The following is a 288,358-nucleotide window of genomic DNA, read 5'->3' on the forward strand; positions in this document are numbered from 1 at the left end:
TGATGCTTTTGTTGCTGCTGCTACTGTTGTTGTTGGTTCAGTTGCTGCTGTTGTTGTTGCTGCTGGTGCTTCTGTGGGAGGTGGGAGGTGGTGGTGGTGGTGGTGGTAGTGGTAGTGGATGTGGTGGTGGTGCTGACAGGATTCTTCGTGCTGTTGCTGCCTTTTATTCTTTTATTGGCACTATTTCTGTTGGTGGTGGATCTGCTGTTGTAGTATCTGTTGGTTTTGCCCTGTAATTGCTGATGCCTGTGGTTTCCTTCCTCTTTTCTGCCAGTGACTGTAGTGGAACTGCTACAGTTGTTGACATCATTTCTGCTTCTGTTGCTTGCGCTGCTGCTGTTATTGGTCTTGTTGCTTGAGCTGGTTCAGATGTTGCTGGTTTTGCTGGTGCTGCAGTTGTTACTGAATTTGATCGTGATGCTGTAGCAATTTGTGGTTCTGCAGCAGCTGTAGTTGTTGTCTCCAAGACAGATTCACTTCCTCCATAGTTGCTTCCAGTAATGTATTGGTAGTTCATTACAATGGCTGGTACTGACTCATAGATACTTTGTTTTTTATATGGTTCTAACGTTTCGTAAATTGCTTTGCACAGAGATGACTTGCCTCTTCTATTCGGGTGCATGCCATGTTTTGTAAAGCTGCATCTATCCAGGAAATCGATTGATAGAAATCTTATGTTTGGGTACACTTTACACGCTGTTTGTATCTGTTTATTTGCTTCCTTAATTTCGGCGTTCACACATGAAGCAGATATGAGGTCATGCCTATGTGGTATACCAATAACAGTTACTTTTTGGTTTTCTATCGAACTGAGGGCACTTTTGAGACTGATAATAGCGTTAGCTAACTCGTTACAATACACGTCATTTGCTCCTCCAATTAATACATGACGATTTTTGTTGTCTTGTTTGTCCAGTAAAACGTCCCTAATAATTTCCCGCATTGGTGCTCCTGGTTTCACAAGACTGCATACTTTCAGATAGTAATGATTTCGTAGTACTTCCGCTAGTCCGCGTCCGTGGCTATCTGAGTAGATATTTAACACAGTGAGATTTCGTGAAGATTTATTATTTATTCTTGGAGACAAATGTTTCACTTGGGCACAGATTTTCGCTTCTCTGGTATGCATTTTCTGTTGAAATTCATCGATCTCTGCGTGTTTTATATGTGAGGCCTGTCTTTGTAGTTCATTAGTTAATGAACTTATTATTATTTTTGCTTCTTGCAGTTCGCTTTTATATTTTAATATATTAGGCTGTAGGTCTTCTTGTGTTAAGGCCTCATATTTACGTTTTAAAATGCCGATCTCAGTTAGCAACGTTGCAATCACTTCCCTTTCGCATTCTGCACTGATCAATTTTTTTTCAATGTCGTCTACATAATATTCCCGACAAGCCCAGAATTTTTGTTTCGGATTAGCACTTGCACAATTGTAATGGTGTAAAGTTTTGCATTTAACACACATAATACCTTTCGCCGCCTGCTTGTTGCAGTAGCATTTGTCTGAGTATACACGATAATGTTCACCACGAGGTTGACCGGAAGACGATGTGGACGCTATACTCGCGATTGCGTTAACGAAATTTGTCGATTTTCCCATCCTTTCTTCTGATATTTTTACAATCATATGGCATGTAACACATTTCTCTTCGCTGTAAATGTTTTGTTTTTTACATTTTTCACACTTTTTACCACTGTTTTTGTTCACATTTGCGTAGGTAACAAACACTATATCTTCACTTTCTGCCATCTTTTTTAAGCACTACTATTGTTGCAACACATTGCTTCACTTCTTGCAATATACATTGTTGTTAACTGTATCAGCTTGTACCTTTACTGTGTGATCAAGTTCTAAGGTTTTTTTTCACATTGTGGTAAGTAAACTTTTATATTGGTAATAAATATTTTCTAAATAAAGTAAAAGAAACCATAAAATAAAAACAGAAAACACTTAATTTTTTTGTGTAATGGCAACAGATAACAACTCACAAAAATGGAGTGGGAAATTCATTTTCCACCACAGTTTTAATACCTCACAACAGCACCTTGGTGATTTATGTACCTCCATAGTTTTTCGTCCTAAATCACACAATAAAGTTATCAATAAATAAGTATAGTCAGTTGATCACAATTGTAATAGGACAGCAAAAAAAATTATCTTCACTGAGTTGCTACAAAAAATGGGCCCATGAAATGGTTAACAGACAATCAACTGAAACTCTACAGTTTGTCATGTAAAATATTTCTTTTCAGGAGAATATCATTTTAAAATTATAATAGGCCTAATATATGAATTAACATACTTGAACATACCAAAATATTGTTAACAAAGCAACTGTTTGACACAATGTGTTGTCTTAGGAATTCTTCTGAGCAATGACTTTTTGATACTCCCCTGCCATCACAATTTCATTTCTCAAAGCTACCCCATGTCATCTATTCTACTCATCTGGTTTGATCATTACTCAATGCTCCCATTGAAACATATCGAGGTCCCCACAACCACGATTTTTGCAATTTCTCAATTTCATTCCGCATTTCGTAATAGTAATAAACTGAGGCGTTTTCTGGAATGATGACTTAAATGCAATATATGGGTATCGAGATAGGGAGCATCAAATATTTGATGTCGTGTTTTCATACATTTCAATCACTTGTACATGGGCGAAATTTCCGTCAAATAGAAACGACATATAGTTGCTTCAGAACAAATGATGCTGTAATGTACTACACATGACTTACATACTGATTTGAACTGCTAATCCTGTAACACACTTAAGTTGTTTTTCCATAGATCACTGTACAACACAAACACGAAAACAACATTTTCCATATATGACAATTAAACAGTCATTAAAGATAGAAATAACATACTCGGATCATAAGGCAACAAAATATATTTTTATTTGACAAACATAAATAGTAGCCAAGATAGATACAAAGCACATGCCCACCACAGTAGTACAAGTTTATATGCCAACTAGCTCCACAGATGATGAAGAGACTGAAGATACATATGATGTGATAAAAGAAATTATTCAGTTAGTGAAGGGAGACGAAAATTTAATAGTCATAGGGGACTCAAATTCGATAATAGGAACAGGAAGAGAATAAAAAGTAGTACGTGAATTTGGAATTGGGGTAAGGAATGAAAGAGGAAGCCGCCCGGTAGAATTCTGCTCAGAGCATAACTTCATCATAGCTAGCACTTGGTTTAAGAATCATGAAAGAAGGTTGTATATGTGGAAGAGACCTGAAGCACTGTAAGATTTCAGATAGATTATGTAATGGAAGACAGAAATTTAGGAACCAGGTTTTAAATTGTAAGACTTTTCAGGGGCAGATGTGGACTCTGACCACAATCTATTGGTTATGAACTGTAGATAAAACTTAAGAAACTGAAAAAAGTGGGAATTTGAGGAGATGGGACCTGAATAAACAGAAAGAACCGGAGGTTGTAGAGAATTTCAGACAGAGTGTTACAGATAGATTGACACGAATGGAGGAAAATACAGTAGAATGGGTAGCTTTGAGAGATGAAACAGTGAAGGCACCAGTCGATCAAGTAGGTAAAAAGACGAGGGGTAGTAGAAATCCTTGGGTAACAGAAGAGGTATAGAATTTAATTGATGAAAGGACACAATATAAAAATGTAGTAAATATAGCAGGTGAAAAGGAGTACAAACATCTCAAAAATGAGATCGACAGGAAGTGCAAAATGGCTAGAGAACAAATGTAAGGATGTAGACGCATATATCACTAGCGGTAAAGAGAACCACCTTCATGAACATCAAGAGCTCAGATGGAAATCCAGTTCTAAGCAAAGAAGGGAAAGCAGAACAGTGGAAGGAGTATACAGAGGGTCTATACAAGGGTGATGTACTAGAGGGCAATATTATGGAAATGGAAGAGGACACAGACGAAGATGAAATGGGAGAAATGATTCTGCGTGAATAATTTGACAGAGCACTGAAAGATCTCAGTTGAAACAGAGACCCAGGAGTAGACAACATTCCATTATAATTTCTGATAGCCTTGGGAGAGCGAAACATGGCAAAACTCTACCATCTGGTGAGCAAGAGATATGAGACAGGCGAAATACCCTCACACCTCAAGAAGAATGTAATAATTCCAATCTCACAGAAAGCAGGCGTTGACAGGTGTGAAAATTACCGAACTATTAGTTTAATAAATCACAGCTGCAAAATACTGACTTAAATTCTAAACACTGTACAGATGAATGGGAAAACTGGTAGAAGCTGACCTCGGGAAAGATCAGTTTGGATTCCATAGAAATGTAGGAGCACACTAGGCAATACTGACCCTATGACTTATGTTAGAAGATAAAGGAAAGGAAAATCTATGTTTTTGAGCATTTGTAGACTTAGAGAAAGCTTTTGACAGTGTTGACTGGAATACTCTCTTTCAAATTTTGAAGGTGACAGGGGTCAAATACAAGGAGTGAAAGGCTATTTACAATTTGTACAGAAACCAGATGGCAGGTATAAGAGTCGAGAGGCATGAAAGGGAAGCAGTGGTTAGGGAGGGAATGAGACAAGGTTGTAGTCTATCCCTGACGTTATTCAATCTGTATCTTGAGCAAGCAGTGAAAGAAACAAAAGAAACATTTGGAGTAGGAATTAAAATCCATGGAGAAGAAATAAAAACCTTGAGGTTTCCCAATATTTTGATTCTACCAGAGACAGCAAAAGACCTGGAAGAGCAGTTGATAGGAATGGGCAGAGGTCTTGAAAGGATGTTATAAGATGAATATCAACAAAAACAAAAAGAGGATAATGGAATGTAGTCGCATAAATCAGGTGATGCTGAGGGAATTAGATTAAGAAATGAGACAATTAAAGTAGTAGATCAGTTTTGTTATTTGGGGAGCAAAATAACTAATGATAGTCAAAGTAGAGAGAATATAAAATGTAAGACTGGCAATGGCAAGGAAAGTGTTTCTGAAGAAGAGAAAATTGTTAACATCTAGTATAGATTTAAGTGTCAGGAAGTCTTTTCGGAAAGTATTTGTATGGAGTGTAGTCATGTATGGAAGTGAAGCATGGACAATAAATAGTTTAAACAAAAAGAGAATAGAAGCTTTCGAAATGTGGTGCTACAGAAGAATGCTGAAAATTGGATGGGTAGATCACGTGTCTACGTAGGATGGTACTGAACAAAATGGGAGAAGAGGAATTTGTGGCACAACTTGACTAGAAGGGATCGGTTGGTGGGACACGTTCTGAGGCATCAAGGGATTACCAGTTTAGTTCTGGAGGGAAGCACGGAGGGTAAAAATCGTAGAGGGAGACCATTGGTGAATACACTAAGCAGATTCAGAAGGATGTAGGTTGCAGTAGTTACTTGGAGATGAAGAAGCTTGCACAGGATAGAGTAGCATGTAGCATGGAGAGCTGCATCAAACCTGTCTCTGGGATGAAGACCATAACAATAACAACAAAAAGTTTTCAAAGCAACAATTCGCTGTAAAGGTATTCCAACGATCATACCACATAATAATCCCCTTAAAAAATACAGTATTAAACTTAATCATCCGCAAAGAGAAATAAACGCATTATTCAATTACATACATACACAGGACACAATACCATCCTCAACAATGATCTGTAACAGTCTACGCGCGATTACTACCGATCATGTGTGTGTTTCGCAACCTAAGCACTCATTGTCTGTTGCAGATGTGTAACCGGCGACAATATTCTTCAGCATTTCTAAATTGTTGAACTTGAGTAGGGCAAAGACACCTTCTTCTTTGCATCCGTATCCCCGGGCCGAGACTTTTCACCATCAATAAGTTCGTCTTCCACAATGGCATCGTACATTCTCATTTCTTTAATTGGAAAGGACTGAATGTTCATGCATAAGTACACGAGACTGAAAACGCCTTTCAGTTGAAATACAAAATGACACATTTTTGTATTCCAAATACTCTCTTTCTCTTAGTCATTATTTTTAGATAGCATTCGTTCGCATAATCTTTCTTACTGTCTGCAAGTGTCTTAGAACAGACTTTCTTACCAGTTTTCATCAACACATAACACTGTCCTGAATTTCTGTTCTTCCTTTCACGCGCCCTCTTTCTTCCACTTCCTTTTCTGAATTTTATGTTTCCTTCCAATTAGATGGTTCTCATAACAACACTCCGTATTGGATATACCAACACAATCACATCTCATATTTTGTTTACAGTCACTGTTTACTTCCTATGCGATGTTGGCACATGTAAATTCCGTGGTATAGATATCCCATCACTGACAAATACGTCTCAGTACAGTGCACAATCGACAGTGCTACGACCAGCATGGAAGTTTTCTATTGGCTACGGCGATCGGTGGAGCGACTTGGAGCAGCAAAGCGGCCAAGTGTTTCTATAGGGCGTTGCGTCTGTTGGAGAGTAATAATCATCTGTGAGACATCACATGCAATTACTGAGGGATATGGAAAAACGACTTAATGGATGTTAAGTCGCGTATGAAAACACAAATATATTCTACAGATCTAAGATTTTATTTGCATATGGTGAGTCATGCTGAAGGACAATGAATATCTTCAAGATGGGTTGGCGATCTCAGCAACTTCTTGAGAAGAAGCACCTGTGCGGAAAGGAATGTAGAAGTTGCGAGTATCGTCAACCTCATCAGAATTAGTACCAAAGTCCTTTGAGGAATATATAATTTTGGCAATTGATACGGTGTCAATTAAGACAAATGAAATAGCAGTTGTTGTCTGTGAAGGCTTCAGATTGAACGTATAATTGACAAAAGTTTGATGTTATCCAGTCAATAATGTATGTGTTTATGGACACTATATGGGTTGTACCTACAACTGGTCTTCGTAAATTTTTCAAGAAAAGTTAAGAGTAATAGTAGTATTGAGGTCCTTTACAGCAATTACCATGCAGCCAGTGCAGAAGTCTGCCGAAGCTTTTTGAGAGGCCACAATCTTAACATGTCTGACAAAGTAAGGCACTACAGCAGGCATACTACTTTGGTGCGAACTGTTCTTGTATGTAATTCGTCTTCTGGTGCCAGAAGATTTTTATATTTGCATCAGACTATTTGAGTGTATGAACTATGGACCTTGCCGTTGGTGGGGAAGTTTGCGTGCCTCAGCGATACAAATAGCTGTATCGCAGGTGCAACCACAAGAGAGGGGTGTCTGTTGAGCGGCCAGACAAATGTGTGGTTCCTGAAGAGGGGTAACAGTCTGGATGATTGACTGATCTGGCCTTGTAACATCAGCCAAAATGGCCTTGTTGTAATGGTACTGCAAACGGCTGGAAGCAAAGGGAAACTACAGCCGTAATTTTTCTTGAGGACATGCAGCTTTACTGTATGGTTTAACGATGGTTGCGTCCTCTTGGGTATCATTCCGGAGGTAAAATAGTCCCCCATTCAGATCTCAGGTTGGGGACTACTCAGGGAGGTGTTGTTATCAGCGGAAACAAAACTGGCGTTCTGAGCATTGGAACATGGAGTTCAGATTCCGTAATCGGGCAGGTACGGTGGAAAATATAAAATGGGGAATGGATAGGTTAAAGCACCAGTAGGTTTAAAAATGAATAAAAAAGGAGGAACACAGCTAAACTACTACGAAGAGTATAGTGAACACATTATTGTAGCCATGATAGCTATGAAGCTCATGCCTACCACAGTAGTACAAATATATATGCCAACTAGCTCCACAGATGAAGAGACTGAAGAAATGTATGATGTGATAAAAGAAATTATTCAGATAGTTATGGGAGATGAAAATTTAATAGTCATGGGCGACTGGAATTCGATTGTAGGAAAAGGAAAAGTAGTAGGTGAATATGGACTGGGAGTAGGAATAAGAGAGGAAGCCACCTGATAAGATTTTGCACAGAGCATAACTTCATCATAGCTAATACTTGGTTCAAGAATCATAAAAGAAGGTTGTATACTTGAAAGAGGCCTGGAGATTTAGGAACCAGGTTTTAAATTATAAGACATTTCCAGGGACAGATGTGGACTCTGACCACAATTTATTGGTTATGAACTGTAGGTTAAAACTGAAGAAACTGCAAAAAGGTAGGAATCCAAGGAGATAGACCTGGATAAAATAAAGGAACCAGAGGCTGTAGAGAGTTCAGGGAGAGCACTAGTGAACTATCGACAATAACAGGGGAAAGAAATACAGTAGAAGAAGAATGGGTAGCTTTGAGAGATGAAATAGTGAAGGTAGCAGAGGATCAAGTCGGTCAAAAGACGAGGGATAGTAGAAATCCTTGGGTAACAGAAGAGGTATTGAATTTAATTGATGAAAGGACACAATATAAAAATGCAGTAAATAAAGCAGGTGAAAAGGAGTACAAAGATCTCAAAAATGAGATTGACACGAAGTGCAAAATGGCTAGAGAACAAATGTAAAGATGTAGAGGCATATATCACTAGGGGTAAGATAGATACAGCCTACAGGAAACAAAGCTCAGATGGAAATCCAGTCCTCAGCAAAGAAGGGAAAGCAGAAAGCTGGAAGGAGTATATAGAGGGTCTATACAAGGCGAAGTACTTGAGGACAGTATTATGGAAATGGAAGCGGACGCAAATGAAGATGACATGGGAGATATGATACTGCCTGAAAAATTTGAGAGAGCGTTGAAAGACCTAAGTCGAAAAGGCCCCGGGAGTAGACAACATTCCATTAGAACTATTGACAGCTTTGGGAGAACCAGGCCTAACAAAACTCCACCATCTGGTGAGCAAGATGTATGAGACAGGCGAAATACCCTCACACTTCAAGAAGAATATAATAATTCCAATCTCAAAGAAAACAGGTGCTAACAGATGTGAAAATTACCGAACTATCAGTTTAATAAGTCACACTCGCAAAAAACTAACACAAATTACAGAAGAGTGGAAAAACTGGTAGAAGCTAACCTCAGAAAAGATCAGTTTGGATTCCATAGAAATGTTGGAACATGCAAGGCAATACTGACCCTAGGAGTTATCTTAGACTATAGGTTAAGGAAAGGCAAACCCATGTTTCTAGCATTTGTAAACTTAGAGAAAGCTTTTGCCAATGTTTAGAATACTCTCTTTCAAATTCTGAGGGTGGCAGGGGTAAAATAAAGGGAGCGAAAGGCTGTTCACAATTTGTATAGAAACCAGATGGCAGTTAATAAGAGTCATGTGGCTTGAAAGGGAAGCAGTAGTTGAGAAAGGGGTGAGACAACGTTGTAGCGTATCACCTATGTTATTTAATCTGTATATCGGGCAAGCAGTAAAGGAAACAAAAGAAAAAATTTGGAGTAAAAATCCATGGAGAAGAAATATAAACTTTGTTTGCCAACGTCATTGTAATTCTGTCAGAGACAGCAAAGGACCTGGAAGAGTAGTTGAACGGAATGGAGTGTGTCTTTAAAGTAGGATATAAGATGAACATCAACAAAAGCAAAACAAGGATAATGGAGTGTAGTCATATTAAATCAGGTGATGCTGAGGGAATTAGATTAGGAAATGAGTTATGCTATTTGGGAAGCAAAATAACACGAGAGTCGACGTAGGGAGGATATAAAATGTCGATTGTCTATGGCAAGGAAAGTGTTTCTGAAGAAGAGAAATTTTTTAACACTGCGTATATATTTAAGTGTCAGGAAGCATTTTCTGAAAATATTTGTGTGGAGTGTAGTCATATATGGAAGTAGAACACAGATGATAACTAGTTTAGAGAAGTAGAGAATAGCTTTCGAAATGAGCTGCTACAAAAGAATGCTGAAGATTAGACGGATATATCATGTAACTATTGAGAAGGTACTGAACAGAATTAGGGAGAAGAGGAATTTGTGGCACAACTTGACTAGAAGAAGGGATCGGTTGGTAGGAGACATTCCGAGGCATCACCAATTTATTATCGGAGAGAAGCGTGAAGAGTAAAAATTGTAGAGGGAGACCAAGGGATGAATACACTAAGCAGATTCAGAAGGTCGCAATAGTTACTCGGAGAGAAAGAGACTTGCACAGGATAGAGTAGCATGGAGAGCTTCATCAAATCAGTCTCTGGACTTAAGACCACCACCACCACCACCACCACCACCACCACCACCACTACTGCCTTGCTAACCTACTTCTATCTTCATGTATTTACTTTGAAGATTGTTTAGGAAACAACTTCCTGTGCTAACAACAATGTTCCCGATAAATAGTGACACTGTACTATTCATTCATTCATTCACTCACTGCCCATAAACATATCACCAAAAGAAGAACTAGCTCCTGGTGCAAACCTACAATACACTGTATGGAGGTCCCTCAACCGCCTAAGAGTGGGTGTCCCCCAATGCAAGATCAACCTGAAGAAATGGGGAATCCTTCCAGAGAGCACAGACGCCTCTTGCGTCTGCGGGGCTGAAGATCTAAGCCACCTACTTGTATGCCCCATCATGGACAACCCGTGCACAGTACAAGATGTTCATGAAGGAAATGACAAAGCTATCGCAGCTGCTATATTTTGGAAATACTGACCGGATACAGAAATGAATGATTTTACATGCTACGTGCACCAAATAAAACTTTATGCAGTCGTCCTTTAAGCTGCACAATGAGTATTTGGACACTGGTGGTTTTCTTTCAGTAGTTACTGTGATTAAATTCCCACACTAACACAAATTAAAGGTATTTGAAAAGTATAAATATAATCACTTGCATGAAGGCTGCGTGGGGGTGATTTATAACAACAGAGCAAACATACAGAGAAGGCTGAAAATTCTTGATTTACAAAATTAGTCATACAGAAGAGGTCAGTGTATGGATGGATGGTATCATCTTAAACAGGTATTTTACTGAAGAAGTGTTGTTATTTTAGTTTGTCTTACTGATGAAACAGTAAAAACTTTAAGTTGACTCTGTGATGCATCACATGTTTATAATGGTCCATTTGCGTGTTATTTTTGGTTGTCGTAGATTGTCAACTTTACCTTCTAGCATGTGGAAGCTGTTGCAGAAATGCTGTGGCCCTGGTATCTTGGCTTTAGATTCCTCTTCCTCCACTGTGATGCCTGAGCCAGCCTGGAAAAATACTTATGAGACTAGCTATTGCTGAATGATTTCGGACTACTCTTCTTTGTAATACATGTATTCACTTTCCATTACAACACAAACATTTTTACAGATGATTATACTTTTAAGTTATAAAACATTTTCCTTGTGCAACGTCTCTTGTACATTCTGACTGTCAACCAGTGACCGACTGACCTTCTTGGAAATGTCAACAAACAAGTCTCCCAGTATCTGTGGATTGGTGTGTATCCCCTAGGCAGGATGTAAGTGGCACAGAAGCAAATGCTGCAACATGTCGTAATATTGCCGCACACCACCCTGCCTTCAGATATGCTGCATTCACCCCATCATGTGATACATGTGCACATGAAACAAAATTTCTGCACATATAAGGTGGGTTGCAAATTCCTAATAACCTAAGAAAGAAAATTCCTTTTTATACAGGGTGGTCCATTGATCGTGACCGGGCCACTGTAATGTTCTACTGATGTTACTACAAGATGTTTCACTGCATGACAGAATGGCGATGTACATCCAACATGATGGATGTCCAGCACATAACACGCGTGCGGTTTAAGCGGCATTGAATAGCATATTTCATGAGAGGTGGATTGGTCATCGAAGCACCATACCGTGACCCGCACGTTCACCAGATCTGACGTCCCCGGATTTCTTTCTGTGGGGAAAGTTGAAAGACATTTGCTATTGTGATCTACCGACAACGCCTGACAACATGTTCGTCTAAAATTGGGAGCCATATGTTTGTGACTATTACAGCGCCATTATCACAAAACGAAAAAATTGGTCCAACTAAAACATTCATATTTCTTTAAGTACTACACGATTATGTAATAAAAAATGGGGGTTCCTTTTTAAAAAAAACGCAGTTGATATCCATTTGACCTATGACAGCGCCATCTGGTTTCCCCCTTCAAGCTAGACAAGTTTCGTTCTTTGTAGCTTTTTCATTTGAGGCTTATTTCGTGAGATATTTGGCCCAGTCACGATCAATGGACCACCCTTTATTAAAAAAAAACGAACAGTTTACTCTTAAAATTTCTGTCAACGTAGATATAATAGTACCACCCTTTATTTAAAAAAAACGAACAGTTTACTCTTAAAATTTCTGTCAACGTAGATATAATAGTACCTCCCTATGGTATCTTTGCCACATGTGGACACCACGAATATTTACTTACATGTGCATGTCATTTGAAGAACCTACTCACGGATAACAATCGACGGCAGTGAACACCGAGGTGTCGCATTCTTGCAGAGGTTGCAACACTCGCGTGTGATCTGGCATTGTCATAATGAATGTCAGTGTACTCCATGTGCGAACGAACATTTTCTGCAATAAAACACTCAATTATAGCACAGTGTTTCACATGCACCGACATAGTTACACACCTCCATGTTACGTGCTACAATTTGAAGCCCTCTAATGGCAGAGGGTTGCAACTTCTGTCAGCGAGGCGGGGAAGTTGCCGAGTAATATGCACAACGTGTAACACGTCAACTGATATTGGGAACAGAATAAAATATTCCGAGGCACTGCTTTTCGGCTCACCCTTGTGGATATGTATTGATTCACTAACATTACACAGAATACGTGCTGTCAAAAAAGTGCCGATAGATGTTTAGTGGGTGATAAGAATACTGTCGCACCACACCGGCAAAGCTACGCAGTTATTTGAGAGCTCAACTAAATGAATTTCAGTGGACCTTGTTTCCCTCCTAGTTCCACATTCTAGGTTCCGCATCAAAGGTGCTTCACCTTGATGAACTGTAGCTCACTGGTCTGAAAAACTTCTCCCTGTAAACCTACTTACCATATGTCTACTGAAGTAACACTCTTTGCCAGACGCAGCTAAACACCAAAAACATGGCCTAGAGAAGAGTTTCGGTTCGTGTATGATCAATAGTTGAACCACATCTGGCACATACATAATTGGGTAAAAGTATTTTTCTTACAGGTCTGAGCCTTAAAAAAACTGATAAAGCTGTGCTCACCTCAAGGGCTGGTTTGAAGCACATGGAGGTGCTATCCGCTTGCCTTCTTCCCATTTATGAACAGACTTGCAGTTTTACATGGACTTTGAAAACTTTTCACATTAGTAAATAATTGCGTGAGGTGAAAGAAGAGATAAGTAAGTGAGAACGTCCTGGGATTGACAAAAGAGGCTTACTTTCAAAGGCATAACCTGCTGCAAGAGGATGCAACCTGGAGGCTTTTAAACAACTGCAACAAAAATATGAATGCATCCTTTGCCACAGGACATTCACACTTCATTAACTTAAACATTATTTTGCATTTACAGGTTGTGTGTTTTGTAACCGTGAGGTTCCTAGCAATATTTGCAAGTACCATTCACAAGCTTCAGCAGAGTAAACTATTTTTTACTGACCTACTGAATGCACTACTTCAATAGTTAAACGGGGTGTGTACATGGACAAGGGAAAAAAAAGTTCCCGGATTTCTCGGTTAAAAATGCAGTTTCTCCCGGGTGAAAACATACTTTTTCCATGTTAATTTACAGAAGATTTTCCTTCGGAATTGTAAAACTTGTCAATCTCTTGAATGATTATGTTTTTATTTACATGGGCGTAGAATTTCCCGGCACTTTAGAAAACGAAACTCAAGGGGGAAAAAAAAAAAAAACATGTTTTGGAAAGATCTTTGATATGCTGAAACATATACGCTGCATATTTTCGTATTACGAAAGAATAAATTCGAATTCCACCAAACACCGCATGTTACTTTCCGAACCATTGAAATCGAGATTGCTATGCGCTTTTGTAAGCCAGTCATAGCTCATGTCATGTGATCTCGCCAGCCGATGACAGCGGATATTCAGACCATAGGACACGTGATGTACTCAGCCAATAGCAACATCACTGTTAAGTAGCACGAATAAAGAAACAGGAAAAGTTAATGTTTTAAATTAATATACATAGTGTTGCTACAAGAAAAGCGAAGCTTTCACTTACTGCATGGGAAACTCTCATATATGATGTTGATCTTTCTTGCGCGTGTTACACTTTAGGGTATATCACACAAATGTGCCAGCAAAATTTTTAGCCGAGTCCAGTGACTTGTCCTCTAAGTTTTCCACAAATAAATTAGCTACCAGAGAGGAGAGAGGGCATCCCATAGTACTACATCAATTTCCTCATAATAACGACACAGATGTCTGATCTTCTGGGCTCGAAATTCCTCTAAATGGCTCGTCACCAAGGAGTTAATTTTTAGAGTCAAATGGTCTGTGATTTAAGAAATTCATCGTGCATTCTCGCACATAGTCCAACTTACGTAAAAGGAAATTTACTTTTAAAGTAACTATTTTCAAACCACCATTAGCAATATTTTACCGCGGCATGTTAGAAACAGGTTCGTCCCAGTAGTCGTCAGAGTGCACCAGATAACAGGCGACACTGCGCTTGCGCAGCTGCGATGACGCAGTTCGCCCGTATGTTCGTATGTGTAAAACATAAAAAAATTTTACATTACGTCATAAAAGAAACAAGTCATCAGAGGATAATCCAAAACATTGGAATTTTGTAAACCATACTAAAATGTGCACATTTAAATTGCACATTCATAAGTCCAGATTCCCAATGACGTAGGCGTCGACCTGATATGAAGCTTTTCAGTGTGGTTTTTGGGATGTAAATTTTTTTGGAATACCAGTACTGTACTGTCTCGTTTGGTTCTTTATTATGGCATAATGCAATACGTGCTAGAAGATGAAATGTGCACTTGTAATGCAGCGAGCATCTGGGCAATAGTACATCGTCCATCAAGTGTTTGAGATAGGATGTAAAAAATTTAAAAAATCGAATTTTCAAAAATATGTTCATTTGTAGCGCACATATTTCTGAAGAGTCTGATACATAAAACGTATGTGCTCGAGGAAATGTACGGCACGTTACTTGGCCTTAAGTGTGCCAAAGTACAGTGCCACACCTCTTCATAAAGCATTTTTTTTATCGCACGTCACTGTATTTCGCTCTGTGGAATTGAAACGTGTATATTTTGTAATGGATGCCATCAAACTATATTCAGGACACTGGAAATTAAAGTGCCTGTGGTGCCTCTCCTGCTCCCAGGTGGCTGGTTTGACATCCTACACCTCTTTAAAAAATCTCGCAATTAGTAGTTGATGGGATTATTTGTAATTGGGAGAACAAGAAAATTTCCGCTCTTTACTCACTATTAGGCAATAACTTTCTCTTTTGCTTGACATAAAACTAAATACAGGATACATAAAACCAGTAAAGACAAGTTACAAGCCAGACAGTACACTTTTCTTCAATCCTTAGCTCCTAGCATTTTTCCTCTCTAATACTGCTACAGCTTTACATGGCATGCTTTACTTTTTGTGAAAGAATCTATTACCTCAACAAAGTTTGTCAAACGTTTTGCTACATGAAATATCGAAATGTCATTGCCTAATACTGCAAAAGCTATAATAAAAATAGTACCCAAGACTGGTGTCGTTTCTTGAAATGATTATGTCTATTTTGTCACTGTCTGCTAAATAAAACAAAATAGGCTTTCTAATATTGCAGCAATTGTAACACACATCAAATAAACCAGGCTGTTTTGGCACAAATGGTCATTTTTATAACGCGGCAGAATATAATTCACGAAGTACCGATATCAAATGCCTATTAGGCCTACTACAAGCAAAAAGCTTTATGTTAGTTTCACATCTCATTCATACGTTCCAGTTTCTCAAACATGAGACCGAAATGTAGTAGTACGAAATTTTTGTATAATTTTGGAATCATCATATTCTTCAATAATTTGTGTGATGTCCGTTTCTTCTCCTTCCTCATTCTAACAAACAATCTTGTCATGACTAATTCAGGGACTATTCCTGACACTGTCAAAACTTAATCGCCAGTTAACTTCACTACCCTACCAGAATCACCAGTTTAGTTATCGCACAATTATTCTCTGGTTAGGCGTTTTTACATGTTCGTACAATGCATCTACCATGCTACTTCCGGCATAGAACTTAAGCGACTGCTAACCAGGGACTGTGCAACTGGCCCTTGCTAGTGTTGCAAGCTATTGGCCTGACATGTCGGGACACACTCTATTCCACTCCGTAATTGAAAACAGAAACCACGTGTGTACGTTTACCTCACCCCTCATGGTAATGTACATGTGCGTCAGTGAAAAAGACCAATAAAAAGGTGTTAGCATGTGGACGTAATGTGCTGTTCCAGTCTCTTCTGTACCTAAGGTCCATCACAGTTCCCTTTGGATCCCTACGTAATTCGGTGCTCTCCGATACACACGATCGAACAGCCGAGGAGTGGTACTCGAGCGTCAACTTTAGGTTACAATATCTCTGGATGTAATTAACATTTTACAATGCAACAAACGGCACTGATTACGTATTTGTTTATATGTTCAGATGTGCTAACAAAACTAATAAGGTTCCATTTAAAAAAACTTAGGTTTGTGTTAAAAAACATACGTCCGTGCATTTTTTTTAATGGTTTGTATTAACCAATTACACTAGCCCCTCTCCTCACGTTCGGTCTGTGGAATCGATTCGTCAGTATTTGATGTGGTTTACGAAATATATCCAGCGGTAACGTTAGGTGACTCACCCTGTATACATCACTCAATAATGGCAATGTAGCCAAAACAGCTTTGTCATGAAATGGAGGAAACAAAAATTGACACAACAGCGAGTCTGGACACTCCTTATAAATACATCACTTGCTGACTTATACTACGTTAGACGTCCTACTGAACATAAATACAAAATATATTTTATAGCAACACACACTGGTGATCCAAAACATTCTGACCACTTGCTCAACAGTGTGTCGGTCCACCTCTGGAATGCAACACAACAGTGATTTTACATAGCCTGAGTTCGTCAAGTCCTCAGTAGGTGTATAGTGCCAGATGTCTATGCACAACCACCACAATTCCTGTAAAGTACAGGCTGGTGGTTTGTGAGCACAGGGCTGGGAACCGACAGTTTCCAACAGGTTTGTCAGTCAATGTCGAGACACTGACGTGAGTTCACTATTGTGCTCCTCAAACTGCTGTAGCACGATTATGACCTTGTCACAGAGACAACTGTCCTGCTGGAAGATGCCACCACCCTTGTAGAATGAAAGTGGTCTGCAATGAAGTTACAGTCCAACACCAGCACAATGCTTTTGATTATTAAAACATACCCCACAGATGTTCAGGTGAATGACCCCCATACCATAATAATGTAACAACAGAGGCCAAAGCGACAGCCCAGTGCCATCTAGCACGACAGTCAGTGCCAAATGCCAGTCTGCAACCTGTGTCGACTCGAGCTGAGCCGCTTCTGTGCTGACCACCTATTGTGAGGTAATGACAGTGCACTAGGACACTGACCACAGCTCAAGACACTCCAGGCCGATGGAGGAATGCAGCAGAACTACTTCACAGCACAATCAGCTCCGGACAGCAGTATTTATATCCCCCTGGGGCCATCCCGACATCATCAAACAGCTGTGCCGTGTCGACGCCCACCAACACTTAATGCAAATGCATACTGTCCCTGCGATGCAGTCTCCACTACTGTCAACAGGAACAGAACCTAAGCTCAGTGCCCGAATGCCCGGGCCGACACTGTGCTGCCGTCTCTATGAGACTGCCTGTCGATCGTTCTGCTACTGCCTCACTGTCTGAAGCACAAACGGAGGGCCACCTGAGTCCCTGCCACTGGTGTGCGACAGCTGCTGCCCTCTGGCCATCTGTATAGGGTTTGACTCTGGCCCACACTGACATCTGTCACACACTGAGCACCAGGCCACCACACTAGAAGGCGTCTCTCAGCTACTGCCCGCTGGTAAGCTGCGTCAAGTGCAGTGACTGCAGCATCTGCTGTGTCGGCATTCACCAACTGGTCTGCCTCCCGGCTGTGCACGTACGCCACGGGGCGATTAGCCGTGCCTGGCCCGTCAATGCCAGAACGTCACGAGACGATGAAAGGCTGTGCCTGGGGCTAGGACGGGCACGGATGACAGTCCGAGTTAACAGAATAATAAAAAATTGTTATGTTCACTGACTCTTTCTGCAGACACCCCCTAAAGGCATTTGTCTCCTTCCCTAGCATACAAATCCAGGGTACCCCGTGTGCGAGTCGAATGTCTTCTGACGAACACAAACACAGTTCTCGCCACTCTGCAGCTGCCATTAGACTCCTGACCCATTACGACACTGTCCTGACCAGTCTGTGTCTGTGGAGCAGTGCTAATTTAGAGGAGCCATTCGCTTGGAGGACGGAGTAATCCGACACGTAGACTCGGTGTAACAAAGAACACGATTCACCCAACTGGGCCGCACATTTCCATTGATCTAAATGATTAATGGAAAATCTCATATAAAGATGTGAAACAAATACTAACAAAGAGACAGAGGGGCTGGCCAGTACTTACCTCAGCTCAGTACAGCCGATAGATACACAAAAAAACAGAACCGAAAATTTACGTTCCTAGCTTTTGGAACAAATGTTCCTTCATCAGGGAGGAGAGAGGGGAAAGAAAGGGAAGAAGGGAAAGTGGATTCAGTTACTCACAACCCAGGTTATGAAGCAACAGGGAAAGGAAAACGGGGGGGGGTAGCAAGGATGGAGGCATGGTTGTCAGAGGGAAGCCAAAGACATTCTACTGTAAGTACTGTGCCAGCTTCAAACCAAAGAGGATGCATACAGAAGTAGAGAGGTATACAGTATAAAGATAAACACAACTATGTAGGATGAAAAGACGCGTGAATGGCTAAAGACGAAAGGGAAAGAGGAGAAGACTGAAGAGTAAATGGGAGTGAGGTTGTTTAACATAGGTTCAGTCCAGGGGGATGGCGGGATGAAAGGATGTGTTGGAGTGCAATTTCCCATCTCCGCAGTTCAGAGGGACTGGTGTTGGGTGGGAGAAGCTAAATGGCACATACGGTGTAGCAGGTTCCTAGGTCCCTAGAATTATGCTGGAGGGCATGCTCTGCTACTGGGTATTGGACATCTCCTAGGCGGACAGTTCGTCTGTGTCCGTTCATGCGCTCAGCCAGTTTAGTTGTTGTCATACCGATGTAAAAGGCTGTGCAGTGCACGCATGTCAGCTAATAAATGACATGTGTAGTTTCACACGTGGCCCTGCCTTGAATTGTGTGTGTTTTACCAGTAGCGGGGCTGGAGTAGGTGGTTGTGGGGGAATGCATGGGGCAGGTTTTGCAGCAGGTTCGGTTACAGGGGTAGGAACCGCTGGATAGAGGAGGTAGTCTGGGAATATTGTAGGGTTTAACAAGGATCGGAGGTTAGGGGGGGCGACGAAAGGCAACTCTGGGTGGTGTGGGGAGAATTTTGTCAAGGGATGATCTCATTTCAGGGGTTGACTTGAGAAAGTCATATCTCTGGCTGAGTAATTTGTTGATGTATTCGAGGCCAGGATAATATTGGGTGACAAGGGGGATGCTTCTGTGTGGTCTGGGGGTAGGAACATTGTTGTTGGACGGGGAGGAATGTATTGTTCGGGAGATCTGTTTGTGGACAAGGTCTGCAGGATAGTTGCGGGAGAGGAAAGCACTGGTCAGGTTATTGGTGTAATTGTTGAGGGATTCATCACTGGAGCAGATATGTTTGCCACGAATATCTAGGCTGTAGGGAAGGGAATGTTTGATGTGGAATGGATGGCAGCTATCAAAGTGAAGGTACTGTTGTTTGTTTGTGGGTTTGATATGGACAGAGGTGTGGATGTGAGCTTCAACAAGATGAAGATCAACATCCAGGAAGGTGGCTTGGGTTTTGGAGAAGGACCAGGCGAAATTCAGATTCGAAAAGGAGTTGAGGTTATGGAGGAAATTAAGGAGTGTTTCTTCACCATGAGTCCAGACCACAAAGATGTCATCTATAAACCCATACCATGCCAGGGGAAGCAGCTGTTGGGTCTTCAGGAAAGCCTCCTCCATGCGGCCCATGAAGATGTTAGCATAGGACGGAGCCATCCTGGTTCCCATGGCCGTTCCCCTGATTTGTTTGTAGGTCTGGCCTTCAAAAGTGAAGTAATTATGGGTTAGGATGAAGTTGGTAAGCGTGACAAGGAACGAGGTTTTTGGAAGATCTTTGGGTGGGCGTTGGGAGAGGTAGTGCTCAAGGGCAGAGAGATCATGGGTATGTGGGATGTTTGTGTAAAGGGATGTAGCATCTATGGTGACAAGAAAGGTTTCAGGTGGGAGAGGAGTGGGAATGGATTTGAGGCGTTCTAGGAAGTGGTTTGTGTCTTTGATGTAGGATGGGAGTGTGCGGGTGATAGGTTGGAGGTGTTGGTCTACCAGATCATTTCCATTGATCCACAGTCCACTCTGAAAGATCCCATGTTCACTGCAATCGTAACTGTAGGTGTCATCGAATCAGCACAGGGACACACAGCATCTGTCTGCTGTGGAGCCCCATATTCGATAATGTGTGTTGAATGATGAGCTTTCAAACACTTGGCCTGCACCACCATTCCACTCTGTCATCTGACCTGCCACAAATCACTGCCTGTCTTACTTTACAGAGCACGCAAGCCTCCAAACACCACATTCTGAGATGAGGCACGGGCATTCGAGACCCACGAGTGGCCTCCGCCCTCTAACAACTTTCCACAGATGCTCACATCAATAGCACTTGAACAGCTGACCAGTTTCAAGTGTTCATTCTTGGGCCCATGGCCACAGCAGTTAACCCTTCACTTATGTCAGTGGATTTCCCCATTTGCAGCCCATATTGTCGCTAGAATGAATCCTCTCTACTGTGCTTATATACTTTACATACCATTTCACACTCCCGCAACACTGTCAGATGGCATTCAGTCTTGTGGGTAGTAATGTTTTGCCATCGGTGTAAGTGCTGTTTATTAATAAAATCCTTTCTGCTCCCTGAATGAATAACTTTTGCAAAGAAATACTGGACAAGTTATGTAAGAAGTGAAAAGCAAATAATACACTTACACACAGATGCCAGCAAAGAACACCACAAAAATGAGTTAATTAGTAAATCATTTTTTTACTCGTCTTCCACATACATTCCTATGAAGAACTTAATATGAAAGCATTGGAGTATGTTACATGAATATTCGTAAATTAAGTATGTCACATTAATGCACAATCAACATAGAACAGACAGAGGAACAGCTAAAACAGGTCTTTCCAAATAGCTGTAGCCTAAAAATTCACCATTACAGACAACGTTGACACCTTTCCTTCCTCATTCTGCAATTACTGAAAAGTATTAACATACAAATAGCATACTGTATAATCCACACTGGAATGGTTCTGATCTAAAGAGTGTAGCTACATTCAACGCATGCTCAGCACAATTTTCTGTCAAACTTCTGCACACTTTGAAACACCAATACACAATCAAAATTACAACAATATTTATTTACAGGCAATTGTTTCAAGGTACAGTTAACACAATATACACAGCACTCAGATGCAGTCTCTTCTGAGAGAAGTTTTCTTCATTACTATTTTGAGGTGATAAATGCCGATTTTGGAATTTTGCCCATCTCATAAAGTTCCACAAAAATCTGGAGGGCTTCCTTCATATCCCAGTCAGTATCCTCCAGGCACCTGAGAAAACAAATAGCATTAGTTTCTGATGACATGGAAATCCAAACAGCATGAAGAAAACCGAAGTCACCCAAGAATACAAGTTGAATCAAAATATAAGTTGCAGCCATTTCAATACTAAATAATGGCGACCAGCAAAATGACGCAAACAACTCTGAATCTAAAGCTTACACAAACAGAACTTCCTTTTGCCAATCATCCTCAAACACGTACCCAGAGAAATGAAAATTTTTCTTGTAGTTTGATCAAATGGCTCTGAGCACTATGGGACTCAACTTCTGAGGTCATTAGTCCCCTAGAACGTAGAACTAGTTCAACCTAACTAACCTAAGGACATCACAAACATCCATGCCCGAGGCAGGATTCGAACCTGCGACCGTAGCGGTCCTGCGGTTCCAGACTGCAGCGCCTTTAACCGCACGGCCACTTCGGCCGGCTCTTGTAGTTGCCACACTTTTGAAATGAAACATGGTTCTGCTTCATAGTCACTCTGTCACATTGGGGCAAAGGTTTAAAGTTCTCAGCTTGCAAGGGAAATGTGTTTCTTGATTAAAAATGCACCAATTTTTCAACACAGTACTTCAGTCCAGTGACTGGATTACACCCCTAAGATGTTGTTCTGGAAAGTATGCAATATATCCATCTATGGCTGCCATAATGTTTACCATCACACAATATAAGTCAGGCAAAGCTAAACCCGGATGATCATCAACCTTCTCTCCGTTGGGTGGGTGCAAAATCTTGTCAAAAGATTCTTCGCTCCCTCCCTCCTTCAATGCACATGGCACTTTCTCACAGTTAGTTATGTTGAATGTACTCTTTGTTCCCAATATCACATCAGTTATTTTATTCATTTTTGACACTCTTTTTCTCTGAAACCATAATTGTGGCCATCTTTATCAATGAGCATCTGAATTCAAATTGGCTGTCCTCCTCTTGAAAGACTTACATGACAGATGTAGCAACATTACTGCCCAAATCAAAAGCAATGGAGTTTTATAATGGCACAGTATTCGAAATTAGCCATTTGCGTGAGAGACACAAATCGCTGTTAATCTACAGAGGTGTATAAAGAAAATAATTCCACAACAGTGAAATAAAGATGGATTTTATTTATAACAACACAGTCCTCATGCTAAGACAAAACTTTTCTCCTTACCTTAGCACTACAGTAGGCTCTCAGCAACTGCTACTATTGACCAAATTCACAAGTATAAGAAGAACCTCATTCTCATCTCTTACAATTAAACAACCTTATTTAGTCAGAAACTTCCTGGCAGATTAAAACTGTGTGCCAGGCCGAGACTCGAACTCGGGACCTTTGCGTTTCGCGGGCAAGTGCTCTACCAACTGAGCTACCCAAACACGACTCACGCCCCTTCCTCACAGCCCCATTTCTGCCAGCAAGTTTCATATCAGCACACACTCCGCTGCAGAGTGAAAATCTCATTCTGTAAACCTTATTTGGTCATTTTGCCACATGACACCCCAACCCTAGATCCAATTCTGTTCTCTGAGCAACCCACAGTGTTTGTATTCAGGGTCAATGCCTCATTGTCACATGTCAAAAATGTAACCCACAGATAGCAAACTTTCTCTTTCAGACACACCTTACACTTAGTTATGGAAACCTTATCTGGATACAACATCTATAACACTACTCTGGAATGCACACATACGTAGAGTGTTCACAAAACAAATTTCACACAATTTCTCAACTATTCCACTGCTGAACACAAAAATCTTTTCGTGTGAGCTCTAATCTCTCTTCTTTTGTTACAATGGTCTATTCTCTGTATTTAGATGGGAGTCAACAATGTGTTTGGAGGAGAAAGTTGATTATTGAAATTTTGTGGAAAAATGTCACAAAAGTGAAAAATGTCTGTTTCAATGATGCCACCTCAACTCGTTTATAGTATTCATGAGTCTCTCTCTCTCTCTCTCTCTCTCTCTCTCTCTCTCTTTGTTTTGCAATAATATAAAATCGGCTGCCCTTCTTCAAACATTTCCAATGTTACTCATCAACTCTATCTGGAAAGGACTGCTTACAATGAGGCAATAGTCTGGAAGAGGATGGACAAGCATACTGTAGGCAATCCCTTTAGTAGGTATTTTGTCAACAAAAATCAGTCACTTTCTATATGACAGTTGCATTGTAATGTGTTCATAATTGTAACGCCTAGGTATTTACATGAAACAATGATCTTTAAATTTGACAATATTATGAAAAAGATAGATTACTACTCACCATACAGCAGAGATGATGAGTCACAGATAGGCACAACAAATAGACAGTGAAACAGGTAAGGTTTGACAAGTAAGGTTTTAGCCAAAACATTTTCTTCAGAATTAGACAACACATGCCCGCCCACACCCCACACCCACACACACACACACACACACACAATGACCACTGTGTGTGGCTGCAGTGGCCAGACCATATCTCTGCTATATGGTGGGCAGCAATATATCCTTTTCATAATATTGTAATTATTCCATCCTCGATTTTTCCATTGTTTGATTCAACCTTCAAATTTGTGAGCCTTATCGTTAAATGGATTTTTTTTAAGTCTTTGTGTGGAAGAGCTTACTCTTTTTATTGTTTAAATTATCACTTTTTGCATGATGTAAATATCTTGTCTAAATCATTTTGGAATTTGTTTTGATTTTCTGATGACTTTATTAGAGGCAATGACAGAATCATCAGCAAACAATCTGAAAGGACTGCTCAGATGGTCTTCCAAACTTAATTAGTTTATCACAAAATACTACAGGCCACCCTATCCCCTAAGTTTATTTCAGTTTTATTCAATTCTCCAAACATTAAATTTTGACCAATTTCACAAGACTATAATTTCTATATGAATGAATACAGAAACTAGGGATAATTTTCAACTGACACTTGGGACTATAAAGTTTTTACTTTCAAAAGAATCATCTAATTTGACAATGACATATGTTTCACATCCATGGACTTGCAACATTAGACAATTTTCCACAATTACATTTGGGGTGAAGTTTTTATTTACCTTTCACCAACAAATGCACGACAAATATCTGTATTATAACCAACCTCATCTCGTACTTTTTCAAGCATGTCTAGAGCTATTGAATTCAGCACTGTTGTCACATGGTGTCACAGTTCACTGCAAAGGAGACCTGGGAGGCCAATGACGCAATGCAAGATTTGTATGCCCCTTACAAAGCAGGAGGAGCAACACAACAGTAACAGAACTGCACGTGTTGAAATGAAGAATGGAAAATCTCTTTTGCTATTGTGTAATGGGACGAACGAGCAATCAAGCCAGCAGTGGGCAGCCCCCAACCACAACATCCGAAATGGCAACTTAGAACTGGGGCTGAGGTAAACTTTTAGTTTTGATGTGTAAGTTGAAATTTCCTTCAAGTCTCTGTTTCCATTCATGCAGAATATTTAGTCTTGTGAAGTAGGACCAATGTTTTGAAAACAGCCTGTACCTTCAAGTCCCCTCTATCAAAAGCCTTTTCTAGATCAAGACATGTTTTCTCTGTTCACCTAGGTACTTTTCTTTTCAATTTAAACCATACCATCAATCCTTTTCCTTTCAAAAATCTACAAAGAGCTTCTGAATACTGGTTAATTTTAATTTAACATTTAGCAAAGTTTGTCACCACATGCTTCAGAACTGCTGCTTCTCACAAAGTTCTACATTTTGGACATTCCTTCGCATTTCCGTTTGTTAATTATTTTACTTAAAAAGTCCTGCTGGTAGTCTTCAGTTCTCATATCAGACACACAAAACTTACAGTTTGTTCTTTCACCTAACTCCAGAATCTATATTACTAAGTGACTATGCCAGAACCTGACAGCAGTTGCAGGTTGCCTATCTAACAGGTTCCAGAGTGCTGGGGGGGGGGGGGGGGCATAATTGTTGACAAAGTTTAAAATTCTGTCCTAATTTATTCATTAAGAGGTATAATCTGATGCTAAAAGTTTTATAAAGACAAATACTACAGTTAGAAATTGTTTTTGTCTCGAGGGAGCATAACTGATGGCGCACAACTACCCATACTTTATTCATTTAGTATTTCAAAATGACAGCATTTAGTGATTTGCAATGAAATTTACGAATAATTTAAACTTTCATAAAACTCTTTTTCCTCAGTAACGACCCCCCCCCCCCCCTTCTACTGCAAAATGATGAAAGGTTGGTGTTGGTTGGTTTTTGGTTTAAAGGGAGTAAACTGCAGTTTATCAATCACTTTTTCCATAGTCACACAGTTCTTGAATTAAAACCGTACTCCAAATAACAGAAGGAACAAAATGCATAAAATTGACTGCGTAGCCACACTGATAGAGAAAACAAAACAAGCAAGCCAAAAGTGAAAACATTAACAAAAAGGAAAAAAGCAGTAGAAGGCATTAAAACAATACAGCAGATGGCCTGGGCTGGCTGATAGCAAGAATAAAAAAGGATAAGCCAGCCATTTGGAACACGCTAAAATCTCCAGCCTGAAAACAGAAGGCAAGAGAAACACAGACTGTGAAAAGGCAAACACAAAGTCGAACAGACAGCACCGAGGGAGTGAGGCAGAGTTAAAATGAAGGTAGGGTGAAGGCCTGGGAGAGGAAGCCACTTGCCAACCCTCAGACTGGGTGACAAAACCCCCCCTCAAATCACTACCACAGGATGTTGAGGGAAGCACTGGTCGAGAGCTCGTCACTACAAATGAGAAAGGACTCACCTCCACAGGAAAAACACGGCAGCCATCCGACGAGGAACGCTGTTCAATAAGTCCAGTGTGAGCATCAGTGAATCCAACATGACCATCATGGCCATCAGTGTAGACTATTTTTGAGCCTTGGAACTCACTGAGAAAATGGAAAAATTGGCAGCAGAGAGCCTCAGAAGGAACTGAGTCTTTTGGGCCTTGTGATAGGTCCAGATGAAGCTGTGGCCGAAGCATGGACAATGGAAGTGAGTGTGAGTGGACCCAGAGAAAAGGTGGAAGAGGGAAAGACTAGAGTTCAGTGAGAAGGGACTGGACGCAGACTGTAGTTCCAATCACCGATCTGGGCCACCAGTGTGGGAGATTAATCGCCGTGTCAGTGAAAAGGAGACAGTAATTTGGATGTTGAGATAGGCTGTGAATGTGTGTGGTATAACTTGCAAGGAGTCATTGTTGCCTGATCCACAATAGAGGAACCCCAGCTTCCACAAGTATGCTGTTTACTGGGCTCGTTCAGAAAGCCGTCGCAAGTCGAACTCCACAGTGGTGTATAGGGTCCAGCATATGCACTGCTGAGGGCAATGCTACACCAAACACCCAAAGCCAAGATGGGACTCTACACAGGCTTTGTACAGCTGTAACAGTGTAGGGCCATCTGCACCTCAGTCGGTGCAATTTAAGCTTTGAAGAGTGTTAAGATGTCGCCAGCTCTTTTGCTTAAGCTGACGAAGATGGGGATGACAAGTGTGTGTCAAAAACCAATCCCAAATAGTGATATGTCTCCACAGTGTTAAGTAGTTGCATACTGAGGTAAATTTCTGGATGTGGGTCGACAGTATGACAGTGACAAAAGTGCACGATGCAAGTCTTGGGGGCTGAAAACTGAAAGCTGGGGGTAAGGGCTCACGACTGTGCTTTTTGTATGGCTCCCTGAAGTTGACGTTGAGCCATACCAACAGTAGATGAGCAAAAGGAAATAAAAAAGTCGTCAGCATATAAGAAGGGTGATACCGAGGACCCCACTGCTGCTGCAAAACCATTAACGGCCTCTAGAAAGAGTGGGACACTCAGTACAGATCCCTGTGGGAGCCGATTATCTCAGAAATGGGAGAACTGTGTGAAGACCAACTGAAACGCTGATGGTGTGGAGTGACAAAAAGTTCTCTGTATAAAAATCATGCAAAGTAGTGAAGATGTGACATCGTCAAATGGTATCACAGGCTTTTGTTGGGTAAAAAAAAGACGGCAATAAGGTCATGGCGGCGGGAAAAGGTCAGTCGGATGGCAGACTCCAAATACAAAGTTTTCGAAGAGCAGAGAGGGCAGTGGATGATGAGCCATCATACAAACGCTTCTGCAGTGATTTATGGACAGTACTGTTTTGCTTGCAATGAAATTGTATATACCGAAGGATGTTGATTATATTCATGCCACCATTTGCTTGCGACACATTTGTGAATATGCAGAGTTAAGTATTGTCAATTTAACTTACTGTAATAAACTCCTTTAATATGATATGCTTGACCTGCTGTCTAGCAATAAGAGAAAACAGCTTCCTAGGCATCCTATATTGGACAAGTTTGCAAGATACAAAAAAATTGAGGATGGGGATTAAAAAAGAAAAAGAAAAGGGCCACACCTCACGGCCACGAAATTTTGCTTTTGTGGTTTGCTGGCACCTTAATTGTCTCGTCTTTTATTTACAGGGTTGTTTACTTGCTTTAACAGTCTCTTATCATGTTTTTGCTAATCAGTGTTTTCATGTGGCCGTTGCCGAAATTTTCTTAGCGTTTGTACTTATTTTTCTTGCTAGCCTTGTCTGTTTCTTGCACTTGTCTCTTCCAACATGTCCACCCCAGCTATTTTAGCCCTGCTCATGAGTATGCCAGCATTAGATGCAATGCAGCTAATGCAGATGTTTCAGTTTTGGAGCCAGCAAATATCCTCTCTGCTAAACACGGTACAGCAGCTCCCAGTGAACCAAACTACTAATGCAGCACAAGCAACACCTACTGCAGCTCGAAGTGCTACGCCGCCTTTTTGACAGTTCCATGAACAAGAATAGGAATGGCATTAATTCCATCACAACTCGTGTGACGTGCAGCTGCCAAAACTTTCATTTCAGACACGACTCAGGAACCCACAAAATGATGAAACTGACATGTATATTGGCATCACCATGTCTACAGTCATATATGAAACAATTTTCGTGCAACTCATTCAACACAATGAGTGGCACAACCCAATGTCGTCGTGTAAACTAGGCTTTAATGCTTTTCAAACCACATTTCGCAATATTTTCCCATCACCTGCTAGAAATAGGTTAATTTCCGCAGTTGCCAGAGAACGGCATATGACAGGCATCATTGCACTTGCGCAGCTATGACGACATTGGGAGCCCGTATGTTTGTACGTGTAAAACATTAACAGATCTTACATTATGTCATAAAAGAAATAAGACATCAGAGGATACTCCAAGAGCATCGGAATTTTGTGAACCATACTAAAATGCATAATTCGGCTTATAGTGCACCTTCGCCTGTCCAGATTCCCAATGAAGTAGGCCTCGAACTGATATTAAGCTTTCCAGTGTGGTTTTCGGAACGTAAATTTTCTTGGAGTACCAGTACTGTATTATCTCATGTTTAGTTCTTTAATGTGGCATAATGCCAAACGTGCATTTGAAATGCACTGAACAGCTGAAACTAAACAACAGCGTGGAATTAAACACTTCGTTTCAAATAAATTAACTGCTTCAGCGGAAAAGATTAATAAAAGCCAAATTTCTTGAGCAAACCGGCAAAAATAGCTTCATTGTTCTGCAAGGCGACTAATGCTTGACTATCAGAAAGGTGAGAATAAAATAAGACCTGAAACTAATAACATTTTAGCCCTCCATAATTATGCGAATGTATTTCCATTTAGCTGATAGCTCCCGGCCACAGAGATGCATTTTGTTTTCACTTGACGTGAAAGCAGTAAACGAAGAAGAAACACCAAAATCACTAAATGTAAACAAGGGTCACTTGGAGACTACCCATCTCCCCACTACAACTCTGCGCATCTGCCCCAGATCTACGACATTTCCGAACCCTCCCCAAAGCATCTGAGATTGGATGCCAAAATTTTTTCAAAACATGTTCATTTTGTAGCGTATATCTTTCTGAACAGTCTGATACATGAAACATATGTTCGAGAAAATGTAAGACATGTTATTTGGTCTTAAGTGTAAAAAAGCGCACTGTCACGCCTCTTCACACAGCATTCATCTATCGCACATCACTGTACTTCGCTCTGTGGAATTCAAACTTGTATATTTTGTAACGAATGCCATCAAACTATATTTACGACAGAGGAAAATAAAATTCCCTGTGGTGCCTCTCCTGCTCCCAGTCAGCCGGTTTGACATCCTGACCCTCCTCTCCATTTCTTTTTTTCTTTTTTTTAAAAAAGAAATTATCTTCGCAGTTAATACAGGATGGGATTATTTGTAACCAGGGGAACAAGAACTCTTCAGAAAATTTGCACTCTTTATTGTCTATTAGTTCATAACTTGCTGTTTTGTGTGACATGAAATTAAATATAGGATACATAAAACAATAAAGACAAGAGACAAGTAAGACACTACACATTTCTTCAGTCCTTAGGTCGTAGCATTTTTTTCTCTCCAATCTTGCTACAAATTTACATGGCACGCTTTCCTTTCTGCAAAAAAATCTATTACCTCATTAAAGTTTATCAAAAGTTTTGCTACGTGAAAAATCAAAATGTCATTACATAATACTAAAAAAGCTGTTAATACAAATAGTACCCAAAACTGGTATGACTTCTTGATCTGATTACATCTATTTTGTCACTTTCTGATAGATGAAATGAAATAGGCTTGTCTAATGTTGCAGCAATTGTAACATACACCAAATCAACGAGACTGTTTTGGACAAATGATCATTTTCATAGCACGACAGAATATAATTCACGATGTACCAATATCAAATGACTATTAGGCCCACTAAAAGCAAATAGCTTTATGTTCCGAAATAGTTTCACATTTAATTCATATGCTCCAGCTTCTCAATTATGAAATCAAAAAGTGGTAGTACGAAATTTTTGTATAAATTTCGAATCGTCATATTCTTCCATAATTTGTGTGATGTCTGCGAAATAAGGTAATGAGCCTTAACACGGAGATGCTTAAAAGTGACGAGGTTGGTCTGTGAAGGGTGTTGCTTAATTTGCTGCAGCGCACGTCGGCGGTCCTGGACAGTGACAGCAAAATCCTTCATCCACCACGGTACTGGTCGACAATGATGGGGACTGGTGGATAGGGAGGGCAGCAGTGCCAGCAGCATAAAGAATAGTGTCAGAGACGCCTTGCACAAATGCATCAATGGAATTTAAGAGGGAGGTGTCTAAGTGCACAGCAGATGTATATAAAGGCCAATTGACCCTCCAGAATGCCCAACGTGGGGGCCTGTCTGCCTGGCAGCAGCAGGGGAATTATAGAATCACCGGAAAGTGGTCACTGTCACAAAGGTCATCATGGGATGACCAATGTAGGGAAGCCACGAGGGCAGGGGAGGAAATTGTGAGATTGATAGCAGTCAAGGTGCCATGAGCAGCACTCAAGCAGGTAGGGGAACCGACAATGAGGAGACACAAATCGAGGTCTGTAATAAGTTGGTCAATTAGGAGACCCCAACCCACTGATGTGACACTCCTCTACAATGGGTGGTGGGCATTGAAGTCCACAAGGAGGAGAAACGGGGGCGGGAGTTGCTGGATTACGGTAGACAAAGCAATGTAAGGAAGGGGGCCTACATGGAGGGAAGTAGACATTGCAAATGGTGATTGCACTCAAACCGTTATTGCTTCCAGGTTGGTGCGTATGGGGATCCAGTCACTAACGACATAGGAGCAAGCCAAAGTGCTGATCTTACCAGATGCTACCCCGGGGCCAGCATGGTTCCAAAAGAATGCCCAATAACCACAAAAAGTTGGAGAGTGGTCATCACATGAATGCATTTCTTGAAGAATAAAACAGAATGCAGAATAGGAGGTGACAAGACGTTGATATAGTATCCGTTGCAATTTCACTGGAGGATCATGCAGCGAGAGTTCAGGTTAGACAAAAGAAGCTGAGAGGTTATGTCACTTGATCAGTGGTCATCACTGACAAGGATGGGGTGACATCCATAAATAAGATGTCAGACTTAGGTTGGGAGGGGGACATGGCATTGGGTGGGTGGGGAGGGGGGGGGGGTGGGGGTGTTTGCTTGAGATTATGTTTCTTCTTCTTCTCCTCCTCTTTCAGAGGTGGAGGAGGGCAGGGCATAGGAATATAGGCATCTGCAAGATCTGGAACTGAAAAAGAGCAGGCGACCTTGGGGCGCGTCTCGTGGCCGAGTGGTGGTAGGAGTCTTCCAGCCTGGGAGATGCAGAAGAAGGGGGATACTTCCTCAGGCAGAGGGGGGGGGGGGCAGCTCCCAGGTGGGAGGTCGGGGGAACTGCAGGGGAGGGGGAGGGGGAGGGGGCAAGGAGAGGGGGACGGGACTGGGATAAGGAAGAGGTAGGAGGAGGAAATGAAGTAACAGAGGCAAAAGTTTAAGGTAGTGACACTAGATGGAGCCTATCATCCTTTTGGTGAGCCTCAGCATAAGACAGGTAATCCAGGGACTTTTATTCTTGGATCTTCTTTTTTTTCTTATAAGCTGGGCAATTCAGAGAGGGAGGGGAGTGGCGGAACACAAGGGCTTCCCTCATGGAGTTGGTGTCCACAATCACCACACAGAGGGTCCATTGTACACCACACACAGGGTCCATTGTACAGCAGGAAGACATATGCCCAAAACGTAAGCACCGAAAGCACTGCATAGGTGGAGGGACATACAGCTCACGCATCTTAGCACATAACCTTGACCTTCTTTGGGAGGGAATTTCCTTTGAAAGCCAGAATGAAGGCACCAGTATCGATCCTTCTGCATACGCCAAACAAAATGAATGCCACGCTGCTCCACATTAGCCCAGAAATCCTCCTCAGTTTGCAGGATGAGATCCCTATGAAAAATCACTCCCTGGATTATATTCAGAGATTGTTGAGGATTAATAGACACTGGGACACTGCCAAGACGCTCACAGGCACAAAGAGCTGTGGATTGGTTGGCTGAAGAAGCTTTGATCAACAGGGAGTCCGACCACATCTTACTAAGGCACTCCACTTCACCAAACGTGTCCTTGATATTTTCCACAAAAAACAATGGCTTTGTGGCAGTGAATGTATCCCCATCTGTCCTGGTACAGATGAGGTAACGGGGAAAGTGTTTCATCTGAAGACGGCAAGCCTGGCCCTCCTCCCGTGGTGTAGCTACGTAAGGGAAGGTTGTCGGCTCATAGAAACAGCAATCAATGATCCTTCCCCATTCAAAGAGATGGTCGTTTGAGAATGGCCAGATTTTTCCAGCTCGATACGCTTCATGTGTCAAGCATCCACCTTGATACCACCCACTTCGGCCAAGAGCTTTCCCCACGGGTGCCACCCAGCCACTGTGAGGGCCATCTGGCACGGTGGCCGTTGCCGAGAGTTCTGATGTTCCAAGAAGACAAGCCACCACTCCTTGGCATACATGGGGAGGGAAAAGCTCAGGTATCAGTAGTGTGATTCCTGTGTTGTCAAGGGGCTCAGAAATATGGGTACATAACAGACCCACCACACAGCCTTGTTACACATGCTGGTGGCCTAGCAGGATGGAAGGGGGCTACAACAGGGAAGGAGGAGGGGAAGGAAAGAAGGAGGGAGAGGAATCCACACTGTAGATGCTAGGGAGGGAGTTCTTCCCCAAATGGCTCACACTAAAAACAGGAAATTCTGAAGTGGAGGTCAAACCTCAAGAGGGGATGAGCAGACAGAGGCAAGAAAATAGCAAGCAATACAGGAAACCAGGTGGATATAAATCAGAACACCGGGAGAGGGGAAGAGGGGGGCAGTGGGGAAGGAGCAAGGATAGGGAGGGAGTGCAAGGTGAAGGAAATGCAGCCAGGAAAGGAAGAATTGGATGCAATATCTAGGGGCCCGTGTGTGCCATGCACAAACCCATGGGGCGGGGGGGTTGAGATTGAAATCAGGACATTGTTGCAAGTACCAGTGTTCAAGAACTTTCCCCCTTTCTGGTTAAATACCATCTGTTTCCTTCCATACATCAATTTGAACAGGCTGCCTCCAAACCACTGCCACCGCCACTATAGAAGCACCTATCAACAACTTCATCAATGGAGGCAGCAAATACTGTATGTGTGGTATTTCCTCCACTGTCAATGAGTTATACATAATATGAAGTAAATCAACAAAATTAATGGTACATACTTTCGTGACCATAGAGCTGACATACTAGTCAGTTGCTGAACCATTCCGGTCATGGACTCCTTCTCGCACTCTGACAAATTAGGCGTTGGTCGCTTTTTCTTTATTTTTTTAGGTGGTCTTACGTACTTGAATGCCTCCTGTAAACAAAATACATATACTGTATAACATAATTGGTCATTTATTTAGTCATAGATCACATTCTAAATATCTCACCATGAAGGAGAATCTTCAATAGAGGTAAATAAATGTAAGGATGTTACATATTATAAACAACACTCATTCCAAATTAGTTAACAGTGTAATAAATGCAAAATGTTTAGCTCATTCAAATTTATTTCTTGGAAATATTGTAAAAAATATGAAATACTGATATGAAGTTTCCAAAAAATATTTCTTGTGCACCCTGAACTGTTAACGTAACTTCCAATAACCACATTCAGCAGTACCACTAAATCACTCAGAAACTCATCTTTGGTGAAGGGGACTATAGCACTCATATCACAATGGGCAGTGCACTTGTCCTGATGACTCACACACATCTCAACAAAGTGATGCGAATAATCGTAAAGCTGCACCTACATTCTGGCATTCGGCACTAGGTCTTGTATATCCTTCTCCTGTATATCTTCTTCTCCTTCTTCTGTATATCTTCTTGAATATCCTCTTTCTGGACGAAATGAGACATTGCCAGACACCTAAGAATAATGTGAAGAGGGCAAGGACCATCATGAAAATGCTGACATAACAACCCACCAGTTTTTACATCAAAAAATCACTCTCAAATACCAAAAGCTGTTGTTTTTAGCTCTAAGCCCTAATGACTCTGATGACAGGAACAGATACTGTTAGAAACAGAAGGTTCCCAACTATGCTGATTGATGATCCAGCTAAACAACTCAGATTTGAAATACTTTGAAGAATGTTAGTGCGGGAAGATGCAGATGATAAAATAGGGCATTGCTGAGTTATTTAAACTGTGTATGTCAAAATAATAATTTTTGAGTCCACCCCTCCCCCTCCTCTTTAGGCAACTTGCAGTGAGTCCACCGTTAATACTGGTATGTAAACCTCTTAAATGGACTGGTGCCAGCCTTTGCCTGCGATGGGTTCTGTGAACCAAAGAATATAACAAATATTATGCAACAATGTGGAAGGTGAGCCAATTTTGACTCCTCTTAATAATCCCACCGTTCACATTCTGCTTCAAATGGCTTTTCTTTTTTGTCATGTTTGATCACAATCTTTCTGGACCAAATGAGACATTGCCACTCTTCCATTTACACGATATCATTTTAAAGCCTCCAGAGATGGCAGTCAGAGCAATTATTTCAGTGTCGATTTTATTCTGGTAAGTAATTTTATATACGTGAAGTAAAAGGTGGAAGACCACAATAGTTGTCAGGATGGAAGCAAATGTCAACTAGGATCTTTTAAGGATATTCCACAGTCACTCTGGATACTTTCACTGTACGAGTATCTAGGTACTTTCCTGCAATGTTGGGGAAGCTTTTCCAATCATTAATTTTGTAACATTTGGATAAAAATCACTCTTTTAGGCCTCCTCAGGGGACATGGCCTTACAGCAGCACTGTCCGTGTGGGCGAGGAGGTTTGCGTGCCCTGGATCCTGAGAGCTATACCAGCGGTAGCTTAGCTACCAGCAGGGTCACCCATGCCGGATTGGCTGAGGGGAAGGAGCCAGACGAAGTGTGTCCCACAACGGCCCATGGGTCCTTTTCATCTATCCCAAGCCTGTCCTTACCCTGTCCTTTTCCTGCCATCTCAAAACATAATAAAGGGAAGGGGGGACTCTTAGGTGTAGGGAAGCCAGCTGACCTAGGGGAGTAAACCCTTAAAAGAAAATCGGGCAAGACTGGAGGCTCTTAGGTGGCAGCCCCACCACCAGACTAGGGAGCTGTGGGCCAATCACTGGCACTCCCAAAAACAAATGATTAAAGAAACAGCAGAAAAGAACAGTCGGACGGACTCAAATATGATGACCTTTGCCATGAAAAGGACAACGAAAATAGGTTTATGGAATATTAGAATACTGAGAGAAGCCAGCAGACTGAAACAGGTTACAAAGTAGATGACGACTTACAGACTGGACAGTCTCTGACTTAGTGAGGTGAGATGCCTAGATTTTGGAGAAATCCAAACACAAGATGGATACACCTTTTAAGTGACACCATTGTAAGTACCAGTAAGAGAGACATATTGATTATTATGGGAGACCTAAATGCAAAAGTCGGAAAGAACAATGAAGGCCTAGAGCATGTAAAAGGAGTCCATGGTATCGGAGTGATGAATGTAAATGGGGATATGCTTTCAAATTTCTGTGCCAGTAACGATTTGGTATTTGGAGGTACATTATTCCCACATAATAATTGCCATAAGGTTACATGGGTATCCCCTGATCACAGGACGGAAAACCAAATTGATCATATAGCGCTAAGCAAAAAATTTAGAAGGTTGCTGATGAACGTGAGAAATAACCTTATTGTTGCAAATTTTGGACTAAAAATCATGGCTACAAATAGAAAGTTCAAACAACGGAACAAAAATATGATGTGGGAAAACTTAGAATAACATCAAAACAAGAAGCTTTCTGTATTGAGCTAAGGAACTGCTACGAGGCACTCCGAGAAGCACAGGAAAATGATGAAAATAGCGTTGATGATACATGGACTCAGATTAAGGACGTATATTGCAATGTGTGCAAACAGGTCATTGGCTTTAAAAATCATTTGAAGAAAGATTGGATGTCTGAGTGTACATAGAATTTGATCAGCTGTAGGAAGGAGATTAAGGCAAAATTAAATATGAGTAAAACAAGACGGCAGAAAACTCGAATGCAAGCTGAGTATGCAGCTACTGACTATCAAATAAAGAGGAGTGTGAGGAATGATAAGAGAAAGTGGATGGATGAGCAAGCTCTGAGAGCAGAGATAGACACAGCAAGGGCTGATGCAAAAGAGCTGTATCGCATCACTAAAATGTTGTCCAAAAAAGGTTTCAACAAGAACAGACCTGTGAAAAGTAAGGAGGGTCGACAGTTGAGGACAGAAGAAGACCAACTTAGAAGATGGAGAGAACACTATTCTGAAGTCTTAAACAGAGAGAAACCTGAAGAGAGGGAAAGGCAATGGAATTTTCCAGATGCCAGTGACAGAATCAATGTAAACACACCAACTAAGACTGAAATTAAAATAGCTCTCAAACAGATAAAGAACGGGAAGGCTCCAGGAATGGGCAATATTGCACCTGAGGTGCTAAAAGCAGACATTGACACCACCGTAAATCTACTGCATCCATTGTTTGAGAAGAGATGGTCAGAAGAGAAAATGCCAAAGGATTGGAAAGACGGTCTGATTATTAAGATGCCAAAGAAAGGGGATACTACCAACTGTAATAACTGGTGAGGCATCACCTTCCTATCTCTACCAAGTAAAGTACTCTGTAGATTTATGCTAAATCATATGAAGGACTCAGTCAAGGCATGACTGACAAACGAGCAAGCTGGGTTTAGAGAGCACAGAAATTGTGTCGATCTCATCAACACACTGCGTATAATACTTGAGCGGAGTCCAGAATGGCAGAACACACACTACCTTACATTTACTGATTTTGAAAAGGCATTTGACTCTCTTAATAGGAGAGTTATGTGGCATACCTTGGAAGAATATGATAGTAAATATTATTAAAGCCATGTATGACGGATATCAATGTAGGGTGCCACACTATGGGAAACTTACTGACTCTATCCAAACAAATGCTGAGGTGAGGCAGGGATGTATTCTGTCACCTACCTTGTCCTTGTTGGTACTAGACAGCGTAATGAAAAGAGTTGTTGATGGTAGGGGAAGAGGTATTTGGTGGGGAATGCAAGGCAGGCTTGAAGACCTTGACTTTGCTGATGATAGCTGTCTGCTCTCGCAAAGATTGCGTGACATGGAAGAAAAGTTGGAAAGGTGAAAGAGGAAGCAGAAATTGCAAGACTTAAAATAAATGTCCAGAAAACTAAGGAAATGAGAATGCAAAATAAAAAACAAGCAAAGCAAACAGTGTATGGAAAGGAATTGGAACAGGTAGACTCCTTTGTATATCTAGGAAGTTCCATCTGTAAAGATGTAGGGGCCAAGGAGGATGTAAAGAGTCAGATATGGAAGGCAAATGGAGCCTCTGTACAATTGTACCCTGTCTGACATAACAAGAACATCTCGAGATGAACCAAGCTGTCTCCGTTCAATAGCAATGCAAAGTCAGTCCTCCTGTATAGTTGCAAAACATGGAAGGTAACAAACATGATTGTAAACCAGCTGCAAGTCTTCATAAACGGGTGTCTTCGGAAAATTATAAGCGTGGGGTGGCCAGATGTTATATCAAATGACGAATTGTTCGAGATGACAAACCAGCGACCAATCCATGAACAAATAAACCACTCCGTGAACAAATAAAGGTGAGTAAATGGAGGTGGATTGGTCACACAATATGCAAATAACAAGGAGATGTTGAAAAGGCAGCACTGGATTGGAACCCACAAGGAACACGTAGACGTGACCGCCTGAAAAGACATGGAAAAGAACGGTGGAAGAAGAAGCTCTGAAAGCCGGTAAAACATGGAGCGAAGTGAAATGTTTGGCTGCCAATAGAACCAGATGGAAGGTCTTTACTGCTGCCCTATGATCCAACAGGAAATAAGTCAACAATTCTTTTAGGAAATAACAGTACTTCATTTTGTTCATCACACAGTGTGTTCTGTTAATCCCATCATGAAGGAGGGCATTCAGTGTTATGGAACAAATCAAGATATACACGAACAGGCAGGAACAGCTACTGCTGGTCACTCCTGTGAAATGTAATAACAACTTGTGCTAATCTACTCAAACTGGTAATTACCTCTTCTTCATATACTTGTAAAGGGCAGTCAAATGAAAACAAGATCTAAACAAGTAAGTACACTATTAATTATTTGAAAAGTAATTGCCATAACTGTTAATACTTTTATCCTACTGCAAGATGAAATGGTGAATGGCATTGGGTAAAAATGTTTGAAATGTTTGTGGAAGCCTACAGAATCATTGTTGTACCCAAATGCGCACCTCTTCGTCGGAAGCAAATCGACAGTCACCAATGTCTGTCTTCAGGATTTGTGAGGGTGTAAGATTTTCCAGGTATTTTGTACGCACAGTTCGGAAATGAATAATTTCATTAAGTGGAAGTGAAATCTTGCACTAATTTTGAATATAAATGAACAAGATTCACTAGTAAATTATATGCATTTTTGTTATCCAGAATAATTGTTTAGAATACGAAGTTTTAATTATTAAGTAAGAAGATTTATTAAGGGAAAGTTCTGTTGTGTGCATTTTATTATTTGTGTAAGGTATTCTGCCTGGTCCCGTGCCGTTCCACGAGAGCTGAAGATGTGCTCAGAGTAGTCAAAGGCAGAAAAAGTCTTCTGCACCAGCCACATTGTCAACAAATATCAACAACCAGAAGTTTACACCAATAATGTATATATGTATGTATTGAAAAAACAGTTGTTGTATTTTAAGTTCAAACACAAATGCAGTGACACGAAATAACTCTTTGAGTCTTGAGGAGACAAATAAAGAACTAAGACAAGAGGTAGCAGACTTATTAAAAAACAGGACCGTAACTAATACCTGTGATGACTTTACCGCAACACTAAGCAAATGATTAAATCATAAATTCACCAAGTTTTCACCTTTGTGCGATATTCACCCTGTTTCAATTCTAAAGTCATTTAAAGGCATGTTGCTGATTCCTGGTCAGATTTTAATAAGGTACGATTTTTAATAAGTCATTTGATGGGCAATACTGAACAGTGGGGCAGAATAATTCACAACTTACAATGATTTCGAAACAGCATTTAAGTCTAAGTATTGGAGTGACGGGGCACAAAAGAAATTGAGAATAGAACCTCTATGACTGAAACGATACAACAGTTGTTCATGGAACGGGTGCAGATATTTTGTGGACTGGCACCTTAATAAAGCAAGAATTGGGACAAATTGCTAGTGAAGGACTGGAAAAAAGAGAACAACTTACTGGAATATCTAGAACAAGTGGACATAATGAAAAGGCAATCAGAAAGATGGCACCCAGGCAGCAATATCAAAATAATAATGAACAAAGTAATGTTAACACAGGATCTCGCCCCACCAGGGACAGTACTACGAATGGAGGAACCAGGGTACACAACGGATGTGACTGTAACCATTCAGGGAATAGATATAGAAACAGGAACAGCAGAAATTATCACAATAACACATTTGACAATACAAGTATGAGAGAGAGGGAAAACTAATAAGCTTCTGAGGAGAGGCTTGTGCACTAGAAAATGAGCCACAACAAATTTGTCCTAGCTTAATTAGGTACAATTATGGGCATAGTGTAAAAGATGTCTTACTACGTGAAGGAAATACACAAACAAAAGAATGTATGAAATCAAAATTCACATTCACTCTACAGTGCATAATTGTGGAAGTCATTTTAGGCTCTGGTAGTGACATATCAGTAGTAATCACTATTTCTTAAAGCAAAATAATTTGTTAAATGCATTCCTTCAGCTAACAGTCATAGGAATACAGATAACTGGAATAACAGATATGACAAGCAAACTGGTGAATGCACAATTATTTATCGAATTTACATTAAACACATACATATTTCAACAAGTAATGTTTGTAGTAAAATGTTTAAATATACCTATGATTTTAAGTACAGACTTTTTGTATGACTACAACTTATTGTTAAAATTTCTAACAGATGATGACTTGCCTGTCATTCAGTTCACACAGAGGAACACAGGCAGATGAAGACTCGCTTTATTGACAGAAACTACATTAAAACAAAATTACAGGCACCAGTTATGGCTCAGATGTGGTACACTTGAATGAGGCAGGCATGATTGATAACATCAACAAATCAAAGAATCTAAGCATTGAGGAAAAGGAAGAATGATTTCTTTATTATGCATTTTAACATGCGCAGGTGTTATTAAAGACTTTGTTCGCAGGTTGAAGATTAGACAACACAAACCATTTTATGTCAGACTCTACTCCATACCAGTACTGACGAAGTCGTTAGTACAAAAAGAAACTGAAAGAACGTTACAGAAATGTCTAGCTGTTATAACGATCAACTAGTCACTGTTAAAAAACCAGATGGTAATGTATGTATGTATAGTGCTGGAGGGATGAACTGTAGACAGAATAACAGAGCCAGAGAGATAGACTCTCCATAAGAGAGAAACTGCTTGCAAAGTTTGAAGGAGTAAAATACATCAGCACAGTGGATCTGATATTAGGTTATTGGCAGATTGCCCTGCACGAAGATTCGCGGAAGTATAAGGCATTTCTGTTTGAAGGAAGATCGTACCAATTTGAAGTGCTACCATTTCGCCTAGTCTCTCTTTTATAAGAGCTTTGGATAAAGAATTGGGAAACGATTTAGGAAGTAAAGTGTTGCTAAATGTTGATGACATAGTTATAAGATCCACAACATGGGAAGAACACTTGCAAACACTGGATGAATTTTTTTTACGAGATTAGGTACCTAGGTGTCACCATTAAATTGTCAAAATCGTAAGTTAATAGAAAAGAGGTGAAATTCTTGGCGTCAATACTATTGGTATTGGGGCAGATCCACACAGATAAAATGCTAACATGAAGTGCCCAGAACCTACTAATAAAAACAATTCACATCTTTTTAGGTATGGTATGATTCTACAAAAATTCACTGCCAATTCAGTGCTTAATGTACCAAGTTTGATAAAGTTATTAAAACAGAACACAATGTGGAGATGGGATATACACTGTCATGAAGAATTTTCAAAAATAAATGAAGCAGATGAGGAATTGGGCTCTCACATATTCCAAAAATGTGTAACTGATCACACATCGGGGCAAAAACCAGTAACTTTTCTTTTCTTTTCCTTTTTTTTTTTTGCCAGTATAATGCTCACACAACATGAACAAAGTCATAGTGTTATGGAAAAGGAAACATTGTCAGTAGTGTACATATTCAAGAAATTTAAATAACTACTAGAGGGATATGAGACAGTAATACATACAGAACATAGTACATTAACATTTCTATTAAAGAGCAAACTTCAACATAGCTAACATGATGGGCTCTCTTTCTACAGGAATTTCACTTTACTATTAAATAAGTAAAGGGGAAAGGTAATGTAATACCCGATTCACTGTCTCAACTATGTATGTCTCCAATCATACCAATTCATAAAGGATGGAGACAAATTTGCTGTTTTTTTCTGAAAGTAAATACATATGAAAAAGACATAATTTTTTTTGTAGAAACTTAGAAAGTGAACTGCAAGGACAGTCACGGTTATACATTGAGGCCTTAAGCCAAAGTCATAGTGATAGTGATAGTGATACAAAGGACAACTGGAAATTGGACATTATTTAATTTCATAAGAAATACAACTCACATAGATGGTTACTATGCATCCCATAAAATAGCATTCATTTAATAACTTGGTATGTTCATATAGGATATTCAAATTTCAATCCAAAGAAGTGTATAATGCATATGAACAAATTTTACTACTTTAAGAATATGAATTGCCCAGTTAGAAAACTTCTGAGATCCTGTGAGACAAGTCAGAAGGTTAGGGTACAAACTATTGGCATCCACACTGCATTGTATCCCAGCATTCCATGCAATTTGTAGAATATATCGGCCGTGCACTTTTATGATCCACTGCCTACAGGCCAGGGAGGAACGACACATATATTTGTGGTGTTGGAATGCTTAGCTAAACTAAAAAAATTACACCCATTAAATAATGGTATAATGAAACTAAGAGATCATTTCAAAAATGTGAGTAAACCAAAATATTTGCTTTCGAATAATGGAACATAGCGAGGCAGTTCAAAGAATTTTTGGTGTGGGAAGGTGTGAACCATATATTAATTTCTAAATATCATCCGCAAAGTAACAGAGTAAAAAGGATTCTATGTGAGTTGGGCAGATTTTGTTGGACTTATTGCTTTGGCACACATTCAAAATGGGCAGACATGGTGAGAGAATTTGAAAGGGTACTAAGTGAGTTGGCGCACTCAGTTGCAAGGGTTTCCTTAATGGAAATAGAGGGAGAACATATATGAGAAACCCTCCCAAAATGGATTGAATGGCCACAGGAGGACATTGGTACATAGGAGTCATGGAACAATAATTTGAATGATTTGCTAATGAGAGATGCTGAGAGAAGGAAAAGGAGATGGGAGAAAGGTACACTCATACAGTACAAGGTGGGCCATTTGGTTTCAGTGAAATGGTGAAAAATGTGAAAAAATTATAAGCAAATTTCACCTTTTATATGAGAGACCATTCTTAATAATTAAGACACTGCACGCAAACCAGTCGTTTTTATCTGACCCAGAGACAGGGAAGGATAAGGATATGTACAGTGTCCAAGATTACATGGAATCCCAAAGCAATTGTAAGAATTGTGAGTGGATAAAACTAACTTTTCTATGGTCTTTGATCAATAGAAATCTTGTCCTAGATGGCCAGATAATACAGAATATTGAGCTAGACCTATTACTGGATCATCAGAAAAGATAAAATTTTGTATAATTTTGAAGTTTGTAAACTTTTGAAATGTAGAATGGACTGTTTTACTCTTTCTCAAATGCTGTGGGGTGATTTCTAACTTTTTTATGGGAAAGTAGATGAAGCTTGAATAATTACTGCAGGGAAAGGCATTATACATTGTAACTTTTTTTTTAATGAAATGGTATGGGTTGTATGAGGTTTTTGTTCGGTAGGGGTAGCTGTATTTACTTATTAAGTTGTATCCATCCCCATTCTACAGAAATGAGCAATTGTCTCTGAAACCTTTGAATAAGCATGTGTACAATAGTTGCAAGTTTCATTTATCTCCGGAAATTGAACTAGGTAACTGCACTATACTTTCTGACAGCATCCCACAATAGGGGGTAGGTACCTGTTTTCAGGGTATGGGGTGGTGTAGCTGGTGGTGTCTGTTCTGTCCAATCGACGAATACCACTATTCTCCAGTCAACCAGCAAATACCCTCCACCAGGAGGATAGTCTGGGGTGGGGGTTGGGAAAGGTACCAGTCTTATAACAAGATTAGCTCTAAGTAGTGCAGTCCTAGAGGGTTTCCAACCACAGTAGTGTAAACATTATTTGGTAACTATTGAGTATCACTCAGCACCATAACAAGATTTGAAAGACATATTTTCATTAATTGTGCACAATGATGAATTTCAACAGTATATTAGCAAACATTTTGAACAGTATATATTGCCAAATATTAGAGTATATCGAATTGCCATGTTTCATGGGCTAAACAAGCAATCTGTTCTGTTTTATTAATTACATACCTACTATCTAAATTTTACATGCGATTGTAGATGGACTTACAGATTGAGATACATACAGTTGTATGCGAAATATACATACTTAAAAAAGGATTATATATACATTGATGTAATGAACAGTTATAAAGATCTGGACTATAGTTCAATATTTGTAGAGTGAATAATTAAAACTGTAAGATTCTTCCCATTCATTGCTTTCAAGTTGAAATTTATGCCAGGTAAACACAATAAAATGATACGGCCATCAAACTCAGTCATCAAAACCTATAGTGTACTTCCCAATGATCTAGAGTCATGAAATTGTACAAGAAACAGTTTCGCAGTAAAAGTAAAGGAAAAATTCAAAAAATGTTAATTTGTAATCATATCTTATAAAAAAATATTTTTTGACATCTGCTGACTGTCTGTATGTCTGCTAACACTCCTCCTTCAAAGGCACAGATATAGGTATCAAGTTGGCATTTATGTCAAATACTAAGATCTATGGTTCCTTGGCAGTGTAAATAATTTAATATATCACATACGTTTATATTAACAAACACTCTCATTAAGAGTGTAGAGGAACATGTCAGGCCTGGAGGTCTAGGGGGAAAGCACATGCCTGGAAACTGAGAGGCAATTCGGTCACACAAAATTATCATCATCATCTATAAACAATAATTAAATTTGTATGGAACCTTGAGAGCGCAAGATCTACTTGGACTTGTCCATTTTTCCCCCACCTATCCTGTTTTCATTTGATTGTTCCTTATATGTTAGAACAAAAACGCTACAGCTACTCCTCCACCTCCTATATGACTCCGATGCTGTGTTTACCCCCTACTTCCAACAAAGCATTTTTACCTTACAACAACTAATAGCAGTCTGTGGGTACTGGTAAAATCCATATCTATCAGATAAAAATATTAAAGATAGACAGAAATTACATTCCTGAGTCCAAGCATTCAGATATACAAGGTGCATTCAAGTTCTAAGGCCTCCGATTTTTTTTTCTAATTAACTACTCACCCGAAATCGATGAAACTGGCGTTACTTCTCGACGTAATCGCCCTGCAGACGTACACATTTTTCACAACGCTGACGCCATGATTCCATGGCAGCGACGAAGGCTTCTTTAGGAGTCTGTTTTGACCACTGGAAAATCGCTGAGGCAATAGCAGCACGGCTGGTGAATGTGCGGCCACGGAGAGTGTCTTTCATTGTTGGAAAAAGCCAGAAGTCACTAGGAGCCAGGTCAGGTGAGTAGGGAGCATGAGGAATCACTTCAAAGTTGTTATCATGAAGAAACTGTTGCGTAACGTTAGCTCGATGTGCGGGTGCATTGTCTTGGTGAAACAGCACACGCGCAGCCCTTCCCGGACGTTTTTGTTGCAGTGCAGGAAGGAATTTGTTCTTCAAAACATTTTCGTAGGATGCACCTGTTACCGTAGTGCCCTTTGGAACGCAATGGGTAAGGATTACGCCCTTGCTGTCCCAGAACATGGACACCATCATTTTTTCAGCACTTACCCAATATTTTTGTGGTGGCGATGAATCTGTGTGCTTCCACTGAGCTGACTGGCGCTTTGTTACTGGATTGAAAAATGGCATTCACGTCTCATCCATTGTCACAACCGACGAAAAGAAAGTCCCATTCATGCTGTCGTTGCGCGTCAACATTGCTTGGCAACATGCCACACGGGCAGCCATGTGGTCGTCCGTCAGCATTCGTGGCACCCACCTGGATGACACTTTTCGCATTTTCAGGTCATCATGCAGGATTGTGTGCACAGAACCCACAGAAATGCCAACTCTGGAGGCGATCTGTTCAACAGTCATTCGGCGATCCCCCAAAACAATTCTCTCCACTTTCTCGATCATGTCGTCAGACCGGCTTGTGCGAGCCCGAGGTTGTTTCGGTTTGTTGTCACACGATGTTCTGCCTTCATTAAACTGTCGCACCCACGAACACACTTTCGACACATCCATAACTCCATCACCACATGTCTCCTTCAACTGTCGATGAATTTCAATTGGTTTCACACCACGCAAATTCAGAAAACAAATGATTGCACGCTGTTCAAGTAAGGAAAACGTTGCCATTTTAAGTGTTTAAAACAGTTTTCATTCTCGCCGCTGGCGGTAAAATTCCATCTGCTGTACGGTGCTGCCATCTCTGGGACGTATTGACAATGAACACGGCCTCATTTTAAAACAATGCGCATGTTTCTGTCTCTTTCCAGTCCGGAGAAAAAAAATTGGAGGCCTTAGAACTTGAATGCACCTCGTATTGTAGGAAGAGTGGCTAATGAGGCAGCATTCACCCTAAATTCGGTCTTTTTATTAACCATTAGGGAGTGATCAACTTTACACAATATTCTTACTGCATATTTCTATAGGAAAAACACTTTTTTCACCTTGCAATGTCCCAGAAGGTTATGCCGCGGGAGAGAAATGAGTGCAAATGTGTCACATATGCTAGGAATATTGCCTGCAGGTCAAAACACTATGACAGTTCCAGTTTATGAACGTAAAACAGGCAGAACTACACTTTTTGATTAACTTATCTGCCTGTTTGTACCACTTCATTATGCATCTACATACCGAGGAACTTCACACATGAAGCTCATCTGGAATATTTCTGCCCATTGATATCTATTTCTGGTACCTCAAAGTGAGTTTTATTTGCCAGGAATGGATTAATATGAGTTTTCGCAACATTAAGGGTTAAGGTGTTGGCCAAGAACCAGTTAAAAGCTCATTCCACTATTATCTCAGATGTCTACAGCAAACATTAACGTATTGGAGGAGTCGTTCGATGTCCCTAGTAAAACATTTATGTAGACAAATAAAAGGGGCAGGCTGAGAACATCTCAATTTACTTTTATTCCCTCGTATCAGCTGCAGATGCGATTATTTGTTTCCTGTCATTACATTATCACTAAATTCAGGTGAGGGGAAGATCTTTAATCCCATATCATTTTAGTTTCCGTTAAAGAATCTTATAATCCACCCTGTCATAGAGCTCAGTAACCTCACAGAAAATGCCAACAGGGTATTTTTGTTGTTTAGTTTTCCTACAATTCAGTTTGTGGGAGTGCACAGTACAGAAATATTAACAGAAGCCAAACTGAGTTGTCGTTAATAGATTATATTCAGAAAATGGTTCACTATTCTGCTGTGAGCTATTTTCTCAAAACTTTTTGAGAACAAGGGAAGGACAAATCGGTCTGTGATATAGATCGTATATTAGCGTAATGAGTGAATTCTACAGTTTTCTGGAGACACTCCTTAACTCACCGACAGATTGCAAAGGTAACATCGAGACAGCACAACATTTTATTATTCTGGCTGACACATCAGCAGAACCAGAAACTAGAGAGTAATTTATGAGCCTTAGAGGGGCTGTACCAGTGGAATGATTTTGAGCAAGAAACAAGCCAATAGTTCTGCAACCACAGTACTGAAAGTCTACCAAATTTGGAGAGTTGCCCAGAAATCATGAAATAGGAGGCAGGATAGCAGGTCTGATGCAACACTGACCTGGAGCACTACTGATGGCTATGAGTCCGATTAAACAGTCTTCAACACTTTAGCATGACAGCAGCTGGTGTTATTATTTGGCTGCAGTTTCATGTAAGACAAAGGAGCTAATAATTAGCTGGAGGAAGCGCTGCATTCTTTATCTGGTTTTTTAAAGTGGGAATTTCTGAAAACTACATCATCCAATTTTCGTTTAGCTTTCAAACATTCTTTCCTTAGAGCTGTTATGAATACTTTTTCTTTTTTTATATATATTGCTGGGATGTTGAAGGGAGATTGTGAGATCCTCAGAGCTATTATGAATGCTTTTTCTTTTTTTATACTGCTGGGTATGTTGAAGGGATCCTGTTAGAGTTGAGTGTTTCAATTACAGATGCTGGATTTTGGTAGTTCCCTAAGTGCAGTAGTATTATTAACCACATAATGCAGATAAAGAGAGAGGTTTATGTAAAACCAAAATTTATTATAGTAATATTAGGGCAGAAAGCTGATCTGGATCTGTCGATTTACAGTTCCTCAAAGACTGTGGTGCTGTTAGGCTCATAGTGGGATCACACACACAGGCCTAAAAAGTGTGAACCTGGACATATTTTTGTGACATTGCAGTGTTAAGAAGAGGTGAGTGGATTGCAAATTGTTTGCTAAGTGATTTACACATTTATTTTTCAAACTTTCCAGTCTTAAGACATCCACCTCACTTACAAACTCCAGATTTCATACTATCTCTCTTCATAAATGTGTGTCCTATGATTGGAATAATAAAAGTGACAACACTTCTATAAGGATACATATACTACACTTTTTAAAAAAATGATTTTATGTGATTTACTTACTTCTGCCTCACGTGTAGCTGCATTTGAGATATACAGGATATCATTAGTAATTTGATATTCATCATTTTCTCGTCTCTGGAGGACAAAAGTGCGTGAGAAATGTCTATGAGAACTTTTCTGCTTAGCAATGTCCCGGAAGACACCTGTTACTGTCAGTACGGTCATCTTCGGCTGGGGGAGAAAGAAAACAGAATGTTTCACTTCATTTTCATCATTATAAAAATACCAAATGCTAGTTATATCTCATTGAAAATACACAAAGTCTACATCTAAAGTATATGTTGTGCAAATATCATCTCACTCCTTAGCACAGCATTCACATCTGTTATACAGGCATGACTATGTTTTGCTATTTCAGTTTTTAAGGTGGAGTTCCTCCATTTTTATTGTCACAGTCATTATTCTAACTGTATACAGCTTCTTGTTTCCTCTTAGTAAATTTACCGATTTACATTTTAGAGGTCACTGAAGTTTGAAGTACAAAATTAAAGTCACATTCCTCCAGTTTTGTATATTGCTTCTGTATTTCAGGGAATGAGATTACTTTCACGTGGCACACACAGTGCAAATATACAAGGCACACAGAAAATGTTGTTCTGACAGCACCAATGAACGAACACTGTCACTTAAAAGGGTTTCACACATCACTTATCCTTACGACTGACTGAAAACCACATTATTATCAACTAAACCACTGTAGAACCACCACAGCGCTTTCACAGTTGGAAGAGATCAGTTTGGATTGTAAACTTCCTCTGGTTATCTCCATACATAAGACACATTTTGTGGTTGGGAACAGTGTTTAAGTACACACATCTGATCATATAACTTGCTACCAGTGAATAATAGTTTATATTTTGTACATTCTACATGCCCTCTTTTGTTAAGGTTCAGACAGATGCTTAACTGCTTGTTGGTAACTCTCTACTCCATGGTCTCTACAACCAAATTTAGATTTTCTTCCACTGTTGTGAGTGGCAGACAGTTTTTTGTCACAAGTTCTGTGTGCTGCCATGACACTTTGAATGCTCCCATTCACATTCCAAAATGTTGTGAGACATTAAACAGTTAAACAAGTAGCAACAGAGCAAACAACTCTTTTCTTAATATTTTACACACCTGCAGAGTGACAAATAACTCTAGTCACAATTGATGTATAAATCTTTAAACTTTGGAAATGGTTAAGTACTAACATTTGCGACATAACTGGACTTAAATTTCTGTTGCACTGAGGGAGAAGCAGTGTGTGTTGCCACTAACTAGTCTGTAGAAGCCAATGGCCACAGACCATAAGGTACTGTCTCTAGTTATTTCTCAGCAGTCTCACATTACTTAATTACTATCAATTTACTACAAGTTTCAAGTGTTTTGTTTATGTTGGCAATTAACAAAAGAACTTTTACTTATTGTGGTTGTTTTATCTCATGAACTAATTGGAGTGTACAAAATAAGTATTACTGAGGTAAGGTCCTGAAGAGTTATTTAAATAAAGGGCTCCTTAACATACTGCAAAAAGTGATAATTTGCAAGAACCTCATACTCTATGGAACTGCACAGAAAAAAGAAAATGTGAAACCCACCCACCCACACCCACACACACAGAGAGAGAAAAAGGTATGGTCAGAAAGTAGGTGTAGTAGTTTTCTTTTTAATGGAAAAAGTACACTTAAAAAAAATTGTTTGTTGAAAATTTAATTCCACTCATATCTGCCATCAGGGAAATGAAAGGATGATAACCTAAAGGTGTCAAGTCAAGAAGTGATCCAAAACATCCCAACCAAATGAGTCCAAGAGCACCATGATGGCTAAGGCTGTGCAAGGACAGGCAATGTCGTGCACCGAGGACACTCCTCTCATCAGCATTCCCCTCCTTTTGTTTTGAATGCCACGTCTGAGTTTCTTTAGGGTCTCACAATATTGTTTTGCATTGATGATCTCCACCCTGAGGCAGAAATTTGACCAAATTGATGCCTTTTCAGTTCCAAAACATCGAGGCCATGATTTTTTGCCTAAAATTATGGTTTTGAATTTTTTGGCAGATGGGAAATTGGTGTGACATCACAATGGAGACTGTCTTTTTGTCTCAGGTGTGTAATGAACCATCCACATTTCATCTCCAGTCACAATAGAGCTAAAAAAAATCCTCACTTTCCAATTCAAGTAGCTCAAGAAACTCGTGGCTCTTACTGACCCGATTTTTCTTGTGCTGCTATGTAAGCTTTTTTGGGACCCATCTTGTACATAGTTTCCACTAGCCCAGCTTTTCTGTGACTCTCATAAGAGTTCTGGAGAGTTGCGGTAACATCACAGAATTTTCATCCACTGTCAATCAGCAGTCTTCATAAACAGTTTCCTCGAATTTTTGGAGCAACTCATCAGTAAAAATGGAAGGTCATCCACTCCTCGTTCATCATAACATTTGTCAGCCTCCACTAAACTGCCTCCACCACTTAAAAACAGCTTTTCTGTTCAGAACTCCTTTGTCATAAAATGTTTTGACTCGTGAAAAAAATCTGGTTGTGTTGTTGTGTTATCCCTTCCGGAAGTAGGAAGCACATGACTCGCACTTACCAGGATTTCTTACTGACATCTTTCACACAGCTGGTCACTACAACATGAGTTTACACACTACTGTGTTCCTGCAATGCTCTTTCTGGTCAGGGTATCCCTTTCTACCACTCAGTGTTGTGAACTCTCAAAAAACAAAAAATCACAGACTGTTAGGATCACAGTGCACTTACTTGCTGAGCATGCCTCGTACATATATAAGCTGTAAAAGAAGCAGTCAAGAACTGATAGATCCCCCCCCCTCTCTCTCCCCCTGTGTGTGTGTGTGTGTGTGTGTGTGTGTGTGTGTGTCTCCGTCCACTCTTTCCACCATTTGAATAGCACACATAAACCTTCAGTGTCATGACTTACTGGCAGTCATTCTTCATGCCCAACATGTGGAAATGGAACAGATAAGTGAATGATAATGCTACATGAGATAATCCATCTGCACTGTGCACACTATGGTGGCTTCCAGAGTACATAAGCAGGTGTGGTTGTACAACCGATTAACTGAAGCTGAGTAACTCACCGTATGTACCAAAAGATCCACAGCGAAGGTGTAGGGATCGTGCTGTGTAGTGGGTAAGCTCGATAACCTTTCGAGGATTTCCTCTGAGCCGTGTGTTAGTGCAGCATTCGCCTTCTTCAGATCAGAGCAACGTAACAGGTTTCGGGTCTCATCAATGTAAGCAGACAATCTGGAACCAAGAAAAACTTTCTTCATAATTTTGTGATCTGACAGCAAATAGTGGTGACATTAGCACTGAAACTGCAAGTGATTGCGGCATGTGTGAAACCCCTCACACATTACAAATCTATCCCATAAAATTATCAAGGATGAACTCCGATTGCCATTCTTTTTACTCTATTTTTATTCAGCTGGACCTCTATACCAGTTGAAAAAAACAAAATCTTACGATAATCTATAATTTACCGAGAACTAATTTTAATACGTCAGATTAATCAATCGTGCAACTTTGAAATTTCTTTATGATAAGAACAATTAACACAACAATAATATACAGATGGCATAAAAATGTACTTAATTTCACACGTCTTAATATTGGGCAACAAAAGGAAAGGTGATGGTTGTGGCCTATTTGTTGAGCTGTGCCAGTCTTCATCTGCAGTGATTTGACTGGATCACCTACACGAGCCTAAATCGTCTTTATATCAGCAGATTCCATACTTCCCCATGTATCTTACTGAAACACTTGTGAAATGAATTTGTATATGACCAGTACCACCTATTATTTTATTGATTTTAATGAATTACATCCTCCACAACACTATTATATGAATCTAAATAACACCAGCAGGAAGAAAAGCAATTTACTAAGCAGAAAACAATTTTGTCTTGAAAAACATTTGTTCCAGAGCCGTACACACTTTTCTGAACAGTGCCTCAGAATGTAGTCACAACATAAACATTGTTTCTCTGCCATATATTTACTAATTGGTCACTGCTGTTGTTTTAATCAAGAACATGTTGTAAAAGTTAAGTCTCACAAGTGAGCAGATGTACAGCATTGTGAAGTGTGACATGACATTTTTATGAAATGACATGCCCCACTTCCAGGCTTCCATGACAATGAAAGATATTTGTTACAATGAAAGATATTTGTTACATTTAGTAGTAAGTATCAGGATACCCCAAAGTGGGAAATATTGTTATTATATGTGCAGATGGGAGACACTCTTGAACCCGTAACATTTCCAAGGCGAGACGGCAAATTAGCATCTCCATCTGCTGTGTGTGGACCACTTGTTCTGTGGCATAACAGTTTGAAGGTGTTTAGAGGCTACAGAGAAAAAAAGAAAAGGTCATGGCTACAATGAACGCCATGAAAAATGAGTGTCAAACTGGTCTGTCTTAATCTTATCCACACTACACCATTTGTCTTCCGTCAACCCACATTTTATACAAGATTATATATTGAGATATGATTTTTGTGGTGTCACTGTCAGACATCACACTTGCTAGGTGGTAGCTTTAAATCGGCCGCGGTCCATTAGTATACGTCGGACGCGCGTGTCGCCACTGTCAGTAATTGCAGACCGAGCGCCACCACACGGCAGGTCTAGAGAGAAGTACTACCACTCGCCCAGTTGTACAGCCGACGTAGCTAGCAACAGACACTGACGAAGACTCTCTCATTTGCCGAGAAGATAGTTAGCATAGCCTTCAGCTAAGTCAATTGCTACGACCTAGCAAGGCGCTGTATTCAATTGCTATAATACTTCTGTATCATCAAGAGCGATGTTCTACAATTATGAATTAAAGTTAAGTATTCCAGAAGCTACATACTTTTCTTTATAGCATTCATTACGTATCCTGTTTCAGACCTCACGCCATCCTGCGTGAGCTATAGCGTGCATTTCGGCCTCCTCAAACAACACGGTGTCGGCACTTCTGCCGACACTTCAATTTTTTTAAGAGAAAGTGTTAATAAAGAATATTATGAGAAGGAAAGTTGCTACTCACCATATAGTGGACATGCTGAGTCGCAGACACGTACAACAAAAAGACTCACAATTATAGCTTCCGCCCATTAAGGCCTTCGTCAACAAAAGACACACATACACACACACTACACACTCACACAAATACAACTCACACACACGACTGCAGCCTCAGGCAACTGAAGCCACACTGTGAACAGCAGCACCAGTGCATGATGGGAGTGGTGACTGGGTGGGGGGCAAGGATGAGGCTAGTGGGGAGAGAGGGAGGGATAGTATGGTGGGGGTGGCGGACAGTGAAGTGCTGAAAAGGTAGAAAAGGAGAGAAATAGGAAGACTAGGTGTGGTGGCGGAATGACGGCTGTGCAGTGCTGGAATGGAGACAGGGAAGGGGCTGGATTGTGTGGTGTCACAAGCCTTAGGCCTGTTCCACCCCTCATTAAATCGACCAAGACTTATATGAATAATTGTAAGAACAGTTATTATTATTATGTTCTTTCAGTTTGTTTTTGGGTTTTCAGAAATACTGTGGGAAGAAAGTTTATTTATGTTGCAGATAATGTGGAAGACGTTGCCCAACGATCACCACGAAAGTTCGACATAGTGGCAAGTGGGCAAGGAATAAAATGAATGCCGCAAACTACCACGAGCCATGGAAGAGCCTGGGCCGCGAGGGCGTCGAGCTTCCTAGGTCGTTGTTGGACAACGTCGAAGGAAGAGATATTCTGCTTTCTCTTTGTAAACAGATCGATCGAGTCTTAAAAGGTTCATGTAAAACGTATAGGCGGGTGACACATTAGGTGGGACCCGATGCCTGTAATACTTCCACAGTTATTAAAAAGTTGTTAAACGGCAAAACCAATAGTTCATCGTTTACATAGATAAAAAGTAGTAAACATATAGGAAAGGAAGAGTTTAGGCGTCAGAACGAAAAGTGATACATCGCTCAGCAACGAAGAAGGACGTAAACAGTGGGCGTTACTAGGTGAAAACGAATCAACTGATAAAATAATAAGTCTGTAATTAAGCATAAAGCCACATAACACTGCATTGGGCGAGGACAGTGACTAAGAAAGGTTGAGGCCGGGAGGGTTACGGGAACATAGGATATCTTGCAGGGAAAGTTCAAACCTGCGCAACTCACAAAAGCTGGTGTTGGTGGGAAGGATCCACATGGCACAGGCTGTGAAGCAGTCATTGAAATGAAGGATATCATGTTTGGCAGAGTGTTCAGCAACAGAGTGGTCCACTTGTTTCTTGGCCACAGTTTGTCGGTTGCCATTCATGCAGGCAGACAGCTTGTTGGTTGTCATGCCTACACAGAATGCAGCACAGTGATGGCAGCTTAGGTTGTAGATCACATGACTAGTTTCACAGGTAGCCCTTTGCATCTAGGTCTTTTTCAGGGTTATGAGCCATGATGTAAGGGATTGTGTAATTAGTTGATTAAGATGGTTTACACAACATCTTTTGTTTCAGTGGGGGTAGATGAAGTATGACATGACATTTCTATGTCCCACTTCCAGAAGTCTGTGACGATGAAAGATGTTTGTGACATTTAGTAGTACGTAAATGTTGGGACATCACATCGTGGGAGATATTATTATGATATGAACACATGGGAGAACATCTTAAACCCATCACATCTACAAAGGAGGACAGCGAGTTAGCATCTGCGAGTGGAGCATCTCCACCTGTTGTGTGGGACTGCTTATTCCTTGGCATCATGGTTTGAAGGTGTTTAGAGGGCAAGGAGGAAAAGAAAAGAGGTCACGGCTACAATGGCTGCCATGACAAACCCCTGAAAAATGGCTGTCGAACTCGTTTGTGTAGGAAAACTTCTTGTCTTGATCTTGTCAAGCAACATTAGTTTTTAAAAAGATCTGTTAACCCATATTGTACAAGAAATTGTATACTGAGAGACGATGATCTGTAAAAGAAAGTGTCAATACACAAGGTTTAAAGCTTAGTTATCCAATCCGCTTGGAAGACAATTATCACTCTCTCTCAGCAGCCATTCACGCACAAGGAGACAAAGTCCTGTAAAAACTGCTTATTCCTTGGCATCATGGTTTGAAGGTGTTTAGAGGGCAAGGAGGAAAAGAAAAGAGGTCACGGCTACAATGGCTGCCATGACAAACCCCTGAAAAATGGCTGTCGAACTCGTTTGTGTAGGAAAACTTCTTGTCTTGATCTTGTCAAGCAACATTAGTTTTTAAAAAGATCTGTTAACCCATATTGTACAAGAAATTGTATACTGAGAGATGATGATCTGTAAAAGAAAGTGTCAATACACAAGGTTTAAAGCTTAGTCACCCAATCAGCTTGGAAGACAATTATCACTCTCCCTCTCAGCAGCCATTCACGCACAAGGAGACAAAGTCCTGTAAAAACTGCAGTTAAGTGAAACTGACTAGCAGGGCCACTCAGAAAATGTCAAGAGAGGTGATCGAGAGAAATTTACTAAATAAATCTGTTAACATTGGACATCAAAGAGTTACACAGGATATGTAACATTAACACCATACCAAAAGCCATCCATGTTCCATTTCAACTGTCAGCATAGGAATTCCCAACTGTTAATGTTTCTACTGGAACATGCAAAACTTGGAGGATGTGCCAAGAATGTTGCATTCTACACACAGGGTGCTCAATGCTCCTGACATGCTCGCTATTTTCAGCTTTTTCCATTCTGGGTTTTGGACAAATAATGGGATGGTTGGGAGTATTTACTGCTGCCAATATGGACTGGTCAATGCATCTGGGGAAACCAATAAAAATTGGCTCATAAAATGATCAAATGAGATCACAACTGTACTTCTGTACTTATATAATTTTGATGTTAGAACCAAATAATCATAGGTTTTATAGACAGAAATAATACATGAAGTTAATGTAAGAATATTTATTTTATAAGAAAGATAATGACTTTTGTATTTTTGGTGAATTTCAGTCATATTCATATAAGAAGTCATGAATATTAAAAATCTGAATTACAATCAGATTTATGGCTTCTGTAATTATTCTGAAAGATGAATTAAGATATCCGATTTTCTCCATTAAATATTAATAAAATTCAACTCACTCATTATAACCATTATATCCATATATCTCTGTACTAAAACTAAATATAGAAAATCCGGGACGGAAAGTAACAATGTTATGAAAAGGATAGTTGCTACTCACCATCCAGGATGGAAAGTGACAATGTTATGAAAAGGGTAGTTGCTACTCACCATATAGCGGAGATGCTGAGTTGCAGATAGACACAACAGAACAACTGTCAGACTGAGCTTTCGGCCAATGGGGCCTCTGTTCGGAAACAGACAACATACACACATACTCATGCAAATGCAACTCACAAAAAAAGGACCACAGTCTCTGGATCCTGAGGCTAGCAAGCAGCAGTGCCTGATAGGAATGGTTTTCTGTCAGCCTCTGGTCCTACACAATATCCTCGTCCATCCCTACATAAAACCTGCTCCCAATCCCTTGCCTCGTGGCTCATATCCTTGGAACAGGCCTAGATGCAAGACACCACCTACTCCAGTCCGGTCACAAACATCACCCATCCTGTCAAAGACAGGGCTACCTCTGAAACTAGTCATGTGATCTACAAGCTAAGCTGCAACCACTGTGATGCATTCTACGTGGGCATGACAACCAACAAGCTGTCTGTCTGCACGAATGGCCACTGGCAAACTGTGGCCACGAAACAACTGGACCACCCCATTGCTGAGCAATCAGACCATGATGTTTTTCATTTCAATGACAGCCTCACAGCCTGTGCCATCTGGAACATTTCTACCACCACCAGCTTTTATGAATTGCACAGATGGGAACTGTCCTTGCAATATATCCTATGTTCCCGTAATCCTCTTGGCCTCAACCTTCATTAGTCATTGTCCTTACCCACCTAGCCCCTTCCCTGTTCCCATTCCAGTACTTCAGTCCTCTATTCCACCAATGCACCCACAGTTTTTACTTCTCTCCCTTTCTGTCCCCCCCCCCCCCCCCACCTCCCTCTATCGAACCTCCCGACTGTACCTAGCTGCTAGCTGTCGTACCCTCTCTCCACCTCGCCCCTGTATGCTCCCACAAGCAGCACTTTACTGTACCCCTCCAGTGCCCCGCTACCCCTCCCTCTCCCAAACCAGGCCACTACTTTACCCCCACCACCCAGTTGCCTCTCCCATCACATGCTGCTGCTCACAGTCTGGCCTCAAGGGCCAGAGACTCTGTGTGTGTGTGTGTGTGTGTGTGTGTGTGTGTGTGTGTGTGTGTGTGTCAGTCACCAGATACTGAATAAATGCATTTTGATGAAATATACAATCTGTAACATCTTATTATTTACTTAATGCATGGAGGTAGAAAAGCTGGAGACCTCTTTTGCAGCCATTTCAGAAAGGAATCAACCACCAAGACTACTGAGCCATGAATGCAGGTGAGAAGAATCTACAATGGAGAAGAATCTACATTTATTGTTGAGAAACGAGCTAAGTTGACCAAACTTTAACTAAAATGACTGAAGGTAATTAACTTTCTAACTCGCTCTCAGGTTCATGCTCAACATAGATGGACATTTCTGATTCCAACATAACTACAGGTGTTTTGTGGATTGGAACAACTGGTATTAAAAATAATTTTCAGACGTTTTTAAGTAGTTTAATGAGGGTGATGAGTCAGAAGTCAAAAATAATGGTACGAGGCACCTCCAGAAAGAAAGTGTAAAGAGCCTCTGATGCACGCTCAGAGCGATTTTTTTTGTTTTGGACAAAGTTGGTAGCACTGCATTTTAGGACAATGTGTTGCAGTTGGGATGTTTGTATCAGTCGGCTGAAAATTCTTGTTCTAGTGCCGTGCTGAAATTAGTGTGTCTATTCCTAATACTGCCAGCTGTGAGTTCAGGAACATACTCCAGTTTCTTAGTGTCAAGAGATACACACGATTTCAGACTTTTAACAAAATAAAAATTGTTTAGGGGGATGGTGTGACAAAACATCCAATAAGTACAATTGGGGTTGTGAGTTTAAAGCTGGCAGAACAAATGTTCACAGTGAACTAAAGAGTGAGTGCCCTCCAACTATGGCAAACGAGATGGTGAACTAGATCAGAGAAATGGTTTGTAGTGAACATTGATTGGCTAGACAGTCCTGATTTGAACCTTCACCTTTCTGAGGTTGTTTATGGGTGCAAAAAGGATTCCTACCGGTGATGCGATCCAGAGTGTGGCCAAACAGTGGGCTGAAGACGCAGGGTGAGACCTTTTTTATGAAGGTACAGAAAATTCATCCTTCGGCACACAAGTACATCGAGAATGAATGTGACTAGGTTGACAAACAGCTTTCTGGATGTACCTCTGCAAATCTGTAAATGTTTTATAAATTTTTAAAACAACTGAGTTCTCTTAATTTTTTAACATGCCTCATACAATTTCACAGCACAGTGGTAACACACATGACCTACGGAAATAATACTGGAAATATCATTTGTTGAGTTTACAGCAAACTGTTATGTGTGATGTGTGTAAACTAAAAAACATTCACATCTAACTGAAAATGAAGTCATATATATTGTACATTAAGAAGATATCTGTTGAAATGTTAGCAAATGAAAGTGAGCCACAAGTCCAGCAGCAGTACTGCAACAAAATACTTTTCAAATGTCAGAGGAGTGCACTGCAGTCAAAAGGTTACATACAGGCATGCACGAGGGTCACAAATTATCACGATCTACATCTTCATCTACACGGTTACTCTGCAATTCACAATTAAGTGGCTGGCAGAGGGTTCATCGAACCATCTTCAAGCTAGTTCTCTACTGCTCCACTCTGGAACAGTATGCACAGAAAACAAATACTAAAATCTTTCCATGCAAGCTCTGATTGCTATTTTATTATGATGAATTGATGATCATTTCTCCCTATGTACGTGGGTGCCAACAAAATATTTTCACACTATGAGAAAAAAGTTGGTGATTGAAATTTCATGAGAAGATTCTGCCACAAAAAAAAAGCCTTTTTTAATAATTGCCACCCCAATTCGTGTATCGTAGCTGTGGCACCCTCTCCCCTATATCACCATTATACAAAACGAACTGCACTACTTAGGATTTTTTCGATGTCCTCTGTCAATCCTAGCTGATACAGACACCACACTGTACAGCAATACTCCAGAAAAGGGCAGACAAATGGAGTATAAGCAGTCGGTTTAGTAGACCTGTCACATTTTCTATGTGTTCTCCCATAAATCACAGTCTTTCGTTTGCTCTCCCCACAACATTATCTAAGAGATCATTCCAATTTAAGTTAACTGTAATTCTAATCCCTAAGTATTTAGTTGAATATACACCTTTTAAGTTTTTTGTGATTTGTCATGTAACTGAAGTTTAGTGTATTCCTTTTATTACTCGTGTGGATGAGTACCAACCACAGTCCATGTAACTTTTCGTGCTTTCGATCATTTGTCCCAAAATAATTTCCTACGGTGTCAAGGAATGAAAGTGTATGACGCACCCAAGTTTCAGTGTATTGCTGGTGATGAGTCTATAAAATATCCTAACACCAGAATCGGCTGCTTTCAGCTTCTGCAAGAGGTCATGAATGTTTGCCATCCACGAATGTTTCCTCTCTACTACCACTCACAGAGATCTTGACTCCACTAATCATGAAACCTTGGTAAAAAGAAGAAGAAGAGAAGAAGAATATGAAATGAGGCCACCTGTACCTCTTGAGAAAACCCAGACTTTTCTACTGGGTTAGATTATAAATGTCAGTGCTAATTACACGCCTATGTGTTAGACCTAATGGTAGCTGAAAAGCTGAAACCAGTAATGAATCTTAATAAAATAAATACTGTCTGTTCAGACACTGTCTTCTATTGTCTAAAATGCTGAATTTGAATGGAAACTGAATTTACTGTAAAAGCAATGGAGATACAGAGTTGTGCTGCAGTTAATAGTTGATCTATTTGCTGTGTTTCTCCCCAAATCATGATTCTTTATATTATGCCATTCCTCATGTGTATCTACAATGGCCAAGCCAACTCATCCACAAACAAAATGGCTGTAGAATTATCTGATACATTTGAAGGAAAATGTCATTAACATATATCTGGAAAAGTAGTAGCCCCAGGATGAAATACTGAAATACTGTAAGATACTGCACATAAGAATTTTCTGATACTGAAAAATCTACCATTCTGAGTCAGTGTCTGTATCAAAAATCTGCAACTGTTTTTCTTAAGAATTTTTCAGTTAGCATCCACAACACAATTCACGCACAATGCGAGCCTCAGTTGGAAAGCTGATGGCTCTGAGATGTTACTAGAACTGTGCTAACTTTCAGCATGAACGATCTGAGGAAATTACGGGAAACTTCAATCAGTATGTTTGGACAATGTGTATAATGCAAGTACTTGTATTCACTCGCTTGCACATTACGCTCATGGACTACTTGGCCAAATACTTGACACTGGAGAATCCTTGGCAGAGTTCACTCTCAGGTGCTGTGAACAAGTCATACCAGTCATACAACACTTCGTTGAGGTGAGACAATAATCAACTTTCATACCTGATGATTTCTTCCTCTTCTGAAAATGTATCCAGTTCTATTTGCTAAGGAACGCTCAATTTTTTGGCTTGGGGTTTGTCTAAATTTTATCGCCTTTGTTGCATTTTTTCCATGCTTTTCTCACCTTTGGCTTTCAAGAGCAATTCAGATACCTTTTCTAAGAGTGTGTATTCCTGTTGCCTTGAAATAGCTGGTTTACTAAAGATAATTTGCAGTAAGGTATCAACAAATCTGCAAGAAAGGGAAAGTCACTACGCATTTTTACGATTCTTGCTTACTTTCTGCATAGCAGAGAAACAAGCAGTCCTCCAACATTTTGGCTGCCATTGTCTTTTTCCAGATTATACAAATACACTGACCCATGGTCATACTACACAGCAAGGCCTCATCTGTGGTGAGTGGATCGAATTCCTTAAGTACTTGGTCTAATGGCATAAGGCAGATAAAGAGCTTCCGATACAGCATCATTAAAGACACAGAATTTTAAGCACCACATAACACCCAAAATATACGAGAATTTCACTGTAAAAATTAAAAAACTATGCTTGCATCCCAATGTCCTCCGTAACCTTCAAAGTAGTCACCTTGGGCATGCACACAACAATCCCAGTGTTGTTCTCATTTTTGGAAGCACTCCTGGAAGTCTGCAGGCTGAAGGATGTTCGGGACCTGTTGCAGTTCCACTCTGATGTCTTCAGTCAAATCAAAACGTCTCCCTTCCAAAGTGATTTTCATCTTCAGTAACAGGCAGACATTGTATGGGGCTAGGTCTGGCAAGTAGGGTGGTTGGGGGACCATTTCTATGTTGTTTTAGCCAGCAATTCATTCACAATGAGTGAGGTGTGCGCAGGTGTGTATGTTGTCGTAGTGCACCAACAGCTTTTCTTTTTCTACAGCTTTGGGCATTTGTGCTCAACTTTTCCCTCAGTCACCTGAAAACCACGTAGTAAAACTGCCATTTGCAGTCTGATCAAGTGGAACAAACTCCTTATGCACTATTCCCTGAATGTTGAGATAAATGATCAGCACTGACTTCATGTTGCTGCAAACCTGTCGAGCTTTTTCCGCCCTTGGAGAAGGTGGTGTTTTCCATTGTGATGATTGCTACTTCATTTCTGGATCATAGCCACAGACACAAGGGTCATCACTTCTTGTAACTCTGGATAATAATTCTGAACAATCTCAAACTCTTTGGTGGAGTTCAGAATATGTCTCAATCTGAGTTCTCATGGGTTGATGCTGAGAAGGTGAGGGCTAAACATTGCAGCAATTTGTCTTGTATTCAGTTCATCAGTTAGAATTCACTGTCACATACCATACAACAGCCAGAGTCCATTACAGACATCGTGAATTAACTGCCTTCGGTCTTCACGAATTGTGTTTCGCATTTTTGTAATCATTTCTGGTGTTGTGCATGTTGACGGTTATCTTCCACAGATTGTCAGTCTTCCTTGAAGTACTAGAACCACTCAAATATTTTTGCTTGATTTGAGCACTCTCACCAAATGCCTGTCAGCATGCACTGGGTTTCCGCTATAGTTTTCTTCAACTTGAAACACAGTTTGATGCAAATCCATTGCTCCTTCACATTTTCCATTCCACAATTTGCTGAAGCACTGAAGCATGTCCTGACACGCACCACTAAAACCCACAACTGCATGCGTCAAAGATACAACTTTGTTCCACAGTAACTAAGGCACGTACCTCGAGACATCTAACAGCAGAATGTTGTACTGCTACTGGTTTGACCGGCATAATGAAATTCTCGGATATTTTGGGTAGCAACTCGTATAATTCTCTGAAATCTGCCCTGAGTACAGCTACAGTTAGAATAACACTTTATGGGGACGATTCCACAGTACAGCAAGTATTGCAGTACTGCACTACGCGCACATTATTTGTGATTACGTAGCCTTCTACACTCCTGGAAATTGAAATAAGAACACCGTGAATTCATTGCCCCAGGAAGGGGAAACTTTATTGACACATTCCTGGGGTCAGATACATCACATGATCACACTGACAGAACCACAGGCACATAGACACAGGCAACAGAGCATGCACAATGTCGGCACTAGTACAGTGTATATCCACCTTTCGCAGCAATGCAGGCTGCTATTCTCCCATGGAGACGATCGTAGAGATGCTGGATGTAGTCCTGTGGAATGGCTTGCTATGCCATTTCCACCTGGCGCCTCAGTTGGACCAGCGTTCGTGCTGGATGTGCAGACCGCGTGAGACGACGCTTCATCCAGTCCCAAACATGCTCAATGGAGGACAGATCCGGAGATCTTGCTGGCCAGGGTAGTTGACTTACACCTTCTACAGCACGTTGGGTGGCACGGGATACATGCGGACGTGCATTGTCCTGTTGAAACAGCAAGTTCCCTTGCCGGTCTAGGAATGGTAGAACGATGGGTTCGATGACGGTTTGGATGTACCGTGCACTATTCAGTGTCCCCTCGACGATCACCAGTGGTGTACGGCCAGTGTAGGAGATCGCTCCCCACACCATGATGCCGGGTGTTGGCCCTGTGTGCCTCGGTCGTATGCAGTCCTGATTGTGGCGCTCACCTGCACGGCGCCAAACACGCATACGACCATCATTGGCACCAAGGCAGAAGCGACTCTCATCGCTGAAGACGACACGTCTCCATTCGTCCCTCCATTCACGCCTGTCGCGACACCACTGGAGGCGGGCTGCACGATGTTGGGGCGTGAGCGGAAGACGGCCTAACGGTGTGCGGGACCGTAGCCCAGCTTCATGGAGACGGTTGCGAATGGTCCTCGCCGATACCCCAGGAGCAACAGTGTCCCTAATTTGCTGGGAAGTGGCGGTGCGGTCCCCTACGGCACTGCGTAGGATCCTACGGTCTTGGCGTGCATCCGTGCGTCGCTGCGGTCCGGTCCCAGGTCGATGGGCACGTGCACCTTCCGCCGACCACTGGCGACAACATCGATGTACTGTGGAGACCTCACGCTCCACGTGTTGAGCAATTCGGCGGTACGTCCACCCGGCCTCCCGCATGCCCACTATACGCCCTCGCTCAAAGTCCGTCAACTGCACATACGGTTCACGTCCACGCTGTCGCGGCATGCTACCAGTGTTAAAGACTGCGATGGAGCTCCGTATGCCACGGCAAACTGGCTGCCACTGACGGCGGCGGCGCACAAATGCTGCGCAGCTAGTGCCATTCGATGGCCAACACCGCGGTTCCTGGTGTGTCCGCTGTGCCGTGCGTGTGATCATTGCTTGTACAGCCCTCTCGCAGTGTCCGGAGCAAGTATGGTGGGTCTGACACACCGGTGTCAATGTGTTCTTTTTTCCATTTCCAGGAGTGTAGTATATCCAGATGGATAATGTACTCAACTTAAAGTATTTCAATGGACCAACTGGCCACCATCTTCAGGTGGGTATGCTGATGCACAAACTCGCCAGAATTGATGGCTCCTTTATACACTGTGGCTGCCCCACCAAGCATGCACAAGCAGTAGCACTGCTGCCCTGAAGCACAAGTGACCTAGCAGTGGCAAAACGATATATCGCTAGCAGAACACTAATTAAAGGAATTCACTCGTCGAAACAAAGATCGTCTTTTAAGATTAGATAAAACTGGGTTCCATGTCTTACTTAGGGAAGCCTTTATCCCTGTTAATAATAGTACCAGACAGCCGAATTTCAATAGATTCCTTTAGAACACATTCTCATTAGCGGGAAGCAAAAGCAATCATTTGCACCTCATTATATATCATCCTATGCCCTCTTTAGGACAGTGTTCTGCCACTGTGGATTTCCCTCGCAGGAGCAAATGAGTGTGACAATGATGTTCATCAGCTCTGAGTAGTAAAGACAGTTTTGTCAATGTAAGCCAACCCAAAATGACAAAGAACTTCGTATACTGCAGGTTTCATCAGTCCCAAGTCATCCTTCACTGAACCACGAAGTGCTCTAATCTTAGTCGGTGGCATAAATACACTTTTTATATCATTCTTCATAAAATTCTTGAAATTTTTGAGGATACACTTCCGGCAAAAGGTAAAAAAGCAACAGATTTAAAATTATCCTCTATGGTTTGCCTGGTGGTCCCAACTGTGAGCACAACATATTTGTTGGTGAGTGTAACCATTGTGCTTAAAAACAACTTTGAGATGGTCCAATTAAAACTCCATCTTAAAGAGTTTCGGAAGACCCTAACGGTACTGACCGACCGCCGTGTCATCCTCAGCCTATAGGCGTCACCGAGTGCAGATACGGAGTTAATTAGCGTTCTGCTAGTGATATATCATTTTGCTTATTTCTTTCCCCGGTGCACTACTGGTTCACTTGTGCTTCATGGCAGTAACACTGCTGTTCACGCACCTTTGGTGTGGTCAGCTGCAGTGTATAAAAGAACTACTGATTCTGTTGGAAACTCAGTTCCGGTTAAACGGCGCATCAGCCTACCCACCTGAAGATTGGCACCAGTTGGTCCATTAAAATTCTGTGTCAAGATGACTGGTAGGACAATTTCTGCACTGGTCTGCCATCAGCAATTGAAGGTGAACCTCTGATAATGTCACATACTCGAGCGGGTAAAACATCAGAAAAATTATTAAAGAAAAGTTAGCCAAAGCTGTTGAGATACATGCCGACAGCAAAAACATCTACAAGTGTCTGTGAAAGCCTCAATAATTTTGTACAATGTACAAAAAGCTGGCAACCAGCTCTATCCAAGATACTGCCTTTTATGTACAACAGGGCAGGTCAAAGCATCTGGTTAACAGGTGAGTAAGTCTCAGATTTCCAATTAACGTACTCCCTGTAGTTATATGCATTACTACTGTAAGAGGCAGACTAGCAAACGACAGGCTGGCCACAAGAAACAGTCAGGATGTAAGTCTAACTTGAGCACAGATAGAGAGCAGACACAATTAACTTTTAAGTGAATTTGGATCTGACTTATGTGCTCCTCCAATAATACACATTGTTCTCATAGGAAGTGGTGAGGAAGGGGACGATATAGTCATGTGATGAAAGAAAGTGGGTTGTTGTTGTTGTGGTCTTCAGTCCTGAGACTGGTTTGATGCAGCTCTCCATGCTACTCTATCCTGTGCAAGCTTCTTCATCTCCCAGTACCTACTGCAACCTACATCCTTCTGAATCTGCTTAGTGTATTGATCTCTTGGTCTCCCTCTACGATTTTTACCCTCCACGCTGCCCTCCAATGCTAAATTTGTGATCCCTTGATGCCTCAAAACATGTCCTACCAACCGATCCCTTCTTCTAGTCAAGTTGTGCCACAAACTTCTCTTCTCCCCAATCCTATTCAACACCTCCTCATTAGTTACGTGATCTACCCACCTTATCTTCAGCATTCTTCTGTAGCACCACATTTCGAAAGCTTCTATTCTCTTCTTGTCCAAACTGGTTATCGTCCATGTTTCACTTCCATACATGGCTACACTCCATACAAATACTTTCAGAAACGACTTCCTGACACTTAAATCTATATTTGATGTTAACAAATTTCTCTTCTTCAGAAACGATTTCCTTGCCATTGCCAGTCTACATTTTATATCCTCTCTACTTCGACCATCATCAGCTATTTTACTCCCTAAATAGCAAAACTCCTTTACTACTTTAAGTGTCTCATTTCCTAATCTAATTCCCTCAGCATCACCCGATTTAATTTGACTACATTCCATTATCCTCGTTTTGCTTTTGTTGATGTTCATCTTATATCCTCCTTTCAAGACACTGTCCATTCCGTTCAACTGCTCTTCCAAGTCCTTTGCTGTCTCTGACAGAATTACAATGTCATCGGCGAACCTCAAAGTTTTTACTTCTTCTCCATGAATTTTAATACCTACTCCGAATTTTTCTTTTGTTTCCTTCACTGCTTGCTCAATATACAGATTGAATAACATCGGGGAGAGGCTACAACCCTGTCTCACTCCTTTCCCAACCACTGCTTCCCTTTCATGTCCCTCCACTCTTATAACTGCCATCTGGTTTCTGTACAAATTGTAAATAGCCTTTCGCTCCCTGTATTTTACCCCTGCCACCTTCAGAATTTGAAAGAGAGTATTCCAGTTAACGTTGTCAAAAGCTTTCTCTAAGTCTACAAATGCTAGAAACGTAGGTTTGCCTTTTCTTAATCTTTCTTCTAAGATAAGTCGTAAGGTTAGTATTGCCTCACGTGTTCCAACATTTCTACGGAATCCAAACTGATCTTCCCCGAGGTCCGCTTCTACCAGTTTTTCCATTCGTCTGTAAAGAATTCGTGTTAGTATTTTGCAGCTGTGGCTTATTAAACTGATAGTTCGGTAATTTTCACATCTGTCAACACCTGCTTTCTTTGGTATTGGAATTATTATATTCTTCTTGAAGTCTGTGGGTATTTCGCCTGTCTCATACATCTTGCTCACCAGATGGTAGAGTTTTGTCATGACTGGCTCTCCCAAGGCCATCAGTAGTTCTAATGGAATGTTGTCTACTCCCGGGGCCTTGTTTCGACTCAGGTCTTTAAGTGCTCTGTCAAACTCTTCACGCAGTATCTTATCTCCCATTTCATCTTCATCTACATCCTCTTCCATTTCCATAATACTATCCTCAAGTACATCGTCCTTGTATAAACCCTCTATATACTCCTTCCACCTTTCTGCCTTCCCTTCTTTGCTTAGAACTGGGTTGCCATCTGAGCTCTTGATATTCATACAAGTGGTTCTCTTCTCTCCAAAGGTCTCTTTAATTTTCCTGTAGGCAGTATCTATCTTACCCCTAGTGAGACAAGCCTCTACATCCTTACATTTGTCCTCTAGCCATCGCTGCTTAGCCATTTTGCACTTTCTGTCGATCTCATTTTTGAGACGTTTGTATTCCCTTTTGCCTGCTTCATTTACTGCATTTTTATATTTTCTCCTTTCATCAATTAAATTCAATATTTCTTCTGTTACCCAAGGATTTCTATTAGCCCTCGTCTTTTTACCTACTTGATCCTCTGCTGCCTTCACTACTTCATCCCTCAGAGCTACCCATTCTTCTTCTACTGTATTTCTTTCCCCCATTCCTGTCAATTGTTCCCTTATGCTCTCCCTGAAACTCTCTACAACCTCTGGTTCTTTCAGTTTATCCAGGTCCCATCTCCTTAAATTCCCACCTTTTTGCAGTTTCTTCAGTTTCAATCTGCAGTTCATAACCAATAGATTGTGGTCAGAATCCACATCTGCCGCTGGAAATGTCTTACAATTTAAAACCTGGTTCCTAAATCTCTGTCTTACCATTATATAATCTATCTGATACCTATTAGTATCTCCAGGATTCTTCCAGGTATACAACCTTCTTTTATGATTCTTGAACCAAGTGTTAGCTATGATTAAGTTATGCTCTGTGCAAAATTCTACAAGGCGGCTTCCTCTTTCATTTCTTCCCCCCAATCCATATTCACCTACTATGTTTCCTTCTCTCCCTTTTCCTACTGACGAATTCCAGTCACCCATGACTATTAAATTTTCGTCTCCCTTCACTACCTGAATAATTTCTTTTATCTCGTCATACATTTCATCAATTTCTTCATCATCTGCAGAGCTAGTTGGCATATAAACCTGTACTACTGTAGTAGGCATGGGCTTTGTGTCTATCTTGGCCACAATAATGCGTTCACTATGCTGTTTGTAGTAGCTAACCCGCACTCCTATTTTTTTATTCATTATTAAACCTACTCCTGCATTACCCCTATTTGATTTTGTATTTATAACCCTGTAATCACCTGACCAAAAATCTTGTTCCTCCTGCCACCGAGCTTCACTAATTCCCACTATATCTAACTTTAACCTATCCATTTCCCTTTTTAAATTTTCTAACCTACCTGCCCGATTAAGGGATCTGACATTCCACGCTCCGATCCGTAGAATGCCAGTTTTCTTTCTCCTGATAACGACGTCCTCTTGAGTAGTCCCCGCCCGGAGATCCGAATGGGGGACTATTTTACCTCCGGAATATTTTACCCAAGAGGACGCCATCATCATTTAATCATACAGTAAAGCTGCATGTCCTTGGGAAAAATTACGGCTGTAGTTTCCCCTTGCTTTCAGCCGTTCGCAGTACCAGCACAGCAAGGCCGTTTTGGTTAATGTTACAAGGCCAGATCAGTCAATCATCCAGACTGTTGCCCCTGCAACTACTGAAAAGGCTGCTGCCCCTCTTCAGGAACCACATGTTTGTCTGGCCTCTCAACAGATACCCCTACGTTGTGGTTGCACCTACGGTACGGCCATCTGTATCGCTGAGGCACGCAAGCCTCCCCACCAACGGCAAGGTCCATGGTTCATGGGGGAAGAGAAAGTGGGTGGGACTCAGTATTCCAGTATCCTCCACATGTCATACATAAGTTGATGTTTATTGTTGGCTAGTTGAGCTTTGCACAACGGAAGTTAAAGAAGAGCCTTTGCATACCACCATTTTTTTCTTTTCTTTTTTTTGGGTTCTGCACCTCAATCAGTAAAAATGGATCACCTTCTCAATAAATTCATTGTTCCTAGCCAAGAAGTAAAATATAAATGAATCCTGTTGAAAGAAGCACAGCAAATTCATCAAGTTTTTAATGGACACAGCAAAATCAGTAAATCTGCATACTGTAGCCAAGAAAATTCAACATTAGTTTGTGTTTGTAATGATAATACTGTGGCACTTGATTCTGTCAGTGATGTAAACTTCTGACAAAACTCTTGTCACTGGGAGGAGTGGGGGGAGGGGGAATTGCAGTGCCATCTATTGGTTCTTTGATGTACTATGTTGTCACTAATGTACACCTCCAAACTATTCAGAGCAGAAGATGATTTTAGATGACACTTTAAATTACAATATTTTTTCTTTTCTTTTCATGATCTGATTTTGATGAAATAAGGTTATATGTTGCCCCAAGTGATCTGTGAAAACCCCATGAAAATTCATCTCTTAGTTTTGGAGATTAGCATGTTCACTCAGACAGACACTGTGGTTTCACAGTTTTATGATTAGTATAGATGTTGTGGTCTTCAGTCCACTTTTGTTGAGCGAGCAGAAAATTAATGAAGTTTTAGAAGAAGAACTGAACTATTCTGATTTGGAGGGAAGGAAACGTTTAGCATTTGTCGACAAGTTCATTAGAGACAAAATATGAGCTCAGTTTTTGGAAGGAAATTGGTAGTCTCTCTTTCAAAAGAATCTTCATGACTGAACTGTTGTGCTCTGGAATTCATTCTAGTCCACTATCTTAACCACTGCCACACCTCACTCAGTGGGATTGGAGAGAGAAAACTCGAACATGAACAGTATGCAGAAGTTTCCTAATAGATTAGCACTGAATGTCGGACTGAGGTTCGTACTCTAGCTTGAGCCCCAGTTTGGTACTTGTTTTTAATCTAAGAGGCTGTCTGACAACAAGTGCATAGACCAGTGCCAAACAAAGTCTGAAGAAGATTTATATTGGGTGTGTACCGTGAGGTAGCTGCTCCCGCTAGCACTGACACTGTTGTGTGATTCCCTTTCCCTTCAACTCACCTTTTTTCCTGAGTAATCTGATGAAAAGTATACAACACACTGTCAACAAAGTACATCTTTCAATATACAGTTACCTGCAGGAGGAAGTCATACTACCAGTGGTAATTTTCTATAACCAAACCTACAGCAAAAATCAAACAATGGAAAATCCAGGATGTAATGTAACAATATTAGAGAAGGGAAGATGCTATTCACCATATATCGCAGATGGTGAGTCGCAATAGGCACAACAAAAGATTCACACCATTTAACTTTTGGCCATTAAGGCCTTTGTCAGCAATAGACACACACACACACACACACACACACACACACACACACACACACACACACACACACACGCAACTTGCACAAACGCCTGCAGCCTCAGTCAACTGAAACCATACTATAAGCTGCAGCACCAGTGCATGATTGGAGTGGCGACTGGGTGTGGGTAAGGAGAAGGCTGGGGTGGGGAGGGGGAGGGATAGTGTGGTGAGGGTGGCGGACAGCAAAGTGCTGCAGTTTAGATGGAGGGCAGGACAAAAGGTGGGGAGGGGGTAGGTAGTGGAAAGGAGAGAAACAAAAAGAAATTAAAAGACTGGGTGTGGCAGTGAAACGACGGCTGCGTAGTGCTGGAATGAGAACAGGGAGGGGGCTGGATGGGTGAGGGCAGTGACTAATGAAGGTTGGGGCCAGGAGGGTTAGGGGAATGTAGGATGTACTGTGGGGAAGTTCCCACCTGCGCAATTCAGAAAATCTGGTGTTGGTGGGAAGGATCCATATGGCACAGGCTGTGAAGCAGTCATTGAGATAAGGGATATCATGTTTGGCAGCGTGTTCAGCAACAGGGTGGTCCACTTGTTTTTTGGCCACAGTTTGTCGGTGGCCATCCATGCGGACAGACAGCTTGTTGGTTGTCATGCCTACATAGAATGCAGCACAGTGGTTACAGCTTAGCTTGTAAATCACATGACTGGTTTCACAGGTAGCCCTGCTTCGATGGGATAGGTGATGTTAGTGACCGGACTGGAGTAGGTGGTGGTAGGAGGATGTATGGAACAGGTCCTGCATCTAGGTCTATTACAGGGGTATGAGCCATGAGGTAATGGATTGGGAGCAGGGGTTGTGTAAGGATGGATGAGTATATTGTGAAGGTTCAGTGGATGGCAGAATATCACTGTTGGAGGGGTGGGAAGGATAGAGGGCAGGACATTTCTCATTTCAGGGCACGATGAGAGGTAATCAAAACCCTGGTGGGGTATGTAATTCTGTTGCTCCAGTTCCAGATGGTACTGAGTTACAAGGGGAATGCTCCTCTGTGGCCGGACTGTGGGACTTCGGGAGACTGGAAAGATAAGGCATGGGAGATTTATTTTTGAACAAGGTTGGGAGGATAATTACAGTCAGTGAAGGCTTCAGTGAGACCCTCAGTATATTTTGAGAGGGAATGCTCATCACTGCAGATGCGACGACCGAGGATGGCTAGGCTGTACGGAAGGGACTTCTTGGTATGGAATGAGTGACAGCAGTTGAAGTGGAGGTGTTGCTGGTGATTAGTAGGTTTGATATGCATGGAGGTACTGATGTAACCATCTCTGAGGTGGAGGTCAACATCTAGGAAGGTGGCTTGTTGGGTTGAGTAGGACCAGATGAAGTAAATGGGGGAGAAGTTGTTGAGGATCTGGAGGAATGTGGATAGGGTGTCCTCACCTTTAATCCAGACAGCAAAGATGTCATCAATGAAATTGAACCAGGTGAGGGGTTTAGGATTCTGGGTTTTTAGGAAGGATTCCTCTAGGTGGCCCATGAATAGGTTGGCATAGGATGGTGCCATGCAGGTGCCCATAGCCGTGCCACGGATTTGTTTGTAGGTAATGCCTTCCCACAGGAATCCATTTAGTTCATTGGAAAAATCCTGTTTTGTTTGTGTTGGAAAGACATGAGAAATTTTTTCCCTATGATACTAGTGACCCTAATCAAAGCTACACCTGTAATTTGTCCATCTTTTTCCACAAATATAGTGACAGATTCGCTAACAAGTATAAAACACCTACTCAAGTGTTGTAGCGAGGTGCTGACTCTTCTCCAAATGGAGGGAGTATCGTCAAGGTTCTGATGACAGCTTTTTATATATTTTCATCTTTGAGCATTTTGCGTGCTACTGATGTTAATAGTTTGTAAAACTGAATAACACATAATAATACATATAACTATATTAAAGAAAGCAGTTAAATCATGTATTTTCATATGAAAATACAATTAATTTCTTTTGCAAAATTGAGAAATTCCTATATTACACAGAAAGCCTTCTTTCTTTTTAAGTCAGTTTTGTACAATATTATATAGTGTTTGTTGTTAATGAGGATCACCCTGTGGCTAAACATGCCTTGGTGCACGGCCAGCACATCTTGGCACAGTGTTACACCGTCCGGGTTATCTGGATACTTCCCACTAACACCAACCTGTCAGAACTCCAGAGATGGGAACTTGCCCTTCAGTATATCCTCTCTTCTCGTTATCCGCCACGCCTCAACCTCCGCTAATTTCAAGTTGCCGCCACTCATACCTCACCTGTCTTTCAGCAACATCTTTGCCTCTGTACTTCTGCCTCGACTGACATCTCTGCCGAAACTCTTTGCCTTTACAAATGTCTGCTTGTGTCTGTGTATGTGCGGTTGGATATGGGTGTGTGTGTGTGCGAGTGTATACCTGTCCTTTTCCCCCCCCAAGGTAAGTCTTTCTGCTCCCAGGATTGGAATGACTCCTTACCCTCTCCCTTAAAACCCACATCCTTTCGTCTTTCCCTCTATGAGTCTTGCTTAGTCTTCTAAACAGTTGGTCAATCTTTTCTTTGTCACATGTATTGGTACAGTGAAATGAATGCCTTAATGTGTAGCTCTGTGTTCTCTTTTGTGTAAACCAGGCATCTAAGTACAAATAATGATGGGACTGTCATGACACCCAGCTTCTTTAAAAGTGGCCTACAAGATAAATTGTTTTTGAGGACACTCAATACACATCTGACAGCCTTTCCTTGTCATATAAAAACTCTCTCTGCACTAGGGGAGCTGCCCCAAAGCAGTATGAAGTATGTTATACGGCTATGAAAAAAATGCGTAATATGACCTGCTTTCACTCACACATGTTCCAAGTCTAAGTATCAGGTATATGACTCTTGAAAATTTAGTGCATACAGAATCTGCATAGAGTTTCCAGGTTAATTTGGAATTCAAGCTTACACACAGAAGTTTAATAGACATACAATTTTTGTTGGTATTGCGTAAATTAAAAATAACATTTTCAGTTTTATTCTGATTAACAGGTAATCCATTGTCCTTAAACCAGATACTACAAATTCTTAGGTTGGCTTTGTTCCTTTAGGTCCCCTATGTCATTTCTGATTACAATGAAAGAACAGATTTACATGGCATGATACTTGGTATGTCATTAATATGGATTATAAACAACAAGGGTCCCAGTACACAACCTTGAGACATGTGTCTTGAAATATTTGGGAATACAAAGCTCATACCATTAATGTGTATCTTCTGCTTGCTATTGTCAAGATAGAATTCTACAAGAGTGAGCTCTGCATCTCGAATACCATAGCACCTCAGTGCATCTACGATGACACACAGTCATACACTTTGAGAAGACAGTAATTATCAACAAATAACCTGTCTCTTTTTTATGTACAGGGACAACTACTGTTACCTTTAAGCAGGCTGGAAAAGAACAACTCATAAAAATCTAAATTATTAATATACAAAGTGAGTCTAGTATAATGTCCACTATCTTTCCAATAACAAAATTTGACAGGCCATACAAGCATCGTGACTTTGAGTTGATAAACTTTGCTATAGCTATTGTTACGCCAATGACAGCAATTTGTGCCTTCTTGAATGTTGATGTTGCACGTTTGCTGTGCAATATGAGTAACTTTGTTTCTATAGAAGTTTACCAATGCTTGATTTACAGTTGCCATTCTGTTTTGCTGATTGTTCTTTGTTACCGGAATTAATATGGAAAAAAAAGCATTAGGTACTCTTTTGACTGACACAACTGTGGAAGTAGACAATAACAACTCCATCCCGAAACATATCCCCCTCAAATGGCTCAAGCAATCTCATCACAGCATTTTTCAAGCAAAAATATTAGTGAAACAGTTAATGAGCCTATTGCTTCAATGCCCTCAGATCCTATTTTAGGCAAACGGATGCAGGTTCTGCAAATAACAAAGTAATGACAATTTTTCACCAAAATATAAAGGGACTTACAAGTGAAGTAAATGAAATTATGTTCTCTTCGAGGATCCACAAGGGGTAAAGGTTGATGTATTATGTTTCAGTGAAGACCACAGGAAAGATGTTGAAATGTTGCAGCTTAATGGTTACTGTCTAGCAACACATTACTCCAGAACTATCTTTGAGAAAGGTGTTGGTGTAATTTACGTAAAGAAATAATACATCTTACAAAGCATTAGATTTAAAGAGTCACTGTATGGAGAACATATTGAAATATGTGGAGTACAGATTACTATAAATGACTTGCCAGTTGTAATGTTAGTACTTTACAGGGCTCCTACAGGTAACATGATCCAAGAATTTAATAACTGCAGGTGATTTGAATTTAAATTTTTTAAATGAGAGCAATAGTAACGTAGGTTTAGAACATTTAATTGAGTCTTTTAACGTGATGCCAGTGGTGGATTTTCCAACCAGGGGTATTAATAACTGTCAAAATATGATTGACAATATACCTATAAATAAGCCAAGAGTCAATGGTATCACAATATGTCCAACCATGATGGTCAATGACTTACACTGACAGGCATTAATCTGTGCGACAGTTCGTAGTGTTATTGGAAATCTTTTAGGGTGATGATTGATGAGAGCTTTAAAAATTTCATCTACAGCCTGCAAGAGATAGATTGGAGCCCAGTTTACAGTGAAACATATGTCAGTAACACGTAAATGAATTAATGTCTCTCTTTGAAGCTACCTTTTCGAAAAAAAAAATTAGAATCAGCCATGTAACCAGTGACAGGAAGATCTGGCTCACTGCGGAAATAAAAACATCTTGCAGAACAAGGAGGATGATGTAAAATTCTCTCAAAACTTGTTCGGCCCAAAGAAACAGCAGCGCTACAACTTTGCTGTAGCACTCTAAGGAAGGTAATAAATAAACCTAAGAGTATGTGCATAAAAACTGAAAGATTAGAAAACAAAATAAAAACAATTTGAAATGTGATAAAAGAGGGAAACTGGCAGAAAAACAGGAAACATGACACAAATAGAAATTAAAAAAGGTGACAATATTATAAAGAAATTTGAAATGGTTGCAGAAATATTGAACAAACATTTTTTGACAGCAGCAGAGAAGTGGATGAAGCACTGGTTCTTCTACAGAAAGTAATCAGCAACAGAACCTCACAGATATCCTTATCTTCTATTCAATAAATAATACTGAAAGAATAATTGCGTCATTAAAAAATAAAAAGTCCATTGGTGCAGACAATATTTCTAAGGAATATTGAAATATATGAGTTCAGTCTTATGCAACATGTTCAATACACTTCTCCAAGGATTTGTCCCTGGTCCACTAAAACTAGCTGTAGTGATACTTCTCATCATCTCAACTTCCACAAATTCCTCAACAATAGTCAATTTGGGTTTTGGGCTGGTTTTTATGATTAACAAGCAATTTTCTCATTTAAAAATCAAGATCCATTAAAAAAGAATATCTCCAGTAGGTATTTTTTGTGATCCCTCAAAAGCTTTTGACTGCATAAACCGTCAAATTCTTTTGAAAAAGGCCAAATAATATGGTTTGGCTGTACTGTTTATTCATGGCTTCAGTAATACCTAAAGGACTGGAATCAGACTGTAATGCTGATGACCCATTGAGAGAATCTGCCTCATTTGAGTGGGAGACCTTAAATTGCAGTGTGCCACAAGGCTATTTTTTTCATTAATGAGCTCCCTCTCTGTTTCGATATAAAGAGTAAATTTTCCTTTTTGCAGACGACACTTCAATTCTCACTGATGAATTGCCTGGCAACCATCTTGAACGAGATATGTACAGTTTAAAATTTTAAACTGGTTTTCTTCAAATGGTCTATCACTCAATGCAGATAAAACCCATTATAGGAGGTTTCGTATGTCTCAAAGAAATCTTGAAAAAATTAAGAAAAAGTGTAGAGATCAACCAATTTAAAAATCTGAGGATACAAAACTGCTGGGCCCTTATAGAGACAGCAAATGTAACTGGTCAACCCACATTCTTAATCTTTTTGAAAGACATAGCTCAGCAATATTTGCACTATGAATTACTGCTTCCCGCGCCCGGGTTCGATTCCCGGCGGGGTCAGGGATTTTCTCTGCCTCGTGATGACTGGGTGTTGTGTGATGTCCTTAGGTTAGTTAGGTTTAAGTAGTTCTAAGTTCTAGGGGACTGATGACCATAGATGTTAAGTCCCATAGTGCTCAGAGTCATCTGAACCATTTGAATTACTGCTTCTGTGGCTGAAGTAGATATTATTAAAGCTTCCTCTTTTGGATTCTTTTATTCATTAATGTCATAGGATAGTTCCCAAATTAAAAAAAAGGTATGAAGCTATCAGGGTAATGAGTGATATTCACCATACAAGTTACTTATTTCGCAAAATGGTGATCCTTCACAGGTCCTCCCAGTATATTTTTTCCTGGTTGACCTTTGTATGTAATAACTTTCCGTTGTACAAAGACAACAGTGAATGTCATGACTATAACACACAAAACAAAAACAGATTGCACATTGAACTAAAAGTCTAAATCTGGCCCCTGAGGTATCAAGGAATTGTTAATTTGGTAAAAGAGAGAAAAGATTGTGTGTGTGTGAAATAATCTGTTTGGTTCAAATTTCTATGTGCATAGAATTTCTGAAATGATCCTCTGGAAACCGAAAAGGAAGGCAATATACAAGCAAAATAATGGATGTGTAACATTTGACAAAGCCACAGGCATTTTTTACAATGGAAATAAGTCAGTCACTCATTGATACAGGGTGAGAAGGAATCTGACAACATATCAAACCTGAGGGGCTGGTCTAATATAAGAAAATCACCAATGTTTAAAATAATATTATCTTTAAACTTACTGGTAGATCGAAACTGTGGGCTGGACTGGGATTCAAACCTGGGATATTTGTCTTTCGCAGACCAAATGCTCTACTGACTGAGTTTCCCTGGCCGACTTATGACCCATCCCATAGCTTCGAGTCCCAGTCTGGTACACATAATCTGCTGTAGAGTGAAAATTCACTCTGGAAATATTATTCTGAATATTACCAGTTTCACAGTCTCAGCCGGCCGGTGTGGCCGTGCGGTTCTAGGCGCTTCAGTCTGCAACCGCGTGACCGCTACGGTCGTAGGTTCGAATCCTGCCCCGGGCATGGATGTGTGTGATGTCCTTAGGTTAGTTAGGTTTAAGTAGTTCTAAGTTCTAGGGGACTGATGACTACAGATGTTAAGTCCCATACTGCTCAGAGCCATTTGAACCATTTTTTTTTTTTCTTCACAGTCTCATGTGAGAATTCTAATCTTGTAGTTCAATGTATTAAAATACTACACAACTCTCCCCACCATTCCCCACTGCTGGAAATAAACTCAGAGTGACCTGGTGTAGTGGTTAAGGCACTCAAACCCATGTCATTCTAATTTGTGGTTTCCATTGTCTTCCAAAGCCATTTCAATTTATGTGAGAAAGAGAGAGTGTGTGAGAGAGAGAGAGAGAGAGAGAGAGAGAGAGAGAGAGAGAGAGAGAGAGAGAGAGAGAGAGAGACTGACTTTCCTTTTACCTTGCATTGGGAGTTGTAAATTGTGCATCCAAATATAAACTGCAAAGTGAGAAGTAAGCCTTCTCATGGTACAATCCACGGAGTTTCATTCGATCGGGGTCATCATAGAGTGTGAAAAAGTGCTCGATGAACTGGTCAGCAAATTCACCTGGGTCACCAGTACCATTCACAATGAAATTCGGCTTCCAGTAAGGCAGATGTGCTGTGGTGTGTAGGTAAGTCCCATCCTTAATACAAAATAAAACACATACAATTACAAATGTTACACTAACAACACATTTTGTTTATCACAAAATCACCCTGCATATAAGAGATAAGGGGATAAGGGAAAAACAGTTCAACTGCTTATCATAGTTTTGTGTATGCATGTGTGTATGTGTCAGACGACCAAACACAACATTAATACAAGTGAGAATTCTTTGACGTTTTACACACACTACAATATGTAAACATGGGAACGCCACAGAACAATTAACAAGTTCTTGTTGTGAAAGAGATTGTGTGTCGCAATCTACAGATTGGAAATCGGTATGAATACATGTTTATAAATCTGAAAGCAGCTAGTGAATAGGTGGGACATAAATTCTTGCACAACACCAAACAAAAACATCATGAGGAGGAACATCGAGCAATCACTTATCAACCAAAGGACCTCTTGCAGTTGCATTGTTGACAGAGGAATCAAGAAAACTGGCAAGGTGCACATTATGGATAACATGTACATAGTATTGCTTCACTATACTGACCCACATAAAATGTTGTACTTATTTTCACCTAACTACCATGAAAGAAACATTTCATTCTTTTGAACTCAAGTAGCAACTGGTGGGGAATGTCAAAGAAGAACTAAATAACTTTCTATCACATTTTACAGATCTGATTACTTGTGAGATTCAGAACTTCTAACTGACAATATTCCTCTCAAGCAACACTGATTTCCAACAGTCATTGTACAAACATCAAGTATCCTAACACACATTAATTGACAGTGTTGCTCCCACTCAAGCACTGGATATGCACATATAGTACTTTCTACATTTGCAGTTCAGTAATTTGTCACCAGATTACAAAGAAATGTTGATAAGCAAATGAGGAAAGAAACAATATATTTCACAATGTGAAATAAAAAAAAAGTTCCTATATGAGAACAAATGTCTGACATCAAGCCAGAGTAGACAGTAAGCAGATGAAATTTTTTACATTCCCTAAGGGATGTGAGATGGTTGACAACTGAATGTGTATGAAAACAATGGTACATAAAAGTATCTGATGAACAAAGCACTAATCTAAATAGCACCAGCTTGTTCTTAGCATGCTAGAGAACAGATTGCCAGGCAAAGTGCTACAGTATCAACCCCAGGGAAGCATTGATATAAGATGACATGGTCCATTGTGTGAACAGAGATACCCAAACTGCTAATGGATGATGATGATGACGATGATAATGCTAATGATGACAATGACGATAGAATGCACACAGTGGGTTTAGAAAGAAATAAGAGCTGTCAGGTAGAATACACGTAATTTTTTTTATTTATTCAACGTAAATGAAGGAAACTTTAATGCATGTTTTGCTAGTCTGCATTTCATAAAACATATAAGGTATACTTATAGTGATTTAAATACAAGAAAAGTAATGTTTTAGGCAATGGAATGACTTAATTTATTATAATTGACATCTTATACTTTTTAAAAATATATAAGAATAAATTTATAAAAATACTTCACTGTATTCTGGAAGTCATGTTTATTCAGAGAGGAAAAAAAAATTTTTAAGCTTTAAAAAGGTCATAAACACAGGCATAGACACAGCATAATCATTTTTCTTGTGCACTGGAAAAGCCGGTTCTGTGATAACTTAAGTCAATGAAGAACGGAAAGAAAGATTGAGGGTGTTGAAGATTGAAATCATCATTCCACTGGGGCTGTAAACCTTATGTCAAAATTAAAAATACATTGACATTGATGATAGGCCTGTTTCAGTTTATAAACCACTGTCTAATGATTCTCACATCTACCTGGTGCATGCATGACATTTCTGCATTGACCACTTTTCAATTTTGCAGATGTGTTTGCAAGTGCGGTCAAGTAATGTCAAGAACAAATGCATTGTTGTGGAAGTTCACTTACTGAATACTCCTCACTACTTCAGGCATGCGGGAGGGAGGGTGAGTGAGTGAGTGAGTGAGAGGGCGGGTGGGCAGGGAGTACTGGTAAGTAAGCTGTCTTATACGGTTTTATGTAAAACATTCATGGTCCACAATATATGCCACCACTGGTGGCAAAACGGTTGACTTTTTCCATGTGTGACTTTTGATAAAATATTAATGAATGGGAAAAGCTGTTTTGTTGTATTTTATTTGAAAGATGATAATATTCTGATAGGAATGGTACCTTCAGTGGTGAAATATCAACAGACAATTTCAATGTTTTATATTTTTCCTATTAACACTAGTACACAGCATTACAGTGTCTGGAAAGGAGAACTTTCACTTTTCAGTGTAACAAGATTTATAAACAATGTTTACTTTTTAACTTCTTTGTCTAATTTCTTAATTGCAATTGCTTTCTATTTTCATCATCTCAAAAGTACCAAACAGAAAAATTCTGAGAATTTAACAGGCATTATGTAGGATACTACATATCTTGAGAAAGAGAAAATGCCACATTGCTTCTGGAACTTTTGTTTTTTAAAATCAACTCTTGAATTTTGTGCCTCTCGTGGATGTGATCCACAGCTGCTGACTCTGATACTGCAAAGGATTCTACCCTCAAGTTGACATCAGTACTGTGGTATAAGCCCAAAATGGCTGAGACCAAAGTGTGGATACACTGACATTCTCATCATATCTGTTGAACATTTTTAATATAAACGTGAAAGCTTTCTAAAATAAGGCATTACTAATTAATCAGTTTGTGTATAACAAGAACTAAACACCCCAGAATATATAATAACCACCAAATAATTACAACACAATGGAGTAAAAAAAAAAGAAAACTGCCGATATCAATTTACATACCTTAACAAGTCCCCTAAATTAATAGTGACACAAATTATGAAGTCTAAATGTCCTATCGCTCTTCCACTTACTTCACAAGGCCACCGGTTCTTATACACGTTTCATGTCTGGCATTGCCAAATGGTTTTCTGGAAGCATTGGCTAACGTTTCTTCAGAAGGCAGATGTTCAATATTAATAACACCTGACTCAACATGCCATATAGAAGACTTCCTATTGCTTCTTGACATGGTAGCTTGATATCACCTGATTCGGCTGCTACGAAGTCCAAACCAAGTTCAAGTGGTGTTGACACCGGCTTGGCTTCACTCATTTCAAATTTCTCCGGAACAATTTTTTTCATAGGATTTCTGGGAGATCCAAATTTTTTCCTTTATCACAATCCTGTTTAATTTCCATGCCTAGGCATTGGCATACCTGTCCTAAATCTTTTACCTCAAAAAATCTCTTCAAGGAACTTTTGAACTGATTCGAGAAACTTCTGTCATTAGAGAACAATAACATTTCGCCGACATATAAAGCTATGATGACTAGTTTGGTGCCATCTCTGTGAAAATAGATATATGGATCAGTGTTTGATCTATTCAATTTCAGTTTTCTTAATACCTCATCAATTTTTTGATCCCAATTTCTACCAGCCTGTTTGAGTCCATAAACAGCTTTCTTCAGCCTCCAGGAGTTACAAAATTTTCTGGTGGAATGACATAAATTTCTTCATTCAAGTCTCCATAGAGATAAGCAGTAGTCATGTCAACACGGTCAATCTCCAGGGTCTCTCGAGCTGTCATTGACAAGAGATATCTAACGGATGTATGCCTGACCACTGGTGTGAAGATTTCCTGATAATCAACACCCGGAACTTGAGTGCATCCTTTTACAATTAGACATGCCCTAACTGTTTCTGGTGTACTGCTAGTCCCAGGCTTTATTTTTAATACCCACTTAGTCGTGAGTGGTTTGTGTCCCCTGGGCAGGTCTACTTCTTCAAATGTGTTATTACGAACCATGGATGGAAATTCTTTCTTCATTGCTTTTTTGCATTCTTCACCATTTGCCCCTTTCAAAGCTTCTTTGATATCAATGTCCTCACATGGAAGTCCTTGTTCCAAATAGTAAGTAACGTGATTGGGCCATGTCTTGGGTTTTGGTTCTCTGTTTGACCTTCGAGGTGTAACCTCTTGAACTATGTTTCAATTCTCATGACCCTTGTCTTGAGCTTCAGTTTCTACTGAATCACTGTCAAAGCCATAAAAGGATTCATTATCACTGTCTTCTGATTTAATTTCTTCTTCAGTTTGTGAAGTACTGATGTCCTGAAGAACTGCTTCTTGTTCCAATCCCAAGGTAATGTTCCTCTGTCTTCAAACTAGAGAAACTCCCATCCTCCAGCAATTTTACATCCCTGCTGACAATTATCTGGATAGTCTCCATATTGATGAATCAATAGCTTTTGGTTGCCTGACAGTAGCCTACAAATTTTGACTTCTGCAACTTCTTATCCCACTTCTTGCAATGGGGTTTTGGAATGTGAACCACTGCACTGCAGCCAAAAATTCCCAGATGTGATAAAAAAGGCTTTCTTCCTATGCCAAAGTTCATATGGCGTCTTATCTCTGAGTGTGGTGGATGGTAAACGATTTGATAGGTACGCAGCTGTAGCTGTAGACATAGCTTCGACCCAATACTCATTCGGTAGGTTAGCATCGAACATCGTAGTATGAGCCTTTTCAACCAATGTTCTCTTAGCCTTGGCAACACCATTTTGCTGTGGATTATAACATACTGTAAGTTGGTGGATGATATCCTTAGAAGCCATAAATCCTTTTAGCTCATCGTTGACATATTTCTCCCTGCCTGCTCTTCCATCATGGCTTTGAGGTTTCCAAATATCTGTGTTACCTCAGATGTTTTCTTCAACAAATAAACAAAACTGAATCTTGAAAAATCATCAATAAATAAGAGAAAATAATGATTTTATAAATTATAGAGTGCAGCAATCAGTTGTCCTTTTTAGATTTTATTATGCAAATCCAGATTTCGGCTAGTAGTTAGCCATTCTCAATGCGCTATTTTTTATTGTCACTGTATGTAAGTCCCTGTTGTTCGGGCGTCAGTCACAGTTCTTTGAAATAATGATTTCCACCAATAGATTGTCTCCATTTGCCCACACACAAATCACAAATCAGAATGTATTAAGTCTAAGCCATGTTTACAATACCTTTTGCTAGGTCTGAATGGGAGACGTGACTGTTTTCCCATGATGCACAACTCACAGGGATCCTTCACCACAATATCTCCATTTAGTCCTGCCGAAACCTTTGACAACGTAGCATACTTTTACAATTCATATGTCCAAGCCTGCGATGCCATAAGAATCCAGTATCTTTTGTATAGTAGCACTGTTTCATTTCACATGTATTTAAACAATAGATGCCACTCTTAGGCGTTTGGTTCACTTTCTGCAGTGTAGATGAACCCAATTTTTTTTGTTAAAAGTCACTTTATGCCCTTTGCTTACAATTTTACTTACTGAGAGCAAATTTACAGCTGTGTTTGGGACATGAATGACATCAGATGCTTCTTCTTCTACTGTTTTATCACCAGTATAGGAGGTCAGATCAACACTTCCAGTAGTCTCTGTTACTAAGTCATCACCTCCCATGCTTGTCACTTAACTATTACACGGCTTGACAATATGGAGCTTCTTTCCATCTTTAGTGATGTGAGTCGAGGCACGGGAATCTAAATACCCCATATTCTTTCCGTGAGACTGTTTAACACCAGTAGCAAGAAAAGTTTTCTTTTGTTGTGTTTGTTTCATACATACATATGCATCACCGTTATTTTCTGATGAGCTTACTCCTCAGTGAGCTTACTCCTTAGAGTGCACGGTGGATACTAGCCCTCCAGCAGGTGTCATAGGCTTTCTCCAAATCGCCACAGTCTGGGATTTACGAAGAAAACTATTCACGATATGGGTGGACAAAGTGAGGTGATGGTCAACAGCAGAACAGAGTGTTTGAAATCCACACTGTGCAGTTGTTAGTAAATTGCGAGACTCTAGCCACTGTAATAGCTGGGTATGAATCATACATTCCATCACCTTGCAAACACAGCTGATGGGAGAAATGGGGCGATAGCTGGAAGGAAGGTGTTTGTCCTTACTGGGCTTAGGCATGGCTATGGCACTGGCTTCACATCAGCATCTGGGAAATGTGTCCTCTGCCCACATTCAGTTGCACGTATGAAGCAGAAAGTTATTGCCCACAAGAGAAAGGTGCTGCAACATCTGAAAGTGAACATCATCTGGCCCTGGGGTGGAGGATCGGGATGAAGTGACAGCATAATCTAGTTCCCTAATAGTAAAGGCGGCATTGTAACACTCACGATTCTGAGAAGGGAAGGGTATTGCCTGAGCCGCCTCTGTTTGTTTCCGATGGAGGAAGGCAGGGTGATAGTGAGAGGAGTTCTAAATCTCCACAAAATGGCAGCCCAGGGTGTCCGAGATAACAATAGCATCCACGATGATATCGTCTGCTACTGTCAGGCCGTAAATTGGGATACGCATCCCGATTCCAGAGAGCCATCGGAGGTTGGCCCACACGACGGAAGAGGGATTGGAACTGTTAAAAGAACTAGTGAATGAAATCGAGCCAGCTTTTTTGTTATCCTGAAGAATGCAATGACACTGTGCATGCAACTGTTTATAATGAATGGAGCTTGCCATCATAGGATGACAGTAAAAATGCGGGTGGCACGTCTCCGTGCACAAATTGTGTCACGGTATGTCTCAGTCCACCAAGAGACCAGAACACGGTGTGGTAAAGAGGAAGTGCAAGGAATGGAACGTTCTGTGGTGGTAAGGATATCGTTCGTAAGATATCCTACCTGGTCATCACGATTGGGGAAATGTTCGTCAAAAGTTGCCAGGGAGGAGTAAAGTCTCCAGTTGCCCTTAGTAAGCTGCCATTTGGGTGTGCATGTAGATGGGATAGGTGTCAGCAAAAGATAGCACAAGGGAAATGGTTGCTCAAGTATGTGCCAGAGAGAACGGACCACTCGAGACAACGGGCAAGGTGGGCAGTGCAGAAGGATATGTCCAAAAGGAAACAGGTGTGCCTGGAGTCCGAAAGGAATATGGGAGCTTCCGTGTTAAGGCAGAAGAGAAGGTCAGCCAAGAGCGCACCTCTCGGACAGGTTCTGGGAGAACCCCAAACGGGATAGTGCGCATTAAAATAACCGAGCAGCAAAAAGGGGTGAGGTAGTTGCCCTATAAACTGGAGGAAGTCTGCCCTGGTGACACTGAATGACGGAGGGATGTATATGGTACAAAGGGAAAAGGCCAAGTGAGGAAGGAAAAGACGAACTGCAACAGCTTGAAGGCGGGTTGCCAGGGAGATGGATTGACTATGAATGTCATCCCGTATGAGCAGCATAACTCCCACATGACAGAGTTCCATCCTCGGAGGGAAGGTCAAAACAGACCGGGAAGAAATGTGGGCGCTCAAAGTGATTGTGAGGACGCGATTTTGTTACCTAAAGGCAGAGAACAAATGGATGCTGAAATTCTAAGAACAACTGTAAATCCTCTTTGTTAGATTGGAGACCGCAAATGTTCCGTTGGAGGAAAGTAATGACGAGGAAAAAATGGAGGGTGTCACCTCGACAGCTGCCGAGTGCCAGCCTTTGAAGACTCACTGCTACAGGGCACAGAGGCTAGAGGATCCTGCTCCATGAGGTCTACAGAAGTGTTTGACATTCTTCTGTCACCTGTGGAGTCCAGGTCAGAAAAACGGTAGGTGGTACGCACTGGCGACACGGAGACTGCCTGAGCGCGGGTATCACGCAGTGACACCACCGAAGAGTATCTTCGAGTTGGCAAGGAGAAGACCATTTGCCTTTGTTTGACTTCTTGACGCTTTTTCTGTTGGCAGAGGAAGACTCAGATGTTGTTGACTGGAGGGACATATGAAGTCTTCATGTGAGCATTCCTTCTGTTCTTTCCGGCCTGCCAGTTGTGTAGCTGGTGACTTCACCCTATGAGGTGAAAGTTTGGTAGCACGTTGCACAGCTGGAGGAGGAGATGGGAACGCTACCACAACACTGGGCGAATTCATGAAAACAGTGCTAAATTTGATGTCACATGTCTGTGTGGCCATATCCTTCGTGGAGCAAGATGTAGCAAGAACATTACTGTAGGTGCCAGATAGTAGAATGCAGCATATGCGACTAGCCGACAACATGCGAGCAACCTGGTAAGGCACTTCTTCCTTCGCCCGGATCTCCTGGACAGTACGTTCATTGAGATACACAGAACAATAGCAGGAGGAGGCGGCACGATTGCTGCTGCGGTTGATGCAGTGGGGAGGAGAAGGCAGGCAATCACCCTCTGTACTACAGGTCACACATTTGGCTGGGTATTGGCAGGACTCTCGACACTGGTAGCAGCGCATCGGGTTCGGAATATACGGTCTGACTGTGATAACTTCATAACCTTCTTTCATCTTTGACAGAAGAATATTTCTATCAAAAGTGAGAAAGAGAGTGCACGTGAGCACTAAAGAGGCATCTACTTTTTTTCATCACCTGATAGACTGCCATGACACCCTGATCATAGGGGTACATTTGGTTTTCTGCCTCGGTCAGACCATCGAGCAGCCTCGTGTAAATAACAAGGGAAGAATTTAGCATTCGATGGGCCTTGACATGAACGTGATAGCCGTGGGGGAATGAAGCTGCAAGCAGTTGTTATGCTTGAGAATCAGAAGTACTCTCCAACAGCAAAGTTCCATTGCATAAACGAGAGCAGGATTTCACAGTGCCAGCAGTTGCACCAACATCTTTCTGAATAATAAACGGATTTACCATTGTGACAAACTGACCGTCTTCAGTACGTGAAACCACAAGGAACCACGGTGCAGCTGGGAGGAGCTTCGAATCGTTAGCCTCATTCCATTTACGTTTCATAGCAGTCAATTGTGAAGATGATTGGCTCACTGTGAGAAAATCCCCCACAACTGCCAGCATCTCCGATGGTGCGCTCCTTCCAACTCGGGATCCCCTTCAGAAGGGGGACCCGAATACCTGACAGAGGGACCAATCGGCAATTTCAGAAGGTAGCAACTCGGGCAATGTAAGTGCAAATCCTATCTGTTGAGCCCGGGCTGGGAATTACGCATTTCCAGTCACCTGTTACACGTCACACGCAGGAGCACACAGGGAAGTAGGAGGAAAACAGGAACCTCAAACGCCGAAGGAGGAAGGATAGGAGAAGATGAATGAAGAAAGAAAAAAGAAATAAAAAACAATGGAGAGTATTCTGATACTGACTACTGAAAATGTAGAATAATTTCCAAAAACAGCCCAGACTTTTCCCCAAGGGAAGGGAAAAGAACAGCAAGAGGATAGACAAGCAGCATGGAAGGGAAAAACTCACCAAAGAGTGACTTCCTGGGGGGAATGTAGAACAGTGGTTGTAGCTTAGCTTGTAAATCATTAGACTGGTTTCACACGTAGCCCTGCCTTTGATGGGATAGGTGATGCTTGTGACCGCACTGGAGTAGATGGTAGTAGGAGAATGTATGGGACAGGTCTTGCACCTCGGTCTATTACAGGGATATGACCCACAAGGCACAAGGAGCTAGAAGCAGGGGTTATGTAGGGATGTAAGAGCCTATTGTGTAGGTTTGGTGAGCAGCAGAATACCACATTGGGAGGACTGAGAAGGACAGTGTGCAGGATATTCCTCTTTTCAGGGCACAATGAGAGGTAGTCAAAAACCTGGCAGAGAATGTAATTCAGTTGCTCCAGTCCTCAGCAGTACTGAGTCACAAGAGGAATGCTTCTCTGTGGCTAGACAGTGGGACTTTGGGAGGTGGTGGGTGACAGGAGAGATAAGGCACGGGAGATCTTGTTTTTGTACGAGGTTGAGCGGGTAACTGACGTCTATAAAGGCCTCAGTGCTTGCTGCCCCCCCCCCCCTCCCCCCCACTTCTTCACACTTATTCACCAACAGACATGCCATTATGTTATTTTTTTTATTGTATTTATATTATTTTTTCTTTGATCTCTTTGTGACTTCACACCAATTTCAGTTGTCTTTCACCTTTCACTATCGAAGAACTCCCTCAGATTTCATCTAGTTTCTCTTTATTTCATTCATTTCATCCTTGTTCTGATTTTTTCCTACATATTTGGGCCTACTCAGGTGAATTTTTTTTTACATTTTTTTTTGCCTTTTTTCTACCACCATGGTTTCTTACTCTTTACGTCTGCATCAATACAGGAAAGTTTCTTATTCCTAACCAGAACCCAGTCCTACATACTGTTCCTGCATTGTTGTTTAGCTCATGGAATCTCCCCAAATGAACTTACCATCAAATTACCCATCTCCGCCTGCCACACTTCCTTCCATAATGACCTCCATTTATTCAGATTCCGCCTGTTCTTAGCCTCACCAACATAGTCATGCAAAAACTGTATCAATAAGGCCCAAACCTCCTTCAATACTCTCTCTCCATCCATAAAATTCTCCTGCTATGAAATCACAAATTCCTGGATCCCATAACACACATTGAACTCTTGGCCTCCAAGAACTAGAACAACATGCACAATACCACCTCAAAAAACTATCCACTCAGCTCACTTCCCTCTCCCACCTTGGATTACCACTGTCCAACACCTCTACAACCTCCAAACCTGCCCCATGTCCCCACACAGCTCACAAACCCCAGTCATTAACCTTTCCTCCAAAAGCCTTAGCCCTACAGAAATATCAGTCCTTTCCAAACACCTCACTTTTTGCTCCACTCCAAAATTCAATCATGGACAGCCTGTTAAAGACCTTCTCTCATTCTTACAGTCCCTACAGTGGGAACACTTTTTCACCACCAATCCTACCAATCAGTCTCAATCAAAGACCAATGTTGAAAACTGCCTGACTCACTCCTCCATGCAACAGTGATCCATCCCCACTACCTCCAAATCACCCCATGTTAGCTTTCCAGAATTTCTTAACCTCTAACCTTGCCTTACCATCATTCCCCAAATACCTCAACATGCAAACCAACCTTACATCCGCAGAAAGAACTGCAATTCACCACCTAAAAACTGTTCCTGTCCTTATAACCCTAACTGCTGATAAAGGCTCCACCACTGTTCTTACCACAGTTGTCAGATTCATCCACCTGCAAACCCTGCACAGTGACACCATTCCAGAAATCCAACAGGATCTCCAGCCTCTCCTCAAATCCTTAGGCCTATCCCAGAATCTCTCCCTGGAGTTCATGTCTCTCCTCACCCCTACCATTTCCCACATTCCTACCTTCTACATGCTCCCTAAAGTCCATAAATGCAACCACCCAGGACCTTCTACATGCTTCCTAAAGTCCATAAGCCCAAGCACTCAGGATGCCCCATTTGGTCTTGTTACTGTGCCCGCACTGAGAGAATCTCTGCTCTTGTAGACTAATACCTTCAGCCTATTACCCACAACCTAACCTTCTATACAAACGATAACAACCATTTCCTACCCCTCTCCACTCTGTTCCTTTACTACACAGTTCCCTTGCCTGTAACTATTCATGCCACCTCCTTTTAATTAGCATCCCTAATGTCCATGACCTTACCGCTATTTAACACTGCCTTCCCGATCGCCCAACAGATTCCAACCAACAACCTCCTTCCTAGTCACCATAACCAATTATATCATCACCCACAATTACTTCTCCTTTGAAGGTATTACCTACAAACAAATCTGGGGTATGGCTATGAGCACCCGCATGGCACCATCCTCTGCCAACATATTCATGGGCCACCCAGAGAATCCTTCCGAAACATCCAGAATCCCAAACAGCTCACCCCTTTCAGATTCACTAATGACATCTTTGTAATCTGGATCGAGGGTGAGGACATCCTATCCACATTCCTCCAGAACCTCAAACCTTCATCTGGTCCTACTCAACCCAACAAGCCACCTTCCTCGATGTTGAACTCCACGTAAAAGATGGCTACTTCAGTACCTCGTCCATATCAAACCTACCAACCCATGTTCTAAATGTTTCAAGATGAGGTCACAACAGAGTACAAGATGAAGTATGACAAGAGATTTTGTGTGTGTAGGCTGAGAATTAAATTCCATTAGTCAACACTAGTGATTGTTGTTGGTTCTGCTTTTAAAGCAGACTGCATATAGTTATGAACGCAAATAGAATTTACTGAAGCCGGGAACGATTACAGCGCAATGAAACTGACGACACTCTTCAAAAAACAAAAAAAAAAAACCTGCTCAACTTTGCAGTTGTTGAATTGTGTACATCTGACAATGGAAAATTCTAACAGTTACGGTAGGTTAGTGTCCACTTCAAACAAAAATATCTCGCACAACATTCTATCACAACACATGGTGGACAAAGCAAGAAATGTGAGAGCTGCAAAACAAGTGCCTGGAAAACCAGATCCTTATTATGGCCACCCTGTGAACAAAGCCATTGTTCCATTTGGCCAGGCATTTTATCTGGAAGATAAATTTGACTAATCTCCTCATGGTGGCAGCAGAAAAGACTAATGCTATAACAGCTGCAGCAAAAAATGTGGTGAAAGTGGAAAGGTACACGACCAGCAGTATTAAAGAAACTTTTGCCATAAATAGGAGGGAGCATTCAGTATTCCACACTGGAAGATCAAATTTTATGCACTACAACCTAAGTGGATGGTAGCACACCCATCAGGATATTCTTTGTTTTGTTTTAGGGTGCAAAAACAACTAGGGTCATACACGCCATCTAGAGATGCCTGTTTATGTGTGCACTATGAAGATTTTGAACTTTGCATTGTTGTTTTGATGAACTTTAAACTGTGACATCTGACACCTTGTCTGGGTGTGTCTTAAGTAGTATGTGATGTGGAGTGAGAAATTTCCCTGTTTCAGATGTGTGATTACTGGATCATAAAGGGAAAGTCACCTTATGCACACGTGGTCTGGAAAATACAACAAATAATCCTCATAAGGTTCTTATGCAACAAAGGAGGAGAATAATCTCATTAAGAAAGCTGTTGCTGTTCATAGGTGTGTGTGTGTGTGTGTGTGTGTGTGTGTGTGTTTTACATTTCTGAACAAGTCATTTATGGTTCACAATCAGCATAGCCCCATCAACTGAGGTTTCAAATTTCCTTGCACAGTGCTACCTCACTGAATTTGCGGCTTGAAAATGAGAGGGTGTTCACCTGTTGAAATACCGGCTATTGATGAAGACGTCACCCAGCTGCATTCCTTAAGTTGTTTGAACATGGAGAAAATGTATCATTGCTTGCTGAAGATATATAAAGTTATGCAGCAAAACATGAGATTGCAATGTGTACTTTTGTTTTTGTTACAGTGTCAAGACTGTAATGTTGTTTCAAGTTTTGCGAAAGTTGTACATCACATAAATTTTCCTGCCACTAATTGAATCAAGCAATGGGTTGGCTTAGCTCTTGTTCATGAAAGGATTAATTACAGGGGCTGCTAGTTGAATTTTGTTTCCAAAGAGTTATTCTCAGTTAATTTGACGATTGCTTTGATAACTTAATCATTTTCTTGGGCTCAGTTGGATGGTGCTTCCCAGCCATAGCATGACAGAGAATTTTATTCTTTCACTGCCCAGCATTCAGCCAAGTTTTAATATTTCCATAGATCAAAGTATGATATTATATCTTTAAGTTCAGTGATCATTATCGTGGAAAAGCTTTGTGTGACAACTATATCCATGCTAAGAAAATGTTTGAACTTTGTTCTGACACCCAAGCATTTGCCAGTTGTCAATTTTATTAATTCTCTTGAGCAGGCTGATTTTACGCAACCTTCAGACTGTTCTGAGGAGGTTAGGCGAGAAGCCTGTAGTGTGTCGGCAGAAGCAGATTCGCCTAAGAGTAATATTACAGTGGCTGAGAGGGCTGCTTTGGATTCACACTCTGGGTGGATCTTGATATCAGTCACTTACCCATGGACTAGGGCAATGCTGTAACTGTGTTGGACAAGCAGGATTATGTTCAAAACTGGCAGTGTTTATTACCTGACCCAGTGCATTCCAAACTAAGTGCTGACCAAACAAAAAGTATTGAGAGGTCACTAACAAACTCCGGAAGAAAAATTCCTTATCACAAGAGACTATAAACAATAGATCAGTGAGTACAATAACTTAGGAATTCAGCTCTCTCTCTCTCTCTCTCTCTCTCTCTCTCTCTCTCTCTCTCTCTCTCTCTCCCCACTCATGTTCCTCTGTTTGATTTACTATGGATAATGGAGGTTAGGTTTTGTGTAGAATTAACTAATCTATTAGATAAAATGTGGCCTCGCCAAAGACACTGATCATGCGTGAGAGAGCTGCATTTGCGTGAATGTACACATTCACGCAAATGCAGCTCTGTGCATGCGCGCGCGCATCCATCCTGGATTTTCCATTGTTTAATATTGTTTTTAATAGCTTTTTGAATGCTGTGTCATAGTAGTCTACCAGGAAACACACAAGATGATGGTGCTGACAGTGCGCAGAGTACCGGGAGCAAGTATCTGAAGCCTCATAAAGTAGCTGGCGATGTTTTTAATAAGTTTATGCACTTAACTGGAAAATTATTGTCTGTGCCAACTGCAATGTCAATTTTCTTCTGACAGTACTTAATAAAGGCACCAGTTAAAAAGTTTGTGATGGTGCTGAGCCACAGTCATACAGTATTTTTTTTTGAAAGAATACATTGCCATTTGATGGTATATTACTGTAATGGCATAATAACTTACACAATGTAATTGATAAAGGCGTAAAAGCAAAAAACGAGATTGTTCAAAAAAAAAAAAAAAAAAAAAAAACAGTAATATACAGTCAAATGGTGGTGATTTATTTAGTAGAGGTTTTGATGTCCACCTTCGGATTATTTTTCACAAGAAAATTTCGTATGAGAATTGAAGAACATAGTGCAACAGCTACTGATATTTTGCTTTAAGAACCAACAACCTGCAGTGATTTAGATGTAAAATTAACAGTCAATGGTATGTCCGACCATGATGGTCAAATATTAGCAACAAGCTTTACTGACCAGTTTAAGTACAGATCACAGAAGAAAAGTACTGTATTGCAGAATCATAGACAATGACTAACTATAGTGTTTACAGAGAAATTATAGAAACAATGCTCTGGAGAAATTTATAAAGCAGTCTGACTTGGTGGAAAATTGAAATTACATTCTTAAACATATTCCTACAGCATGTTAAGTCTTATTTTCCACCACAACAAACAAAGGTACAGTTGAACAGAAGCAAGAATAACATTATTAAACAAGAAACACATGAAAATAGTGAACAAATGAAATTGAGCCCCAAGAAAATATCTTGCACGAAATAGTAACACTTTTAAATCATTGGCCACCAAATTAAACACACAGTGGCTGCAAACACTGCACCCAGTAATAAATACAGATGTGTTGGATTTACTTGTGCGTACATTGCATTTAACCACCAACACATATCAGTTTAAAAAGTACAGCACCTAAGGAGACTATAGAATTCATCAGGTCACTGAAGAGTAGTAGTTTTTCATGCTATGACAGTTTTTCTGGCAGAATAATAAAATCTTGTTCTGACTTGACAGGATTAACCTTAAACTATCTTTGTAATTAGAAAATTGCTCAAGGCATATTTCCTCACAGACTTAAATAAGCAGTAGTAACACTCATCTACAAAACTGGAGATACACAAACTACCTCTAATTGCAGGCCTACACCACTCCTTCCATTCTTTTCAAAAATGTTTAAAAACTGGCCCATGATAGAAAACTAACTCATTTAACTGATTACTGACCATCTCTCAATTTGGTTTTCATAAAAGATTCTTCACACAGAATGCAATACAAGATATCACAAATGAATAGCTAGCAGAGCTAAACAAAATAGATAAATATCCTGTTGGTATATTCTGTGACCTTGGCAAAGCCTTCACTTTGTGGATCACAAAATGCTACTTAGCAAATTAAAGTGTTGCGACATTAATGGGATCCCTTTTGCAGGGATAGAATCTTACCTCTGTAACGAATGCAGACAGTATCTCGGGGATAAAAATAACCTCATAATGGGAGAACACATTTGGAGTACCACAGAAATCAGTACCAGGCTCACTCTTATTTCCACCCAACATAAAAGACCTTCCAATGACTCTAAAGGAGCAGTTCAAAAACCGTAATGTTTTTATTCACAACTGAAGCACACTGATCAAGGACCAAAACTCGACCCCAGCAGACACAGCTCAGGTGATAGTTGAGCAGCCCTACGAGTGGTCCACAGCTAAGTTTAAGCTTTAACCTCAAGAAGACTCATATTATGTGGTTTTAAACACGAAATAATGACTTTTACCATCAGACAGGCACTACCCCTCCAAACCTAGTCCACAAATAGATTTCTAATGCCTTATCCTTCCTCAGGGCTTTGATTACCTCTTATTGTGACCCGAAATGAGGGAAATCTTACCTAAGATCCTTCCCACTCCTCCTGCAGTGGTGTTTATCACCCACTCAATCTACACAACATCTTAATCCATCCCTACATCATCCCACTCCCATTGCCTTGTCACATGGATTATATCTCTGTGAAAGACCCGAGTGCAAGACTTGCCCACCCACCCAGCACCTTTTCCTCTAGTCATGTCACAGGCTTAACCTACATCATTAGAGGCCATGTCACCAGTGAAAGAAGCCATGTCATATACCAACTCTGCTACAAACACTGTACTGTTTTTTACATCAGTATGACTACTGTCCTGCTGTCTAAAAGGATGAATGGCCACTGCCAATAACAAATGTGACCATTCTGTGGTGCAATGCACAGCTAAGCACAACATGTTCAGTTTCAATGGCTGCTTCACAATTTGGTCCATCTGGGCCCTTCTCTCCACCACCAACTCCTCTGAATTACACAACTGGGAGTTGTCCTCACATGATGTTCTCTGCTCCTGTAATTTTACTGGCCCCAATCTGAGGTAACCCATCAATTTTGATATCTTATCAACATTTCATTTCACAAACTGCAATATACCAGCTAAAAGCAACTATGCACCAAATTTACACAGTGCGCTCTTACCTCTGCAAACTCTTTAAAATTTCATCCTGTGTTTTATTTAAATTGATGCAGTACAGTAACTATTATGAATAATGAAGAGAAATTCAGTCCTTTACCAAACCTAACATTTCAGGCTGGGGGAAAAAAAAAGAAAAAAAAATAAATAAATAAAAATAATAATAATTTCAGCAAACAGGTTTCTTGAAATCTCATGATTAGTATTTCGTAGTGGCTATAATGCCATCTCCCTACACATGTGGCAGTATTTGGGGAGCAGTACAGCAACAACAAAACTGCCCTCAGTATGGAATGCAGAGAGCACGTCTGTAGCAGAGAAAAACATACTTGATGTTTGCCCACTGTGAGTTAAGTTTTATTCCTGTGGTGCTTTTCGTCAATGTTGGCATCTGCTTTCCATTATGGAGATAAAGTCTCCATCTCTCGAAAAAAGCCGTCATTAATGCTGTAATATTTTAGTTAACAAGGAAGATAGTAAGCTCCATGGGGCCATATATACATAATATTTTTCTTTCTTTCTCAATTCTGCCAGGACTTCTCGTGCAATATCATATAATGTATGCCTGATGAGAAGGAAGAGAAGATATTGAAAATTACAAGATCATCAGACTCCTGACAGGTTTAATATTAGGCTCAATGGCAAACTCTTTGAATATGTGTGTGTGTGTGTGTGGGGGGGGGGGGGTTGTGTGCACACATAAAGAGCTGTTTTTTTAAAAAAAAAATACCTCCTCCAAAGCATTGAACACATTCACATTCTCCCACTATTTGGTTCTGTCTCTGTAGCAATGTGTTAGCTGCATCAATTTGGATCAGGTAATGGCATTTGCATTTCTATCTATATCCACTAAAGTAGCTCCACAAAACAAAATAAATAAGAATTTGCATTTCACCTTCAGTATTCAGCAACTCTATGACTTTCATCATTCAATATGCAAGTTGATATTGGTCACATCATCAAACACTATCATGTTGGCACCATATAACAAAAACACTAGTATTCGCAAAATGTGTAGCTAGAAATTATAACATAAGTGGCAAAATAAAATATGTTACATTATTATAGATTTTGAAGACAAAAATAGGAGAGACAACTTATAAAGCTCCGTCTCATGTCCTTTCCTTCCTGGATAACGTTTTCTTAATTTGGAGCATAATTCATGGCTCTTGCTGGTAATTTATAAAAATGTACCCATGATGATGTTCACACCACCTTATGTTGATAATTTTTAATTTAGTAAATAGTCATCCACTGTAAGGCTCTTATCTAATATCAAACTTTCTGCCCTTATCTAATATCAAACTTTCTCTACCTCCTAATAAGGCTTTTAAAAACTTCATTTCACTTGTCCAAATTTGGAGTTTGTCTTCCTCCCATTTCTACCACAGAACTGGAACTACAACTTCATCAAAAAACTTCAGGCGTCATTATGCAATCCATGAACATTGACATCACTGATGTGATTGCTTCAGTATGTTCTTTCCTTCACATAGCTTTTAGTTGGATTGCTCCATAGTGCACATGTGTGTTGTATTTGTCACTGCCAGTAAATTCCATTTGTGTCCGAGAGACTACAGTCCAGGTGCCATCAGTTTCTGTCCATATGGAATGACCTTAATTATTATTTACCAAAATAGTCAATGAAAATCAAACACCAATTCACCGGACACTTTTTTAGTGGAGTTTTCCAGACATAAAGGAGCAAATATTTAGCAATAGTTGTAAAAGAAAAAAAGTCTTATAAAAAAAACTTGAGCTTCTGGACGTTAATTATTGTTTCACCAACAGAGAAAGATCTAGGATACAAGAGAGTGTACAGGAAACATGTTCAGGTGACAGATGAAGGAAATTGTTCTGAATTAGGAACAATGTATCACGTAAAAAGGATGTCTCCAACAACAAATGAACTGTGTGTGTGTGTGTGTGTGTGTGTGTCGAGGGGGGGAGGGAGGGGGAAGGGGTTGGGGAGAGGGGGTAGGGGAGGGGAGAGGAGGGAAGAGGGAGGGGGGAGGGAGAGGGGGAAGGGGGAGGGGGAAGGGGGAGGGGGAAGGGGGAAGAGGGAGGGGGGAGGAGGGAGGGGGTATGCCTCTTGGTGAGCATTTAGTTTCTGGGATACATGGGGAAAGTTAAAAGCAATGAGAATTCCTTTCTATGAGTAGAAGGTTGTTAGTGCTGGGTCCTCCCACTAGGTTCCTCTACTTCTACTACAAAAGTGGCAGTTACATTGAAGTGGTTGTTTTCCTAAACAGATGTGTGTTCTGTACTGACAGAACGACATACTAACATCCAAGAACTCTTAAAAATGTTTGATGTCTCACAGATTTTACAAAAACCTCTTGCTACAAGCTAACACCGAGGCAACCAAAGACAACACACTGGAGTAAAAATCTAACACAATCAAATGTGATCAAAGGACTGGTACCTCTTCAATGACAATCCTTCTGGTCACACGGTGTTGAATGGTGGGTGGCTTTTTGAAATGGTTTCAAGCGAACGTTGTATGTAAACGTGGGTAAATGTAAGGATGTGAAGGGGGGAGGGGGGGGGGGGGGGAAATAGTACTGGGCTGTGTACAAGGCCATAAGTGTGTGACATTAATGGACTTGTGGGTGTTTCGCAGTGAACTGCTCGATGTGCCTACAAGCAGCCATGTAACCACATCTGAATTGTGGTCAGAAAAAGATTGCGACTGAGTGGGACCGAAGACACGTTTCATGGCTTGTGAATCAAAATCGCTTCCAAACCTGACAGGAATTGCTGCAGGCAATGAATGAAGGTCCATCCAAATCTATTAACAAGAGAACAGTGTGATGTAAACTGTATGTGACGAACATTTGCAGTCAGTCACCTACAAGAGGGTACTGCCATCACTGTATCTCAAGGCAACAACAGGAAAGTTCATCAGGCTGGAAAAAAATTGTTATTGGTTTTCTGTACACTCCCCCACACTAATACATCTTGACTGGCCTGTAAAATTACCTTGCTTGAACTCCACAGAGAATCTGCGGGACATGTTGAAGCAGTACGTAAAACACCATCAGCAGCAGCCCCACAATTTGGTAAAATTGTGTGTCAAATCCTCAGTGAGTGGCTTAACCCAGGTGTGATGTAGCTGCCCAATCTTGTGGACTCGCATTCTAATCAAATCCAGACAGTCATCACATTCAGGAGCAGAATTACATGGTGTTAAATGACTCTTTTAGTGTTTTCCCTAAGGTGACTTACATTTAGTGCCACATTTGATAAACGCATGACACTGAACCACATAGCAAGCACTACAAGCAATTACTTTAATTAAATATACTATCAAATGTAAATTTTAGAACACTCACCAATTTTGCAAGACGGGGAAATGTTGCCTTGATGGCACTAGAAAAGAAGAAACAAAAAACATAATTTTTTGCTCCAAACTGATAAAAACTTAGTATGCTAACGTTATTATATAATTATAAAACGACCACCAAAATTGAGAGATTGCAGCAAGTATTTTTTTTAACATCAAATCAATGTAAAGGTGTAAAAGCTTCAGAAAAACTCCTTAGTGCTTCAACATTAAACTGAAACTTGCTCATGCAACATTAAAAAAGTGTGCCCTTGTAAAGTCAATAAGAAACTGAAAGATAAAATTCAGGGATGGTCACTACAAAACAAAATAAGATACAAACAAAATACCTTTATCCACCAATAAAATTATCTCCAGTAGATAGATCCCAGTTATGGCTATGTTATAATGTAGACGCAAAATGTCATCAAAAACCAATTTGTCCCCAGATGTCACAAAATGTCAGATATTTTTCAAAATCTGACACATACAGAGTGTACTTTGAGTATTAGAGTCATCTACTCAACTACTGATCAGACAGGTAGCCCAACTGTCACTCCCTGTCATGACAATTGGCAGAAATGATGGATCTAAGACATACGAGTCAATCAAACCTCTCCTTGCCATTGTTGCTTTCAATCTAGCAGTTAATTTACAAAGCCCCAAATTTTACACATAGTCAGATCTTTAGGAATGGCTGACTTAAGACTGTTCTCATCAATTTCAATTTCTCCAATGCCAATTCCAGCACAGACCCCAATTTTGTGAGAAAATTTGTCATGATCCATCTACAATGTCTACTGTCAACTTGCATTTGGCCCATGACCAGCACTTTCCTTTACATCCAAAATGAATTGGAATCTGCCATGAATACATATTCTCCTTACAGCCTCTGTTGTTCCATACAGTTGCATGACATCACACATCTGCCTCAGTTGCTGTACATCACAATTTGTAACAAAACTAAACTGTGTTTTACACTATAACCAGTACTTTCACATGTCCTTTGTTGAAATGCCTGCAGAGACAATGCTACTGCAGCTCAGTGTGGTTAACACTACATGGCACTTCTCAATACGTTTCTCCAAGTGCATGTTCACACATAGATTTTTAACACTGCTCTTCATCTAAATGGCATCTCAGCAAATCAAACATAAGTGTCTGGCAGAGGGTTCATTGAACCACCTTCAAAATAATTCTCTGTATTCAACACTCTAACGGCGCGAGGAAAAAAATGAACACCTATACACTTCTGTTAACAAAATATTTTTGCAATCAGAGGAGAAATTGGTGACTGTAATTCCGTGAGAATATCCTGCCACAATAAGAAATACCTTTGTAAATAGTCTTCACGGGTTTGCCGCCAGATCATGTTGTGCAAATTCCACAATATTCCCTCAGAATAACTGTCTGACATCTTCAGGTGGTTCAACCTAGCTGGTGGATAGGTATGACTGACGGTATCCGCACGGCAACACCTCGTTTCTAGAACACACACGTGAAGAAAGCACAGGTGTGGAAATTGCGCATGCGCAATGATTTGCAGATAGACAGATGGTGCCATATTCAAACTTCCTCTGCAAAAAATTGCAGAGCGACTCTCCTGCGCGTGCGCTGTATGCTGCATTTGCCAACAGTGTGGCCAGACATTACTCACCAACGGTCGTACTAGACCAATGTTATGACGGGCCTGTTATCGAAGCACTATGGCTCTAAGCACTATGGGACTTAACATCTGAGGTCATCAGTCCACTAGACTTAGAACTACTTGAACCTAACTAACCTAAAGACATCACACACATCCATGCCCGAGGCAGGATTCAAACCTGCGACTGTAGCAGCAGTGCAGTTCTGGACTGAAGCGCCTAGAACTGCTCGGCCACAGCAGCTAGCAAAATGTAGGAACACATGACATATCTTAGAACATAGGTTGAAGGAACGCAAACCTGCATTTACAGCATTTGTAGAGTGAGAGAAAACTTTTGAACATGTTGGCTGGAATACCTTCTTTGAAATTCTGAAGGTAGCAGGGATAAAATACAGGAAGTGAAAGCTTTTTTTAAACTTGTACAGAAACTAGAAGGCAGTTATACGTAGACGTGAGTCGTCCGTGACCGAATGGGTCCAATGGAACTGTCCTCTAAAGTGAACAGGAGGACTGAGGAAGGACTTCTAAGAAAAAGTGGTTCACTGTTCACTTTCATCGCGAACAGTCTCATTCCGGGAATGATCACAGCTGGTCTTGTCCCCAGAACTGTCATTCACCATTCACTTCAGTTGTGGCCAATCTTGTTCTTTTTCTGGCAGTCACTCATTTCATGTCCCATGTCAACATTTTTATATTGTATGACTTATAAAAAGTAAGTTGTGCATAATATATACGTTTTTCAGGCATCAAACAAAGAAATCTGATAATCTCTTCAACATCTTGATCACCTGTAGAAAACATACTTAAGACAAGGCAAGTTTTTCTTTTTCCTTTTTCCACAGTTTTTTAATGCTTACTCTGCTTCATTCTTCATTTAACATGCAGTCTTTGAGACTACTGTCAATTATCATCTTCTCCTCCTCCTAGTAGAAGCCGGCCTCGGGGAAGATTAGTTTGGATTCCGTAGAAATACTGGAACATGTGAGGCAATACTGACCTTACGACTTATCTTAGAAGAAAGATTAAGGAAAGGCAAACCTACGTTTCTAGCATTTGTAGACTTAGAGAAAGCTTTTGACAATGTTGACTGGAATACTCTCTTTCAAATTCTAAAGGTGGCAGGGGTAAAATACAGGGAGCGAAAGGCTATTTACAATTTGTACAGAAACCAGATGCCAGTTATAAGAGTCGAGGGACATGAAAGGGAAGCAGCGGTTGGGAAGGGAGTAAGACAGGGTTGTAGCCTCTCCCCGATGTTATTCAATCTGTATATTGAGCAAGCAGTAAAGAAAACAAAAGAAAAATTTGGAGTAGGTATTAAAATCCATGGAGAAGAAATAAAAACTTTGAGGTTCGCCGATGACATTGTAATTCTGTCAGAGACAGCAAAGGACTTGGAAGAGCAGTTGAACGGAATGGATGGCGTCTTGAAGGGAGGATATAAGATGAACATCAACAAAAGCAAAACGAGGATAATGGAATGTAGTCGAATTAAGTCGGGTGATGTTGAGGGTATTAGATTAGGAAATGAGACACTTAAAGTAGTCAAGGAGTTTTGCTATTTGGGGAGCAAAATAAGTGATGATGGTCGAAGTAGAGAGGATATAAAATGTAGACTGGCAATGGCAAGGAAAGCGTTTCTGAAGAAGAGAAATTTGTTAACATCGAGTATAGATTTAAGTGTCAGGAAGTCATTTCTGAAAGTTTTTGTATGGAGTGTAGCCATGTATGGAAGTGAAACATGGACGGTAAATAGTTTGGACAAGAAGAGAATAGAAGCTTTCGAAATGTGGTGCTACAGAAGAATGCTGAAGATTAGATGGGTAGATCACATAACTAATGAGGAAGTATTGAATAGGATTGGGGAGAAGAGAAGTTTGTGGCACAACTTGACCAGAAGAAGGGATCGGTTGGTAGGACATGTTCTGAGGCATCAAGGGATCACCAATTTAGCATTGGAGGGCATTGTGGAGGGAAAAAATCGTAGGGGGAGACCAAGAGATGAATACACTAAGCAGATTCAGAAGGATGTAGGTTGCAGTAGGTACTGGGAGATGAAGAAGCTTGCACAGGATAGAGTAGCAAGGAGAGCTGCATCAAACCAGTCTCAGGACTGAAGACAACAACAACAACAACAACAACAACAACAACAACAACCTCCTCCTCCTCCTGGTTTCTTATATATTAAACTGTTTGTGATTCTGACTCAGTAGGAAAAGGGGAAAGGGAGCCTCTCCTTTTGAAAAAGTGCAGAATGGCATAAAATCCTATTAAGTGTTTATCTCAACGAATGTTGTTTAAAACTGCCACATTATGCATTTGTTTATAATTAAAGTCAATTTACAATTTTTATGTGTTTCTGAAAACCATTTTGTACAGTGCAGCTTTCAGAATGCTGACAGCAATAATGATGACTATATTATGCTAATTGAAGACAGATGAAAACCTGTATTATATAAAAAGTGGTGGATAGGAATTACTAACTCACACATTTCTTAAAAAATAAAAAAAGAAAGCAAGAAAGAAAGCAGCCACGTCTTATAAATGTTCAGCATGTAGCCACATTTACAAATTAATTTGTAATGTGAATGTAAAACACTTGCTCCGCACCATTATGATTTACTTTGCAAATGATCTATGGAAAATGAAGCTAAACAACTTGGCATACATAATGTTATAAAAGAAATTGCTTAGATACTGTATTTTTACTTAATTTAGTCCATGCAATTATTTTAAAATGGCTGGTAATAAAGATATATGTGACAGATAGAAAGAGGATATTGATGACCTGTACTGTAGTGCTGGAATTGGAAGCTGATATGAGTATAATGATGATGAAGAGTTAATTTATGAAAACAATAAAGGATCAGTCATAAAAAGGAGAGTTCTTCCTTGTACTAAATAGGTTAAAATCAAATAAAGCAATGGGTACAGATGACATACCTGCAGAGCTTCTACAAAACAGCAATGACAACTTCAAAACTAATTTGTTTACTGTGGTATCTAAATGTTATGAGTGGAGGATCATCCCACTTGACATCACAAAAACTGGAACTAATTGCACTACCCAAGAGGTCAAATGCAGAGGACTGTATAGATTATAGAACACTCTTGTCACATCCATCAAAAATTTTACTTATTTAAAGCAATACATAAAGTAGGACTTGATTATTAATAGTAGCAAGGAAGAAGCAAAAATCAAAAGGGGAGTGTGACACAGGTGCCTTCTCTCAACCTAATTATTTAATACTTTTACTAGGAAGGAACTAACAGAAATGAAAGAAAATACAACTAGAATAAAAATTAATGGTACGCATATTCCCTGCATCAGATTTGCCAATGACACTGCAACAGAGGCAGACTTAGAGAAGGAAATGAATAAAAAGCTTGTTGTTTTAACTCAAGAGATAGCAGAACTAAAACTAAAAACAAATACCAAAAAGACAATAGTCGTGGTTACAGATGAGAAAGGAGGTGAAGGTAAGACTGACATAAAAAGACACAGTGAGCAACTTGAGGAAGTAACCAAATTTCACTATCTCAGTAGCATTGTGAAGAAAAACAATAGATGTCTTCAGGAAATCAAGGGAAGAACAGCACCGACAAAGACTGCCTTCCAAAATAAGAAGGACCTCCTGCTCAATAAACATGTAAGTGTCCACACTAAGAAAAGATTTGTAAAGATCTTTGCATGGAGTGTTCTGACATACAGATGTGAAACCTAGACATTAGCAAAGCAGGGTAAAGCTGCCTCAGACTTATGGAAATGTGGTTTTCAGGACTACCAATAATTTTTGCATGTGAAAAAGGTGATAAAAGTGACAAAACTTAGCAAAAAAGTGGCTAACTTTCTTTATGATCGGACAATATGTATTTAAAAAATAACACTGCTTTATAGAGAGAGATGTCCCCTACCTACTAACTGGTTAAGATCAAAGCTAAATGTGTAAAAATAGAAAGAAATCATTTCTTGTAAAAATAGAAAGAAATCATTTCTTTAAACTTTATTCTGAAGTCTGTCAAAAGCAACGTACTTCATCCTTATTTTGCCTTTTTTCACTGTATAAACTGAATATCAAATTTCAATGTGTTGCACAGAAAGTTTAAATGTGGATTGGCCACTATTTACCCATAATTACAAAAGTTGTGTACAGTTTACAAACTTCCTACCATTAATAAACATTTTATACCATAAGTCATGTACAGAAAGCAAGGTAAGATAAAAAACAAAGTACATAATTGCTTAGAAAATTGCACTGGAGAAATTAACACTTACTATTCTTTGGTTTTTGTTTAAAAATGATGTTATTGAAACACTTTCTTTAATCAACTCAAGACTGGAGAGCATCTGCACCTTACTTTTGAACTACTTTCTGTATCTGAAGAGCATCTGTCAACATGACCTGGGCAACTCTTGCTTCTGTAAGGCAACCTTAAGTCTTTCATTTTCTTCAGAGGTCAACTTATTAGCTGCCATAAATTTTTGTGTTTTTACTGTCATTTTTGTTTAAGTATTTCTTCACATGATTAAATCTCCTTTTTTTCCGTTGCAAGTTTTTATTGACTTCCTTTTTCCTCTTTTCCCTCTTCATATTTTTGTTTTTCCTTTTCTTTTGCCTTTCTCCTTTGATCTTCTATGTAGTTCTAGTATTTCTTGTATACACATTGCAAAAATTCTGAGAGTGATGCCCAGTCCTCTGTACGATAACTTCTCAATGCAGAAAAACCATTTTAACCACAGGATTCCTGTGAGGCAGAGCTAGAAATTTTCAATAACTGTCAACTGGAGTTTGTGCTGTACTTGAACTTATAGTGGTTTCCAACTGGAGACGATTCCACTCAACCATTAGCTGGCCACAATCAATATTCAGTGGTAATGCTTTTGCCATGCTTACAAGATCATTGACTTTTTTGCTGATGTTCTGTTATATGATGAAGAAACTGGAATTGCTGTAGCCCTTGGCCCTACCAGGTTACATTTAAGAAGGTTTTTACATGCCTCAGTAAAATACTGCTTAACATGCGTCCAGAACAGTAGGTGGTTCTTCTCAGCTATCTCCTCAACAGCTGCTGTAATTTCACCAACACAAAACATGTCGTTTAGAGGAAGCAAATTGGATTCCTGTAAAATATTTTCTAACAGTTCACACATCTACAGTACTAGTGGTTTACAAATTACTCCCAGATAACCTGAAAAGGCCTCTTCATTTCACTGTAAAGCCAACATATCAATGGCTCTTTTTGCTGGAATGTTCCAGTGAACTGGGTAAAAATGCATGCAGTGGAGCAAAGAAATGCCAGTTCAGCTTCTATTGTGGGTTTGTTCAGATGCTAAACAATGTGTTTGTACCCAATATTGGGAGCTACAGCAGTCCTCTTTGGTGGAAGAAAATGTAAGTTGTTTTCTCTGTACTGTTTCCAGTGTTAACCATCTGGATAGCCTATTCTTTATGAATTGAAGCCTATGCAATCTCAATGAATGTTGTATGTCTGAAGTCTTCCATTATCGACAGCTAATCACTAAAAAAGTTATACACAGACACAATTAGATCAGAAGCATTTTCTCTGAGATGATGCAGTCATTTTAAAAAAGGATTATGTAGAAGGTAAATGTTAAAGATGCCTACATCAATAAGTTGCTTTTTCCTTGTACAACAAACTTGTTCATTAAGCAGTCTCATTACTTCCTCACAAACTTTTGTCCATCACTTCCAAGCACTAATAGTTTATGCAAAGGAAGGTTTGCTGAATGTAATGTGCTAGTAAGTTTATCAACAATATCCTTCAGATGTTCCTTAACCAATGAAAAAGACTGCAGACGATGGCTCACAATTTTATCCTCAGCTGCTGACACACAACAAACCACAGTTCCTAATTCATATGCACCAGCACTGGTTTTTTTTCCCCATCAAAGCACAGAGAACAATAATATGCATTATCCACATCACAAAGCAGATTTTCAAAATAATGTTCCTCAGCTTCAGTTACAATGTGCTGGAATTTAGTATTACTCAAACTGAAACTTTGTGGAACAGCAATAGAAAATATGGCCTCAGAAAGATCTCAAATGCCTTGACATGAAGCAGCTGCATAAATGGAACAAACACACTTTAATACCCATACTGGCACTGTCCTTGACGTTATTTATTGTTGGAAGGGACAATGCTGAACTGCCACTGTTCACAGAAGATGTTGAGCTGCATGAAGCAGATGCAAGACAAAACTGCTGCTGTGCCATTTTTGTACAAAATAACTATTTACATCATGATGTAACTCCATGTTGGTTCAGAATCTGAAAAGCTTTCTTTTCCACACTTTTGATAGTGTTACACACAACACAAAGCACTTCGTAGTCACTGTGTTTTTTGCCCACGCAAGACAACTTTGCTCCTGTTCCATCTTCCTTGAAGAACCAGTCACTTCACACAGAATGTCTGCCCTTTGTCCTCGGGATCATCCACCAATGCAGTAGGTTGTTGCAGAAGATATGACAACTGGAAGTCTGATGTCACACACTCGCAAAATTCTGGAATGCGTAAATATTTTTACTTGCAGAGATTACCAAATTCCAATTTGCACGAACACTTTAGCTGCAAATCAATTTTTTTACTCTCCAGGATGGTTACTCAAACTTAGAAAAAAAAATCCCTCTGAGAATTCCAGGTGTGAAGAGGAAGATGGTGCACAGAAGTACAGAAGTTCCTGATAAATTAATGGTGGTGGTGGCAGGTGTGGGGGGGGGGGGGGGGGGGGGGGTGTCATACCACAATAATGACTTTACTTTCCTTTCCTTTCCTTTCAGCTTAGCAGCTGTGTACTAGTCATAAACAACAGTTTAACCACAGCCTTTAAACACTGATAATTTATACAGAGTAATGTTCATATAATTAACACACTGAGATATTTGTGATTTATAAAACTCAATTTCAATACTAGGTTAAAAATGCCCTGATTTTTCCATGTAAAATGGAACACCAAGTTTCATGGAAGAATCACCACTTTGCTTTTGCTCTCTCTCTCTCTCTCTCTCTCTCTCCCCCCCCCCTCCCCACCCCCTGCTACCAATCTATCCAAATCACTTCAGAGTGCCAAAAAAGTGATTTCTAACAAGAAAAAAGTAACTAGAAGTTACTAAAGGAAAAAAACGTTGCTACAGATGGCAAATGTGACCTGTTGGCAGCACCAGATCCTAAATGAGAATTACAAGAACCAGCTGGACTTCAAGAACAATGAACAACATAGTTCTAGAAGAAATACCAGAGAAGAAAGAACGACTGAAAGTTACAGGCCAGCACAGAGCAAAATTCACTGGATACTTAATTAAACATGATATTCTTTTACAGAGCAGCTCTCAAGATGAGATCATAGTGAAGGAAACATCCTATTTACAAAATATGATAATATAGATGGGATGTTTTTCATACGTGGAGATCAAGAGGACTACTGGAGACAGAAAACTATGGGTGCAGAGGCAAGCCTTAGCTTTTTGAAAGAAGAAGAAGAATTAGCTAATAGTCATTGGAATGACACACTACTTACTTCTTAGTGATAAACTACTACAAGGTAATTCTTGTGAAAATCGTGTTATCAAAACACAGCACTCACCTTATGTATGAATCTCTCTTAAGCATGTGACATATTGGATTACAATCCAAGTAGACTTCTGAGATCTGTAAAGTACGAGACAATGAAACAGTACCAGTGCTCTTTACCTGAAAACAGAAATGACAAATTGTCAGATTACTGAAGACAGATAGTAGTTTGATACAATGTTACCTGTTAAATTGTTAGTGCTGCACATGTTGTTAAACAAAACAAAATGTAAGTTAAGTGAGGTGTAACATAATGTCAGACACACTTTTTGTGTAAAATTTAATACGATTTTTACACAATTTCTGAGGGTTTCACAGTGTTAAGGCCAGACAGCTTGACATTCAATGCCCATATCTGATTATCATACCCAAATATTTAAATGACTAACAGCACTATTAGGTGCCAAGAGCAATCTGTTCACAGACTGGACTGTGAAAAGACTGAGGTATTGTTTTTGCCACATTGCTGTTGGCATTAGATCTTGACTCCTGACAATCACTAGGCCATTAGATGCACGTTTCTTTTCAGATTCCTGTAATTGTCAGCTTCTATTTAATCCATACCTATGAATGTTGGACAGGAACAAAGACACCTCCCCCCCCCCCCCCCCCACACCCTACTGTTCCCTGCCCCGCCCTCTGCCTAACCTCCCACCTGCACCTAAGCTGCCACCTCCCCCCCCCCCCCCCCACACCCTACTGTTCCCTGCCCCGCCCTCTGCCTAACCTCCCACCTGCACCTAAGCTGCCCTACCCTCTGTCCACCTTGTCCCTGTATGCTCCCCCTCTGCAGCACTTTACCATCCTCCACCCCTACCCCACTATCCCTCTCCCTCCCTGTCCCAGCATCCTCCTCACCCCCACCATCCCATTTGCTATTCTCATCACGCACTGCTAATAGCAGCCTGGCCTCGGCAGCCACAGCCAGTGGCTGTGTGTGTGTGTGTGTGTGTGTGTGTGTGTGTGTGTGTGTGTGTGTGTGTGTGTGTGTGTGTTTTGTATCTTGCCTAATTGAGAAAAGGGTCTTTCTGGTTGAAAGGTTACTTGTTTGACAGTCTTTTTGCTGTGCCTAGCAGCAACTCAACTTCTAAGCTATATAGTGAGTAGCAATACATCCTTTTCATAATACTGTCATCGTACCATCCTGGATTTTCTATTGCTCAATTTTCCATTTTATTATTTTTTAGAGTTCCCTGGCAGATATTGTACTTCCACTGTAAAAAATAAACCACTTCTACATTTAAGTTTGTTATGCCCAGCAATACATAGAAAATCATTAAAAACCACGTATTTGTGGTGAGTGCAGAGATTGTGGCTACCACATATTATTGGTTGACTTACAATTATGTACGATTTCTTATTTTTTTCATCTAGTACAACTCAGGTGTGCACAGAGGATATGAACAGTACAGCCTTACAATCTCTTAATATTTACACCATCTTCTGAACTGTGAAATGAATGGCACTCCGAGAAATGATAAAGTTTCTGGGGCTGTGCTACTACATGGGACAGCTGTACTGACAGGATAGTCATATTCAATTTGTAAGGCCACTATGATGCTGAATTACTCTTTTTTTTTATTCTCTCCTTCCGTTACTCTAGTAACCAGGTCATCCTTCAATTTCTGCTTCCCGCTGCAACCATCTGTTTGACTCATAATTTTTTCTGCTTATAAATTATTTTTGATTTCTAGATTACAAAAGAGAAAATAATTGTATCTACTACAATGCATGTCTCCACAAAGATGTTCTGGCAATTGGAAAACAGAGGGACACAAAGTACTACCTGTCAAAATATGCACCATATTCGACACCCTCTCACATCTGAGGAAATTTGTATGGGCAATTTTTTAAAACCAGTGGAAGGTTTCTAGCAACAATACACATAACACAATTTTAATTTCAAGGATGGATTCTACTAACTGCAACAAAGTCGGAGACTGTGTGCCTGATTTCAAAAGGATTTGTCATGTAATATCAAACTTGCACTTTTTTCACGTGACATCCTGGAAGCTGTGGATCAAAGCAGTCAGGCAGAAACAGCATTTCTTGGCATCTAAGAAGCATTGGAGTCAGTAACAATCAATGCTTATTAATGAAAGTACTATGATTTGGGGTATCAAAAGAAATTTGTACCTGGACTGGGCATTTCTTGCAGCACGTGGTCTCGAATGGAGAGTCATCGACAGATGTAGAAGTAACTTCAGGAGTGCCTCAGAGAGTTGTACTGAGATGCTTGCATTACATAATGTATATCATTATTATGATCTGACTATTAACAACAATCTAAGCGTTTTTGCAGATCACGCTATTGCCTATTATGAAATACTATCTGAAACAATCTGCATAAATATTCAGTCAGATCTCAATACCTTTTCAATGTGGTGCAAACATGGATACTGGGAAAACACAAACAATCTACAAAAGAGATTGTTTACAAAACACTTGTGCATCCCTTGTTAGAATACTCGTCCAATATTTGTGACCTATGCCAAGGGTGACTAAAAGAAGATACTGGACAGCATAAATGGTCCCAATTTTGTTTAACCCATGGGAGAGCATCACTGTGATACTGAAAACCAAAACATGGCATACACTTTGAGATCAATGCAAGCTACTCCACAAATGACTACTTACAAAGTTTCAAAAACTATTACTAAGTCAGTACCTATGAACATACTACTCCTGTGGGGTCCACGGTGACTACAGTGAATACTCTATATAATGTTTTTCAAGGGACCACAAATTCTGAACACTGTATAGAGGAAAACACTATAAAGAGGAAGGCTTCCAAATAATAATTATAGGGCATTACTGAAGATCGGGATACCACTAATCAGCTTTGACAAATGGTGCCGTAGATGACATTTTAAACTTTCACAACACTGTAATATGATGTTCATTGCAAATGATCAATGTATGAAATGATTAGTTTTTTGTAATTAAAACGTGGGGCCCGGTAGGTGGATGGGTGAAATGGCACCAAAAAGACCGCAAGCAGAATGTGCGTCACATGTCACGTGACCAGGTTCTGCCGCTGACGTGTGAAACGCGCTGAGCGCGGGCTTTCCGAGCCGGTGCAAACTGTGAATCCACAGAACGGAAAATGACTTGTCTACATCCAGTCACTTAAACATTGTAAAGAGGTAAATAATTGACCAGGGTTCCAAAAATATGAGCGTTATATGGAGGAAATTGTAATATAGAGGAAACGCAGTAAAGAGGAAAATTTAACATTGTTAGTATAGACTTTTAGTTGGGACCGAAAAAAACAGATGTAACATAGAGGAAAACATTAAATGGAGGAACGTTATAAATAGGTTTCACTGTATAGACTAAATACCAGATGCACAGAGGCACGTAACGAGTCATTCTTCCCACAAGCTGTACATAAATGGAACCACAAGAAACCGTAATATGTCTTTCAATAGGAAGCATTCTCTGCCGTGTACTTCATAGCAGTTTGCAATGTATGGTTGTAGATGTAGATTTAGACCCAAGTGTCTATATGATGTTTTCAGAGCACAACAGGCCACGGAGTTGCACGTACTATACGAACTTGATGGCCCTGTGCTGCTACTATACATTGCACAGAACAGAATGCAAGCCTATATACATGCTTATGTAAAAGTACCAATACAATCGTCAAACTCTCCACATACATGTCCCAACATATCACAGTCAGTATTAATTATCCTTCCTTACCAAATTAAGTGGCAGTGGCAGTGGAAACAAAAACACACAATCTTTAACATTCTTCCATAAGAAGAAATCACATGTAGTCTGGTGACTGCGGGGACCACTGCAGAAGAGACTCACGATGGGAGACAAATTCGATCAAATGTAGATACAGTTCATCACTGAGCTAATCAAGAATGGCTGAAAGAATGGGTGAAGGAGGATGGTGGTGTTGAAAATGATACCTCTACTGTCTTGCTGTCATTGGGCACAAAGCATTACTGCAGCATGTCCAAGTATGAAAAACCTGTCACAATTTTGAAGAAAAATGGTCCGTAAACATTTGAACAGGCCATGGCACAAAAGATGTTAACTTTAGGTGAGATACAAATGTGTTCCAAAATCTTGTGTGGATGTTTTGTGCCCCAAACATGCACAGCACGACCATACGCATATCTAGACACACGGAACATGGCTTCGTCACTGAAAACTGACTTCTGTGAAAAACTGTCTTCCTCTAGTAGCATCAGAACGTTAGAACGAAGCTCATCATCCCAAGTAGACAGTGCCAGAACACTTACGAACAGACAACTGCACAGAATGCACCAGACAGTTGACTGCATATCTGCAGGTTTTTGCTCGCATACTCGTATGCTCGACCTTCTCCAGACAATGTGCTGGTCAGGCAGTTTCCTTAGTACCATGTAAGCAGGCAGAAGTAAAAAATGTATAGAGAGACCGAGGTTTGAACACAGTAAGCAGGCTCTAATAGATGTGTCTCGTGGTAGTCACAAAAAGATTAAGAGGCTTGCACAGTACGGACAAACACGGAGAACTACATCAAACCAGTCTAAGGACTGAATATTGCCACAACAATGATAAAAACGAAAATATGCCTTCTTTAACAGACTTCATTATCTGGATGTAGGCTTAACAGATAGATGCAGTATGCAGGTATGATGGGATTTCTGAATAAATATAGTCAGCTGTTTACAACAGAAAATAGCAATTTATTTACATCAATGGAATTTGGTATATTCATCTAAATATCATTTTCAAAGAAAAGTCAGGATTCCTGTACTCTCCTGACCACTCGTCTATTATTTTTTCATTTGTAATAACCATTTTCTTCTTTTCTTATTGTTCACAGCCACAGCAGATGACAACTGAAATGCCCGCATATCCTTTCATCACACTACATTGTCTGTGTGCGATACTCCTGTGGCACATGTTAATACGAGGGACCCCGCTCATTTGTTTTATCGCAAACTCTGGGCATGCTTTAAGGTATGCATAAATAGGAACTAAAATGGATGGTGCAGAGGTTTCAGTGCATTTTTAACCTAAGAAAAAGTCCTTTACTGTTGGACAGGGACCTTTTATCTCACTCTCTTATTACCTGTTGAATGGTGTTTCCTGGAAAATAACTCATCAAACTGCCAGAAAACTATTTGATCCATGAGAGGGAAATTGGTCTCATCATCTTGTGCCCTCCTCTGACACCTTTCGAGAGACTGGGAAAATTTCCCTTCCCATAAATTGTATGCAATGCCCTTACCTGCCATTCTGCTGCTGTTTTGGAGGTTCAAGTTCTGCTGTGCTATATAGTTTTAATCTGTCAGGAAATCTCAGTTCTGTGGATACTCTCCCTATTTTGCCCAAACTCTGTATGTTAATAATGTCCTGTACCATTAACAAAGCAATGGATAATTCACAGCAATAAGTGACTTGAAGCTAAACTTTCACGTGTCACATAAAACCCAAAATTTGTAATAAATACAAAAATCATTAGGTTACATGAAACTTCAGGCAAATGTCCAATGTCAATAACTTGCAACTGCAAAATTTTGATGCAGAGTCTTCAGGTATATACTGGCAAAAGTACAATGAGCTCTCCTGTTTGAAAGCGGGCAAGGAGAGTCACAGTATACCCTGTTGTCACTGCACACACACCATTAGAACACATGCTCATCTACTGCGAATCTGTACGCTACTGTGACCACTCTCTGTGGTGAACGCTCGCCTCATTGGTACAAGACTGATTATCTTCATACAGTAAAATCACAGAATGATGCTGGTTCCACAGAGCACAATTTTTTTTCTGTAAAAAGATTCTACAGATTATCTAACTGACAACCATGGTCACAATTGATACGAGCCTTAGACAGTCATACTTCCGCTAATTTGTCAATAACAGAGTTTCAAAAGTTTGAAGTATGGGCAACAATTTTTGTTTCATTTATTCACGCAAATGACCAGTGACATACAGTGTTACGCGATAATGGATTTGGTAGCCCAGAGGAGGCGAGTACACCGCTGGTCTTCATACTGTGCTCCCTAATAGTGCACATCATCTGCCCTATACAGGGTGTTACAAAAAGGTAAGGCCAAACTTTCAGGAAACATTCCTCACACACAAAGAAAGAAAATATGTTATGTGGACATGTGTCCTGAAACACTTACTTTCCATGTTAGAGCTCATTTTATTACTTCTTTTCAAATCACATTAATCAAGGAATGGAAACACACAGCAACAGAACGTACCAGCGTGACATCAAACACTTTGTTACAGGAAATGTTCAAAATGCCCTCCGTTAGCGAGGATACGTGCATCCACTCTCTGTCGCATGGAATCCCTGATGCGCTGATGCAGCCCTGGAGAATGACATATAGTATCACAACTGTCCACAATACAAGCACGAAGAGTCTCTACATTTGGTACCCGGGTTGCGTAGACAAGAGCTTTCAAATGAAAGTCAAGAGTGTTGAGGACAGGAGAGTGTGGAGGCCATGGAATTGGTCCACCTCTACCAATCCATCGGTCAGCGAATCTGTTGTTGAGAAGCGTACGAACACTTCGACTGGAATGTGCAGGAGCTCCGTCGTGCATGAATCACATGTTGTGTCGTACTTGTAAAGGCACATGTTCTAGCAGCAAAGGTAGAGTATCCCGTATGAAATCATGATAACGTACTCCACTGAGCGTAGATGGAAGAACATGGGGCCCAATCAAGATGTCACCAACAATGTCTGCCCAAACGTTCACAGAAAATCTGTGTTGATGATGTGATTGCACAATTGCGTGTGGATTCTCGTCAGTCCACACATGTTGATTGTGAAAATTTGCAATTTGATCACGTTGGAATGAAGCCTCATCCGTAAAGAGAACATTTGCACTGAAATGAGGATTGACACATTGTTGGATGAACCATTCGCAGAAGTGTACCAGTGGAGGCCAATCAGCTGCTGATAGTGCCTGCACACGCTGTACATGGTACGGAAACAACTGGTTCTCCCGTAGCACTCTCCATACAGTGACGTGGTCAATGTTACCATGTACAGCAGCAACTTCTCCGACACTGACATTAGGGTTATCGTCAACTGCACGAAGAATTGCCTCGTCCATTGCAGGTGTCCTCGTCATCCCAGGTCTTCCCCAGTCGCGAGTCATAGGCTGGAATGTTCCGTGCTCCCTAAGACGCCGATCAATTGCTTCGAATGTCTTCCTGTCAGGACACCTTCGTTCTGGAAATCTGTCTCGATACAAACGTACCGTGCCACGGCTATTGCCCTGTGCTAATCCATACATCAAATGGGCATCTGCCAACTCTGCATTTGTAAACATTGCACTGACTGCAATGAACACTAACCTGTTGATGCTACGTACTGATGTGCTTGATGCTAGTACTGTAGAGCAATGAGTCGCATGTCAACACAAGCACCGAAGTCAACATTACCTTCCTTCAATTGGGCCAACTGGCAGTGTATCGAGGAAGTACAGTACATACTGACGAAACTAAAATGAGCTCTATCATGGAAATTAAGCGTTTCCGGACACATGTCCACATAACATCTTTTCTTTATTTGCGTGTGAGGAATGTTTCCTGAAAGTTTGGCCATAACTTTTTGTGTAACACCCTGTATGCAATCTACTATACTCACAAAGAATCTTATAAACACCTGCTTTGCACAGCTCTAAGTCACCTACTATTGATCCGAGAAGTGCCGAGATTTTTGATGGATGAAAGATCACTTTAACCTTATGTTTTCTTAGTATTCTGCCCATTTTTGTGGAAATATTTCCAATATGTAGGAGGTAGACTGTAGTCTTGAAAGCATCATCCTCTTCCACGTTGTGGTGTTTGTTTGAGTGTAGTAGGGATCACTATCCATTTTCGTGGAAATCCTTTTATACAAAAACTTCATGCTCTGTGTAACTGGTGTCATTCTACTGTACTAAGACAAACAATCAGATATTGAAGACACAAGCCTTCATCACAGAGGACACTGACAACAATGCACAGACTTGCTACAAACATACACACATTCTACAAATGCATGCAGTGACGACTGGGTACTATATGTGTGTGCCAGCATAGTTTTAAACAGAGCTCAGTCTACTTTCATCAGTATACACCTCGAGACGGCCAGAAGACTTTGCACTAAAATATCCTGGCAGCAAATTACTGACATATGACAGCAAATATTTGCAATTTTGTTTGCACAGTGTGTAAATTAAGTCAGCTCAATTCCTAATTACAAATTCTGTATACTGCCCGGCATCAACAGAAGATGTCAGCTCATTTCCCATTACAAACAATTTTTTTAAAGTGGAATTTTATTTATCAACTTCATTGAGTGGTCTCTAATTAGTCTAGTGAAATACTCTATTTAACAATTCATATAAACAGAGATGAAAAAAGACAAAGAGCAACCAATACTCAGCAATGTAATACACGCAGACCTGGCAGAAGGAAAGACAAAGTGAATGTCTGAGACTATCAGTGACTACTACCAGACATTTATTTAGCACAGAACAAATAATGAAGAATTTCAATGCTTTAGTTCACCTCATTGCATCAATTCCACTATTACAAGAAAAAAATACCTGGTAAATAAGCAGGGCCTATTTCGGCAGCATTACAACAGCGACTAAATACAGTGGTCAAATACCGAGCACAGAGTCTGTTCGCATTAAAGCCAAACTTAACATAAACAAAGTGCACATAAGAAGAGCAGTGCGAACTGATATTTAAGAGATGTTTTAGAGTCTTGGGTACAACCCTTTCTTTATGCAATTCCACATCCCACATTACAGCATAGCAAAACCTGGCCACATATGGTGAGGAATATGAAATCCATTTCCAAAAATGAAATGTTGCTTCACTTCCCTGGTCTGCATAATTTCCCAGCACAGAGTCACAGCTGTTTCGCAACTCATTTGACACTGTCCTCCACAAGTCTCCATTGGTGCTTTGGGGATTCCTGCATAAAGGGAGATTCCTCTCTTTCCTCTGAGCCACTATATTTAAAGCTTTTGGCGGCCAGCAAGTAGAAGCTTCACATATTACAGAATTCTCAAAGTTGCAGATTGTGCACTGTTCAGGAATACTAATGTTCATTGAAAATTTGTATATTACTTATATTTAGGATTTTTAGATTTATTTACACATAAAAAGCAGAAAAACAGCAGTTAAGATAAATACTTTGCTTCAGATATATTTATTTAAGTAGCAACATAGGCAAGAAAGGTTTAGCATAGGAATGTTGTTAATAACAGTGAATTTCTGAGGTGAGCACTTACTCAAATAATATGAAACTTTTGCACTGATAAAATTCTATAAATAAACTCACAAAATTACTAAACTAAAACAAACTGAAGAATTTTATGTTTTCTTTCTTTCTTTCTTTCCTTTCCAAACATACACAAACCATCCATTAATTCTTTTGTAATGAATAAGTAAAATAACAGTAGGTAACACTATAGTATAGCTGTTCAAAAAGTATCTGACTTATTTATAAAAGCAGTCTTTATTCAGATACAATTTTTTGACACTAGTCATCTTCCAAGTAGTCCTCTTCAGCTTCTACACATCTCTCCCAATGCTGCTGCCACTGCTGGAAGCATTACTGGAAAGCCTCTTTTTGTGTGGTGCACAGCTGCTCCATCTGTATAATGTCTTCCCTGTTCTGAGATTTGATCCATTTCAGAGATTTTGTCATTTTAGGGAAAAGCCAGAAGTCACTCAGTGCTAGGTCAGGGGGCTAGGGAGGCTGTCAAACCACAGTCGTGTTGGGTTTGACCAAATCTCTGAATTAACTGCGAATGATTAGCAGGTGCATTCCATGTTCAGGGTGATAACTGCCTGCTGCTTACAAGTCCCGCCGTTTGTGTCTCACTACTTCAAAAATGTGCAATGGAACCTCTTGGTACTAGTACTTATTGATGTTAGTGTGGTATCAACGTGCAGTTACCGACCACGGTCCGTATTAGTATCGTTGGACCCGCGAGTCGCAACCAGTGCCACTCCGTGGCTTGTATCAAGTTTCTAGCGAGCTCTCGTCCACTACTGCACGCCTTGGAACAGCTCGTCCAGGGACAACAACAAGCTGTGCCACAAGTACCGGCTGCACAGGAGCCGGCTGTACAGCCCTGCCGTTCCGTGCGTTCCACGCCAGCGTGGAGAGCTGGCAGGAGTGGCACATGCACTTTTCACACCACCTTGCTGCATATGACATCGAAGGTAAAACACGGCTGCACGCGCTTTTATCTAGTGGCGGGGCATCGTGCTGCATCCTCCTCAAACTATTCCCAAAATGTTCTCCAGATCAGCTCAGTTCCGAAGAACTTGTCCAGGCAATTAACTGATTATTAAAAGGAAAGTGTGAATGTTGTCGCTCAGTGGTACAAATTTTTCCATACAAAACGTGCACCTCAGCAGAATTACTGTGAGTGGGTAGCCACTTTGCAAGGCCTCATTCACGGCTGTGAATTTTCATGTTTTTGTGACATATCATATTCTGACATAATCGTACGGGATGCTATTGCGTAAAACGTTTCAGACACACCCATTAGAAAGCAAATTCCTAAATTATCCAATCCCACTTTAGAACAGGTGTTGGACATTTTGGACAGATAGGACACTTTGGACTTTGCTGCAAATTCTTTTGAATCGTCTCCCCCTGTCTGTCAGGTTAGCAAGCCAGCTGTGCGCGCACCATACATACATGATGCTGTTACCGGCTTGGCGCGTGCCTGCCCTGTTCACTTCCAGGAAACACACCTGTTACGCGCCGGCAGAAGCCGCCTGCTTTGCGCTCATGCCCGCATTGTAATTCAAAGCACTTGCACCACAACTGCCCATCGTGCAAGGCCATGTGCCATTTTTGCAACAAGAAGGGACATGTCCAGGAAGTATGCCTCAAAAGACAAAAATCTGACGCTCCCTACCCCGTTTCCGGACAAAGTAGCTCCCACCAGAACAGTTTCCGGAATAAGACTTCCAATCACAATGAGCCACAAGCAATGCAAATAAATGTTGTAAATTCGCCTCCAGTACCTGTGACATTGCCCCGAGTGTGACAATTTTGCTTGCGATGCCAATGCACGCCGATGTAAGAATCCCGACGAGCACAATTTGCCCGTCAACATTGCTTTTCAGAATGACATTTTTCACCAACAGCAGAACAAACTTTTTATGGACTTTAACACTCAGAATCATATGATTCCTTTTCAGTTGGATACTGGAGCATCTGTTTCACTCATGAATCATAAAACTTACGAAATGCTTGGTTCACCTCCATTGCGTAATGCAAATGGTACGTTAGCTACCTACCGTGGTCAAAGTATCCCGGTTGTAGGACTGTGCAGTTTGCCAGTGACATACCATGGACAAATTCAAGTGGTTTCTTTTCACATACTGTGTTCACCCTCATCTGTAAATATTTTTGGTCTTGATTTATTTGATGTTGTCTCCTTAACTAAATATTTTTGGTCTTGATTTATTTGATGTAGTCTCCTTAACTGTGCACAATGACGTACTGGCTGTCACTGTTCCCACAAACAGTGTTTCCGAACTATGTCAAGAGTATGCTGAATTTTTTTGCCAGGTTTAGGTTGCGCGAAACATTTTCAGGAACATACTGAATTGAAGGACAATGCACAGCCTAAATTTTTCCGCGCTCGCACAGTGCCTCACGTACTTTGAGATGAAGTTGCTAAAACATTTCATGCACTTGAGGAACAAAGAGTGATCGAACCAGTGACAAGCATCACTATGGGCTTCATCATCGGTTATCTTAACGAAACCATCAGGAAATTGTGACTGTGAGTGGATTTTAAAGCCACCGTCAATCCTCAGCTTCCTGTTGCAATGTTTCCTTTGCCCCGTCCAGAAGACTTGTTTGACAAATTGTGTCCAGGCAAATATTTTTCTAAGTTAGAGTTGCAAGACACGTATCTTCAAATTCCTGTGGATCACAAATCCCAGAAGATTCTTGTGAATACGCATTTGGGTCTCTACTAATTTAAGAGGCTTCCGTTCAGATGTGCCTCCGCCCCGACACTATTTCAGCAGTACTTACAGATTCTTTGTGTGTCGATTCCTTCAGTGTGTAATTACATAGATGACATCGTAGTTTATGGTTCTAAGCAGCATGAACATTTGCATAAATTGAGACAGTTATTTGAAGTATTACATGAGAAAGGATTTCAACTCAATAAGGCCAAGTGTACATTTTTTTCTGAACAGTTATCCCACTTGGGACACGTAATAAACTGTCAAGGCATCCATCCAAGTCCGGATCATTTAAGAGCAATATCAGAACTACCAGCACCCAAGACAGTTAAAGAATTACAATCCGTCCTTGGAAAGCTCAATTATTATCACAAGTTTTTGCCTCGCACATCATCTCTTGCACCACCGTTACTCTAAGTATGTCAAAAGAATGTTCCATTCATTTGGTCATCTGAATGCAAACATGTCTTTCAGAAGCTTAAATCTGCGTTGTTATCCAGTACATGTCTTACGCCCTTCAATCCTTCAAAACTTGTCCTCATGGTTGACGCTTCCAATTTTGGGATCGGAGCTGTTCTTGTTCACAGAATTGGTTTACACGATCGCCTGATCGCATTTGCATCGAGGCTACTCTCTGCGCACTGTTAACTACTTGCAGATCGAGAAGGAAGCTCTTGCTTTGATTTTTGGAGTTACGAAATTCCACGACTTCTTATATGGGCGCAAGTTTACAGTTCTCACTGACCATGAGCCTTTGACGTCTTTGTTTCCCGTCAAAGCCCGTGCCTCCGTGTACGGCTCAAAAATTTATTCATTGGTCACTATTTTTGTCGCAGTACCGTTACGGCATCTTGTATCGGCCTACTGCCCAGCATGGTAATGCCAATGTGTTATCCCGATAGCCAATAGCTGAAGACCTGCTGTTCAACTCTTCCGAATAGGCTTGTATGTTCATTGATGTGCAAAATGATGATGATGTAGAAAGTTTTCCTGTTGACTTTCGTCGTACAGCCACAGCAACAGCTAAAGACCCAGTATTAAGTGTTGTTTTGTGTTATGGCACTATGCAATGGATTAAAAATTGGATAGAAGATCAGTTGGTTCATCGCTTTTTGTGCACAGACAACTACTTTTTGTCCAATGTGGTGTCCTCTTGCTCCACACAGAGAACGATCAGTCTCGTGTTATTGTTCCACGTTCTTTGCAGTCAGCTGTGCTACGACTTCTTCACCAAGGTCATTGGGGTATCGTACGGACAAAACAGTTAGCTCGCCGTCACTGTACCTGGTTTAGTATTGATGCTGACATAACCAAGATTTGTTGTCCTTGTTCTGTGTGTGCAGAAAATCCATCCGCACCACCACAGAAATTTCTCTCTCGGCCTAAGGCAACTTTGCCATGAAATTGCTCATATTTAAATTTTGCTGGTCCTTTTTGGGATGCACAATGGTTAATTCTTGTTGATTCTTTTAACTTTTTTCCATTTGTTGTCCGTATGTCCTCAATGACATCGTCTGCTACCATCAAAGCCTTGTCTTCTATATTCTGCATAGAAGGAGTGCCACAAGTCATTGTCACCAACAATGGAGCTCATTTAGTGTCTGCAGAGTTCAAAACATTTTGTGCAGCTAATGGTACTCAGTATTTAACTTCAGCACCATTCTCCCCTCAATCGAACAGAGCCGCTGAAAGATTCGTTCAAACGTTTAAGTCTCAAATGTCTAAACTGTGCGACTCTCATTCTCGCGAGGATGCTCTTTTATTGTTTTTATCTTCGTACTGATTGCAGCCACGCGACGATGCTTCGCCAGCTGAATTGTTGCTTGGTTGTCCTCATAGAACTCTGATGAATTTGTTGCATCCTCCACACTGCGTTTCTTTGCCACGGTAGACCCACAAGTTCTTGCCAGATGATACTGTCTACTTTCATCATTTCCGCAGCAATCGCCGATGGTTGAAAGGGCACATTCTTCTCCATCTTGGCTGCGCTATGTTTGTCATATCAGGTCAATCTGGTGAGGTGTGCAGGCATCATAATCAGATGCACCTCTTTAGTCATGGGGTTTCTGCCGCTTGCCCTATGTTTCCAGTGTCGGCGCCGACGGGGCTACCCCCCCGCGGGGACCTCTTCCTCGCCCCTGGGTGCCAGTGCCCGTAGCTTCGCCTTTGCCATGCGATGATGCACCAGTGTGGACGTCATGTCTCGTGCCGGAGTCACCCGCTGTGCCAGCATCACTGCGGCGACCAGATGACCATGTGGACCAGGGGCCTTCAACTGTAATAGGGCACAGTGAAATTCCGGTTACAACACCGTCCACTGCCGTAGAACAGTCTGCACTTCCTGGTTTCCAGTTTTTGTTGCTGGTCGGGTGCCCCGACCCGATGGAGGTCGACCCTTCGGTTCCTCCCATAGTTGTAGAAGCGCAAACACCTCATGTTGATGTGCACCCTGGAGTACGTTTCCAGGCGTTTCCCGTCTCCCCTCAGTCCAAATGGCAGGGTGCGGGTGGGCACACCTCTCCTGCAGTCAGGCTCCCCACCTCTTCAACTACGTCAGCACGGGGTCCTCCACCCGGCAGTAATAAGCCATATTTAACGGCCGTTCGCAGATTTGCAGGGGAGGAATGTGGTATCAACGTTAGATACCACACTTGTTAGAGGTTGCAGTTATCGACTGCAGACCATATTAGCATCATTGGACCTGCAAGCCGTGACCAGCGCTGCTAGTGCCACTCCGCGCCTTATATCAAGTTTCTAGCAAGCTCTCGTCCACTCTTGCTTGGGACGTCAAGTAGTGAAGTGGCATAGCTTTCAGCTGATAGGAAGCAACCTCTAACAAGGTGCTTAGTAATGTATGGCCTAAGTGAGTTATAATTATATGTATGCAGCCAAGAAGAATTCTGTACAACCAGTTAAGTACAATATATATTATTTTTTACAGCCGACTTCTGATTATTTTAGTCGTTACAGATCCATACTATGCAGCCAGCACCTTATTGATGTTACTGACACACCTGCTGTGATTTATATGTTTCTATTTAGCATTGGCCACCAGTCAACATTGGTGACGACTCTTTCGTCGTCATCGTAACAGTTAGTACTTTCTGGGGTTTACTTGTGATGGACCACACAACCTAATCAAAAAAGACAGTCAGCATCACTTTCACACACTGCTGTGGACCTGCATCACTTCGTTGGATCTCGGGGATGACAGATGCTTCCATTGCGAAGACTGGAACTTTGCTTCTGCATCGTACCAATAACCTCCGAACTCACCACCAGTGATCACTGTTTAAGAAAGTTGGGATTACAGTTCACAGTATCCAGCACATCCTGTAGGATCTCCGAACGAAGTTGCTTCTTTTCAGTTGTTACCAATTTTGGCACGAATTTTGCTGGGATCCTCCTGAGGTCTAACGTTCCATCAAAATGGAATGAATGCACCCAATACTAATTTTAATGTCATCTGTGAGTTATCTGATTTTGAATCATCCATCCTGCATCACCACGGTCTTTACATGATCTGTAACAACCTCAATTGCAGATGTTGAGGGCCTTCCTGACAATGCTCCACTCTTCACTGACAACCAGCTATCTTTGCTGTGGTTATACCACTCCTTTATCTGTGTGGTACCCAATGCTTCAGCCCCAAATACTTATCACATCTTGCATATCATTTCAACTTGAGAATCACCAAGCTTAAAACAAAATTTGATGCAATAATCTTGTTATACTTTTTCTGACATATTGCCCACAACACAAAATCCAACGACTTCCACTTACAGATGTCCACTTGTCAACAGCTAGCTGCAGTCCCGAAAAAATCAGGCATGTGCACTATGTATGCTTACAAACATACAGTGCGGTTGTGGGCCGATAACATTGTTGTTTTCAACAATAAAAATAAGGTCTTACACTTTTTGGACAGCTCAGACACACAACAGTAAAACAAACAAGAGCAGGAAAACCCAGGATGGAATAATTACAGTATTATGAAAAGGACAGATTGCTACTCACCATATAGTGGAGATGCCGAGTCGCAAACAGGCACGACAAAATGACTGCTAAACAAGTGAGCTTTCGGCCAAAAGGCCCTCTTCTAAAGTAGACAACACACGCACATCCACAAAGCACAACCCACACACACATGACCACTGGCTCTAGCTGCCAAAGCCAGACAAACAGTTTCACCACTATCAATGTCCAGACAACATTATGAAGAATTTTTGTTCTAACTTTAAACTGGCTGCAAGTTTCCTGCTTGGCTTATCACTTGTGAAGTCGAGATGAGCGTGAAAGAAATGAATTACAGAAAAAAGTCATAGGGGCCTTATAATTCTGAGCTCTCTTATTTCCTAATATATGAAAACCATTTCAGAAACTTTCCCAGGCAACCTTCTTGTCACCATGTAACATTTCATCAAATTGCTTCTCTCTGGAAAGTGTTCAAATCTGCAGACAAACGAAGATACCTTTTTTACTTTCAATTTGGTGAATTGTTAGAATTTTCCCTCAAGTGTGTATAGTTCTCGTTTTTGTAATTCTTTTCTTCACAAAATTTTTCACGAGTTATATAAAACCACTTTAGTAGAAAATATAAGATCAAATTACACTCACCACCACGTACAATACTACAGTTGCAGCCACGAATGATAGTGGTCGAGCTTAGGCTCATTCTGTGCACCTGGTGCGAAATCATCCTCCTACAGCCAATGACTGTTCAGCAGTTTTTCTCAACACTCTTCTGTGAGTGTCTTGGCCAGTGCAAGTGTTGAACATGATTGTAGCAGTTATTTGGTGGATTTTTATTCAGTTTCTTGCGATTTGTCATGGCTGATGAAGGTGGTAAACAACAAATACTTCACGAACAAGCAAAAGACACAATTTACAGGATATACACTTTCTTTGAGAGCGAAGCAGGAAACAGTGGATCTAACACAGATGTTACTAGATTTCAGGAACGCACTGCATAAGCAAGTGGCATCAGCTTAAGAACTGTGATTCTCAATTTCTCCCAGCGTACTTTGTGACAAAAGAGTTCACGGGTGAACAGCCAGGTGTTAGTGTCCAATGAGCACAATATTTCAGCAAGCAACAAGCAACCACATTGCCATCATCAGATACGGGTGCCAGGCTTTTATCTAGAACTTTAACATCTCAGGTCGGTTTTCCGGAAAAATGGCTACACAGAGAAGCAAACTGGGAAATCTCTGTGTCCCACACCAACTGTACAACTGGAGGAAACAGAAGAGGAACCTCATCAGAAAGGGGGCATAGCATTTTATTCCGTTATGTTGTGCTTTATTGGGAAAGACAGGTCAAATTCTTCAAAAACATCAAGTGAAGACTGTCTTCTGCCCACCAATTAAGACACAGGCACTGCTTGCTAATGTCAAGGACAATCTAGGACTTTGGAAACCTGGGGTCTGCCACATCCCCTGCAAATGTGGTATGACTTACATGTCAAACAGCGCGTACTGTCGAAGATCATTGCCAAGAACATCAATGGCGCACCAGACTGCAGCAGCCCAACAAGTTGGTTGTTGCTGAACATTGCCTCTTGGAATGACACAGAATGAATTATAACCAGACTCAGGTTCTGGCACAGACGTCCAAATACTGGGACTGTCTCATTAAAGAATCTATCGAGATTTGAGTATAGGAGCCGCTGACCAACCGAGATAGCGGTTACATCCTTAGTAAGGCCTGGGAACCCGCTTTGAACCTGATTAAAAAAAGGAAGAAAACATCCCACCATGGACCGACTTCAAGAACAGTCAGAGTTACTGGGAAGATGTTGCCAGCCCCTGGGTGCGGACCGCAAAGGGAACGGATGATGGATGCTCCACGACTGGGCATGGACTCCATTCGGAACGCATGGAGGTGGGGGAGGAGATAAAGGCCCGGCACCGGTGCCTCGGCGGTCAGTTTGTCAGCACACCTGATGATGGCAACGCGGTCACTTGCTGAAATACTGTGCCCGTTGGACAGTAATAACAGGCTGTTCACCTGTGAACTCGATCCTCAGCTTGAGAACTGTTCGATGGATTGCACTGCCAATGAAGGTAATTTTCTGTCCAGACAAGTGGAAGCCCAGTTTGGAGATGACCAGGGAAACATCTCAGTTGTGGGAAGCCTGTCAAAATTTAGATGACTTCAACAAAGATGTTCTTAGACAAGTTGCATTCAATATGTGTAAGACAGGAGATTTTCCTACTGTCAAAAAAGTTATGGTGAAAATTTGTGAAACTATAAATTTTAAAGGCAGTGTATCTCAACGTGAAGAGTGCTGAAAAACACAGAATTCAAACATGTAAATACATATGACAAAAGAAAAATTTTAATGGAACGTTGCGATATTGCAGCTTCAAGGGTACAGTACTTAGAAAGTATTCTTGAAAGAAGAAAATATGGCAATCAGAATATTTTTTACTTGGATGAATCATGGGTAAACCAGAATCATTCAAGAAAAGCGTGTTGGAAATCGAGTGATGGTTTGGGTGGCTTTAAAGTACCAGTTGGTAAAAGGTGGTTGAATAATTGTGCTTCACATCATTCTGCTTTTGTATTCATTCCAGAAAGCAAAATGGAGTAATTCAGGAGATTATCATTCTGAAATGAACACAGAGACATTTAAATTATGGTTTAGGAAACAATTTCTCCCTTAAATGCCTGCAAATTCAGCAGTTGTTATGAACAAAGCAAGTTATCACTCAGTTATTGTTAACAAGGCTCCCACAAAAAACACAAAAAAGCCAACATCATGCTGTGGCTTGCAAGTAAAAAGATACCCAACACTGCCAACCAAACTTGGGCCGAATTGTTGAATCTTGAAGGGTTTCATAAGTCTCGTCTGAAAGTTTATGAAATGACTGCATTGCACAGGAACACGGACACAAGTGAAAGGGAATGTCGCAGAACGAAACCTGCATTTAAAACTGCTGGCACAGAAAGGCTTGTGCACAAAGTTCTTGATAGCACAACACCTTCAGCATGGTTTGAATGTGATTAGCACCCAAAATAGCTACACGAGAAGGACATGGAGAGGAAAATTTTAATTGACAATCTCCTTGATCCTATCTTCATCACTGTCATAATATCAGATGAGTCAGACATTGACACGGATTGCAGCGATGAAGATGATGATTGTTGCAGCAACTGAAAACAATGTAAAGTGAGGCACACAAGCATATTCACATTGTATCTCCCGCCCCCCCTCCCGCCCAATATCTTCTCTTTCTCAGTCGCAGTTTTACCAGTAATATTGAGATATACTCTGTCTTTTGAGACTGCAATAAAAGTTTTATTTATAACAGAAGCATTCTGCTCTATTTTGAAAGATCTTCTGTGGAGAGTATTTTGGCTTCTACACTGCTGAGACGCTTTATTACCTGTTGTAGTTTTGCACATCACTCCACTGGTAAGATCACAGTCAACATTTGTTGACTGATCTGTATTTTAGAAAGAAATAACTGTCTGTGTATAACAGACACACTCAAACAAGTTCATTTTTTTTAGCACATTGCACTTCACTGACACTCAATAGATTTTGGTTTTTATATTTTTATAAGTCCACAATTCACTTTGTGTACTTTATCAACTCTGTTTTGGTTGAGGTGCTTTAAAATAAAGTGAAATGCATCTGGTCTAAATAAAATGTTTATTACAGTTGCAAAAGATTTTCCAATATTACATACAATATTCTTGTGGTATTAAAATTATTCCATTCAGAATATAATCTAATTTAAGGTAGACTATGTCTCTGTACGTAGCAGTGACACGCTGTGCACGGCAGCAGTTTTTCTGGTGTTTTATGACAATAATTATCTGTAAACTTTAATTTTGCCACTGGACAGCAGCATTCGTACTTCCATGCACAGAGATGCCCAGCATGAACCACAAATTGCAACTTGCTGTGCCAGACAACACTGCACATCTTACTCCTTTCAATCTGGTCATCTCACCGTAGTAGTCATGTGATGGTGGGAACTTAACTTTCTCTGCTGTCCCCTAAACACAAGCTTACGAACTATTTGATGTTTACGTCTCTATGCACATACGGTACCAGCCATTTGCAACCAGCTACACTGCAATCCCCATCTGTGCCTCTACACTGTGTGGGCCTGTGCAGCCCTCCATCGTTCATGGATTAAACTATAACCAAAGCAAGGTACTGAACTGTACTGACCTGAGGGCTGAATAACATTTTTATTATATTGTTTCATTTTTGTTACATGTGATACATATAAGGCAGTGAATTCCTTCTATATCCCTTTACGGATGAAAACCCATGTGAAACAAAAACTATTAGGACAATGAAACTGATAAGAATTAGCTAGTTTTGTGCAATTTCCATTTTCACTATTGAACTTTGTTAGACTGTGTTTCCAGAATGAATTTATCACTTCACATTGGAGTGTTCACAGTTTTGAGACTACTTCTCACATAAAATGTGTTTGACAGACTGGGATTCAAACACCGAACATGGCCTTTTGCAGGGGATGCTCAGATTGACTGAGCTATCTAGCCACTACACAAGACCTGCCCTCACAGCCTCAAATCTGTTGGCTTCACTCTCGCACATTTCAAACTTCACTGAAACACTCCTGCACACTTTCTGGAGTGAGAAAGCCAGGATAAAAGATTTGTGGATACAGTACAATACTGGGTTCGAGTCTTCACCTGGCACACACTTTTAACATGGCAGAAATATTTATCTGCATGTCACGTGTACCGAATTGGTGGCATAAAGCTCATTCCAGTGACACACAAATTCACAAAATGGCAGTTTTGACACCTGTTAGTTTCTTACTTCCATTTTGGACTGCATCAGTCTCCATTTCTGGTTTTAATAATCTCAGGCTGGATGAAACATGCTTAAGCTTTTCAGTAGACATGGGAAATACAAACACTGACATTTTAAAACTTTAACCAAGTGAAACTTGCCTCATTGTCCGACACATCCAGAGTTCGTAGATACTTCCACTTGGAGTGGACCAGAAAATCCCAGAGGAGGGTCAGCGTCGTGATCCCGTTACCCGCGAGTCTGAGGGCAACGAGCCCGGGCGCCGAGACCTCTGCGACCCTCAGCATCTGGTCCAGGATGTGCCAATTATCAGTCGGGTCAAACAGCATTTCCTGGATCTCTTAGAAATGGGAGAAACAGAATCATCAGTGTGATGATCGATATATTTCAAATTTTGTGAATGTTGCCTTCGAGCAACTCTAGATTCACACAACTACTTCCGAGGCAGCAGCTACTAAACATAATTTTTGGCATATTAGGAACTGTACCCAGGTGCACCGATTTCGGTTATGTTTGACACTGTTTTCAAGTTATTTGTACCAGAAAGAAAGGCTATCACAAACTGCTATACAATACATTAACCACTTTGGCACAATAACATGCTTCACAATTTAGGGACTGGAATACTACTGACGTAATAGTTATTATTCTACATGCAGCCACAAAACAGCATGTGAGACATACCTTCTACTGTCTGTTCAAAATTACTTTAAGATTGACAGTTCAGCATTAGTGCATGGAGGTACAATGCAGAGTTGACGCATCCCGCACAGAACACGTGTAATCTTATATTAATTTTAATGTGCTAAATCTGGCAAACTATCTGATTTACAAAGATGGAAAATGCATCATTGTATCCTGGAAGAGCTGTACAATATTTTCATTTTAGTTTTATCTACACAAACTACCTATTATGGTGATATATGGGCAAGTCATGAATTGAATTTTCTGATGTCGTGACCAAATTTTCAACATGTGGGAAATTATTATTTATTGCACTTAGATGTACAAATTCTACAAGCAAAATCTTAAGAATACATTACATCTTCATTTACTCCAAACACGAACTTTGTTAACAGTTTTCTAACGCAAGATAATTTCAGTTAAATAAGATGAATAACAGCCTACATGTGTGTCAATTACTTAATGGCTTCATTATGAGAAACAGATCACTAAGTTTTTAACTGAACTGTAATTAAGTTTCTAATCTGCCTACTTCTATGAAACACAACAATAAATACAATTTTTGAGTGTTTATTGTGGTGAGAAATTGTGTCTTAAATACACCAACCAGTATCGAGAGGCAGAACAAAGGTGATACAAAAAACAGTACCTCAGTATTGCAGTAATTATATATTTTGTGTGATATAGACTGGATTCCTGAATGAACATCTGGAATTAGCTGCTGATACTGGCGTCATTATTAAAATGTAAAACTTACGAAAAATAATTTCATTATATACCTACTTACCAATGTAAACTGTGGACTGCAAACATGCAGCTGAATCCGCTTATCCTTCATTTCTACAGTGATAATGAAAAACTGCACTGACATCACTCCCATTACTAATAAAGAAGCCTGAAGGCCATTGTCACTGATGTTTTTTAATGGTCTCCTCCAATGAATTTTCTGAAACAGCTTCATTCTACCATGCTCTTTCTATGATGCATGGTGTACATTTGACAGCTTTCTTTCAGTCTTCAGAAGTGACACTCCTAACAGCTTCTTTTATGAGGGCTTTGACTGCAGAACGGATGGATTTATTACTATTCTTTCTAGCAATATAGCCTTTAATTTAGGCCCATATTACTCTACTGGGTTGAAATGGCAGTGTTACATTGGTAGCCTAATGATTGTATATTCATGTGTTTTTGCCATCTTGTTGATTATGTATATGCAGAACTGTGGTTCACGGAGAGATATTACTTCCATAAGCTCCACTTTCCTAAGGTTATAGCTTACACTGTCGTTAAACTGCTGAAGTCAATCAATCATTTCCTCTTTTTCCTTTGCCATAATAGGTGCCTTCTTAACAATAACTGAATTGTAAAGACCATTACCAAGAACCAATGCCAACTGTTTACTCAGATTCAGAAATAGTGAATTTATGAATCACCCAATAAACGTGATGCGGTTCATTTCTGCATGTCCTGCTTTCTTTAATTCAGAAAACAAGAGACTATCTGGGAAGAAACCTTGTGAGGAGTCTGCATGAAGAAGTATAACTCTGCACCCTTACCAGAAGACATTGATATTGATCTTTTAGTTGTGTTGTCTGTCCAGCATTGCCAGAACTGACCCACGTTTCACCAAGCCATACTCACTTCATCGATATTCACGCCACAGATCTGCCTTAAAAATTGGAATCGTCATGCAGCTATATCGTCCCTCTCCATTAACAGCTTACAGCCAGAGAAATGCCCACAAAAGAACACCAGGTAATAATAATAAGCCTGAAGATGAATCACATCTCCAGCAAATGACTCTATATTGGTGATCTGTTTATCTATATAACATTTTTTCACTTTTAGCTTCAATGTTTTTCCAGATTCCTTTTCTTTCTCAAATATTTCCTTGCCAGTTTTCACAACAGTGCTTCTTTTTAAGACCTCGTTAACAGCGAGCAACAGGGCATCATTAAATTTTTCAGTCTCAAAGTAGGCATGTAACACTCAAACCGTTTGCCTCGACTAACTTCGAACGGTAATCCTCCGGCCGAGAAAGACATTTAACTTTTCTAACTACAAAAACAAACAAAATCAAATGATTCAACGATCACACATGACAGTAGGCACAGTGCAGGCACGAAGTGTCATGGTGTCGAGGGTGAAGGTTTGGCAGTAGTGCATGCTTGCTTCCACTACAGGTCGCCTGGTACGGGTGGACTGCATGTCGTACTTCCCACATGGGCCTCCGCCTTACTGCTCCCTTGTAACTGTTAATCATGAAGTAATTCTGAACAGACTATAATTTAACATCACTCATATTTGAAGTGAGAGTACAAAAATGTGTTCAAATAAACACATTATTTTCTGCAGGATCTGTGTTTATACTGCAATGGAACAGCTTAATTCTTTAAGAGAAATTGTAAGAAAATGACTTGCAACTACTTACTTCTGATGGAGTTTCAAACACAACTTTGTTTCAATACAGTAGTGCACATCAGTACAAATGTAAGCACTTTTTTTTGTAACGGCGTGGTACGTGTTTCCTTTACTGCCCCAATGCACAATTACAGTTTACACAAAGTGCGAGTCCGATGCACTGAACCGAGGCTGCGCGTAGTCGTCAAGTGAATGGCACACGAGAATCCAGTTTACACAGCAAACTGTAGAAGTCCTCGAGTGAAGCAGGAGTCGATGTCATCATTAAGAATATAAACAGCACGTGAATCAGCTGGAGTCAGCTGCACTGGCCTCGTTATGCAGCTTGAAGTCTGTGAGTTCGCACTATGTGACCCTACATGTGGAAAGGGAAAAGGGATGGACTGTTGTACAGAGTGCCTCTATCTGTAAAATTGTGTGAAACTGAGAGCCACTTGTGGTGCGATTTAGGGAACTGTATCTTTTGAATTGCTGTCAGAGGAGTGGACAGGTACAGCATTTTCTTTTGGTACTGACAATCAGAAGTTGGTCTTAAAGCTTACAAGAATTAATTGTTAAAAAAAAACAGAGCAAACACAGGTGTGCCATCATACAACAAAGTTTCTTAAATATCTAAAAGCTGTCCAACATCAGCTTTACAAAATCTAGCAATTTGTGTTCTTGCAAAAAGACAGATGCTCTTTAATTCATAAATATTTTCTGCAAGCATAGGAACAGAACTTAAACATCCATTACCATGATCGTGTTTATTCCTACATTTTTTTATTCATTATCTTAATAATATTGAGAATAACTGAAAGGCCTGCAAATAACAAAGTTAGATACACTATTTCATTTACATGATTATAAAACAGGATAATTTGCAATTACGTGTATACATTTCTCCATTCCATTAAATCAATAATTTCAAATGCAAAAGGACATTGCTTTCATATGAAATATGCAAAATTATCAAACTGTACGTCCTAGAAATCACTCGGCAAAGTTGAGACCAATTATTCAAACTGTAAATAGTCCAGTAGTTAATAATCCTTAATGTCGTCGTACAACTGTTGGTTGCATCAAATAATGTAACTTTAGCACTGAAACTTCTACAAAAATTCGTAATCAAAATATTCACGCATTTTATCTGAAATTCACATATTTCAAAAGCAAATGTTCAAAACCGCTACCTTACAAAATATTATAAGAAAACGGATAGTGTCAAATATTTTCTAAATTACTGTTAAACTCAATGTTACACACTGTCTTTGTGAATATGTAATTTTTCGTTACAACTTTGTGAACGTATTAATACGAGTAATGAACTTGTCACTGTGTGTTGTAACGTTTTAATATAAAGGACCTAAGCTAGGCCATGCAAGTCAGTTGTTTTTGATTAGTAGCTGTAAAAGTTTGAAACAAGAAAATGTACCTATTATTTTAACCAATATGTAAAATGATTCTGACAGTGTGTTTACAGACTGAGACACCACAAGATTCCATGAGTTAAAATTCAGTGTGCCAATTTCATCAAATGAGAAATCTTTAAATTCAATACACTCCTTTTCCTGTAACATTCTAAGTGCAAGAATCCCAAAGGTCATTCAATAGCTTTTTGCCAGATGTTTTGTTATCAACATTACATGGCAGTCTTAGCACACTCTCGAGTAGAATAAATGCTTCTTTGGCCTTTACTACATGCCACAGGGCTGAATTTATCGAAAGTATGCAAAGTGAGCCAGCAATTCTATCACTGGTAGGAACTGCTTTGATGATTACTGTGGGCAGACCTTTGATGTGAAGGGTCATAAACGGGATTTATTATTATTATAAGAAATCTGTTTAAGTCCTGATCAACAGTATGTTCATGCAACCAGCTAACAACATTAACAGACTCTCCTTACAGTTCTGAGTCAAATTCGGCTCTGCATTACTACTTAGGTTTCCTCAGTTAGCAAGTACCAGTATTGTAGAACTTCGCCATGGGTGGTGCTCCACAGAGTGCAGCACTGTTCTGCAGACTCTGGGCCCCTGCCTATTCTGACATCACAAGCATCTGTCTGATGCCCCCGCAATATCCAACATAAATCACCACCACACCAATCCAAATAGAACGTAATTTTCTTTTAACTACAAACACTCCGTGATTCAACTCTCAGCTTTATATCAATAAACATTTGAACCCTTACAGTACCATACAGATAACCACTGGTATTGTAGTGTCCAGTAAAACTTACGGAATTTTGTGTTTTTGAAAATATACTTTGCAGCGTTTACACGTTAGATTACTAGACTGAACTGTGTTGGGGAGAAGGGAGGAGGGGGGGGGGGGAAATTGTTCAAATAAATATTTTACTTTGCTGTTAATCCTTGGGGGCAAGCAGATCTCATCAAGGATGCTAAATTTCTGGTTATATCTGCAACTAAATAAAAACCAATCTTTTCATGCCACAGATTTTGAGTTTGTTTTTTTGAAAGGTATATTCAGTGGCCTGAAATATATTCATATCGGTAATTATGTGTGTAGCCTTTTGCTTTGTGTAGCAGCTAATGTACTTTCAGATTAGAGACAGTTCTAGCACTTTCTGAATTTGTAAGCACAGCACAGAGAGTATGAACACACATTTTCTTCATATTGCAATTGGAAAGTTGTTGCCAACTATTGTGCAAAGTCTGTCCATTATTACATTATACGAAGTCAGAAAATGCTAGAGCTGTTTCTAACATGAAAGTTCGGTGCCTAGAATGCAAAGCCCTGATACACACAGAGATATGCATATGCTTCAAGCCACTGATGGCAAAGCCTTCTGGCAAGATAAATTTGGTTTTATCCAACTGCACATAGATTAACATAACACAGAAATTATCAACATAGTATTACACATAACTTAGGATGACAGATCAACAGAAGTTATCGATGCTCACCACTTACATTTATGAAAGGTTTCTACTGATTATGATTGAAGTATCAGTCTACATTACACTGCTAGCCGAAGTCTACACATTTGCACGTTGAAAAAGCTCACATTTGTCAAGAAGATGCAAATATATTCACATCAAAGTAAACAGTAATTCAACAATTATGGAAAGGACAGATTGCTTCTCGCCATGAAGATGACATGTTGAGTTGCAAACAGGAACAGTGAAAAGACTGTTATACATTAAGTTTTTTGTCGAAGCCTTTATCACAAACGAAAAACAGACACGCATTCACACAAGCAAGCCCACCTCATACACACATTACCACTATCTCTGGTTGCTCAGGCCAGAATGAAACTGAAATGCGCCAAATAGGAGAAACAATCTGTAGTGTAGTGGGGAAGGAGGAAGGACAGCATGCTACGAGTGGGGGAAGAGGAAACAGTCTACCTAGTAATGTGCAGGAACTAGAGGTGGCAACAAGGCTACCTGGTGCAGAGTCGGGAGGCTGTTGGGGACGGACAGATGAGAAAGAAAGGAATGGAAAGGGGAGGAGAAGAGAAGGGGAAACATCAGTGAGTGCATTACCGGAGAGCAGTGCACAGTGAGGGTGAGGGGATGGAAAGGTGGGAGCAAGTGGCAGGACGGAAGGATGAAAACTGTTGGGTGGAGTGTGAGGGGACAATTACAGGAGTGGAGAATGTTTTAGATCATTTTTACTACTTTTCTTCTCCCCTAATACTTGTTATGTACACAGATTTGGCTTTCAGTTCTCTATTTTTTTTTTTATTTTGTTAGGGAAACTCTAGCACAGTCCAGCAGAGGATTTATGACAAGAATTTTTCTCAGTGTTCATATGGCAAGTTACAGCAAATGACAGTCACCTCCTGCACACCAGCTTCTGCAACTGATGTGACAGACAGTAAGCCTGACATTCGTCATCACTTCCAGTCTTTTCTGATAACTTGTTTCCATTCTAATCATCTGCTGAAAACAATGATGTAGTACACAATACTTCAGTAACTCCCCCTCCACCCCCCAACCCCACCCCACCCACCCACCCACCCACCCACCCACACACACACACACACACACACACACAAAAGTACGCACTAAGAGTGCCGCAGTACTGACAGGCTATGAATTCATCTTATTCACTGTTTATATCTTCTGAAAGCTCTTCCACATTAAATGAGCTGACAATTTACAGATCAGATAAACCTTATATGATGTAATGAAGAGCACAGGAAGTTAAGTATCAATTCTCAAGGATGTCAGAAATGCAGGGAGAAAATAACACTAAGCCAGACTGTTCCAGCTGGAAAGCAGTGAGGTTGAGGTGATAAGGGATAAGCAAACAGTTGAGGCATCAGCAGTCAGGGAGACGGGTCCTAGTGTACGCAGCCCTACTGCGCCAGCTGAGGGGCTCTCCCACATGTAGACTGCGTGCAATAGGGCTTCCCGGTGGGTAGCATGCAGGAGAGATGATGGGCGCCCACTGACCCCGAGGGCGGCGACGGAACAGACTACTCTAACTGAGCACTGCAGTCCGCAGGCTCTATAACTTCTGCAAATTTCTCATAATGTTTGGCAAGTAAGCTATAGAGTTTTGTTGTGCAGTTAGTTAAGCTTAATTACAGTTACAGAACCAATGATATAGAGCAAAGGAGGTTTTGTGTGTGTGTGTGTGTGTGTGTGTGTGTGTGTGTGTGTGTGTGTGTGTGTGTGTGAGAGAGAGAGAGAGAGAGAGAGAGAGAGAGAGAGAGAGAGTGAGAGTGCATGCAACCACAAGAAGTATGTTGTACTCACCAGGAATACTGTTTATATAAGAGAGATCCAAAAACTTTTTTGGACTGTCCAGTCTTCTTGAAATAATTTCTTTCAGAGCTTCTGAGAGGTTGAAATGTTTGTTGAACAGTTTGATTGTCATTTCAATCTGTCGGATTAAAAAAGCAAAATTTTGTCAATGAGGCAGAAGTAACACAACATTAAAATGAAAATACTGTTAAGAGTCCAAAGAACATAACAATACTATTCTTACGTACAAGCAGTATTTAGCTTTGTAGCTGGTTTTTACCGTCAGGAACAAAATTTGACACCAAACGAAGTTAGAACCTTCCTCACAGCACGTGGGTCCGAGTGAGCTGAATACACCCCCCCCCCCCCCCCTCCCAACCTTTACTGACCTATATCCATCTTTCCTACCAGAGAAAGGGAACAATTGCTCTAAAACCTAGCCACAGATTTTCACTTTTCATGCCTATTTTTCGCTTTTCAATATGCCTATTGGTAGAATGTATTTCCTCTACTGTCAGGTAAGTTATGGCAAGCAGTTCCATCTCTCTGTAATTTTATAGTTACGACATCACAGCTTCTAGTTGTGTCTTGGGTAAATGTGTGGAACACAGTCCTCCAGTAAATGTCAGAATGCTGTTGATGACAGTTCTGGGGAGAGAACAAAGTGCTGTTCACGTACCTGTCTGCAGTACATGGGCCCATGTGACAGGCTGTGACTGCAAGAGATGGCCCGGTTCTCTTCGATTACCTTTATACTTATTGGATTTCCGGCACAGTGCCCAGACATTAATTTCCTAAAGCAGTATGATGCAATTCTCAAAAACATTCCAGAAAATCATCTCCAAAGGTTAGATTTCCAAGCACTGTTAAGTACTAAACATTTTCAACTAATCCGAAAGCATACATGGTGCAAAATTAAGGATACATAAGTGGCATTTCTGGCACCAACAACAGTTCTAACACAACTGGTCATCGAGTTTAACTGAGTTTCAAACACAAGTACAATTATGTTTTTCTGTGCAGTATCGACTTTATCAACTGTAGTGGATGGTGAGTGGTATCGTGTCAGTCTGTCGACAACCTGAAATTGGATATTTTCCACGGGTACGAGATCTGAAGACTGTACCAGTGAGGGCAACAGTCGAACACCCTCTATATCGAGTTATCAACGACACGTGGTTTCGCGTTATTTTGTAGAAAGATAAAGTTGTGGAGACCTCAAAGACCAGGCACAGATGCTCCCCAAATTAACAGCTAAGCAAACTGAAAATGACTGAGTCGTATACCTGATGAGAGCCCACATCGTCAGGCTACATATCGTGCCCAAATGATGACAACAAATGCAAGCTGACAATGTCCACTCTTCCCAAAGTGTCCACATACAGATAAATCTATCGTGATGATGTACTTAGAAGTGGGACTCATCTGGAAAGACAATACGGTGCCACTCTTGTGCCCACAGTCATTGGACAAACCACCGCTGCTGTGTCAAGGGATGCTGCAACAGTGGTCACTCGCTGACAGCCTACAACAGTCCACATCTCGTCTCATTGTCTGTGTGGATACTTGTCTTGCTGCAAACAAGTCCATTTAGTGATTATGCATACACAGTGAGACTGTACAATGCTGCACAGCTGATTAGACTGATTAGACAATACATCTGTCCTCTCGGGCGTTAAGTCACAGATGCAGGAGGTGGAGGCGGGAAAGAGGAGGGGGGGGGGGCATGAACCAGTACAGCACTGTGCATGGCCACCTCAAGCCCATCAACTCCATATCTGCACAACAGTCATGATATCTAGACAATACGAGCAGCAATATCGCAGAACAATGAACTGCAGAGCTGACAGTTCGCTATCTTGCTGCTGTCCAATTCAGGCACGTGCTAGTAAATGTTTCATAATCATCTCATCTCAGCAACAACAAACATTCAAATGTGTTTTCTGAATGTGGAGGACTTTATTCATACTTATACTTACTTTGTGTAGTTGTACTGAACTACTAACCACTTGTATATTTAAGAGAGACATTCAAGAAATTGACCAAAAATGTCAATTTTAAATTTATTTTTTATTTATAACTCCTGGATAATAAGTTCCCCATGTTCCAATGATGAAATCGCACTTGAAGTGCCTGAAAAATAATTAAATTTGTGAGACTTCCTGCCGTGCCCACTTTTTGAAGCAACACTTCAATACTAGCATGGTGAACAAAGATTCTGTGTATTACTTTCAAGCAAACTCGCATGGGATGCATCTAGAAGGCTGTGATATATACTATTTTGTTTTATAAATCATCTGCAACTCTTTTCCATATCTTAGAAACAATAGCAAACCCATATAGGGACAATGTAGATATTAGAGACAACAGGCTTTCAAATCGAAAATTCCACTCAAGACATCTTGAGCAAACTAGATTTACAAAACCTCTCTGCAGCTGAAAAGTCAACTGAAGACCTGGTGAAGGAGGCAGGAAGGCAGGCAGGAAACTAGCTACTAGAAGAGAAGCCTTGAAAGGAAAGGTAACATTGAGTACAAGTCTCAGGGCTCTGAAGAGGAGGAGGAGGGGGGGGGGGGGCAGGGTGCAGAAATGTAGCGAGATGGGCGAAAGTGTTTCGGAATGACACGGGTGTCACACACACACAAACCAACCACCAGACGTCAGACACTCAAATTGGTACCAAACGTATGTCAATAGAGTATCAACCAAAACTCCAATTTAGTTCGCACTATGAGCTGTTGTCCACCAGAATGAACATAAATGTTAATTAAAAGTAATACCAGAACTACGAAGGACATCAAAAGCATTGCTATGAGTAACTAAGATGTGTCGCTTATGTTGGGAAGTTGGCAGCGCATTAGATCCTTGTACCAAGGGTGTTGTGCTCCGACCCCAATGACAACAAATTTTTTTACTGTACTATACGTGAAAGTGTTACATGGGACAATGTGTTTATGACATGTAAAAGGGCTGTTTGGAGTTTATAGCAATGTGCTCTTAGCATTCTGCTTTTGCTCCATTTTTCTGAAAGTAAGAAACCTATAGAGAGGATACTTGTAGTTTCCAGAATATATAGTCACAACAGAAAAATAAAGAAACAATTGCATCACACATGCACAAACAATAGTAATGACAATAATTAATAATAAACAAAATAATATGATAAATAATAAGACCATAATATTTAACCAACGAAGTGAAAGCAGACTGCCAAAAGAACGGTGCTGCAAACTCCGAAAAGTCCTTTTACATGTCAGGAAAATATTCCCCCATATAACAATTTCATGCGTAAACAGTTAAAAAATATTTTCATCATTTCGAACGCTCCACCTTCCCACCCACATGTGATCTGCAATGCAACACTCACAGATACACATTTTCTGTGCTCCCTAGCTCTGATGATACTTTTAATTATTGTTTTTGCATGTTCTATTGGATGACAGCACACAGCACGAAATAAATCAGTGTTTTGGTTCTATCACTTCTGGGGGGGTTTGGGTGTCAGGATCGGTCCAACAAATGGCGACATACCAATTCTCTTTGCCCACTGTATATGCGCTGTGAACAGGCTGGTATTTATGTGGCGGTTATTGTGGATTATGATTTCCATGGATTAATCCTCTTATCACATTGTACTACAGGGGCAGGAAGTCACTGCACCCTACTACTGCAATTTCTTGCAACCTCGCCTCCATCTCGCACTGAGAGGAAAGTGACTGCATCTTCTGGAAATGCATCCCATCATCCCACATGACACTGCACGATGCCATACAGTGGCAGCTCCTACATATGTCAGGGTGGGAGATACTGGAACATCTACTGTATTCACACAAAATTAGTCAGTGTGGTCAGAACTTGTTTGCCTAAATGAAGGAACCTCCTAGTAGTGCACACTACAACATGAGAGAAGGCATCATTCGTGCCATAAGGCGGACCTTGTGAGACAGATATGGATGCACTGACAGTGTACCTGTGTGGGTGAGCTGATCGCGATTTGGGATATTTATACCGAGAGCCTGTAATACGGTAAATGTCGGTCAATAAAGTCTGGCATGAATTATAAAAGTGTTGCCACTACTTTTTATCCAGCCCATGTAAAAACTGATGCCTCATTCCGTATGCCATTAAATGTATCTCTGCTGCTTGCTCTGCTATATTAAACTAGTAAACCACCGATTCTAAAAGAATAAAAAATGCTCATGTATAAAAGAACTTCAAACATATGATTACTTTAGTAATGATTTAGTGTGTTAACATTTGATTTTAAGCATGTAAGCGAGGAAAAAATAAGGGAAGTTTTGAAATTATTTGTCGGAAGTCACTAAGTGCTCTCATTATGAAATATTGGGTGATATAATCTGCGTAAGTTGCACTCAGTTTTAAGCAAAAAGAAGTTTTTCACACATCTCAATATTTATGACATCATATCTCTTGTACTGTGTGTTGTACAATGATATAATGTTGTAGGTACATTCAGTAGTACACACGGATATCGCCTGCAAAATGTGTTATGAACAGAGTTAGTGATAAAGAAATAATATATTAAAATATTTTACCTGATGCAGAACTTAACGGCATGAATAGTTAAAATTCTTCACAATAAAAGGATGACAGCCAAAAACAGTTGCAGGATAAAATTTTTTATTAAAATTCTTGACCAAGGTTTCGATACATATAAATATACCTTCATCAGAAGTAAAACTTCTAAAATTACATCATGCAATGGAGAATAATAAAACAATTATGCCAAAGGCGTCGTCAGTAATTAAGACATCATCTCCATTTGTACAACATGTGTAATGGGCACAGGGTCAAAGCGAACAGTTTAGCACCATTACTTCGCCTATGAACTATAGGCGAAGTAATGGTGCTAAACTGTCTGTCTCACAAGGTCCGCCTTATGGCACGAATGATGCCTTCTCCCATGTTGTAGTGTGCACTACTAGGAGGTTCCTTCATTTAGGCAAACAAGTTCTGACCACACTGACTAACTTTGTGTGAATACAGTAGATGGCTGCAGCAGCAACTGTTAAAATTCTTCACAATAAAAGGATGACAGCCAAAAACAGTTGCAGGATAAAATTTTTTATTAAAATTCTTGACCAAGGTTTCGGTACATATAAATATACCTTCATCAGAAGTAAAACTTCTAAAATTACATCATGCAATGGAGAATAATAAAACAATTATGCCAAAGGCGTCGTCAGTAATTAAGACATCATCTCCATTTGTACAACATGTGTAATGGGCACAGGGTCAAAGCGAACAGTTTAGCACCATTACTTCGCCTATAGTTCATACGCGAAGTAATGGTGCTAAACTGTTCGCTTTGACCCTGTGCCCATTACACATGTTGTACAAATGGAGATGATGTCTTAATTACTGACGACGCCTTTGGCATAATTGTTTTATTATTCTCCATTGCATGATGTAATTTTAGAAGTTTTACTTCTGATGAAGGTATATTTATATGTACCGAAACCTTGGACAAGAATTTTAATAAAAAATTTTATCCTGCAACTGTTTTTGGCTGTCATCCTTTTATTGTGAAGAATTTTAACAGTTGCTGCTGCAGCCATGTTTAAAATCTTGGAATAGTTAAAATGTCGTAATGGATAAACTTTTTTCCCTTAATCATTTTGTGTGTGTGTGTGTGTGTGTGTGTGTGTGTGTGTGTGTGAGAGAGAGAGAGAGAGAGGGAGGGTCACGGTGAAAAAGATTTGTAAAGGTTTCAAATTATATGTAAAGTTTGTCAGAAGTCGCTAGGTGCTCTCATTTTCAAATGCAAATTAATAAAGTCTGGGTATCTGTGCACTAAGAGTTCTGCTGCATCAAGATATAGACACAGTTTCTAATTGTAATACTAATCATATTGTGTGATACATTTTTCTTGTAAGATTATAATTCTTAATGAGTAGATTATGATATCAGTTTAAATTTTTAAATGTGTTCAATAATTATGTGAAACGCTGTAAATGAATTTCTTCTTGCCCCTGGACATGTTACACTAGCAACCTGTAAATAGTAGTGGGTTACAGGATAGTCAGTTGATAATACAGATAGCCAACTTCTGTCAAATGTCACAACACTTACCAAGAATCATCTCCTTCATTTCAAATTCTCTGAAGTAGTCTTTCTGCAACATTTCTTTTTCAAACTTTGTGATTTCTCGTCAATAAATGTGGGGCCCTAATGGACAAAATTTTTTTAATAACTGAAGCTTTGAACCATTTCTTGCACTTCACAATGTTCTATCTCAAGCTTTGTTGTGATTTCATTCATAGTGACATGTCAGTCTTCTCTAATGAACTTATCAACTCTTTCCTTGATACATACTCATACTATGTACGTTGTTCGTGGGTAACTGCAAGAAACACATGGCCACTGACACACACAAGAAACACATGGCCACTGACACACACACACACACACACACACACACACACACACACACACACACACACACACACACACACACCCCTCGGAATCCCCACTAAAGTCAGAGACGAATTTCCTTTCCTTAAATAAGGAACTCGACGACAGTGAGCTGTCAAAACAAAACACTGCTGTCAACACACGCTGTGAAGTCTGTAGATTATGATAATGCAATTGTATTTATTACACTGCTGATATTGCAATTGCGGACAAGGAAAAAAAATTTCCGGATTTCCCGGTTAAAAATAAACTTTCTCCCAGTGAAAACACAATTTTTCCATGCTATTAAGTGACAGTATATTTTCCCTCGGAACTGTAAAACTTTTCAATCCTTTGATGGTTATGTTTTTATACACAGATATAGAATTTCCCGGCACTTCAGAAAATGAAACTCAGAGAAGAAAACTCCTTTTGGAAATATTTTTGATGTGCAGCAAAATGTATGCTGCATATTTTTGTATTACAAAAGTATAAACTCGAATTCCACCAAACATCGCATGTTACTTTCCGAACCATTGTAATCGAGATTGCGATGCGCTTTTGTAAGCCAGTCATAGCTCATGTCATGTGATCCCGCCAGCCGATGACAGTGGATATTCAGACCACAGGACACGTGATGTAGGCAGCTAATAGCAACATCACTTATGTAGCGCGAATACACAAACAGGAAAAGTTAATGTTTTAAATTAATATACATAGTGTTGCTACAAGAAAAGCTAGGCTTTCACATATAATGCTTATATTTTTTGCACGTGTTACACTTTAATATATATCACACAAATGTGCCAGTAAAATTTTTAGCCGATTCCAGTGACTTGTCCTCGAAGTTCTCCACAAATAAATTAGCTACTGCAGACGAGAGAGAGCTTCCCACAGCACTATATCAGTTTGCTCATAATGACGACATGAATGTCTGATCTGCGCTTGAAATATTTCTAAATGGCTCGTCATCAAACGCTCTGTGATTTAAGAAATTCATCGTACATTCTCGCATAGTTCAACTTGCATAAAAGGAAATCTACTTTGAAAGTAACGCTTTTCAAACCACCATAAGCAATATTTTCCCGTGACCTGTTAGAAATAGGTTCACTTCAGTAGTCATCAGTGAGCGCAAGATAACAGGCACCATCGCACTTTGGCAGCTGCTATGACGCAGGAAACCTGTATGTTCGTACGTGTAAAACAATAAAAGATCTTACATTATGTCACAAAAGAAAAAAGTCAACAGATGATACTCCAAGAGCATCGGAATTTTGTGAACCATACTAAAATGGCATATTTAAAGTGCATACTTAAAGAGCACATTTGTATGTCCAGATTCCCTATGAAGTAGGCCTCAACCTGACATTAAGCTTTTCAGAGTGGGTTTCGGGATGTAAATTTTCTTGGAGTACCAGTACTGTATTCACTCATTTTTGATTCTTTATTATGGCACAATGCCATACGTGCTAGAAGATGAAAACGTGCACTTGAAAAGCAGCGAGCAGTTGAAATTAGCCAATAGTGTGGAAATAAACACTTTGTTTCAAACACGTTGACTGCCTCAGTGCAACAGATTATGTAAGACATGTTATTTGGTCTGAAGTGTGCCAGAGTGCAGTGCCACCCCTCTTCACACAGCATTCTTCTACTGCACATCACTGCATTTCGCTCCGTGGGATTGAAACGTGTATATTTTGTACTGGATGCCATCAAACCATATTCAGAACAGTGGAAATTAAAATGTCCTGTGGTGCCTCTCCTGCTCCCAGTCGCCCGATTTGACATCCTGCCCCTCAACTCGCAATTAATACTAGATGGGATTCAGAATGAGATTTTCACTCTGCAGCGGAGTGTGCGCTGATATGAAACTTCCTGGCAGATTAAAACTGTGTGCCCGACCGAGACTCGAACTCGGGAACTTTGCCTTTCGCGGGCAAGTGCTCTACCAACTGAGCTACCGAAGCACGACTCACGCCCGGTACTCACAGCTTTACTTCTGCCAGTACCTCGTCTCCTACCTTCCAAACTTTACAGAAGCTCTCCTGCGAACCTTGCAGAACTAGCACTCCTGAAAGAAAGGATATTGCGGAGACATGGCTTAGCCACAGCCTGGGGGATGTTTCCAGAATGAGATTTTCACTCTGCAGCGGAGTGTGCGCTGATATGAAACTTCCTGGCAGATTAAAACTGTGTGCCCGACCGAGACTCGAACTCGGGAACTTTGCCTTTCGCGGGCAAGTGCTCTACCGACTGAGCTACCGAAGCACGACTCACGCCCGGTACTCACAGCTTTACTTCTGCCAGTACCTCGTCTCCTACCTTCCAAACTTTACAGAAGCTCTCCTGCGAACCTTGCAGAACTAGCACTCCTGAAAGAAAGGATATTGCGGAGACATGGCTTAGCCACAGCCTGGGGGATGTTTCCAGAATGAGATTTTCACTCTGCAGCGGAGTGTGCGCTGATATGAAACTTCCTGGCAGATTAAAACTGTGTGCCCGACCGAGACTCGAACTCGGGAACTTTGCCTTTCGCGGGCAAGTGCTCTACCAACTGAGCTACCGAAGCACGACTCACGCCCGGTACTCACAGCTTTACTTCTGCCAGTACCTCGTCTCCTACCTTCCAAACTTTACAGAAGCTCTCCTGCGAACCTTGCAGAACTAGCACTCCTGAAAGAAAGGATATTGCGGAGACATGGCTTAGCCACAGCCTGGGGGATGTTTCCAGAATGAGATTTTCACTCTGCAGCAGAGTGTGCGCTGATATGAAACTTCCTGGCAGATTAAAACTGTGTGCCCGACCGAGACTCGAACTCGGGAACTTTGCCTTTCGCGGGCAAGTGCTCTACCAACTGAGCTACCGAAGCACGACTCACGCCTGGTACTCACAGCTTTACTTCTGCCAGTACCTCGTCTCCTACCTTCCAAACTTTACAGAAGCTCTCCTGCGAACCTTGCAGAACTAGCACTCCTGAAAGAAAGGATATTGCGGAGACATGGCTTAGCCACAGCCTGGGGGATGTTTCCAGAATGAGATTTTCACTCTGCAGCGGAGTGTGCGCTGATATGAAACTTCCTGGCAGATTAAAACTGTGTGCCCGACCGAGACTCGAACTCGGGAACTTTGCCTTTCGCGGGAAAGTGCTCTACCAACTGAGCTACCGAAGCACGACTCACGCCCGGTACTTACAGCTTTACTTCTGCCAGTACCACTTGCCCGCGAAAGGCAAAGTTCCCGAGTTCGAGTCTCGGTCGGGCACACAGTTTTAATCTGCCAGGAAGTTTCATATCAGCGCACACTCCGCTGCAGAGTGAAAATCTCATTCTGGAAACATCCCCCAGGCTGTGGCTAAGCCATGTCTCCGCAATATCCTTTCTTTCAGGAGTGCTAGTTCTGCAAGGTTCGCAGGAGAGCTTCTGTAAAGTTTGGAAGGTAGGAGACGAGGTACTGGCAGAAGTAAAGCTGTGAGTACCGGGCGTGAGTCGTGCTTCGGTAGCTCAGTCGGTAGAGCACTTGCCCGCGAAAGGCAAAGTTCCCGAGTTCGAGTCTCGGTCGGGCACACAGTTTTAATCTGCCAGGAAGTTTCATATCAGCGCACACTCCGCTGCAGAGTGAAAATCTCATTCTGGAAACATCCCCCAGGCTGTGGCTAAGCCATGTCTCCGCAATATCCTTTCTTTCAGGAGTGCTAGTTCTGCAAGGTTCGCAGGAGAGCTTCTGTAAAGTTTGGAAGGTAGGAGACGAGGTACTGGCAGAAGTAAAGCTGTGAGTACCGGGCGTGAGTCGTGCTTCGGTAGCTCAGTTGGTAGAGCACTTGCCCGCGAAAGGCAAAGTTCCCGAGTTCGAGTCTCGGTCGGGCACACAGTTTTAATCTGCCAGGAAGTTTCACATCAGCGCACACTCCGCTGCAGAGTGAAAATCTCATTCTGGAAACATCCCCCAGGCTGTGGCTAAGCCATGTCTCCGCAATATCCTTTCTTTCAGGAGTGCTAGTTCTGCAAGGTTCGCAGGAGAGCTTCTGTAAAGTTTGGAAGGTAGGAGACGAGGTACTGGCAGAAGTAAAGCTGTGAGTACCGGGCGTGAGTCGTGCTTCGGTAGCTCAGTTGGTAGAGCACTTGCCCGCGAAAGGCAAAGTTCCCGAGCTAGATGGGATTATTTGTAATCGGAAGAACAAGAACTCTTCAGAAAATTTTCACTCTTTATTGCCTGTTAGCTAATAACTTCCTGTTTTGGGTGACATAAAACTAAATATAGGATACATAAAACCAGTAAAGGCAAGAGACAAGAAATACAGTACACATTTCTTCAACCTTTAGCTGCTAGCATTGTTTTCTCTCTACATAGTGTACTTTCCTTTCTGCGACTGAATCTATTACCTCATCAAAGTTTGTCAAATGTTTTGCTACATGAAAAATCTAAATATTGCTGTCTAATACTGCGTAAGCTGTTAATACAAATAGTACCCAAGATGGTGTGGTTTCTCAATCTAATTACGTCTATTTCGTCACTGTCTGCTAAATAAAACAAAATAGGACTTTCTACCACTGCAGAATTTGTAACATACACCAAATAAACTAGACTGCTTTGGCGCAAATGACCATTTTTATAACACCAAGACCAACATAAAATGCCTATTAGACCTACTGCAAGCAAAAAGCTTTATGTTAGAAAATAGTTTCTCGAGCATGAGATTGAAAAGTAGTAGTACGAGATTTTAATATAAATTTGGACTCGTCATATACTTCCCTAATTTGTGTTATGTCCCTGGTCCTCTCCTTCCTCGTTCTAACAAACAATCTTGTCATGACTAATTCTGGAACTATTCCTGCCTTTGTCACCATGCTACTTCCAGAATAGAACTTAAGCAGCTGCTAGACGGAGACTGTACAACTGGCCCTTACTAGTGTAGCGATCTGGTCAAAAATTTTCTGACAAAATTTCATTTTCCTGGATACACCGAGAAGATAATACGCAATCTTTCTTGCCAGTTATTCCTGTTAGTCGTTTGTTTCCACTCTGGTAGCCTGAATCTATGGATTTCCCTAGAAATTATAACAATGCTGATCATTCACAAACCCAATCAACCACATAATCAGACAGTGACTGGCGTTCACTCGTTCAGCTTTACTCCGCTCAGCTTGTATAGCCCGGTCCCCTTTTTGCTTGCTGAAAGTTTATTTCTAGATGCGACGAGGATTCCCCTGACAGAGACATCACGTACACTATCCACGCATTTTTTTTTTTTTACCATGGGACCAAACTGCTGATGTCATCAGTCCTTAGGCTTACACACTACTTAATGTAACTTACACTAAGGACAACACATAGACCCAAGCCAGAGGGAGGATTCGAACCTCCGACTGGGGGGAGCCATGACAAGTCGCCTCAGACCGCACGGCTACCCCGCGCGGCTTATGATTCATTCAGAAATCAACTTACAGAGTGTGTTCAAAAACCAACAGGGGTGCACATCAAAATCATATGAGTAATCAATACACCAACGTGTGCTGGATGCTAGGCACTTTGTGGAACTACGTTTTTACTTCTCAAAAATATGAATTTGGCACACCCCCCCCCCCCCCCCCCCTCATATCATAGATCTCAGCCCACTGTGCATACATGAATCTGGCACCTTGGGCGCAGCAGTAAAATTTTTCCCGGTTGCATCTCGCCACATTTTTGTAGCCAGAAACGGGAGAATGTACTACTCATACGCCACTCAACTGTGCATGCGCATGAGCCCATTCGCAACTGCTAAAATGAATCTAATGTAAACAGTTGTCACGTCACGCTCATCAGAGGTAATTTGTTGTTATGAAGCATTGCATCATCTTCCTAAAACCTCTGACACATTTTGCTGTTGGCAAATGCTTGTATGAGCACTGTGTTTTGTTGTTGTATATGGCACATTTCTTTGCAATTTATGTTTTATTTTCATTTTTTTCCCCGTTCACGTTTTATTGTTGCTTTAGTATTCCTTTGTTAGAGTATTGATTCTTAACAGTCAAAATTACAAAAATTTAAGTGAAAACTAAAACAACGAAAAATTCCCGGGTTTTTCCCGGTTTTCTCCCAGATGAAAAAATCACCGGGTTTTTCCCAGATCTCCCGGTTGTCCCGGGTCGTACACACCCTGTTGTAAGAAAAGGTTGCTCTTGGCTTTTAGTATGTTATGCTGTACGAACTGAGTGACTGTAACTAAACCCATCATACTGCATTCCATAAGACTTCACTAAGTCAATCAATGTCGTCTACAAGCAGGTACGGACACTGTGCTAGTGTCACTTCTAGCAAGGTGGATAATTGTCACGCTCTTTAAAGACAATCTTTTGGATTGAACTCTCATAAATATGTGAGGTTTTTAAGTATCTGTTCTAACATTGTTCTGCATCACTGTGAAAATTAAGTCTGTAACCCTCAGAAGTGCTACGCTGCAAATAAATTAAAAACAAAAAATGTTGAATATTGTTCACCTAGACTTGGTACCAACACCATATGGTGACAGCAGAGTGGCAGCATAAATCAAAAATCAATAAGGTATGCTATAGTGCAAAAATATACTGAAGACCCATTTACACCGAACGACTTCATACAGTTAAAAAAAATTAACCACTGTTTCTCTCAGCTGACAAATTTCCAAAACAACAGTTTTAAGACATAGCATCTACTATGGAATTAAAGCAACTAAATTATCAAAAACTGATCTCAAAACAGTCCAAAGTAAACAAACGAGTTATTTACTCTACACTATTGACTAACACCTAGTATTACTTCATACTACTTATACACTGCATACTATACTACTTATATTATTATACTGCTCATATTACTTCTTCAAAGTTGCCAACCCTCTATCAACATGGTGCTTCAGACTGTTTTAAGGTCAGTTATTAAATTTACAAATAACTGACAAAATTACACCAGATACCAACCTCATCAAATTTGTCGGAGACATACGGCACTTTAAGATCTCTCCTGCAAAGTGTTCTCAGTGCCAAACCGCACATATTCACAAAGAATGTTATGCGTAGATTTTCCATACGAAACTGCAAAAGAATGGTCAAAATATAGATACGAGCTTAAATACAAACAGAACAGTACAAAAGTGTGCTGAAATTTTACAAAAAGTCTTTTTGCAAGCAGAGGAAAACAGACACATACAAAAGAGGTCAGAGGCATTACTTTCGAGAACGCTTGTTACAGTGACTGCCTCTTACGCTTATACAAAAACAAATACAGAAATACACACATCAAACCAATCACAGAAACCTTTTTCTCACTCAGATGTTGGTATTCTTAAAAACATGATTTTAAAAGGAACAAAAAACCTTCTGTCTTTGAACACAGTACACTGCTGCTTATTTTCTAGATCATATAAATATATCAGTTCCATCTCAAGTTATAATTTTTTTTATAAGGATTTTACATTTCCTCAGTGGAATCTTTTGAATATTTTCTTGCATCAGCTAACAGTTTTTAAGCTTTGATCACACTGGTCTTTTTCAGAGCTACATTTTGATGCAAAATCAAATGTACAAATGCACTGCAGTCTTTCGTACACCTAATGATGCCTCTGTCTATAGATATGCCACAAAATTATAAACAGTCTTCTCCAAAGGCGGAACGCAGTCTACTACCAAAACCCAAATGAAGTGGTTTGAGGAACCGTCATAGTAAGGCCTTTACAAAAATCACAAAAAATTGTTTTATGAAAAACTTCACACAAAATTTGCATTTTTTTTCTATACTATCTCCTCAAACACTCAATGTAAACAAACTGCAAACACCATTGTCACAGATTAACAATAACAAATGACGAATTTTAAATCACACTAATGTCACATCTGAAAAGCACAATCTAGTGCTCATCCGTACAAAGTTAAAAGACAACTCTCATAAATGAGAAAGGAACAGGTCAGCAACCGACATTTGGCCACAGTCTGCAACTCTGCTAATTTCCCCATCCTCAAGAGTGTTCGTTTGCAGCAGTTTGCCACGCCTCAATTACCATGCTTGACGTAGGGTGAGCTAAAATTGGATTTGCAACAGAGGCTGGTTGGTTTAAAAGAGGAGGGAACGTACCAAACTATGAGGTCATTGGTCCCTTGTTCCGAAGGACACAATGCCGCAAGGGTGAGAATAAGACAATGAGACAAAACAAAACATAATGAAAGGAAAAACTACAACAATGACTGAAGGGCAACAAACACTTAAATGCACAAAAGGGGACATGAAAACCACAAAGACGCAAGAAACAGGTAGAAGATGTTAAAACAAGAAAGCATGTTACCACGGCTGGCTGACCATGAGGGTAAAAAGGAAAAGCCAGCCACTCTGCAACATAGTAAAACCCCCACCCTGAAAGCACTACGATTGAGGACACACAGGGACAAAGGATGTGTGCTAAAACTTAGAGCAAATGATAAACTCATACTCACGAATAAAACGTAAAACTAAAGCTGCTGTTGAGGCACTGTCGCCCAACACCAAAGGTAGGGTGCTGGGAAAGGAAAAAGTCCACCACAGAGCGACTAATACTGGGTCGTCCAGCAAGAGATGGATGACCGTCATTCATGAGCCACAGTGACACTGAGGTGGGTCCTCGTGATGGAGGAGGTAACCATGTTTCAGCCATGTATGGCCAATGCGGAGCTGACAGAGAACCACAGAGTCCATGCGAGACACGCACATGGGAGTCTTCCACACATTCGTAGTTTCCTTAATGGCATGCAACCTGTTGTGCATACTGAGGTTATGCCATTCCGTCTCCCAAAGCCACAAAACCTTGTGGCGTAATACTGAATGCAGGTCAGTTTCAGAGAAGCCGACCTCCATAAGCAGTTTCCGCATGGCATGTTTAGCCAGCCTGTTGGCAAGTTCGTTGCCCGAGATTCCAACATGACCTGGGGTCCAGACAAATACCACTGAACGACTGGACCATTCCAGGGCATTGATGGACTTCTGGATGGTCACTACCACAGGATGAAGAGGGTAGCACTGGTCGATAACTTGTAGGCTACTCAAGGAGTCAGTACATAGGAGAAATTACTTGCCTAGTCATGAGCAGATGTGCTCAAGAGCACGAGATATGGCTACCAGCTCTGCAGTGAAAACACTGCAGCCATCGGGCAAGGAGTGCTGTTCTATATGTCCTCCATGAACATAGTCAAAGCCAACGTGACCATCAGCCATCGGTGTAAACCCCGTTTGGCTTCGGTACATGTCGAGAATCGAGAGGAAGTGGCAGCGGGGAGTTGCAGGGTTAACTGAGTCCTTAGGGCCATGTGAAAGGTCCAGGCGAAGTTGCGGCCTAGGTGTACACCATGGAGGTGTATGTGAATGAACCTCAAGTACAGGTGGTAAAGGCCAGGACTCCAGTTTGGAGAGAAGGGATCACACACGAATTGCAATTGTAAGCCCTGACCTCGGACGCTGATGCGGGAGATGAACCACCATGGGCAGGAAAAAGTAATTCAGATGTGCAGGAGAACTACGAACGTGTGCAACATAACTGGAGAGCAAATGCACATGCCTAACCTGCATTGGGGGGACTCCGGCCTCCACCAGGACTCGTCCTAAAAGCACCTGCTGCTAGGTGAATGCCACAATGGTGCACTGGATAGAGTAAACGCAACACTCAGGGAGCCGCCGAACCATAAACCAGACTCCCATAGTCGAGGCGGGATTGAAAAAAGGCCCTGCAGAGGTGCAGCAGCATAGAGCAATCTGCACCCCCGTTGGTGTTGCTCAGGCAGCGGAGGGCAATAAGGTGCTGCCAGCACTTCCGTTTAAGCTGACGAAGGTAAAGAAGCCAAGTCAATTGGGCGTCAAAAACCAGTCCTAAGCATCAATATGCCTCCACTACAGTGAGTGGACCGTCATTAAGATAAAGTTCTGGTTCCTGAATAATGGTACAACGCCGACAGAAGTGCATAACACACGACTTTGTGGCCGAAAACTGGAAACCGTGGGCTACAGCCCATGACTGCATATTGTGGATGGCTCCCTGTAGGTGCTGCTCAGCAACACCAGTACTGGTGGAGCAGTACAAAATGCAGAAGTCGTCTGCGTACAGAGACGGTGAGACGGATGGCCCTACAGTTGCTGCGGGACCTCATTCTCCTGGGTATGGGGTGAACTATGGGAAGCACCAACTTGGACACGGAAAGTACGAAGCGACACGAAATTTTGGATAAGAATCGGGAGTGGGCTTCGGAGACCTCACTCGTATAATGTGGCAAGGATATGATGTTGCCAGCTAGTCTCATACCTAAATAAAAAAAGACAGCAACCAGGTTTGGCATCTGGAAAAGGCTGTTCGGATGGCAGACTCACGGGACACAAGATTATCAGTGGTAGAGCGACCCTGGCAGAAGCCACCCTGACATGGAGACAGGAGACCATGTGACTCCAGGACCCAACCCAACTGCCGACACACCATATGTTCCAGCAAATTACAAAGAATGTTGGTGAGGCTGATGGGATGATAGCTATCCACATCAAGCGAGTTTTTACCAGACAGGAGACCATGTGACTCCAGGACCCAACCCAACCGCCGACACACCATATGTTCCAGCAAATTACAAAGAATGTTGGTGAGGCTGATGGGATGATGCTATCCACATCAAGCGGGTTTTTACCAGGTTTAAGCACCGGAATGATGGTGCTCTCCCACCATTGCGATGGGAAGACGCCATCACACCAGATCCAGATGAAGATGACGAGCAGATGATACTTGCAGTCAGATGAGAAATGTTTAATCATCTGACCATGGATCTGATCTGGCCCAGGAGCTGTGTTGGGGCAATGTGCAAGGGCACTGAGAAGCTCCCACTCTGTAAATGTGGCGTTATAGGGTTCACTGTGGCATGTAGCAAATGAGAGGACTTTTCTTTCCATCCGCTGTTGAAGGGTGTTCTCCAACACAGAGGCTTGAGCATAGTGCTCAGCAATCATGTTTGTGTCGGTAGACAACATGCCGTTGATGTTGATGCCAAGGACATCTGTTGGGGTCTGGTACCCAAAAAGATGTCTGATCTTTGTTGTTCAGACTTGAGAAGATGACGTATGGCATCCAATGGTCGAGACGTATCTCTCCCAACACTCTTGCTTCCGTCTTTTGATATACTGGTGAATGCGAGCATGGAGCCGCTTAAAGGCTACATGGTGCTCCAGGGAAGGGTGTCGCTTATTCCGCTGTAGAGCTCACCGATGCTCCTTAATTGCCTCAGTGACTTCCAGTGACCACAAAGGGACCACATTTCACCAGGGGCACCCTAAAGAGCGAGGGATCATGTTTTCTGCCCCATTAACGATTGTTGTGGTCACCTGCTCAACCATCACATCGATGTTACCGTATGGGGGAGAGGCAACGGTGACCACAGATGTGAAAGTTTCCCAGTCTACCTTGTTTAAAGCCCATCTGGGCAAGCATCCAGGGGCCTGACGCCGGGGCAGTGGCAGGAAGGTAGGGCAGTGGTCACACAGGATGTCATGTGCTCCTCAATGGATAGATGGGAGAAGTCCTGGGCTGCGAATTGATAAATCAACGGCCGAGTAACTACCACGAGCCACACTGAAATGTGTGGCGGCCCCAGTATGTAAGAGGCAGAGGTCGGACTGATACAGTAAAGTTTCGACATATCTACCTCAGCCAGTAAGCATGGTGCCACTCCACAAGGGGTTATGGGCTTAAAAATCTCCCAAAAGTAGGAAAGGTTTAGTGAGTTGATCAATCACTGCAGCTAATACATTCAGGGGTGCTGCACCATCTGGAGGAAGATATACATTGCAGGCAGTTTTTTCCTGTGTTGTCCTTATCCTGACAGCGACAGCTTCAAGAGGGGTTTGAAGGGGCACGTGACACTCTATTATAGTCGCTATGGTTCCTGTAATATCCCTCATAGCTGCGGAGGGCAGGGGTCTGCATTGCCGGGAACCAGGTTTCCTGGTGGGCACTGCAGATAGTAGGTGTAAAGCTTAACAGTTGCCATAGCTCAGCCAGACGGTGGAAAAAACTGCTGCAATTCCACTGGAGGATGACATTGTGAGACCAGGAAGGCATCGAACATTCAATGAGGCAGTTTACGCCTAAGGGTCACCGTCTGACACCAACTTATTGCCTGAGCAGTCTATATACATTGTCTCTGAGGGTCTGGCGAGATCTAGGTACTCAGCGGATGCCAGAACCTCCACCTCATCTCTAGATGCAGAGCCTGTAGGTAGTGGTGGTGTGGGTGCTGCAGCAGTTTCCTTGGTATTAAGGGTCTTCTTTTTGGACTTTTCTCGCTGCTCCTTGTGTTTCTCTGGCTGGGAGGGCTTCACTGATTCAGTCTCCGGGACTGAGGACGACTGTGAAGCCCTACAACCAGCTGCTTTTGGGCACTTCAGCCACTGGCGGACCTCATGTTTCCCACTAGTAGAAACCTGGGAAGGGAGTGACCCAAGGGATCCCTTCCTGGTGAAAGGAGCTGAAGAAGACTTATGCTTCTCTGGCTGGGAAGTGGGGATTGGTGTCTGCGATGGATGGAAGGGCAGTGCTACCGAGTTAGGTGGTGCGGTAGAAACAAGGGGTAATTGCCCCCCACCACCATGGGGGCAGGTGTAGCCTTCTGGTTCTGACAGCTGACTGGAATTTGCGGAATAGATGGGGCTACAACTGTTCTTGTAGCAGCTCTCTTTCTGTAAAATCCTGCAGTCTGGCGAGCAAGGTGAATGATGCTCTCCGCAGCTGACACAGATGGGAGGCGGGGCACATGGCGTATTGGGATGTCATGGACGTCCACAATCTCGACATGTGACAATCTAAGTACAGCGGGAAAACATATGGCCGAACTTCCAGCACTTAAAGCACCTCATCGGGAGAGAGATGTATGGTTTGACTTCACAGCAGTAGACCATCACCTTGACCTTCTCAGGTAAGATGTCACCCTCGAAGGCCATGATGAAAGCACCGGTGGCAGCCAGATTATCCCTCGGACCCCAATGGACGCGTCGCACAAAATGAACACATCACCACTCTAAATTGGGTGCAACTCGTTGACAGACTGCAAAAGAACATCCCTGTGGAAGATAATACCCTGGATCATATTTAAACCCTTATGTGGCGTGATGGTAGCAGAAACATCCTCCAACTTGTTACAGGCAATTAAAGCCCATGACTGGGCAGAGGATGCCTTTTTTATCAAGACTGACCCAGAGCGCATTTTGGACAAGCCCTCCACCTCCCCAAACTTGTCCTCTAAATGCTCTACAAAAAACTGTGGATTCATCGAAACAAAGGAGTCCCCATCAGTTCTCATACATCCTTAGCCTGGTGTTCCACCAATAGTGTGGCCAGGGAGGGGAATGACTTAGGGTTGTACTTTCTTGCATTGTACTGAGACTTGAAACGCTTAGAGACTGCTGGTGTCTGATCGCCAGCAAGTGATGACGTGGTATGCTTCATTGTGTACCATCCTTCCTGATGCCATCCACTCCGACCAGGGGACCTCCCCATGGGCACCACCCAGCTGCAGCAAAAGCTACCTGGCAGCATGGCCTTTGCTGAGAGTCCTGATGCCCAGGGTGATGGGCATCTACTCCTCGGCAAACGTGGGGAGTTAACGGCGCAGGAATCAACAGAGCGATCCCTGTGTTGTCAGGGGACTACAACCAACAGGTACATGGTGGCCCTACCACAATGGACTGGCTACCATTCTGGATACAAGGTGCAAAGAGATCAATGGTCATCGTCGGCACAGAAAGCAACACTGGATAGTGCATGGTGGAAAAGGCACCCAGGAAGGTGTCCTTACCCAAGAGATGGAGAATGAGTTGGCCTGCAATGCGGCGATGAGAAAGTGGGCTAAAGATCTCAATGCACAATGGACAAGATGCATCATGTAAGACGCCCTTCCCCAATTGGCTCACTCTTTGGGAAAATTTTGAAAATGGAGGTCAAACCCTACAGGGGACCATCACATAAAGGCCGAAACGTGTGCGACTCCTGTTAGTCACCTCTAATGACAGGCCTATTCTAATCCCCAGATCCGCAGGGGGTGTAACAGAGGGATTATCACCCAAATGAGGGCAGGATGCAAGTGACAGCTCATCCCACAAGCTTGTATGTTGCTTCCATTCCTCTACTGAACTGAAATACAAACACTAATCAGCTCACACATGGTACACAAGAGACATTCGTGCTTGAGACATCGACGGACATATTCAAGATAGATGTCTTGCATTGTGGGGTGTCCCACCTACAAAATTCTCAAAGCTGACATTCCAAAATGAGTCACAATTGTACTACTTACTCTGACATACAACTAGTGTAATTACCACTGTGCCAAAATTAGACAAATCCGAAATCCCACAGAGGGCTCTAGCTGTGATTCTTCCCACACAGTATCAAATAGTTCAAATGGCTCTAAGCACTATGAGACTTAACATCTGAGGTCATCAGTCCCCTAGACTTAGAACTACTTAAACCTAACTAACCTACAGACATCACACACATCCATGCCCGAGGCAGGATTCGAACCTGCGACCATAGCAGCAGCACGGTTCCGGGGTGTGGCGCCTAGAATTGCTCGGCCACAGCGGCCGGTCACATAGTATCCATACGTGGAATGGGACGGGGTAAAACGGTGCTGGCACACAACGAGCACTCTGCCGCACACTGTGTAGTGGCTTGTTGAGTACAGATGCACATGAAGACATGCAGATAAAAACTCACCACACAGAAAACTGGCCAATGGCCTTGCCTTAATGGTAACACCGGTTCCCGTCAGATCACTGAAGTTAATCGCTGTCGGGATCGGTTAGCACTCGGATGGTTGACCATCTGGTCTGCCGAGCTCTGTTGGCAAGTGGGGTGAACTCAGCTCTTGTGAGGCAAACTGAGGGGCTACTCGATCAAGTAGTAGCAACTCCAATCTCGGAAACTGACAGACGACCGGGAGAGAAATGTGCTGACCACGTGCCTCTCCATACCTGCATCCAGTGACGCCTACGGGCCAAGGATGACTCGGTGGCATGTCAGTACCGTTGGCCCTTCATGGCTTGTTCAGTAGTAGTTTACACAGAAGACCACTGAGAAACACAAGGGAACAGAAATGCTCTTGCTCCGGCTGCGAAGGACAAGGTTTAGGTTAGAAACATACTGAGTTTCCCATCAAAACACCACAGAGGTCAGAGAGTTATGTTTTACTGGAGAGCTGATTTAATCCATGAAGTGTGATTTTGCAAGGTCTACAAATAGCCATCTGCCATCGGCTCACAACATTTTCAGCCACAGATTTCTTTACATCTCCATCTCCATCTATGACCCTTAAGACATAGTGGAGGGTACCTCCTATCGCTGCCAGTTATTCCCTCTCCAGTTCCAGTCGCAAATGGAACAAGGTGAAAGTGACTGTCTATATGCTTCCATATGAGTACAATTCTCTTATCTCACTTTTGGGATCTTTATACGATATTTATACTCGTGGCAGTTCAATCATTCTACAATCTGTTGCAAATGCTGATTCTCTACACTTTCTAAACAGTGATCTGCAGAACAAATGTCGTCTTCCCTCTGAGGGTTCCCATTTGAGTTCACGGAGCATTTCTGTAATACTCTAATGTTGATTGACACATCTAACAGAACACCTCTGAACTGCTTCGCTGTCCTCCTTTCATCTGATCTGGTGGCAAGCCCAGACACTCTAGCAGCATTCGAGAATGGGTTCTGAATGCTATCTCTTTTACAGATGAGATGCACTTTCTCAAAAATCTCACAATAAACCTAAGTCAACCATTCACATTACTTACAACTGACACTCTGAGATTGTTCTATTTTGTGTCACTGCAACATTATGCCTAGATATTCAATTGGAGCGACTGTGTCAGGCACCACACCTTTGATTCTGCATTCAAACATTACAAGGTTGTTGTTCTTACTCATATGCATCAGCTTACATTTCACCACATTTACAGCGAGCTGCCGTTAACCACAACAAATATAAATTCTACATAAGTCATCTCGTATCCACCTACAGTTGCTCGTCAATGACACCTTCCTGCACACAATAGTGTTGTCAGAAAATAGTTACAGATTGTTGCTCGTATTACCCATCAGAATGTTTACGTGTACACAGAGAACTTCCTAGGAGCAATCCTGATGACATGTTTATCTCCGAAGAACACTTGCCATTCAGGATAATATACTGGGTTCTATTACTCAAAAGTTCTTCGAGCAACTCACTTGTCCGAAATCTATTCCTTAAAGGTGAACCGAGTTTCACACCAGAAATTGTTTCTAAATTTGTATGATTTGTGGATAGAATGTTTTCTCTTTCAAGGACATTTATTATAATATAACTCTATATCTAATAAAGAAGCCAACATTAAGGATATTAATAAGTTCTGAAAGAATATACTGCCATCTGACTGTACATTACTGTATTTTTCTTCTATACAGTCTAGATTTTGGCTTTCACGCCATTGGTGAGTGCAATGTTCTTAGAGCATTAACATCATTCTGCTGTGTACTGTGCAGAATGGCAAACACTCAGTTCAACACATCCACTTAACATTGATATAAATGGTACAAAATTAATGCCTTGTAAGAATGCAGCACACAGGCAAATCATATCTGGTGAAGTCAGCCCAAAGCAGGTAAACAAATGACTACCACATGTCTTTAAGACGTAACATTTAAGTGACATCAAAAAATATATACTCTACACAAGGGCTGACATAGTAAAATAAAAAAAAGACATTATGGATATTGGTCTGTAATTCTGCACCTCTGTTATTTTACCTTGCTTATGTCATGGAGTCACCTCCATTTTTTTTCTGTCATACAGGATATTCTGCTGGGGAAGAGATTCATAATAAATGTAAGCAAAATATGTGGTCAATGCACAAGAGTACTCTTTGTGAAACCAGACTGTATAATACCTTGAAATGACGACTTACTTGTTTTCAACTCTTTAAACCGTTTATCAGCAGCAGGCAGTTTGAGCAACAGTCAAAGGATAATATCCTCCTGCATGTACAAGTTTTGTAAATGCAAAGTTTTGAATGTGGCAGTACGTGGAAGACATATGTTCAAAACCTGGTGGGTAGAGCAGACTTGTAAGACTTTTACTTAAGTTCATTCAGTTTCCCATTGCAAAACACCTCTAAGGGCACCAGAATTGTCCCAATGAAAAACTATCTTTTTGAAAACCGAATCTCTTCTCATTTACTTTTTCACCCAGGCAGTCCTACATCAATTTCATAACATTTGCCACATACCGTTTCACTCTAAGCGCAGTAATGTATAAGAAAAATCCCTTTTGAACCCAGGAAACACTAGTCGTATAAAAAACTTCCTGGCAGATAAAAACTGTGTGCCCGACCGAGACTCGAACTCGGGACCTTTGCCTTTCGCGGGCAAGTGCTCTACCATCCGAGCTACCAAAGCACGACTCACGCCCGGTACTCACAGCTTTACTTCTGCCAGTATCTCGTCTCCTACCTTCCAAACTTTACAGAAACTCAGCTTCTGTAAAGTCTGGAAGATAGGAGACGAGATACTGGCAGAAGTAAAGCTGTGAGTACCGGGCGTGAGTCGTGCTTCGGTAGCTCAGATGGTAGAGCACTTGGCCGCGAAAGGCAAAGGTCCCGAGTTCGAATCTCGGTCGGGCACACAGTTTTAATCTGCCAGGAAGTTTCATATCAGCACACACTCCGCTGCAGAGTGAAAATCTCATTCTGGACTAGTTGTATATTTTGCAGGCAAATGAAAGCTACATCACATTTTATGGTGGAGTGCCAGCTTCAATTCTCATTTTGATTGCATTTTTTCTTTGCCCCCTCCCCCTGCCCCAGGCTAAATTGGTAAACTCACATCTCATCCACAGTAACCAGCCAGCACAAAAATTGAAGCATTGCCTTGACTGTTTTTGGTTTTGGTCAGCAATCAAAAAATGTGGTGTCAGCCTTGTACAAAGGTTTCCTTCACCCTCTCTTCTTCTGATACGCTTAGGTGGCAATTATTTCGTATATTTGTACTAACTCAAGGTACAATATAATACACAGCATTTCATAACATTTTCATCTACAGTTGTAGTTTCAGGATATCATCCAATCCGAGATCTTCAGAAGTAGTACGGACACATCCAAATTCTTTTATTTACTAGTGAAAATAATAATGAACAGACTCCTGACAAAACTTCAATTTTGGGTGAATTTCCATCGGCAATAAACCATTCAACAAGAAAGATTAATGTAGACAGTCTCTTGAGTGAAATAGCACAAAATGACTACTTTAAAAAACTGTCTATTCTGCAGATCACATTGACATTGAAGAGCATTAATGCTGAATTTTTACTGATACAACAAAAACAAAAGTTCATAAATGAGAGAATCACATCTTTTCACCAAGATCTCATATAATTAACAGCTTATCAGAAGCAACATTTCAATTACACAAAAACCTCATCTCAATAACATGGTTTTTGAATAATAAAATGATTTAAATAACTCTCTCAATCTCCAGCAAACAATGGAAAGTTCAGATTAGAATATCAACAATATTAGGAAAAAGATATATTGCTACTCACTGTAAAGACTACCAACCAGCTGTCCACCAGGACGAATGGCCGCCACCAAACTGTGGCCAAGAGCAAAGTGGACCACACTGCGGCACAACAGGCAGCTGAACATAACATGCTTGATTTCAAAGGCTTCTTCACAACCTGGGGCATCTGGGTCCTCTCTCCATTGCCAACTTTTCTTAAGTGCGTAGATGGGACTTATCCTTACAAAACATTTTCCACTCCCGAAATCATCCCGGCCTCAACCTACGATAACTACTGTCCCCACCCCATCTACCCAACAGTTTCCACCCCTTGTTGTATCATCTCCCACAATTCACGTACTCTCACTCTCATTGTGCGCCACACACTGTCAACACACCCACTGGTCTTTTGCCTTTATCTAATCCTCTCCTTTTCGGTTTCCCATTCCTTCCCTTCCTCTCCCACAACCCCAATGCTGTACCTAGCAGCTTTGTCCTACCACCATCTAATCCCTGCATGCTCTGCCAGAAAGCACTCACCTCTTTCTCTCCACAGCCGCATCCAGCTCACCCTCCCCCTTCCCCACCCCACTCCAGATTGCCACTTTCATTTAACACGAGAGCTGAATTCTGGCCAAAGTGGCTGCCTGCTTGTTTGTATATATCTGTGTGTGTGTGTGTGTGTGTGTGTGTGTGTGTGTGTGTGTGTGTGTGTGTGTGTGCGCGCGCGCGCGCGCAGAAAGCTTTAGCTAAAAGTTCTATGCGTAACAGTGTTCTCATTGTGCATGTCTGCAATACAAAGTATCATCATTGCAGTGAGTATCAATCTATACATATTATAATATTCTCATTTTCATTTCCTAGACTTATCTCTCACAATGTGGAGTTTCAATAATAAAGAATCTCAAGTCTGCAAATAGTTTCCATCATCCAGCATAGGAAAGTGGTACTCATAATACCATAGTCGTGCAATACGTCACTCTGTTATATGAATAACAAATAAATATTTCTACATACAAATAATGGGAATATGTGAAGGAAAGCAATTTGGTCATGCTGAGTTATTTTAATGACCATCACACAATTTGCCCGTAATGCTTTACGAAAAACACTGAATACTTTATATAGAGTTGTCAGACGAGGCAACATCCCCATACTCCGGAAAATAAAAGATAAAGATTATCAGATTGTTATTAAGTTTGCAAGGCAAAATTATTTTAATCATTCTCATATTTTGAGCAGTTATGAAAATACTGTTGGCTGAAAGTTTGTCAGTCTTGCTGAATGGCGAGTACCATTAATGTTAAGTTGTGAAACTGCACAAATAGGAGAACCTTGTAAATGTTTATAGCTTCCTGCATGATTATAAAAATACTGTGCTTTTAGCATTATAACCATTATTATTAATACTCTATACAATGGCTAACTTAATTGACATTGACCAGTTTAATGCTAGTCACCTTCTTAACACACTGTCATCGAAGAGCAACTACTGGCTAGTCATGCAAGCCTCCACTGCTGACGAAAGTTGTGGCAATGAAGTGGTGGACATGTGCCAGTTGGCTGTACAGAATCAGAGCAGTGAGACAGGCCTACATGGAACTCTTAAGAATGGCAGAGAGGAATTATTGACGGATCAGAGACAAATGTCACACCTCGTCACGGGAATTTGTTTCAAACCTAGTAGGAATTGGTAGCATCAGGATACGGAGGATCTTCTCGACAGTTTTCAAGTAAACACCGTGCAAGGAACTGCACACAAATGGACATTTGAAATATGTGGAGGGTGTAGTTTTCAGGGCAGAGGTCATCCTGTCCCAAGTTAAGGATTTTTTCAGAGTGTGAGATAGGCTCAGTCTGTTGTGTCACTTTGAACGTGAATTGAGGATGTTTGTTTCAACACTCTTGGTGACTACATCTTATGCTGAGTGCACTGTGGAAGCTCTCATTTTTCAACATGACAACAGCCAAGTTCACCCGCACACACATTGCTGGTTTCACACGTTCAGGCACCTTATTACACAAGAAGAAGCACACTAAATACCATACAATAAGTCCGGAACTATTTGTAACAGAATATGGAATGTAGCAATCAATAATGTTATAATTTGGTAGCTATAAGGGATCCAATCATCACCGAGCAGTCAGCTCGATACAGCACACCTGTTCACTCTTCCTTTGATGCCATTATTGAAGCTAGAGACTTGGTGTTGCCCTTATTAGTATGATGTTGCCCCTATTAGTATGATGTCTGCTGAGAGTACCAAATTTTTCATCTGGTGTGCTTATACAGAACATAATTACCACCGAGAGCTAAATCATCACATGGCCAGTGAGAGAAATGAAAGCCAAAGAATGTAGAAAAAATACTACTGTGGAATGAAAAAGGAAGTGTACTTACAAAGTAAGGCGTAATTTTCTGTGGTGATATTCGTTTGTTGATGGCTGCGATGACAAATCTTCTCTCATATTCTGGAACAGGAGTTTTGATCTGAAAATAAAATATATGAAGCTTCATACACCACCACCAACATAATAACAACATAGGAAATGGAAAAGTAAAAGTAAAGATAATTTTTTTCTGGACATTTCTACCATATGAAACAGAACAGGCCAAAAGAACAATTCTTTCTGGAGTAAGAAAACAACAATAGCATGGATCACAGAAATTAGAAAGAAACTAAAAGAAACATCATCAAAGGATCGGAAATAATACAAGCACTTTTCAATCAATATCCTTAATTTTTTCAAGGTTGCCTGGAGGGGGGGGGGGGGAGGGGGGGAGAACAAACCAGGACAACATGGACAGAAGAAAGAAAACGATAACATCGGGAGAAGATGAATGAGTACGCGATAAAAGCAGAAACAACAGAGAATGTACATAAACCGAGTGTTGTTAAGAGGTCAATACAACAAAAACAATAATAATAATAATAATAATAACAATAATAATAACACTCTGCACTTCATAACTGTCTCCCATTCTGATACATAAGTCTTAAATTTGGCTCAAATGTGTGTATAGCCTTCCTACGTAATGGTACAAAAGCGTGGTGCCATGCGATGTCATTCTTGAGCCTGACAACCCTCCAAATGGCAAGGTGTCAACACATGCAAAAAAAAGTTCATGTGACGTGTGATTTGGGTTACTGGTGTCACATTGGCACCGAATTTGACCACAATTCTGCCCAACACCACAACGGACGTGTCACACAATTGAAAAGTCGTCACAGCACGTCTTACCCGCATTTCATTTTTTCCACTGACACCTCTGTGGTGGAGGTCAGAACCGCGATGCCCAGTGTCGAATGAGTAGGCGAGGAGAACATTTCAGACACACTAACACTCAGGATCGAAACGAAAAGGTCTCAGGATGTGGCAAAAAGGGCATCAGTAAAACCACCCCTTCCCCTATGTTGTCAATTCCCACACATTTTGTGGTCAAAAACAACCATTTGCAGTGTGATAAGCACCAGGAAGACATTCTTAACAGCCTTTGGCCTTCGGCATTGGTGGCATCTCGTGGGCTACTCGACCCTTCTCAGCAGACGTCACGGAACCCTGTTGAACGTGATCTCTCCCTCTTCGGGTGCAGCGCTACCACAATTTTTGCTCTGGTGCACAGGATGGAACCAGTAGAGCCCATTGAAAATCATTTGACAAAATCTGAATGTGATCCAAAGCAGCAAAGGATCTTCATGTTTTTTCGATGTTCCTGTTTCACACCCTCCTGCGACACGATCACGGAAGGGTGTGACATTGGCACATGCGTGAATAAAATAGCAAAGGGTCCCTCTAAAGCCTCCAGGTTGGCAAAATATTCAGTAGCAGCTGCCTACATTTACTGGGAATTTTAAAAATGTGCTGTCACACAGAAAACCTGTGAAGTTGCCAGGGGCACCTGCAAGTAATCAACTAGCTAACCTCCTCCTGTGGCTTGCCTGCTGCACACAACTAGGAGTATTTCTCAGGTTTTTCCTGTAAAGAAAACATTTTCAAATTACTCAATAAGTGTGGATAGGTCCCACGAATAGTTTTGCTGAACTTGGGGGTCTTAGAGGAACATTTTACTGTTTTATTCACGTGTGTGTCAGTTTCACGCCATTCCGTGATCCTGCCACAGGAGGGTGTGAAATAGGAACACTGAAAAAATGTAAGGCCCTTTATTGTTGCATCGCGTTCAAATTTCGTCGAATGGTTTTGAATGGTCCCTACTGCACCCACCCCGTACACTAGAGCAAAAACTGCACTCCAAAGGGGTGAGATCATATTCAATGGGGTTGCAGCTCTGTGATGTCTGTTGAGAACGGGGTGAATAGTTCAGGTGATGTCAACAGTGCCAAATGTTGTCAAAAATGTCTTCCTTTTGCTCATCACACTCAAAAATGGTTGTTTTTCACCACAAAATGTGTGGGAATCAAAGTCTGAAGGAAAGAGGTGGTTACATTGATGCCCTTTATGTCATCTTCTGAAGCTTTTTTTTGGTGTAGATTGTGAGTGGTGGTATGTCTGAAACGTTTTCCTCAGCAACGCGTACAAAAACCACAATTTCAATTCCGGTTGTTGTGATTCAGACCTCCATCGCAAAGGCTTTAAAAGAAGGAGTGGTAAGAGGGCTGTGACGACCTCGCAATCGTGTGACACTTCGACTGTGGCACTGGGTAGAACTGTGACTGAATTTGGTGCCAATGTGACATCATTAACCCACTTTATACATCACATGAGCTTCTGAGCTCTGGCCTATTTTTCACACGTGTCAACATTCGCTGTTTTAAGTGTTGTCAAACCTGAGGGTGACATTGCATGCCACTACGCTTTTCCACCACTACAGAGGAACATTGTAGGCACCTTTGAGCTGAAGTTCAAACTTATGCATCAGAATGGAAGACAGAAAAGAAACTGATCCTTTAATTTTGTTGTGCATTGTAATAATGGTAACAATGACAACAGTATGAGATTATAAGGCTGGGAGAGGTAGCACCTTCCACTGTGTGAACTTGCCAGTTACAGACTTTGGTCCTTATCACTTCTTAAGCCCTCCCCCCATGCACGCACATCTGAAGGAACAGGCACTGCACCAATCAACAGTCGTATGAAATATGAGAATCATATTTGCATTTGCTAAACTTTGGCTGCACTATGCACTGCTGCCAATGCAAACTTGTTCACAGGCCAGGACTCGAACCAGGTAATAGCTCAGAGTCTGCAGTGCCGTGCATTGCACCACGAATCCCCTCCCTGGCGAAGTTCCAGGTTTTTGTCAATGCAGATCTAAAAATGTACAAAAATGAAGAGAGACTAATCTTGATGACAGAAGTCTGTCAGATGAGATGTTCTTGTGAAGCAGCTAACACTAAGTTGCAAACTGAATTGCAAATTGAAGTTGAGTTGTAAATTGAGTTTAAGTTGTAGTTTCCACAACAAACTAGATTGTGTCCAGAGCACATAGCCTGTTTTTCTTCACAGTAAAAGTTGCTTTATGGGAAGAACAGCTAGAAGAAGTGAAGGTTCTGCCTGGTATAAGGTAAAAGCATACTTCAAGATGGCAGAAACCTTCACCCACGACATTTGAAGTGCATAAAACATTAATTTGTCCCAGAGTATCTCCACATCCGACAATTCTGTGTTTGGTGAAAAGCAACATCCTTAAACAGATAGTGCTGCCTCAGCAGAAAACCATATATTGAGATGAGTAAATCTTGAAAAACATGCCCAGCAGATGCAAGCAATCACTCTCCAGATATAAACGGCTGCTGATTGGTCCGTAGGTAACACTGCCCTACAGATAAAGAGCAACGTCCATCTGTACACAGCCATAAGATAGCAATACAGGAATTGCCGCAATTAACCTTTCACAATGGCAATTTTAAGGATTCCCAACAACTCCCACATCATATACCTGGGTAGCCAACTCTGTTTCATATTCTGGACCTGACTGCCCACACTGTTGCCACATTATTACAGTGTCCTGCTTCATACCATTACCTGCATATACTGAAATCAACTGTTCATTCTTTTCACTGGGTTTTTTACTTTCACGTTAGTGCATCACCTCAAAATTATACATAAGAGTAGGGTAAAAAGAAGGGCATACAATTGTTCTGAATCTTCCATTTCTGTGATTTTCCTTTAGTGAGTTAATCATCCACCTTAGTTCTTCCTTCCTGCAGTAAAAAATAGAAGAAAAGAGACCAGTAAGATATTTTGTCTGTCACAGGTACATTACACACTTGGACATATGATGCATCTTCCACCTGTCTGATGTAGTATTTTTTCAAGAAAAAATTTTCTTGACTTCTATCAATACACATTGAAAAATTCTGTAATATATTACAGCTACTACCATTTAGATTTCTACGTAAAAGAAACTGATGTACTTACAGTGATCTGGTGCCACTGGCTAGCATTACGACCGATATCAGTAAGAATATCACCGTGCATGTTGGCAAACTTTAAGGAATTTGAGGAGTTCAACTCCACGAATTCTTCTGCAATTCCTGTAAATAACAGAAGTAAACATTTTATAACGACTTTCTTTCGTGAACGTAATTGAAACATGACTTTTTATCAACATTTGCACAATGGCTGCCCGTTTCTCTATATAACAAAAGAAAAGTATGTTCTTTCTAGAGAAGGTGAAAAATTAACGATTACTGGGAGCTGACTACAATCTCACAACTAGGGAGCTGACACACAAAGGAACTTACTGCACCACATATTGAACAAAAATGTATTACCTTTCCTTTTCGGTTCCAAATTGATTACCTTAAAGGAACACAGGCTGGTGGCAGGAAAGGAATAAAGGAAAAGGATGACATGGTAATGTAACAATGGGTGGAGCTAGTACTGGATCAGTTTACAGGGAAAGGACAGAGGAGATGCATGGAGGTGAGAGAAGGAGGGATTAAAAAGAAAGGAAGGAGGACAGAGCAAATGGAATTGGGAGGGGGGGGGGGTCATGAACGAAGATGAGGCAGGCACGTGGAGGCCACAGGGTGGAGGTAGGGTCAAAAGGAGGGGAGTGTGGGTAAAGCGAGGCGAGGTGTGGGTAAAAGCAAGAGAAGTCGAGCTAAGGTGGGAGAAAGAGATGGTGGAGCGAAGGCGGCAGGAGAAGGAGAGGTTGGAGATAAGGCGGCAGGAGAAGGAGAGGTTGGAGATAAGGCGGCAGGAGAAGGAGAGGTTGGAGATAAGGCGGCAGGAGAAGGAGAGGTTGGAGATAAGGCGGCAGGAGAAGGAGAGGTTGGAGATAAGGCGGCAGGAGAAGGAGAGGTTGGAGATAAGGCGGCAGGAGAAGGAGAGGTTGGAGATAAGGCGGCAGGAGAAGGAGAGGTTGGAGATAAGGCGGCAGGAGGAGGAGAGGTTGGAGATAAGGCGGCAGGAGGAGGAGAGGTTGGAGATAAGGCGGCAGGAGGAGGAGAGGTTGGAGATAAGGCGGCAGGAGGAGGAGAGGTTGGAGATAAGGCGGCAGGAGGAGGAGAGGTTGGAGATAAGGAGGCAGGAGGAGGAGAGGTTGGAGATAAGGCGGCAGGAGGAGGAGAGGTTGGAGATAAGGCGGCAGGAGGAGGAGAGGTTGGAGATAAGGCGGCAGGAGGAGGAGAGGTTGGAGATAAGGCGGCAGGAGGAGGAGAGGTTGGAGATAAGGCGGCAGGAGAAGGAGAGGTTGGAGATAAGGCGGCAGGAGAAGGAGAGGTTGGAGATAAGGCGGCAGGAGAAGGAGAGGTTGGAGATAAGGCGGCAGGAGAAGGAGAGGTTGGAGATAAGGCGGCAGGAGAAGGAGAGGTTGGAGATGAGGCGGCAGGAGAAGGAGAAGTTGGAGATGAGGCGGCAGGAGAAGGAGAAGTTGGAGATGAGGCGGCAGGAGAAGGAGAGGTTGGAGATGAGGCAGCAGGAGAAGGAGAGGTTGGAGATGAGGCGGCAGGAGAAGGAGAGGTTGGAGATAAGGCAGGAGAAGGAGAAGTTGGAGCTATGGCAGGAGAAGAAGTCGTAGCTAAGGCAGGAAATAACGGACCAAGGTACGAGATACAGGGGTGGAGGCAGCGGGGGAGGATGGTGGAGAGGCAGGGCACAGACAAAGGAGAGAGATGGCATCGGGGGGGGTCGGGGGGGGGGTGACAGGTATAAGTGGGTGTTGGCCAGGCACAAACAGGGTGGGGCAGGTTCCGAGGATGGAGTGGGGGCTAAGGGGCAGGCATGTAAGTAAGTGCTTAGGGCAGAGAGGTGAGGGAAGTTGTGGTGAGAGTTGTTGTAGTGAGAGTGGTGGGGGTGAGGGGCAGAGGGGAGGAGTACGGCTGGAAGTAAGAATGCGGGGAAGAGGGAAGTATGAGGGCATGTTTTGAGGTGAGGAGAAGAGGGGAGGAAGTTGGAGAGGTAGAGGGGAGGGGAAGCAGAGAAGGGAAAAGGATAGTATAGGCAGGTGTAGAATATAGAAGGGAGGTGGAAGGTGTGAGTGAGGGATGGGACTGAGCGAATGGTGAGGGACAGGGTCAGGGTGCAAGGGACAAAAGCAAGGGTAGAGGCCGGCGGCGAGGATAGAGGGCGGCGGCGAAGGGTAGAGGGCGCCAGCGAGGGCTCGAGACAAGCCGGGGGAGGGGGAGGGCGGGGGGTTACTGGGCTGATGTTGAGGTGGGACTGGGGCTAAGGGCATGCCGTGGTGGATGCACTTGCGGAGTTGACGAGAGGGCTTGGGGAGTGTACACACAGAGCGGGCGAGCGGGCAGCGGATCAAAGGGGCTGTGTGGTGAGGGGTACAGACCAAGGGGCATTGTGTCAAGGGGAGCAGACCATGGCAGAGGAGGAGTGTAGTTATCCCACAAAGGAGGTAGCTTACAAAATCGTCGTTCAATGAATACTCCAATAACGTTTTTCCGTTTGGGATCCTTCCAAGTTAGATTGATGGAGGAAACAGAGAAAGTGCAAAGAAGAGCAATGCACTTTGGTAAAGTTCATCTAGTAAACACTGATGGGGATGCTGGTCCAACTCCAGTGGCATATGCTGCAAGAGAGGCATTTTGCATCACAGTCTGGTTTATTGTTAAAATTCTGAGAGAGTGTGTTCAAACAATGGAAACTCTACAGGCAGGAATACCAACAATGTAGGAAACAATGGGTTGCTACTTACCATACAGAAGACACGTTAAGTTGCAGAGAGGCACAATTAAAAGACACTTACATAAAGTTTTCAGCCAAAGCCTTCATCAACGAAAGAGAAACACACAGCCTTCATACAAGCAAGCAAGTGCACCCCACGCACACATGATCGTAAACTCCAGCATATCCGGCCAGAAGGCATCCTGACCCGAGATGCTGGAGTTTACGATCATGTGTGCGTGGGGTGCACTTGCTTGTTTGTATGAAGGGTGTGTCTCTTTCGTTGACAAAGGCTGTGGCTACAAGCTTCACGAATGTGTCTTAACTGTGCTTGTCCACAACTTAATGTGTCTTCTTTACAGTAAGAAGCAATCTGTCTTTTCCTGCATTGTTGAGAGAGTACATTCCTACACAAGTCAACTGATAAACTGCTTCGCCCTACATAAATCTCTCTCTCTCTCTCTCTCTCTCTCTCTCTCACACACACACACACACACACACACACACACACACAAAATAAAATAAAATAAATTTGAGAGATTCGTGCTCGCACAGAGGCTTACTGACAACTGTTCGTCCCGCAAACTGTTTGTGGCTGGAACAGGAAAGAGGGCAAGTGGCTGTTATAGTCAAAGCACCCTCCAGCAAACATTATAAGGTGGCTAGTGGGGTATAAATGTAGAAGCGGACAGCACACCCTACTAGTGTAAAAAGAATGAGGTAAGAAGCAAGCTGCCTATTAACAGCTACTGTAAGGCAGAACAGCCTAGTTTCCTTACCTGTCTGTGCAAACACGCCCATTGCTTGCTGCACAGCCTGGGATGACACGGTGCTATGTGTTAGGGACTGGTAGTAACTCTGCTGCACGACAGGTGGCTTCACCACAGGTGGGGCCTGGTAATGGCTCTGCTGCACCACTGGCTGCTGTACGACAGGCGGCTGCACCACAGGCAGTGACTGGTAGTGGCTCTGCTGCACCACTGGCTGCTGTACGACAGGCGGCTGCACCACAGGTGGGGCCTGGTAGTGGCTCTGCTGCACCACTGGCTGCTGTACGACAGGCGGCTGCACCACAGGTGGCGGGTGGTGCGGCTGCACCACAGGTGGCGGCTGCCGCGGCTGCACCGCGGGCAGCGGTCGGTGTGGTTGCACCGCGGGCAGCGGTTGCCGCTGGTATTGTGGTTTCCCTCTGCCGCCGTATAGTACTGGTCCTCTTTCTATAATCGGATCTTTGGCGACTGGGACTTGCGTCAGCACCCGCCTGTTATACGAGAGATATTAAATCGATAAAGAGGCTAAGAATTCTAGAAGAACAGAGCCTACAGCCAATACGCTATAAGAATAAAGGTAACACTCGCCGTACGGTCGGGATGCCGACTGGTCGTCAGACGAGTAAAAAAGGATCTGAAACATTACTATTCTTCACTAATACACGATGCATTTGGTCACGTATACGTGACTATAATGAGGGATACTTCCAGACAGACTGAAATGTGTTACTGTCAGACCCTTTTACAATAAACGCAATAAGACAAATGTTAATTAGTACTGACCGGTCTCACTAAGACTTATCTCCACCATCAAGGTGCTGGAAAAAAATTATGCATGCAAATGCCTTGACACTTGATACACTAAATAGTATAATTATACAAAATTTAAAAGATAAAATATTTCCAACTGGTAATTTCAGTGATATGTCAAATGCATACGATTGTCAGTTTGCAGTGTCTCCTAGAGAAGCTCAAATATTATGGTATCAAAGATCCTGTTGTTAACTGGTTTCATCTTCTCTATCTATCAGGATGCTACATGTTGCACTGAGAAATTCAGTGGTTGTACACAATGAAACAGCAACTTCAGTATGGGGATAATCTCTACATTTTTAGAACACGGATTAATATGGGGTCACTCTTCTTCTTGTTACATATAATGGACCTTCTATCACATATCCAAGAAGCAGAAATAATTCACTTTGTTGAAAATCCAAACTAGTACATATAGGTATTATAATAAAACCTAATGGAGTAATTTCAACACTTGAAAATGTAAAAAAGGTTTTTAACATGATTTTTTATGTTTGCATAATTTTTGCTGCTTCTGAAATACTTTTTAGTGCTGATTTCAGGTCTGTTACCACATATAGTTTTTCCACATCAAATAAGTGCATTTTTCATTTAACCTCAAGTTCCACAAAGTGAAATTTTATTGCAAGTAAGGAAAATATTATTTTAGTAATTTGGAGTAGTTGGCCTCGCCTGTCACTCCCATCTAGCTGTTCGGTATGCTATACTGTTACGAGGTTACATTTGTGTTGTTAAATGTAGATTTGCAGTTTCTCAGAAAAGAGTTCCCGAAAGTGGTCCAGTAGCCCAAATGTATTCTGTTACGTATGTGGTAGCTACATAACTAAGTGAAATAGGACATTAACAGCTTCATGAAAAATATGTTCTACCCATACTTTGGTATGAGGCTTGGTGATAGTAACCAAAGCTGGGCATCACACAAGATAGACCGTACAGGTATTGATGGATAGACACTGTGGAAAAATGGGAAAATGAAATCAATATCTTTTGCAATACCCATAGTTTGGAAGGAGCCACAAAATCACATATATCCTTTTTTTTCCCTTAGTACTGTTAGCATCACAGGTCACAGTGCAAAAAGCAAGAAGGATATAAAATATCCGAACATTTCTTCAGTCTTATGACCAGTTACACACAGTGAAGCCCCCTCCTCCAACTCCACCTTCCATTGTTGAAGATTTGCAACAGGATAGGAACTCAGAAAAGGAGTGTGATGATTATAAGCCGGAAGAGCTGCACTACAGTTATTTAATCAAAATGAACTAAATGATTTAACTTGTGACCTGAATCTGACAAAGATGCTTCCAAATTGCTTGGGTCATCTACTACTGTCAGCCAGAGTATCATTTTTTTATTTGGCACATGAAAAGAGGAAAGAAATTAATAAATTAAAGAAGAAGACCATAGGGTTTTTTGTTGTCATATTGAGGGTTTATTGAATATCTTTAATGTGATCTATGATCCAAATCAGTGGAGATTGTTTACAGACTGATCAAAATGTAGCCTGAAAGGCATACTCTTCCATAATCGAAATTTATTTGGCTCAATGCTTGTTGTCCATTCAGTACACTGGACCTCAATGCTGTGCTGAAACTGTGAATCATGAAAAACATTCTTGGGCAGTATGTGGGAATTTGCAAGTAGCTGGCATGTTAAATCGGTGAACAATCTGGCTACACAAAAATGTCTAGTTTCATTTGTGAGAGGGACGGCTGAGTGAAAGACCAGCACTGGTACTTAACTAACTGGCTCTTCAACCTGGTTCGCAGAATATAATGAATGAACCAGTTGGTCAGCCAAGCAAGATACTATGACCACCTCATCACAGCAAGCTTGGATTAATGATGCTGTTCACTAAAGCACTTCCAAAAGATGGTGACAGCTTACTGTGCTCAGTAACAAGATTACCAAAAGTACTTCATGAGAAACTTAAAGAAGGCATCCCTGTGGGGCCGCAGATCAGAAATTTAATGAAAGACAGTTAGTTTGAAAGTACAATGAATTCAGTGTAAAGGGCCTGGGTTTTATTTTACAATGTAGTGCCCAACTTTTGGGCAGCAACAAACATCCAAATTGTAAAACCACAGTTAAAGGAATGTTGCAGAGTTTCACAAAATTAGGATGCAACAAACATATGAAGCTTCATTTTCTACATTCACATTTCGAATTTTTTCCTGCAAACCATGCCAATGCCAGTGAAGAAGAAGGATAATGGTTCCAAGAGGATATCAAGAAGATGGAAGAGAGATACCAGGGAAGGTGGAACGAACAAACACGATGGCTGGAAACTGTTTTATGCTACTGAGAGATGACATTGGAGTAAGGAGACAATCTAAGAAGAGACCTTTCAATCCCACCTCAGAAAGACCTCGACACAGTGAAATCAGCTAAGGGAAATTAAACTGTCAGACATGTGCTGGTTTTGTAATAATTATTAGCATTTTTGAGTAAACGTATACCACTGTTTCATCTAATACAGTGTGTAATGATTCTGGACAATATTACAAAATAAATGATTAATTTTTTATGCAATTTAAAAAAAATTCCTGTTAGAAAAAATGTGATTTCAGCTAAAACTTCAGATGTGATTTGTACAAAAAATCTGGTGTGATAAAGAAAAACCAAAATAAGATTTGAAATCAGAATGTATCGTTACAGTCATGAAACATCATTCCAAAACTTTTAAAATGCAGCATAGTGTTTTTTTTTTTTTTTTTTTTTTTTTCAAAAATTAATGACTGGTAGTGTGCAAATGGACTGTCACTGAGTTCAGTCTAGTTTTAGAAAGCACCATTAATGGAACTTTTACACACATTAATATATGATTTCTAAGCAAATCTTTGTCACAGAAGTTCAAAAAGGCACACTACGTGCAGTTCAAAACTTGTAAGACGTTTCTACTCAGCAAATTTTTTTGTGCTGGTACTTCAAGTGGCCACAGAGAATTTCAAACGGTTGGATTAGGCAGGGGAGGGACTTTCAGCTTCAAAGTGATGCCTTCACCACTCTGGTCTGAGCAGTTTGGGGCATCAGGACTGCTGTCTCTGTGCATCCCTGTTTAGTGCATGCATCTCAAAAGGCAATGAAATAGTCACCTGAGCTACATTACGCAGTGAAGTTTTGCTTGAAACTGAAAAAATCTCTTCTGGAGGTCACTGATTGATTGTCCAAGCTTGGGGGGCAGTGCTCTATCAAATTCGCAAGTTTCACGGTGGATGAAAGCATTTAAGGAAGACCAGGAAGAGGTAGTCGACAAATCCCACACTCGACGGTCGTCAAGCACCAAAACCGATGACAATTTGGGTCACGTGTGCGATCTGTTCAACTGACTATCAGTTGAGTGTCCAGAAGATTGCAGAAACTCTCAACAGTCCCAAAGCAAATGTACAATTAGTGAACTATAAATTGCACATGAGGAAGGTGTGTGCCAAACTGGTTCCCAAGCTTTTGATGGACAATTAGAAGAATCATCAGGTGACTGTCACAATTGAATTTCTCGAATGCGTTGGTTTTTGAACTTCTTTCTTGGACATCATTACCGGCAATGAAACCGGTTGCTGCAAGTGGCATACACCTCAATATCCCCAAAACTGAAAAAAATCAAAACTGAGCAAATTGAAAGTGAAAACAATGTCAACAGTCTTTTTTTATGCCAATGGTGTGGTCCACAGAGAGTCTGTTCCTCTCAGCCAAATAGTGAACACTGCCTACTATGTCAGTGTGCTGGAAAAATTGCAAAAATTGGTCGTGCGAGTGAGAAAGGAGATCATCACTTCCTGGGAGCTCCACCATGGCAGTGCTCCAAGGCATGCCACACTTCACATCTGTGACTACCTGGCACAGCACAACTTGCAACACTGCTGCAACCCCCTTACAGTCCACACATAGTACCAGCCAACTTATTTCCCTTCCCAAGAGTCAAGGCCTTACTCAAAGTAATCAGTTACGGGTCTACTGCAGACGTCCAATGCACCATGATGAGGACCTTTGCTGAGGTCTCCAATGAAGCCTTCCAGGACACGTACTGTGCTTGGCAGTGCCACTGGAAAAGGTGTGTGGATGTCCAAGGAAAGTACTTCAAAGATTATTAAATGTTTGCAACATTATATACAATAAATCTACTGGTTAGAACAACAGCATTGCTCTCCAGACACACCTCATCTGAAGACAAGCAGATGGAAGAAGTTTGTGATTCTTTCGATTGCAGTTCTATAGAAGATTACATTTGCAGAAATGTATCGCTGAATACAGCTGAAATGTGTACATAAATTTTTATCTGCATTGTGAAAGTCGTCAGATGTAGGAATTACCACAATACAAAAGCTGGCATACTTCGCTTACTACCATTCCTCGAGTCCATTCTCACAGGGACTCATCAATCGAGCTACAGTTTTCTGAATCCAAAAGCAGCTAATAAAAGTTATTTGTGATGTGAATTCATAAATGTCCTGCTGAGAAGAAGGCCTTTCGAGGAACCGTTGAACTAGTGCTTGTCAGTACACATTTAATGGAATTTTGTCATAAAGAATATAGCTCTTTTTAAAACCAACAGCTCAGTTCATGGAATCAATACTAGAAATAAAAATAAGCTAAATAAGATTTAAAGTCAATTAATTTGATTGATAAAGTTATTCATTATTGAGGAAACACATTTTTAGTAACTTGCAAGCCGCCATAAATAGTTTATCAACTAATAAAGTACAAGTTAAGATGAACCCAAATTGCTTATTGGCAGGCAATTTCTTCTACTTCACTGTCAATGTTCTTAGTAAAATCAATTGATGTATATATTATTTATGACAGCCATAAAGACAATAATATCGCTTTCCGGGGGTTCAACAACACAGTTATCGGTGCTTCCGCATAACAAAATAAATTTTGGGCGAAAATAAAGTGTCTCTCATAAGCAATCTTCCTGGGACAAATCCCCACAGGCACATTAGACACAAGAAAAACAGTCTGGCAATGACAAAAGTGACCACTTAGTGACACATTAAAATGGATAATAAAAAAATCACACAAAGGAGCCTGTGTTTATGTATGAATATCCCTGTCACTTCCTCATGCTTAAATAATACAATAATAGTCAGGGCACAAAATACTAAATAAAAATAGGGAAAGAGCCAGCCACACATTCTCCAACTGACTCAAACTCTCCTCCTTAACAAGGTAATAGCACTCAAGGAATGGCAGGGGGCAGTACATTACTTTCCTGATTTGTGTGCTTTGCTGGAGCATAGGATTGCTCATTTCCCAGGATTCCCATGTGGTTTGGCACCCAGCAGAACACTTCCTTCCCTCGACATTACAGTATATGAAAGTGTGCCTCATACGTTTCGTACTACTTTGTATGCCGCATACATTTGCCAAATGGCCTGTACGACACATAGGGAATCAAAACAGACGAGGAAGTTATTCTGTTGACTGCACATCACCTCCTCCAGCACCTCTAGGATTGCAAACACTCCATGTCAAAGAATATAAATTTGTCCGATAGTTTAATACTAACAACAATGTCAGGGGTAATTACTGAGCAGCTGACACTTAGGGCCTGCTTTGATTCATCAGAGTATAAAACTGCGACATTTTGGTGCTCCATAACAAACTCTTGAAACGCTCATTTAAAAAATAAAATCTGGTGCATGAGATTTCCTGTGCTTTTGTCAAATTTAAAAACAGCCTTGGCTTCAATACTAACTAGGGAAGTTACTCATTCCAACCACGTGCTAAAACACTCAGGTCCGCTACACCAAGCTCTGCAAGCTGCTCCTTTGCTCCGATCGCAAACAATATCATTGTTGTTCTGTGATTTACATACATTCATTCTGCCGATGGATTATAGATTCAAGGCTGGAACCTGGGGGAAACGGGAGGCAGGTCGGGAGGAGGGGGGGGGGGGGGGGGGGGGACCCACCAGACATTATATGCAAGTTACACCATCAGGAACTTCCTTTGGATGTTCAGAGGCAGTTCCCCAGCCTCAACACAGAGGCTGGGTACTGGGTTCATCCTCAAGGATGCAGTCACCAATCTAATCCCATCGCGGTGAACTGATTCTGAGATATTTCAACAAGATGGCCATGCAGAACCGTATACACAAAACAACCACAGTAACAACAGGAAGTATCTATCAGCATCTCCCACCCTCCCACCAGTATCTGCCACCGAGTCACTTTAAGATGTTTAGAGCACTCACTTTGAGATGCTTAAGGTATGATAAGAAGGTGAGTTTCTCACAAACACACCACCCAGCATCATCATCGATTCATAAAAGCTATGTGATGTTCCCCTTGATGCAACTTGGATGTGCACAATTAAAAGTGACAAATTCTTCTGACGGGGAAAAATAAGGCCTGTATTTTTAATCCGTAACTCTAATGTTCTTCAAGTCAGTTGCAGTTATCTCAATAATGGAAGACAAACAAAATTGAAACACCATCAGACAGACCTCCTGACTGTGGCCAGTGTACAGTTGCTGACTGCTGGAAAAAGAGTAGCACTAAAAATACTCCACTGTAGTACACCTTTCTCCTAAGTCTGTCTGTCTGAGTGCACTGTCAACTCTGAACCCAAAATACCACCCCAAAAGGAAAGATTGCGCTACAACAGCAATACAGGAGCAGAAGTTCCATCTTTACAGTTGTCAGAAAATGTTTATTTCCGTGTACTGCCACAGATCTCTTCAATATCAAAAAATATTCTTATTGAGGGCTGCTAAAAACCTTCTCATATCACTGCCTCGAAGAGTATTAGATTGTCGAATATACAGCAGTACCTACGGAAAGGGGACTGGAGAGTTTTCTGGTTTCCAGAACACATGCTAAGTGACTGCTGATCATTAATTCCAGTGTCTTCCCTAGACAACTGGTAAGTGCTAGACAGTGATAACTACTTGGACCCATGTTATTCTTTAAGTTTCAGGAGGGAGACCACGACTGCTGCCTTCGAAGAATGAACTGTATTATCCCATTGACAACATTCTTTCAAAAAGATCGAGAATGTAGTTTTTCCACTCAGTATTCAAATACTGTAGAGCACACTGTCCGGTTCCAAAATCTGCACTGTGACCCAAAGCAAGTGAACATCGTAGCTCAGGTCTTTTCAGATCGCGTGCCCACTGTCACACAGCCGGGAACTGGTGCAGGCAGTAAAGCCACCGTGCTGTAACATGTGTGACAATTCTGCACCAGCCAAATGCGTGTGGGCAGCGGGCAGGGTCACAGGAGAGGAATGCGCAAAACAGGGTCACCCAGTAGACGTCTATACTAGCTGTGCTCCCCCTTGAGTGAGTCGAGGGTCACCCGGCAATGCCAGGTGCACTTCGCAGTTGTGGTGCAATATCCTACTGTAACTTGTCCTCGTAAAAGGGGCAGCTGTACTCGACAGTACTATTGGAGCTGAAGTACAGTCACATCTTCCGAGCTAATTCCCAGCTGAATTGAAATGTGGGGGTCACGATTTGTGTTGGATGTAATCAGTTCAAAGCATTTCTTCATTGTCTGGGCTACAGCTTCTGATGTAGCCAAGGGGCACTACTGCTCGATACAGCACCGGAGTGTACGTGTTATCTTCCCTACTTCTCACTGAGTCCCACACCTCTGCTGACAGAATGGAATGTTAATAGATTGAAAAAATTCTCATCACAACTGCATTTTACTCTCTTCAACAACGCACCTATATTTGGCCCGAACAAAGCGAAAAGCTGCAGGGTTGTCAACAGATGTGTTATACTAAAGCTTTTGTAGTGCCCGTGCCTGTCCTGATGGCTAAATGGCATTACCTGATCCACCACGGGACTGGTCATCTGCCACGATTACACGACCACTTCGGGACAGCGACACTGGCAACACTGTTAAGGGTGTCAGTTACATTTCCTACTGTGTCCTGGATGCAGGATTTATGTTAGAATAAAACCAGGTTGATATAAAGTGCCCATCTGGCTTTATTTAAAATGCATTTAGGTGGCTTGGTGGCAAGTGTTGCTATATGACAGGTGGATTCACACGAAAAAACTATCAGGAGACTGCAAATCCTCCAACTCTTCCCTAAGGACAGTATCGGCTGCTTCGAGACGACTGGTAAATGTAGCAGGCACGGAATGGCATTTTTCGTGGATGAATCCTGTCACTCTACCCTCGACTCTCTCGCCATCTGTAGCACCCTTCCTGTGGATCGTATAGCTTATAAAGACATTGTTGACTAAGGTCTGAGATGTGTTTCTTGTACGCATAGACACAAGGGCCTAACCTATGTTAACAGCTTTACTTCTACAGTATGTCTTAAACTGTTCACATTCCACTGCAGCGTAGATGCCATTAGTCAGAGGGTTTTATTTCACCCTGTCTCTCTTTTTTGGTGAAGTGAGAGGAGGAGGAGGATGACAATGACCTCCCACTTTGTCATCATATGTATCCTATCACATTTGAGATTTACTTTTGTCAGTTAATACTAAGCTCCTACATAATGGTATCATGCCAGGTTTCTTTGGATTTTGACTGTTTCTGGGAGAGGATTTTGCATTTTGTTGTGATGCAGGCTGTTCACATAAGACTGAGTTACTTTGGGCCCCCGGTTTTGTATGTAGTCGGAGGTTGTCTTTGGGGCTAAGTAGTAACCCCTGCTGACACTGATTCAGAAGTAGCTGTAGGCTTAGTAGCTCGGGAATTAGTGCACATAAGTTTCCTTGTATGCCTGCTTGTGCCTGTGTTTGTGTGGCACCACTGATTTTGCCTTCAGTTTTTCTCACAGTGGAAGCAAACGGTGGTGAGAAAACTGGGGATTGCAAGTACTTACATACTTTTTTTTTCTGGAGTCAGATACAGAATTCTCTTCATCAATTTAGTTTGTCAAATTTTATTTTCTTCTAGAAATACTGAGGAATTCCAGCTCCTAGCAAACTGACTACACAAGCCATTTACACAAAAGTCGCATTGAACACAATGACCCAGTTACACAGTTACATTTGTTTCATGTTGCCTTGGCATTAAACCCTAGTGCAGTGTCACCATACCTCTGACACTTAGAGCATCACACTGGACCGGTTATACGAGGTCTTGCCTTCACTCGAATAAACCTGACCCTGATATGTTCTGGTAGGATAGGCAACCTGAAGGCTACGATGAAAGTGGCAGTTTTTTGTAGCTCACCACTCACTCTCCTGCTTTCAATTGCACGGGTATTTGTGTCCATTATATGTCTACACCTTACGACACCATTACTTAAGTTGAGTGTGTTACTCTTTTCTACAGCTACAGCATACTGAACCAATTCTTAATAGTTCAGAAATAGAAGTTTCAACCAATAGGGTCCCGATGCAAAGTCACTCGACTGACGTCACAGGTCAAATGACACATTCCAATGTTTTTAGTCGATGCACAAAGAGAATACTGCCTCAAAAGTCCCCTCTACTGTTTTTATCACAATGAAGCCAACAGCCTCATCAAATCAGATACACCAGTTCCAGCCCAATCACTAAAGTTGAGCAACACTGTGCCTGGTCGGTACTAGGATGGGTGGCCATCGAGTCAGGGCCACGCAAGGCACTTAAGTGGCAAATAACTGAAAGACTTGCATCAGGCATTTCCACCATACAACATTATCATTTCGTCACAATAAAGACATTCCAACACTGTTGTGCCATGTTAAAATTACCAGTCAGATTTTCCTAACACAATTCTAAAGGTATTACTCTGTTGACCCATGTGGTTCACCCAGGGATCACCACACTTCCACAGTAAGCCTTATACAAATGTGATGTAGCAGGTCCTCCAGAGATTGCCTGCTAACAATTATTTTGCCTCAACAGACATCTGTGCCATTAGGGTGCAGCACACTTTAAAGACTCTATTTTTACCAACCTCATGATCCGTGGGGTTAAACCCAGATCGCCGCTTCCTGTGACACACGACATTCTACCGCTGAGCCACAAAGTGGCATGCCAAGAGTTTATAGTTACAGAGGACTTGTATATATTAATAATTTTCAACAACGTGACTTTTATGTAAAATCTGACTTGTGTTTATCTTCAGTGCAGTTACGTGATCTGTTTAAGTGCTGCGAGCTGTTTACTGTCTGATGAAGTATGGCTACAATAGCTAGAAATTATCTTTTTGCCTTTAGAGTATATACATTTACATGCCTGTAGCAGGTTTGGCATTAACTTTTAAATGAAAATATCTTTATGGTCTTTTACTTATTCCATTTTCCTGAGGACCACTTCGCTTAGAACCTGCGGAAGGAATCATAGCAAATATGTTCAGTGTTGCGCAATCTTGATTTTCCAGCAACACGGTCCTAGTAATACTAGGGGCCGTGTTGCCCGGCAGCCTCGCTCAGCGGCTAAGTCCCCTTCAAGGTCACACGCAGTACACAGCAGCATAAGGTGATTTCACACAGCCATGAAAATAACCCACCCACCTCCCCAGGGGTCGTAACCCCTGCAACCCACACAAGAGAAAGATGCTTCAGTAGCTGATAAGAAATTTTTTTAGGATAAGGATCTTTATTAACAATGATAATATACAGTAATGTCACCTTGAACTTTAATATAGTTCGTTAACACTCCATCAATCTTGGCCTAAACATTAATTCTTTCATTAGCATTAACACGTCTCCTGTTTCTTGTATATAATGAAAATGGTTTATCAGTAAGTACAACAGCTGTACCATAATTCCTATCACCTTGTACACCAATGGAAAAGGTACGATAGGCGATAATGTCTCTGTCATAGTACGATTCCAAACCAAGTAATGCCTTATCACTACCTCGTACTATAGCAACTGTTAACCATGAATTACCAGTAACAACTTCGGTCGTAGGCAGCCGCACGAAGCACACAGCCATGCCGTACCGTCACAGAATATACATGAGGAGGAGCAGACTTCCAGTTTACAAGACAGTGGACACTTTTAGTTTTGTACCTAATAATGTTGTTCAAGAAGAGGTACTGACTGGTCCTATTACATTTGTTGGATGCAAGATTAATTTTTCATGTACTACGACCGAAGTTGTTACTGGTAATTCATGGTTAACAGTTGCTATAGTACGAGGTAGTGATAAGGCATTACTTGGTTTGGAATCGTACTATGACAGAGACATTATCGCCTATCGTACCTTTTCCATTGGTGTACAAGGTGATAGGAATTATGGTACAGCTGTTGTACTTACTGATAAACCGTGTTGCCCGGCAGCCTCGCTCAGCAGCTAAGTCCCCTTCAAGGTCACACGCAGTACACAGCAGCATAAGGTGATTTCACACAGCCATGAAAATAACCCACCCACCTCCCCAGGGGTCGTAACCCCTGCAACCCACACAAGAGAAAGATGCTTCAGTAGCTGATAAGAAATTTTTTTAGGATAAGGATCTTTATTAACAATGATAATATACAGTAATGTCACCTTGAACTTTAATATAGTTCGTTAACACTCCATCAATCTTGGCCCAAACATTAATTCTTTCATTAGCATTAACACGTCTCCTGTTTCTTGTATATAATGAAAATGGTTTATCAGTAAGTACAACAGCTGTACCATAATTCCTATCACCTTGTACACCAATGGAAAAGGTACGATAGGCGATAATGTCTCTGTCATAGTACGATTCCAAACCAAGTAATGCCTTATCACTACCTCGTACTATAGCAACTGTTAACCATGAATTACTAGTAACAACTTCGGTCGTAGTACATGAAAAATCAATCTTGCATCCAACAAATGTAATAGGACCAGTCAGTACCCCTTCTTGAACAACATGGTACAAAACTAAAAGTGTCCACTGTCTTGTAAACTGGAAGTCTGCTCCTCCTCATGTATCTTCTGCGACGGTACGGCATGTGTGAAATTAAGTGAACCAGTGTACTCTAATTATGTTCAGCTCGTTATTTAAGAAAGTATGGTGGGAATGGTACTTTTGATATTCAGTTTCCTCGTAACGAGCGAGCATGGCTTCATTATATAACTAAAGAAGATGGCTATGCATTAACGAATATTAATCAGAGTAGATTGAGTTTTTATTATCTTGAATTTAATTGTGGGAAATGAACATTCAGACACAGTCATTGCATATTCTGACAACTTGTTAGTTGTGATATCAGCCAACACAAGAACAATGTTGTAAAACAAGGCTAGTGATAAGCTACACACAATACAACAATAGTGCAACCAAAACAAATTAGCCATAGCAGCACAATAAACAGCATACATAATGCTTAAAAGATCACTACAAAGACCTTTATTTGTGACAGTCTCTCTGTTGTGCCTATCTCCAACTCAGCATCTCCGCTATATGGTGAATAGCAACTTTCCTTTCATATTATTATTACCCGTTTTTGTTTTTTATGACATGTTCTATTTCCTTGAGGTTCTCCTCATTACGGATCTTTGCAACAAAAAGTCAATTTATCTATTTTGGTAACCAGTTTTACTTAATTAACTACCCTCAGACCAAAAATATTCATGGTGAGGTGGTGGTATATTCATGGTGAGGTGGTGGTATTGTTGAAATAATTCCTCCTATTAGGTATCAGTCAGTTACGTAAAGTAGACAAGTTGTTTGGATTGTTCAGTTCCGTATCGGCAGCTCCTCAGTTGTCATTAAATTTCAGACTTCTTATGAAAACAGGAGTTGTCTGCTGTCCTGAGAAGGTGGTAGAAGAGAACTCGCTGTGGATGCAATGTTATTTAAAAAAATGGTTCAAATGGCTCTGAGCACTATGTGACTTAACTTCTGAGGTCATCAATCGCCTAGAACTTAGAACTAATTAAACCTAACTAGCCTAAGGACATCACACACATCCATGCCCAAGGCAGGATTCGAACCTGTGACCGTAGCGGTCGCTCGGCTCCACACTGTAGTGCCTAGAACCACACGGCCACTCCGGTCGGCCAATGTTATTTAAAAAACTTGTGGAATTCAAAATTATAGCTTTTGCAGAGGATTTAGTACTGCTATACAAATGAGATGAACAACCAGAATAAATATATTGTCCTTATAAAAGCTGTGCCAGAAAGACGGGTAGCAGTCAACTTAACACAATTATACAAGAAAAGACATTCTACCAAATTCCACAAAACTGATAACTATACAAGACTGAGAAACATTTGATGGTTGAAATAACCCTGAATATAGTTTAGTTACAACAATGAATGGTTGGGCATAAAAGAAAGAATTATTGCAGGATCAAGATGCATTTTCACTCTTAACACTACACTTAAAACAAAATTAATACGGAGGATGAGAATGAGCACGTCTCCTAACGAACTTCAATCATAATTTTATCTGTTTTGAAAATATTGTAAATATTGTTTCCATTGTGTAGATAGAATCAGTATACACTGTGTGTCTTTGTCAGATAGTTTCATGTCACATACATACAACATCGGCCGAATATAGTGTTTTATCAAAACAGTACATTGTTTACAGATAAAGTGTTGGGGTAAGTTCGTGTGAGCAACTGACAGTACTGCCTTAAATTAATCTGATTTTGTACTCAGTCAAGAGTTATGCATTGAGGGTGACAACAGCATGCAAACAATCATACGTAGTTTCAACAGTAGCAGTCACACGTGTGCTGCACTGTCCTAACAGATCCATCACCGAATGTTGATCCATCACAAATGTAAATACCAATTATTCTTCATGGTTTAGAATCACTCTCAATACATACTACTGAATGATATCATACCATAGCAATAAATTGGGAATCCCACTAATTATGCAAATAAAATTAAGAATTAGTAAAGACTACAGTACTGAGCCCACAGTGCAATGATGCTGCCAATATGAGGGAAATACAAGCCTCATGAAACAACCAGAACTGGATGACATTATTAAGAAAAAAATCATTATCATAGCAAACACCAATACTCTTAACAGAACCTCCACAAGAATGTAAGATTCTGAGAGTGGGAAGGCAGGGGGGAGAAGGGTTTCTAAAATACAACTTAGAATATATCTACTAACACAAAACAAAAGAAAATGAAAATAAATAAAAACTGAAAAAAGACAATTATCAAAACCAGTCAAATAATTTTATATGGGTTGCCACCCACACTCAACACACAGAGGTGTGAAATTTTTGGAAATTACCAGCTTCTTTCACTTCAAAATGACATATGAGGTGTGTGAGGAAAATAATGAGATGGACACAACTACAAGTGATCTGGCAATGCTGTCCTATTCTACTTGTGTAGACTGGTGTGTTCATCCCTTCCAGATGCTCAGCCCGAGTTTGAGTTCTGTACAGCCATGACATGATTTTCAAGGCACCATCAGTGAAGGTGTGTTTTTGTTGTATGTACCAAAAGTGGAAGAGAGGAATTTAAAGCAATGTTATGCAATAAAGTTTCATGTTAAGCTTGGGGAATCTGCAAGTGTGATCTTTGAAAAGTTGAAATGGTCCTGTGGGGAGCACTCTTTATCAAGAGCACAAGTTTTTCACTAGCACAAATAATTTTTGGAAGACTGAGAACACATTCAAGATGAACCTCACTCAGGGAGACTAACTTCAAATCCGACGAAAGTGTCAAATGTTTGCATGCTCTTGTGAGATCAGACCAATGTTTAACAATAAGGATGATGGGTGATCTGTTACACTTAAACACTTTCACCATACATCAAATTTTGACAGAAGATTTGCACATGCAAAAAGTTTATGTAAAAATGGTGCCAAAAAACTTCACAACTGAGTAGAGGGACAATTGGAGAAACAGGTGCATTGATCTTCTTGAGAGGACTGTCAATGTCCTCAAATGATTCACTTGTGTAATCACAGATGATGAATCCTGGATTTTTGAGTATGATGCTGAGACAATGTGGCAAAGTGACGAGTCACACACAGACACATCTCAACTGAAAAAAAGCCCAAATGAGCAAATCCAAACAATGCTGATTTGCCTTTTTAGACAGCATGGGTATTGTGCATAAATAATTTGTTCCTCCTGGTCAAACTGTCAAGCAAGTGTTTTACAAAAGTGTCCCTAAAAGGCTAAAGAAAAGGGTTGCAGAAGGCATTCTGGCCCGAGATGTTGGAGTTTGCGATCATGTATGCGTGGGGTGCACTTGCTTGTTTGTATGAAGGGTGTGTGTTTCTCTTTCGTTGATGAAGGCTTTGGCTGAAAGCTTTATGTAAGTGTCTTAATTCTGCCTCTCTGTGGAGCAACAGGAATGTCTCTCGAGGTAAAAAATTCTGTTATGGACAAGGCCGTGTGACATGGAGCGTTGTCTTGATGCAGACGACCCACCTGTCTTCATTGTCTGGTCTCACTCGATTCACCCTTATTTTCCTGGCCTGGGCCACTTTCTTTTTTCTTTTCCCAAAATTGAAAAATGTCTTAAAGGTTGTCATTTTGGGTCTCTCAAGAATATTCAAAATGACATGACCAACTTGTTGAAGGCCCTACCAGTTGAAGCCTTTCAACACTGCTACCAAGACTGGAAAAAGTGATTCTGCCAATGTATAAAATGTAAACAATTTAAAAATAATTTTTACAGATATTTACACTTTAGGGACTGTTCTATTTTCATTTACGAGAGCTGTTCAATAAAGAATGATCATAATTTCTTGTGATTAAATTTCTTACGATATCCTGTTAGCTTAATGTGCAACAAACACGCCGTAGTAGTTTCATTGTTGGGACTCCTGGTTCCTACCTGTGAGAGGCAGGCAAGGTCAGACATGTTCAGTATCGCCTGCTGCTACAATGGAGGTAACACGTGAGGGACAATATGCGGCTTTGAAATTCTGCTTTCGTCTCAACAAATCTTCAGCTGAGGCCTATACAATGTTACAGGAGGCCTATGGAGAGTCTGTTCTTCCCTACAGCACAGCTCGAAGGTGCTTTAAAATGCTTAAAGAGGGGGAATTACAAATATCAAAGGAATGTGGACCTGGTGCTCTATTTACTGCTCTTACAGAAGAAAACATCAACACTGCTGCTGTCATTGTGAGAGAGGATCGACGAATTATCTTAAGATCACTTTCTGAAATACTGAACATTTCACTGGATGCCACCCCCACACGTTGGTGACAGAAAAATTGCACACGACACGTGTTTGTGTGCGATGGGTTCCTAGACTGCTAATTCCCGAACAAAAGGACACTCGCGTGCAGATCTGCGTGCAGTTAAAGTTGATGTTAGAGGAAGATCCAGAGTTTTTTTTTTTTTCTTCAAATGTAATCACTGCTGATGAAACTTTGCTACACCATTTTGATCCTGAGAGCAAACAGCAAAACTCAGTGTGGAAATCTCCATCACCAACCCCCAAAAAAGCAGAAGTGGTTGCTTCTGCTGGGAAAGTTATGGTCCTCTCATTCTTTGGTATTCAGGAATGTTTAGCAGCATGTTGTACCTGCACACACATCAGTAACTGGACAATACTACAGGGATGTCCTGAAAACATTGAAAGTCGATATCAAGCACAAAAGACCAGATTTCCGTGAAGCAGGCTGGATGCTGCACCACAAGAGCACGCAGCCACATATTGTCAATGTTGTTGCTGAATATCTTGCAAAAAGCAACGTGAAGTGCATCCCTCACCCTCCCTATAGCACGGATTTAGCCCCACTTGACTTTTTTCTATTCCTTAACATGAAGAAATGCCTTCGTGGGAGGCATTATCAATCATCAGAAGCACTGGTGAAGGCTGCGGAGGCGATTTTGTAGGACCTCTCAAAAAATGGTTTCCAGCATGTGTTTGAAGACTGACAGAAATGCTGGGGCAAGTGCATTGCGTTTATGGAAGACTACTTTGAGAAGGGCCATCAAAATTATGAGAATGAGTATACGTATGTTGTCAAAAAAGTATGATAATTCTTTATTGAACTGCCCTCATGTATTTTTAAGATTATGGGCTAAAAAATTGACTTTTCCACCAAGAAAACTTCCCATAGCATATGTCCTAATACAAGATAAATGCCCTTCTGAGGGAGAAACAATTAAAATGCTACAACTATCCATAAGATTTGAAAGTTAGGTATTACACAGTAGGCAAGACTATCATTTTGCTACACAAGAAAGATGTGAACAAATCAGTAAACCGAGTCTAAATATTTAAGGCAGACCACCCAAATGGTCAAAGACAACAGGAGGAGGACTGTCAAGATTTAAGAAATAGCCTGTAAAAGTATGAAGCACACATTTGTACCTGCACTATACATAGGAAACTGCAGGCAAGGCAATACCAGAATAAATCTGCAACCCTAGCAGATCTGCTGTCTTGCAAAATTACCTTTCTGCAATTTCTTCTACGCAGATTTAGCACGCCGTATTCTTTTGTAAACAGGTTAAAAATGAAGCATTATTGAAAACTACTGTTTAAAAGAATGAATCAAGAAACCTACAGCATGCAACATTTAATGTACCATTGTAGTAGATACATTAAAAGTCGCACAAATTTTCTAAGAAAGTTAAATGTTAAACCAAATTATGCAAGCATTCAGACTCAGTGTCTCCTTCTCCTGGCAGAACGATTGAACAGAAAGGAAGACGGATGAAGGAACAGGACTGGTGGGGTTTAGGAAATAGAGAGAGTTTGGAAAAGTCACCAAGAACTCTGGGTCAGGCAAGACTTACAAGACACGATGAAAAGGAAAGGCCGATTGCTGAGAACTGCACCAGATGAGATTCGAAAATCTGCAAGTTAGACATGGAAGGAACAGCAATAAGCATTTTAGAGATTACTTACAAAACACAGACCAAGAGTTAATAAGAGCAAAAAAGCTAAGTGCACTGTGTGTGGAGGGGTGGAAAAAATAGACAGATTAGAAAACTAAAAGGTTTTGTAGAAAGGAATAATTACTGAGAAGAAATGCTCAGACTGAACAAATTAACATAAATTAAGACAAAGTAAATATTCCAGAATTTGAATCAAGAACAGCTGCCAACATGAGTACTTAGAAGTACACATCTTTGAAGCAGTGAAGCAACAGAATCATTTAATAAAAGCAAACCTTCCAGTCCAGACTGGATACCAATTAGGTCTCTTTCAGAGTACACTGATGCAACAGCTCCATACTTAACAACCATATACAACCACTTGCTTGACGAAAGATCCGTACCTGAAGACTGGAAAGTTGCACAGGTCACACCAATATTCAAGAAAAGCAATAGGAATAATCCACTGAATTACAGACCCGTATCATTAACATCGATATGCAGCAGGATTTTGGAATAGATATTGTGTCTGAACATGATTAATTACCTCGAAGAGAATGGTCTATTGACACACAGTCAACACAGGTTTAGAAAACATTGTTTTTGTGAAATGCAATTTGCTCTTCACTCACATGAAGTGTTGAGTGCTATTGACAAGGGATTTCAAATTGATTCTACATTTCTACAGTTTCAGAAGGCTTTTGACACTGTACCTCACAAGTGGCTTGTAATCAAATTGTGTGCTTATGGAATATCAGCTCAGTTATGGGACTGGATTCGTGATTTCCTGACAGAGAGGTCACAGTTCGTAGTAACTGATGGAAATGGATGGATGGAGATGGTGATAAGGGCACCTGATGGCAAGGTCTTTAGTGTCTGCACAAAAACAGATTGAGACGAGTGTCAGTAAAATACCCAGAACAGAAAGATAAAACAGCAAGTAAAACACATGCAACAAAGAGTGGAAAACCATACGGACACACACTAAAGCATGGGACAAAGCGTGGCATCAACAGTAAAACATGAATGACACAGGAAGAAAGTGGTAGAAGGAGCTAAAACAATATAGCAGATGGATGTGGCTGGTGGACCGCACGGAAAGAAAAAAAAGGAGGTGCCATCCACTCCACAACACACTAAAACCTCCAGCCTAAAAGTTTAGGCCAGAGGCCAGACATATCACAAAACTTTAAAACCCTAAGTACACTTGTCTCGTCATCAGCTAAAATAGAGGGCAGATCCCCATCAATTTTTACTGCTGCCCTTGCATCACAGTATAAAATGCACTCTGTTAGAACATGGCAGATAGAGATGTGCTCACCACAGGCATCACAAAACGGGGGATCGTGGATCCTCGTGCTGTAATAGAAAGCTATGTGTGAGAGGACAGAGCCCAATCCTAGAGACGAGTGAGTGTGACTTTATCCCGCCTGAGCAAAAGGAATGCCATGGCCGGGTAGTGGACTTCACCAACCACAGCTTATTGGCCGTCACTGCCAGCCATTCCCCGTCCCACAACTGCATGCACTTCCTGTGCAGGACAGAAACAACATATTGCAAGGGAATAGGACACTGTGTCACGTCCTGTCCTATGCAGGCTTCCTTGGCAGCCCAATCGGCCTGTTCATTGCCCCATATCCATACATGACCAGGCACCCAGTAGAATGACACTTGATTACCCCACTGATGGAGCAAGTACAATTGGCTAAATATGAACTAGACCAAAGCCTCAGCTGGGTACAGGTTCTGCAATGATTGTGAGGCGCAAGGAAATTGGAGTAGATGAGAAAACGTTTGCCCAGAAGATGACGTATCTGCTCCAGTGCCTTCAGGATCACGTCGAGCTCTGCTGGAAAAAATGGTATACTCGGCAAGAAGGCGAATCCTGGTGACACAGTCTGCGAACACGACAGAGCAGCCAAGGGAATTCCAATGTTTGAAGCCATCAGTGTAAATGACCATGAAACAGTAATGCATATCTAAAATGTTTTTTTTAAAAAAAAGAGAGAGAGAGAGAGAGAGAGAGAGAGAAAGAGAGAGAGAGAGAGATTGATATGTAAAATCTGGTAACTATCCTTCTTAAAATTAGTCAAATCTAAAATAATTCTGGGCCTCTGGAGGAGCCAGGGTGGAGATCTGCTCCAATCTCAATGTAAAACATTAAGACCAGCCACGTCCATCTCTAAAAGGCAATCCTGTGCACGAATCCCACAGTGCCTCATTGCATGTTGCCTGGTATGAAAAAGCCATGCCAGTGGAAGCCGAGCAACATATGGTATGCAGGTATGTATGGTGTGAACAGTGTTTTATACATCTGGCGAACATTAAGAAGCCGTCGCCTAATGTGAAGTGGCGGTTCACCAACCTCTGCACAGAGGCTTGGTATGGGGCTTGTTCTGAATGCCCCAGTGGATAATCGAATGCCTTCAAGATGCACCATGTCCAAAATTTTCAAATAAGAAGGTCTCGCAGACCCATACACCGTGCAACCATAATCGAGCCGAGATCGCACATATGCCCTATAAAACCAGAGCAGATAAGTCCTGTCTGCTCCCCATGTAGTGTGACTATGAGATTTTAAAATACTGAGAGCCTTAAGTGACCGTTTCTTCAGGTCACTAAGGTGTGGCAAACCATGGCCCAGAAACCTCACTGTTTCGGTAGAATTAAGAACAGCATCCCTTATCATCGACTCGGGAAAGTTTAAAATGGAATGAGAATGGTTAAAAAGAACACACACAGATTTCTCAGTTGAAAACTTAAACGCACTCCTCTGCGCCCATTAATCCAAACGTCGAAGAGTGAGTCGCAAATGACGTGTTGTCGTGGCAAGGCTGGAAGAGGAGAAAAACAGAAAAACATAGAGAAATCATCCCCAAACAAAGAACACTGGATGGACTTTGCGCTGCTGAGGTAATACTATTAATAGCTATGGCAAAGACAGTCACACTTAAAACACTACCTTGAGGGGGACCGTTTTCCTGCTCAAACAGCTCAGACAGAATGCCACTGACTCTGTATCGAAAATACCATGGCGAGAGAAAGGACCAAATAAAAATGGGAAGACAACCACGAAAACACCAGTTGCCAAGCTGCTCGAGGATAAGATGTCTCCAAGTAGTATCGTAGGCCTTCTCAATATCAAAAAATTTACCTAAAAGGTGATGCCGGTGCAGGAAAGCCTGTTGTATAGCCACCTCCAGGAGGACCAGGTTATCAAAGGTGAAGCGATACCTCCTGAACCCACACTGAAAGCAACTAAGGAGTTGCCTGGATTCTAACATCCAGACCAGGTGGCAGTTGACCATCCACTCCAAGGCCTTTCCCAGGCAGCTAGTGAGGGCAACACTGTGATAACTATTTGGGCGCATACGGTCCTTCCCAGGTTTTACAAGAGGAATCAAAATGGCCTCACGCCACGAGTCAGGATAATGGCCTCAGGGCCAAATGGCATTAAAAAGTGCGGGGAGGGTACCTTTGTTTCAGTTGGTGAGGTGTCGCAGCATACTATAATGGATTGTCATGACCAAGGGATGTGTCACAAGCAACAGATAATGCAGAATCCAGCTCCCACATGGAGAATGGCCAGTTCTAATCTTCATCAGAGGCGGACCGGAGATTCAAACTGCCCCTCTCAGCAACCGCTCCATGGCGCTGGAAAGCTGGATCCTGACTAGTTATTGCAGTAACCATGGCAAAATAGGCTGCCATCATCTGGGCAATGTCTCGCGGATCGGTTTGGAGAGTGCCGGTCCCCATTAAAGCAGCCGTGGGGCACCTCTCGCCTCTCCCTGAAATTCGCCTGATGGTCTCACATAAAATAGAACTCTTCGTGGAATGAGTAACGGTGTTCAGGAACTGTTGCCATGACCTCTTCTTGCTCTCTTGAATAATCCGGCGACACTTTGGCCTTGCCACCAGAGAGGCTGCAAGATTCTCCACAGTTGGCTGACACTGGAACCTACGCAGAGCCGCATGCCTAGTCCTGATTGCAGAGTGGCATTTGTCACTTCACCAAGGGACAAGATGCCTCTTCTGTTGTCCTGTGGAATGGATATCGCAGCATCATGGTGGATCATTTTGGTAATATGATCCACCCATTCCTCAACATCGGCACAGTATTCAAACTGGGCTAGCTGCCCATAAAGTGTCCACTCTGCTCTACAGAGCACCCATCGCAGCAGCTTCCTATTGGGTTCCACCCCATCTGGCAAGTGGATCCAGATGGGGAGTGATTACTGCCGAGCAAGTCGGCGACCAGACCACTTCCCACTGAGCCACATGAGCAAGGGCTGGAGAGCAAAATGAGAGATCAATGGCTGAGAACGACCCAGCTGCAGTGCAAAAGTGTGTGCTCTGCCCCATATTTAGCAAATACACACACAAGGACATGAAAAACCTCTCTACTGCTCTTCCCCGGGGACAGGTTAGTTGCAGAGCCCCAGAGTACATAGTGTGCATTAAAACTAACACAGAGGATGAAGGGGCGGGGGAGCTGTGTAAGAAGGTTGCCGAGAGCCTCTACGTCAAGTACATCAAGTGGCGCCAAGTAAAGGCAACATAACGTCAACGGATGATGCAAGTGCACTGATATGGCAACTGTTAGTAAATTCATCGTAAGGCAGAGAGGCGAGGAGTGGTAGTCTGGATTGACAAAAATACCGACTCCTTCACTAGTTCTCTCACCACTCACGTCATCCTTCTTGTGGAGGACATAGTCCCGAAGCTCAGGGGTGTACGACTGATGGAAAAAGAGTCTCCTGGAGACACAGACACAGTGGTCTACAATGAGAGAGTACACACAGTTCCTCCAAATGCATCCTGAACCCTCTACAAATTCCACTGAAGATGGGAACCATCTATCACGGGGGTAACAACTTCAACCTGTCTCTTCGCCTGGGTGGGGAGACTGGAGCAGGAGGCACGGCAGTCGTGGGTCGAGACGATTGCCCGACACGTTCCTCATACTCCAACAGCTCTGAGGAGGAGTCACATGAAGCATCGTGCAGAATCAGATCCGCACGGTCGGATGGTTTACCACTTTACTTTACCAGCTGTTTCTCCTTTACAGTAGCTTTTCGCGGTTTTGTGGGCTTTGTTTGAGTTGGAGGAGGAATGGTAATGGCTGTGCTGGGCTTCTGAACAGGCTCAGGCATGTCTCGCTCAAGTTGGCCACTGTAGCTTTGTCTGCTGTTGCAGGGGGGCTACTGTGTTGGATCACTTGCTGTCTGGCAAGTGCACTGACATGCGCAGTGTTTGTGCCAACACTTGCCATCTCCGTTTGTATAAAGGCATCAGATTTTGGAGTAGGCTTCTGAAGAATGGACGCAAAAGACGTAGCAAATGTGGGAGGCTGCATGGACTTTTAAATTTTTTTGCCTCACCATAGGGTATACGCTTAGTTGTTTTTATTTCCTGTACTTTGCGTTCCTCTAAAAAGATTCTGCGGTCCCTATTGCAAACCAGGTGTTGTCCAGAGCAGTTGATACATCTAGCTTGAGACGAGCAACCAACTCCTTCACGAGCGGCCTTACCACAGTTTCCACATGTCGCTTCTCCTTTACACCCGAGGGTTGTGTGCCCAAAATGCTGGCATTTGGAACAGCCATTGGGTTTGGAACATAAGGCCATACTTTTAGGCGAAGAAAGCCTGCCTTGACGTGCTCTGGAAGTTGGGTGTGTTGAAGGTAAGAATGAAGGAGTCAGATTTCACCAGATTTCCATCCACCCTTTTCATGACAGTCTGGACATTCACAATTTCCTCCAGAGCCCACTCACTCTTCAATTCTTCAACAGGAATATCCACTAGATCCCGACATGACACAACACCTTTGCTGAAGTTCAAAGTGCTATGGAGCTCTGTATCGATGGCATATTTGCCCAGGCACTTTGCACTCTGTAGATTAACAGCTTGTTGGGAACTGGATGTTTCAACCAACAGCCTCCCATTTCGCAACTGCTTTAGAGATTTTAAAGCCGCAGCAACTCCTTCTAAGCCCTTCTGAATGTAAAAAGTTGAGACCGTCTGGAAACTACCTTCTTTCTGTTTGATTACTAAAAACGCATTCTGATTACCATCCTGTGCTCTGTTACTCTTTACAGCTGTGTGCTGTCTTACTTTCGCATCTGGAGGACTGGCTACCCAAGCCCTCTTACTAGTTGGGGTGTTAGTACCTCCCAGTGGCTCACCCGTTCCACTGGGAGGAGGAAAGGAAGATTTCAGACGATCCATTTTGGTCTCATGAGCAGTTAGGGAAATAAGGGTCCACTCAGACAGAGCCCCGCATGCCTGAGTAAACCTTATACAACTGAGGTGCGGCAGGTTCCTCAGAGCCCGCTAATGACTGTTCCACCTCAGCAGCCATGCATCTCATCAGTGCACCGCACACCTTGAGATTGAAGAGTTCGTTATAGAGATTTCCCCTGAGACACACAACATTCCATCGCCACGCCACACGGTGGTCGCTAAAGCATGCCCAGAGCTTACGGTGCAGGGGGACTTGCAGCCCTGACCGGTCCCCAGCTCAGGAACCCCGGGGTCGCCAAGCCCGTACCCAGCAAATGAATGCCGAGCCCCTGAGAGCTAACTGATGGAAAGTCTTTGAGTAAAACAAGTGATTCATGGCATTCCCCAAGGTAGTAGTATAGGCCCTCCGCTGTTCCTTATCTGTATAAAAGATTTACGAGACCATGTGAACTGCCGCCTTAGGTTGTTGGCAGCTGGTGCTTCATTTACCGTCAAGTAAAATCATCAGAAGATCAAAACCAACTGCAAAATGTTTTAGATAAGATATGTGTATGGTACAAAAACTGGCAATTGACCCTAAATAATGAAAAGTGAGGTCATCCCATGAGTGCTAAAAAGAAACCATTAAACTTTGATTACACGATAAATCAATCAAATCTAAAGGCTGTAAGTTCAACTAAATACCTAGGAATTACAATTATAAACAACTTAAATTGGAAACAACACATAGAAAATGTTGTGGGGAAGGCAAACCAAAGACTGCAATTTATTGACAGAACACTTAGAAGATGCAATAGATCTACTAAAGAGACTGCCTACACTACAGTTGTCAGTCCTCTTTTGGAGTACTGCTGCTTGGTGTGTTATCCTAGCCAGATAAGATAACCAGAGTACATTGGTAAAATTCAAAGAAGAACAGTATATTTTGTATTATCGAGAAATAGGGGAGAGAGTATCACAGACACGATACGGGGTGGACATCATTAAAAGAGAGGCATTTCTTGTTGTGGTGGGATCTTCTCACAAAATTTCAATCACCAAATTTCTCCTCTGAATGCAAAAATATTTTGTTGACGTCTACTTACATAGGGAGAAACAATCCTGATAATAAAGTACCCGGAAATCAGAGCTTGCACAGAAAGATATTCATTTTTCCTGTGTGCAGTTTGAGAGTGGAATAATAGAGAATTATTGTGAGGGTGCTTTGGTGAACCCTCTGCCAGGCACTCAAGTGTTTAAGTGTGAATTACACAGTATCCACATAGATGTAAATGTAGATTAATGCTGGGTGGGTGGTGAGAACCGAAGACACATTCTAATGCCAGTTCCAACCTGTACAGCTCTGAGAAGCTGGTGCCTTGAGGAACAATCCAGGTAGCAGCTGTGAAACAGGCACAAGGTCACGTCTGTCATGTTATACAGCACGCTCTGCAACAGGATACACCCTCTCTCTCCCTCTGTCCATTGTTGATGGTCTGTAGTTAGAATTAAAACAACATTTTCTATTGACAGTGAGTCTTTGACGAAAGAGCGAATGAGCAGTCTTTGTTGGGGATCATTACTACATTGGGTCACAAAAATTAAATTAATAATAGCTTTCAAATGACCAGGAAATGAGATCTGGAAACTTTTAGGAGAGACACAAGGCATAAATATTGCCTGCTAGCAGTGGCCAAACACCTAAGAGAACAAAATGTTTCGACATGAGAAATTCTGAGAAAGACCTGTGAATGAATATCGTATCCAAAAATGGCGCTAGGAGAACTAGAAAGACTGGAGAGCTAAGGACTCCTGAAACAATTTAATGTAGAATGCAAACTGATGGAGAGACGATTAGAGTAGAAAGGATAGCTACTTCGAAAGCCAGACCACAGGAAACACAATACAATAATAAAAGAAACACTTGTTACTATATGTTCTCTAGGAAGTTTTCGGACACAATGTCGAGATGAAACAACAAGAACTGCTGGAGCTTTGAACATACTGTCAAATGGTACAAACTATTGAAGCAACACATGGTCTACAGCACCAGTTCTCATTGAAACATAGTGTAATACTTGCCCAGTAATAATAGTAATACTAATAACAATAAAAAGAATAATAATAAAACAATGTAAAATCTAGGAACAAAAAAAAAAAACATCACAAAAAGCATAGATTGCTACTCAACACAGAGGAGGCACTGACTCGCAGGCAAGCACAACTGAAAGACTACTGAACATTTCAGCTTTCAGCCAAAAGTTCTTCTTTTGGAACAAAGATCACACACACATTCCCACATATGCAATGCGCACACACATATGTGGCCCCGTGACCTGGCTGCATCCATGCTATTTTGTATGTATTAGGTCGGTGCATAAATTCATGGAGTTTGTTTTGCATGTTGGTATTCCAGTTGCTATGGGTTCATTTATCTATTTTTTTTATCACTTTTTATTTTCAGTTCCCAATTGCTATTTGAGTTTACATATTGTCATTTTATCATTTGGAGGTAGTGAGTAGAGTTATGGATGCAAAAAAAGCGATTGCCAAATGGAGAAATCAGAATGTTTCCAACATATTCTTCCGTTTCGAGTTCAATACAGGGGTGACAGCAGTGGAGGCAGCCAGAAACACCTGTGCTATTTACACAAATAATGCCATAGAGCACAGCAAGAAAATGGTTTTTCTCGTTTTAGGGAGGATCATTTTGACGTCAGTGACACTCCACTTTCTAAAAGATGTTCAGGGTTTGACGAAGATAATTTAAATGCATTAATCCTCAATGATCCACATCAGTGTACTTGAGAACAGGCAAATGTGATAAACTGTGATCATCCTGACATTGTGTGATATTTGCATGACATGGGGAAGGTTCAAAAATCAGGTGTATGGGTACAGCATGCTCCATGCCAAAGTCACAAAAATCATAGGTGCACCTCTGCCTGTCCGTCGCCAACTGACTCGTGAACGAATCCAACCATTCCTATCCTTTATTATAAGCAGTGATGAGCAATGGTGTCTTTATGCTAACATAATGTAAAGAAAGGAATGCCTGAGCTCAAACAAAGCAGCAACTCCCCCTACAAAGACCTGTGCATATGCACAAAAGATAACGTTATGCATATGGTGGACCAGTAACAGTATGGTGAACTATGGAACTGCTTCCCCCAGGTGTACTCGCTACTGCTGATATTTACTGTCAACAACAGAGACATCTTGCAGACACAATCGAAGAACGATGACCAGGAAGACTATGCTACTCCACGATAATGCCTGCCTGCATTCTGCTACACTGACAAAAAATACTGAACAGGATTTTGGTTGGGAAGTCATTCCACACTCATCTTATTCCCCCAGTCTCGCGCTATTAGGTTTTCACATTCTAACAACCTTCAAGGATCTTCCTTTCAGCATGAAAATGCACTCCAAACACGGATCCACAAGTTCTTCACCTCAAAACCAAGTGATTTCCACAGTTGCAGAATCAAGTTACCCCAGCATTGGCAGACTGTTGTAAATGGTGAAGGAGAAGATATTGCCGACAATTGAAATTTCTGTTATGTGTACCTGTTGTGTTCATTAAACTTATGGAAAAAAGCTATGAACTTGAGGACCAAACAGATACTTTTGTTGTGGTCTTTAGTTCAAAGGCTGGTTTGATGCAGCTCTCCACACTATTCAGACCTTTTCAATTCTAAATAATTACTGCTATCTATATCCATTTGAAGCTGCTTACTGTACTTCTACAATTCCCTCCTCCCTCCACCCACTGCACCCCAATCCCCCCGTCTTCACTTCATTAATAAGCTGACAATTCCTTGATGCCTCAGAATGTGTCCTATAAGTCAACCCCTTCTTTCAGTTAGGTACTGACATAAATTTCTTTTTTCGCCTAACATTCGACTCGATACCATCTCATTAGTTACAGGATCTACCCATCTGATCTTCAGCATTCTTCTCTAGCATCACATTTCAACAACTTCTGTTCTTTTATTTTCCGAATAGTTTATAGTCTGTGTTACACTTTCACAAAATGCTACATTCCAAGCAAATACCTTAAATTTATGAGGATGTGCTGAAAAGTAATTCATCCAATTTTCTTTTCAAATAAAAACAAACATTATTAACATCCTAGGTCTTTATCCTTCATGTCTACACATTTGCAGCCTACTGCCACTAAAGACTTCCAAATTGTAGTGTGTAAGATGGCACTTTGTAGCATAACTACTGTACATCGGTGTGTGAGAAACAGCGTGTTGTAATTAAGTTCCAAATTTAAATAGTTTCTCCACATGTGAAGCACCCTCTTCTTAGGCATGACAATGCCAGGCTAAATGCCAGGGCAGCGAAATCTGCAACAATCCAACACCTCGGGTTCACTGTCATCAATCACCCTCCATATAGTCCTGATTTGCCCCCATCCAATTTTCATCCATTTCTAAAACTTAAAGAACATCTTTGAGGACTTCACTTTGATAGTCATGAAGCAGTGTAAGCAGAGCTGAGGTTGCGACTCCATTAATAAAATAAAACATTCTACAGTGACGGTATCAATAAACTGGTCTCTCATTGGAAGAAACATGTTCATCATCAGAGTGACTATTTTGAGAAATATGTAGAGTGTAAAGATTCAGAATGTTAATAACGTTTGCCTTATTTGAAAATCTTGAAAATCTTTAAGGGTTTTCACATACTTTTCAGCACACTCTCGTATATTCGACATGAACAAATTTCTCTTCTCCAAAAACGTTTTCCCTGCTAAAGTCAAACCGCATTGTATATCCTTTCTACTATGGTCATTGTCAGTTATTTTTCTGCCCAAGCAGCGACGCTCATCTATAACTTTTACTGTCTCATTTCCTAATCTAATTTCCCTAACATTGCTCGATTTAATTTGATTGCTTATCACCTCTCTCTTACTTTCGCTTATGTTCATTTCACAGCAGCTTTCCATGGTACCATTCCTTCTGAATCTTCTTCCAAGTCCTTTTCTGCCTCTGACAGAATTACAATGTCATCAGTAAACCTCAAAGTTTTTATTTCTTCTTCCTGAATTTTAATTCGATTTATAATTTCTTCTTTGTTTCCTTTAATTCTTACTCAATGAACAGATTGAATAAATTCAGGGATAGGCAACAGCCCTGCCTCATCCTCTTCTCAACTACAGCTTTCCTTTCATGTTTTTTGAACCTTGTAACTGCAGTCTGGTTTTCGTACCAGTTGTAGATAACCATCACTCGCTGGAATTTATCCCTGACAAATTCAAAGTTTCAAAGAGCATGTTTCAGTCAACATTGTGAAAAGCTTTCTCTAAATCTACCAACACTATAAATGTAGGTCTCTCTTTCTTTAACATGCCTTCTAAGGTAAATTGTAAAGTTGGTATCATCTCACATGTTCCACATTTCTCAGGAACCCAAACTGATTTCTGAGATCGGATTCTACCAGTTTTCAGTTCATCTGTAAATAATTTTTGTCAGTATTTTGCAAGCATGACTTCTTAAACTGATAGTTCTGTAATACTCACAGCTGTCTTATTTGGAATTTGAATTATTACACCCTTCTTGAAATCTGAGGGCATCTCACCTGTTATCGTGCACCTCGCACGCCTGCTGGAATAATGTTATGGATGGCTCTGCCGAGGGTACCAGTAGTTCTGAGGGAATGTCATCCAGCCCAACAGCCTTGTTTAAATTTAGGTCTTTTAGTGCTGTCAAATTCTTCTCACAATATATCATCTCACATTTCATCCTCGTCTGCTGCCTCTTCTTGGTCTCTAATATTGTCCTCAAGTTTGCTTCCCTTACATAGCCCTTTTTTCCACATTTCCCTTCTTTAACTTTATGTAATCCATGCTGGATTGTGAATTGGAAACTTCACCTATTTATAACATCAAAATTCAATTAACACAATTATCTGTATCAGTCACTCTTCAGTCTTTCCCACAGTGCATTTCAAGAGTCTGCACTCTTATCTTCAGGTGGATCAGTACATTACATTACACTGTTGTTTCCTGGATGTAGAAAGTTGTCTGGTTTGAGTTTAATTTTGTCAATTATATCTCACCTGCAGCAAAATGGCCACTGATCCGTGCCATGGGTGTATTGTACTGTATGTGGTGCAGAAGGTATAGTGAAAAGGTAGATTTATTTATGTATTTCATTAAATCTGCAGCAATGATCTACAAGCCATAGTGTAATGTCTTATTTTGAATGGCGTTATTCTCATTTTTATATTTTATGGCATTCCTTAGTTACTTCTACATTATTATTCTCTTGAAGATGTGATCCATCCATGCAACTGAATAAAGGGCTGCTTGTTTTTATGACATACATGTTTCACTTCCTTTTATTTGTGAAGCGCCATCAGAGACTTGTAATAGTTGTCGTTTCATAACTACAAAGAACCAAAATGCATGCACCATGAAAAAAGGCCTTACTTAGTTGCACGAATAGACCACACCAGCAAGAATATAACAACACGTGTTAAATCATTTATCGCATGCTTGTGTATATCCTAGTTTTTCAGAGGAAATTCAGTTACATTGCAGCAATGACACGTTCTTTGCTAATGGATGCCGTTATATTAAAATGCTGTATTTGTTTCTCCTGCAATAAGCCCTAAAACATCATTTTAATTAGCTAAATAAATCAGGTGATCCACCACCTTAGCTACCCACCATCACTCGCGGCAGCCATTGCCGACATGTAATCAACGGCAAGAGTATCAATTGCCCTGTATAAAGTTTTACCTTATCTCTTGAACAATACACTAAGAAAGGAACAATTGAAATGGCTGGTGTTGCAGTTCACATAAACGCCCATTCACGTGGATTAGCTAAATACTGTAATTGGAAAGTATTTCCCACTAAATACTGAAGTCTTACACTACCTTGACAGACTTAACAGAGCAGTTGGGCAGGCAGGTCAAACTGAAATTAGCACAATCAGAGACCTAAATATTGATGACAACTCCCGTATTGTGACCCATATGAAACTGACAGATACATTAAATTCACACAATCTCACAAATATAATAAGCTCTGACACTAGGATTGTTGTTGTTGTGGTCTTCAGTCCTGAGACTGGTTTGATGCAGCTCTCCATGCTACTCTATCCTGTGCAAGCTTCTTTATCTCCCAGTACCTACTGCAGCCTACATCCTTCTGAATCTGCTTAGTGTATTCATCTCTTGGTCTCCCTCTACGATTTTTACTCTCCACACTGCCCCCAGTACTAAATTGGTGATCCCTTGATGCCTCAGAACATGTCCTACCAACCGATCCCTTCTTCTAGTCAAGTTGTGCCACAAGCTCCTCTTCTCCCCAATTCTGTTCAATACCTCCTCATTAGTTATGTGATCTACCCATCTAATCTTCAGCATTCTTCTGTACCACCACATTTTGAAAGCTTCTATTCTCTTCTTGTCTAAACTATTCATCGTCCATGTTTCACTTCCATACATGGCTACACTCCATACAAATACCTTCAGAAACGACTTACTTAAATCTATACTCTATGTTAACAAATTCCTCTTCTTCTGAAACGCTTTCCTTGCCATTGCGTCTACATTTTATATCCTCTCTACTTCGACCATCATCAGTTATTTTGCTCCCCAAATAGCATAACTCCTTTACTAGTTTAAGTGTCTCATTTCCTAATCTAATTCCCTCAGCATCACCCGACATAATTCAACTACATTCCATTATCCTCGTTTTGCTTTTGTTGATGTTCATCTTATACCCTCCTTTCAAGACACTGTCCATTCCGTTCAACTGCTCTTCCAAGTCCTATGCTGTCTCTGACAGAATTACAATCTCATCAGCGAACCTCAAAGTTTTTATTTCTTCTCCATGGATTTTAATACCTACTCTGAACTTTTCTTTTGTTTCCTTTACTGCTTGCTCAATATACAGATTGAATAGCATCAGGGAGAGGCTACAACCCTGTCTCACTCCCTTCCCAACCATTACTTCCCTTTCATGTCCCTCGACTCTTATAACTGCCATCTGATTTCTGTAAAAATTGTAAATAGCCTTTTGCTCCCTGTATTTTACCCCTGCCACCTTCAGAATTTGAAAGAGAGTATTCCAGTCAACATCGTCAAAATCTTTCTCTAAGTCTACAAATCACTAGAAACGTAGGTTTGCCTTTCCTTAATCTTTCTTCTAAGATAAGTCGTAGGGTCAGTATTGCCTCACGTGTTCCAATATTTCTATGGAATCCCAAGGTCGGCTTCTACCAGTTTTTCCATTCGTCTGTAAAGAATTTGCGTTAGTATTTTGCAGCTGTGACTTATTAAACTGATAGTTCGATAATTTTCACATCTGTCAGCACCTGCTATCTTTGGGATTGGGATTATTATATTCTTCTTGAAGTCTGAGGGTATTTCGCCTGTCTCATACATCTTGCTCACCAGATGGTAGAGTTTTGTCAGTTTTGGCTCTCCCAAGGCCGTCAGTAGTTCTAATGGAATGTTGTCTACCCCCGGGGCCTTGTTTCGACTCAGGTCTTTCAGTGCTCTGTCAAACTCTTCACGCAGTATCGTATCTCCCATTTCATCTTCATCTACATCCTCTTCCATTTCCATAATATTGTCATCTAGTACATCGCCCTTGTATAGACCCTCTTATACTCCTTCCACCTTTCTGCTTTCCCTTCTTTGCTTAGAACTAGGTTTCCATCTGAGCTCTTAATATTCATACAAGTGGTTCTCTTTTCTCCAAAGGTCTCTTTAATTTTCCTGTAGGCAGTATCTATCTTACCCCTCGTGAGATAAGCCTCTACATCCTTACATTTGTCCTCTAGCCATCCCTGCTTAGCCATTTTGCACTTCCTGTCAATCTCATTTCTGAGACGTTTGTATTCCTTTTTGCCTGCTTCATTTACTGCATTTTTATATTTTTTCCTTACATCAATTAAATTCAATATTTCTTCTGTTACCCAAGGATTTCTACTAGCCCTCATCTTTTTACGTACTAGATCGTCTGCTGCCTTCACTACATTGTCTCTCAAAGCTACCCACATTCTTCTTCTACTGTATTTCTTTCCCCCATTCTTGTCAATTGTTCCCTTATGCTCTCCCTGAAACTCTGTACAACCTCTGGTTCTTTCAGTTTATCCAGGTCCCATCTCCTTAAATTCCCACCTTTTTGCAGTGTCTTCAGTTTCAATCTACAGTTCATAACCAATAGATTGTGGTCAGAGTCCACATCTGTCCCTGGAAATGTCTTACAATTTAAAATCTGGTTCCTAAACCTCTGGCTTACCATTATATAATCTATCTGAAACCTTTTAGTATCTCCAGGGTTCTTCCATGTATACAACCTTCTTTTGTTATTCTTGAACCAAGTGTTAGCTATGGTTAAGTTATGCTCTGTGCAAAATCCTACGAGGCAGCTTCCTCTTTCATTTCTTCGCCCCAATCCATATTCATCTACTACGTTTCCTCCTCTTCCTTTTCCTACTGTCGAATTCCAGTCACCCACGACTATTAAATTTTCGTCTCCCTTCACTACCTGAATAATTTCTTTTATCTCGTCATACATTTCATCAATTTCTTCATCATCTGCAGAGCTAGTTGGCATATAAACTTGTACTACTGTAGTAGGTTTGGGCTTCGTGTCTATCTTGGCCACAATAATGCGTTCACTATGCTGTTTGTAGTAGCTTACCCGCACTCCTATTTTTTTTTTATTCATTATTAAACCTACTCCTGCATTACCCCTATTTGATTTTATATTTATAACCCTGTATTCACCTGACCAAAAGTCTTGTTCCTCGTGCCACCGAACTTCACTAATTCCCACTATATCTAACTTTAACCTATCCATTTCCCTTTTTAAATTTTGTAACCTACCTGCCCGATTAAGAGATCTGACATTCCACGCTCCGATCCATAGAACACTAGTTTTCTTTCTCCTGATAACAACGATCTCTTGAGTAGTCCCCGCCCGGAGATCCGAATGGGGGACTATTTTACCTCCGGAATATTTTACCCAAGAGGACATCATCATCATTTAATCATACAGTAAAGCTGCATGCCCTTGGGAAAAATTACAGCTGTAGTTTCCCCTTGCTTTCAGCCGTTCACAATACCACAACAGCAAGGCCATTTTGGTTAATGTTATAGGGCCAGATCAGTCAATCATCCAGACTGTTGCCCCTGAAACTACTGAAAAGACTACTGCCCCTCTTCAGGAACCACACGTTTGTCTGGACTCGCAACAGATACCCCTCTGTTGTGTTGTGGTTGCACCTACGGTATGGCTATCTATATCGTTGAGGCACTCAAGCCTCCCCACCAACGGCACGGTCCACGGTTCATGGGGGGGGGGGGGGGGGGGACACACTAGTATAACAGACTCAATGTTCAGTAAAATAGATGATGCAATAATCAAGAGAAACATAGATGACAGTGTTAACTGCCAAAGTATTGATTTTCATCACTCAAATCATTATTGTCAGTTGCAGGAGTACTTAAGCATTATTGCATCAAAAACTGCTAAAATATTTGAAAAGAAACAGTTTCCGAGTAGCACCAACATCAGCACCTTTTGAATTAAGCTAGCAGTGAGAAGGACACAATTTACCAGGTAAAGGAGCTGAAAAGCAAATGGTATGAATTTTATAGAACAATGCTGGAACATTTTGACAATTTCTGCCTTTCAAAGCACTAGCCAGAGAAAAAAACAAAATTCCATACTGAGACTAATACTAGATTAAAACTTCCACCTAGTCAAATCTGGTTAAGGTGGAATATATATTTGATCTTGGCAATATATATATAATGAAACGAAAGTACATATTAAGAAAAAGTACAAAAACTTTAAGGTAGACTTTTATGCTCAAGAAACCAATAAACAGGGCTGCAATAGAGCGTTCAGTCAACTATGTAAGGCATCCTAGAGACTAGTCAATAAACATCGTAAAACCATACGCAAGGTGCAAAGTGAACCAGTCTCCATTAGGAATGACGGCCATCTCATGAAAAGTCAAAACGAAACATGTAAGTTGTTCAATAAACACTTTATCCCTCCTTCTGATCAACTAGCCCCCATTATATATCTACAGGCTGAGACATCAAATAATACTACACTTTGTGTTGGGCTCAAATTTCTAGATGTGAATCAAAAGGAGATATTTAACATGATACAAAAGCTTAAGAACAAATACTAATTTGGATGGGATGGTATCACAAATGTGGTATCAGAGAAATGTATCTATGAAATCACTAAACCCCTTAGCTATCTTATTAATTTTAGTATTAGAGAAAATATATACCCAAGGCCTTAAAAAAGTGTAATTTTCAATAAATACAAGGGTTGCTCAGAAACTAATACCCCACGTTTTTTTTCTTCAACAATTCTTTATTGAACATAATATGAATTACACGTACGAAAGAATGGTGTTTTATCTACATGCCCTATTTTTCCAACCCCTTCTATGGCCTTCCTCCAGCGTGAAACAAGGGCGTGTATACCCTGTCGGTACCAATCCTTGTCACAGTGGCAGAGCCAGTGCATCACTGAGTGAACTTCCTTTGCTTATCTGTCCTCGTGAATGACTACATGAGCTCACTGCAACATGTCAGGTGTGGCAGCAGTGGATGGTCTCCCCGACCTCTGCAAATCGTAGAGCTCCGGCAAACCACCTTCTGATAATCTAACCCTCCTTGCCCAGTGACTAATTGTACTTCTGTCGACAGCAAATGCTCCACAGAGCTTGCACAAGGATTTGTGAATATTCCCCACAGTTTCTTTCTCTGCAGGGAAAAATTCAATGACGGCACATTGCTTGTAATGTACATCACCTACAGATGCCATTTTGAAACAGACCTGCACCTACGCTATCTGTCGGAAGTGACAGAAACTTCGTGCGCTCAATCAGAAGGCTTCAAATAATACATACGTAACATTTTGATTTCGTAGCATTGTTTTCAGCTGTGAAAAAATTGTAGTTCATTACTCTCTGGGCAACCCTCATAAATAGAAAAGGGGTGAGGAAGACCTTTCATATTATTGACTGACATCACTAACCCCCGCTTCAGTAGAATAATTGGGACTGTTATGCTATTGCAACTCACGGCTTTCCTCTCACAATACAAAAAGCTTACCAAGTCACAGCATGGATTTTGGAAAGGCCTTAGCATGCGACTGATGTGAGTGTCTTCCATGAAGACCACATTAAATAGAACTAGGAATGCACAATGCTGGAATATTTCCAGACCTGAGCAAACCTTTGACTCAGGTAACTATGGGCTTCTCTTAAACTGTGGGCATTAAATACCAACGAAACTCGTAGCCATGTACCTGATGAGTCACAAACAATGTACCAAACTTCCATATAAAATTGACAACAATGTAGGAAAAGACAGATTGCTACTTACTGTAAAGAAGACACATTCAGTTGCAGACAGGCAAAGTTAAAAGACATTTACACAAACCTTTTGGCCACAGCAGTCATCAGTAAAAGAGAAACACACACCATCCATAAACACAAACAAGCACACCTCATGCATACATGACCGCCTCCTTCATCACCCAGTACCGCCCTGGACTGGAACAACTGAACCACGTTCTTCACCAGGGCTTTGATTACCTACCATCATGTCCTGAAATGAGGGACATCCTCTCTAAGATCAACCTTCCAAAAGTGGTATTCCATCACCCACCCATCCTCCACAACATCCTAGTCCATCCCTATACCATTCCCAATACCAACCCTTTGCCTCAAGGATCATATCCCTGTGAAGGAACCAGGTGTAAGGCCTGCCCAATCCACAAAAAAAAGCACTTCCTATTCCAGTCCTGTCACGTATTTATCCTACCCCATCAGGGCCGGGCCACCTGTGAAAGCAGCCAAGTCATTTATCAGCTTGCTGCAATCATTGCACTGCTTTTATATTGGTATGACTACCAACCATCTGTCCACCAGGATGAACAGTCACCATCAAACCGTGGCCAAGAGAAAAGTAGACCAACATGCAGCTGAACATAATATGCTTGATTTCAATGGCTGCTTCACGACCCGAGTCATCTGTATCTCCCCCCCCCCCCCCCCCCCCCGCAGCTTTTCCAAACTGTGCAGATGGGAGTTTTCGCTACCAAACATTCTCCACTCCCATAATTATGCTGGCCTCAACCTATGTAACACACTGCCCCATATCAATCACCCATTTGTCACTCCTGTCCTATCATCTTCTCCCCATTCTCATCTCCCACCCTATGCCAATGCATCCACCCATCCCCCTTCTCCTTTTTCGCTCCCTTTTCCCCCCACAACCTCCTCACACTGCATCTGTTGGCATTCTAGTTGCTGTACATTCTGCCAGACAGCATTCCATTTTTCCCCCAACCCGTACAGTATTACCCCTTCTCCACCCCCTCCAGATTACTGCTTCCATCCCAAATGATAGTGGTGTTCTGGTGCGAGCTGCTGGAGCTGGCTGTTGTGTGCAAGTAGTGTGCATCTTGTGTGTGTGAATATAACATGTTTCTTTTTTGCTGATGAAGGTTGTGGCTGAAGGCTTTGTGTAAGCATCTTTTAATTGTACCTGTCTGCAACTAAACATGTCTTCTTTATGGCAAGTAACACTCTATTTGTTCCTACATTACTGATACTCCTACATGGCGTTTCCATTGTTTGATATAAAATTGACGGTGAGGTAGGAGTAAACGAGACCACACAACAAATAGTAACCGAGACACTGAGTTGAAATACAACCCAGACTGCAACCCCCCCCCCCCCCCATTCACACACACACACATACAAAAGCCAATGCACGTACCTACATTGTGCCAGCTGGACACACAATGCTTGGATTGCAGTTCTGCAGGTGGATTAGGGTGGGGGCTGGGGGTGGGGAGCATGTTGGGTGGCGTGTATGTGCGTGGTGGGGGATGGGGATCCATTCGTGCATCTACTTGCATTCTAGCTCGTCAGAAGACTGTTTCTGAAAACCAGCAAAGTTTTTATTCTTTTGTTTGTGCCTGTCGATGACTGAACATCTCTGCCATTTGGTGATGGTCTCCTTTATTTGTAAATTATTTATATTTTGCCATTACTTCTCCCACTAAAGTGATGATAAGGTTTTAGCTTTCAATTCCAAAAGTGACATAGTGATAAAAGGAGTTCCACAAGATTCAATTCTTGGTATTTTCCTTTTCTAGCATTTATTAATGACACTGTACATTATTTTACCTTCCACATTGCCAATTACACTGATGACATCCCAGTTTTATTCTACAACAAAGACTGTGACAAAGTGTAACTTTCAGCAACTAATAAGGTATTTCCATGCTCAAGGTGTAAAGGTCAAATTACGCAAATTATCCCTGAAAGTGACATTTGCTAAGGGCATAATGGCACCAGAAGAAACCACCTGTAAACGCCTAGGTGTCCATCTAGACTTAAACCTTTGATGGCTTACTGCTGTATGTAGTAAAGTTAGTAATAACCTGCATCTTCCTTGCCAGATTTCCAAAATGCTGGCCTCCCACACCGTAAATACTGTGTATTACGTGACAATCAACTGTTCTCTTAGCTACTGCATAAAAATATGAGTTAGTGCTGCAGTCATACACCTTGACAGAGTACTGCTGCTAAAAAAAAAAAAAATGCGAGATTATACATGGACTGGGCTATAAAGTTTTTTCCCCATTAAGTTTTCCTGCAACACAAATAGTTCACCATCTACTTATTTACCTCTATAAATTAATTACCCTTTATGTCTACCAGAAAACTGAAGTAATTAACCACAGCACGAGGTACGAAGGTAACAACTTCAGACAAAGAGCTACATTATAAATGAAAGGCTGGGGCCCATTTATTAATAGGCTGTTATGGTATAAAAAGTTGTCAAGAGACCCTGAAAGCTGTTCAAATTAAAACTAAAAAAATAATATTAATTGAAAGGTGTCTGTATTCATTTAAAAATTTTTAAAGCAATAAACATAACCCTCTTCCCCCTCAAAGAACCATGGACCTTGCCATTGGTGGGGAGGCTTGCGTGCCTCAGCGATACAGATAGCCGTACCGGAGGTGCAACCACAATGGAGGGGTATCTGTTGAGAGGCCAGACAAACGTGTGGTTCCTGAAGAGGGGCAGCAGCCTTTTCAGTAGTTGCAGGGGCAACAGTCTGGATGATTGACTGATCTGGCCTTGTAACACAAACCAAAACGGCCTTGCTGTGCTGGTACTGCGAATGGCTACAAGCAAGGGACTGAAGACCACAACAACAACAAACATAAAAATACCACTGATATATTGTAAAATAATGTAACCATAAGATGGGGGTAAGATGTTTGAAGCATTTTTATAAATTAATGAGATGATTTTATAAAAGATAGACTTTATGTATGTGGTAATCTATTGATTCTTGTCAGACTAAGAAGTGTAAAAATTGTAATGTATTTTGATAAGCATTTTCGATTGTTGTAATTACTACTTGTAGCACTAGACCTACACATATTAAATGTTTGTAATGGCCATCATACTGATGACGTCACACAAAAAATTAAATAAATAAATAAATTTTGATTGGTTTCAGAACCTCCTAGCAGATAGAAAGAAATACACTATTCTTGACGGAATAAAATTGATACATGTAAAGTTAATTTCAGGAGCGCCCCACGGGATCATGAATGGGCAATTAATGTTTACAAAATATATTAATGATTTAGTGGATAATAGACTTGGCCACTGTTTCAATGTTTCGATACAGTGTATTGATACGTGGAACTGTTTGAGTGTTTCGGAACGGCTGTGGTTCACTGTTTCGAAACAATGGTGTTTCATTCAACCCCTGTATCGGATAACCGCACCATATTCGATCTCGAGCCAGACACAGAAACTGTATCGTTGTTTCAAAATAAGTCTGTTTCAGTCCACCTGCGCTTGGAATGGACTAATTGTATCGAAACAGTGATGTTTCAATCCGCTCTGTGTCATACGAGATTCGGGCTCAGTACAGATACTAAAACACAACATAACACTTCGTGAAACACTTTCAAGAGTGTCGAAATCTTTTTGACAAGCAATCGAATGAAGCTTAAGATATACGAAAATAAAGCTTCGTTTCTAGCTGACTGTCCTATTACGAAATAGCGTAACATCTGCTTTATAAACACTAACCAAACAATAAAACAACGCATACTATTCACATTCAAAATAATAAATATGTGAAAATCATTCGATTAAATTACACTTTTTTTTATAACGAACGCTTCTCTTTTCATGTACAGTAATCGTATTAAGAAACGCAAGTAAGCCTACAACATTTTGAATAAAAAAAGGTGTAGAGTGACAGTTATTAGACATATACATAAATTTGACCTAGGTATAATTGCAAGCAATCTGTTTGACATACCAATGATAGTGTAATGGTGAACGGGAAGGGCTGGGAAGCACGGTGACTTTATAGTAACGGTTCGAAACACCTTGAAAGATAAATTTTTTTCTGTTATATTTTGTTATTTATTCGAATTATTTGGCGTTATTTGTGAGTCTATAGTCACTGTGCCTATTATCCACAATGATTCCCTTTGTGCGCGTGGAAATTAGCAGGATGGGTATATTACCCATACTAACGGAATGTGGGAATCCCAGTAGCAAATCCGTTGTTTCTGCAGTTTGCTCCTACCTCCAGTTCCGTTCATGGTGGTTCTTCTGTCTTCAGCTATGGCTGTCCTCAGCCAATTGAAAAGTATGAAAGTCACACAACACGAAAGCAGCGCATTTGCTGCAGGAAATATGAAACTGCCAAGACGCCCAAGTGATAGTTTCATACTTTCTGCGAAATGATTAGCGCTCTCGCACCTCATTTGTGTTTATATGGACATACTTATACAGTAGACATTCAAGATGATAAAATGTGTTTCGAAACAACGTATCGAAACATTACATTGTACTGTTTCATTTGTTTCGAAACAGTTAAGTGTTTCAGTTTGCCCATCTCTGGTGGATAAAGTTGGACAGTCTGCGAAGCATGGATGCTGCTGTTGTCTATGGGTAACCATATGGAACAACTTAAAATTGGAATGACCACATAGAACAAATTGTAAGAAAGTAGATACCAGACAGATTAACTGGGGGAATGTTAAGAAAATATAATTAATTCACAAAAGAAGTGGCTTGCAAAACAAGTTCCACAGACTCTTGAATAAAACAATCAGTGTGGGAGACTTAACAGGTTGTATTAAAAGAATAATACCGAACATTCACTGAAGAGTGGTGTTCTTGTCCGTCAGAGGATGGAGAGAGAGAAAGAGAGATTCTTATATTTACTACTTGTAGCACTAAGACCTATACATATTAAATGTTTACAAAAGCCATCATATTGATGACATCACAGCAAAAACTAAATAAATAAAATTTTATTTGTTTCAGAACCTCCTACCAGATAGAAACAAACACATCATTCTTAATGGAATAAAACTGACACATGTAAAGCTAATTTCAGGCCACCCCCAAGGGATGAACATTCATAGTGCCTGTCAATACAGCCATTACTAGCAACCAAACATGGTTTTCTTCCTTTGATATTTACAAGTCAAATTACTTCTTTGTCAAAACCACAATGGAAATGATAACACTCAGTAATAATGCAAAATGTAACACAAAAAGATGACTGGCTTTATTTATGCAGGAAACAAGTTTCTTTACAGATAAATATAGGTTTCCATAGTGAATAAGTTGAACTCAATACTCACTGATTAGGTCTCCAATCCATGACTCAGGAAAGCTGATCACCACCTGTAGCAAAAAATAAGTTGCTACCTATAACATTGGTAAGTGTCTCTCAACACTGCATGCATGTCACCGTAAAGTTTCAAAGCAATTATGAAACTGCTGTTGTTACAATTCAATAGAAAAATCAAACCAGTTTATGCTTTAAATCAGAACAATACTATGAACAGATAATAGATAATGTATAATCACTACATTGAACATAAATAAATCTTGAACATTCATACTTAAAATCGAAGAGTACAATCCAACAGGAGATTTAACATATTACCACAAGCTATATACATATATTAGCAGTAACTGTGTAATAATTTGTTTGGGCACATGACAAACAGCTACTCATAATGAAAAAAGTTCTGAAGATAGACATTTGTTGTAACAGATTCATCAGCGACACTAGTGAAGCGCAAATCGTTAAGTTGGAGTACTTGGGAAACCTAATTATTGCAGGAGCGGCAAAAAACTCGGCCAACATTCCTGCCATGTCTTAGCTGTTCTTGAGGGAGCAATATAGCACCAGTTTGTAGCAAATATGCAAATTGAGTACTTGCAATAACGCAACTAAGGTGTACATTTAAGAAAGTCATATCATCAGAAAAACGATATATGTATGCAGCAAACTGGATTTTCTTTTCCGCTAGTGAATTCATCCTAGCTTTCCGACACCTATTACTACAAGATGGAAATTTAAAGATTCAGTAATGACTACATAAGTCAACATTTATGGAGTATTCCGCCGGTACTTGGTGGAACGCAAACATGTTACGAACTTGAATACACAGAAAGGGGGTTCATAACGAACTATGAAATAATATTATTGTGGAACATCAATAATATGTATTTTAGGTTTTTAATATATGTACACTATTACATATTAGTCGATTCATACCTTTTGACTACAAAAATCTCAATGTATTTGGTTTCACATGTAATATTTCCTCACTCCTGACCATTTCTTTATTTATACTGCCATTCAACGACCTACAGCGCTGTTATATTGAGGGGAAAATAAATTACTGACATACCGATGACCATCATTACAAAGTACTTACCCTTTTCAAAATATGCAGTCTGTGAAATGCACACGAAAACTGAAATTAGTAAGTATGAGTTCTCCTAAAGTCACAATTTCTCACATACGTATCTCCTACACCTACACTCACAAACCCATCAGAATGTATACACTACAGCCCAGTACACAAAATAAATATAACAAAGATCGCATGCAGTTCTGCGATATTCTTTCCGTACAGCGAGAACAGACATTGGATAGTGTCTGGCTGCGCAGACGATACGGGCCAGAAATTAAATCTCGTGAACACACCGCGCAGAGAGGCTGAAGCGCAAGCGTGTCTTGGATAAACGAGAGTTTCCACGGAGTGTTCAACAGGAAGACGGGTCAGCAGATCACCGTTCGGATGAGCTTGCTCGGACGATGGCCATATCTGGCCCCTCACGTATGACGACTCCTGCGACGAAGACGGACAATGGTGAAGAAATGGACATTAGCAGCGCCTCCTGTTGCCTCCAGCACCATCACGCCAAAGGACTCACCAAAGTTGCAGCTCAGGGCGAAGTCAATTACCTCCGTCATTGCGGAGCTGGCTGACGCACGAGCGAGGAAGCAGCGTCACGAGAGGCAGATCAACAAACCGATCTCGGAGGTACAGCAGGAGAGAGATCAGAGCGCCCGCCAGCGGACCGCAATCCCACCGCAATTCGAGACTTTGCAGCAAGAAAGAGAGCAGCAGCTTCTTGAGATTCGGCTTGATAAAAAGCGTCAAGAATGCCGCAAGCGTCAGGCGACCTTCTTGCTACTGACCCCAGACGCTGGAATAATAAACAATACTTTAGAACTGACAGCAGACTTGATATAGGTAAACTGCTTCAACCTCCATCCATCTGGAGCTCCCTTATGCATAAGCCACACATTTCTTCTTAACCATCTGTTATATCACCACATCACTCTCATGTCTACTATACACTGACAAGGAGTGGTAACGTCCTCAACATGTGCACATCTGGAGAGATCCTGTGCACTTGGATGGGTGCAATGAGTAAGAGCTGTGCAGAACAGTCTTCAACTTCTGGTCAGCTGCAAACTAAATCGGCGACAGTGTTGCAGGGAGGGTTGGTCAAAGACAATGCATGGATAGCTTCAATAACTTTATCCCACGAATGCTAGAATACTCTGTGATTCCCATCCAGATAGGGAAAGATGGGTAGACATAATCGTAAATTATACACTATGATCGAAGTGATAGAAATATGTAGATAACCTAACTGCATCAGTATAGGACACTGTCTGGTATACTTTGGTGTATATGTTCTAGAGTTAACCTTGAATGGATGTACTGCACTGTCACCTCTCTACATTCGCAATCTAGTAAGGGGTACATGCAAAGTAGTGGAGGGGTGTTTTAGTGATGATACAGACATTGGAAAACATGCTGCCATGTCATTGGTCGGCACTGAAATTATTCAAAAACTGGTGAAATTGCTAAAACTGATCACACAGTCAGCTGTGGTACTTAAGAGGTGCATTCAAGTTCTAAGGCCTCCGATTTTTTTTTCTCTGGACTGGAAAGGCCGCGTTCATTGTCAATACGCCCCAGAGATGGCAGCACCGTACGGCAGATGGAATTTTACCGCCAGCGGCGACAATGAGAACTGTTTTAAATACTTAAAATGGCGACGTTTTCCTTACTTGAACAGCGTACAGTCATTCGTTTTCTGAATTTGCGTGGTGTGAAACCAATTGAAATTCAGGAGGAGGAGGAGATTAGTGTTTAACGTCCCGTCGACAACGAGGTCATTAGAGACGGAGCTCAAGCTCGGGTGAGGGAAGGATGGGGAAGGAAATCGGCCGTGCCCTTTCAAAGGAACCATCCCGGCATTTGCCTGAAGCGATTTAGGGAAATCACGGAAAACCTAAATCAGGATGGCCGGAGATGGGATTGAACCGTCGTCCTCCCGAATGCGAATTGAAATTCATCGACAGTTGATGGAGACATGTGGTAATGGAGTTATGGATGTGTCGAAAATGCGTTTGTGGGTGCGACAGTTTAATGAAGGCAGAACATCGTGTGACAACAAACCGAAACAACCTCAGGCTCGCACAAGCCGGTCTGACGACATGATCGAGAAAGTGGAGAGAATTGTTTTGGGGGATCGCCTCCAGAGTTGGCATTTCTGTGGGTTCTGTGCACACAATCCTGCATGACGACCTGAAAATGCGAAAAGTGTCATCCAGGTGGGTGCCAAGAATGCTGACGGACGACCACATGGCTGCCCGTGTGGCATGTTGCCAAGCAATGTTGACGCGCAACGACAGCATGAATGGGACTTTCTTTTCGTCGGTTGTGACAATGGATGAGACGTGGATGCCACTTTTCAATCCAGAAACAAAGCGCCAGTCAGCTCAATGGAAGCACACAGATTCACTGCCACCAAAAAAATTTCGGGTAACCGCCAGTGCTGAAAAAATGATGGTGTCCATGTTCTGGGACAGCAAGGGCGTAATCCTTACCCATTGCGTTCCAAAGGGCACTACGGTAACAGGTGCATCCTACGAAAATGTTTTGAAGAACAAATTCCTTCCTGCACTGCAACAAAAACGTCCGGGAAGGGCTGCGCGTGTGCTGTTTCACCAAGACGACGCACCCGCACATCGAGTTAACGTTACGCAACAGTTTCTTCGTGATAACAACTTTGAAGTGATTCCTCATGTTCCCTACTCACCTGACCTGGCTCCTAGTGACTTTTGGCTTTTTCCAACAATGAAAGACACTCTCCGTGGCCGCACATTCACCAGCCGTGCTGCTATTGCCTCAGAGATTTTCCAGTGGTCAAAACAGACTCCTAAAGAAGCCTTCGCCGCTGCCATGGAATCATGGCGTCAGCGTTGTGAAAAATGTGTACGTCTACAGGGCGATTACGTCTAGAAGTAACACCAGTTTCATCGATTTCGGGTGAGTAGTTAGTTAGAAAAAAAATCGGAGGTCTTAGAACTTGAATGCACCTCGTACTACAATACATCATCCCATATCCACAGTGACTTTTCCATCTAATCCTGTCCACTGGTATGCTGTTGATCACCACATAATGATAGACTGACACCACTTGTTTGAGGTGGAGAGAGTCTTGGTGGGAGCAACACCTTCCTGGAATGGCCAGCACCGAAAGAGTGATCGCGTACATGGCTGCAATATGAGGAATCAATGTTCTTGATCTCTTTGAAAAGGAACACCTAGACATCTGCTACACTATCGCTGTGAAAGATGAGATTAAATGTAGAGGTCATCACTTTTAGGCATCTGTTTGGAGAAGCTCCATAATGCTGCAAACTCTTCCAGTTTTCATATGTTGTGATGTCCTCCACGTTTATGTCAATAAGAAACATCGCCTCTGTCTTTTATTTCAACCATCCTTTGTGTTGTGGGACCTGCATAGTTTACACCACGTGTTGTCCATCTTTTTATGAGAGCTAATGGATCGATGTTAATGTTGGTTTACTACCTGACACAGGCCTCGAAATTATAGCATAAAAACAAAATGTGTGGCAGCTTGCTAAGCTGTAGTCACACACTGCTTGGATGTGTTACAGCAGAAAAACAATATATCAAACTGCTCATGAAAGAACAACATAGGGATCCTCTTTAGTGATTGATGGGATATGGGATATGGTTCTTCTATAGTACATGCAATAAAACTTTACACTGTTCTGTGCAAGCGACTTTGATCACTGGCCACCTGCTCCAATGTACCGGTACCTGTATATTTAACAGGATCGCCACATATGTTCAATGTCAACACAAGCATGGTATTTGTTTTCGAAATATCAGAAGAGAGGGACACTATAATACGTTATCAATTTCTCTACTGGGTGACGTTAGTGAAGTTTTTATACACTCCTGGAAATGGAAAAAAGAACACATTGACACCGGTGTGTCAGACCCACCATACTTGCTCCGGACACTGCGAGAGGGCTGTACAAGCAATGATCACACGCACGGCACAGCGGACACACCAGGAACCGCGGTGTTGGCCGTCGAATGGCGCTAGCTGCGCAGCATTTGTGCACCGCCGCCGTCAGTGTCAGCCAGTTTGCCGTGGCATACGGAGCTCCATCGCAGTCTTTAACACTGGTAGCATGCCGCGACAGCGTGGACGTGAACCGTATGTGCAGTTGACGGACTTTGAGCGAGGGCGTATAGTGGGCATGTGGGAGGCCGGGTGGACGTACCGCCGAATTGCTCAACACGTGGGGCGTGAGGTCTCCACAGTACATCGATGTTGTCGCCAGTGGTCGGCGGAAGGTGCACGTGCCCGTCGACCTGGGACCGGACCGCAGCGACGCACGGATGCACGCCAAGACCGTAGGATCCTACGCAGTGCCGTAGGGGACCGCACCGCCACTTCCCAGCAAATTAGGGACATTGTTGCTCCTGGGGTATCGGCGAGGACCATTCGCAACCGTCTCCATGAAGCTGGGCTACGGTCCCGCACACCGTTAGGCCGTCTTCCGCTCACGCCCCAACATCGTGCAGCCCGCCTCCAGTGGTGTCGCGACAGGCGTGAATGGAGGGACGAATGGAGACGTGTCGTCTTCAGCGATGAGAGTCGCTTCTGCCTTGGTGCCAATGATGGTCGTATGCGTGTTTGGCGCCGTGCAGGTGAGCGCCACAATCAGGACTGCATACGACCGAGGCACACAGGGCCAACACCCGGCATCATGGTGTGGGGAGCGATCTCCTGCACTGGCCGTACACCACTGGTGATCGTCGAGGGGACACTGAATAGTGCACGGTACATCCAAACCGTCATCGAACCCATCGTTCTACCATTCCTAGACCGGCAAGGGAACTTGCTGTTCCAACAGGACAATGCACGTCCGCATGTATCCCGTGCCACCCAACGTGCTCTAGAAGGTGTAAGTCAACTACCCTGGCCAGCAAGATCTCCGGATCTGTCCCCCATTGAGCATGTTTGGGACTGGATGAAGCGTCGTCTCACGCGGTCTGCACGTCCAGCACGAACGCTGGTCCAACTGAGGCGCCAGGTGGAAATGTCATGGCAAGCCGTTCCACAGGACTACATCCAGCATCTCTACGATCGTCTCCATGGGAGAATAGCAGCCTGCATTGCTGCGAAAGGTGGATATACACTGTACTAGTGCCGACATTGTGCATGCTCTGTTGCCTGTGTCTATGTGCCTGTGGTTCTGTCAGTGTGATCATGTGATGTATCTGACCCCAGGAATGTGTCAATAAAGTTTCCCCTTCCTGGGACAATGAATTCACGGTGTTCTTATTTCAATTTCCAGGAGTGTAGTTCACAGTTTTTCTCTGTTGGATGGTACAAAATAACGAGGACAGAGAGAATGTTTGGGTGATATACTTGAATGCACCCTGAGAGATGCAGATCTCCTTCAGACTGCTGTAGCTGTATGTAGTATGGGAATGCACCTGAATGCAGTAGCAAAATCCTCATCTTTCTTTCAGTCCCAAACGATATGGGGTCTTCCTAATTTTCCCGATATGAAACACTTCTGCAACTGCCCATACTGTCTTTCCTACTAGCTCATGGTGTTGCATGAGGAAGATACCGTTTGGCGCTGCCCTTACACATTGTACACAGCTGGTGGAGCTACAACAGAATGTTCCCCTTTCTACCGAGTGGTCAAAACACAGTCTTGTCACATTAACTCAGCTCATCATGTTTCTCCACAGGATGCAGAAGTTGGTAGATGTAGTGCTCTCCGAATTCCGCTCAGTCCCGACTTAAATTGGAACAATCACATGGACAAAGCTACAGGGAGGGCAGGGTGGAGACTGAGGAACATTTACAAGATGCAGAGAGACTGCCTAAAACTACACTGGAGTTATGCTGTATAGGGTCCTTAGCAGATAGGTTCGAAAAAAGTGACTTGTTTCGAGATATGAGAGTGCTACGAATATGATTCACCAGTGGCTGTAATCATTAAAAGACATATCCATAGGATCCAATGCAAGTATATGATTGAATGGAGAGACTTGGTTCCAAATTGCAGACAGAATTTCTACCAGAAAGTGTAACACTATATATCTGAAAAGCTGTTCTATAGGTCACAGGATTTTATACATTTCTCCAACTATAATCTAGCGTTGCATATTTTTTTTAGGTGAGTCCTCAAATAGCACATCATCTAATGTTTGTGACCATTCTCTATCAACCTTCATCCTTCCTTGCCTATAAACCTATGGATATATCCATAATACCACGTTCCTCAGTCGAATCACTTTTTAAATTTGGTGAGAAGGGTGATTTTATTATGAGCTTACACCACTGGCGACACACACCTCCACTTTATGTCTGTTAATACGCACCCCACAATCACCATCTAAATTCATTGTCACGATATTTATGTGGAAGACAACTTCACTCGGAAGCAATACCATACCTCAACTTATAAAGCATGTATAATTTTTAACATGGATAGCGTTAGCGATGCTTGTGTGTGCTGTAGAACTGAGGCCACTTTTTTATGCAGGGTGATTGTAACATGGTCGTTGCAATCGTGTTTTAATATCTGATCGCTTATAAGGTGATTATGTGTCTCATTCTCAAATGCTAGTACCACTCGCAAGTTTTCGCTCAATATTGTTTAGTGTCACTACCATTCAGTTACTGGCGAAGTATTATACTTAATAGGGGATTTGTGATAGATTCAGTGTGATCAACAGGCTTATGAAGTATGTGTGGAATGTAAAGATACTGTGGTCTGTGTTCCAATGTGTGCAAAGAAAATGACTATGTCCGGTTGTAAGGGAGGTATGGATCTGCCGTGGTAGACTGCGATTTCAGAGCATCATTAGCTGTAAAGGGGATGAAAGATTTTTCGTGGATAATTATGACCAGTCGTAGGGAGGCTATAGATATTGATATTTCAATGTGAGATTCATCTCAGAGCCACAGCCATCTGGAGGAGGTATTTCTGATACTTTTCGCGTCGTCGAATGTCAGCAGACTGGGGCTGCAAGAGTAATATTTAACTGAAATGATAGTGATAGATATGCGGCTGGTTTCCTAGGATGGCTCTGCTGGTTGTTTGGGTGTATGGCTGAGGTAGCCACTGACCGGAACAAATTGGTGTTTCTGGGTGAAGTCTGTTGTGGGTGGCAGATACAAAGAAAAGTTCTGGCTCGTTGGCTAGTAGATTCTTGCCCACAGCAGCAGGGACAAGCCCCAGTGGCGGGCCTCGTGAGGCTCTCCGGATAGCTGAATAGCAGTATTTTGCATCCCGCCTGGGAGGTGGCGCACGGGTAGGAACGGGAAAAGGTAATACAAGTTGGTACTGCGAGAAAATGGTTTACTGGTGCAAAAACAAGGTGATAAACGATTACATAACTTTGTACGTAGGTGCGATGCCGGAGCGAAGTGTCCCGGCTGGCCGCACCTGACGAAAATGGGCCGAACCTCGACAGCACCGGCTAGAGGGTGCTGTCGTCGGTGTCTCTCGTAGTGCCAACGTAGCAGAGCGGACCTACATTGTCGCATCGTAGCTATCGATACCACATCCCTCCCCCCTGAAACGACGCACCGTCGTTAAGTATGGCTCGGGACGGCGGGTGGAGCGACCCAGCAGCGGCGCAGCTGAGGGGGCAGACAGTGGAACTGCCGGGGCGCGCTGTCCACCCGCGACCCCGAATTGCTCACGAAGGGGCGAGGAAAACGCCCCGTGGAAAACCTGCCCAGGCTGCGCACCGCTACTGGGTATGCTCGGATGAGGAGGCGGAGCAACGACCTCCGCGGGCGACGGCGGCGGCGGCGTGACGGCAGCTCCTGCGTCCATCGGTACTGGCACTGCGGAGGAACACGGCGGCGGCAAGAGGCGCCCGTCCGGTGCAGGTGACGGCAGGTGACGGCAGCGGCGACGACGGCAGGCGCGTCCACGGCGGAGGCGCGAGCGACGGAGGCGGCGGAAGCCGCGAAGCCTCCAATTTTGTCAGAAAACGACCAGCGGCAGAAAACCGAGGGCGGAACAAACGAATCTGGTTCCGGTGTCGCTTGACAGTGCCGGAGGGACCAGAAATGAGAAATAAGGGGTGGCCGAGCTGGCGGAGAATGCGCCCCTCCTCCCAGTGCTGCCTGCCAGAGAAAACGCGATAGAACACCAAAGTATGCGGCGCCAACGATGGGAAGCAGTGGGAGCGTGCAGCGCCAGGTGCAATAGCTGCAGGAGCGACCGATGGGCGAGGCCGTGAAGCAATTCCGCTGGGGAACGGGAGCCACGCCCTCCGCCTCCCGTGCCGTTTCCCCACCCGCGACCTTCACTTGCTTGCTGGTATCCCCCTCCTTCACGACCGTGTATGCTCCTCTGCCGTTTCCTTTTACCACCACTCCCGCCAATCTGCCAATCCTCTCATCCTTTCCCTTGGCACCCGCCTCCATCGCCTGGTTACCACCCGATGGCCTGACCTACTTGCCCACTGATTACTGTTCGCCCCTTCTCCCCTCCCCTCCTCGCTCCCCATGTTCCCTTCCTTTCTTTCTCCCCCCCCCCCTCCCTGCCGGCTGCTCCACGCCTCTTCCACGTTCTCTCGTCCTTCTGTCCCTCCTTGTTCTAGTCCTCCACTCAGTCCATAGACTCTCCCCCCCCCCCCCAGGACCGCTGCCCTCCCCCTTATTCGGTTCTCCCACCCCTCATTCTGCTCGTGTCTACCTCACCGTCAGTTGTCAGCGACCGGCTGGGTTGGCCTTCGTTTTTCTGATCTTTCTTCTTCTCTCATTCTCTCTTCTGCTTCTTCTCTCCAATCTCATTCAAAGACCGGCTTGTCAATTGAGCCTTTCGTTTTCCTGCTTCTCTTACTGTCCCTTCTACTATCCTCTTCTCTTAAAAAAAAATACCCACCACTGGGCCAGCCACATGAGGCCTTTCGCTTTCCTCCACTTCTACTGTCTCTCTCGCACTCTCCTGTCGTCTTTGGGTATTATTAAAAAAAAAAAAAAAAAGAAATCCATATGCACACCGTCATGCTGTTCCATACCTCCACGTCACAACTCGCCACACCGCCACGAGGAAGGCGAAGCGCACCAGCGCTAGAACTTCCTAATCAAGTCGAGGGTCCACCCTCGCCTGTGCAGCGTCAGCGTCTGAGAGCAATAGGAAGCAAGGAAAGTCCAGAGCGCGCGCTCGCGAGAGAGCGTGGCGCGCAACTTGCTCATCTGCACAAAGCGTTCAGCCTCGCCGTCCGTCTGGGGGTGGAATGGGGCTGAGGTCAGGTGGCAAATGCCATTAGCAGCACAGAACGCTTCAAACTCTGAGGACACGAATTGAGGGCCATTGTCGGAGACAATAACTTCAGGAAGGCCCTCAATGCAAAAAATAGACGTCAAAGCCCGAAAAGTGATGGCAGATTTAGTAGAGGACATAGGTACAACAAAAGGAAAGTTGCTGTACGCACCAATAACTATCAACCGGCGGGTGTCCCAGAAAGGACCTACAAAACCAATATGAACGCGCTGCCAAGGCTCACCAGTCAGTGGGAGTCGGCCACGCAAAGAAGCGCTGGCGGGGAGCAGGTTGATGCTCCGCGCAAGATCGACAGTTAGCAAGCAAATTCTCAATTTGGTTATCAATGCCGACCCAAGTGCAGTGACAACGCGCTAATTGCTTCTTCCGCACTATACGCCCCAATGACCAGCGTGCAGTAAACGGAGGATTTCCGACTGCAACGAACGATGTACAACCACACGAGACTGATCATTGTCAGTACGTAACAAGATAACACCGTGGTGTACAGACAGGTTGTGACGTTGCGCAAAGTAACGTCGAACAAGTGGATCACGGATTTGCGTAGCAGATGGAGGCCATTGAGTACGAATATACTCCAAAAGAATTTCAAAGAAGCATCGGCGGCTGTCGCGGCAGCAATGCGACGAAAATCCTACGGAAAACCGTCAGCTAAGCCCTTATCTTGCGAATCAATAAACATGCAGGACAGTTCGTAAGAATCAAACACTTCGTCAGGACCGATAGGTAGACGAGTCAAAGCATCAACCTTGCCATGCTGGGCCGTAGGCCAAAACAAGATTTCGCAATTGTAGTTAGACAAAAACAAAAACCAACGTTGCAACTTTTGTACGGGCTGGAACTGGCTTTGACGGGTGGAACGACGACGTCAAAGGCTTATGGTCGGTTACCAAATAGAACTTGCGACCATAGAAAAAATCATGAAACTTAGTTACGCCATATACAATAGCTAAAGCTTCTTTCTCGATTTGAGAATAGTTTTGCTGGGAAGAATTGGGCGATCGACAGAATTAATGCGGTGTGAGAGAACCGCGCCGATGCCGTGAGGAGATGCATCGACAGTCAAAACAACCGGTTTGGAGGGATCGAAAGGAATCAAACAGCGATCACTCAACAAAGCAGATTTGAGCTTGTGGAAAGCAGCGTCACATTCCGAAGACCAAACAAAAGGAACGTTCTTACGCCGAAGGCAATGCAAAGGCGCTGCAATCTGCGCTGCATTTGGTATAAACCGAATATAGTAAGTGATTTTGCCCAACATAGACAAGTTCTTTGAAGTTCCTGGGTGCTGGCAAGTCTCTAATTGCACTGAGATGTGACGGTGAGGGGTGGATACCCTGTCCGTTAATCACATGTCCTAAATATTGAATGTCAGTTTGAAAAAAATTGCACTTATCCCTGTTACACTTTAGTCCTGCCTGCAAAAGTACAGTAAACAAGGCACACAAATTCTGCAAATGTTCGTCAGGGGTGCGACCTGATACAAGTATATCGTCCAGATAACTGGCACAACCAGGGACAGTGGCACACAACTGCTGCAAATAAGACTGAAAAATAGCAAGGGCCGAAGCACAACCGAACGGGAAACGGTGAAACTTGAAAAACGCAAGGTGTGTTGATCACAAAATAGCGCTGCGACTGTTCGTCGAGCGGAATCTGAAAGTATGCGTCCCGCAAGTCAATCGTGCAAAAGAATTTTCCCGCACCAAGCTTATCAAAAATGTTTTCAGGACGCGGTTAGGGAAACGTAGCTACCACTGTCTGGGATTTACTATTGACTTAAAGTCAGCGCAAATACGGAGACGACCATTTGGTTTCTTCACACACACTACAGGCGAAGCCCATTGCGAAGTACAGACACGTTCAATTACACCACTGTCTTGCAAAAGCGTTAAGTTCAGCAGCTACGGCGTCGCGCAGAGCGTGCAGTACTGGGCGTGCGCGCCGGAGAATAGGCACGGCATTGTCTTTAACTACAACATGCGCTGCAGAGTCTGTGGCATAACCAAGTCCACCAGAAAATAGTTCAGCAAAATCATCGCATAGTGCGGCAACACTGTCTGCATGGTCCCTAGCGCTGATGCAAAGTCATTGTCCTGAATAGCGAGGCCAAAAAGTTCAAATGCGTCCATGCCAAAAATGTTCGTAGCACCAATAGAGCGGAGCACATGAAAAGACACTGTACCGGTCGTTGCACCATATGTGGCTTGCAAACTACACACGCCGAGCACTGAGATTTCCTGTCCAGTAAAAGCAGTCAGCATGGAATGCAAACGACGAAGCGGGGACGAACCAAGCAAGTCATACGTAGATTTGTTCAGTAAAGAAACTGACGCACCAGTGTCCAGCTGCAAGCGAACAGAACGGTCACAAATGTTCAAAGTCACAAAAAGTTTCCTCGCATCGCGCTGAATGTGAGAGGAAGTGTCCGGCAAAACTTGATTCACACGACGAGCTTTAGAAGCACGTGAAGCAGAAGGCTTTGAATAAATGGCATTAACATCCATACGCTGATGTGAAGCATGATCGTGGCGGTTGCCGTTGCGGTGACGCCCACGCGAGTCACGCGAACGGGAGACAAGTTCGGAATTATTGTTTCTCTTACTGCACACAGCTTGCACATGTCCTTTCTTATTACTAAAGTAACACTGTGCTTGACGGGATGGGCAACTGTCCCGTGGGTGGGCACGAAAGCAGTTCGGACAGGATTTCAGTTTCTTACAAGGGAACCTCCCCATCGCACCCCCCTCAGATTTAGTTATAAGTTGGCATAGTGGATAGGCCTTGAAAAACTGAACAAAAATCAATCAAGAAAACAGGAAGAAGTTGTGTGGAACTATGAAAAAAATAAGCAAAATATACAAACTGAGTAGTCCATGCACAACATAGGTAACATCAAGGAGAACATGGATTTAGGACCGCCGTGGTCCCGCGGTTAGCGCGAGAAGCTGCGGCACGAGAGGTTCTAGGATCAAGTCTTCCCTCAAGTAAAAAATTTTTTTCTTTATTTTCGCAAAGTTATTATCTGTCCGTTTGTTCATTGACGTCTCTGTTCACTGTAATAAGTTTAGTGTCTGTGTTTTGCGACCGCACCGCAAAACCGTGCGATTAGTAGACGAAAGGACGTGCCTCTCCAATGGGAACCGAAAACATTTGATCGCAAGGTCATAGGTCAACCGATTCCTCAACAAGGAAACACGTCTGATACATTCTATACGACACTGGCGACGCCATGTGAGTCACACGACAGTAATACGTTGTCGACCCACCTAACTTGTACACTTGGCGAATGGGTAAAAAGATTCTTCTACCTTGCCCGATACTACGGCGCAGTTTACCTCGCATCGTACGGACGGACGGACAGATAATAATTGTCTGAAAATAAAAAATTAAACTTTCCCCTCGAAGGAAGACTAGAACCAAGGACCTCTCACTCCGCAGCTGCTCACGGTAACCACGGGACCACGGCGCTCCTGAGCCCATACTATCCTTGATGTTGCCTGTGATGCGCATGGACTACTCAGTTTCTATATTTTGCTTATTTTTTTCATACAGGGTGTTTCAAAAATGACCGGTATATTTGAAACGGCAATAAAAACTAAACGAGCAGGACCGAAATGCGATACAATAAAGGATCTGTTTGAAAAATTTCAACGGACTGGGAACGTGACGGATGAACGTGCTGGAAAGGTAGGGCGACCGCGTACGGCAACCACAGAGGGCAACGCACAGCTAGTGCAGCAGGTGATCCAACAGCGGCCTCGGGTTTCCGTTCGCCGTGTTGCAGCTGCGGTCTAAATGACGCCAACGTCCACGTATCGTCTCATGCGCCAGAGTTTACACCTCTATCCACACAAAATTCAAACGCGGCAACCCCTCAGCGCCGCTACCATTGCTGCACGAGAGACATTCACTAACGATATAGTGCACAGGATTGATGACGGCGATATGCATGTGGGCAGCATTTGGTTTACTGACGAAGCTTATTTTTACCTGGACGGCTTCATCAATAAACAGAACTGGCGCATATGGGGAACCGAAAAGCCCCATGTTGCAGTCCCATCGTCCCTGCATCCTCAAAAAGTACTGGTCTGGGCCGCCATGTCTTCCAAAGGAATCATTGGCCCATTTTTCAGATCCGAAACGATTACTGCATCACGCTATCTGGACATTCTTCGTGAATTTGTGGCGGTACAGCCGGCCGCTGGTGGCCGAGCGGTTCTGGCGCTACAGTCTGGAACCGCGCGACCGCTACGGTCGCAGGTTCGAATCCTGCCTCGGGCATGGATATGTGTGTTGTCCTTAGGTTAGTTAGGTTTAAGTAGTTCTAAGTTCTAGGGGACTTATGACCTCAGCAGTTGGGTCCCATAGTGCTCCGAGCCATTTGTGGCGGTACAAACTGCCTTAGACGACACTGCGAACACCTCGTGGTTTATGCAAGATGGTGCCCGGCCACATCGCACGGCCGACGTCTTTAATTTCCTGAAGGAATATTTCGATGATCGTGTGATTGCTTTGGGCCATCCGAAACATCCCTGTGACTTCTTTCTGTGGGGACACTTGAAAGACCAGGTGTACCGCCAGAATCCAGAAACAATTGAACAGCTGAAGCAGTACATCTCATCTGCATGTGAAGCCATTCCGCCAGACACGTTGTCAAAGGTTTCGGGTAATTTCATTCAGAGACTACGCCATATTATTGCTACGCATGGTGGATATGTGGAAAATATCGTACTATAGAGTTTCCCAGACCGCAGCGCCATCTGTTGTTGAAAATTGTAACTACTGTAATTTCGAAAGTTTGTCTGCCTGAAAATGTACTGTTGTCCCAAGCATATTGCAACAAACGGTGTATTTCTATCGCTGCACGTTTAGTTTTTATTGCCGCCTCAAATATACCGGTCATTTTTGAAACACCCTGTTGTTCCACACAACTTCTTCCTGTTTTCTCGATTCATCTGTGTTCAGTTTTTCAAGGCCCATCCACTGTGCCAACTTATAACTAAATCTGAGGGGGGTGCGATGGGGAGGTTCCCTTGTTAGAGAGTGCCTGGTTTGAGACGTGTTTACGTGCGCGCGAGCGGCGCGGCGTGGCCGGGCGGGAGGGCTCGTGTTGTGCCGCGCTAACCGTACACACACCCGGAGTCACGTCGAACGCGGAAGTAGCCACGTCTAATGTATCTTGCCTGTCTAGCAAGTCCACTACTTCCCGCAAAGACGTGTTTTTAAATCTGAGGATCTGTTAACGAATGCGGTGATCCACCACATTCTGCGCAACAGCGTCTCTAATCATTATATCCGCATATGAGCGTCCACACGAGCAATTATAGTCACAATCAGAAGTTAGTCCCTGAAGGTCCGCTAACCAAGACTTATTAGACTGAGTAGGGCCACGCCGGAGACGAAAGAATTTGTAACGTGCAGCTACCACATTTACACTGTCACGGGAGTTCAAAACTTCAATCACTTCGTCATAAGTTTTAGTTTCTTCAGGACTGAAGGCACGAAATGGCGGCGCCGTTGGCGACGGCGTCGGTACAGGCGGTGGCGTTCAAGGCGCCAAAGTAGCTACAGTCTGTAGCGGGAACAGTCCATTTATGGCAGCAAGTTGCTGAGCCTGAAAGCGTACAAGATCGGACAGCGAAGCCTGTCTTATTTGCGAATGGTGGGAACACTCGTACACCCACACGGTCACACTGGGAAATCACAAAAAAGATGAAGCAGTACCGAGCAAAAAAGGAAATGATAGGAAAGACAAAAAAAAATTAGGCCCTGATCGTCGCCATCTTTTGTATCCCACCTGGGAGGCGGCGCATGGGTAGGAACGGGAAAAGGTAATACAAGTCGGTACAACGAGAAAATGGTTTACTGGTGCAGAAACAAGGTGATAAACGATTACATAACTTTGTACGTAGGTGCGATGCTGAAGCGAAGTGTCCTGGCTGGCTGCACCTGATCAAAATGGGCTGAAGCAGTCACAGAGCTCGTAGACCTCGACAGCATCGGCTAGAGGGTGCGGTCGTCGGTGTCTCTTGTAGTGCCAACCTAGTAGAGCGGACCTACATTGTGGCATCGTAGCTATCGATACCACACTGTATGCATCAGACTTTCTCCACAATGCATGTATTCTCTGAGGAAAATTGAACACTTCAATATCGATCACTGCCACGTGTTGGCACTGGATGTATTGACAACATCCGAATTCCTACCACTGCAATCATTACTGGATGCCCTCCATGAATGGGGTGATGCACTCTGACATACAAGCACGTCCGTGACTGCAGCTGCGGTCACAGCAGCAGTTTTCTCCAACCTCTGAGCGGTGATGCTGGCAATGTATAAAGGGATGGGCATGCCGGGTGTGGACACTGGGGCATGAGTGCGCGGGGTGTGCGAGTGTGTCAGTGATCTCTGACATCTAGCCATGACAACTACTACTACTATTACTACTACAGATTCGATTGTGGTTTAAGTGTGTCATGTTTAGTGCTTCTCAATACATCAAAGTGGACTCTGTCTTGCAATGGTATTCGTTGTTGTTGTCTCTATTCTTCCTCTTTCCGAATGTAATTCTTGAAAAACCCGACAGCAACGTCAGGTTCCCGACTGATCAGTTTTTTGTTTCTAATAGTGGTACTGAGAGCACACGCATCAGTCCAACCCCTATGCAGATTGTTGAAGAACATAGCATGCAACTGAGCTGAAATTTGAAATTCTCAGCTACTTCCAACATAATGGACTTCCTATCAAATGACATAACTATGCCAGTATCCACCAATAGGAGGCAAGTGAAAAACGACATCCGCAAGGGTTGAAAACTGGACTGTTGCAGGATCGAATCTAGTATCCACCAACAGGATGCAAGGAAAAAACTGGTTGCACAAAGGGGCATCGATTTTATTGATTAGTCAGTCAATCTGATAGAGTGAGAAGTCTGTGTGAATTTGCATACGTTGGTTCTCACAAACAGGAAGCAACCACTTGAAAGAGGGAGGAAGCGGTGGGAGAGAGAGAGGGGGGAGCACGTGTTTTGGAGGAATTCCTAGGGTATCAATATCAAAGAGTTGCCACCACCTGTATTAAAGAGTTTTCGCCACCTGATGCTTTGTCCAACTGGCTGTAACCAGAGGGTTGAGGGGAAGTAGAAGAGGGAATTGGAGGAGGAGGGGTGGGTGGGTTGCTTCTCTCAGCGTCCCCTGCTGCTGCAATTTGAACTAACTCAGTCAGCATCTGCATAGCGGGTTGAGCATATAGAGCAGCTGCTTGTACTGACCTGGTATGGTTGGTGTGTGTTTGGGAGCAGACTGTGCAGGTGGTGCAGTTGGAAGTAGCCACTTGAGCTGATGAAGGAAGGACACTACTTTGAAGAAAGGGGGCTGCAGTTGTGTGGTGACCTGGCTGCCAAACGGTCACAAAAAAATGAGTGCAGTATTCTGAGACACTGTGGTCTGCTAGCTTGGACAGGTTCGTCAAACTTCTCCCGAGAAGTGGCATATGGCAGGATGTGGCCACTTTAGAGAGAGAGAGAGAGAGAGAGAGAGAGAGAAAGATAGAGCATGTGCTTCGACAGGAATTTCTCATGTATCAATATCAAAAGGTTGCTGCCACCTGAAACTTTGTTTGACGATTACTGCGACTTCTGGTCAGCAGAATGCACAAGCCAGCACTGTGTGCAAGTCTGTCACCTGGCCTGCATTTGTGGGAATATACAAGGTGGCTGGCGCTTGGAGTGGCCCAGTGGACAGTGTGTGCTTCGTGACCAAAATATTTTTAACAGTGTAATTACATTTGGTGAGTGTTTCATGATGGCATTCCTTATGCAATAGGAAAACAGCGATCTAATAAATTACTTTTTTATGTGTATTAAAAGAAATGCATCTTCCCAAACAGCTTAAAATGATGAGAAAAGAGATCTAAACCCTGTTAATTCAATTTTATAAATAAACAGTGTATCCTTTGCTGCATAATTGAATTTTCTGTCGTGAGATCCCTCCTCTCCAGCACAGACTCACCAATTTTCAGGCAGGGATAGGAAGGCAGGCCTGGGGGTTCTCCAGTGTGGGAAGGGTTATTTAACTTATTGATTTAATTAATTAATCAATCAAATTTATAGTGTGTGGCGGGCTATTCGAATAACTCAGGCCTGAAATTGTGCTTGTATTGGCAAGGACTAGGAGGGAAGGGTTGGAGGTTGCCAGAGGGGTAGGGGTGGCAAAGGCAGAGAGGGAGGGGAGCTTTCTCAGAAGTATTATCTCCAGGCAGTCATAAATAAACCCTCAGGAGGTCTTAAACCACTTTGCAGAACAAAAGGTTAAGATCATAAATCAATCAGATGTCACAATTTAATTAATTTGTATATTAGTTTGATATCAAAAGTGTGATGGAAACGCTGTTGTCCCACTACTACCATGCACCAGACGTTGTTCACCAATTCCAGGTTCCTTCTCTTTACCCTTTGTAACTTTCACCTCACGGTTGGTTGCCAATAACTGTGTTATCCCCTCTACAGTCCTTTAAATGGTTTTATGTGACTGACGTGTATAACAAACTTTTTGCGGGGAACCGTATCTTCATGTTGACCAGTAAAATCATTTCGATGATCTAGTATGGTCTCTAGTATTTGTTTAAAAATTTCTTCATTTCTCCTTTTGAAGTATAGGAGCTTGTTACCATTACCTATTGCCTCATGCGGTATTGTGGCAACTTGCCCATGCATCTGTTTAGTTGTTCCTAGCGTTCTGGAGCCTTTGTGTTTGCTTTTTGTACGTTCCTCCAAACTTCCATAATTTTTCTAGCAAGCCTCCTCACCGACTCAGCATCCGGTCCTAATTTAGGAATCAAAAAGTCAAAGGGAGATAGCATTTTCCTGTCATACACCGCCTCAAATGGCGAGAAGCCTGTTGCAGTATGAACCTACGAACTACAGGCACATCGTACATAAAGTAAATAGGCCCTCCAATCATCGTGCCTGGAACCTACATAGCAGCTCAACATCTTTGCAATTGTCTTGTGCACGCGTTTGCTTCTCCCATTGGCCTACAGATGAAACAGACTCACCGATAACATCCATATACACAGCATGCGGCATAGTTGTTTCAATAAATTCGACACAAAATTCGTACCCTGCCACCCCAAACTTTAATATATCTTTGTTTATTAACGCCTGCACTATAATACTAGTCTGTAGGTCTGCCATCAGTACCATTGCCAAAAATCAAGAATAATTATCGTTGATGATGAGAACGTACGTATTTCCTGCAGGTGTTTTATTAAATGGCCCAAGGACATCCAAGTCTAATATAGAAAATGAACTGGACCCATCTGGTAACTTTGCAATGGCACTTTCTAATGCGTAATATTGGCCCTCTGTGCACATGGCACACAGTCCTTAACACACTGCTCCACATCATGCTTCCTGTTCCTCCACCAAAACTGCTCTGCTACACATCTATGCATCACACGTTATTCACCATGACCTTGCAACATATGGTCGTGAGCTTGCTGCAAAACTTCCTGCCAAAAACCCTCTGGAACCATCACACATGGTCCACACCTGGTTATTATACACAACAAACTCTCGTGTGTTGAAATGTGGCTGTGACTTATGTGCCTGGCACTCCTTATCTTTTGCCTGCACCAGCTGTCACACAACACTCGTCCCTACAGTACTTAACGTTGCTATCCTGCGGCTTAACGAATCTGCCTTTGCATGTGATCTCCCCGGTTTATGGATTACATTGTACTCAAATTCACTAAGCTTAAGTGTTCCTTGAGTTAATCTACTACATGGGTCTTTCAAACAAAGCAACCATTTCATTGAGGCATGGTCTGTCAGTAACCTTGAACTTCCTACCATACAGCTAGCATCGAAAATAAGTAATACCATTTAGGACTTCCAACATCTCTTTCTCCATTGTTGAGTTGCTGTGCTCCACCTTGTTTAACTGCCTTAAAGCGTAAGCTACCAGATGTTCTTGACCATCTACCACCAGTTCCAAAACACAACTTAATGACTCATTTGAGGCATCACACGACAGGATAAATTCTTTCTCGAAATCTGGAAAAACCAATACTGGATCTTAAACTAATATTTCTTTCAATTTTTCAAATGCCTCCTGACATTACTGCGACCATTGGAATTTCGTCCCCTTTAGCAGCTTGTTCAAGGATCTAGCTATTTTTGCAAAGTCCTTCATGAACCGTTTATAATAATTAGAGAGGTCAATGAACAACTGTACCTGCATGGATTTTGTGGCATTGGATAATTTTTAACTTCAACTGTAAGATGGTCTACAAGCCATGCTCACTAAACACATGCCCCTGATAGTTTACATAAAGTTGAGCAAAATGGTACCTGCATACACTTGATGTCTAGTGTGCCAATTGTAACCTGCTAAAGACATACTCCAAACATCTCACATGCCCCAGTAAATCCTTTGAATAGACAGTTATGTCATTGAGACAGGCAGAACAAGTTTTTGGTTTTAATACTCTCAGTATCCCATCTAACAAACGCTGAAAAGTTGATGGTGCTTTCTTTAGTCCAAATAGTATATGTTTGTAATGAAAATGTCCGGCTGAGACGGTAAACGCTATTTTCGGCCTACCTTCAGGCGCCACCTCCAATTGATGGTGTGCGTTCCTGAGGTCCATAGTTGTAAAGAATCGACACTGACCCAGATTATCCAAAGTTTCCGTGATGTTTGTGATTGGATAAGAGTCCAAAATGGTTCATGCATTTAGATATCTGTAGTCACAGTAACATCTGTACTTCCGTGCCCTGTCCACCGATTTCTTCAGTATGACAACAGTATTTTTGCTCCAGGGACTATCACTAGGTTCTATGATCCCATCCCTAGTTATAGTTCAATAAATTCTTCTACCAATGATTGCAGCTACTTTTCTATATGGTATGTCTTCTTATAAACTGGTGCCCTAGCCCCTGTCGGTATGTGATATTGCATCAGCGGGATTGCCGGTAACCCTCTATTCACACAAAATAAATCACCAAACCTCAACAACAAGTTCACCATAGCCATTCAATCACTGCCCTTCATATGACCTTCTTTCTCTCATAACACTTTTGTATCGACAGTTTGCTTGCGGCTTTCTGCTAGGCTCGACTTATTGAAGTCCTCATCTTCCAAGACTTCCAGAGTGGCTATTATTGCACCCTTTGACAGAGCCACTTACCCTCTGCCAAAGTTATCCACACTAACTGGAATCATCTATTCCCCACTAATGTCACTTACATGTGCCAAACTCCTGCGGATAAAACAATGTGAACTACCCAACTCTTCATTGCTTAAGAGCGATTCGACCACATACATTAGTTCCCTTGGCAAATCGATATCCACTGAAACCCACACTACCTTTCCAGCCCCTGCTGGTATTTTATCCTGCTGATCGATCTTTAATGCAAATGTATGCAGTTTAGTTGATCTCGCCCTCATGATAGTTGAACCTTGCACCATTACCTCAGTTGCAACTGTTTACCCCAATTGAAACAATACCTCCATGTGTTCGCTGAACTTAGTTTTCCTGACCTAAAACTTCAGTACCATCATACTCAACAATACCACCCTATTGTCGCCAACCCCATGTAACCTATATCGTGGTGGTCCCAGTCTTCTCTTTCACACAAGGTATATACTGATAACAGACACATTTGTATTGTGTCGACCAAAAATCTGTGTTTCTTGCCCCCACTAAGCACTAACTAGTACCATGTTAATGTCTGTTAGGACTGACTTCTGACAGTTGAAACATTCCTGGTTGCGTTTAGTGGCTGCTTGCCTTCTGGTGCTTTCTACCCTTTCTACCTTTACACTTAAATGCCCGGTGGTCCACCATGCCACATGAGTAGCACTCTGGTTGCTTGCACTGCTTCCACTCTCTGCTTTGTTGCCATATCCACTTCATCTGTAAGTGTTGGGACCCTAAGAGCTAACTCTAAGTCCTCTAGGTTCTCCAGCCGGCCGGTGTGGCCGAGCGGTACTAGGCACTTCAGTCCGGAACTGCGCGACTGCTATGGTCGCAGGTTCGAATTCTGCCTCGGGCATGGATGTGTGTGATGTCCTTAGGTTAGTTAGGTTTAAATAGTTCTAAGTTCTAGGGGACTGATGACCTCAGACGTTAAGTCCCATAGTGCTCAGAGCCATTTGAACCATTTAGAACCAGGTTCTCCATCTGTTCCCTTCGTGACATTTCAGCAGTTATACCATACCAAAAAACATCCACCGCTCTATTTTCTGCCTCCTGTAACAGTACCCTGTTAGCTTCTCCACTCTGGATCTATACATATGTCTTTCCATTTAGCTTACAGACTTTGTCTGAGAATTCTTCCAAGGACCCATTTTGCTGCATCGACAACATACCTAATTTCTCCCGAAAAAAGTCGCACTCTGTTCTGCTTTTGGCACTGCTGGCATAATCCAGCAGCCCATTCTTGGAACAAATGGACTTTACTCAATGTCTCATGGTAGACAACATATGCTTTGGTGTCCCCCACCAAACGCTTTTTGGCAATATACAGGGTTTCTTCATCTGACCACCCATGTGCTTCCACAACATCCATAACATCCTTAACGAATATTGTCACGTCCTCTGTTGTTTCGCCCGAGAAGGAATTAATCAATGGGACCACTGCTAGGTCATACGGAACAGACGCCCCTCTCATCCAGATTTACTTTCCGATGACTGTGATTTCAGCTGAGTGTGACACTCTTTACGAGCCTCTAACTCGCGATTGAGTTCGAAATTTCTCTGTGTCATGCCCTCAAATTCCTCTGTTAACGCTTGCATCTGAGGTAGTAGCACACTTTTCCTTCATTCTGCGTGCTCCACTTCCACCTTAATTCAACCGATTTTTTTAAAAAAGACAAAACACAAACTTGCATTTAACCCTACTGAAAAAATATAATCACAAATTAATTCCTCTGGCGAATCATCGCCCATCTACACTCAGTACAACTACTAGACATATGACCAGATGCCTTCTTATAGCTTCACAAAGATAACTCTGAATGCCATGTACCCTAGCACACACAGCTATCTCTGAAAATGAGAGCAAACACCAAAAACAATAAAAATAAAACTTAGACACGCCGCACCACATTGTGCTGAGTTGGAACCACCAACTACCCACCCTTGCAGACGTAACCCTCCTACTCATGCCAATCGCCAATGCTAAGTGGCCACTGTGTGTGTTGGCTGTGCTAGTAGCCTGGGACATAGCTGACTGTTCTCTCAAGCACAACTCATGGGCCCCATGTAGAGCGCCAAAGAAAAACAGCCAATTGTCATGGTGAGCCTTAACAGTTCTGGTCGTCTACCCAAGGTAGCTTGCTTGGCCAGTGACTGCGGACAGCTCTGCACCTGGGAGGCTGCGAATTTGTACCCAGGCCCCGCAATGGCGGATGGCAGCCTGCAATCTGCCAGACAATGTCCCCCACAGAGTGGGAGCCAGCAGCCCTCTCATCCTCACGCCATTGCAGCTCCTAGGTGCGGCCCACCCCACCACAGCTATGACACATCCGTGCAGTGGAGGTTCTCAGTAATTTCAGCAGGCTGGTTGGCCGCCGATATCTATCACCAGAAAGTCATCGTGGTTTGCCTGCATCTTAAACAATCGTCATTCTTTCTGGTTCCAGACGCAGACAGAATGGCGACGTACTGCCCCCCTTCTTGAGTATGAGGGCTCGCTTATTTACACATCTTTTCCCTATGCCTTTAACATAGTTACTCTGAGGGGACAAGTGGAGTCAATAATTACAATGTCAGCTTTCCTCAGCCCACATCTGCCCCTAGACACAAGTTAGGTTAGGTTAGTGTTTTTTAACGTCCCGTCGACAACGAGGTCAGTAGAGACGGAGCACAAGCTCGGGTTAGGGAAGGATGGGGAAGGAAATCGGCCGTGCCCTTTCAATGGAACCATGACGGCATTTGCCTGAAACGATTTAGGGAAATCACGGAAAACCTAAATCAGGATGGCTGGAGCCGGGATTGAACCGTCGTCCTCCCGAATGCGAGTCCAGTGTGCTAACCACTGCGCCTAGACACAAGTCACTAGACGCTCTTGTAACTGCAATGCATAGGTTCTTCACAGAACATCAGTGCCCTGTGCTGCCTGATTGCTTCACATTTGCATTCAGTGCCCGCTGGGTCGTGCCTTCTCGCTTGTGAGACGTGTCGTAAATCTGCCTCAAAGAACCGTTCGCTGAATATCAAAATTGCCTCACGCATGCCATCTGATGCGACAATCGTTTCCTTAACTACTACCTCCCAGCCGCAGCTGCGCGAAATTTACAGGAATTCCCCAAATCCTTGCCTGTACTTATTTGTGGTGCAGCAACACATTCTGTCTCAGTAAACCCATCTCCAACAGCAGCAGTATGAGTACATCGCAACTGATTGTGTTTGATGTTACTACATTAAAATTAACAGGTCGAGAGTCATCGCAGATCATACTCTTAGAGCATCGAAGTGTCATGCGCATACTTGATACCAAGTGAGATGGTGCAGTGGTTCGTACACTGGACTCACATTCGGGAGGATGATGGTTCAAACTGGTGTCTGGCCATCCTGATTTAGGTTTTCTGTGATTTCCCTAAATCGCTTCAGGTAAATGTCACGATTGTTCCTTTGAAAGAGCATGGCAGACTTCCTTCCCCATCCTTCCCTAATCCAATAGGACCAATGACCTCACCGTTTCGTCCACTCCCCCAAATCAACCAACCAACACATACGAGGTCTGGAAGAATCAGTATGTGCTGCAGTGGAGCAGGAGCAGATCTGTGGTACTATTTGGCTTAAGATAGTGCGAGCATTCAGATGGAGATGTACTGTTTGTGATTTCGGTCGCTCAATCATAGTAACATCAACGAAAGTTCAATGCAAGGTGGTATACCTACTACAACAGGTGTTAAATGCAATAAAAGTAGAGATCAAAGTGTAATTGTGAAATACTATCACATGGTTTTCAGACTTAAATCAATGCTACTTAAGAACAGGGATGCTGTGTGTGGTACCCCCTCCCACCATTAACACATTGTAACGTTCCCTGGCATTTTCACGTTATTAAACAACAAGAGTGTATTTGTACCATATACGCCGCTCTGGGCAAGTTGTATATATAGTAATTATTGAACAAAAATATTACTGAATGTGGTATAAAATACATTAGTTATTCTCATTATATTTTTTGTTGTAATATTTCTCTGTATTTAGGATAGGAATTTTTCTGTATTTATTATGTGATTGTAAAATGTGTCAGTATTTGCGGTATCAGAGATATAAAAATTTGCCAGAAGAGAATAATATCGTCAATTTACAAAGAAATGTTAATAATCAGTACTGCTATTTAAGCACAATGCATTATGTATTCTTTGGTCTTCTCTGTTCAGAAGTTATCGAGGTAGGACAGTGTGAAGAAGCTTTTAACGAATGTGTAGACTTCTTTTGTCTCTGTCTGGACTTAGCCGCCATTAGACGATGCGTTACGAATTAATGTGAGTTGAATTGTTGTTTGAGCTAAATATATCAGTATTTATCAGAAGTGTGAATTATTTATGTAAATTAGCTTGCCCACGTCATCTATAAAATTTCTTTAAGAATTTTTCAGCATTTTTTTAGCGGTGTTGCTGGGCTGTGCCGCGACCAACAATCGCAGATCTGAAGAGGCGGCACATTTAAAAAATTATCAAACCCGTAAATCGGGAACAGATGCATAAAAATCAATAGTGAATTAAGAAATTGTTTTCCTTTTCAGTGATCCCGTGGCTGATAAAATTTGAATTAATTATACGTTTGTGCATTCGTAGGCGGATAGTTAATGTTAGTTAACATTGAAATTTAAATAGTTCGGTTCTTTAAAATAACTCAAATGCATAGTAAAGTAGGTTTGATCAGTGATAAAGATCGGCTTGGCAATAATTAAAACATTTTCTGCTGATAGAGATAATCTTGTGTTCTATGGCTAGTGCCGGGATAAAATTCAGTAAAAATATTTAACAAAAAAAACCCACTGCATCTGGAAAGTGTATGCCAAGGCCGAATGATTTAAAGGACTCAACTCTCAACTAAATATTCTTAACCAGTTCATATGAGTTCACGTAAATATTTTTTTCTTTAAATGTACGTAATTCTTAAGAAAGTAAAATTTTTTATTACCACACGAAAATAAGAGAGTGGTTCTACAACAAAGTTCGCACGAAAGAAAATTAACTTAAAAGCAAAAGATAAAATTTATTATTATTCTTTAACGAAAAATCAATCAATTCCATTCATATTCCGACGATTTCGTTAAATTGGCGCCCAACGTGGGGCCCGAATATGCAGTGGCCACTAAATACCCGTGAGATAACTAGGGAATTAATATAGTCGAACTTTGTTGCAGAACATTTAATAATTTTTCTATGTATTGTATGTATTTCATAACCAATATTGTGTGGTAATACCTGTGTATGATTTTTTGCATGAGAACACTATGTACCCAGAGGCAAGCTGAAGAAGAGAGCTCAATATTTCGAAAAATTAATTACCTACCACAATATCAGGGGGCAGCTGCACCCAAGATAGATCACCAAAAGGTAAAGCTACAGTGTAGTTGTCCTGTGGGTAGTAAAGTAGCCTCAGTGCAGTGTTCTCGGATCATTAGTGGTGTGCTTGTTGTTAGTACTTTGTTTTAAAATAACAGGACATTTAGGTAGTTAGTCATTGTAGTATATAGTAAGTGTGTATTAGTTAATGTCCATTTCTTGTGTGATTATGTCAGTGAAACCTGAGTGTTAGGATATTTAGTTCAGATTTTATTTCTTTTGTTTACTATGGTTAGATTGCGTAGTCAGAAAGATATCAACATGGATAATGAGCAACAGTCAGTAAGTAGTGATACCGAGTTGGAAAGTGGGACACAAAGTAATGTTAGTGACGTAGTTCAGGAAGTACAATGTGAGAATCTGGGGGCAGAAGGGCAAGAAATGTTGCCACTGCCACCCAGTGATTCAGTTGATAGCGAAAATTCTGTGCCACCCGCAAGCACTGGACACGGACCAGAGAGTGGTGAGGTGTCAGAAGTGCAATCATTAAGAGTTATGGTCGAGCGCATGCTCAATTTCCAGGTTGAATTCGTACGTATGCAAGCAGAGCGTGATAAAGAACGTGATGCCAAACAAGCAGAGCGCGATAGAGAACGTGATGCTAAACAAGCAGAGCGTGACCGACGTCTGCATGAGAGGGACTTACAGTTGATGCAAACTTTAGAAGTTATGCAAAGTGAGATTGTCAGTTTCAAACAAAAATATGAAACCATACCCAAAACGGTGCAAGAATTAAGCGAAAGGGTAGATAGTATTCAAGTGGCTAACGCCAATATCGTAGAGGAAATCAGTGTCCTGACTAATAGGGTCGAACAACTAGAACTGGACACAACTCAAGTAACTGAGGACAAAGTGATCGAACAAGTGCACAAAGTAGAACGTAAATTCACAAAGGAAATAGATCAGAAAGTGCACGCCGCAATTGAGGCCAGAGATGTGGACTCAAAAGCGGAAACACAGAATCTTAAAAAGATTGTGCAAAAAGACATTCCGCTGTGGCAGCGGAGTGTGGACCGTCGTCTTGCCGAGATGGAGCTTAGCCTGCGGCAGGACGGGACACAGGCGTACGTCACGCCAGCCAGGTCCAACAATGATAGGCATATAAATACAGTAGTAAAAAATTGCGACTGCGAGACAGAACAGGCAACCACTGTAAGTGAAACAAATAAATGTCATTCCAAAGTAGTGATTGAAGAAAGCCTGATTAGGAACCGACAGTTTCAGATCTTTACAACGGAGAAGAAATCTGTTCACCCTGTAGTGTTTATCAAGGGATTTAGAAACATTTTGCCTAGCGTTTGGAGTCATACCCAGAAAATACAGTTCGTTATGTCTTACATACAAGGAGATGCTGCATTATGGGCAACCGAAGCAGCTGACAGTTGTGATACATATGAGCAATTCGAAAAGGCATTCTTGGCCAAATATTGGTCAACATGTATTCAAGAGAGATTACGGAAGGAGGTATATAATCCAGAGCCGTATTCTCCACGACTAGGCAATTTGCGAAAATATTTTGAGAAGTACATTAATAAGACCCGTTACTGGGACGAACAGATTTCATCTCGGGATTTGATCAGACTTTTGAAATCACACTTGCCGATACATGTAAAGGAAAAGCTTATACACGTGCCTGAAAATGATATGGAACATTTCTTGTCTGTTCTGGACTCAATTGACCTGATTCAGGAGGACGTTAAGGCAGCCTCTGAACAGGCTAGAAGTAACGGAAATGGTTATAGAAATGGTAGAAATAACACGCCTCCACCAAGTAATGGAAACGGCGGAGGTAATAATAGGAGACAAGAGTATGCACAAAACGGAAATAGAGGTAGAGACCGGAACGGCAATAGTCCGCCGGTGAATAATGACCGGAAGAGGAGGTTTGATGACCGGTATGAAACAGGCCCACCAAGCAATCATAGATGGAAAAATGCCAGGGGGCCGTACAACACTAATACTTACAATAATGCAAACCGAACTTGGCCACAGAACCTAAGGCCCAGTCCGGACCGGCAAAACAGTGAAAGATACGACAATAACCGACCGCCACCACAAAATGCGCCAATTGCGCAACCGTGGCGGCCGACGCAACACAACGTGCACATAGTGGAGGTCAGTGACACTGAGCAGCCACACCCATCCACTAGCACTAATTCAACAAACTAGATGCAGCCGAGATACGCTCTCCATCGTCGGCTGAGGTTTGGAGTGAGAGCAGCCCGACACAGAACAAGACACCAAACAAAATCTGTTGGCTCTGAGCACTATGGGACTCAACTGCTGTGGTCATCAGTCCCCTAGAACTTAGAACTACTGAAACCTAACTAACCTAAGGACATCACACACAGCCATGCCCGAGGCAGGATTCGAACCTGCGACCGTAGCAGTCGCACGGTTCCGGACTGCGCGCCTAGAACCGCGAGACCACCGCGGCCGGCCAAAATCTGTATCCTTAGGTATAATGACGGGGTACAGATGGGAGATGAATTAATAACTGAACCATCCACGTGCATAAAGGAGCACAAAGACAAGGTACAAGCGATAATAGAGATCAAAATTAACAATATTGATGTGCAAGCGGTCATAGATACAGGTGCTACTGTCAGTGTTATGAGTATGGACTTATTCAAAGTACTGGGGAAGGAAAGGCGTATGCTGACTTTTCCCGTGAATAATTGTAGAGTCACTGGAGCCATAAGTGCACAGCGACAAATAATTAAACTCCAAGTGCGGGTAGAGATGTATATAGGGGAAGAAGCCATAGCGTGCTCATTCCTGGTAGTAAAGGGTTTAAAGGTAGCCTGCATTTTGGGGATAGATATTTTGAGAGAAAGGGACGCAATAATCGACCTTTCTCGGGGAAAATTAAGTTTGATGAATGCTGGTAGGAGAATAGAATTGTCCATGCTCAGATCTGAAGAGGTACCTGTACCTAATTGTAACGCTATTAACATAAAATGTAGGAGTCAGTCGATACTACATTTAGACAATCATTGTCTAGGACAGAATCTCTATTATCCTGACGTACAATGTGATCAATCAAAAGCAAATATGGACGCATTAGTAAACAAAGTATCACAGTCCGAAAATTTGAATTCTATGCAACAGCAGGATTTGGTACAGTTATTATTTAATTATGCAGAGGTATTTTCAGAACGACCAGGAATTGTTAAGGGATATCAGTACAAGATCGAGGTAAAGCCTCACAAAACTTACTGTCGAGCCTCATACTCCATTCCTTGGTCCAAGAAGGAAATAGTAGCAAAAGAAATCAGAAAACTGATTGAGTGGGGAATAATAGAACCGTCTTTGTCCCCTTATAGTAGTCCTTTGGTGGCGGTAGCAAAAGCAGACGGACAGGTACGGTTAGTATTAGATGCAAGAGACATAAATGAAATTATTGTACCTGTCAGGACTCATCCGGAAAACCTTGATGAGCAAATTCAAAAATTCCATGGAGTGCAATATTTGACATCTATTGATATGAGAAGTTCATTCTGGCAAATCCTGCTCACGCCCGAGTCGAGGAAATATACTGCATTTATATTTGGGGGAAGGAGCTACCAATTTAGGGTACTACCTTTCGGCCTAAATGTAAGTGCAGGAGTTTTCATAACAGCCCTCGACGCGGTTTTGGGTCCGGATTTGCTGCAAAGGGTAACAATGTATGTAGACGATCTGGTGATTGCCACTGCCACCTGGGAGGAGCACGTAGAACTACTGAGTAAAGTCTTAGAAAGATTTAAGCAAGCGGGAGTAACAGCGAATCTTGATAAATCCAAATTTGGACGTAATCAGATTAAATTTCTAGGTCACATAATAACACCACAAGGCATCAAACCTGACAGCAAAAAACTTGATGCAATTCGTGGGTTTCCTAGTCCGAGAACTAAGAAACAACTCAAAGCATTTATAGGTCTAGCATCTTTTTTTAGACGGTTTGTTCCAAACCAATTAATGAATAACGAATCTTTATTGAGCCTGTTGCGTAAAAATACGCACTGGGTGTGGACAGAAGAATGTCAGCGCGCATTTGACGCTATCAAAAATGCCTTGGTGAACGCAAACATACTGCGACACCCAGACATGACAAAAGATTTTTGTATAGCGACAGATTCGTGTTCATACGGTCTGGGCGCGTGTTTATTTCAGTGGGACAGGAGCAACGACCCCACAACAATCAATGTAATCGGGTTTGCCAGCCACACACTAAACAGCTGCGAGAGAGCATATTCTGCTACCGAATTAAAGGCTCTTGCAGTGGTTTGGGCGGTAAAGAAATTTAACTATTACATCTATGGTAAAGAAGTCAAAGTATTCAGTGACCACCAGGCTTTGAGCTATCTAATGACTTGCAAATTATACCATACCCGCTTGCTAAGATGGAGGTTAGCATTACAGGAATATAAAATTAAAATCATGTACCTAAAAGGACAAGATAATGTTGTAGCAGACGCTTTGTCGAGGCTTCCACTAGGGCAATCCTCAATGTCAAATATTTTGGAACAATCGGAGGAATATCGAATACTCTTAGTACAAGATAAGGTACATAGGAGGGACTTTTTACATATGTGTAAGAATATGTCTATATTGCAGGAAACTGATCCGACTTGGCGAGATATCATTAACAAAATTAAAGAAGGAACCAATCTTAAAAGTGTTCAGAATTTCAAAATAGTAGATAATATCCTATATTATAAAACAGGTGTGTCAAATGACCATGGAGTCGTGTGTATACCACAACAGGCTATCCCAGCTGTAGTGTGGCACATGCATTTGGCATGGGGTCACCCTGGGATAGGCAAAACAATAAGGATTTTATCCAGATTCTGTTATTTTAAGGGGATAAGCCAGCAGACTCGCACCATTATCAGGACTTGTCCTCTGTGCCAAAAAGCTAAGTCTCAAAATAAGTCCACAAGGTTTGAACTGCATCCTATAGTGCCTCATCGACCACTTCAGTTAGTATCTATAGACATAGCAGGACCCTACCCACGAGCCAGGGGTGGATTGAAGTACATTTTAGCGATGTATGACCTTTTCTCAAAATATTTAAAAATATACTGCCTTAAATCAGCCACTGCTCGTGGAATAGTTAAATGGTTAGGGAAAGAATATTTTCCACAAGTAAGTAAGCCTGAAGCGATAATATCGGATAATGCTTCCTATTTTACAGGCCATACCTGGAAAAACTATTTACATGAACAAGATATAAAGCACATACTAATTTCCCGCTTTCACCCACAAGCAAGTTTAGTAGAGAGAACATTTGGAGAGTTAAATAAATTTTTCAGGTTATACATTGCATATAAACACACAAGATGGCCAGATCTGTTACCTAAGTTTGTAGAAATTCACAACGCAACTCCGCATGCTTCTACGGGGTATCCACCAAACGAGATATTAATGAATAATAATAGAGTTTTGAATGAGTGGCTGGCACCTTTGCCTAAGGTCCCAGTCATTCCTGAGCCTAAGGAAGAGAAGATAAGAAAAGCAGGGTGCAACCTTACCAGGTGCGCTCAGAAAAGGAAAGAAAAATATAATCGACATGCGACGAATAACCAAAAATTTAGTGTTGGGGACTTGGTACTCTTACGCAATCATCCTAAGTCCTCGGCATCCTTGAAACAGAATAGCAAGTGGCAATTGGTGTACAATGGACCTTTTAGAGTAGTAAGTGTGCCACATGAGTGTAGCTATCTCTTAGCAGATCCCCACTCAGGGAGAGTACGGGGACTGTATCCGCGTAAGGATGTAAAAGCATTCCTACAGTAAAAGACTAATAGTCCTATGTGGACACCACTCTTTTGTAAATAATGAACATTAATAGTGTGTGTACTAGTGTAGAAGTGTTTAGTTATAAGTATATGATTGATTTTCTCATGTGTATGGATATTTATGTTATGTACTCTTTTAATTTGTGTTATCTAAAACATGCTCTAAATGTTTGCACAGATAATCTGATTAGTGCAATTATTTGTAGTGTTAAGCTGTGACAAAGTTCAGTCAAGAAGAACATTTTAGTAAGGATTAGTTAGTGTACTACATAATTTCCAATATGTGTGTCAAATTTGAAATATTTCTTGGCACAGTCTTTTCTATTATGTGTATGTATGTATATATGTGTAGCTGTCAGATTGACAGACTCGAACCCAGAATAATATCAGTAATATGAGGCCCTGAGAACTTTATTATCTCACCAATATTATCAGAGAAAATAATGCACCCAATAGTGACCCGAGGGCACCACGGGAGGCAAACTTGTTGCAAATTTATGTAACGCAAAGTTACGCACAAAGAAGCTTCAATTGAAGCATGTGCATATTCAATCAGTTAAAAGGAGCTAGCCAGATACAGTCCAATTTTTGCCTACAGAGACTACACTGTAGTTACGTAGGACGTTGATAGTAAAGTGTGACATGAGTACAAAGGAGTTATTGAACAATATGCCTGAATCCGGCTGGAATGCACAAATAAAATCTAATCGAACACGAATATAGATGACTTTGGGCAAACTAATACCGAATTTTGAATATTTGTTTCCATGTACGCAAATCTCACACCTTGGTAAAGAGTTACAAATGTGCTGTTACAAACAAAATTGAGCAGCGGACATTGTAAATAAAAATAAAGGAACTTTAACAAAAGAGCAGTATTGTGCGGCAGAGACAGACAGTGACTGTTAAACCTGCAGCAATACGTCACGGAGTAGTTGTGTATAAGTAATAAAAAACTGTATCATCGCCGTGTGTGCAAGTGGACAAGGAACTAGCACGACACGAACAGTGAGCCGAAAACGGACGGTGGATCAACTTAGTGTCAAACTTTACTCTTTGTGTGTCAAGGGACGCTAGGAAAGCGCATTGACTACAGAAATACATTTTGATTTTGTCCTAAGGTGAAAACTTGCGTGTGACTAATGACAAGTCATGACATGGTGAAGAATATTGTGTGCCCATAAAACGTGTTACTGTGACAACGATACATTGTGCAAACCAGACTAGTGAAGGCCTACTGAGTAATAACTGCCACTAACTGTGTACGTTCTTTCCCACAGCAGGAAAAATGCCTATAAGGATAGTACACTGTTTGTGAACTTGTTGCATGTTTCCTGGAGCACTGCAAGAAGACGTCGCACGGGCGAGCTGATATCCAACGCGCATCCAGCTACATCAGCTATGCAGCGACCGCAGCAGCCCGTAGCAGACCAGCAGCCACGCCCCTCCGCGCCGTAGCTGTCAACGCTGGGGGCGGTGACCTACACGGAGTCAGCGCGCCGCGCCGAGCGCCGCCCAACAATCACTCCGCACCGCTCACCAAATACATTATTGACTTTTTTTGAAATGTTCACATAAACTGAATAACATGTCAATGACTTCATTTCGATAAACATTGAACATTTACTATGTATGTCCGTGAGTGATATATCCTAGGACAAGTGACCTTGTAGTGTATCACAAGAATAATAGTATCACACACAAAAAACCTTCCGTTGAACTGTATGTGACTGTGATATTGTGTAATTGTATAACCCCGTTTGTGACAAACTGCTAATTTAATTCAAATGAATAACTGTTAAAAAGACAATAGTGACTATAAACCAACTGGGATGGCTGGGCTCCGGCACAGTTTTGCCCAGGTTTCCTGTTTGCCTACGCCCAAATGGGGGAGCCATGAACTTATATAACCCTGGGACTAAATAGAAGAGCCATTCCGTAAAACATACAGAAGTGTAAAGAACGTTACTGGCACCATTGTGTCAAAGTGTAAAAACTCTTTGCCAAATGCTGCCAGGGGGCAATGTAACGTTCCCTGGCATTTTCACGTTATTAAACAACAAGAGTGTATTTGTACCATATACGCCGCTCTGGGCAAGTTGTATATATAGTAATTATTGAACAAAAATATTACTGAATGTGGTATAAAATACATTAGTTATTCTCATTATATTTTTTGTTGTAATATTTCTCTGTATTTAGGATAGGAATTTTTCTGTATTTATTATGTGATTGTAAAATGTGTCAGTATTTGCGGTATCAGAGATATAAAAATTTGCCAGAAGAGAATAATATCGTCAATTTACAAAGAAATGTTAATAATCAGTACTGCTATTTAAGCACAATGCATTATGTATTCTTTGGTCTTCTCTGTTCAGAAGTTATCGAGGTAGGACAGTGTGAAGAAGCTTTTAACGAATGTGTAGACTTCTTTTGTCTCTGTCTGGACTTAGCCGCCATTAGACGATGCGTTACGAATTAATGTGAGTTGAATTGTTGTTTGAGCTAAATATATCAGTATTTATCAGAAGTGTGAATTATTTATGTAAATTAGCTTGCCCACGTCATCTATAAAATTTCTTTAAGAATTTTTCAGCATTTTTTTAGCGGTGTTGCTGGGCTGTGCCGCGACCAACAATCGCAGATCTGAAGAGGCGGCACATTTAAAAAATTATCAAACCCGTAAATCGGGAACAGATGCATAAAAATCAATAGTGAATTAAGAAATTGTTTTCCTTTTCAGTGATCCCGTGGCTGATAAAATTTGAATTAATTATACGTTTGTGCATTCGTAGGCGGATAGTTAATGTTAGTTAACATTGAAATTTAAACAGTTCGGTTCTTTAAAATAACTCAAATGCATAGTAAAGTAGGTTTGATCAGTGATAAAGATCGGCTTGGCAATAATTAAAACATTTTCTGCTGATAGAGATAATCTTGTGTTCTATGGCTAGTGCCGGGATAAAATTCAGTAAAAATATTTAACAAAAAAAACCCACTGCATCTGGAAAGTGTATGCCAAGGCCGAATGATTTAAAGGACTCAACTCTCAACTAAATATTCTTAACCAGTTCATATGAGTTCACGTAAATATTTTTTTCTTTAAATGTACGTAATTCTTAAGAAAGTAAAATTTTTTATTACCACACGAAAATAAGAGAGTGGTTCTACAACAAAGTTCGCACGAAAGAAAATTAACTTAAAAGCAAAAGATAAAATTTATTATTATTCTTTAACGAAAAATCAATCAATTCCATTCATATTCCGACGATTTCGTTAAAACATGTTCCGTTAAAAGTAGTCCTTACCATATACATCTACACCATTGGCCATTAAAATTGCTACACCACGAAGATGACGTGCTACAGACGCGAAATTTAACCGACAGGGATGCTGTGATATACAAATGATTAGCTTTTCAGAGCATTCACACAAGGCTGGCGCCGGTGGCGACACCTACAACGTGCTGACATCAGGAAAGTTACCAACCGATTTCTCATACACAAACAGCAGTTGACCGGCGTTGCCTGGTGAAACGTTGTTGTGATGCCTCGTGTAAGGAGGAGAAATGCGTACCATCACGTTTCCGACTTTGATAATGGTCGGATTGTAGCCTACCGCGATTGCGGTTTATCGTATCGCGACATTGCTGCTCGCGTTGGTCGAGATCCAATGACTGTTAGCAGAATATGGAATCGGTGGGTTCTGGAGGGTAATACGGAACGTCGTGCTGGATCCCAACGGCCTCGTATCAATAGCAGTCGAGATGACAGGCATCTTATCCGCATGGCTGTAACGGATCATGCAGCCACGTCTCGATCCCTGAGTCGACAGATGGGGACGTTTGCAAGACAACAACCATCTGCATGAACAGTTCGACAACGTTTGCAGCAGCATGGACTATCAGCTCAGAGACGATGGCTGCGGTTACCCTCGACGCTGCATCACAGACAGGAGCGCCTGCGATGGTGTACTCAACGACGAATCTGGGTGCACGAATGGCAAAACTTCGTTTTTTTTCGGGTGAATCCAGGTTCTGTTTACAGCATCATGATGGTCGCATCTGTGTTTATCGACATCGCGGTGATCGCACATTGGAAGCGTGTATTCGTCATCGCCATACTGGCATATCACCCGGCGTGATGGTATGGGGTGCCATTGGTTACACGCCTCGGTCACCTCTTGTTCACATTGACGGCACTTTGAACAGTGGACGTTACATTTAAGATGTGTTAAGACCCGTGATCTATCCTTCATTCAGTCCCTGCGAAACCCTACATTTCGCAGGATAATGCACGACCGCATGTTGCATGTCCTGTACGGCCTTTCTGTATACAGAAAATGTTCGACTGCTGCCCTGGCCAGCACATTCTCCAGATCTCTCACCAATTGAAAACGTCTGGTCAATGGTGGCCGAGCAACTGGCTCGTCACAAAACACCAGTCGCTACTCTAGATGAACTGTGGTATCGTGTTGAAGCTGCATGGGCAGCTGTACCTATACACGCCATCCAAGCTCTGTTTGACTCAATGCCCAGTCGTATCAAGGCCGTTATTACGTCCAGAGGTGGTTGTTCTGGGTACCGATTTCTCAGGATGTAATCACATGTCAGTTCTAGTATAATATATTTGTCCAATGAGTACCCGTTTATCATCTGCATTTCTTCTTGGTGTAGCAATTTTAATGGCCAGTAGTGTACATAGAACCCCTCCTGATTTCGAAATGAAATTTGCTTAGGAAGACAAAAAATTACCTAGCTATTCAGCAGTGCAATGAAGTGAGATATGTGTAACATAGGTTTTTAACGACCGCCAGGACTATTTAAGTACAGTGATGCTGTGTGTGGTACACCTTCCTTAATCAAAAAATGTTCCATTAAAACCAAAATCTTCCACACCATATAATCCCATACTGATTTTTGAAATGTACTTCCATATCGCTAGCAATTAGACAAGATCAAACTTGTAAAGCCAATTTCTATAGTTATAAATCAGAGCTTAAAAAACGAGATTCTTTTTAGCAGAGGAAGATGTAAATGTTTCTCTTAGAGCATGAGGTAGATGTAAATGTTCCTCCCAACCATTATGTAGTCGTACATATCCATTCTGATCAAAAAATCTAGCGTTTTATCTGAATCCATAAACTAGAAGTCATCAATAGACGGCCACTAGAAAGTACAGGTTGATGGTCCATTTAAACGTCAATCAGATCTGTTTTAGATAAATTTTGTATATTCCCATTTCATTCATACCGATTTCTCCTACTATATATCATACATCTGATACAATGTCTCTAAAGTGCATAGACTTCCTCCTATTAAAGCTCATACATGTAACATTATCATTCCAGCCAGCATATAGTGCATACTTTAAAAAACCAGACACCTTTAACCATCAATTCCCATTACATCGGCTGTGTAATGTTTTATACTGGTGTAATATGGTGCATGGCTGTAGGTGGCACTCAGATTCTCAGATTTTTTTTTCCTGCAATATACCGCAATACAGAGTTTAGTCACTATTAGCATAGAGGTGTGTATATATTACAAAGCACGTGTTAACAGATCATATGGAACTCGATAGCACAGAACTTAACAATAGTGCTCTGCTGGGGGATGATGTGATTTTTTTTTAAACCCTGTGCAAGACTGCATATGTTGACAGAACAATGGTAATGTATGTTAGTTTCATGCTTAGACACTAAAAAATCACGATTCAACACAGGCCAGGAGGTGTTAAAATCATAGTATAATCATAGCTAACATATTAAGAACAGACATAATTGTGACTGATGTAGGAAAAAACAAGAAAATAACGCGTTTTAACGATAATGCTTTATTCTTCACAATGTGTATTAACAAAATAGAAAAAGTACATCATAAAATAATTGTATCTATTACAACATCGCTACCTTCGTCAAAAATACTCTTACTGTAGCTAAAACAGATCTCTGACACACAACACACATGTCATAAGCTCTCACAGTCACATGTTCTGTTGCTGTTATCAGAAGATTTGATGGAGGTTTAATGTTAGCTGCAACCTTTGTAGTAATTTTTGCATCTCTTTTCTGACAGATATTATCCACAAAATCCCTATCCCTTGCGAGAAGCATAAGCAAGCACTAGGAAAACCACACAGAAAGTTCAAATGGTGAGTTAATTCGTTTCATCCCAACAGTTCAACTCTCCTCTCAAGAATCCAGCTTCACTTAGTTTGTGAGGATGTTGCTTAATAGCTAAAGACTGACCTTTGAAAGATGCCACATCGTATGTTCTATATTTAGGGTGATCTAACCTAATCTCCCACACATCACACGTTGAACTGCATAATGATGTTGATACAGGAGATGAATGTGAGAGTGTCTCCGTTTTTCACAGGTTGCAAGTATCACACGAACAAACAGTTCGACTCATCGACATACTTCCCCAAAACCCTTAGGCATCCAGTATGTTACAGAGTGACCTCCTTTCAAAGCACTCCTTATATGTAGCCTACTCTAAATATCAAAGATGCTGACGAAATAAATCTCGGGTGAACATCCTGGTATGAGTGTGCATAGGACACAATATTTCGGCAATCGACCACGTTGCCATCATCAGGTGCGCTGATGTACTGATCGACGGTGAGCCGGCGCCAGGTATATACAGGGTGTTACAAAAAGGTACGGCCAAACTTTCAGGAAACATTCCTCACACACAAATAAAGAAAAAATGTTATCTGGACATGTGTCCGGAAACGCTTAATTTCCATGTTAGAGCTCATTTTGGTTTCGTCAGTATGTACTGTACTTCCTCGATTCACCGCCAGTTGTCCTAATTGAAGAAAGGTAATGTTGACTTCTACCTTTGCTGCTAGAACATGTGCCTTTACAAGTACGACACAACATGTGGTTCATGCACGATGCAGCTCCTGCACATTTCAGTCGAAGTGTTCGTACGCTTCTCAACAACAGATTCGGTGACCGATGGATTGGTAGAAGCGGACCAATTCCATGGCCTCCACGCTCTCCTCATCTCAACCCTCTTGACTTTCATTTATGGGGGCATTTGAAAGCTCTTGTCTACGCAACCCCGGTACCAAAGGTAGAGACTCTTCGTGCTCGTATTGTGGACGGCTGTGATACAATACGCCATTCTCCAGGGCTGCATCAGCGCATCAGGGATTCCATGCGACGGAGGGTGGATGCATGTATCCTCGCTAACGGAGGACATTTTGAACATTTCCTGTAACAAAGTGTTTGAAGTCACGCTGGTACGTTCTGTTGCTATGTGTTTCCATTCCATGATTAATGTGATTTGAAGAGAAGTAATAAAATGAGCTCTAACATGGAAAGTAAGCGTTTCCGGACACATGTCCACATAACATCTTTTCTTTCTTTGTGTGTGAGGAATGTTTCCTGAAAGTTTGGCCGTACCTTTTTGTAACACCCTGTATAGGACAATCCCCCTCTCACTCCTCCCTCAGGCGCTTCCTATGAGTCGGTGCGGTCCGCGCCCTGCGAGTGTCCAGGTACAGTGTCCGTTCTCCCGCCGTCTGGGCGGTGCACCCCAGGTCTTCTCGTTCAGAAGGGTCTGCCGGCACCGCTCTCGTTATTCTTCCCTCCTCCCCCAAAGTCGGTACACTCTGGGAAATATCCTTTTTCTTCTTAATCTGGGTGATCGCGGCTTTCCACGCCTTGCTAAGGATGTAACTGCTGTCACGATTTAGTTGTGGCTCCCTTATTCTGATCTCTATGGCTTCTTTGATGACACAGTCCCAGTATTTGGAAGTCTGTGTCAGGACTTTGGTTTGGTCATAATCCATGCTGTGGAGTTCCGACAGGCAATGCTCAGCGATTGCCGACTTACTGGGCTGTTGGAGTCTAGTGTGCCGTTGATGTTCTCGGCATCTGTCCTCAGTGGTACGAATGGTTTGACCTATGTATACACTACTGTATTGGCAAGGTATCTGATAAAATCCTGATTTACGTAGACCAAGGTTGTCCTTGACACTACCAAGAACGCTCTTGGTTTTGCTTGGAGGACGGAAGATGGTTATCACTTGGTGTTTACGTAAAATGCGTCCAATTTTTCCGGATAAGGCCCCACAAAACGGAATAATAGCCAAGGCCGCCTCCTCCTGAGATTCATCCTCAGTTTCCGCCAGTGCTCCAGGTGTGGAGCCTTCCGAATTTGCCCTTCCTTGTAACCGTTCCTCCGAAACACAGTCTTCAGATGGTCGACTTCTTGTTGGAGACTGTCCCTGTCGGAGATGGTGTGAGCTACGTGTACAAGAGTTTTGAGCACGCCATTCTTTTGTGCCGGGTGGTGGCAGCTATCCGCATGTAGGTGCAAATCGGTATGCGTCTTCTTCCTACACACGCTGTGGCCCAAAGTGCCGTCAGCTCATCTTCTAATCAAAACATCTAGGAAAGGGAGCATCCCATCCGTTTTGATCTCCATGGTGAACTTAATATTCTCCTGTCTGGAGTTGAGATGTGTGAGGAAGTATGCCAGTTTATCTCTTCCATGTGGCCAGATAACGAATGTATAATCCACATATCTGAAGAAACAGATGGGTTTTAGATGTGCTGATTCAAGAGCTTCTTCCTCAAAATGTTCCATGTACATATTTGCAACAACGGGTGAGAGTGGACTCCCCATGGCTACTCCTTCTGTCTGTTAGTAGTATTCACCGTCAAATAAGAAGTACGTTGATGTCAGAACATGTCTGAAAAGGTTGGTGGTCTCTTCGTTAAATTTATGGCTGATGAGTTCCAAGGATTCTTGTAATGGAACTTTAGTGAATAGAGATACCACGTCGAAGCTCACCAGTATGTCAGATTCCTTAAGCGTAAGGTTGTTGATGCGTCCCAGGAAATCCATGGAATTACGGATATGGTGTGTGCATCTCCCAACGTAAGGGCTAAGCAGTTGTTTGAGGTGCTTGGTGAGAAAGTGCTTTGGGGCACCAATATTGCTGACAATGGGACGTAACGGGATCGATTCCTTGTGCACCTTCGGCAGTCCGTAAAGTCTAGGAGGAACAGCAGCCCTCGGGCGTAGCTTCTTGGTAATCTCGTCGGGGAAGCCGGAATCCTTGAGCTGCGCCAGAGTCTTTCTCTCGACCCTCTTGGTAGGATCGGTGTCAATCTTGCGGTATGCACTGTCACCAAGTAGGCCCCGCATCTTCTCAGCATAATCCTGTCAAGATAGGATCACTGCTGCATTGCCCTTGTCTGCAGGTAATATTACTATGTCTGGATCTTCTCTTAGCTCCCGTATGGCGGCCCTCTCCCTGTAGGAAATGTTCGGTTTCATCAGCTTTGTTTTGGTTAGCGCTCTGCAGGTTTCACGACGAACTTCTTCAGCAGCTTCAGGTGGAAGTCGAGCAGCTGTGTGTTCCATTGTGCAAATGATGTCAGTAATGGGTACATCTTTAGGAGTCAGAGCGAAATTCAATCCTTTCTTAAGAACCGAAATAGCGTCATCATCCAGTTCCTTGTTAGTGAGATTGATGATGGTCTTTCTGCTGCCATCAGTCGGTTGTTTCTCTGATATATGTTCAAAACTTGGGTGCTTGTCGTTCGGCTGACTTCCCCTGGGTTGAGTTTGCTGTGGCCCATGTGACACCATCAACCCAATTCCACGTCCAGGGGTTGAATCGGTTGGCCAGTTGTAGATGTAAGTGCAGGAGTTCTTTGTTGGTAGTGTCCAAGTGCCACCGCATGAAGCGAACTCTCTCTCGTACCAAAGCTAGGCTATCACGTTTCTTGATTCTTCTGGTCGCCGCTGAGTCGATGTGATGCTTGACCTTAGCAAAATTCGGTACCACACGGTCTTCTCGGCACTTCATAAGAAAAACAAAAGAACTCAGTAGACGACTTCTCTGATGACGCAGCGTGTCGATCCTTTTCATGCTGCGATACATCCCCTTCCTGTAGAGGTATGTGATGTGATTCTTCAATTTCTCCAGGCGTATTTTATCACGAAATAAATCTCGGGTGAACAGCTTTGTATGAGTGTGCATAGGACACAATATTTCGGCAATCGACCACATTGCCATCATCAGGTGCGCTGATGAACATCAAAGAATCCATAGAGATCAGAGTAAGGGAGCCACAACTAAATCGAAACAGCGGTTACATCCTTAGCAAGGCGTGGGAACCCACGGTCACCCAGATTAAGAAGAAAAAGGATATTTCCCAGAGTGTACCGACTTCGGGGGAGGAGAGGAGAATACGAGAGCAGTGCCGGCAGAACCTCCTGAACGAAAAGACCTAGGACGCAGCGCCCAGACGGCGGGAGAACGGACGCTGTACCTGGACAGCACGCGGGGAGCGGACCGCACCGACTCATAGAAGGCGCCTGAGGGAGGAGCGGGAGGGGGATTGTCCTATATATACCTGGCGCCGGCCCACCGCCGGTCTGTACATCAGCACACCTGAAGATGGCAACGTGATCGATTGCTGAAATATTGTGTCCTTTGCACTCTCATATTAGGCTGTTCACTCGAGATTTATTTCGGCATAAAATACGCCTGGAGAAATTGAAGAATCACATCAAAGATGCTGACACTTCTGCTCACATGATCATTATGTCACTTCTCTCCAAATGTTTTAAATTTGCTTATACACATAGTACAGTTGCAAGCACATAGCGCAATTGCGCAATTTTTCTGTATGGATGTGTGTCAGTTTTCATGGGAAGTGCCCCACAATACAGGGTAGTTTCAGGATAGTACTGGGATAGAGCTCGTAGGTGGATTCACCACATGTTACATCTGGGGTATGATTTGAAGGTGGAGCCACCATGCGTTATGGTCAGGTTATTGTTTGAAGGTGGAGCCACCACACATTGGTTTCGAACGTGACTACATCCATGATACGTCTGTGACGGTGTCTGAAATAGGATTCACCAGTGATAGGTCTGAGGCTGACATGAGCAGATTTTTTTACTGGAGGAGAGAATACTTAGAGGAAATATAGCCTATGCCATATTGTTGTACCTTATTTTCACACTAAGAATCAACAAGTAATGATACTGTAGCGATGTGAAAATGTGTATATGCTCTGAGTTTTCTGTCTTCGAAAATAATGCATATAAAAGGAAGGAATCTACATTTTGCGTAAGAAATTCGAGTTGTATGGACAACAACATCCCCACTTTTTTTGTTGGACTTCAATTCGCCATCTGGGATGGGCTGGCAGCAGCATAGGCGCTGTACAGCTGGAGTATAAAAGTTGCGATGGGTGGCGTATCACAGAACAATAACGGACAGCAACACTATGTGCAAGTTCAGCATATGATTAAAATCGCAGCACTTGACGTCACTGAACACTGAACACGTCACTGAACACAACACTGACATAGAACACTGATGATGAAGAACAAACTGGGAGGATCTGCCTGGGGTACAGATACGAGGGAGAAGGGAAGAAAGGGGGGGAATGGGTGGTGCTAGAGGAGGGGGGGGGAGAGAAGGGTAGATGGGGTGCAGGGCGCCCCTAAGGGGATCAGGGAGGGAAGGACGGGAGAGCAACATCCACTCTCAGATTAGGTAAAGTGGATTTTTTTAAACTGGGGAGTCTATGTCGGAGGTGGAATTGCAGTTAGATCTGTACATCCAAGCCATGCCTGCTTGTCTCACAGTGCGCTGTGGCCAGTGGCAGGTGTGATCACAAGGGAATGGCTGAGTGGAAGCCACAGCTTAAGCTGTTGGAACCGGTAGGTACAAATAAAAACTCTGGCCAGTCTCTTCAGGCACAAAATACACTTTGTAGATGCCGCTGGACTATCCTGGATGTGACTGACCAGTTTTTTCGTCTTGAAATGCAATGATCATGTAAGATATGAGCACCACAGTCATGAAAAATATCGTACAATATATTTCATACATTTCTGTTGGCTAGGATGCGACTTGTGACTCATAAACAGGTATAAGTGTGTTTCATTCCCCAATGCTGTTGCTACATGACTCCTGTATATTGGAGATGGTATCCATCACCACCTCAATCAACACCACCTCCTTCCCCTTACCCAGTGCGCCTTTCGACCCTCCTCCTCCACTGAAGACCAACTCCTTAACCTCATCCACCTTCTCTCCCTCCAACTTAACTCCCATTGCTCCGCCATTTTTGTTTCCCTCGACCCTCAAAATGCGTATAACCACTTATGTCATCACAGTCTCCTCTTTCAACTCCAAACCTACGCACTGTCTATCAATTTTGTCTGTCTGGTCGCTTCCTGCCTCTCATGCCGTCCTTCCTAATGCACCCTTCACGACACCAACTCCTGTATCTTTCATCCCACTGCTGGCATCCCATGGGGCTCCGTCCTCTCCCCTCTCCACTATCTCCTACACACCGCAGATATGCCCAAGCCACTCCCATCTGTCCACCACCTCCAATATGTTGATGACACCACCTTCCTCGCTCTCTATCCTACGCTTCAATTGTCCCAATGCACCCTCGAAACCCACCTTGACCAGTTCACCACTTGGAGGAACCAGTGGTTCCTTTGTATCAACCACTCCAAAACCCAGGCAATCATTATAGGCCGCACCACCTGCTCCTTCTGTCTCCATGATTTCTGTCTAACCATTTATAATCGTCCCATCCAGCTCACCTCCACCCTGAAATGCCTTGGCCTCACCCTCGACTGTCACACCTGGACCCCTCATCTCCTGACCATCCAGCAGAAAGCCCATTCCCACCTCCGCCTCCTGAAACTCCTGTCTGGGCAGATTTGGGAATTGCATCCTTCCACCATCCTGCACACCTAGAAGTGCCTCATCCATCCTATCCTTTGTTATGCCAGTGTTGCCTGGATCTCCACCCCCAGCCCCAACGATTTTACAAGGCCCTCCAAATCCCAGAACGCCTTGCCTTCCGTATCTGCCTCCCCTCGCCCACACGACGCCTTTATCACCTCATTCCCTTCCCCCACCTCCTCCTTTTCCTCTAACATCTCTGCATCCTTTACACTGCCCACAGACTTGATCCCCCTACCAGCCGGAGTGGCCGAGCAGTTCTAGGCGCTTCAGTCTGGAACCGTGAGACTGCTACGGTCGCAGGTTCGAATCCTGCCTCGGGCATGGATGTGTGTGATTTCCTTAGGTTATTTAGGTTTAGGTAGTTCTAAGTTCTAGGGCACTGATGACCTCAGATGTTAAGTCCCATAGGGCTCAGAGCCATTTGAACCATTTTTTGATCCCCCTACGGGGTTTCCTCCTTCCTCTCCACCCTCCACCCACTGTCACACCTCTATCGCTGTATCTCTCCCTCTCTCCACCTTCACACCATCTCCTTCATCAGGGCAATTTCCAGCACCTCCCTCTCCGGGATGTTGAACTTTGCTGTGAAATCTACCCTTCATACCACCTGTAGCCTACCCTAGTACTCCTCCCCCTCCCCAGGCCCCCCTTTTCCTCTCCCCTCCTTCTCCCAGAGCGGATTTTCCTCCGTCCCCCTGAGTCTCTGCACCCCTTCCTTGACTATTTCCCTCCCACATCCTTCCCTCCCCGACGCCCTTCGACATGCCCCCTCACCCCTTCTCCTCACCTCTCCCTCCCTTCTTCCCTTTTCCCTCATCTCCATCTCCCTGGCAGATCCTCTCAGCTTGTTCATCATCATGAGTGTGCTACGTCAGTGTTGAGTTGGGTGCCATTCTCCCGTGCCATCACTATACATGTGTGTCTGACCCTGGTAGCTGAGTGGTCAGCACAACGGAATGTCATACCTAACAGCCCAGGTTCAGTTCCTGGCTGGGTTAGAGATTTTCTCCACACAGGGACTGGGTGTTGTGTTGTCCTTATCATGATCATTTCATCCTGATCGACACGCAAGTTGCCGAAGTGGCGCCAACTTGAAAGACTTGCACCAGGCGAACAGTCTACCCAGCGGGAGGCCCTAGCCTAATGGCATTTTCATTTTATTACACTTGTGTGCTGGACTTGGCATAGTGTTACTGTCAGTGATTGTTATGTGCTACATCGTCCATCGGTACTTTTATGCTCCGGCCATAGTTCGCCTTGTGTTTCTTATAATCGTCACAGTGTGTGGTTTCTTGTGTACAGTTTTTAGCTTTTCATCACCATTTTACGGTCACCCCCTTTTTTACGCTATCTTCCATTATGTTTCCCTCTTTTACATGTCTTTTTCGCCATATTTCCTCCTTTCTGTTTTTTTTTAATGTCTCCATGTACTGTACTCAATGTCTGTCTCTCGGCTGAAGAGTGGCGCTTATGCCGCTGCCTGCTGCCAGCCCGCCCAGTATGGGGCATTGGAATACAATAAAGAAAAAAAAATTGGAGCATTACCCCCTTGTGCTTTTTCTTCTCCTCCCCACATTTTTCCCCTCATCTGTCCAGATCCTTGTCCCATCCCATCTGTCTTTGGCTGTGGTGTGTCATTTTCGTGTCTACTCTATAGTTCAGTGTTTACATGAGAGTTCAGTATTGTATGTCCCCTTTTTTAAGTGTTGCAAACAGAAACCAGAATGTCGCCGTGTTTTTTAATTCTGCCTGTCTACTTACGGTGTGTCTTAATTAGCATCACCAGCCCTGAGTTTTTACATTTTAACTTCCACAACTTTCTGCCATTTTACAGTTTCTAAAAAGTCGCCGTTTTATCACATGTTTTTATTGTTCGTTATCTTCTCATTATGTTTTTAACTCTTCTGTAGGCTGAAGAGCGGCATGTTAAGCTGCTGCCAGCCCACCTCCCACCCCCCCTCATTCTTGGGGGAATCGAAATTTAATAAAGGAAAAAAACTGCAGCAGTGGGGCTCTTACAGCAGCAGCTATTCACTTGCAGATCAGCAGGAGGCTACTCCCCTGCATTTGAGTGACGCTTGCTGTCCTGTTATTATTACCCATCCTTTCCACATTCATTGGGCTATTAGCTACACTGGCTGTAGCAACTCTCTAGTGCTAGAATAATATCGAAAATATCCTCTCCACGTCCTACCGTCATGGGATACCTGCACACTCAAATGCTGCCAACCACCTGAAACACCATTACAGAACAAAGTGCTTTTGGTCTGTCTCACATAGGCCACCAAGCATATTTCCACAAATGAAATGGGTGGCAGCCCCTGGCTTGTAGAAACCTGTGTCAGATGGAACAAAGATATTCCATCCTTCCAGAAAGGACTGTTGAACACTGACAAAGAAATTCCTGGAACGTCGATCTTCTGGGCAATACCCACCCCAGACCCCCCAGAGGACTTCGCACATTTTGATGTAGTCAACAACAAGCTTTTTCCAGGAAAGAAAGGTGAAAGCTGACAAAGGCATTCCCTATCTTCCCACATGTGTTCTGTATATTGATGGTCCTGAAAGCTGTGAACGATACCTTTTGTGTCTGCACCAGTAGGCCTGCTGGTGGTGGTAATGCAAACTAGGTCCGTCTGTCTCCATTCACAAGGTGACCACATGCACATGAAAAAACTTTAGAAACCGCATTCCAATGGGATAACAACCAAAATAAAGAAAATGAACTATCCTATGTGCTTCCACAGCAACAGCTCAGAACAGACTGAGCGATTTTTAATGTTGGGGAGGAGAGGGGAGGGAGGTGAGGGTTGGAGGTGAAAGAAGGGAGGGTGTAGGAGATGAGGTATGGAGGTGGGAGAAGAGAGGGGAGGGGGAGGGGAATGGGGAAGTGGGGTGTGAAGGGGAGGGGGATGTTTGAGAAAGTGGAGTGGAAGGGAGAAAACTCATATCATTAGTGCAATGTTGCCACATCTACACCAGGGGGTTGGGGGGTGGATAGGCTGTCTTGAATAAATTAAAACTTCCCCAGAAATCACTTTATCCCTCTACTGAGCACTGTCCAACTTTCTTGCTGGTATATAAAGGCCACTTTCAGTGAGCTATGCCACATTTCCACCATTCCATTGCTGGTGGGTGGTAATTGGTGGTGTCGTGGTGCTGGAATCTGCACTACCTTTGCTACCATCTCAACTGATATGGCCAGTAGTGGTATGGCCTCCACCCATCGTTGTGAACAAGTTTTTATAATCATCCAAACATGATGGGAGACCCACAATTAGCCGGCCGTGGTGGTCTCGTGGTTCTAGGCGTGCAGTCCGGAACCGTGCGACTGCTACGGTCGCAGGTTCGAATCCGGCCTCGGGCATGGATGTGTGTGATGTCCTTAGGTTAGTTAGGTTTAAGTAGTTCTAAGTTCTAGGGGACTGATGACCACAGCAGTTGAGTCCCATAGTGCTCAGAGCCATTTGAACCATTTTTAGACCCACAATGTCAAGATGGATAACTCCAAATCTCGCTGTTATATCTGAAAAATGCCCAACCTCAGCATGGAGATCATGTACCACTTTACACCATTGACAGTGGAGGCAGGTGTATATCTAGTTGCGAGCATCTTTTTTAACCGATTGCTACACAAAAGTTCCATTGTCATCTTAACAATGGTATTGCTCTGGGGTGTGCCAGACTGTGCAAGCTGTTGAATGCCGTTTTGAAAAATTTTAGTGTGATACTGGGCTATGGTGCCTATTAAGAGACGTCTCGCCATAACTTGACACTGTAACCTGGTACCTCGACCTGCTGGAATCACAGACTCGAAAAATGATTAGTTGGTAAGTCTTGTAGCTGATGATCTGCCATTTTTGCCTTGGTGAGGTCATCATACTTTAAATTGCACCCACACTACACACACACAGGAAAGGTAGGAGGGGACTGTTTTCGGCCCCTCAGATATGTTGAACATCAAAAAATGGCTCTGAGCACTATGGGACTTAACATATGAGGTCATCAGTCCCCTAGAACTTAGAACTACTTAAACCTAACTAACCTAAGGACATCACACACATCCATGCCCGAGGCAGGATTCGAACCTGCGACCGTAGCTGTCGCGCGGTTCCAGACTGAAGCGCCTAGAACCACTCGGCCACACCGGCTGGTTATGTTGAACATCTGTCGTGAATTGGGTAACAACTCGAATGTTCCTGAACTGTCAGTGTGAGCACTTATCGCCTGCATTCTAGAATGTGGGTACAATTGGCTTGTGGCCCATGCAAATTGCCGCTGAACAGGCCTTGGCATGAGGGTGCAAGTGCTTCACACTCTCATAAATTGCCAACAATTCTTTATCGTAAAAGCTCCAGTTCATTTGCCGTTACAGTTGCTTCTTCGAAAAGAAAGCATAATGGTTGCTAGTAATAGTCCAATCTGGTAACGTGGTTCCAACTGAAGTCTTATTGACATTGATCACCATAGCTGGTCCAAAAGGCATGCACAAGAATTCTAAAAGGCCTAAAGGTATGATCATTGATGTTTGGGAACATCCATAGGTGGTACACAGATCTGGTTATAGATCTTGCGGCAATCCAAAACTGTAAAAACTGTTTTACCAGTCAAAGCATGAGTGCATTCTCGAATATGTAGAATAGGATATTAATTGTCTAGAATGGTCCTGGCATTCAGTTCCTAGTAATCCCAACAAGGACGCCATGTACCATCTTTCTTCCTCTCCAAATGTAGTGGGGACACCCAGGAATGTTAGAACGCCATACAATACCAGAATGCAACATCTTTTCAAAAATTGTTTTAAAGTCCTGCATTATATCTGGCGCAATTCTGTGGATGTATCAGGCAACTTTCAGCCATGGGATCATACATATGTAGTATAATGTCTTGTGCTTCTCTCTTTGCGATTGTGTCTATATCTGTAGTACAGGCTGTTGATGATTGCTGCTGACTCGATGTATCCTACAACAGCAGAACTGTCTGACATCCCACTGACTTTGTTGGATCCACTCACTAACCACACTCTAGACACAGCCACCGACTGCACAAAATGAGTGAGGAAATCTGCTCCTAAGATAGGTGGGGAAATGTCTGCCACTACAAATGTTCACTTGAAAGGAGTAGTGAAAACGATGTCAATTACCAGCTCCTTGCGACCCAGCAGCCTTGTATTAAATTTATAGCTGGCTAGCACCAGTAGTGGTTCTGACACTGGCATGTCTGACGTGTATGGATCGGTAGAGTGCTGATTTCCTGATCGGTGTCCGCTAGAAATAATAAACCTAATCGTCTGTCACCAATGTGCACCTGGTGCAAAGTTCCCACAAGTTTTTCCTGAACTGCTGATTGATTTGCGAGGACAGGTGGTTCTACAGTCTTCACGGGTACATTAAAATTGCACTGTGCTACAGGAACTGCTGCTAGTTGGTGTTTCAAACACTATCAGCGCCGCTTGGGGCTGTCCTCGTCTGTGGCCCCTATTGTAGACCACTCTTGCCATTTGGATAATCACACAGCCTTGTGCACTTTGCAACCTGCAGCCGAAACAATCAAAGATACTTACAGATGGAACCATCCAAAGCTTCAATACCTGCAATTTCTTGGCCAGCGTGGTTTGTGAATCGTGATGAGATCCGATCTTACTCGGCTTTCACCGAAACGACGCCACTGCACAACAATGTGAAAGGGCTTTTGAGGTCTCCAATCACTGACTATTACATGTGGCATCAGTATCCGCTGGTGCTACAGCTGCTACAACTACCGAGACTACAGTGCTGTGTGCATGATCAGGTACACGCGACAATTTATCCAAGGGCTGCCTGTCATGCACATCAGGATTAATGCACCTGTGGAGACAGTTGCTGTTGCCATATGTGGAGTAGCAACGCTTTGGAGACCACATTAACTTCCACCGTAGCCTGTAAGTGTCTCCAGAATTCCGAAGGGGTTCTGCATCTCTTCACTAGTGATAAGGGACCTACTTAAGCTTTTTTTGGGGTAACTTGGTGCAACGATTGATCAACGCCATTTTGAGTGCGAGGTAGGTCCGTCGGTGTTGAGGTTGCAGGATAATATCGGTAATTATGGCAGTAGCTCTCTGGTCTGAATTACTATCAATGTAAATTGTTCCTGATCCTCTATTGTCTTCAGTTGCACAAAAATACTTTCTATAATTGCGAACCAGATCTCAGCTTGCACACCCGAAAACGGTGGGACTCTCAATTGTAACTATGACATGCATGACACTAATGTGATGGCTGGCGGACAACATGCAACGTGTGGATGAGTTCAATTCATTCAATATATCACTGTGGCTGTTAAGTTCACTGCACCTGAGCTGTCATCAATCCTAAGCGTAGGAACTTCCAGAACTTCAATTACTGCTGTAACTGCTGGACATCCTCGCCAATCATAAGTAAAAATTTTGGCAATGTTTCCATGACTATGAAAAAATAACAAAAAAACGCGAATGTACTTTCTTTTCATGAACTATCTTCGTCTCGAGGTCACCAATTGTGTAGGAAAATTACAATATCCACGTATAAGATGTCTCGACTTCATTGTCAACAGAAAGCAGCTCAGAACAACAGCACAATCAAGGAACAAATATAGTTCACTGTTCACATGTCGCAAAGAGTATCTATTGCACTTTACTTGTGGATATTCATATTTCCACAGTTTCTTCTGTATTGGGAAATACTTTTGCTGCTTGCTGCGTTTTATTATCATATGTGTGTAGTTTTCCCTTCCACTATAGTTGTAGTGGTTTTTCGGCACGTTAAATAATGTGGGTGTGCATTCCCTACAACTTTCCTATGTTACACATTCACTGATCTCACTGGAATTGTATTGAACAGAACTTCACATTGAGTAGATAGACAACGTCTTTCTGCAAAGGTCAAGTATTCTGCTGATTAGTAGAAATTTTTTCTTAAAGAAAACTATATGCTTCAGTAAATATTTTTAGATTGTTCGGCCGAACAACAGGGAACTGACGTGCATTAAGACTAGGAAATAGTGCATTGATAATGGCTAGGCACTAGCTGAAATCTGGATTTGCCAAATAAAACTTGCAAAAAAAAAAAAAAAAAAAAAAAAAAAGACTACTGATTGCTGCTCTTTATACACTCCTGGAAATTGAAATAAGAACACCGTGAATTCATTGTCCCAGGAAGGGGAAACTTTAGTGACACATTCCTGGCGTCAGATACATCACATGATCACACTGACAGAACCACAGGCACATAGACACAGGCAACAGAGCATGCACAATGTCGGCACTAGTACAGTGTACATCCACCTTTCGCAGCAATGCAGGCTGCTATTCTCCCATGGAGGCGATCGTAGAGATGCTGGATGTAGTCCTGTGGAATGGCTTGCCATGCCATTTCCACCTGGCGCCTCAGTTGGACCAGCGTTCGTGCTGGACGTGCAAACCGCGTGAGACGACGCTTCATCCAGTCCCAAACATGCTCAATGGGGGACAGATCCGGAGATCTTGCTGGCCAGGGTAGTTGACTTACACCTTCTAGAGCACGTTGGGTGGCACGGGATACATGCGGACGTGCATTGTCCTGTTGGAACAGCAAGTTCCCTTGCCGGTCTAGGAATGGTAGAACGATGGGTTCGATGACGGTTTGGATGTACCGTGCACTATTCAGTGTCCCCTCGACGATCACCAGTGGTGTACGGCCAGTGTAGGAGATCGCTCCCCACACCATGATGCCGGGTGTTGGCCCTGTGTGCCTCGGTCGTATGCAGTCCTGATTGTGGCGCTCACCTACACGGCGCCAAACACGCATACGACCATCATTGGCACCAAGGCAGAAGCGACTCTCATCGCTGAAGACGACACGTCTCCATTCGTCCCTCCATTCACGCCTGTCGCGACACCACTGGAGGCGGGCTGCACGATGTTGGGGCGTGAGCGGAAGACGGCCTAACGGTGTGCGGGACCGTAGCCCAGCTTCATGGAGACGGTTGCGAATGGTCCTCGCCGATACCCCAGGAGCAACAGTGTCCCTAATTTGCTGGGAAGTGGCAGTGCTGTCCCCTACGGCACTGCGTAGGATCCTACGGTCTTGGCGTGCATCCGTGCGTCGCTGCGGTCCGGTCCCAGGTCGACGGGCACGTGCACCTTCCGCCGACCACTGGCGACAACATCGATGTACTGTGGAGACCTCACGCCCCACGTGTTGAGCAATTCGGCGGTACGTCCACCCGGCCTCCCGCATGCCCACTATACGCCCTCGCTCAAAGTCCGTCAACTGCACATACGGTTCACGTCCACGCTGTCGCGGCATGCTACCAGTGTTAAAGACTGCGATGGAGCTCCGTATGCCACGGCAAACTGGCTGACACTGACGGCGGCGGTGCACAAATGCTGCGCAGCCAGCGCCATTCGACGGCCAACACCGCGGTTCCTGGTGTGTCCGCTGTGCCGTGCGTGTGATCATTGCTTGTACAGCCCTCTCGCAGTGTCCGGAGCAAGTATGGTGGGTCTGACACACCGGTGTCAATGTGTTCTTTTTTCCATTTCCAGGAGTGTAATTCATAAATCAGATCACAGTCGCTGAGTGCACCCACGTTCCTAATGGAAGGTAACCTGATGAATTTTAGAGACCTTATGGAAAAGTTGGAGATATGTAATTTCAAATAATAGGCATTAATATGCCGAAATACTGCATTTTTCCTATCGCTCACTGAATATATAAGGTCGTACTGTATGAATCTTTTCAGTTAATATTGTTGTCTTGTGACAGCCAGAGCGAGAGCACCAGCAGCAGCGAGTACTGTTTGTATAAAGCGTTTATTTTGCATTTTGTTTACGACCTTCCACTAAGGAAGGGATTCTATTAGTGTTTATCTGCTCTGCATAGTAACTAACAGTTCTTGATAAAACTTGACGTAGTTTTCGTGTTAGATTTCTTAGTGTTTTCTTGATCGTTTAGAACAGAAAGCGCCCTAAAACCGTCTTTTGTTTGTTTCGCGGCCGTTAGCCACTAGTCACTTGAATCGGCAGTTGTCTTGTGACAGCCAGAGCGAGAGCACCAGCAGCAGCGAGTACTGTTTGTATAAAGCGTTTATTTTGCATTTTGTTTACGACCTTCCACTAAGGAAGGGATTCTATTTGTGTTTATCTGCTCTGCATAGAAACTAACAGTTCTTGATCGTTAGGAGAGAAATTTATTTTGTACTTATTTGCTGCGCTAGCTTTTAAATAGTTTTTCTGGGAAAACCTAGCGTAGTTTTCGCGTCTCGTATTTCAGTGAGTGTTTCTTGATTATCAGAGTAGCTCATCAGAAGATTATCTTGGGAATTTGTCACCGTATAGAGTAGGGTAAACATAGTCATGTGTAGGGACTGTGGTTGTTGTGAGCGGACGCAAGGAGAATTGGCCACTCTTCGGGGGCAGGTGGAGGCTTTGTCTGTTAGGCTCATCGAGCTCGAGGCGCAGGCGTCGGCTCGTAGTGGCGTTGGGGCAACTGTGGTGAGACCTATGCCTACTTCGGTGGCCTTGGAATCACATGGAACCCCTGATGTCGCTGCGTCTTCCGGCAGTGAGCATCTTACCGGTCAGCCATCACTCCAGGGTGAATGGCGGACAGTGGTGGGCTCGCGTGTGCCTGGCCGAAAGGCGAAGGTGGGATCTGGCCGCGTGGCAGCTGCCTTACCCCTTTCCAACAGGTACGGGGTGCTTCCTAGTGGTGATGACATCGTTTCCGAGCCACCACAGGATGCCTCGCCTGTTGGGCCAGTGGCCGATTCTCCGGCAAGGTCCCGACAGTCACAGAGGGCGGGCCTATTAGTTATAGGGAGCTCCAACGTTAGGCGGGTTATGGAGCCCCTCAGGAAAATAGCGGGTAGGTCGGGGAAGAATGCCAGTGTGCACTCGGTGTGCTTGCCGGGGGGTCTCGTCCGTAATGTGGAGGAGGCCCTTCCGGCAGCTATTGAACGCACTGGGTGTGACCGGCTGCAGATAGTAGCACATGTCGGAACGAATGACGCCTGCCGCTTGGGTTCTGAGGCCATCCTTGGTTCCTTCCGGCGGCTGGCTGATTTGGTGAAGACAACCAGCATCGCACGCGGAGTGCAAGCTGAGCTTAATATCTGCAGCATAGTGCCCAGAGTCGATCGCGGTCCTCTGGTTTGGAGCCGTGTGGAGGGTCTAAACCAGAGGCTCAGACGACTCTGCGACTATAATGGTTGCAAATTCATCGACCTCCGTTATTGGGTGGAGAACTGTAGGGGCCCCCTAGACAGGTCAGGCGTGCACTACACACCGGAAGCAGCTACTAGGGTAGCAGAGTACGTGTGGCGTGCACACGGGGGTTTTTTAGGTTAGAGGGACCCCCCCTTGGGCGAAACGATAAAATACCTGACGGCTTACCAGAGAGAACATCAGCATCGTTGATAAAGAACGTCCGTCCTCAGAGACCAAAAACAGGAAAAGTTAACGTAGTATTGGTAAACCGCAGGAGTATCCAGGGCAAGGTTCCTGAATTAGTATCGCTTATTGAAGGAAATAGTGCGCATATAGTATTAGGAACGGAAAGTTGGTTAAAACCGGAAGTGAACAGTAACGAAATCCTAGACACAGAATGGAATATATACCGCAAGGATAGGATAAACGCCAATGGTGGAGGAGTATTTATAGCAGTAAAGAATTCAATAATATCCAGTGAAGTTATTAGCGAATGCGAATGTGAAATAATCTGGGTTAAGTTAAGTATCAAAGGTGGGTCAGATATGATAGTCGGATGCTTCTATAGACCACCTGCATCAGCAACCGTAGTAGTTGAGCGCCTCAGAGAGAACCTGCAGAACGTCGTGAAGAAGTTTCGTGATCATACTATTGTAACAGGGGGAGACTTCAATCTACCAGGTATAGAATGGGATAGTCACACAATCAGAACTGGAGCCAGGGACAGAGACTCTTGTGACATTATCCTGACTGCCTTGTCCGAGAATTACTTCGAGCAGATAGTTAGAGAACCAACTCGTGAAGCTAACGTTTTAGACCTCATAGCAACAAATAGACCGGAACTTTTCGACTCCGTGAATGTAGAAGAGGGTATCAGTGATCATAAGTCAGTGGTTGCATCAATGACTACAAGTGTAATAAGAAATGCCAAGAAAGGAAGGAAAATATATTTGCTTAACAAGAGTGATAGGGCACAAATCGCAGAATATCTGAGTGACCACCATCAAACGTTCATTTCTGAGGAAGAGGATGTGGAACAAAAATGGAAAAAATTCAGAAACATCGTCCAGTACGCCTTAGATAAGTTCGTACCGACTAAGGTCCAAAGCGAGGGGAAAGATCCACCGTGGTATAACAATCATGTACGAAAGGTACTACGGAAACAAAGAAAGCTTCATCATAGGTTTAAGAGTAGTCGAATCATAGCTGATAAGGAAAAGCTGAACGAAGCGAAAAAGAGCGTAAAGAGAGCAATGAGAGAAGCATTCAACGAATTCGAACATAAAACATTGGCAAACAATCTAAACAAGAACCCTAAAAAGTTTTGGTCATATGTAAAATCGGTAAGCGGATCTAAATCCCCTATTCAGTCACTCGTTGACCACGATGGCACCGAAACAGAGGACGACCGAAGAAAGGCAGAAATACTGAATTCAGTGTTCCGAAACTGTTTCACTGCGGAAAATCGTAACACGGTCCCTGACTTCAGCCGTCGCACGGACGCCAAAATGGAAAATATTGAAATAAACGATATCGGAATTGAAAAACAACTGCTATCACTTAGTAGCGGAAAAGCATCCGGACCAGACGAGATACCCGTAAGATTCTACAGTGATTATGCTAAAGAACTTGCCCCCTTTCTATCAGCAATTTATCGTAGATCTCTGGAAGAACGTAAAGTACCTAGCGACTGGAAGAAAGCGCAGGTCGTTCCCATTTTCAAGAAGGGTCATAAATCAGATGCGAATAATTATAGGCCTATTTCGCTTACGTCAATCTGTTGTAGAATAATGGAACATGTTTTATGTTCTCGTATTATGACGTTCTTAGATAATACAAATCTCCTTCATCATAACCAACATGGATTCCGCAAACAGAGATCATGTGAAACTCAGCTCGCCCTATTTGTCCAAGAAATTCACAGTGCCGTAGACACTGGCGAGCAGATTGATGCCATATTCCTGGACTTCAGGAAGGCATTTGATACGGTTCCGCACTTACGTTTAGTGAAAAAAATACGAGCTTACGGAATATCGGACCAGGTTTGTGACTGGATTCAGGATTTCCTAGAAGAAAGAACACAACATGTCATTCTTAACGGTTCAAAATCTGCAGATGTAGAGGTAATTTCGGGAGTACCGCAAGGAAGCGTGATAGGACCTTTATTGTTTACAATATACATAAATGACTTAGTTGACAACATCGGTAGCTCCGTGAGGCTATTTGCAGATGACACGGTTGTCTACAAGAAAGTAGCAACATCAGAAGACTCGTACGTACTCCAGGAAGACCTGCAGAGGATTAATGAATGGTGCGACAGCTGGCAGCTTTCCCTAAACGTAGATAAATGTAATATAATGCGCATACATAGGGGCAGAAATCCATTCCAGTACGATTATGCCATAGGTGGTAAATCATTGGAAGCGGTAACGACCGTAAAATACTTAGGAGTTACTATCCGGAGCGATCTGAAGTGGAATGATCACATAAAACAAATAGTGGGAAAAGCAGGTGCCAGGTTGAGATTCATAGGAAGAATTCTAAGAAAATGTGACTCATCGACGAAAGAAGTAGCTTACAAAACGCTTGTTCGTCCGATTCTTGAGTATTGCTCATCAGTATGGGACCCTTACCAGGTTGGATTAATAGAAGAGATAGACATGATCCAGCAAAAAGCAGCGCGATTCGTCATGGGGACATTTAGTCAGCGCGAGAGCGTTACGGAGATGCTGAACAAGCTCCAGTGGCGGACACTTCAAGAAAGGCGTTACGCAATACGGAGAGGTTTATTATCGAAATTACGAGAGAGCACATTCCGGGAAGAGATGGGCAACATATTACTACCGCCCACATATATCTCGCGTAATGATCACAACGAAAAGATCCGAGAAATTAGAGCAAATACGGAGACTTACAAGCAGTCGTTCTTCCCACGCACAATTCGTGAATGGAACAGGGAAGGGGGGATCAGATAGTGGTACAATAAGTACCCTCCGCCACACACCGTAAGGTGGCTCGCGGAGTATAGATGTAGATGTAGATGTAGATGTAATATTATTTCATAATTAACGAAGCCACCCAATTTACTAATTAGATTACTTCAACTACATTAGCAAATATTATGTAATGAGCAGTGAAATTCAATGTGACTAATCTTATTTATGAATCTGGAATTATTATGTAATGACTGGGTACTAGGTACACTATCATATTGTCATTATAATTATTTAGGAAAAAAATTAGAAACTATGGGAGGCAGAAAAACGTAGCAGATGAGATTGGATACTCAACTTGCTTCATCTCAGAGTCACACTGTTAGCCAAAAGTTGAAAGGAAGGGATGCAGCAATCGAGATAAAAAGGCGACTGCTCATCCACACATATCATAAAAATGAATGTGTGTGCGTGTGTGTTCCACATCTCCTCCTAAACCAATGGACTGATTTCAACCAAACTTGGTGCACATATCCCTTACTTTAAGGCAACTGTCGTTGTAGGAGTAAGAACCACCTACCTAGCATAGTTCAAGAGATATGACGTCATGAACAGTGAGATGCATGAAAAACTGCCATATGACGCAAGAATAGACCTACAAAATTAACATCTTGGTACCTTACATAGTTCAGTAGCTATTATATCATGAACACTGATGTGCGAGAAAAACTGCCAGATCAGCATGCCAGTTAAATGTATACCTCTTTTGCTACTGAATTTATCCACAACATATTTAGTAGTGTCCACATATGACACTGAATGTACCAACACAAATATATCATTGTATGGCATATAGTTCAAGACGTAAGACGCCATAAGCACTGAGATGCATGAAAAAGTGCTGTATCATGCATGATGTTTTAATACATCTATTCTTTATTGCTAAGACACTCTACAGTTGTGCCAACTTAAGGAAATGTGTGACGCTTGGTAGCGCTGTTGATAGCTTTCAACTGCTAAGTGCAAACGTCTGTAGGCGAAAACAATAGTAGTCTATACAACTATGAGAGGCATTGCTCTGGAGATGTATACAAAATCAGTGCATAGACATGCGAAGCGGCTGTGCTTCTACATTTGTAGATTGTGGATATTTCTTTGTACGCCTGTTTCGTAATTTCAAAGGTGTTTACACGAATACATGGAAATGATTTTCTTTTTCGATATTACACTGCGAACACAATTCATTTTGTGATTTTGTTTCTAATAGAAAATTGGCAAAATTAATACCTGGGCAATGTTGGGTTTGTCAGTTAGTATTTATTTACCGTATGGCAATACATACACAAATATTATGAGACTACCACATGTTAACAGTTAAACACAGCTCTCCAGTATAAAATAACACGAATGACAACAGCTGTATACAATATCAAGGTCTTTTATGTTTATCACATCACCCACCACTGTAAGGAAATCTACAATGAGCCCTTGTAGGACCCTATAGGAGATGTTGATACAAAACTGTCTTGTTCTGCACCACACTCACATGATGGTGATGAATATTTGCCCCACTTGTGGAAAGTGTCCGTACATCTTCCACGGCCCATTTGGATGCAGTTCAGGATAGTCCAAATTGCCCAAGGCTGGTCAAATCCAGGGGATTTCTTCTGGAAGCAGGCCATTTTCAGGCATTGTGGAGGATAGTTTTGTTGCCAGTAACATTTACATTCATTGATGGTACTGAACTCAATTTCCATGAGAGTCCTGAGTGTGATAAGAGGAGAGTGTCTGTAGAGTGTCTGTAGAGTGTCTAGAGCGTACTAATTTTTGCTACACAGGGAATACATCACTCAATATTGGATGGTCGGTGTCATCAGCAACCTTCCTGTAATCCTTACAGTAATGCACTCTTCCATCTGATATGAGTAAGTGGAATGTGGGTCAAGATAGGTAACCTGTATGTAGAGATTGCCTTCTGGTAGTCCCTAGAGAGTGTTTCATATTGACCCACTAACAACGTGCATGGCGTCATTAAGCTATACATAATTTTTTTCACTGGTGGGCTGTTAAATGAGACAGGTTTACAGTATTCTGCTGTTGAGTATACCAATCTGAGTGCTGAGACTCGAAGAGTGTCTGCTGATGACCCCAATGAATACCACAGAACTTATGGAGGATGTTGTGTCTGATTTTGAACTTAGCAGATGTTCGTGTCAAGTGCTTCTTTCAAAAAAGTGTCCTATCTAACGTTATCCTAAGGTATTTTTGATGCATAAAATGATTAATTTTATCTCCCTCCAAACAGATTTCAATAGCTGTGCATGCTAATCTATTGGACAGATAAAAACAGGCAACTTCTGTTTTATTTGAGTTGGGTCATAATCTCCATTTATGGAAGTATTAGCTTAAGGTGTCTAGTTCAGAAGTTAGGATTTCTTCAGTTGTTTCAGAGGTTTTGTGTTTGCTGGCTATTGTCCACTCGTCTGCATAGCCAAACTTTCTGGACTATGTTGGAGGAATGTCAGATATATATAAACTGAACAAGAGAAGTGTGAGAGCAGACCAGTGTAGTAAGCTATTATTCAATACTTTTGGGTAGATAGTCACTTTTCCTGTAGTTACTGTCAACGTTCTTCCAGCCAACATGTTGTCAATTAGTTATGTTGCCCATCTGCATTTCAGATACAGAAAAAGTTGTTGAGAACTCAGACTGTTCATCATCATTACTTTTGAGCAATATAAGTTTGTATCTGACGTATCTTGTATGAGTTTTGGTGCTTCTGCTGTGGACAGCAAATGTGACACAATCCTGTTAGCTGATATACGAGTGCTGTCCCTTATTTTAATTTTGTTTCCACCCACCTTTTTTTGTAATGACCAAGCTACTCAGCTTGAAGTTTGAAAACTAAATGACTCAACAATCTCTGTCTACATCTGACTGTATCAACGTTATGAAGTAGATTATCTGCTATTTTTGGAAACTGCTTTCTAGTAATTCATTATATTGTTTCTCCTTAGTTTCATTCCAACCTGGAATATAGTGCTTCTGGTAGCCCCTAGAGATTGCCTTCTGGTAGTCCCTAGAGATTGCCTTCTTTGCTACACAGCTCCAACAAGCCTCTCATAGATTTTTTGCTTTTGGAGAAATCCACTTAAGACATTTGTCCAGATTATTAACAAATACAACCCAATTTGCTTTCCTAAAGTTTTATCTAGGCCGTGGAGATAGCCAAAGCAGTTAAGGTGACTGCTTATGTAAACCTGAAAATCTGCATTCCAGTCCTCTTCTAGCATGGATTTTCATTGTTGTCATCCCATTATACAGTTGATGGTTGTTCTTGATTGCAACTGCTAATACTTTTCATATTGACATAGCTGAAATTCTCCAATTTTTTACTGTGACTTCGTGGATCTCATCGAGATCAGAAACAGAGCTTATATATTCATTCTAGATTGATGATTGTGCATATGTTACCACTTTATAATCATGATGTATGTTGCTCCTAATAAGTCGAAGCCAGGAACTTCTTCTCTCTGACTCGTTTCTATCTTCGTTTTCAGTATGAGTTTGCTGATCAGCAACAATATCAGTGTTATATTTTGATAAAATATTCTGTAAGGCTTCACATTATGCCTTCAATATTGATTTGACAGATCTGTCAAATCAATATCTGACAGCTTGTAATTCTTTAATAGAGAAAATAAGAGCAGCTGACCTTACGGCAAAAAAACCTAAATCCTCAGTTCTGCCTGCTTTGCACTTAGAGGAACCTCTCTCTTTATGTCAACCTGCAGAAGGAATTGCTAGCATACTTTCCCTCAGTACTATCCTATGCCATAATCTTTTGTGGCAATGTAGTTAAAATTAAAATATTAATTCCTACAAAAGAGTGAAGTCAGAATGTTGATGGTGTTGGGACAGCAATGAGCCGCAAATTTACTTTCAGTTCCTTTATTCAAAGGGTACTGTTACCGATTTCGAATCGTTATGATTCATCTTCAGACTGTTTACATGCTTTCCTTATAATATGTGGTGCGTTTTTTTTACAGATTAATCGTCCTAAAATGTAAATAACACACAATTATAAGCACGCCATAACAGATGGTTGCGTTACAGATGTTCATTGGATGTGACTTACGTGAAATGTCGGTTTGGAGTGTTTGTTTTCATAACATTCGTCCAACACCATCAACATTTGTCTTGAAATAACAGCCACGGTCTCCAACTATGTCATCATATGACAAAATTGCATGAAGTCAGAATGTTGCATTGATAAAGAGGCATCTTGCAGTAATGACTTCAGTGACATATGGATTGTTACACTTGAGTGTCAGTAATTCATTCCCTAATGGAATATGTAGTTCATAGCAAAACCGAATTAAAAGGTAGACTGTACAATATTTGCCACAATACTAAAGCACAACTTTCCCTATAGATTATCAGTCCATATTTGGAGTTTACAATAGAGCTTTATATTCTGGTACAAAGAGGTGCAGCAGAGGTTCATGCCTGACGTTGTGTACTCGCCAATATCCGCATGCGCGTCTACATCTCGCTGCTGCCAGAGAACAGGTTGCTGATTGGCTAACGTTCATGACATCATAAGAAAGAAAGAAAGTTTGTAAAGAGCAATTCTCACTTGCTGTTACATCACATCAAAATATTCCACATCCATTTCAAATGACGCATTCACACAGGCCATCAATGTAATGTCACCTCAAAGTTTCTCTGGAGAAAGTTTTGACTGTGAGATTGGTGGGAGAAAGTGTTACAACAGATGGTAACCTATTTTCCTCGCACGCTCTCCTGTTATAGTAGTTTATTTTGAACTTTTGTTTCCTTTCTAAGGCCAAGTCGCAGTGGCTATCACATAATTCCATGTCAAAATATTCCACAATGCATTTCAAATGGCGGAATTCACAAAGGATGCCAGCAGGCCCTCAAGTTACGTCATTTCACGGCATGTCAATATTTCTCAGGAAGAAAGTTTAACCAATTTTGGTCCCTCTATTCCGACAGGTAACTGGGGATTATACAACCAGCGCTCGTTCACTTTTATAATGTTTGATTTTGTGCTTTTGTGTCCCTTAATCTTAATTTTGTATTGAGATTTGTTTTCGTGGGCAAACTGTAAATATTCCATTGCATCTCAGTTTCTTTCCATTCAGTGTTCTTACACAAGTGAAGTCAGAGAACTGAAAGAGAAAAATAAATTCTCCTTACAATAACAGAACAGAGGTGACACCCACAGTGTTTATAAACAAGAACGTAATCTGATGAGGCAACTCTCATTAAATAACATTTTAAGCGGAAAACTATTTATTCTCTTATAAATATCGTTTAATATGTTGGAATATATATGTTTTTGCTAGCAAATAAATGCTGATGTTTGTTAAGAAGTATGCTTTGCCTGTTAATAAACTTTATCGTTTTTAGTTCCTCAATGCTGAGACTATATAAGTTTTTGTATCATGGATGGTAACTCATAACCTCATTTTCACCATTCAGAATGATCTAAGCAAAATGACAAGATGTGACAGACATTATGAATATGTCATGGTGCCACGATGTGATGGGACATCCAGTGTACATGGCCTTTATTTTATTACTTTGCTCTGTTTTCATGACAAATTACAAATGCTTCATGACGACTTCGATATTTTTTCCATTGATTGTTCTTGCATAAGCGGAGCTAGATTTCAGAAACTGAAAAATAATTTAAATTTTACAGGAACAGAGGTGACACATATACTGCACATAAATAAGAACATAAATTGATTTAGCAATTTTAATTAAATAACCTTTTATTATGTGAAAAAGTCAGTCCTATTGAAGAAGAAAAACATAGTTGTTTATGATATTATTTGGTATGTAGAAAACTAAAACGCAATGAATAAGGTAAACAGGCTCTATATACTCCCTTATAAATATTGTTTGATAATTTTTACGTGTATCTAATAAATGATAGCAAATAAATGTCTATGTTCTTAAGTGTTATTTCACTTCTCAGCAATTTATCACGCAAAATTGACCAATAATATATATCATGAAGTTTGCTTTGGTCATTAATAAATTTTATCGTTGTTACTTTCTCAAATTAGATACCGTTCTCCAACTTTTTGTATCACTGATGGTAACTCATGAACTCCCTTTCACTGTTCAGTACTGGACTAAGTGAACTGACATGACATGATGTATGTCCAACATGACAATCGAAGAAACTTATTCCTGGTAAAGTGCATTTTTATATGTAAATAACACCAAATAGTGCAGAACACGCTAGTGTTACACTAATAAGAAGGTCCCAGAATCTGTTACAGATGCAAAGATCTACAAAAACAAATATTAGCTTAAAGCAGGATGTGAATTTACTTCCATCCATTCTGTAACTCCACACATTTATTCATTACCCTACAATGAACTGCCGCAAACTTGGACATTATCTGTTATCTTACCATGTCGTAAAGAATTTTACCACCAATATGTCACTACGAGACTTAATTATAAGAAGAACTGGATGAGGCACTCATTGAGACAGTAGTGCTTGCTCATAGATGCTTTGAAAGGACTAATTTGTGGGAGATTTATTACCAAGTCTGTGTCGCTCAGCAGCCATGACTGGATAGACTGTATCAAGAATCAAAAATTGATATATTACAATGCAAATAATATGTAACATTACAAAAGAACTGAACAGTTGAAGAATTTAGCTGTAGATACATTTCATCTAACATTGGCATTCTAGATCTCTGACAGATTTTCTAGTTTGAGAAAAAGGCCAGTAAACCCATTCACTTTCCTTGCAGTCAAAAAATTCCTAGGCAGAGTATATCTGACAAAGCTTTAAGTCTGATAAAAATTTTTCTTGAACCTATCAAGTGGCGTGATCTGCACCTCCTTGGGTAATGATCTGAACATTCTCACGGGCATCATTGGCTGTCTCTTGTTTTGCATGGTCAACAAGTTATTAAGTTTATCTTCTGTTTGTTGTGGTTGTGGTTATGTATCTCATGCCTCCTGTTGAAGTAATCTAGATTTTCCTTCACGTAAAGGAAGCACAAAAATACATAATGGCTGTAAACAATCATTATTCCCAATTTTGTGAATAATCGTCTGCAGTGGCCCAGTCTCCTACTCAATGTAATAACTCTTACTACTGAAGAGTGCAGAAAACACTTGGTAGGGTGAGTGATGGGCAAGTAAGCCCAGTGGACCACAGGTTGTCCAGAGAAATGGTTTATTCCACTTCAAATTCACATCAGATCATTAGCAATGTGAGGCAGACACACCCCACTCTGGTGACACTGACCAGTGTCTGTTCGCAAGTTGTTGTCTTCCACCCTAGTGAAGAGATGCGTTCATTGGCACCCTGCAGTGCTGATGTCAGTCCGAGCAATGACTAGCCTGACAGTAGGCCACAGCCTTGATGTCAGTGGCGCTCTCCTGTTTCTGCTGCAATGGTGTTCACTACAGAACCTGGTGTCTCAGGTCCCACTTTCATTCACTGCAGAAGTGGGTAGAGACTGCCATGGACACGACACAATCCACTGGCCTCTGGCAGGAGTCTGGTGACCGCAGGTGCAGGCAGCAGGTTGGTTGTGCTATGGCACAGGGTTCCACAAGGAGACTCAGTGCAGGTGGCGGCTGATCAGACCCGCTCTCGAAGCCACGCCTGCAGCTGGCAGTGTCCAGTTGTCTCATTGTCTAGCATAGGCCAGGTGTCATGGTGGTGCTGCTGGACTCCAAATAGATCTGCCTCAAAATTCACAGCTATTTGTATGGTTCTTTGGCGCATTTGTTGCACTATTACACATCGCCCAGTCACTCACAGCACTGGTCTCGCACTAGTGTGGTGACATTGTCATGCCCACTTCGGCTGTTTCCGTTGTGTGGTGCAGGTTTCACCAAGTATGGCTGGCCTGTCTTGCAATCTTGAGTATGTGTTGTTCTGACCCACAAGTCACCCACCCCACTGCACTTTGCAGCCCGCAGTTGCTACTACAACATTTTGCGGTGCCTTCCTCACAAATTTCACGAAACTCTGAGTAGCAACACGACACAGCCCTCTCCATAAAAAAGATCCAGCCCCTCCGGTCTTGGTCAGGATCAGTTCTCCACCATGAATACTTCCACCTTTGATCTACAAAATAAGTACACATTTCCAAGATTATACTAGACTGACAATTTTAAACCCTATATACTTTCTACATTAAATTTTATAGCTGCTTCCCATCTTCCTTATGCTCTACAAATTTACCAAATTTATTCTTCTCAGATATGTAGATCACAATATTTCTCAAACACTTACTAAATGAGTGGTTCACCACTGTGACTACTTCCACGCTTGATCTATAAAATAAGTATACACTTTCAATATTATACTAGACTGGCAATTTTAAACTTTATATAGTTTCTACATTAAATTTTACAGCTGCTTCCCATCTTCCTTAAGTTCTACAAATGTATTCTTCTATGATATGTAGACCAGAATATTCCTCATATACTTAGTATGGCTATTGTTACCCTGGAATCTCTCCTCATACTGCTTAATCTCAAAACGTTTCTCAAGAATTCATCGGACTGCTCATTAACTGAAATATTGCGGAAAATATTTTGTTGCTAGGCCTCTTGCCATGCTTAATAACAAACGACTTTTAACTCTTCATTGCATACTCATAAACTGAAACGACACTCTTCCTTTCTTAAAAAAATTATCCTTAGCACATTAACTTACAATAAATGTTGTCTGGTTCCATTACACTCATTCGTTTCGTATTTTTTTATGTCCATCCAGTGGTTTTTTATCCTATATTTTGGAAAAACATTCGGACCTTTGTCCCTGTGACAACAGTTCCCACCTACACTTTCATAGCAAACATACTCCTAAACTATACTCACGAGAAAACCATGTACACCACTACCACTCACAACAGTTTGACAACAGTCACATTTTTTCCTTGCTATGTAGCGCTCATTACAGACTGAATTTCCCCCAAATACTTCGTTTTCCGGTATTCCTGCCCACATAAAACAATTTCCTAGTGCCTGGTGGCACAACATCAAGCGAATTACCTCATAGTGTATTTTTGCATGGTTTAATTGGATTGTGTTGTACCGTAGAAACTCCTTACGGCAACTCTACTCTGACAACAGCTTTCTGTCACTAACAGTTAACTTTAGCATGACGTTCAGTCAGAACATTTATTCCCAGGCTCATGTTGCACCCTTCGCCACTTTATACTTGTCATGTACATCACACTGCAAGCAGTCCACTGCACACGTTAGCTGCTTGTCCTGCAATGCTGTGACCCAGTACTTGCACTTATGCTATAGCCTGACCCTCTGACAGATATTCTTCAACATATTCAGCCCCGTCCACTTCATCATCCACTCTACAAACTCTTCTCCTTTTCCTTTTCCTTCGTTTATCCTGTTCGTGGGCAAATCTATGTGCCTGCACCATATCTGCCACATCATCTGCAATACAACTGTCAACAACTTCTTGTGCATTCCCTGTAGTATCTAAAACAACGACGTTGTCTGCAGTTTCACTCTGCACGATGTGAATATCATCAGCACATGCACTTCACTGTGCATCTGCACCCAATTAGGCAGATACTCCTATACTTAAGTCATCCATGTTGCTTTTCCCACACTTAATCACTTTGGTACATCCCACACTCATTCCTGCTACCTCAGACTGCACAATTCCACTGGATATCGGAACTTGTACTTCTACAAGAGGCGTTCAATAAGGAATGCAAGACATTTTTTTATGAATGCAGATTAGTTTTGTTCAGGATCCAAATACACCATATTATACACTCTTATGGCTACAAAACCTTATTTTTCAACACAATCTCTGTTTAACATGCCGGCCATAGGCCACCTTACTGAGAAGGCCTATATGCCTGGATTTTACCACTCTAATGGTCGACGTCGGAACCAACGTTTTGCTGAATAAATAAGCTCCCTATCATCCATCTATTGCTTCCCACAGTGTGCTTCCTTCATTGGGCCAAACAGATGGAAGTCGGAAGTTGCTAGATCCGGGCTGTAGGTTGTGTGAGGAAGAACGGTCCGATGAAGTTTTGTGAGCTCCTCTCGAGCGTGCAGACTTGTTTGATGCCTTCCATTGTCATAGAGAAGAAGTTCGTTTGCATTTTTGTGGCGACGAACATGCTGATATTGTTTCTTTAATTTCCTGAGGGTACCACATGATATCTACAGGAGTCACAGTTGTATGCAGCCGGCCAGCTCGCGGGAGATCAGACAGGTTTGCACGACATTGTTGCAATGATGACAGACACCTTGCCCAACGACTCGTCGTACTTTTGTTTACTTTTAGGTCCCTGTACAGATTCTGCAAGAGTATATGTGTATCTGCGACACTCTGGTTTTCACCAAAGCAGACTTAATGACAGCGATTTGCTAGGAATGCACGTCCATTACAGACGCCATTTTAAGCCTACATATAGTACCGTCACCAATCAAAACTTCTTAAAATTATAAGAACTGAAGCGGAAATATTCACAACAAAGCCCACATTTCTTCAACCGAAATTGGCCGAGAAAAAAAAGTGTTTCGTTAGCTACTGGACACCCCTTGTACATTATTCTCCTTAACTTCAATTATCTTATCATTGTGTGCCTCCTGTAACTTACAAGGAATTTGCATTATGACACCATCGACAAGTAATTCAATATTCCCTCTGGAAAGATCATCCACCCCTCCATGACTTCCTTCCCTGGTCTTCACAGAACTGACAGGTCCAACTATACTGAAGGTGGCCGGACATCCTCCAAGAACATGTTAACTATCCACAGGCCTGCTCATCTCCCTTTGAGCTTTCTCCTCTTTCCTTCTTTCTGCTTCATCTCTTACTCTTATTTTCATTCTCTCCATAATCAACATATTATATTTCTCACATACCGAGGCCTTTTTCTGATCAGGTAGTCATTTGCTCTCTATACTCCAGGGATTTGTGACTGGACAATGAGCCACACCTCTTATTCATGACTCCCACATTCCCAATATCATCCAGGTGAATACTAAAGCATATATTATCGCCTCCTCAAAAATACCGTCTGTTTTCACCTGTCACATACTGAACTTACAAATGCAAGTAAACCCTTCGCAAAATCTGTTGACTTGCAATGACCTCAGAGTCAAACAAAAAGATTGCACTCACCTCACTGTGTGTCGACAAAACTGTACCCCTGCAATAGCCAAGTCATCTTCTTCCTCCACAGTGGGTGACTGTAGGGTCTGACTGCTGTCACCAAACAGCGTGGTGATGGCTTCGAAGATTCTACTGCTGACACAGCTCTGCAGAGTGCAGACGGCACTCAGGAGTGTGAGTGGTATGGGCTGATTGGCGCATTGAACCACTGGTGATCGAGAAGAATCTACATCTACACCTACATAGACACTGCAAGCCACCATACTTTGAGTGGTGGAGGGTATCCTCTACCGCTACTAGTCATTTCCTTTCCTGTTCCACTCGGAAATACAGCGAGGAAAAAGCCCATGTCCATATGCCTCTGTATGAGACCTAATTTCTTGTATCCTATCTTGGTGGTCCTTACACGCAATGTATATTGCCGGCAGTAGAACTGTCGGCAGGCAGCTTCAAATGCCGGTTCTCTAAATTTTCTCAATAGTGTTTCTCGAAAAGAACGTCGGGGTGTTTCTCGAAAAGAACGTCGCCTTCCCTCCAGGGAGTCCCATTTGAGTTCCTGAAGCATCTCCGTAACACTTAACGTTTTGTTCGGTAACAAATCTAGCAGCCCGTCTCTGCATTGCTTTGATGCCCTCCTTCAGTCCGACCTGGTATGGATTCCAAACACTCGAGCAGTATTCAGGATTGGGTCACACCATCATCCTATATGCGGTCTCCTTTACAGCTGAACCACACTTTGCTAAAACTCTCACAATAAACTGAAGTCAATCATTCGCCTTCCCTACCAGAGTTCTCTCACGCTCGTTCCATTTCATATCACTTTACAACATTACACCCAGATATTTAAGCGACATGACTGAGCCACTGTGCCAAGCAGTACACTATTAATGCTGTATCCAAACATTACAGGTTTGTTTTCTCTACTCATCCGCATTAACTTACAAAAAAATGGTTCAAATGGCTCTGAGCACTATGGGACTTAACATCTATGGTCATCAGTCGCCTAGAACTTAGAACTACTTAAACCTAACTAACCTAAGGACATCACACACATCCATTCCCGAGGCAGGATTCCAACCTGCGACCGTAGCAGTCGCGCGGCTCTGGACTGAGCGCCTAGAACCGCTAGACCACCGCGGCCGGCCATTAACTTACATTTTCCCTCATTTAGAGCTAGCTGCCTTTCATTACATGAACTAGAAATTTTGTGTAAGTTGTCTTGTATCTTCCTATTGTCACTCAATGTAGACACCTTACTACACAGCACAGCATAATCAGGAAACAACTGCAGACTGCTGCCAACCCGTCTGCCATATCATTTATGTATACAGAGGACAACAGCTGTCCTATTACACTTCCCTGAGGCACTCCTACAGATATCCTTGTCTCTGATGAACACTCGCCATCGAGGACAACATACTGGATTCTGTTACTTAAGAAGTCTTCGAATCCCTCACAAACCTGTGACTGTATTCCCTATGCCTGTACCTTTGTTAACAGCCTGCAATTGGGCACCATGTCAAATGCTTTCTGGAAATCTAGAAATCCGGAATCTGCCTTTTGCCCTTCTTCCATAGTTCGTACCTTCTACGTCCATCTTATTGGAACTCATGTCGTCATTTACTGTCTAACTGAGATGCTAACAATTGCTTATATGCTCTATCTGGCTGAAACACTCTCCTAGCCTTCTTGAGTGATTTATTAACTTTTGTAACTATAGTTTCTATAACGACATCATGATCGCTAATCCCCATTTCTATACTGACATTGTCTAAACGATCTGGCCTGTTTGTAGCTACAAAGTCAAAGATATTTCCATTATGTGTGGGCTGCCGAGCTAGCTGCTCAAGATAATTTTCAGAAAACGTGTTCAAAATTATTTTGCACTACTGTCTGTCTACCTCCCCTGCCCCCGGTCCCCCCCCCCCCCCCCCAATGAATCCATAGACATTCCAGTCTATACTTGGTAGGTCGCCTCCAATGCAGTGGGGAAGCCACTGGTCATTTTAATGAGATCCTCTCCTGGGAATGCAGAAACTGTAGTAGAAACAAGTTGATAGAGGGGCAGGAGCGTAAGATCTCTGCCCTTCAGGTGCAGTTACAATACGCAAAGGAGAAACTAGATAGGTTGAGGAGGGTGAAGGGTGCTGGGGAATGGGAACTGGCAGTTGGCAAGAAGGCAGCTAGGAAGAGGAGGTATTCAGACAGTTTTACTTTGCATACATGCAATAGATATGACCAACTGTCAGAGTTTAGTGGAGAGTAGCCTCGTGTAGCTGTAGAGGTAGGGAACTTGCAGCAATTAGGAGGCCTAGGTTAGTTGCAAAGTCTAGCAGAAAGAAGGTTCTGCTGCTAGGTAGTTCCCACGGTAGAGGTGTGGGCCAGCAGTTGCAGGAAGTGTTGGGGAGTGAGTACCAGGTCACCAGCATTGTGAAGCCTAGTGCAGGATTGGCTCAGGTGACTGCAAGCATAGGGGAGTTATGTAAGAATTTTACGAAGGAGGATCAGGTAGTGATAGTGGATGGGGCTGGGAACAGTCTTGATAGGGGTGGGGAATATGATGTCATTGTTGACTTGGTTAAGATAGCTACTCAAACTGGTGGCACTAATGTGCATTTCATGCAACTGTTTCAGCGTCATGATCGGCCTCTCCTTAATGGGGCTGTTAGGCGTGTTAACGTGGGGCTGGGGAGGGCACTGGTGGCGGAGGGCATGGGTCACATCTCAGTGGTGCCAGTTGGGTCTATGAGTAGATCGGATTTCACTAGACATGGCCTGCACCTCGATAGGTATGGGAAGGGGAGGCTGGCTAAGCTTATAGATAACAGTGTAGTGGGTGGTGGGGGTGCCACTCATGCAAAAATTCATGTAGTAGTTGGTGTCAGAGCTGCACTTTTTTTAGATTGAAGTCAGCTGATAGGTATGCTTGCTTAAAGGAAGTCCCTCTAACTAAGGGCTCACCTTCAGAGGATGTAATGTTTCCAAGTAGAGAAGGAATTAGCATATTTCATCAAAAAAATAAGAGGATTAGAGTAAAGTTAGTGAATTGCTAATAGAGGTTGACTCTGAAATTATTGGTATATCAGAGCACCACTTAAATAGTTTGATAATTCAGAGGCTTCCTTTACCAGGCTACAGATTAGCTGGCTGTTCCTCAAGGAGTTCCTTGTGGGGTGGGTGAGTGGCTCTGTATGTAAAAAACAATATTTCCATTGAGTCCATAGACGTATCACGACACTGCACTGAACAGATATTTGAAAGTTGTGCAGTGTTAGTTGAATTTAGTGAAACTAAACTTCTAATTGTTGTTGTTTATAGGTCCCCTAACTCCGACTTCAGAGCCTTTCTGCTCAAGCTAGAGAGGGTTCTTGATTCACTCTGTAGGAAGTACCAGAAACTAGTTATATGTGGTGACTTCAATATTAATTTTGTATATGAATGTGCAAGAAAAAGGATGTTGGTAGATCTCCTAAATTCATATGATCTGATGGAAACTGTGTTTTTTTCCAACCAGGGTGCAGGGGAACAGTAGCACTGTCACAGACAGCATTTTTATTCATTCTAGATGGGCAATCTGTTAGTAAAAACGTGAATGGCCTTTCAGACCATGATGCACAAATTTTAACACTAAAAGGCTTTTGTATTCAAACCAATGTCATATTTAATTACAAACTATATAGGAAAGTTAATCCAACAGTAACAGAGCGTTTTTTAAAACTTGTCAAGGAACAAGAGTGGCAAGATTTTTATAGTGCCAATAACATAGATGATAAATACAATGCTTACCATGACACATTTTCGTGCTCTTTGAGAGTTGCTTTCCATTAGAACATTCTAAACGGGGTACTAGCAGTAATGGGAAGCCCAGGTGGCTGACTAGTGGGATAAGGATATCATGTAGAACAAAGCAGGAATTATATCAAAATGTTAGAAGTAGTCACAAGCAAGCTACAGTAGCAAATTACAAACAGTATTGTAAGGTGCTTAAAAATATTATTAGGAAGGCAAAGAGTATGTGGTATGCAAATAGAATAGCTAATTCACAGGATAAAATTAAAACCATATGGTCAGTTGTGAAGGAAGTGTCTGGTCAGCAGCACAAGGTTGACAATATAAAGTCAGTTCACAGTAAAAATATTTCTGTTACTGATAAATCAGATATGTGTACAGTATTTAACAATCATTTTCTGAGCATTGCTGGTGAATTAAATAAAAATTTAGTTTCTACAGGAAATCATATAACTTTCTTGGCAAATGCCTTTCCGAGATTGATGTCTGAAATACTCCTCTGTGGTACAGACAAGAGGGAGATTGAGTCAATAATTAAATCACTGTAGACTAAGGACTCTTGCGGTTATGATGGAGTGTCTAGCAGAATATTAAAGTACTGTGCTGCACATGTTGTTAGCCCTGTGTTTAGCCATATTTGTAATTTTTCCTTTAGGAATGGTCAGTTTCCTGAGCGATAAAAGTACTCAATAGTAAAGCCGATTTATAAAAAGGGGGAAAGGGATAATGCAGATAATTTTAGACCTATTTCTATGCCATCAGTGTTTGCAAAAGTTATTGTAAAGGCTGTGTATGTAAGGATAATTGATCATTTTATATCATACGATTTGGTATCAAATGAACAGTTTGGCTTTAGAAGTTGTTTAACAACTGAAAATGCTATATTCTCTTTTCTCTGTGAGTTACTGGA

The 288,358-nt window shown here is 41.8% G+C and overlaps 1 protein-coding gene across 1 annotated transcript; it reads right to left on the reverse strand.

The window, feature by feature from the left end:
- Nucleotides 1-21,065: 21,065 nt before the first annotated feature.
- On the reverse strand, nucleotides 21,066-215,268 carry LOC126210206 (nuclear RNA export factor 1-like). The gene is made up of 15 exons (XM_049939386.1): nucleotides 214,962-215,268; nucleotides 213,873-213,915; nucleotides 171,476-171,957; nucleotides 167,991-168,106; nucleotides 164,011-164,100; nucleotides 150,013-150,126; nucleotides 136,675-136,801; nucleotides 129,000-129,199; nucleotides 108,092-108,198; nucleotides 98,849-98,885; nucleotides 78,400-78,626; nucleotides 51,558-51,726; nucleotides 48,479-48,649; nucleotides 33,722-33,858; nucleotides 21,066-21,654 (listed from the first exon to the last, which is right to left on the reverse strand). Exons 2-15 carry the CDS (start codon nucleotides 213,890-213,892, stop codon nucleotides 21,549-21,551), a joined length of 2,103 nt encoding a protein of 700 aa, XP_049795343.1. The 5' UTR covers nucleotides 213,893-213,915; nucleotides 214,962-215,268; the 3' UTR covers nucleotides 21,066-21,548.
- Between the last annotated feature and the right edge of the window lie 73,090 nt (nucleotides 215,269-288,358).

This window comes from Schistocerca nitens, chromosome 10 (genome assembly GCF_023898315.1).
Source record: "Schistocerca nitens isolate TAMUIC-IGC-003100 chromosome 10, iqSchNite1.1, whole genome shotgun sequence".
In the NCBI taxonomy this organism is placed as follows: domain Eukaryota; kingdom Metazoa; phylum Arthropoda; class Insecta; order Orthoptera; family Acrididae; genus Schistocerca; species Schistocerca nitens.

Coding starts and splice junctions, on each gene's coding strand:
- LOC126210206 (XM_049939386.1), bottom strand. CDS start 213,892: ATGGATTGGAGACCTAATCA. Junction 129,200..136,674: donor TTATATAAACAGTATTCCTG/GTGAGTACAACA, acceptor CCCATTTCTAAG/AGATCCAGGAAATGCTGTTT. Junction 48,650..51,557: donor TGGATCTTTTGGTACATACG/GTGAGTTACTCA, acceptor TTTCTCCCCCAG/CCGAAGATGACCGTACTGAC.